Source organism: Eptesicus fuscus, chromosome 14 (genome assembly GCF_027574615.1).
Source record: "Eptesicus fuscus isolate TK198812 chromosome 14, DD_ASM_mEF_20220401, whole genome shotgun sequence".
NCBI classification, from domain to species: domain Eukaryota; kingdom Metazoa; phylum Chordata; class Mammalia; order Chiroptera; family Vespertilionidae; genus Eptesicus; species Eptesicus fuscus.
The window spans coordinates 26926352-27214709 of record NC_072486.1 but is presented as its reverse complement, the minus strand read 5'-3'; the positions used below and the strand labels follow the sequence as shown (position 1 = coordinate 27214709).

The 288358-nt window shown below is 38.2% G+C and overlaps 3 protein-coding genes and 1 non-coding gene across 4 annotated transcripts; 1 reads left to right on the top strand and 3 right to left on the bottom strand.

Moving 5' to 3' along the window:
- Nucleotides 1-8172: 8172 nt before the first annotated feature.
- Nucleotides 8173-35953, bottom strand: HEPACAM2 (HEPACAM family member 2). Its single transcript, XM_008149047.3, has 8 exons — nt 35560-35953; nt 31385-31666; nt 22528-22824; nt 13198-13323; nt 13086-13110; nt 12956-12993; nt 11606-11679; nt 8173-8286 (listed from the first exon to the last, which is right to left on the bottom strand). The coding sequence occupies exons 1-8, from the start codon at nt 35951-35953 to the stop codon at nt 8173-8175; spliced, it is 1350 nt and encodes a 449-aa protein (XP_008147269.2).
- A 13929-nt stretch (nt 35954-49882) lies between these two features.
- VPS50 (VPS50 subunit of EARP/GARPII complex) lies at nt 49883-169090 on the top strand. The gene is made up of 28 exons (XM_008149054.3): nt 49883-50006; nt 58386-58454; nt 74234-74356; nt 75452-75523; nt 77580-77633; nt 78462-78532; nt 79249-79366; nt 79448-79483; nt 80668-80750; nt 92326-92368; nt 93737-93835; nt 96130-96270; nt 110706-110838; nt 114097-114185; nt 119608-119702; nt 120049-120147; nt 122790-122880; nt 125381-125557; nt 129620-129738; nt 131651-131757; nt 142835-142956; nt 147523-147603; nt 158106-158254; nt 159267-159363; nt 160362-160520; nt 163891-164012; nt 165943-166132; nt 168366-169090. The coding sequence occupies exons 1-28, from the start codon at nt 49974-49976 to the stop codon at nt 168483-168485; spliced, it is 2892 nt and encodes a 963-aa protein (XP_008147276.3). The 5' UTR covers nt 49883-49973; the 3' UTR covers nt 168486-169090.
- A 23219-nt stretch (nt 169091-192309) lies between these two features.
- CALCR (calcitonin receptor) lies at nt 192310-220814 on the bottom strand. The gene is made up of 13 exons (XM_054726612.1): nt 220637-220814; nt 219266-219348; nt 212530-212680; nt 210687-210797; nt 207617-207729; nt 206821-206912; nt 203530-203656; nt 199556-199709; nt 196957-197017; nt 196792-196858; nt 195836-196054; nt 194466-194507; nt 192310-192630 (listed from the first exon to the last, which is right to left on the bottom strand). Exons 1-13 carry the CDS (start codon nt 220812-220814, stop codon nt 192310-192312), a joined length of 1719 nt encoding a protein of 572 aa, XP_054582587.1.
- A 6815-nt stretch (nt 220815-227629) lies between these two features.
- Nucleotides 227630-227757, bottom strand: LOC114235049 (small nucleolar RNA SNORA11). Its single transcript, XR_003621231.1, has one exon. It is a non-coding gene; the product is annotated as a small nucleolar RNA SNORA11 (small nucleolar RNA).
- Between the last annotated feature and the right edge of the window lie 60601 nt (nt 227758-288358).

The following is a 288358-nucleotide window of genomic DNA, read 5'->3' as shown; positions in this document are numbered from 1 at the left end:
GCGCCCCAATTGAACCCTCAACCTAGGTATGTGCCCTGACTGGGAATCGAACCCACAACCTTTTGATGTATGGGATAATGCTCCAACAAACTGAGCCATCCGGCCAGGGTGAACCTAGATTTTTCACTGAAGTTCTCATTTTTTTATATAAACAGTCATTTCTATTTGGAATCCTAAATTAATCCTGACAAGTGATCTGAGGGTCATAATGGGTCAGTTATTTTATAAGTAATAAGGATAAAATTTTATAGATATAATCATTGTCACAACTCTATTTTCTGAAGGACAGTTTGATAGGGTCTCAGTGAACTGCAAGAAAAAATAGCACCCAAAGTTATCAAGTGTCCCTGAGAGTCAACCACAAAGGAAGTTGGTTATTGGAAGCACAGTTATTTATTTGCCTCCTATAGAGGGTGTCTTCCTTAAGTATACAGAGGACAGGTAATCCAGTTCAGTACAATTCAGAATACATTTATTGTCTGTGTTCTAAAGTGCATATGGTGGGAGGGATGCCATTTGGGACACTCGGAAGAGCTGGCTATCATGGAGGGTCTCTGAAGTCCTTACGTCCTGGGACAACTGTTGTTATGTTTGTTTGGTTTTTTGTTTTTAAGGTCCTGCTTCTCTGGGACTTCAGAAAGCCTCTGTCGTATACCTGAAGTGAACTTCTGCTGCAGGATTTCTGTCGGATTGTATGGTGAGCAATAGAGCTGTCATCTTCCTCAGGAGCATATTCAAATGAGAAAGAGCTGACACACAGGCAAAAAAACAAATAAATAAATGTTTGCGGTGGAACAGTAGTAATTGAAACTAGTGAAGTTCTCAAGGTAAGGCAGAGAGAAGAAAATTGGTGTGCACTCCATGTCCAGAGAAATCGTGGGGCGCGTTGGAGCCAGAGATGCTGTTTGAGGATCAGCTCTGCCACTTACGTCTTTTAACTTCCCGAGTCTTTGTTTTTTCATCTGTAAAGTGAGCACACTCATTCTAGCCCACAAGGTTCTTGTGCAGATCAAAGGAGGTAATGGGTATGAAAGTGTTTATAAACTTCAAGGTTAATATGGTAATCTTTTTTAAAATGTTTTTTTTAAAATTGATTTTAGAGAAAGAGGAAAGGAGAAGGATAAAGAGATAGAAATAGCAATGATGAGAGCAAATCACTGATCCACTGCCTCCTGCATCCCCCATCCCCCCGATTCCCCCTGGGGATTGAGCCCGAAACCCAGACATGTGCTCTGACCAGGCATTGAACCTGTGACCTCTTGGGTCATGGGTTGATGCTCAGTCACTGCGCCACACTAGCTAGGCGATGGTAATCTCAATAAGCAAGGCGTCTGGGAGGTGAGAAGTAGGGAGAGTAACTGTTACATCCGAGTGCTGTGTCTGATTTCCATGCTTATGAAAAATAAACCTTTGCTTTCAACTAAAACATACACATTCATATACAAGGTGGGGCAAATGTAGGTTTATAGTTATGAGTACATGAGTTTATTCTTATATTATTATTATTTATTCTTATATTATTTTCCATACAAAAATAATGTAAACCTGCTTTTGCCCCACCCTATATATTTGAACATAAGCTTTAGAGGAATGTTTAAGAATGACATGAGAACTCACAGGGATCCATAGCAATAAAAACTTTCTAAAAATAAATCTTTAATAACATATAGTAAAATAGCTGCCTATGTGCCATGTATTTTATCACTTAATTTTATTATTTTAATAAAACTTTATAAGGTACATGATCTTGTAGAACTGAGGGATTTCATGGACCTTCATTGAGTATGCATGTGCAGTTTCACTGAAATTGTCTTATTAACACAGAAATGCACAAATGTCAGAAAAACTATGTTTTATTCATAAGTACTTTTCTTTTTTTTTTGCTTAAAAATTCTATCAGTTAGATATACTCTTGAAAAATAATATTTGCTGGGAATATAATTCTATTCCAAGTAAGAAGCAGTAATATAAAGTTAAAAACTTTAACAGCTAAGATGATGTTTAGTAATAAGGAAAGAACTTCAGGCTGTTTTTAAAAGATTAATTTGTTAATTAGGTGAACATCTGGGTTAGGTTCGTCCCTTCCCTTGGAAACCTTGATTAATTTATGAGATTTTCATCCCCATTTACTAAAAAAGCAGTGAGTCACCCGGTGTCACACACCAATGACAGCAAAGTTAATTGGATTCTAGATCCTTTCACATTTTTCCCTTCAGCAATTCCTCGGTGCCTTGAGTGGAACCATGCGCTAAGAGAGTCTGTGTATTTGTGTGTGTGTGAGAGAGATACAGAAATGAGAGGAATTACAAGTGATTGAAAGTGAGTTTGAAAAAAAAAAAAGAATATGTATTTGAATTTCCTTTGGCTTGTGGTAAGAAACTCTGAAGGGATACACAAAGTAGCCAAACCAAAATCCCAAAACTAATAAAAGCAGTGCTCTTGGTGCATGCTTTTTATTTTTTTATTTTTAAATATATTTTTATTGATTTCAGAGAGGAAGGGAGAGGGAGAGAAAGAAACATTAATGATGAGAATCATTTATCGGCTGCCTCCTGCATGCCATACACTGGGGATCGATAGAGCTTGCAGTCTGGACAGGTGCTCTGACCGGGAATTGAACCATGACCTCCTGGTTCATAGGGTGATATTCAACCACTGAGCTACACCAGCTGGGCTTGGTGCATACTTTTTATAGGATTTTGACTTGTGAATCGTGTGACTGTATTATTACATACCCAAGAAAATGCTGCTTGAGATTGTCCGTGGTTTAAAGTGTTCCAGAGTTGGGTCTAGAAAGGGGAACATGGAGAAGCAGCAGGGGCTCTTTGTAGTCAGCATCTGCCCTGGAAGTCAGAGAGGTAAGGGCCTGGGCGGGGAGGGGAGGGGATTCAGGATTGAGAAAGGAGGGGAGAGGTGGATGGACCTGGGTTAGCGGGTGACTGGGGAAGCCTACCAGCTCTCTCCTACTAGTGCAGTAGAATTGCAACCTTTGTTTGGCTCTGGTAATTAAACAACACATTCGGCTTAGACATGCACCTGAATACGCTGTGAGATCTTAGTGGTATAAACCATACTCAAAGGTGAAGGGGAATTCACCATCCATTTTATTAACATCATTTCCACTTTTACTTTGCCTTTATCAACTCTCAATGTTCCTTTATCCTGTTTTCTTTGCCAACTTAATATCTTTGGGTATATTTTATCTTGTTAAATTATGCATGAATTCCTTTTCTAATCAGATAAAATATTTTCTTACTAATTGGAGAAGAATATATTTATGGTAGGACTGAGGTTTTTTCAGCAGAAATTATATAAGGGTGGTAGATAAAGCAGACTAGAAAGGGGTTGTGGAACTTAGTCTTAATTTTCTTTTTAACATGTGCTTCTATGAAAATAGGGGAGGTACAGTGGTTCACTTGAAATACTCTAAAAGAGAAATGCTATTCTTTTTCTTTCTTCTGTAAAAAATAATAGGTCATGAGCACAGTTCAAAATCAGTTTAAATATAGTCATATATCTTCTTTTTTTTTTTTAGTAATTGCAGTATGAACCATTGTATGGGTGTAGTATCATTCACACTATTTAAAAATCCCCAATAGTTGGATATTTGGGTTGTTTCTACCTTTATTTGGGTGAAATAAAATCCTAAAGGGTAGCACTGCCAGATCAGAGTGTTTGCAGCCAATGTGACTAAACACATTGAAGATATTTATCTTTCATCTTCAAGACCTACACGACTTAGATGACTATTCTGTCCCCATCCCCTGGGCTTCACTGCACCCAGAACAGTTGGCTGTTGCCACTCTGTATACCTGCTTGTCTCTAGGCCCCAGACCACCTTCTTCTCACGGTCTCTGCAACCTGATCCTTGGTTATCTAGTGCAGTGGTCAGCAAACTGCGGCTCGCAAGCCACGGTTTGCTGCTCTGTTGACTAATGAGTTTGCCGACCACTGACCTAGACTCTCGATTCCAATAATTACAGGCTGTTGTTGTTCCTTGTGATTAAGCCCCTATCCCAGTGGTCAGCAAACTCATTAGTCAACAGAGCGGCATGCCGCGGCGGCTCACGAGCCACAGTTTGCCGACCACTGATCTAGTGGTTTTACCTGGTACATTTCATCTAGCAATCTTGTTACCTGATTGTTACCTGAACCAGTTATTTCATTTGGGGTTTGTGGGATGATGTTATCTAATTCTGCCATTTGGCTTCTAACTAATTTTTTAAAAATGCAGCAACATACAAGGAAGGAAACCTTTCCCAGAATCAACAATTCAATAGAGTAAAAATTTCAAGCCTGAAAAAAGATAGATATGAGAGAGGAAGATGGTTATTTTAATAGTTCTCTGTAATTTACACTTAATTGCACATTGAGAAATAAGGATAAAAAAACCTAATTCTACTATCTGGCTTTTATGTAAAATTTTTACTCTACAAGACAAAGAATCAAGGCCATATAAAGACAAAAACTAAAAACAAAAAAACCCAGAATAATTTATTTGAATCCATCTTTTCTTGAACAAAAATAAAAAATACTTTAATGAGTCATTTCCTTCAACCTTTTATGTCTTTTCAAAAACACCACTGGTGATTGACAACCTAGGAAAAGGCACAGTCTTGCTTTTGTGACAACCATCATTATTTTGTGGTACAAAGAGCAAGAAGGAAATTCGGGAATGAAATAAAAATATATAAATATAGCAATCTTAACAGTTATGAGAATTTAATAAAAGAGCCTGCTAAATTTTTTACAGCTATAAAGTTTCCACATTTGTAAGTTTGATGTGACTGTCAGTGATGATGAAAGTGAAAGTATAGGTTAGAACTAATTGTGCTTTTTAGAGAAGCTTGATACGAAAAGGCCAGTTGGAAAGTCCCAGCTTTTTCTTCCTGTCAGTCAGCACGATAAAGACTATCCATGGAGGACCTTTCCCTTCCCCAGCCACGTTCCGCTGTAGCACAGTGCACGGTGCATTCTGTATATGCAGGGAAACCGGCAGACCAATTTTCATAAATGACTCTAGTCTGTGTTTAAAGGATCAAGATGTATTGAGCTTGATTTCTTCACTGATTCCATATGCATATACATTTCCACTGTTTTTCCTCAAAACATTCCTTCATTATTTCAGTCCAGTGCACTGCTTGCCTGTGAGTGCTCACCTGGCAAAGAGATGTTAAAATATGTGACATATTTTATAGATTCCTAGTTCTAAAGGTAGAATAACCTTACATCCTTTTATTTCTTTCCATAGCTGCAAATAATGTTTGGAACTAGTTCAAGAAAATTACATTTCTAAGCTAAAAAGGAACGAGTAAGTAATCACTAAATTCTGTAGATAGTTTCTTTTTGAAACTAAAGGTTTCCCTACTTGAATGGCCTGTTTTTTAATACCCTAACGGCCATTCTTGGGGTCAAAACAAACCGTGCCAAGGGCAATTAATGAAGTCAACAGACAGCATTTAAATAATTGTAGCCACAGTTCAATGCACAAATAATTGGGCTGAGTACCAGAATATGGACACAGGTCAACCTACTCGTTTGTTTAACCCCTTTCCAATTAGGTAATAAACACATGTAGTTATGAAAACAACACTGCTAGAGGAGCCAAAGAACAAAACTTTTTGGCTGTCTTTCCTATCTCAGAAGCAACTGTCAGAAGTAAAGGAAAGTAAGTTAGGACTTTTTACCAAAGTTGGCACATTCACCTTGGGAACGAGGGATGTGGGAGTTTCACTAACCACAGTAATACTGCATTATTCATGAAATTGATCTTTGAATTTAATTGGACCTAGAGCATAAAACCACAGGCAATCAGGAGAGAAAAATGGTCTCTGTATGTTTAGGCCATGTTTATTCTACTGAGGAATATTTATTCTACTAAGGATCACTAGTCCTTAGTTAAAATAAGCAAATAGGAACCCACTAAAGTATGAAATCCTTAAAAGACTGAGTCTCATTTAATCTCTACCCCTAGCACATAATTAACGTCCTGGAAATGTTTGTGGATTGACTGTAAATAAAATAAGTGCAAAACAGTTTCTGATAGAATAAAAAGAAAATATTCTACCTGTTTATTTTTAAAATGTAGAATGGTTAACATAAATCTCTATTGGAGGAAAATAGCACTGTGAGAAATGTTGGCTCCTCTCTAGGATCCGTTGGAAGAGAGACAGAGGAGGACAATTTTAGAAGAGATATCAGAGACAAGGGAGACAGCCTTACAGAGAAAGAAAGGAAAGGAGAAGGGCAGAGTCAGAGGGACGTCAAAGGATGGAGGTGAAGGAAGAGAGGTGCTGGGAGACAGACACACAGTGGGACACAAGGACTCTGAGGGGGAGAGGTTGGTGAGAAGAGAGAGGCCGGAGATGGGGGAGGGCACTAGGGCTAGGAATGTAAGTTGGTGTTCCTGGGCGCCCTGTCCCTGGAGGAAGCGCATCCTCAGTAGCAGTTCTGAATAGTCCTTTATGTGCTTGAAAAGAGCATTTCTGCCTTCGAAGCTTATTTCTGAAATAAAGTTTTCTATTTCCAAAAAGTTGTAAAGCTATTATTCGTGTCTGAAAGCATTCTCATCCAAGCGGGTGATTTTTTTATTTGGAGATTAGTTTTTTTTCACATGCAAAACCAACCTCATCGTTTTGTGTTCGGAAATGGCAGCTGCCATATTCCACAGTTTAAGATGAGCATTTATTTCATTATGGGGAGCCTTAAAAGACAAATCTCAAGCTTTCATTTGATTTGTTTGCATTCTAATTAGAACAATAGATATGCAGAACAAAGGACATGTAGAAAAACAAATGAATTTAAGTAGGATAAAATTTTTAATTGGATACAATTTGAAAATTAGGAAGCAGACAAACTCTCAACATTCTATTTACTTATATTAAACTAAGAAAAGTATCTCTTAATTTTCTAATCCAGTTAGGTATAATTTTAGAGGGTTTTTTTTTTAATTGTCATGGAATAATATTCCACTCTTGTATGTTATTAGATTAAAAATATGCTTTAACACAATTTTTAAACCAGAAGTTCCTAGCTGCATCAGAGTCTGCTCCTAAATTACTTGACTCCTGATAGCTCCTCCCTTTCCCCAACTGGTGGGCGGAGTATGACGTAACAAGCAGCCCGGAAATACCTGAGTGACTAACCATGTACCTTGTATGGACTAACCATGTATTTCGGGGCTGCAGGTTACATCATACTCCGCCCACCTATCAACTCCCTTTTCTCCAGGCTCCCTGGGACAAGAAGGAATGCACTGATGGGGTCCTTGGAGGTGCTCTTGCCACTTAGTCCATAAATGACCACATAGCTCCCAGGACTGGGTCTCCTCCCTGCATGCTGATTTCCCATGCATTCATCCACTGCTAGCTGGTATTTTTGGTATTTACCCAGAGGTGTGCATGAATTGCTTCACTAGAACTGTGTTGTTTTTTGCCAGAGGGGAAGTTCCTGTGTGTGGTTATTGATGTTCTTTTCAAAGTCAATAAATGACAAGTAGAGAAATGATGGAAGATGATTTGTGGCAGTTATGCCTGTAGGCAGCTAAAGCCCACAAAAAAGGGAAGTTCATTTCATTATTTCAAAAGGCTGTAGGTTTAGCTTCTCGGAGGCTGGGAAGGTTGGGGACTCCTCTGTGTTACTCCTGAGGTTAAGTGGGTAAGCAGTTTCCTGGCATTGCCCTCAGCGAAGGTTTTATCCTCTCGGTGGGAGGCCAGTCCTCACTGTGGCCCTGTTCACTTGGGAGTAGCCTGCTTCCAGTCTGTAAGAGGTTGGGTATTTGGGGGTGACAGTGTTGAGCATATTTTGTAGGTTATTTTGTGGTTGTTTTTCTGGTCCTATTTATAGTGACAGATCATTGGTTCTAAAGCCACCATAGTCACTGGAAAATCATCAAGATAACGAAGATGGCTTGAGCACTGACCTGAAGACCACTCTCATACCCAGATGTGGATTAGTTGTGGGAAGTGCTGGATTCTAGATCTCCCTTTCCTCCACTGGCCCAAGTGCACGGCCCCAGAAGATAGTGTGTTTGCCTGTTTTGTTTAAGATTATTTTCAGGTGGGGAACTATGTACAGCAGCTATAATTTCCCATTTTAATATTTTCTTCTGAGACTTACAACAAATTCTGGGGAAAGCGGGGGCTGAATGCAGAGCCCCTCCAAGGTTCATACTTACTCTGGATGGTCTTGCTGTAGGGCAGGGATGTGCTGAATAACTTCATAAATTGTATTGTGCAAATCTTGCCCTGATACACCATCAGAGGCTGGAACAGACCTATTGGGCATCTAGAAAATGTAGCACATTAAAAAATAATTAGCAGACTAGTACATATTATTTCCACTCTGCTGCAAAGTTGCAAACAGCTAGAAGTAGTGATGAATAGAGAATTAGAACTGTTTCTCTTCCCTACAATACTCAATTCCTCCTTGCTATAGCCCCTTGCATATGCCCTATGGTGTTTAGTGTAGCAGCATAACTATGAGGTCAGAGGAGGAATAGCTTGACAAAGCTATCTTTTTTTTTTTTTCCATTTAAGACAAAAGTTGGCAGTATTGTGAAGGAACTATAATAGAAAGAAAGAATGGCAAAAGAGAAGCTATCAGGACAGCTTAGAATCAGAGAGCACATATTATTATCTATATAATAAAAGCCTACGCGACCATTATGGTGGAACTACCAGAACGACAGGTCACTATGATGCACACTGACCACTACGGGGCAGACGCTCAATGCAGGAGCTGCCCCCCGGTGGTCAGTGTGCTCCCACAGGGAGAGTGCCGCTCAGCCAGAAGCCGGGCTCATGGCTGGTGAGCACAGCAGCAGTGGTGGGAGCCTCTCCCGTCTCTGCTGCAGCGCTAAGGAGCAGTGAACCCAGTGGTAAGGAGCAGCGAGCAGGCGGGCAAGGGATCCCTGATTGTGAGAGGGATGTCCACCTGCCGGCTTAGCAGACATCCCCCGAGGGGTCCCGGACTGCGAGAGGGCATAGGCCAAGCTGAGGGACCCCACCCCCACCTCCAGTGCATGAATATCATGCACCGGACCTCTAGTCTTTTATATTACATCTTGATTAACTTTTTGAACCATTTAAGATAAAAGCCCTCATCACACTGCAAGTTAGTAAAGCCATTACCAAGAAATATAGAACACACAGAGGGAGATGTTTAAGTTTGAACGTAGTAAGGGGCTCTACAGACTAAAAGGCTTGGGTGAATGTGGAAAGTATAGTAGTGTATTTCTGTCTAGTTAAAAACCAACATGTATTTTATTGAAACGAATTCATAACTCCTATACCTTGTATTTAATAGTTAAATTTTGTAAACACTGCCTTCCAGTTATAAAGTCTGGTTCCCCTTCGTATCCCAAACTCCTCCTATTCGTCACATTTGTGATCACTTTCTGTCCTTTCTGTACCTCTACCTAGGACCCTTTTCAATTGATAAATCATCCGAAAGTTCTGTCTCTCATCCCAACTTGGCTTGATAGGTTATATTGGCACATCTTAGCTTTATGTTTTTCTGGAAACTGCCTGTTTCCATTCCACTTGCTGAAGCTGCCATGGGCAGCCCTAGAATATGTGATTTGTCCTATTGTGTGTGTGTGTGTGTGTGTGTGTGTGTGAAGGAGATTTTGGTTTACAGTTTGTACTTGAGATCCACTCTTGATTTTCTTTGGTACGGAGGTGTTCAGGGACTATGATAAGAGCAGTCTATAGATAATAAGTAACTTAGCTAACCTAATATTAGTGCCGTTAACACATAATAAATTGGTTGATTTCATGCCATTGCTTCCTGTCCCACTTCTGAAAGAGGTGCTACAGGGACAGTGACATGTACAGCAAGTAGAGAGAGGACAGCATTCCATCTGCACACATACCACAACCAGGTAGGAGGCAATTCTGATTTTTTAAAAACTCAAAAAGCTAGTAATTCAATGTATTTCCCTTCTTAACTTCAATTTTCATATCTTGGTGTTATTATTATTTCTCCTTTTCTTCTCTAAGCCATTGCATTTTGCTGCTAATTTTCACACACAATTGCCATTCTGGCTTCTCCTTCCTCCATATGTTCTGGTCCTCACCCTTCTCCTCCTCCTGCCATTGTTGCTTTGATTTCTCACTTCTTCCCCAGGCACCTGGCACCAGTGAAGAACCTCAGCTGATTCCTTAGGAGTTTCAGCTTTGAAGATGGGCATAGCTTCAAATAAAGTTATTCTACTTATGACAGAAATAACTGGGGCTTCTGGTATGTAATGAAAACACTCATTTGTCTCCTCAAGTTCTAGCCGATTGTAGCATTTCCAGCAAATAGAAGTCCTCCTAATAAAATCTTCAAACTGAATGCTGATTAATTACAAGGCTAAAGGTTAAGTTTCTTACCTAGATCTCACTCTAATGAATGCCTAGGAATGAAAACTGCCTGATTTAAAAGAAAAATTCAGCTCCAAGTCTTATCAGCTCTTCCGATTTCTGCTCTTCCACTTAAAGGCCACTCCTTTCCAAAAGGGGTGCTTTCTGCCATGGTGGGAAGCTGTTTGAAATCACTGATCTGCCAAATACTTACTTTTGCCTTTTTGGTTGTAGAAGTGAAGGGTGAGCCAATCCTGTCTGAGACTCACTAGGGTATTGCAGAGCTTTTGCTATGCAGTCCCGCCCTTCGTCTGTGGTGATGTGGACCCTGGCACTACTCACCCACCCTTAGGAGGATGGAATCCAATCAGTCTCCCTCCATTACTCACATGGTGTTTGTGCAATAAAGTGTGTGGCCAGGAAACTTACTGGATGAACCTTACATTGATAGAACTCTCTGAACAAGTGAGGTAACCACCCCTGACAACAAATAGTGTTAAGCCACCCAGAAGCAAGTAGTCTGTTTATGCCCCCTTCCTTAAGTGAACGATCATAGGAGAATAAAGGAAGCTGAGAAAAGATTGACTCTACACAAATCTATACAGATGTCAATGAGCTGATAGCTCAGAAAAACAGTCTGCATGCTGTGAAACAAAACCGATTGCTTTAAAAAACCTTGTCTTTGATGGCTGGACAAAAAAGAGGCTTCAACTGTATTAAAGTACCCCCTCTCACATCTCAGGCACCTTTATGATAAAAATAAAGATGTGTACTTGCTTACTTTGGGTTTATGTGGTGCTTTTCTTATGAAGAGCATAAGGTATTTTTCAAGGGTATGATCAGTCATCTTTGCAATGACCTCAAGGAATATGAGGGGGACGGGGAAGGGGAAGCCGAGGGGGAGAGTTGGATGAAGTGACAGGTTGTAGTCCATGCAGTGGTGTGGAATGATTCAACCAGGGTCTCCTGACTCCCGATTGATTCCGTTCTCTTGACCTTCTACCTAGTTAGTTCTCGCCCATGGGCTCACCAGGCAAATAATGTTTATGGATCAGTGTCACTTCCTTTCTTGTGTCAGCCTTATTTATAAAGTCTAAGGAAGATGCTTAGCTCCCCAGATCCAGCCACAGTGAGTCACACTGCTGCCGGGGGGATGCAGCCATCTGACCTGCACTGCCCAGCGCTCAAAGGAGTACGGCTGACACTTCTGCAGAAGCAGAATTCTACTTCTCAGCTAATCAGCCACTAGGGAAACCAACCCTGGGAACACCAGAAGCATCTGGGAAAGCAACAAATTCGTATATTCCGAAGTCATCCAGAGCATCTTCATGGCCTGAAACGGAAAACAAATACTACTTAAAAACCAGACGCCTCAACTTGCTGCTGTTGTTTTCAAGCCCTTGTAAAACTTATCTTTATTGTTTGCTTCAAGTGGTATGTGTAAGCAACCAATTTCCCAATCCCTATAGTCCTATGGGTACTCAGCAGTGTTGGAAATAACTCCTTCTGAAGCTGAGAATTGAAACTGAATTGGGACAAGTATTCTTAAAGCCTGATGTGGGAACAGCGTATTCTGTATTCAAATAAACACGTGGGCTGGCTTGTCCTTTGTAACTGTAGGTTACAGAGACTCACAGCCACCAAGGCTCAGTCTGGCAGTCGCTGCAGCTCTTCCTCCACTCATAATATCTACTGCACCCCCTGGATCTAACAGAGACCATCAGAACTAATAAAATAAAGAAATAACGATAGCTGCCCATACATACAAAATGTAATACAGTATGATGTCAAGATCACTAAACTATCATCTGAAAAATGACAGGAATGGTGTGGTGAGGAGGAACCTAGGGCCTCTTTGGGGCCTCTCCCAGCCCCAATATTCCATCATCTGTGAGAAAGGACTAGGTAAGAGGAGGAAGACCCACATTTACTAAGCATCCAGGCATCATATTAGGCACGCCACTCACATGCTATTTAATTCTCAGAGCAACCCTGAAGGGAAGTTATTTTCCTTATTCTATAGATGAGGAAGTTGAGGTCAAGAAAAATAATTTTCCCAAGGTGACATTGGGGGAAAGTGGCATTTATGGGAATAAAACCCAGCTCTGTGTGACTCCAAGTCCCATTGTTAACGTAGAACAACTCAGAAGGGAGTCAGTAGTGAGGCCTGAGGACAAAGAAGCAGCAAACCTTCGAGCCTCCCTTTCTTCTCCCTGGGATGGAGCCCCCAGCACTGTATCTGCCTTCGGAATTAACGAAGTGAGGGAACCCTGGGCAATTTTCAAAATAATCATAGGATCAATGGAAATGGAATAGGATTCAGAACTCATGGCAGTGGGCAAGTGACTTAATCTCTCTGAGCCTTGGTTCTCCTGCCTGTAAAATGGAGTTGAGTGCCTTTCACTTTTAAGAGTGCTTGTCTTACAGACTTGTGCGACTTACATAAAATCAAGGCACTAGTCAAAGGTAAGGGATTGTTAGTATGACAACAGTATTAGCTTATGTGAATTCTATTAGTTCATTAGCACTTTATATATAATGATTCATATCAATACTATTCATTAATACACATTACATTAAGAATAACCCCATTTCAGCATGGCCATTACCTGAAAATGTTCGTGCTTTTCTGTACTCTGTTTCTGGCCTGAAAAGACAAATTGACATTTCTGTCAGTCTTAACAACTGAGGAAAAAGCATCCAAGAAAAAAATTATTTTCATAGGAACATATACATTACCTGCCTTCTAGCTTCTGTTTTATAACTGAAACCAAGAGAGAAAAAAACATAGTAAGATACTTTTTAGTACTTATATAATGCCATTTAGAATGTTTTTCTAATTTTCACCTACCTTTGTAGGGTTGATATTTTTTCCATAAGAGAAGAAGACACATGGATATAATCAAAAAGAGCGATATTCCAGTTATACTTGCTAAAGGGGACAATGACTTCCCTTTTTGTGCAAGCTTCTCTAGTCCTAAATGAAAGGAAAATACAGTTTTAATATTTTTATTGAAGGTCAATAATAAATTGCTATGTAATTTGACTTGTTCATGCTTTATCTTAAATAAGACACTACTGAATATTTATATGAAAGAGAATATGAATGAGAGATGAAATGAGAGGAATGCACTTATTTTAGAATATGCAGTAAACTCTCTGAGGACTTCGTGATTGGAAATGTGGTGAGTTGTCCATGATAATACTGGTAAGTTGTACTACATATATCAAATAGCCCATATCATACTTTTTTTTATGTCATACTTTTCAATAGCATTTGCCACCATGATCCCATGTGTACAACATCCCCAGAAGCTAGGTTGTTCTCTCTCTCCTTCCATCTCACTCTTTCAATATGATTTGGGTATGTGAATTTTCTAGGGAGGTGGTATCTGATTAAATGTGTGAAAGAAGAGGTGTTTATTTTAAAGGCACTTTACTAAATTTTGACCAATAAATAAATGTCATTCCTAAAATAGAATGTATGATTGTTAAAATATTTAAAGTCCCACTTTATGACTAAAATTCCCTTTTTTTGCAAGTCATTCCTTCCATTAGCATTCCTATATAAAATATAGTGCTAATGGTTAACATCTGCCTACTGCTTACAATATGTCAGGCTCTGTTCTACGAATACATGAAACATATTGAGCCACTGAATATTTATACTAATCTTATTAGGGGGATATTATTATTATTATTCCCTCTTACAGACGAGAAAACTGAGGCTTCCCCAAGGTGACTCATTAAGTGGCAGAGTCCAGAGAAGGTTCCAGGCTCTTGACATTTTGTGCTGCCTCACTTTGATGTTATTTTAACACAACTTACTAACCTGGGTAATGTTAACATTAGTTCCAGACTATCATATGGTTAGTCATAGAGTTCATCTATAAAGTGGGGAGTAGTTGTGACTTCCAACAAATGGGAGTAACAGGTGTCTTTCATTTTATCAGGTGACTGAGATATTGATATGGAAGTGAGTCATGGAAGTTGCCTGTCTCTGTCCAGGTTAACGGGGAGTGAAAGTCATGGAATGTCACTTCTGTTCCACAGGGGTGCTAACAGCCTGGAGAATGTGTGTGTGGCCACTTGGCTCAGCAATAAATATCCAGCCTGCACTCTCATCTTTCAACATAAATCCTCTGCTGAGGTCTCCAGCAGCCGAGATAAGGAGGAAACCTTAATCTTTCCCTTTTTTTTTTTTTTTTTTTTTACTGTGGAACTATATACACTCTCTTGGCTTTCCACTTAAACACTTTCACTTTTCATCTTCCCAGAATCCTAATATATAAAAAGCCAGGGGCTGTCACGATTGAAACAACCGGACGGACGACCAAACAGCAGGCTGTGTGGGGCGACCAGGCCAGCAGGGGGGAAGTTGGGGGTGACCAGGCTGGCGGGGGTGGGCAGTTGGGGGCGACCAGGCCACCAGGGGGGGCAGTTAGGGGTGACCAGGCTGGCGGGGGGGGGGGTTGTTAGGGGCAACCAGGCTGGTGGGGAGGGGCAGTTAGGGGCAACTAGGCCGGTGGGGGAGGCAGTTGGGGGCGACCAGGCCGGCAGGGGAGGAAGTTGGGGGTGACCAGGCTGGCAGGAGGGGCAGTTAGGGGCAATCAGGCCAGCAGGCAGAGGCTGTTAAGGGTGATCAGGCTGGCAGGGGGGGCAGTTAGGGGCGATCAGGCAGGGAGGCAGGTGAGCAATTAGGAGCCAGCAGTCTAAACTGGCAGTTGGACATCCCCTGAGGGGTCCCAGATTGGAGAGGGTGCAGGCTGGGCTGAGGGCCCCCCCCCCCCCCCGTGTATGAATTTTGTGCACCGGGCCTCTAGTCTTTTTATAATGTGGTATAGATTGTATATGTCAAACTCCAGTTAAAAAGTCATGGAAATCATTCTATCTTTTCTAATATTCCCATACTGTGCTGATCATATGTGCTCTTTAAGTCTTTAAGAGTTAAGCAGGTTGTTTTTCATTATTAAAGTCTTTACCATCTCAGATGAAAAGTTTATAATTTTTTAATATGCATTCAGAGAATTATGCTTTTAAAATGTTCTTTTTATGGGATGACAATACTTGTGTAACATTCTTGCTCTTAAACAGATTTTAATTAAGCTCTTTTTAACTCTGGGTGGAAGAAATGAATGCAAGTGGTTTAGGTTAGAGCATCGTCACGATATGCCAAGGTTGCAGAGTCAATCCTTGGTCAGGGCACATACAAGAACCAACCAATGAGTGGATAAGTAAGTGAAACAACAAATCAGTGTTTTTCTCTCTCTCCCTTTCTTTCTCTCTAAAATCAATCAATAAAATTTTTTTTAAAAAAATGAACAGAATGGTAATTTATTGATTCTAGATCAGTCTAGAACATCACGAAAATTATTGGGATTGTCTGTCCTACTTGTTAATAATTCATAGAACACTTTACATTCTCCCACTGTTAGAAAGTTGAGTTTGGAACTACTTTAGCACTTGGGTGACCTCTTTGTGAAGTCTCAGCCTTTCTTCAGACTGTGCTCCTAACCTCACAGGTTTGTTCTCTTGAAAGAGCTGGGCAACTTTGATGAAGCCACTTGACTCTGAAGGTCTGGACTTCCACATTAGTAAAATGAGGATGTTAGAGTGATTGATTTTTAAGTTCTCTGTTGCTCTGTTATTATATGATTTGGGGCAGCCAGAGAGTTTTATTTGAAGTTTATTACGTGAATATGACATGAATCCATCACATGCTAGTAACTGAGTCTCAAAAACTTGTGTGTGTGTGTGTATATATATGTATATATATATATATATATATGTTATAATTTTTACTGATATAAAGGATGTGTAGCACATAATTTAGAAATAATAATAAAACACTCAATACTCTATTTTTAATTCCCAATAAAGCTACTTGATTCTCACAGGATCAGGATGCTTTTGTTGAGCATTATCCTAATATATAAAAACCCTGGGTCATAACAACCAGTAACGACCAGAGGCTGACCAACTGGAAGTCATTGCTGGCCCCGCCCCCAAGCAAGTGGTTAGGGGCAATCTGGCAGGCAGGCAGAGGGGTTAGGGGTGATCAGGTAGGCAGACCAGCGGTTAGGGGTGATCAGGTAGGTAGACCAGCAGTTAGGGGAGATCAGGTAGGCAAATGGCCCCTTGCTGGGCTGGCCCCGCCCCCAAGCAAGGAGATAGGGGCAATTAGGCAGGCAGGCAAAGTGGTTAGGGGTGATCAGTTAGGCAGGAAAGTGGTTAGGGGTGGTCAGGTAGGCAGACGGCTCCTCGCAGGGCTGGCCCCACCCCCCAGCAAAGAAAGAGGGAGGCCCAGGCCAGCCAGGCCATTGCACCCCAGCCTGTTGCCTGCAGAGGGAGGCCACCGGCAGGGGAGGTGGGGGAGCAGTGCTGCACCTATGGCAAGCAGTGGCAGCGATGGGGGTGGGGCCAGCTGCCTGCAGCCCAGGGAAGGAAAGCCCCAATAGGCCCTGATCTCAGGCTAGGCCTAGGGACCCTTCCCGAGGGGTCCAGGATTGTGAGAGGGTGCAGGCCAGGCTGAGGGAGCCCCCTGAGTGCTCCCTCTAGTATATATATAAAACCAAATGTATATATTTCCCCCACTTATTTGGTATAGAAGTATCATATCAGTAATAATGAAAATAGTAAGAAAAATTAAAGCACCATTGCTAGGTACAGATAAAGAAATAATCTCAGAGAAACTAAAATATTTGCCACAGTCAGCAAGTCCCAGATCTGATACTGGAACATAAGTTTATTTTTCTTGCCTGACTGCAAGTTCAGTTTTTTCCTGTTAATCTGTGGGTAAAGAACGGTTCTATAATTGGCAGGTAGACTCCTATATATTTAGTTTTTCCTTTAACCTTTTCTAACACCAGACTTGATGTGCTTTAACTCTCTCTTCTTGATGGCCAGACTACCTTCATACAAGATTTACCAAAATTTAATAACCCCTGACCCCTCAAAAATAGTCAGTGCTTACGTATTCTAATCAAGTTTCTGCAAAGCACTTTACCCTGAGAAAAACTGCAGAAAAACATTTAAGTATAGTCTCAGCTTTTTGCTCCTTATAAACTTGAAAATATGCTAGTAGTAATTATCTCAGAGTACTTCTCCTTCTAATGGTGAAGTTACACTCTGGCATATGTCAGCTCTTTGCTGGCACCTCCAGGATTCTGAGGCCTGGTAGTAGGTTTAACATATAATGAATGGACATCTTCCACTAGGTAAGTCATATTTCCTCCCCTCTCCACTATTTTAAGCTTTTCACCTTTGATATGTATGTGCTAAAATGATCAAATTTACACATTCTGTCCTACAAAGGATCCCTCTCATTCCCTGTTCCATTACTTCCTTATTTCTTTAGACGCCTTCCTTATTGCCCTTTTGCCTCTCTTCCCCTTGCTTGCCCTACATCAGAGAAGCACCCTGTAGCGACCAGTGCCCATCAGCCCAAATCCTTGGTTTCATTCTGTCTCAGAAAATGCAAGATTTCCCAGGTCCGACATTTGAAATTTGCCCCCTTTCACAAAATAAAAAGTGTCAAAGAGGTCAAGGATCAAATCAAGGGGCATAGTTGTAGTCTCAGCTGTAGGCAAGCGCGTGTAGAAGAGATGTACTTTCAGAAGCACAACTTAAGACAGCAGGGAAATTCTGACCAAGTAGCCATGGATCCTGAATGCAGTTCTGGACACTTCCAGGAGCGCCAGTCTTTCTTCTTTCAGAGAGGTTTCTACTTTTCAGGACATAGCATGCCATTCCCCCCCTTATTTAAACATGATTGACTCATTTACCAAAGCCTTAGTGCAAATGCTATTTGCCCCCTCCTTAGGCAAACAAATAAAAGGAAATCACATATGAAGTGTAAATATGGGCAAGAGGTGTGGTATCCATGGTATCGCAACCCGGCTGTTTGAGATACTGCACCCAAAACAGGACAGCCATATGCTACCAGTCAGCATGCCTATTTCTAGGCCAGAATGGAGTTTGGAGATCTCTCCCATCCAATATGTTCGCTGATTACTGCGGCTGATTCATGTCCCTACAGAGATGAAGGCGCCATATTGAGGGATGTGCTATGTTCACACCCCACCATGGCCCCACCTGACAGATTCAGTTATTCTGTGCTAGATGCTCATGGGATGTCACCTAAGTTCCCAGGGATGTAGTTCTATCTTAGTTGTTTTCTTCCGTGAGCCAAAGTGAAATACACCTACTGGACATCTTATCCTGAGAAATTTCTAAGTAGATGGAAGAAATTAGTAAATTCATTTTCCTGCCATGGGTTATTTTCCTATTCTCTTCTCAGGATCACATACAAATTAAAAACATCTCTATTATGTCTAAATATCAAAATACAGGCATGTGGACCTTGGGAACTCTAATAATTTGCATGTCTTCGTTAAACATGAACACTTGAATTTTAATCACATGTACTTTCATTTTATATATATTTCATGGCACAATAGTGATTTAGATTCATTAAAATTTAAAAGTGGTAACGCCTGCATTCAAGGAAGTCTTTAATTAGGGTTTTTTCAAAATACAGATGCTAATTAACTATTTTAGTTTCTAGTCTTTCCTTGAAACTTATATTCTAGATATTATTTTTACTTACATATATTTCATAATTTCTCATTAGTAGAAATATATATACATGTCACAGACAAACCGGGGTGTCTCTTTGTATATAGCATAAGATGATGAGAAAATGCACGCTAGCTTATATATGTGACATACCTCTTAGAAACACCATAGTCTTATTGATATTCTCAGTCAAAAACATTTTAGTATATAGTGGCTAGAAACAAGGGCTTTGAATTCAGATATTATTTTATTACTTATAGCTATGTGACCTTAACCACTGCCCTATTTTCTGTAAGATATCTCCCTGTGATACAGAAAGGTCAATTAATATCTCAAAGTAGATAACACTGGTAGCCCACAGTGGTGGAAGGCACCATTCTATACAGGCAGGAAAACACAGAGCTAATTGTGACATTCTCCAGCCTTCCTCTCCCCAACTGAAAGTCCCCAATAAAACTTTTGATTATTTCCTGACCTCGTTATTTTCTTTCCATACTGGTGACCTCGGAGTCATCTTTGACTCCTTGTTCCTTTGCCCTCTACGTCTTATTGCTGAGACTTTTTGGTTGGCCACATTATTTGCCTCATTAAAAATAAAGAGGTTCATCTGTTTCTTATAACCTGATTCTAGTTATACCAAACACAGCTTGGTTCTGTAAATATTTCAAAGGCAGGTACGTTATCCCTCAAAATTATTTCTATTTCTCCACAGATCTTACTATAGATTGCACATCAGAATGAATGGCCAGTAAGTGTTCAACTGATAGTTACAAGTGATGTTCATTTTTCTTACTGTAGGTTGGTAGACACGTAATCTGCACTGCAGAGATTCGTATTCATTTGGAAAACTTTTTAAAAAATCAAATGCCTAACAAAAACACATCAATATTGCCCATTTTATTTGCCGCTGGCCACTGCTTTAAAGTTCTGAGGATGTTTGGGGGTTGAAATATATTTCTAAAAACCACAAAGAGGTCACTAATGTTGACAGTCCTGAATCCCTCTGAAAAATAAGCACCTGCTCCTCTTATTTACTATAATAACAAATGCCTGGTCTTTGTACAGGTCAAACAGGTTTTTTAGAGTTTGCAAAAGGCAATTATTGGATATTAAGACTGTAGCTGTCTTTGAACCTTAGTAATAAGACCTTCCTCAAATGCTGGGGGCTTCTGATCTTATGAAAATAACTTGGCTCAATATCAATGGAGAGAGGTTAGGCAGTGGGAAAGAGTATATATCTACATATCATAACCATGTTTTTATTTCAATAAGCATGAAGAACAAGCCTAAGATTACATCCAGATTGCCGATAAACTTTTTATATGCTTAATTATGGCTTGCTTCAAAATCATGTTTTGGTTACCCACTGAGGTAAAAACCTGGTTAAACCTATTACAGATCTGGCAAAATGGAAAGCAAAGGCCACACTTTAGCTGCTTAAATGCCTGCTACCCAAATTAAGTTATAAGCATCTTATTAGCAGGAATTGTTTCTCAAACTGTCATTCTCAATGCCTACCCTCGTATCTGGCCCATAATAGGTGCTAAGTAAAGAATGAGTGAGTGCTTGATTTATGTCACCCATTTACACGTACACTCTGGGATATACAGTATAAGGGAATTGTATTATCTACTGCCCAAATGAAACATCATTCAGGTAAAACTCTAGAGCTGCATTGTCTAATATGGTAGTCACTAGACACATGTGGCTATGCACATTAAAATTAAAATTAATAAAGATGCAATAAAGTAAAACTCCAGTTCCTCAGCTGCATAACCATATTTTAGTGTAGACATTGAACACTTCCTTCATTGCAGAAAGTTTGCTGGATAGCTTTCTTCTAGAGCATGTGGTATTTTCTTCATATAAAAAAACCAAAACCCCACCATGCCAGTATATAAATCCTAATATACTCAGAGGGTTTTGCAATTATGAATACTACCCTCAACTTTAAAGAATTCAGGACCCCATCCACTATATATTTCCTTATTAGCCTGTAGGTTTGTGATAGTCATAATTATTAATAGCTCTTTAAGAGATTTTTAATAAATTCAAAAGGCAACAGAGAGAGAAAAATACCTTAAATAAGAGGTTGTCACACATATGCTTGCTAAATATTCAGATTCTCAAATCCTAGCTGCAAGAACCTGCTCCAATAGGTCTGAGGGGTCTTAATGAATATACTAATACATTATTAGACCACCTCAGGCGATCTTGATGCTCATGGCCCAAATGTAGCCTATTAATTACAAGGATTATCTTCTTGCTTATTCAACAAAATATATTGACTCTATATTATGGCATTATTATAAGCACCATAGCTATAAAGACAGAGAAAGAGAAGACATTATTAGAGAAGGTAGGTATTAATGGTGGTTCCTTTTGTAAACTTGTTCCTCTAATCATAGGCACCCTGAACACCGCTGCCTATCCAAACCTGCTCTAAGTGGAATCTGGCTTCTTATTTCATAGTAGGAATAGGAGTGGAATGGAGGAAGAATTAAAAGGAGAAGAAGGTGAAAGAGGAGGAGGTGGGAGATGAGGAGGAGGAGCCGCAGGAGAGGGAGAAGAAAAGAAAGAAACAAGAAGGGAGAAGGAGAGAAAAGAATGGGTCTGAGAGACAGGAAGAAAGACGAATGTACAAAGTTGGTGATTGGATGTTGGGCAGGGCAATAAGCAAGAAATGAGTCTGAGATGGCATTTATATTTCTGGCTCAGGTTGGTAGATAGTAGGGCCATTCACTTAAGCATGGAATACAGAAAGAAGAGTAATTTGGAGGGAAACAAAATGGTTTAGTTTTGATATGTTGGACTTGTATGCTTGCCTTTGGTACTTCAAACTGAAGACATCTAGAAGGGAACTAGGTATACAGTTTTAGAGCTTTAAAGATGAAGGTTTGGGATGCACCAATGTTTCATGAAACCAGGGGAGTAAATGAAATCATACAAGAGAATAATACAATACTATAGAAAGAGAAGAGGAGGCTCAGAAAGATAGGAATTTGGTAGACATAAACATTTTAAGCAGTGATTCTTAAACTTTGTGTTCCAGGAACTTTCTGAAAAATCAGATGATTTCTAGAAATGTCAAATATCACTGACTTAACAAAAGTTTCCAGTACCCCTTTGAGAACTTCCACAGATTTCAGATGTTTAAATTATAAAAGAGGAAGGGTAGCCCATGAAAGACAGTGAGAAGGGGAATCAAATAGTAGGAAAACCAGATTTCCAACTCTTGGAAATTTGTTCTTCTGACCTAATGCAACACTAGATACAAGCCTTTCAAGTTAGTAGCCTGCTTCTATTCCTGTTTGTAAAATCAGGAAAGCACGAATGCATATTTTGAAATACATAATTAACTGAATTCTCTTTTTCTTATCAGTCCCTCAGAGTTAGCAATTGGATTCCTTCTCCATTCTGCTTTGGGTTTTCTTTCTTTGACTCATAGAAGCATGGCTTCGTTAACTCAGGAAAGAGAGTTTCTTAGAGTATATCAACAACCCCACAGCGGTATTCTCTTCCACGTAATTATCAAATAGGTGTAGAGTAAGGCCAGCATGTGTTTGTGTTTCACTGGGATCCTGGCCTTTGATGTCACACTTACCTACAGAAGTGATGATGACTGTGAAATGAGTTTCATCTTGCCTTCCAGTTACGTTGTTGTAAGCACAGCACACATAGTCAGCTGTTTTCTGGGCTACTTCCTGGGATGCAACTTCCAAGAGAGGCCCATGCTTAATGACATATGTTGTATTGTCAGTCCTTTGGATCCAGGAGTAGGTATTGGGAGGATAAGAATCAGCGGAGCAATCAAACAAGATGGCTTCTCCAATGTCAACAGTAAACACTTCCCCTACTTTTAGTCCTTTATCAGAATTAACTCGAAGTCCATAAGGTCCATCTGCATTAGTTTTAAAAAAAAAGGTAACTTAAATAAACATGATATAGTTTACAAGTTTGGGAGAGCTTAGCAGCATTTTCTATTCTATGAAAGTTTTCAAGATAAACTTGGGCAATAGGTCCTCATTTAGACTCCCAATAAATGATAAGGACCTAAAATGTTTTATTCTGATATCCTTGGAAATAATAATTATTTGAGATGTGATTGACCTTATTTGACATAGTGAAAGCCTTGAAACTTTGTATATTACAAATTTACAGACACTGTTGTCATAATCGTGGTGCTAAGCTTTTGAGCAACATATTGATAAATATGCAATCTTGATAGACAAATCCAATCTTTCTGAAACAGTAATTGCATTAGAAAGCAATTTAAAAATAGATTATGGCCACTATTTTATCTTTGACAGTCATATTTTGAGTATTATATGTGTGTTTTTTTCTCAGTGCTAGGATATGTTACGCAAATATTTATAAAATACAGGTACATAGTTTCGCATGGAACATAAATTTGTGCAAATAGATATAAGGGGTGTTCTATATGTGCATATTTTCATGACATTTTAACAGTTAACAAATTTTAAAAATACATCTTTTTTTGTTAATTCTCATCAGAGGATATTTTTCCCCATTGATTTTTTAGAGAGAATGGAAGGGAGGAAGCAGAGAGAGAAAGAGAGAAACATGGATGTGAGAGAGACACATTGATTGGTTGCCTCCTGAATGCAGATCAAACCTGCAACCCAAGTACATGCACTTGACTGGGAATTGAACCTGCCACTCTTTGGTGCGTGGGCTGACACTCTAACCACTGAGCAACGTGGGCCAGGGCTAAAAATACATCTTTATTATCATTAACAAATATTCATTGATCATCAATAAACTACTTAATTATGGATAGGCTATGGTGTTTTTTCTTCACACTACAATATTCCTATAGCATTTTGTTATTTCTATGGCATCAGATTGCCTGCAGATGGAGACACATTTCCAATTGCTTTCTTCAGAGAATAAAGAGATTAAAAAAATATTCCCACCCTAGCCATTTTGGCTCAGTGGATAGAGTGTTGGCTTGTGGACTGAAGGGTCCCAGATTTGATTCTGGTCAAGGGCTCAATCCCCAGGAGGGGGTGTGCAGGAGATAGCCAATCAATAATTCTCATCATTGATGTTTCTATCTATCTCTTCTTCTCCCTTCCTCTCTGAAATCAATAAAAATATATTTAAAAAAATATTCCCTAGCTGGATAGGTTTTTATCATTCAATCTAAATCCTGGCTTATGTTCCAAAAACTTCAAAGTTCATGCATGGTGCTCATTTTTCAGTTGATCATAACCAACATTTACTGGATATTTGCCATCTGAAGGCACTTTACTTATGTAGATAACCACATTTAATATTTAAAGCAGTCACATGAAGTAGATTATTATTCTCCTTATAAGATGAAGAGATAATGTAAAAATTAATTTTGCCTTGGTCACATACCTATTATATAATATAGCTAGGATTCTAAAATACATGCATTTAATCTTTCATATTACTTCTCTAAAAATGCAAGTGATATAACTTTCACAATGTTTTTTTTTGTGTAATTATAGTATTAGTTCTACAATAAATTACTATCGAGTTAGATATTCTGTACTCAGCTAATCAAGTAATCAATCAACAAATCCTTGTTTGAGAGATACTAGGTGTTAGATAACATAGTATATAAGAGATAAAAAATGTGTTAAGACATAGTTCCTACTCTCAAAAAAATTGTAAGCTGGTTAAGTCTGTGGATGGTTTGCTCAATAATAACCTAATCTTAAAGGTTCTGATTTTTTTTGAAAAAGAACTAGCTATTTGATCTCTCATTATGTGAAATAATTTAAGACTAGACAGTAGGATAGAAAGGTAGATTAAATCCTGATTTTTTTTTCAATGATTAGTTAAGTTTTCTTCAGAAGTAATTTAAACTTTTTGGGTCAAATTTTCATCACCTTTACTATAAAAAGGTTGACTAGATGAATAGTTGTTAAAGTTCTTTTTTTTTAAATATATTTTTATTGATTTCAGAGAGGAAGGGGGAGGGGAGAGAGAGATAGAAACATCAATGATGAGATAGAATCATTGACTGGCTGCCTCCCGCATGTCCCACACTGGGGATTGAGCCCACAACCTGGGCATGTGCCCTTGACCGGTAATCGAACCTGGGACCCTTAAGTCCGCAGGCCGATGCTTTGTCCACTGAGCCAAACCAGCTAAGGCTGTTAAAATTCTTTTTACCTTTGAAACATTATGATTCATGCTGTGTTAAAGCTATTTTGCATACTGGCAAGCCAGCCTCAAATTTTCAGATAGCCAAAATAGTTCTCTATTATATTAGCATTTTCTGACCAACCTACCATTGGGAAAACAAATTTCCCAAGATATAACAGACACAGAAGATGCAAACAAAGAATTATATTTACTTAGGGAACATACACTTTACACATATTTGCTTCCTAAAGACACACAGACATCTGAAAGAAACCTGTAGATTAATATGTATATATGAGATGATCCTGCTTTCAGAAAGCAAACATTAAAGTTTGAAGTAACCAGGAGCTGGACATGGAGCATTAAAGTGAAGAGAAATGAATGTCCCTTTCCTGTGACTGCTTCAGAACCCTGTAACACTGTCCCCTCATTTCAATGCAGCGGCAGGGGCCCTTCAAGTTGTCATCACAGCTAGAAGAACATCAGGGAAGCCAAGGCCACCACCCGGTGGGCGCTGGTTGTGGTTCACATAGCAGAAAACCAGTGGGAGGCAACCACTGAGACTTGGAACAACAAGGGATCCAAGTCTGTACACAAAACTGAAAGTCTGAGAGCGAAGCAAGACAGATAAAGAAGAGAAGTGTGGTCTTAAAAATACAGCCATTCAGTGTAAGCCACTGCCTTCTCACTGCTTTTCAGGGTTTCTAGATGGTGACTATAAAAACAAATGACCTGATAATTAACACACATAAAAATTAGGGATATTTCGTTCAAAGTGTGCTGACATTAAAGTTTTTGTTTGTTTGTTTGTTTGTTTTTTTAAATCTTCATTTGGAATTGCCTTAGGACCTTGCAACATAATGGAATATTCTCTAAAATAGTAGTTCTTCCATTTTGGAGAGTGGGTTTGATTTGCAGAGAAAGCTCATTTGCAGAGAAGGCTGGTGAATAAGACTGATTATCTAATTTAATAACATCACTCTAGTTTAGAACATGATTTTAAATAAAGGAATCTGATTATCTTACCTTATTTTCCCAACACTCATGTTTATTTTGATTTTGCTACTTCCCCATTTCTTGGGTTTCATTGATTGGCATAATCTTTTGTCCTCTAGCTGTCTTAATTATATGTTATCTGGCTCTTCATAGTTAGCCTCAAAAACCCCAAATTCCCTACTCCCCCCACCACAAGCATTCCCTATAGTTCTTAGAACCTAAAACCAGAAGCATTTTGGTTGCTTGCTTCTGATATTATTTCTTAAAATGTAACCTATTAAATTGATTATATAAAAAAATACATGTTCATTGAAGAAAATCCTAATATTCAGAGAAGCACAAAGATGAAAACTTATTTGTAATTTCACCGCTCAGAGAACAAATATCCATATTTCACTGTATGATCTTCTAGTCTTTCTTCTTTCCTCCCTCCCTCCCGTAGAGATCTTACCCATTTTTCTTTCACACTCTACACACTGCTTATAATCAATCTATTTTCTTGTTAATGAACTATGATGTTAGTTCTTTTTTCATTATCACTTCGGGCTGAACATCCCTTTACTTTGAGGTGCAACTTAGTACATTATTCATGGGAATGAGCAATCCAATGAAAGACATTTGGAGTGATTCAACCAATATTCGACCAGTGCAGCCTCTGACGTTGAAGATGAAAGCAGAAAGATAATTCTGTTTTGACTTTGGATTGCGGTTCAATTCCTTGCCTTTGGCAGAGAACTCCCAATAGAAATGAACCCTTTGCCTCAGGTAGGGCTGTTTACTAAATGACTTGTAAAATCACATATCATCTGTTCTCTTTAACAATTTATGGCTGGGTGGCAACAGTACCTAAGTTTTCATCGTGATGCTGCTTGCCACCCTGCTTGGGAGCAGATGGTAAGTATTTACTGTGAATGACCTTTTTTTTCCCCTTTAATTTTTATCACTTAGAGTACTTCCCTGCAGTGGTGCCATATGCTACACACAAAATGCAGTGGTTACTGGGTTATTATTTACAAGAGCTGGAAGGCATATACATTTCATGAACTGCAAGTAGATATTTGTCTGAATTATTGGCTTGACATTGTATTCTACCAGGATCAATACCAGATTATGACATCATATCCTCATAAATATATGGTCAATCTTGGTAGATTTTGTTACACATTTTTTTTCTGCCAGAATAAAAAATAATTCCTGCTTTCATGAAAGAAGCTGTCATAGAAACAGTGCCTTAAGAAAACAGATTAGGTGATTCATGCTGAAATTCTAAATTGTGGTGTGAACTTCTATGGGGGAATATTGGAATCTGACATTTACTATATTATTGAGGAACTCTGCTAAGGTCAGGAAAACAACAACAACGAAGGGCACAAGCACTTTAAGAAGTTGTTATCTTGTAATGGGAATATAGTCTCTCTACAGCAGGCGTCCTCAAACTATGGCCCGCGGGCCACATGTGGGTGTTTTTGCCATTTTGTTTTTTTACTTCAAAATAAGATATGTGCAGTGTGCATAGGAATTTGTTCATAGTTTTCTTAAAACTATAGTCCGGCCCTCCAACGGTCTGAGGTACAGTGAACTGGCCCCCTGTTTAAAAAGTTTGAGGACCCCTGCTCTACAGCATCATTAAGTAACACTAGAATCTGAGAGGGATATGAAGAAAGATAATCTGTTCCATTCTAGTCAAATTCAAGAAACTTTGATTGAGTTCTTAATCTGTGGCAAGTATTTCCCTAGGGATACAAAGGTGAATAATGTCTGGGTATAGAGCACTGAGGAGTGTAAGAGACTCAGGAAAATATAATTCAATGAGTACCAGAGGGCAGATGTGCATAGGGTACTGCAGGAGCACAGCAAACCTCTTGGCGGCGTAGAAGTGAGACAGAGTGGGGCAGGTGAGCCTTTCTAGAGAAGATGTGAAGGAAGAGGATGTAACCAGGAGCACGTAAGCAGGTGAAGAAAGACAAGGAGGTACAACATCAACTAAGGCATGTATTCCCAGTTTGCATGGAATGATAAAGATTGCAGACATGTTGATGCCATATCAACAGAAAGGATAAATGACAAATCTTCAGATTATATATTTTATTTAATTCTTATAACCCCAAACCAAGAAAAGAAAACAACAACAATAAAATAGGGCTAAAGAGTGATAGCAAGAAAAATTAATAAAGTAACAACTCTGGGTAGTGTTTCTATATTCTATGCATGTTTCTATGTAATAATTGCTTAGAATAAACAATACAATGATAATTTGATTTTTGAATCAAAATATGAGAGAATGAATAAATGAATGAGTGAATATCATTAAATGGTGTTGACTATGTGAAGGCTTTCGCATTTGAATGAGGAAATACTAAAGAAAATTAATTATAATAATACTATATTTACAATTACCTCTAATAAGAGTAAAAAATCTTAAATAATGCAGGTATTCATCTTTACAATGTATAAATAGAACCTACATTTGTAAATTTTCTCAATGTTCTTTCTACTGTCATTAGTCTATACTCAGGACAGACATTTCTCTGTGAAATGTCCATAGATTACATCTAAAAGAATGTGAAGAAGAAAGTTCAGTCTGTAAAAGAAGATATATTTGAAAATATGACTTTACTGTATTCAAATTGGGATATTTTAATTCTTTCAAATAACACAGGAAAGGGAAGAAGGTATAGCATTTAAAGTATAATATTTAACACTTACAGGTACAATTGTGGGTTTTCTCCCCATTTTTATACTTTGCATACTGTATATCAGCATATTCTGTGATCATAATGTGATTGGAGCATAAACTTGAACATGTTGAAAGAAAAATCTTATTTTCCCTTTTCCAGATTAAAATAAACAATATAGCAAAATAAAAGTGTAAAAAATACAAATGATACTTTCATGTGCCAAAGTATTTATGCAATTTCTTCCAGGAATATTTTATTTAACATTGTGGCCAGAATTTAAAGATAGACAGATAAATGGAGAGATATATGTAAGAAAGAATTAATGTAAAGAAAATATTTTCATATAGAAAAATGAAGTATGTTAATTTAAAATATAGTAATATTTAGGGAAGAAAAAATTTCTCCTAAAGGTATTCTTTCGGTTTTCTCTTTGCAGGTATCTTCTAAATTACCCAGGCTTTCCATAACTTCTTGCTGCCATGTTGCCAATTATGTCGGCATAATTCTGTCTCAAAGGGAAAAAAAGAGCTAACATTGAGTTCTTCCTATGTGCCTCTTGCTGACTTCTTTATACATAAAATTTCACTTAATCCTCCATTTCTCTTACATTAGGGAGAGTGTAGATAAGGAGATGAGGAAACTGATGCACAGAAAGGGACAGAACCAGGTCTTTAACCCGGGTGGTCTGAATTCACAGCTGAGGCCCAAAACCACTGTGCTATCCACTGACTCTCCAAATGACGTGATGTTAATTAGAGCCTGTGATCAAAACAAATCATGATCAGGTTTCCTATGGTTAACAGGGAATGCTCCAACAGGATCTCACTTCCTGTTGTCTGTCACTACACTGAATGATGATGTTTCTTTGGGATTAATATTCATTAGATAAAATCTGGTTGGTTTAATATCTTGTTTTGTATTTTGTACCTTTTCTATGTGAACGTAAACCATTTAGACAAAACAATAAAGACTAATGTAAGGATGTGTCTACATAGCCCTAGATTTGATTCAGTTTGCTCACATTCCTTACATCTGTTTAAGTAACTTGAAGCTTAGGTCTGTACTACTTGGAGTTGAATGGAAGTTTTAATTCATATCAGAATAGCCTTATTCAGTCAAGAATGTGACCACATAGTAAATAGACAGTACCAAATAAATAGACGGTACCAAATTTTTCACTCCCATTCAATGCTAGTTGTGCATATTATAGTCATAGTTTATATTTCCTCTATGAGTCTATTTCTCAGTACACAGTTTTTTTCACAATGTTACCAGAATATAAGTTTATGTAAAACTAAAAATAAAGCTAAAAGTTCAGCTATACAGTAAAAATAGTACCATTGTTATTGGTATTAACACAACTAATGATTAAAACAAATCTTATATAATTTGCTGGCAGTGAGTGGTGTTTTGGTATTTCTCTGTGAAAAGCTGTAATTTCTGTCTTTGGCACTCTTTAATGATAAAATTTCTTCTGTTTCTGATAGAAGGAACTGGCTCATCGTTAAACTCACTGAATTCTGAGTTTACCAGGCTTACTTCTACCCTTATGGTTCGACCAGCTGAACCCTCCATCCTTGGGCCACAGGGGTGAGGAGTCTTCCTCTGCCATGGCTCACGGTTCCTGTTCACACTGCTGTTGTAGCTGTGCTCTGAGCTACATGGTATCTGATAAGAAGACTTCCCAGGGGGAGAGGCCATTGGTTCTCCACTAGGGGAGATTTTGCCCCCTCTCCCACTCCAGGGAACATACTGCAATGTCCAGGGATATTTTTAGTTGTCACAACTGGGGGGTGTTGCTACTGGTATGTAGTGGGTAGAAGTCAGGGATGCTGTTAAACATCCTATAAACATCCCATAACAATGAAGTTGTTCAGCCCAAAATGTCACTAGGGTGGAGGTTAAGAAACTCTGTGCAAAGCTAACATTTCAGTGTGATATTAAACATGCTAGAGGTGGTACTCTGGAGTAGAGAGGACAGGGTTTAAAATATAATAAAGAGAGGAGTCGTGTTTGGGTTGGTGCTGATGTTATGGCGTGAACTGAAGAGTTTGATTAACTTAACTATGTACATGAGATTAAACAACAACAGAAACTAAAAGGACCAAAGAAAATTGAAATCTGAAATAAGTGCTGTTCCCTGGGAAACTGAATACCTTACTGAGGAATAACTGTCTTCTCTGACTATGATCCTCCCTATACCCTGACTCTAAACATGGAGCGGAGAGAATGGGGGAGGGAGGAGAACAGCCTGGACACATGATTTTTCCCTTTGGTCAGTCACAGAGCACCTCTCTCTTCTAGTTTAAGATGACCAACTTATCCTCCTTGGGGATGAATAACTTAGTGTCTTCCGCCTAGTTCTGGGTTCTTGAAATTGAGGTTCCTGTTTTCTACTGGAAATAAGGTCACACAATGCACTAAGTCACAAAATGTATCCTGAAAGGCCCTTGGCCAGTATCTCAACTTGAACGTCAAGAAATAGGGTTATGCAAGCAAATATATTTCATGATAAGACAGTGCTAAGGAAGTGTGATTATAGCTGCACTAGAAAAACCAAATGGCATTTGGTATTGATAGTCTCTGTGACTACCCTTGTGAGAACTTCCCAGAAGAAAAGTCCTGATTTTTTTTTTTTTAACTTACAATATATGGTGGGCATAATGATGTCACTTTCCATCTCACTGACAGGATTCTTCACCAGGCAACTGTAATTCCCAATGTCTTCTTTGGTCACTGGAGCAATATGAAGAATGTTGTTTTGGGGAGAAAAGGAGTTGGAGCTGGTATGGACAGGTCTCCCATTTTTTAGCCACTGGTAAGCCAGCCGGGTACCTTCTTCCACCAGGCATGTCAGTGTCATGTTCCCTACATACTCCACAGCCCCAGAGGCAGGCTGAATCTGTACCATGGGTTTTGTGACAGGGTCTGCAATATCAAGAGAGATAGAAATTATTTTTACCACCATGACATTTTAATAAAAATCTATTAAGTCTCTCACATATTAAATCTCTGGGAAGTGATTCTACAGTTTTACACTTCGTAAATGTAAACAGTTCAGGCAATAATTAAAGAAGAGACTAAAAATGCAAAACAATAACAAATATAAAAATATAATTCATAGCAGATAAATAATCACATTCTAGAACTTACTCTTCAAAGATTTTCTGATGAAAACCTTTATAGCTAATGGAAGTTAGTGGTGAAGAACATCAGGGGCCCTCTTTCCTGTTTTGTGCTTGCTGACAATATGAAGATAAACTCTCACAGACAAAGTTAACATCCTTAATCCCAAGGGCAGCTGGTGGGATGGATGTGGTGAATCCAAATTTCTACTATTTGCAAAATATAAAGCTCATATATATTATACTTGTGGGGAATTGAGGGAAAGTGTTAGAAAATCATATATGTACCCATTACTTTTCCTTTTATGTAAGTGAACTAATTATATGTTTTAGTTGCTGTGCATTTGTTTTTGCAACATTACATTTGTCACTTTAACAAATGAGCGCCTACACTTCAAAACTGACTCAATCTGAAAATAGGATACTGGGATTATATCAAACTAGAGGCCTGGTACATGAAAATTCATGCACTGGAAGGGGGGGGGTCCTTCAGCCCGGCCTGCCCCCTCTCACAGTCGGGGAGCCCTCGGGGTTCTCTCACACCTCTGCTGCTGCCACTGCAGGCTGGCCCTGGTTACCTGAGCCTCGGGCGGCTCTGGGCAGCTGGGGGGCTGAGGGCGGGTCTGGCCGCACCATGCGCCTGCTGCCCCTCGCCCTCCCTCCCCTCCCCGGCTGGGCTGAAAGGACTGGGACTCCGGTGGCAGAGGGCAGGCCTGGCCGCACCGCACGCCTGCCACCCCCCCAGTGGGGCTGAAAGGACTGGAGGACTCCAGTGGGGCTGAGGGTACTGGGTGCCGCCATCTTGTGGCTATGGGACTGCCATCTTTGTGATGGCGTGACAGTCAGTTTGCACATCCCCTCTTTATTAGATAGGATTAGGGATGTAAAAGACAAAACCAGTAGAGATTCCTATTGGAACTTTGAGATATAGGAAACCAGTTTTATGTCATGAGCCCAATATATTGTAGTAATGTAATATCTGTCAAATGAGTAAATTTCTAAGAATGAGTATACATTTCTTTTTAAAAAATATATATTTTGATTGATTTTAGAAAGGAAGGGGGGAGGGGAGAGAGAGAGAGACAGAGAGAGAGAGAGAGAAGAGAGAGAGAGAGAGAGAGCGAGCAATTATGAGGAAGAATCATTGATCTGCCTCCTGCATGCCCCTCAAGGGTGATTGAGCTCACAACCTGGGCGTGTGCCCTGATCAGGAATCGAATGGCGACCTCCTGGTTCATAGGTTGATGCTCAACCACTGAGCCACACCAGTTGGGATGAATGAGTATATATTTCTTCTCTGAGTTTTAGCTCTAAAATTGTTGGATAAGGGTGGAAATTACATCAATATATACAATCATTTTTAGCAACCTTCATTAATTTTTGAGGTGCTTGACTTGGTTTGATAAAGGACAGTGACTAGCCCAGAGTTACATAACAGTCAGTGGCAAAATGAAGAGGGCTTTAAATCTGACAGTATTTCTCTGCAGCATTTTGGAGAGATATTGGTTTAATAATCTCCTGTGTATGACTACAGGACACAGAGAGAGTGAGATGATATAGAAGTGACAGATGATTGGCTCCAATATTAAGATTTCAATTTCCTATCAAGCTTTTAACCTGGTTGATGTATCTTAAATAAACCTGCCTCCACTCATACAATTTCCTACATTGGAAAATGTTTATTACGGAACAAACAGACCCAAGCCCTCAGGCCAGAGGAGATAGGAAAATATTAAAGATAAGGGAAGGGGAGTTGAAAGGGCAGCCTGCAGGGCAACTGAGGAGTTTCGTAGTCTCCAGCCTTTCTCAAGATGGCTGAAACAAACTGGCTTGTCTCTTTAATTTAATCCTTCATCTTTTCTGGAAAGAACAAAGGATTTGGAATAGCTCTGTTTTCATTATTATGATTAGAAAAGAAAAATTAGTTGTGTACACTTATTACATTAAGAAGTGCAGGATTCATATATGTCTGTGTGTGGAAATATACATGGTATGAGATAAGTCAAATAGATAACATGTCAAAGATCTCATATGGAGAGAATCAATCATTAGAATAGACATTAGTATTGGAATCACATATTTGCCTAAAATAGTGTAACTCAGATGTGGAAGTCTCCTGAGAATACTTTTTGCGTAGGCCCCAAACCCTTATTAAGGATTTTGGTTGCATTTCTCTAAACAGATCCAATTTTACTGCACATTAATAGGTAATTTTCTACTAAAAGTTTTGGGGACAGATAGGATACTACACGGGAGAATTTCATGAAAAATTCCCTTTAGATTTCTCTCCGTTTTGTTCCCCAAATTTACTCTCTACGCATCTGCTTCCACAACCTGTGTATTTGCTGCCCTGCAAATGTGATCTCATCTCCACTCATTTACTCCACAAATACACACTGAGTACCTACTAGTGGCCGGCAACAGGTTTAGGCACAGAGGACAAAGCAGAAAATAATGAAGTCCCTGCTCCCATGGACTTTATATTCTATGAGGGGAAGATAAACACTAAACAAGTAAAAATATATAATGGGTTGAGTGGAAATAAGTGCCTTGAAAGGAACTCAAGATCTCTCTTCCTGCCCCCCCCCCCCCCCCCCCCCGCCCTCCCGCTCTCCTGTTTCGGCTGAGACCTAAAGGAAATAGGAGAGAGAATCATACCATTATCGAGGAGAAAAGCAGTCTAGGTAGAGGGAACAGCAAGTACAAAGGCCCTGTTCTAGGGAGAACAAATTGACCAGAGTAGCCACAGCAGACTGTGGGAAAGTGAGGTAGGAAATGGAGTCACATAGCTATTGGCTATGTTGGGGAGATCATGGTGGACCTTGTAGGCCATTGTTAGTATTTTAATTTTTATTCTGAGTGAGATAGAAGGCCATGGGAGGACTTTAGGCTACAGGAGGTGGGAGCAGAAACAGGGTGGCTAGGTATCAGGCTATTAGGATAGTCTAGACAGAGCTGATGGTGGGGAGGAGTGGGGCAGTAATGGGGGTCATGAGAAGTGATGGAAATCTATGTATATTTTGAAGGTGAAGCTGACAGGATTCACGCATGGGCTGGATGTGGGACTTGAGAAAAAGGGGGGGGGGAATGGTAATGGAAATTATGAAAATTTAGGAGAAATATTGTCAAAAAAATGGGTTTAGAGGGGAAAATGAGAAGTTGGCCTTTGGGCATAGTATAGTTAAGGTATGCCATTTAAATACCTCAATAAGGAAAATAACTGTCTGAGCGTTAGCTGACCCCATCTCCCTCAGAGGACATTTCCCACAACTTCCATTGTTTCTTCAGTCTGGTCCTTGAACAGGTCTCATCCTCCCCCACCCAGTGTGTCAAAATAAAAACCTCCATGTGACAAAATTAGAGATCTTCCCAGGGTGTATTCCGCACTGAGAAAATAAAATTTTCTCCATCTCATTACTTTATACTTGATAGTTTCCAGGCAAACCAAAAAGTTCTACTTATTGCTTGATTACCTTTTTCTGGGCACTGAATATGCTTCACATTCCTCTCTGATTTAATCCTCAGAAAACCTCACCAGGTAGATAATGCCATTCATGCTGTGAGACAGGGAGGCTTTGTGGGTTAATTAATTTGCCCCAAATTGGAGAGCCAGCACCTAAAGCCCAGGTAGTCTAATCTGAGTCATGGCTAACTGCCATGCTACCCAGCTGCCCAGAGCATTTATAGTGGACTCACCATCAACAGTGACTTGTATCTTCTGACTAGCTGAGAGAGTTCCATTTCCTTGAATGTTGACCTTCACAATGTAATTGCCTTCATCGGTGAACTGCAGTGGGTTGATGAGCAGAGAAGCATTGGGTGGCATCATGGTGAACTTGTGTTGGTATTCCAAGTCGGGAACCACAGACTTGTTCACAGAGCCCAGTAAGTATTTGGGCATCGTGTGGTGTCTCTCAAACAGCCATATGATCTGAATGTCTGATGCCGGAGTGTGGAATCCATAGTGCACAGGGAGGTAGAGGGCCTGACCCCTGATACCATGGACGGTGTACGATGGCACCACCACCTTCAGCCCCGAGCAAGTGCCTGTAACAAAGGAAAGGAAAGCAGTAAAGACTCTGAGCCACATTTCACAATCTAAAGAGGCAGTGCAGAGAGAACCAGATTAGATGATAATTTCTTTCAAAGAAGAGCAGCTTCTAGCCACTGACCATTCTGGTACCGGTTTCCTGGAGAGGTAAATATTTGTCTCTGAGACCTTCTGCATTTGAAAAACTCCACCCAAAGACTGTGTTGATTACATGACTTCTTTAAAGAAAAGCAGAAGTTATTATCTATAACTGTTAAAGAATAATGGGAAAAGGAGAACTGGGTAAGATTATTAGTTCTAAAGTCCATGAAACTTTAAAAATTTTTAAATTGTGACTATATTAATATGAGTCATATATCCTAATAAAACTATGTGATTCGAGAAACTACTTCCTCCCAAAAATCTTCCTCCAAAGTCTTCTAAAATGGCTTCATAGTCCATTATGGGAAATTTTTCCTTTTAGCCAAAGCCTTGCCAGATGCAAATAACCCCAAGGAGAGGGACATTAAATCATTATCAGTCATGATCAGTTATTCTTGCCCAGAGGCAGGAATCTGGCTGCTGTGTTTGAGAAATAGCAAGAGGCAGGAGTAGATGGAGCACAGAGGAGGAGGAGAAGCATGTGGTAAGACATAAGGTCAGTAAGGTGTCAAGGCCAGATCAGGCCAAGTCTTAGGGTCATGGAAAACACTTAGGCAATTATTCTCTGAGATAGGGATGCAACTAGAATGTTGTGAGCAGAGAGAGATATGATCTTTTTGTTTTTGTTTTTTTTTGGGTGTATTTCAGCTGCTGTGAGAATAGACAGGTGTGGGCAAGAGAAGGAGTAGTAGACCACTTAGGAGGTAACTACAGTAAAGTAGGCAAGAGATGATTGTGCTGTAGACCAGGGTAATAGTAAAAGATACTGTGATAAAAGGCTGGTGGTGCTAATGTGATGACACTTTGGGGGTGGGATACAAGAAACCAAGAAGAGTAAAGAATGACTCCAAGGTTGTCCACCTGATCAATTAGAAGAGTGGAGTTGTTGTTTATTAACCAACAACTAATGAAGTAATCATGGGAAGACTATCAGAACAGCTTTTCTAGGGGAAGATCAGGATTCAGTTTTGGACATGTTCATTTTAGATGCCCATTAGACATTCAAGAGGGAATACTGAAAGGCTATCCTAGGCATAAAAACTGGATTAAAGTACGTTTAAGAGGGAAGGATGGTCCCAGAGGACCTTGGGGGCATAGAGCTCTGCCCAGTGTATAGCTCTGGCTCCTGCCCTCTAGTTTTGTGTAGTTAGAGATTTCCCTATCTTTACCTTATGTCATGATGCACTGTCTTATTTAGCATTTCTGTGTATTTGCAATTGAGAAGAGAGTCTTCCTTAGTTTAGGCTATGTTGCTGAGATCTTAATTAAAACCTCTTTGGTTCAAAATCTTCATTTTTAAAAGTAGCAATATGTACCTATGTCATATGAACATTTGAAATAGTGAAGGAGGGAATGGAGGAACTTAAATGTGAAGTATTTTGAACAGCAAGAGGAAAAAAATGAAAGGAAATTAGAGACAGTGAGTATAGACCACACTTCGGGGAGCTTTGCTGTGAAGGGGAGCAGACAAACTTGTCTTCTTCTTTTCTTAGGATGGATGCTGAACAGCATCTTTGTAGCTATTGGAATGATGCACTAGAAAGAGAAATCTTAATGAAGCAGAATACATATGAGTGAAAATGGAATAAAATCTGAGGTGAGAAGAGATGGGAATTTGGGCACAAATAAGTATCTTACAATTGCTATTGAAAAGAAAGAGTTTTCCAGTTGGCGTTAGCTCAGCCAAACACTAAACACTGAGAAAGAAGATTGGCTAGTTGACTATGAATGGCACCCTGCAGGAGAACAGGAAGTTAATGCTCAAAAGCTGGAACTCCCCAATGGCATATAGGTTACAGATTATACAGGGCAAAAATCACAAGACACTGTGGGTTAGAGGTATTGGGAGCTGATAAGAAATCATTTCTTCAGATCTTGAGGACAGCTTTGAGGTCTGCTCTGGAATCTCTCTGTCTGGTTTTATAGAAAAGGAGCGAAGGGGTGTTGTTCCACCTTAGAGCTCAGGAACTGAAACATAATTTAGGTCAAGATATTACATTTAGCTTAACATACTTTGTAACCCTGAGTCAAGACCTAGCCATTGTTTCTGGCTGCCTCGGGCGGGTAGTGACTTGTAAGGGAAAGGGTTAAGGTTTACAGGGCATCCTTTGAAGAAACTGCATAGTGTTGGGCTACCTATTAACTCAAAATTATACATTAAATCAGGTTTCACAATTTCAGTTTCCTCATATACAAAATGTTTATCTTCTTGGATTGCTTCCCCTTTTCATCCCTGCTAGGAAGGGTATCTTAAAGCTTTCTCTGAGTCTTCTTATGAAAAGCCATCGATATTAGGAAGGGAAGGTATAAAGGTCAGTTATACAGTGAGTTCTTTGGAGAAAGTGAAAGATGTGGGCCTGCTCCTAGGAGGTATCAAGTTCTACCGACAGTAAATTTCTCTCTTTCCATCCCAGGGTAGAGGTGGGGGCAAAGATTTCCATGGTTTTGGTCTTTGGCTAGCTAGAAACAGAAAGTAAGATCTTGGGGCCTGCAGGGAAGTTAGAGCAAAGAACTCAGGAGGAGAAAGAGGAAGATCAGAGGAGGTTAGAGGGAGAAGGAACTCCTAGATGCTCAACTGAAACTGACTATGGGGACTGAAAGTTAGGTGACTCTATGGGAAAAATAAACATGTGTCTTACCGTCTCCTTGGGCTCTGTGTATATTTGTGGTTGACTGGTAAATTTTTTTTTTGTCATAAGGGGCTGTACCTGCACATTTGTTTTAGTGATTTGGTCCACAACAAAAGGGTTACAAAGATATGAGGATTTGCTTCTGTTTTCTTTTCTGGAAAGTTCAAGAACGTTAAATTTGTAGTTGTTCCCCATTTGAATCATTAGGAAAAGAAGGAACTGGTTGCTGGGAATTTTGAAGAGGAGACAAAATGGATTGCAGGGAAGGAGAAATGGCTTCTGCGAGGAAATCATGAGAGGAAAAGGAAGATGAGAGAGTAAATCTAAGACTTGAAACCAGTGATGCCTGAGATACGTGAAGCCGAGGCTGACAGAGAGGAACAAGGTTCTTGAAGTCAATGTCCCCCAGGCATTTGGATGGGGGATAGTACAGGAAAAAAATTCATTTTGGTGCCCAGCTGGCGTGGCTCAGTGGTTTAGCGTAGACCTTTGAACCTGGAGATCACAGTTTGATTTCCCATCAGGGCACATACCCGGGTTTCAGGATCAATCCCAGTAGGAAGTGTGCAGGAGACAGCCATCAGTGATCCTCTCTCATCATTGATGTTTCTCTCTCTCTCTCCCTCTCGGTCTCTGAAATCAATAAAAATATTTTAAAAAATAATTTTGGTATATGTGTTATCTGCACAAAACAACATGCGCTTACATGCCTTTCATTGAAATTGGTGATAGGAAGCTCCTGGTAAGCAATAAACAATAAATAAAAACTAGCTTTTAAGTAGCCATTATTGTTAACTTATATAAGATGCAATTCCCACAATTTTTATTGGGTGTTTCTGTCTTCTGTTTTACTGGAGTGCACATAAAAATATTCATGGTTTCATCATTCACTCCTCATCTTAGACTCCCTTATTCTACTTTCACCATATAGTCTTAAGTCCATCACTTGCTAATTGCCTTGATATAAGGTATTTCAGGAACCTATTCTTTAAATTTGGAGAGAGATTACCGTATTTGATACTCTGATAAAGTTAAAAATCCACTGAATGTGAGGTCTTAGTAAAGGACACACACTTGGGATAAAAATGAGGATTTGTCAGTGAAGTGACTTTAATAAATCTTTTTTACTCTCGACTTCAGTTTTCTCCTGTGCAAAAAGGGGGTAGTATTAGATGAAGCCTAAGGCACCTCCTACTCTTGTTTATGTTATTGACATTCTGAGGTGCTTTTCTCGGGGTAGCAGGTACCCTACATTTGAAGGTGAAGGTCTGTATTTAATTTCTCAGGGGCACAAAGTATTTTGAAGTATTGAGTCTCAGGTGTTAGTCCACTCAATACATTGCCAATCCCTGGATATACTTTAATAAAGTGGTGATTCTGTGTTTATTACCAAGGAGTCAAGGGGAATGGTGGGAACCCACATCACTGCCTTGAGAATGCACTGGGAAAGCTGCACGGCCACCAACATGAAACTCAGTAGTTGCCTCTGATAGTGAGCAGTTTGGTTATTGACATGTTGGTCCCTTTAATACATTTCACAGCTCAGCCTAGAAACCAGTGTCATGCTGAAATGTAGACCTAGATGGCTTGAATGCAATCTGGCTAATCTGTTCTTGTCATTTGGGGAAGTCATTGCCAAAGTCCTTGTTCCCTTTTTTTGAAAAGGATTAGAAGTATTTCTTATCTACATTTTTGTGTGTATGTGTGGTTGAAGTTGGAAACGATTAACTGAGGTTGTAATATTGTGCAAATGTTTGGGCAACACTGTATAGGCAGCTGGATTAGAACAGAAAGGTTGGTGAATTTTGGGTCCTGTACCAGAAACTTGAATCTTAAGTGTCAAAAGACTGATTAGAGAGTCTGTGACTAGAGTTATAGGAAGCAAATTCTATTTAATAAAGTATTAAATATGAATATTGCAGCCCAGATAAAAATGAAACTACATTAGCAGAAAATAATTTATATGGCACTTATTGTTTATATTAAATAATTTATATGGACAATATTGTTTAAGGAGGGTGGCCTAGTTCTTTGGACCATGTTAGAAACTGTATCACATAATAATACCTTAAGTAATATGTTGTCATTAATATGTGTGCATATATGACAGTGAGAGAAAGCACAGCTGTGACAATAGCTGTTTCCTTAGGTTGCCCACACCATTTTTTACCAGATAAATTATATTTAGCAAGTTTTAAGAGTGACATGAAGGAACAAAATTTGCTTTATTTCAGTTATCTAAAATATTTTAATTTTGCAGGAAAGACATGAATCTATTGATATGATGTAATCCTTACTTGTAGTGAACTTCGGGGAGTAAACAAATAATTGAATGCTTCCCCTACATTTTAGGACTACATACTCTCTTAACATTGATGTATTTCCCACTACAGATGTGATGAATTCATGCTGTCAATTAGCAGTATATTTACTTTAAAAAAATTAGCTTCATTTTGAGTATTTTTAAGTGTTCTTTTCTAGTTGTATGAGAAAAACCTAAAGAACTAAAACTATTGATTTTAGAAAGTCAACCTTTGTGTGAACAAATAAACTTCAAAAAAATGAATGACATAAAATTGATGAAATTTTAATTTGCTTTTGATATTCCAAATATCTTGACTTAACTTAAAATTCATTTTATTATCAGATCAACTAATACTTTCTGCATATAGGGCATAGTAAATTGAAGAAACTTGGCTAATACCATTAAAAATCTGAAATAAAAACAATAGAAATAATTTCTCCAGTAGAGACTCCTTTAAATAGTGTAGCAATAGAATGTACAGTGTTAAGGAACACCAGTCATTGTAAAATTGATCTATATTCCAGAAACAAAAGACTCCTTAGGCCAGTTTCACTGTGTTGAATATAAACATCAAACTTGCACAAAGTGACCTCTAGCTGTAGCTCAAAATAGTTGGCATTTACTTCTCCATTATCATGTATGATATTAGCAAGCATAACACAACTATTGTTGACTGAAAATAAACGCTTGCGTATTTTGAGAAAATAGAAATTATAAAGTTTTACTTTGAGTAGACTTTACAAACTACATTTTGGGCTTCGAATTTTTAAGTTTTGTGTGTGTGTTTTTTTTAAAGGAAAATAAAGAGATAATTCAGTATTCCAAAAACAGAGTCCCACATTACCTATAGTCTTTACAACATACTACTAATGGAAAAAAGTAAATTTGTGTAAGAAAGTCTTAAGGGATAATAACTGCTTTAACTACTTATGAACTTGCTACTTCCCTAAAGTATATCTTAATTTATTTTAGTTGAATTCCTCAAGTGAAATGTCTCTAAGTTCTTCTGCAAGCCACTTACAAAAGCATTACTTGTAAAATGACCACAGTCCCGTTGTTGTGAAATTAAAAATAAGTGGGGCACTGACACACAGGATATTTTCAAATCATACAAAAATGCACAAAGAGAAAAAGCCAGTTAGGGCAACTGTTTGATTTTTTTTAATTAAAACTAAAAATCAATATAAATTTGAATTAGACAACATACACACTCAGAACTAAGTCACAACTAAGGAAAACTCAAACACTTAAAAAAAATTACACATTGTATATTTCAAGTATGTGGGCTATATACATCATTAGGTACAAGTTTGAATAACAATCTTATTCACAATGAAAACTATAATGAAATATACCAGTGAAAACAAGGCTCTGAACAATTGAAGAAGGCTAAAACTTAAATTGCTCATTTAGCTAAGTTGTTCTTAACATTAAGGAAATAAACATCTTTTTAAAAATACCCATCTGTTGAATGTAAATAAGGAACTAACCTTGACTTCTAAAACTGATAAATAGAAAGAATGAAAAAGAGAACATCTTATGAAAATAATGATGACAGAAACAGTGGGAATTTTGGTGAAAGATTCTTTTAAACTCTAAGGATAAAGAAATTGAGGAAAAATATTCAGGTACAGAAAAAAAAAAATTAATAGGAATAGCCATTGGGCAAAAAGAAAGGCTCAAGGCCTTTTGGAGAAATAATACTATTTAAAACACACTTCTCCGTACTGCGTATAAAATATTTTTTATCAGTTTGGAACCTTATCTTTTTCCATATTTCATAAGATAGGTCATTCAAAATGAAGTAAAGCTAATGGTTTGACACATTATCTAGAATAAGAACAGCAAAAAAATTATCATAAATTGTTTTTGAGTTTCACTATAAGCAGTCACAAATTCATGGCCTATAAGAATATTTGCCAAAATGAAATGTATATGTAAACTCTCTCTCTCTCTCTCAAAAAAAAAAAAAAGAAATTCATTAGGTTTTTAGAATGTTTTAACTTTCTTGATGAGTGCTAGTGACAATAAGTATTCTTCTAAGAAACAATAACCATCTATTGATTGAACCTTATTTCTACTAAATGTTCCCGATTCCTTGTTGAAACAAAGTATGTTATTGCTTAAAAGGTTCTGAGCTGTTCTTCAATTATCTGAATGAATCTACAGCCTAAAACAAATATTTACCTTCAACCCACAATTTAAAAACACCACACACAGCTAAAACACAAATCATGCAGTGGCTTACCTAAGAGAAGGAGGTATATTTTGCACTGAAAGACCCCAATGGTACTGCTGAAGGGCTCCATGAAAGCATCCTGCCCCATGTATACGGTGCCCTGTTCCTAGTGGCGACTTGGTTCATGGACCAGCAGCTGCTGGTTTATTTGCTAGGGAAATTAGCAGTGAGGTAACAGACCCTATCCTGCCTCTTGCTTCTGCGATTTGAATACAGAATGAATGTGTATACAAAGGACACAGGGAGTGGGAACACCTGTTACATGTTCTGCAAGAATACTGGCTTATGACTTTCAGAACAGCTTCTTAGCAATTATCAGTAATTGTCAACATATTTGATAAATTATCCTTAGTTATTAATAATCACATGAAGGAAAACACCCTTTTTGGTGACTTTCTTGAAAAACAGTATGCTTTCATAATGAGAGCATGTTGTGAAATAGCCTGAAAAACAAAAAGCTCCTTTTCTATCATGCAAAAAACTATGCTATTATTTTGAAATTAAAAATTTTCTATGAAAATTGAAGTATTTCATAGACCTGCTAAACAGTCACAAATCATCATGAAGTCACGACATAACATGTAAAAGGTATACCAAAGAACCAAAACGGGGCACCTGAATGTCCTTAGAAATGTATTTTTCTATGTAGTATTTCATATGACACATTTCTGCTATGATTTTGTTGAACCTATGGATTCATGTTATTTTTAAAAACAAACCACAGGTGTGTTTCCAAGTAACACTGGATTATGGGCTGGTATAGTTATAATGAAAAAAAAAAAAAAGAAAAAAAAAAAGCCCATGCCAACAGATACTATCTGAGGCCACATTTTCACCGCTGAAGCACAGAGGAAGTGAACCAATGGTCCGGAGATCTGACCGCCGCTGTGGCTGTGGTCCCTGGGCCCCAGCTTTTCAGCCTGGCCTCGTCACGGCCCTGGCAGCAGGCAGTCTGAACGTTTCCGCTTAATTTACTAAGGTATAAGTTAACCCTCATTTCATTTCATTTCTTGCAAGAAAGCTCTAGTCCAAGCCTTCCATTATATAAAATAAAAAAGTATATAACCACATTTACATCAAATGGAGCAAAATTCCTTGCGTAAATTATTTTTCACAATAAAGGCTCACTGAAGTCGTTCAGAGATACTAATAGGAAAGGAAGAATGTTCCTCAAGCGTAATTAAAGGTTGAAATGAAAGAAATGAGAGTTATTTTGGAACCCGAGTTTGGAAACGCTTTTTGCATTAAGGCTCCCAACTCTTCCAGAAGAGCTTCTGTCGGCAAAGAAAGTGAGCACCTGTGGGACGCCGGCAGCCTCTTTGGAGGTCACCTGGTGATCTCTCCGTGTTTCAGAAAAATGACAAGAGCCCCCCCCCTCCCCGCCCCAGGTAATTACTATACCACAACTTTCTCTGTGCGAGTACATGTCTACTGTAGCACTTATCTCCTTAACCTCCATTGATTTTTATTGCATGTTTATTTTCCCTTGAATACAGATCAGTCTTATTTATTTATAAATCCTTAGCACTTAGCATAGTGCTTAACTAGTTTTTTTGTTAAGTTGTTCCCTCAGAAATAAAACCCCAAATGCTCTTTCGCCCATGTCTTCTGATTCTCAGTTCATGCTTAAGAAATGTATATAAATTTTAATATTGGATTGCATACAATACGATATGAAAGTTCTATAGATTTCACATGGACTATACCTCATATATTTTAAATCAATATTAATCTGCAATTGCCTTTGTTAAATAAGCTCTTTCCAGTTTCAAACCCAGTGCTGGCTCAGGATGAAGTTCTTTGGTCCTACAAAAATGAGAAAAATAAAGACAATGTAGTGAGTTTTTCCTAATGTTAAATTTACTTGATTTAAAGGATTAATTTTTACAGTGTTATTCTTGTGTGTGTATGTGTGTGTTTGTTTCTTTTGGGTTATATTAAAAAATATCCGTTCTTTTCTGACATAGAGGGTAACAGAGGCTATGTAAATAAATTATAAATAATATTACCAACAAATAATTGTCAAATAAATGCCAAAATTAATCATAGTTGTGATCTTTCCACATCATAGCAAATATTAAAAAATAACAATACCTGATTGACACAACTTCATAAAGTGCTCCCTGTTGTAACTATGACAGAGCGCCCTCTAGCAGCAGGAGTAATTTCTGAATTCAGGATGTTTACCCAGGAAGCCTTACAGGTAATGTTAACATACAACTTCAACTGTTGTAAATTCCTACATGATTGTTAAAAATGGGTTAAAGAGCTTTATAAGAAATGTCCCACCACCAATATCTCACATTTCACTTGTAACCCACTGGGGAGCTCTGCTCTTCCATTCTATTCAGGAGCCTGTTTATTGATCTTAGTTATATGTGCATTTACAATGAAAAAACTGATGAATCTAAAGCAATCTGTATCTATGATGATTACATTTCAAGCAATGCAAAAAGCCACTGGGGGTAGTGTGTGTGTGTAAGAGAGAGAGAAAAAGGGGGTGGGGGGAGAGATGGTGTTTGGTGGGAAGATTTTAATCAATTGTAAGTCTGGTCTTGTTTTATAAAGAAAACAGTCTGCTACATTCATTCCAAACATCCACATTCTTTATTTACTAGTAGCATATGAGTATTTTTGCAATGGGGACAATTGGGAGGGAGAGGTAGTGAAATGACCAGTTAATGTAGAACAGTGGGGATGAGGAAGAACTGGGGAAAAAGCAGCACTGTCTGATGTTACAACTAGATCCTAGGAAAGATGACAGTTTACAGGGAAGAGCTGGCTGAAGGAAGAGGCCCTAACCCTTGCCCATGCCTGTGCTGGTGCTCACTTCTCTATAGTTATGTCTACAAGGCTGCCTCCCAGAAACCTAGGTATATCCTAGGTCCCTCTCCAGGTCACTGTTCTATCATCAGCAAGCTTTCTGTTTTCTGCTCCTGCTTGCGTAGTGAGTGTAGTTATACCATCGTGGAGAGGTCACAACTTTCCACTGCTTTGATGTTTAGAGGATGATTATAAATGTATTTCTTAATCAAACCAAGATCTCAGCTTTAATTTAAGCTCCTAGAGGCTCCTCCCATTTGGACCATCATAAATATATCCGTATCCTATTTGACTGCTAATGCTATTGTCCCAAGTCAGATCCAATTAGCTCTTAGACCTGATGTTCCAATCTGTAAAAACGGGGTGAGCACTTCTTTATAAAATGACTATCATCCAGCAAGCTTTCCTTGAGGCTTGTTGGCAGGCCATCCGTACTTTCCACTACTATGCTCTGGCCCAGTGGTCGGCAAACCGCGGCTCGCGAGCCACATGTGGCTCTTTGGCCCCTTGAGTGTGGCTCTTCCACAAAATACCATGTGTGGGTGTGCATGCACAGTGCGAATGAAGGAGTACCTGAATTAAGTTAATAACAATGTACTTACCTCTATAGTTTAAGTTTAAAAAATTTGGCTCTCAAAAGAAATTTCAATTGTTGTGCTGTTGATATTTGTCTCTGTTGACTAATGAGTTTGCCGACCACTGCTCTGGCCTACCACTAACAGCCTTCAGGCAAGTGTGCGAGTCCTAAATAAGTCATATATGTATTTGAAAAGTGGAAATGAAATAACATGCTTCACCTTTTAAAAAATGCTCTCTTGGGCTGTTGGAGGTTTTTTGTTTTGTTTTTGCAGTTAAAATGCATTATGTATGGCTTACTTATTTTCTATAGTGTTAGGGTATGTTGAATTAGAAAATATAATTTAGATAGCAGCACTGATTTACTTTTACATTTTTTTCAATATTACAGTCACAGCCTTTGAACTTTCAGAAGCCTAAGTTGTTCATTTCTTTTTAATTTATAAGAAATGAAATGTGCAGTATTAAAAGCTTTCTTGCCTTTTCAGGATCAAATAGATACAGAAAATACGCATTTCCCCAAATTTGGCTTATGGGGGGGAAACCCCACACTGAATAAAAAAATCTTTTTATTTATTTATTTGGATCTGGGTTTGGATCTGCATTCTAGTCCTGGATCAATCTCTAATAAAATGTGTGCCCTCAACAGCTTATGTGGATAAATTTTCCCATCTCATAAAGAATGGATTTGAAAGATGAGAACTGGCTGCCTATAGGAATCACTGACTTTTTAAAACACAGAATCCAAAAGAGATCAATAACAAGAACAACAGCACACTTCTCAGGTGAATATAAACATTCAGGCTTGAAAACGATTGGATTTGTATCACCCCTAATGTATTCTTTTTCAACAAAATCGTAATCTCCTTGAGGACACAACTGTATCTTATTAAAATGCTTGGTATCCTTCTGCCTGGCCCCCAACAATCAACAAATGTTTACTGAATTGGGTTTTAGTTTATATGCTAATATGATGAGCAATTTCTGTTTTTTTTGATGCTTTCAGGACCTTCTAAATCTTAAAGAGTTTTGCACACTGAGAACTATCTGGCAATTAAGATTAGAGCAGGTAAAAACACACACAAAACAAAAACAAACAAAAACAACAAAACTAGCACTGCCCTAAAGTGACTGGAAATTTTTTTGTATGGGTTAGCGATAACAGAGTCAGAGAGGCATATAGGTAAACATAACATTTCAAAAGGAATTTTTCAGCACAGGGTAATTCTGTTGGAGCAGAGAACCAAGGAGAATTATGACTCTAATATCTCATACTTGTAAGGTGCTTTACAATTTATAAATTGCATTTACTTGCCTCGCCTTTATCCTTACAAAACCCTAGGTCAAATAATTACTTCATTAGTAAAAAGTAATCAGACAAGACTCTAAGAGGCCAAATAATAGATTTTCAGAGTTGAAATTAACTATATTAGTGTTCCCAACTGTCAGTCATTTCCAAACTATTTTTATTATTTGTCATAACTGATTACCACTTCATACTATTGTTTACCTAATACATTTCATTTGTGTGTCACACTTTAACTTTTTTTAATTGTCTTAAGAAATAGTTTTGAAATCATGGGTCTGGTTCCCCCCCTTCCCCCCAAGAAACACTAAATATAAATAAATTAAATAAAAAACATCATCGGTACCACGTGTCAAGGTAAGAAACATCTAAACCTATAGAGAATTTTTAGGAGTTTATTTGAGCCAAACTGATGACAATTGCCAGGAAGCAATATTTCAAAGAATTGAGAAAATGCTCAAGGATGGCAATTTTACAGCTTATTTCATACATTAGAATCAAATAAGGAGATATCTCCTAAGTGAGGTTATATGAAATGTATTGGTGGCAGATTACAGGGATGGGAGAAGGCAAATCAGTGAAATCCCTGAGAATAGATTAATGGTAACATGGAGAGACATATGTTTTTTACATTGGTGGGTACAGGATAGTTAACAACGTTTAAAGTGCAAAGACATGATGGGTTCTGTAGTCTGATGCTGTGGTGCGATGGGTGAGCCCTGAAGGGTCTGGAAAAGAGGGTTACTCTGACATTCCAAAGGTATGTTATCTTAGATGCAGAAAGACAACAGACAGCCTTACTTAAGGTAAGATTGACCTTTGTCAAGGAAGCCACAGGCCTAGGATGTGACTAAGGGCCATGATCTATTTTTAACTAGGAATTTTTATGTTCAGACCATCCTATATGGTTCCTTTCAGGCCTCCCCCGAGCTTGTCAGGTTTAGTATGGGGTCCCTTTTTTGGCCACACATGCTTTAGAACTCACTCTACAATCCTATCCATAAAACCTTTACTTAAAACATCTGGATAACCAGACCTTCAGTTTTACATCTGCAGTAATGTTAGGCAAGTTACTTAATTTCTCCACGCCTCATTGAACTCATCTTCAAAATGGGGATAAACAGTTACCAACCCCATAGGATGCTTGTGTGGACAAATCAGATAATACATGTAAAGCTATATTAGCAGAGTTCTTAACATGCACAAAGCTTTCAATAACTGTTAGTTTTTAGTAATTGTTAGTGCTGGGTCGCTTTTTTTCCCCCCCTGGCATTCTCATAATTGTAAAGTTTTTTTCTTCAATTAAGCATCCCAATGACTTCCCTATCCCTTTCCCCCAATTTAACTCAACTGCTAAAAGTTGGCAAGAGGACTTTCAACTGACATTTATACTTGTTATATTTTCCTTCTTGACTTGTTTTAGACTACGCTGGTAGTAAAAGGATGAGTGGGGGTTAAATCTTTTAGTTTAGGGCTTTTTGCAAGGCCAAGGAATGACAGTCCTGACCTTGGCCAGCCGCCTGAACAACCTGGACCACGCCTTTGCCTTCCAAGCCCAGCGCCACCTGGGGAGGCCCGGGTGCTCCGGTCACCTCCCGGAGGGCGTTCCCGCCGCTTCGGATCAGTCTCAGGCTCTCCCAGCCCGGCCCTCCAGACCGGGTGGCACGCCTAGAGGCATCGGTCAGCCTGGGTTACAGACGACTTCTCAGTGTCTGTTCCGCCTGGTCACCTGTGAGTTAGGTTTTCGCCTCTATACACACCCGCTCCCGCCAGGGTCGCTCAGAGGAGGATTTGCTGGGTTAATCGGAAGCGCCGGCTGTTTTGCTTCCTGGGACACGTGGTCCCGGGACTGTCCTCGCCCCTCTTTGAGGGTGCGGGGCAAGCGGAAGACTACAATTCCCAGCATGCCCAGCGAAAGGAAAGCTCGGCGGCTTCACGTGACCACCCACTATGGCTTCCCTCTGCCGGGGCCAAGCCGTCTGGTGTTTTGGAGTGATTTGTTAGTTCTTTGCGGCAGGTACCTCCCTCCCGATTTCGACATGCAGAAAATTAAATCTCTTATGACCCGACAGGTAAGTGGCGGAGGCTGAAGCAAAGGGCCTCCTTCGTCTCCGGTGAGAGAGGGGCTGAGGTGTTCTGTCTCTGGGCCGCGGCGTGTGGAGACCTCTAAGTTATAGGTGGTGGCAGGTGCCTGGGCTACCGGAAGCCGGTGCACACCCTGAAACACTCACCCGAGCCCCCAGGTGAGAGCCCTGCTTGAGCGGATAGCGGCGTCCCAGAATCATTTTTAAAAAAAGAAGTCAGTGAAGGAATCGGCGCTGCCTTGGTCTCCCTCTCCCCCTAAATGCCACCTTCCCCACTGACAGCCCCAGCTGCCCCCCTGGTGCCCCTGGCCAAGCTGGCTGTCGTCTTGGAGCAGGTGGCTCGGTGAGGGGGGCGAGGTCTGTGCAATAGAGATGACCTGGAAAGAGCGAAAACGGCGGGTAATTTGGTGCCCGGAATTGGTAGCTTTGTGACTTTTGGCAAGTCCCCAAATCTTGTAGCTTAAGTTTCTGAAAATGAGGATGATTTTTTTGTTTGTTTGTTAATTCCCTCTCACAGTTCTAAGGGTCATCAGTAAGCTAACGTATGTGAAAATTCTTTGTGAAGTGCTACTTTTTATCATTGTCCTGGCAAAATAATAGTCTTTTTTTTTTTTTTTGCCACAATGATAATTCATGAATAAAAACTGGCTCTTTTCTATCCCATCTCATAAATGTTGGGGACTTTCTAATAACGCCTCAGCTTCCTTCAAGCAAGTAGTGGGAAACATTTCCCTTTCTTATCGATCATGCCTTGGTTTTAGTTAGCTTTATTTATTTCAACTCTAATATCTCACTAGAACTGGCCATTCTTTATTATTTTAATACGAGAGAAGGACAGTTCAGATCAGAGATTTCAATCAATGTGGTTTTGAGAACTTTGGAGGTTGTAGAAGGTAATCATTTATTGAAAGGCTCTTTTGTGAGTTTTTTGTTGTTGTTGAACAAAAAAAGAATACAAAGTCCAGATTAAATTCTTATTTGGGAATTTAGAATTTGAAAGACATCCGAACAGGTTACAATGTGTAGATTTCTGGCAAACCATACATGAATCCTACATGATTACTTTACTCCTGTCAAATAATATTGTTAATGTCATGAGCATAGAATAAAAAAAAGTTCTATGATTAACGTAAGATTTAAGTAAGCGGGTAATAACATTGGTCAATCCTTCACATTTGTTGAGTACTGGTGTTAGGCTTCATACCATTTCTTACTTGAGAAGGAGTTCAGGTCCTGCTCCATTCTGTAGTAGCTGTGTGACCGTGAGCAAGTCACCCAACTTTTTTGATCATCTGTTTCCACATCTTTAAAATAGGAATTATAATGTGTGCCTCCTGGGGTTAGCTTGGTGGTGATGTTTACATGATATGGTAAACGTAAAGAGATGGATAAAGGAGTTATTCAACTTCCTGGGCCTTATCAAGGAAGTGCTTGCTTGATGAAGTGGCTGCCCTGCACTCTTAGTGGGAAAGCGGGAAAACGGGAAGCAGGAAAACTGTTGTAGTGATTCAAACAATAGATGATTTCAGATGACTTTGGCAAATTTTTAAAACAACACACACTTTCTTTCCTTTTTTGTTGTTAATCCTCACCTGAGGAGATTTTTCCATTGATTTTTAAAGAGAGTGGAAAGGAGAGGGACAGTCAGAGAGAGAGAAACATTAACGTGGGGATGGAGCCTCCAACCAAGGTATATGCCCGTGACCAGAATCAAACCTCGACCCTTCAGTCTAAGGGCCGATGCTCCATCCATTGAACCAAACTGGCCAGGGCAATACACACTTTCGTACATTATATTACTAATACTCATAAACTGCCTTGGAATGCTAAATTTGGATTTTTGTGCATCAGCTAAGTTCACTGCTCTCTCATGTTGCTTGCTATACAGTTAAGTGTAGTCAACATTGTTGTTGCACAGCAACTGTGTTTTTTTTTACCCATATTTTGTAATAATAAGGGGGAGAGAAACTATGAAAGTCCAGGTATCAGTAATAATAAGTTTGTGACTCTGAAATGTAGTTGCTTATTAGACATGACCAGATGGAATCTGTCCCTAGCATGAAAAAAACAAACAAACAAAAACCTAGAGAACACATATGAAAAGCTACAACTATCCTATGTAAAAAGTGAGGTAAAATTAGAATTTTAAAGTCATCCTAATTATGTATGTTTAAAGCTTGGCTTTCACATATTTGTTCATTGTTAATACACAGTTCGTGAACCTATGAGGTATTAAAAAGGTAGGATGCTACCTAGAGTTACACTGGGGATTTTACTTAGTGCTGTTCATTATTGGATTAAATAGATTAATATTACAAATGAATATACATAAAGCTTTCTCTTTTTTTTGTGAAGCTACAGAACATGATAGTAACATATTGTTAAGGGGAAGAGATGTGAAATTAAGATCTATGAAACGTGGGCTTTTTGGCATTTCAGCTCTCCCAGGATCTTGGTGTGGAACAGAGTGGGAAAGCCGGCTTTTTAAAAATCTCTTTATTTAGACAAGATCTGTTGTTCAGCTTTCTCCATTAAGCTGGCCACTGTTCTTTCAGTCCACTCCACAAATGTTTATTGAGCGCTGTGTGCCAGGCACTGTTCTGAGTTTGGAGGATGCAGCAGTGAGCAAATCAGACAAAGGCTGACATGGTGATAACTGCTCTGGAGAGAAAGAGGACCGGGAGGACTCGTATGCATACTTATAAGCCTAACCAGTGGTCTCGGACAACAGGGGGGTGGGGGCATGCGTGGGGAGGGGTTTGGGACAAATATGTGATACCTTAATCAATAAAGAAATTAAAAAAAAAAAAGGACGGGGAGTTCCTTAATCAATAAAGAAATTAAATAAAAAAAAAAAAAGGACGGTTTGAGCCCAAACCTGAAGGAGGTGAGGAAGTAAATAAACCCTGTCTGGGAAGGAGCCTTCCAGGAGGAAGGACTGCAGAGGCCCTGAGGCAGGAACGGCCAGAGGCTAGTGTGGGTGGAGTTAAGAGAGGGAGGAGAAAAGTAGCAGGAAATGACGTCAGAGAACTGAGCAGGAATCCAGTTCACGTGGAACCTCATCCTGCCCTTGTCTCCTCCTCCATTTCTCCTCACTCATGACTTCTATTTTGATTGAAATAGCAAGCAGAGGATTGTAATTTTACATATGCTTCAGAGAGATCTTTCTGGCCTATGTTTTAAGAATACAGGCATACCTCATTTTGTTACACTTGGCTTTATGGCACAGATGTTGTGTGTTTTAAAAAAGTGAAGGCAAAACCCTTCACCAGCAAAAAGATTGCGACTCACTTTATTGTGATTCTCGCTTCATTGTGGTGGTCTAAGATATTAAGATAGATTGAAACGGGCGAAAGAGCCAAAAACAGGGAGACCAATAAATATGCTATTGCAGTAATCCAAACTGAGAGAGGGTGTGAGCCTTAACTAGGGTGCTAGACATGGAAGTGTTGAGAGAAGGTTGGATTGTGGATATACCGTAAATGTAGAGTTGACAGGATTTCTTGACAGATTGGAGTTGGATGTGAGAGAAAGAGAACCATCAAGGCTGACCCCAAATGGTTTGGTCCCAGCAATTAGAAGAATGGAATTGCCATTTAATGAGATGGGTGAGGCTGATGAAGGAGAAGATTGAGGGAAGGGAGAATTTAGACTCATTCATTTGAAAGCCTCTTAGGTATTTCAGTGGAGAAATAAAATGCAGCATAGATAACACCTGCCTCATTTGGCTGAAATGAGCATATAGAGGGTATATAAACTGGCCCAAATCACCAACAGAGTGAGTGTAGATATAAAACAAGAGTCCACAGTTGGAGCTTTTGAGAATTTAGTGTTACAAGGTCAGGGGGGAAAGATAGATCAGATTGCAAAGGAGCAGCCAGTGAGGTAAGAAGTCTGCAGCATCCCAATGAGCACCTGTCCATAACTGATGCTCGATAAATATTTGTTGGATGAATATTGGATAAAGAGTGGGTCCTGGAGGCCAAGTGAAGAATTTAAAAAGGAGGGAGTGATCAGCTGGATTATAAATGTTGCAGATGGGCCACATAAAGTGAAAATGAGAATCAGCCTTTGGACTGAGCAGCATGGAGGTCATCGGTAACTGGACAACAGCACTTTTTGTGAAGTGGTGGGAAAGCAGAGGCAGGTATTATCTATGCTGCACTCTGTATAAACTTAAATTGGGGAAATTTATTTAAAAAAAACCCCAAATATTAAAGAAAATCAAATAATAGTTAATGACTATAGTGAAAGTTTCAATTTAATAAAGGCAGAGTACTACAGTTATAATCACTTTCTGCTTCAGAGAGTTGAAAATAAAATAAAAATGATGACTTTATGTTTGTTAATAGAAATTTATAAAATTGCAAATTAAAGGGTTCAAGATCTATAATCCTAAAGTACAGTGAGAGTGAGATGTTGTGCTTTGAGATATTTGCATAAATTTTTTTCTGTTTTGACAAGAAAAAGTATTTCTGTCTGATGACAACAATATTTAGAATAATGGTTAACAACTTATAGAATGCTTGCTATGTACCAGACACTGTCTTTGGCCTTTCACATATGTTATCTCCTTTACTACTTTTAACAGCATATGAGTTATTGTCACCAACATTAGAATAAAAAACAGGTAGGTTATGAAAGTTATTCAAGGCCACAGAGCCCATTCCCTGAATCACTGCACTCCCCTGCATTGCAATATGTACATAGGGTTGACAGCTTTTATTATTTTTATTTTGTACATTTGGTGGAAAGGTGCCATGTATTAGTGGCAAATTATTGTGTGTGCTGACTCATTTGGAAGTAAGGCCTCTTTTAAACTATTGGAATAAGTCACTTGTTTATATTTTAGGCACTGGTTTCTTTACTGAGTAGCTCTGGGCAAAGAGAAAATGTGACATTCCCACAAGGATTTCTGTTAGATTGGTTAAACAAATCTATTCTTTTAAAAATGTTAGTTTAAAAGGCATGACAATTATATTTTTTAAAAAGATATTTTAAGGGTGGTTGTGATTTTGACTCAAATTCGGAAGTTTTATTTTCATATATGTGTATGTATGTAGGCTAATATGTGCATGTATGTTATATATACATACAAATACATATATATGTGTGTGTATATCCTACCTAATAATAGACAAATATGCAAATTGACCATACCTCTGACACACCCACAAGCCATGCCCACAAGCCACGCCCACCATCCAATCAGAGTGAGTATGCAAATTAACCCAACCAAGATGGCTACAGCCACAGAGAGCAAGGTTTCCTAGGTAACAGAGGAAGCCAAGCTTTCCGCCTGCCCTTGCCAGGCCTAAGCCTCCACTCAAGCTACAAAGTTTCAATTATAGAAGGTAAACAAATTCAAACAGAAATGGTGGCAGAATGGAGCTTGAGAGAACAGGCCAGGGTTGCTGGCGGCAACAGGGGAAGCAAAGCTTTCCGAACACCCTGTCTGGGCCTAGGCCTTTGCTTAAGGCTACAAAGTTTCAATTATAACCCCAACAGAAATGGCTGCCGGCCTCAGAGGGAGCCCCAGGCTTGGCTGAGCTCCAGGCTACGAAGTTTCAATTGTAGAAGGAAAATAAATTCCAGATACCAGGGGCCTCCGCTTGGGTTGCCAGGGGGCGTGGCCAGCCTGCAAACCACCACAGGCCCCTCGCTCAGGCCGACCCATGCCCCAAGGGAACCCCACCCTGATCAGGGACACCCTTCAGGGCAAACCAGCTGGCCCTCACCCCTGTACCAGGCCTCTATCCTATCTAATAAAAGAGTAATATGCAGATTGATCATCACTGCAACACACAATATAGCTGCCCCCATGTGGTCAAAGATCCTGCCCCCATGTTGATACAAGATGGCCACCACAAGATGGCCAGCAGGAGAGGGCAGTTGGGAGGCACCTGGCCTGCAAGGGAGGGCAGTTGAGGAGGCACCTGGCCTGCAAGGGAGGGCAGTTGAGAGGGACCAGGCCTGCAAGGGAGGGCAGTTGGAGGTGATCAACACTGCAGGAGAGGGCAGTTAGGGGTGACCAAGTCGGTAGAGGAGGGAAGTTGGGGGCAAACAGGCTGGCAGTGGAGTGGTTAGGGGGTGATCAGGCTGGCAGGCAGAAGCGGTTACGGGGCAATCAGGAAGGCAGGCAGGCAAGCAGTTGGGAGCCAGCAGTCCTGGATTGTGAGAGGGATCAGGCCTAAACAGGCAGTCGGACATCCCTCGAGGGGTCCCAGATTGGAGAGGGTACAGGCTGGGCTGAGGGATAAACCCTCTCCGTGCACAAATTTTGTGCACCGGGCCTCTAGTATGTATGTATGTATGTATGTGTGTATGTATGTGTGTGTGTGTGTGTGTGTGTGTATATATATTTTAGTTCAATAGCCCAACCTTGCCTTCTCTAATACTTTTTTTATGGTAAGAGAACATTGTTTGGTAAATCTCAGAGGTAGAAGAAGTAATTCCTACAAGAAATGGGCTTAGGAAACGAGTTATGGAGGTAAAGGAAGGGCCTTTGGAGCTTGGGAGTGAGGAAGCTCATGGAACAGAGCCTGGGGCAGGGAGGGCTTGCTCCTCAGTCCTAAGGGTTGTAAGGGTGGAGCCTGCTCTCCTGATGACTGTTGATGGGAAATGGGACAAGGAGAGCCAACAAACACATAAAAGTAGTTACCTATTTTTTATTTCCTCTTTAATTTTAAGACTGTACTATGCTTCTAGTCCAGCAAACTTCCCTGGAAACTTCATTTTAAAGTCTACTGCATGTTCCCATGGAAACAATGTTCTAATTAGTTGGTGAGTGGAGTCTGACCAAGGACTTTTGCTGAATAATTTACCTGGGTGTTTACTCTGTTCCCGGAACTCGGCTAGCCACAGGGCTATAGAGGCAAATATCACTTGGTGTCTCCCTTCTCTTGGGACTCCAGTCTGGGAGAGAAATAGATATATTTAATATTCACTACTTTGGCAGAAGTGTTGTATTGAGAAATGTCTAGTGGGGTTTCTAAAATATTAGTGATTATATGAATCACCTGGGCTGCTTGTTAAAGTGCAGTGCCTGGTCCTAAATCAGAAATAGCTATTCATTAGATCTGTGGTAATGAATCTGGGCCCAGTAATCTTTTTTTTTTTTAATTCCCTGGATGGTGTTAATGGAAGTGATCTATGGATAATACCCAGAAATAGTGTGTTCTTTAAAGGGATTTAGGAAGATGCATAGAGGAGTTAATTCTGAAAGGGGGTATTGGTTTCTTTAGTTTCATCAGAAAGTGGTGTGTGTGTGTGTGTGTGTGTGTGTGTGTGTGTGAGAGAGAGAGAGAGAGAGAGAGAGAGAGAGAGAGAGAGAGAGAGAGAGAGAATAAGAGCGAAAGACAAAAGAGAGAGAAGGCTAGGTGGAGTATTCTGGGGGTAATGGAAGACTTGGGGGTGAGGCAGACCACCTTGTCATAAAAATTGTACATGACTGGTAGTATTTTACAATAGGGCACATATAAAACACACCTCTAATATTTAAAAATTAGCAAGTTCTGCTCTAAGTCTCAAATAGTCAACCTAAATGTACCCTATATTTTGATTACTAAGGACATCAAAGGGCCAATAGAAGGCACCTAAAGGACAAAAACTAGGCTGTAGTATAAATGTCTCTTCAAATTCATGTACCAGCATAAATTTGCTTGCAGACTAACTTTCAGGACTTTAGGTATCTGCTTTGAATAGCCTATTTCTAAAAAGAGATTTTTAAAGAAAATTTAAATTGCTAACGTCTTTCCGTCTTGATCATTTTTCCTGGCACAAATGAAACTTTCAGAATACATCAGTTGATGGAATATAGAAAGTATCAGGAACCAAAGAGAGAAGAAATTGTAGAAAGCAGTGAGACAAGTCTCAATTATGCAGTATAAATTGGGTGCATTGGTGAGAAATAGGTAAATTCAAGGGGTTGCTTATATATTAATTAAGCAGTTAGTATTATTTTAAAATCTTTTATTTGCTCATTTTGTTGATATATTAAATTTGTGGATATTTGACCATTTTACCAGGTGAATTTGGTAATAATTAATAGGTAAGTGCTTTTAGAGAATTCTTTTTGTCACTCAAGTATTTTTAGTTGTTATTTTAAAATCATGGTTAAATTATACTTCAACCACTAGTTTTGAGGTGCCATATGATACTATTATTTCAAACTACCGAAAGTACATCTTTACTTGATTTAATAATATACTATATGTATTAAATGGCATGTTTTTAGAACATCTGTTCTATATGTTTCAAAGCAAGAAAATTTCTATCTTTAAGGTGGTGATTTCTATTTAATAGGTATAATCTATCATATTATATTCTGCTGCACAATTCAGATTCTTCTCATCTTATTTTTTTAAGGGTCTGAAAAGCCCTCCAGAGAGCCTCAGTGATCTTGGTGCCATTGAGAGTCTCCGCGTCCCTGGAAAGGTATTGATCTACATGAGTGAGCCTGACTTTTCGCTTCCTTAAGAGAATATTACGGTCTTTGGATAATAATTGATTCACAGATGCTTTCCCTTCCCACAGTCAGAGGATTGTTATAATAAGCTAGGTACGTTTTATAGTACAGGAGGCTTGGGGCTAGTTTTGCTTCTGTTACTCGTTGAGATAAAGTATAATTCATTATAGTTAAGCAGCAAATGTGAACTTGATAAATTTAGAGTTTACTATTATATTAAATTCTTAGCCTGAAAGCAGTTGTGTGTGTGTGTGTGTATACATATACATATGTGTATGTTTGTAAAAGCAAATGTTTGGTAAACAAATGTTTACACACACACACACACACACACACACACACACATATATATATGTCTTATTGATTTATCAGCTGTAATTTGGAGAAACAAAATGAAATAATATACTTCTGTGCTGTAACACTCTGAGCCAAAAATCATAGTTAATTATGTTTTTGTTAGGGAGGAGAGAGTTTTGAATAAGTAGCTAAAGCATAACTTATACCAAAGTATAGATCTCTTAGAATTTAGTCCCCTGATACTCATGTAAGCTGCTCAATTTATAAATTCTCTCGGTGTTTTTGAAAGCTCGCTGGCTTCCCCTCAGGAGATTTATTAACCATTGTTAAGTAAATAAATCCCTGCGGGTTCTCTCTGGGCCCTTGCCACTTGGAGCTGCCTCCTTGAATAGCGGCACCATCACAGATTAAAGCTTGTTCTTCTGAATGTACGCTCTTGTGATTTTCAATTTGTGGATCATACGTATTTGAAGCTACTGTTTGTTTCCTGCGGCTGGCATTGGCAGTCAGAGGCCTCTTGTCACACCTCAGTGTCAGCTGCTTAGGAGGATAATCCCCCATCTCTCTGAGGTGCCTTACCTCCCAAAGTGAATTTTGTATTTACTGCCTAGTCTTTGTTTTAGGTCAGACCCAAACATACTCTCCAAATATAATAACATTCTAGCCAACCTTTTTTCCATTAAATGGCTCAGACAAAAACCTTAAAGAGGCATTTTGAATAGTTTTTTTTGTAATGTGCTAACATTGGGAACTAAGAGATAACCGTAAATCCCAATAGACAAATAATTCTCTTTATTTCTTTTACCTAAGAAATAAAGATTATCATGCATTATGAACATACTTTGAATTAGATTGCCTTAAGTATTTCATAATTAGTGCAAAATTGATAACTGAGCCTCTTTTTTTTTAAAAAAAACAGCACATAACTGTATTGCCTAAGAACTTTCTGTTGTCTTTAAAACATGAGCCATGATATTTTTCCAGTAGTAATAGGAAGTGAATTTATGATGCTCTTACTACATGGCCTTCTTACTGAGTTCCCACCCTTAGCCCCCTCAGTGACCAGTGGTGTGTACTTTTCAGATGACTGGCGCTGGGTAGAGAGACAAATCTGGGATCACTAGGTCAAAACTGTAAAGCCTGGGAATTGGTCTCATTGACACATACTAAGAAGCTAAGTTAGTTAAATTGTAAAAGTTAATAGTAAAATCAGTATTAATGCTCTAAGCTTAAGTTTAGCCTTACACTAAGAAAGCCTTACACGCTTCTTGTGCCTGTTGGTTCTCTCCTGAAACATCACAAGTGCTGCAGGGTGAGCCGACTGCTGCCTTCTACTCTGGGCAGTTTTGAGAACGTCAGCGTTATTGAGTGGCAGAGCTCCAGTTAGCAGACTACGTTTGATATAGGTGCAGTTGGCAGTCAGTTCTGAAATTAAAAGTTAAGAGGACTCATGTTCAGAAATTTCCTACACAGCGTAGTATGGGCTAGGGCCGTTGTTGGCAAACTGGCTTGCGAACCACATTTGGCTCTTTGGCCCCTTGAGTGTGGCTCTTCCACAAAATATCACGGCCTGGGCAAGTCTATTTTGAAGAAGTGGCGTTAGAAGAAGTTTAAGTTTAAAACATTTGGCTCTCAAAAGAAATTTCAATCGTTGTACTGTTGATATTTGGCTCTGTTGACTAAGGAGTTTGCCGACCACTGGGCTAGGGGGAATTTTTCCCTTTTTCCCTCTCAGTTCTTCTGGCTGGTCTAATCAAATTCACATGAGACAGATTAACGTAGAAAACAATAACATTTATTAGGTACTAGAGGTCCGGTGCATGAAATTCGTGCATGGGGGAAGGAGGGTGTCCCTTAGCCCAGCCTGCACCCTCTCCAATCTGGGAACCCTTGAGGGATGCTCGACTGCCCGTTTAGGCTCAATCCAAATTGGGCCTAAACAAGCAGTCAGACATCACTCTCACAATCCAGGACTGCTGGCTCCCAACTGCTCGCCTGCCTCTGCCTGCCAGCCTGATCACCCCCTAACCACTCCACTGCCAGCCTGATCGATGCCTAACTGCTCCCCGGCCGGCCTGATTGCTCCTAACTGCCCTCCCCTGCCAGCCTGGTCACCCCTAACTGCCCTCCACTGCCAGTCTGGTCACCCCAGCTGTCCTCCCCTGCAGGCCTGGTTGCCCCCAACTGCCCTCCCCTGCTGGCCCGGTCACCCCCAACTGCTCTCCCCTGCCAGTCTGGTCACCCCTAACTGTACTCCCCTGAAGGCCTGGTTGCCCCCAACTGCCCTCCTCTGTTGGCCTGGTCACCCCTAACTGCCCTCCCTGCTGGCCTGATGGCCCACAACTGCCCTCCCCTGCAGGCCTGATCCCCCCCAACTGCCTTCCCCTGTAGGCCTGGGTCCCCCACAACTGTTCTCCACTGCAGGCCTGGTCTCCCCCAACTGCTCTCCCCTGCAGGCCTGCCCCCCCCCCGCCCCAACTGTCCTCCCCTGCAGTTCTGTTCCCCCGCAACTGCCCTCCACTGCTGACCTGGTCTCCCCCAACTGCCCTCCTCTGCCAGCCTGGTCACCCCTAACTGCCCTCCCTGCTTTCCTGATCACCCACAACTGCCCTCTCCTGCAGGTCTGGTACCCCCAACTGCCCTCCCCTGCAGTCCTTGTACCCCAACTGCCCTCCCCTGCAGGCCTGGTCCCCCCAGCTGCCCTCTCCTGCAGGCCTGGGTCCCCCCCAACTGCCCTTCCTTGCTGGCCTGGTCTCCCCCAACTGCCCTCCTCTGCCAACCTGGTCACCCCCAACTGCCCACAACTGCCCTCCCCTGCCAGCCATCTTGTGGCGGCCATCTTGTGTCCACATGGGGGTGGCCATCTTGTGTCTTGGAGTGATGGTCAATTTGCATATTACTCTTTTATTAGATAGGATGTTCCATAAGAATATGGGACCAGAGGTCCATGGGGCAGTTGAAGCTTACATGACATCTTGAGCTAAGGAGAAAGGGGTAGTAGTGGTTTGGGACATTAGAGGGCAGGGATAGAAAAGCAAATGTTTGGTAAACTAATGTTTGCTGGGCATGTTTAACAATGGGACACAGAGAGGACTGTGGTCAAATGGATCTTGCTGGGTTCCTCCCTGTGTATCATGCTTAGTTCATATTAAACTTGGTCATCTGTAATGATAGCTCCCTTCCTCAAGCAGCTCCTCTGTTTACATTCTTTTAGGCAGTTAGGGGGAAGGTCCAAGTGTCTTTCTGACTCTTTCATTTTTTAAAAAAATAAGCTTAAAATAATCAGTATCCCAAAAAGGCACATTTTAGAGTGGCAAACTCTGCTCCTCTCACTAGCTTGGTATAACTTGAATGTTGAGTATTTTTCATAACTTAGATGTTACCTTATAAGCAGGCATATATATATTTATTTATTTTAAATTTTAATGAAGTCCCTGAATTTATTTATCTTATAACTGGAAGTCTGTATTCTTTGACCAATATCTCATTTCCTCCACCCCGAAGTTCCTGGCACCCACTATTCTGGACTCCGTTTCTATGAGTTTTGCTTTTTTAGATTCCACACATAAGTGATACGATACTGTATTTGTCTTTCTCTATCTGATTTATTTCACTTAGCATAATGCATTCTCCATCCATATGGCAAATGGCAGGATTTTTTTCTTTCTCATGGCTGAATTTTACTATTTCTGTGTGTGTGTGTGTGTGTGTGTGTGTGTAACATATTTTAATCCATTCATCCACTGACTTAAACTTGGGTTATTTCCCTATCTTGGCTATTGTGAATAATGCTGCAGTGAAAATGGGACTGCAGGTATCTCCCCAAGACCCTGTTTTTATTTATTTATTTTTTATTATATACCCAGAAATGGCATTGCTGGGTAGTATGGTATTGCATTTCTAATTTTTTGAGGAACCTCTATACTGTTTCCCATGTTGGCTGCACCAGTTTGTAATCCCACCAACAGTGTATAGGGTTCCCTTTTCTTCACACCCTGCCAACATTTATCTCTTGTCTTTTTTATAATAGCCATTCTAACAAGTGTGAAGTGCTGTTTGTTTGTGGTTTTGATTTGCATTTCCCTGATGATTAGTGATGATATACATGTTAAAAAATTTATTTTTATATAATTGCTTTAAAATTAATGTTCTGGTTCTTGATGATCTGAACTTTATTGGCTTAAAAGAGATCTTTAAAGTTTCAAATTATTAAAAGCACTGCAACAAAATATAAAATATTAATTTGAAATGACCATTTTAAAATAACATTTTTATTTAATAAAAAAATTAATATGTAGTGTGAACAGAGAACATGGTAATCAGAAAAAATACCAAAAACAAAGTCACCAATGTTAACAGTCAAGGTTAACATCGCCTTCTGGTGTTTTATCTGTGCATATTCAGTGAATTAGTTGAGCATTTACTATGTTCTCTATTCCCTAGGGACTGGCCATGGCAAGCAGTCTTTTCCAGAAAACAAAAGTCTTCTTTTGTCAGAGAGTTTACTTAGGTTCAAGTAGAGGGAAAACAGACAGTAAACACGGAGATTGCAAATTATGACAAATTCTATGAAGAAAATTGGGTGATGAGATAAATTTCATGAAGCTGGAGGTTATTTTGCATGAAGTAGTCAGGGTAGGAGGAACCCTCTTTTTTTTTTTGTTTTAAATAATGGTATTATACAATATTTTGTAGCTTGGGTTTTAAACAGTAAAATGTATTGCACAGAAAATGCTTACAATATAGTATATATAGGTTTAAAACGCAAGCTACTCAGTAGTGAAGCTTAGGTAGGTATTTTTTAACGTAATAATAATTTATACCTGTTATAATGGCTGTTAACAAAAACACAAGGAATAACAAGTGTTGGTGAGGATGTGGAGAACAGGAAACCTTGTACACTGTTGTTTGGAATGTAACTTGGTGCAGCCACTGTTAAAAAACATTATGGTGGTTCCTCAAAAAATTAAAAAGAGGACTACAATATGATCCAGCAATTCCACTTCTAGGTATTTATCTGAAGGAAATGAAAACACTACATTCCCACATTCAGTATAGTATTTTACAATAGCCAACGTGTGGAAACAATCTAAGTATCCATTGTTGGATGAGCGGATTAAAAATATACACAATAGAACATTCAGCCATAAAAAAGAATGAAATCTTGCCATTTGGGACATCATGGCTAGGCATCAAGGGCATTGTGCTAAGTGAAATAGGTCATACAGAGAAAGACAAATACTATATGATCTCACTTTTATGTAGAATATAACAAGAACAACAAAACACACACACAACACACACACACACACACACACACACACACACAAGCTCATATATACAGAGACGGATTGGTGGTTGACAGAGGTGGAGAACAGAAGGTGGGCGAAATGGGATACAGGTGAAGGGAGTCAAAAGGTACAAACTTCCAGCTATAAAATAAGTTAAGGGGATGTAATGTATAGCATAGTACCTATAGTACAGCAAGAAAAAAATTCTGTAGCTATGTATGGTGATGGATGTTAACTAGACTCATTGTGATGATCATTTCACAGTATTTACAGATATCAAGTTATTATGTTGTATATCTGAAAGGAATATAATGTATTATCAGTAATACTTCAATAAGAAAATAGAACATTATCTTAGCTTGAGTTCCCCTGATATTCTAGTGCAAGAAGTAACAAGAAAAAAAGTTTATGCTTTTTAAGTAGTCAATGTATAAATACTTATATAGAGAAACTTTTAATTTTAAAAAATGTATTGATTACTTTGAGAGAGAGACATCGATTTGTTATTCCATTTATTTATGCATTCATGTATGTACCCTGATCAGGGATCAAACCTGCAACCTTGACATATCGGAATGATGCTCTAACCAACTGAGCTATATGGCCAGGGCTAGAAAAACTTTTAAACATTAACTTAATTTAATAGCTCAACCTCACTCAAGTATAGGTAGAACATAAAAAAGGCTTTCTTGGTCTTTAGGAATGGATCCATTTCTATTTCCTTTTCTTGTCATAATGTCTTTCTAAGTTGTAACAAGGAATTTTGATTTCAGTGGGGTTTTGCAGGAAGAAATAGTTTAGCTTGGGTTGTATTACATTAAAGTTTCTAGTATAAAGGCTAAGTATGAGGAAGATATTGGGATGGATCATATGAAATGGCTGTTTAGGTTAAAAATGGTCTGATTGGCAAATTTCCTATGGTTGAACTCACTGGAAAAAGGAAGCTAGAAGGAAAACTGAAGAAGGGCATTAGGTGTGCTTGGTAATCCAGAAAGTACGATTGATTGGGTATTTTTTTTTTTTTTTTGAGAACTATATAAATTCTAAGTGGGAAGAAACCTTAGAAATCATGAGGTACAGTTTCTGCATTTTATAGACAAAATGACACTCTATCCCATTTTAAAAGGAGATGTGAGTCAAATAATCCATATACTGGAAATTTGGAACTTGGTGGAGAGAATAATATAGAAAAGTTAAAAAATAATTAGGATTGCTTACAGAAGTTGCTTTAGGAAAGGAAACTTTCTGACAGACTTCAAAAATTGTAGCTTAAATAGTTCAGAGCCAAGGTCAGTGGTGTCCAAATTGCTGCACATTAGAATTAGCAGCCCCCAGGCCATTCCGCTTTCCAGGGGAAATGTCTGGGGTGGAGCCAGGTGCCCCATTCCAGTTAGTTCACAGTCTGGGTGGAGCTGGTTGTCAGTGATGTTTAAGGATCCTTGGTGATTCAGATGTGGAGCTAAGTTTAGGAACCATTGACCAAAGAATTAATAATGAGAATGGATTAAGGTGAAGTATTCTTAAAAAAGGAAATTATTTCAAATTAACGGGATTTTCATGCAATGGTAAGGGTATAAGAAATTAATTGATATAGTATTTACTGACTAAATTTGTCAGTCATTTAAAGAAATTTATACTTTTTGAATTATGTGAAAGGTTTCTACTTATTTGGTTATAAGAATTACGAACAAATTTATTAGAATATTTAATAATTATAATAGCTACATGGTTAGCAGTTATAGAATTTATTAGTGCTATATTTGAGAATATTATTTGTTAAATACTGATTAAAAAATAAAATATCACTATTTAGAACTTTTTAAATCTACATCTAAACTTTTTATAAATACTTTCCATAGTACTTCCATAATGGTTACATATCAATGTGAAAAAGAGTACTAATATTAACATTATTTTATGCATTTTTACTGAAATACTTCTTTTTTTTTTTTTTTTTTTAGAGGAAGGGAGAGGGAGAGAGAGAGAGAAAGAGAGAGAGAGATTGAGAGAGAGAAAGAGAGAGAGAGAGAAACATCCATGATGAGAGAGAATCATGGATCGGCTGCTTCCTGCACGCCCCCTACTGGGGATGTGCCCGCAACCCAGGTACATGCCCTTGACCGGGAATCGAACCCGGGACCCTTCAGTCCGAAGGCCGACGCTCTATCCACTGAGCCACACCGGCCAGGGCATGAAATACTTCTTTTTGATATTATTCTTTAAAGATAAGGTTTGTTTAAGGCCTTGATTTCACTAACTTATAAATACAAATAGGACTCAAGCTATGTTTACTATTAGCTATGTCTTTGATTTTTTTCACTTAAGAAAAATGTAAGGCAAGGGGACAAAAGAAATATCTGTTGCAGTTAAAACTTGAAATATATTTGTCTAAGTAAAATAAAGTGTTTTTGTTTGTATGCCTAATCCATCCCACAACTATTAATTTAATTCCTGCCTACTCTGTAGTGTTTCTATTTTATAGCATGCTAGGAGTTTGGGCAGAATGTGTTTCTTAGCATTTAAAATACTTCTGTGAAGTAAGATAAATGGATTTGCCTTTTTAGTATCTATAAAAAGAATCCTAAAATCACACACTAATTATAATTACAGAGCTTTGTTTTCAGTATTTTACCATGATATAAGCAAAGTGTGCTGAATTAAGAGCCAAGAGAACTAGATTCAAATAGTGAGTTAAACATTCAACTTATTAAAGGGAAGTTATTTTAATTGCTTTCTGACTCAGTTTCCTCATCTGTGAAAAGATGTGATTAGGCTAGATGATTTCCAAGAGCTTTTTTAGCTCTGATATTTTCTATTTTCTATATTGTAATATTTGTATGAGAGATATATAAAAATACATATTCAAAAGAATGCACTAAGCAGTTTTTTGGAAGATGAATATATTGGTATCTGTAATAGACAAGATTAGTATTGAAGTTTATGACTAGGAGACTTTTTTAGCTTTTAGTGATAGCAGCTTTTAATTTAGGATTACATGTCATTTAAAACCGGTATCTTCTGCAGGTGGTACCCAGGGACTTTAACCATGCCTCTGCAAAATCATTTCGAGTTTTTCTTAGGCACTCATGGCTAACAATCGTTAGCTGTGTTGTTTTAAACCACTAATGAGATTAGGCTCCTCTTGCTTTCAGAAGCTTTGGTATTTTAACCCGTCTTTTATAGAAAATCATAAAAGATGATTCACACAGTGCATTTGGCAATCATTTATTGAGCCACGGTCCCTGAGTTTTGAAGATGCAAAGAGGTATAAGACTGTTCCTACTTCAGTCTGTGTGGGAGAAACAAGCACAGATAGGTAATTGCAGAACAGTGGCAGAACAGTTAAGGTCTGTACTAGGGTATGCACAGTGGGAGCACAGGCAGGAGAGGATCTGAGTAGGTAAAAAATGCAGGATCTTCTAGAGTTGGCAATTAATTTATTTTAGAAGGATAACTAGTGTGTAGGTGAATTTTTTAGTGGGAATCCTGGACACTAGGGTACTGATTAAAAAGAAGGTGAGAACATCAGGTTTAGAAAAAGAGAAGCATTAAATTTGAGAGACATTTAAAAAGCAGAATTTAGGAGTGAGGACTTTATTGGATGTGGAATGTGAAGGAATTGGAAGCACTGAGGTTTTTGGACATGGATTGAAGCTGCTGTGATGTCTTTTCTCAGAATAGAGAGCAATTCTTTTTTTTTTTTTTAAGAAAAAAATATTTTTATTGATTTCAGAGAGGAAGGGAGAGGGAGAAAGACATACAAACAAAAATGATGAGAGAGAATCATCCATCAATCGGCTGCCTCTCACACACCTCCTACTGGGGATCTAGTCTGCAACCCTGGCATATGCCCTGGAGGGGAATTGAACCGTGACCTCCTGGTTCGTAGGTCAGCACTCAACCACTGAGGCATATAGCCGGGCAGATAGCAGTTCTTTTAGAGGAGCTCTGAAAAGACGTTTGAAATCTGAATGGAAAACAAAATTAAGGGTTGTACAGTGGATTTTTCTCTCAATTTGTAATGTCTCTTTTCTTCAGTATTAACTCTAGATAGACAGGATGTGGCAAATAGCTTGCTGTTGTTCACAGAAGCTGAGAAAATTTATCGCTTTAAAAAATTGCTATCTCTAAGTCTATTGTGTATAATGTTTTTCTTTTCATGTGAATAAATTTAGGAAATACTTGTTAAAATATAATTATTGAATCAGAGAAGTAAATAAAAATATTTGGCAGAGTATCATATATGAAAGTTTTGCTTTCTAATTTTCTGTGCATATTAATAAATCAGTACAATTCTGTGAATAAAATCAATTTTATTTCATGATCTATATCAATATCTTTTAAAGATATTTTAAAGAAATATCTCTAAAAACCAATTTGTGTAGATTTAGAATGCCATTATTGCATAGAAAGTGATTAAAATATATTATTTTATCAATTTATGTATGTTATAAAGAAAGATTAAAATAATGCTGCTTATTTTTATAACCTTTTATAAAAACTAAGTCATTTTACTGAAACCGCCTTTCAAATTGTAACCTCACCAGTATTCCACTAGAGGGCACTGAAAGACTGAAGAAAAACGGGCTAGGCTTTAAAAGCTATGTTTTATTTAAAACACACAAATACAAACTGATGAACCGTTGCTTTGATGGATTATTATTGTCGTTCTAGTGGGACTTTAAGAAAATATGCCATTTCCCCACATAATCAGACATCTGGCAATTCATTACAAATTTATATGATATATGTATGGTTTTAGGGTATCTGTGATCTTGAATCCTATTTCATTTGGAAACGGAAAACCCATTTTTGTTCAGTGAGTTATGATTTTTATAATGCTGATTGAATATTGAAAATTTATGCGTTTGTTCTTTTTAGATTGTGGTAGCTAAACTATTCTCAATTAGAGCTCTAATGTGATATTAACACTGATGAGACTATGATTTCCATTTTTAGAATTTATTATAACAGAATAACTTTCTTAGGTTGATTGATGAACAATACAAACAGTTAAAAAATAGCCTTTGATAAGATGTATCTTGGGAAACCCAAATTCATACTATTCAAGTGTAAAAGTTCTCCCTTTTCTCCCCTACACTCTCCCTGCACAGTGCATTCTGCCATTCAGGTATGTGATGTAACTCTGGTCTAACAAGCTAAGTGCAGAAACTGAAGTTGGTTTGCACTTCATATTTCACTTTATAATTTTTCTGTGGGGTTTTGAAACCTGATCTGTGAAATGAAGATTTTGTATTCATCTTTTAGTTTGAATAAAAACCTACTGCTGAGGATTATAAGCTTCCAAGCTGTTCTGTGGGCTTAAAAATTAGGCTAAATTGTTTTTCACAATAAAAGAGAGTATTTTATTTAATAAGGTAAGGAGAACCATTAAGTTGTTTATAACTTTTTACACATATGAAAGTTAATAGAATTGAAAGTCCTGAACTTGGGTTTGTATTTCTAATTAATGTGGTATTTTGTATAATTTGAAAGTAGTGGTTAAATGCAAAATTTGTAATCTTTTCTTTTTCCCTCCTAAACTTGAATATGGTCCCTTAAAGAGGCGAATCCTTAAGTGAGAAATTGCTTTGTAAAGTTATAGCCTACTTCCTTAGAAACCATAAATACACTGGAAATGTTTTATAACACCTTACACTTGAGGGCTCCACGTGTTTTGTAGATTTGAATCTTCAGTTCTTATAAAACCTTTTGTTGTTATGTTGAGAGGAATAATGGCTGGGCTAAAATGTTGACTTAAATTTCTGATTGTTTTTCTTTATTTTTCATAGTTATATTAATGATGTGTATTTTTTATATGTATGTTCATGTAGCTTTATCTCAAAGATGATATAAATAGAAAAATAGGCTAGGTAATATTATATGTAACCTTATAGTGTATTGTAACTGCTAGAAAAGACAGATTCTAAAATATCAAATAACTTCTTTGTTTCTACCACTTTCCTAAAATAATCCTGCTTAGTTTATTATGCTAAGAAAATACTGAATATTTATGCTTTTTTTACATAGCACTTGGCACAGTGATATATGTGTTGAATATATTTTATTTTTATTAAGGGAAAAATATGGTTCTAGTATACATTAATATATATATATATATATTTAAAAGTCTTAATTGTTGCATTTTATTGCCTCTTGGTGTACATGCACATTCTCCCCAGGACATTTTTCTACCCTGTGGGAACCACCTGCTGTTGCTTAACTTGTTGTATGCTTTCTTACTATACTGATTTTACATATGCATTGCTTTATATTTATAACCTTATCCCCAGAATTTCTCAAGTTTGAAATTTTACCTATTCTCATATTCTCTAAATGCCAGCCTTCCATCAGATATGAACTCACTATCCCTTGATGCCCTTTGTTTCCTGTCTCTCTCCTTTCTGTTCTGCTTTGCATCGTTATTGTTCTTCGTCTCCCTCCTATTGCTTCCCTTATGTCTGCCTTGTATCATTATTGTTTATTCATCTTCATCCTATTACTTTAGCAGCTATCTGAGAGGAAAGCTGTCTTTGTGCATGACCTAGTGTTGAGGATTTTTACATTGTGGGAATTGAAAAAAAAGTTAAATTGAAATATATGGCTTGAGTGGGAACGGTATAGAGCTTTGAAAGTAGGCAGATTATTTCCTCCTGATTGTATGAGAAAGAGATTTTATTTTATTTTTCCAAAAAGAACTTTTGTTTTTATTCCTTTACAATTTAGTTTATAACTTTAATTATAGTTTTACTCCAGCTTTAATTCTGGGGTGACATTGATGTACTTTTTCTTTATTTTAGGTGTAGTTGATTACCCTTGCAGGCAAACTGTGGCATATTTGATGGTCTGTAGTTATTGACAAATTATTTTTGAAATTTTAAGTTTTCCAGAACCTTCTACCACTATTGATGATAATATGTGTTTTTTAGTTACTATATGTGATATAAAATTTACTATAAAAATAAAGTCCTTTAAAATTTTTAGAAATAGTTCTTACCTTAAGTATCTAATATTACTGTACTTTTAAAAAAGTGATGTATTTTAATAGGTATAAGGAGTTTCATTTGTTCTTTTCCCTTGATTTTGCCTTTTAATTTTTTTTGTAGGAAGTCTTTTGTTTATTTTATTTGCATAAAACTTTGCCTCATACATATATATTGGCTTGCAAATTTGGTTTTGATTTAGGTGAAGAATTAGGCTTTTTTGTATATCTCCAATCCTAGGAAACCAGTTACATAATGGCAAAATTATGGAGTAATTGTGGTAAGAATATGCAATCTAGATGCTTTGTTTTTTTCCTAATTTACATGCATAAAATATCCCTAAAATCATTTAACATTTATTGTTATTTCTAGTTAGGAGACATAAACCTTTCATGCAGAGTTTGTGGAAAAATTTGCCTATCAAAACAAGAATACGTTGTTTTTCCTTTCTTTTGTCCTTTTATACCCCTTTTTAAAAAATATAACTCACTGTGCAATTAATTTCAGTTTGTTCAGTGATTATTATCTACAGTGTGGCTCGGCGCTGCAGGGCATAGTGATGGAGTAACACGGAGAAATCTCAGTTCTCAAGTGTGTAATCCAATCGAGCAGGCAGAACTAAGGGCGAGGAAGCCTTTGGAGACGATTAGGAGAAACAGTCTTATAGCTACAAGTGCAGTGGGATAAAAAGGTGCTCGGGGTTCTAAACAGAGTGGAGTTTGAATGAGATTAGATTGATGTTTTCACACAGGAGCCACTAAGTTGTGTGAAAGGAGAGGGTATTTTATAGGCATATAGTGGTGGGCATTTGTTTTGGATTGAATTCTTCTTTAGGTGCTTGCTTCTTTTTCTGCCTTTCTTGGTTTTATCCCTTTCCTTATTCTAATTTACTTACCGTGTCAAGTGTTACATGTCAGTTCTCTGAAATTATACGAGTTTGCCTGCTCTCTGTGATATAATTGCTCAGTTCTCCAGGAAGAAATGACATTTGACCTTTTATATACATACACAGATTGTACTTTTTTTTCTCTCACAGATTCATCACATTTGTGAAATGTACACTTATGAGATATTTATAAATGAAATCATATTTTTCCTTTGGCATTCTTATAACTTTGGATATTTGTTTCACTGTTATTTTGAGTGTGTGTGTGTGTGTGTGTGTGTGTGTGTGTGTGTCCTTTGTAGGTGACAAAAACTAGGCATGGAGAAACGAAGTAAACTGTCCAAGGTTATTAGCAGAGTTGCAACTAAAACCCAAATGTCTTTACCTTTAGATCAATCATTTAGGTGATATATCGATAACTTCAGCATGTAGTTACATGTTATTGGCATGTATACATTTAAGGTAAAGTGCTCATTCATTGCAGTCTCTTTTAATTTTTAGTTTAGCTCCATACCTGATGTTTTCCAATCTTAGTAATTTTTGTAACCTCAGGGTTTTTTTGTTGTTGTTTGTTTGTTTGTTTGTGGTACCAAGTACATTTATTTGCTACTTGTGCTGTGGAATTCCTAGGGAGGCAACATTACCATATCCTTATTTGGACCTTATTTCTAGCCTTAGCTTGCAACATTGGAAGATGGTATTTCAAATGCCAGTGGACTTTTAGGGAGGGAGATTTCCAGAAAGTTTTGATCTCTTTTCGTATTTTCTATGTCAATGTCATTTTACAGTTGTTTGCAGGGAGCTTGCCTGTGGGTAGGCTAGCTGAGAACCCTTCTGCAAGTGGTGTGGGTTTAACCGTCTGTTCTTCAGCGCCGCTGTCCAGGGTACTACACAGAGTAGTGTGTTTTAGATCTATCTTCGCTCCCAAATATAGCCCCACTGATTTCTTACTGTACTCATGGTATCTGATTGCATACGGAATTGGTGATGGCTGTATCTTTGACCTTTTTTTTTGTTAATGTATCTTGTAAGTTGAGTTTTGGTACTAAAGAGGCATTTTCTTTTTCATGCACTTACTTTGCCTTCTCTTAAATTTACCGGAATTTGAAACTTAAACAATTAAATATTCTCTTGACCTTCAGATTTATTGCTCTAATATTTTAGCTTAGATCTATCCAGAGGAGATAATTTTACGTTTAGCAGGTTTACAAATGTAAAATATCAATCAAAGCCTAACAGGTATATGACATAAGGCTTTTTAAAAAATATGAGGCTTTCTTTTTATTGAAAACTATGCCCTGCAATAAAATAATCTGGAGTGCTTCTCTTTGGCAAATAATGTCCTCTAACTGACCATATAATTTTTGTGTATTTAATTAGAATTCATTAAGAATTTTAAAGTATTATTTTAATGACTATAAAATGATTTAAAATAATTGTTTCGTTTTGTGTACTTAAATGTATAATCAAATGACTAAATTGTTATATATCTGTAATAACGTCTTGATTAATTAGTGTGGTTAAGAGAGGGTACCGGGATTACTGAAATTTCCCAGTTAACTGAAGGTTTATTCAAGTAAGCAATGAAATGGCATAGGTGAGGATGCTGACCTTAGGTGTAGGATTTGTCTGTCAAGCTCTTTTTAGTTACATGAAGTCATAGAAGTCCCATTGTGTATTATTAGGAAGGAGAAAATTATCAGATGTCGAGCAGTCATTTCACAATTGTGTCATTAGCTGCAGTATTAGTAGACTTGGAAGGAAGTCTCATGGACTTGCAGAGCTAAACTGGTGAAGCTTTTCTGGAGCCAGTGTTAGCTGAGCAGTGAGATTTTTCAGCAGAAGGAAGGATGTCAGCTTCTCAGGGGTCCCCAGTGCCGATTGTGACTCAAATGTCACTGAGATGTTGTTCCCTGTTTATCTGTGTGAGGCAGATTTTAGAATGTTGTAAAATGATGAAAATGTGTCTGCATGTGGGATGTATGTATGACAGATACTAGATGGTTGTTTTTTCCTTTCATTAAACATCTAAGTTCTCTCAACTACTAGTTGGCACACAAGGAATTGAAAATCAAATCTGAATGATCAAACTGGCTGTTTTTTTCTTCAATAGATGAATAGTTTTTAGTGTTTGACTATTTTCATGAACTTTCCTGTTTTCTATCAGTTTGTCTCCTTTGTCAGAATGATTCCCTGGATTTGTGATTATTAAAGAAGATGATTATTTATTTCCATGTAGATAGAACTATAACAGCTACAAGTACTGTAATTGTGATTTTTTTTTCTTAAAGGAGGAATTCCGAGAACTTCGAGAACAGCCTAGTGATCCTCAAGCTGAACAAGAACTAATCAATAGTATTGAACAAATATATTTTTCTACAGACTCATTTGATATTGTAAAATATGAGCTGGAGGTAAAAGAAATTCATTAAAACCTGTCTAAAGCCCCCCCCCCCCTTTATCCCCCAATGATTGCATTTGTGAGATTTGAATGCTTTTTAGGGATGTTATATTTTTTGATACCAGGATTGGTCTGTAATGACCATATTGTGATTCAGTGAACTGTCTGCATTGTTTAAAGGTGAAACTATTTTTAAAAACGTAAAATTAAGTACAGGAGTAGAATATTGGTCCAGGAAACATTTCTGTACTTTTGTTTTTTAACTGTTAACTTACAGTATGTTAATATGCTGCCTCTATTTTATTTTATGTTAAATATGTTTAGAAAAGCTCTAGGATTTTTAATCATGGATATCTATATAATTGTGTAGTCATGATAAGTATCCCTATGCCATAATGTTTACAATATTGGCATTTTAAATTTATAAGAACTTAAAAAAAAAGCCAGAATAGTAAAATTTGTTTTCACACAAAACCAAACACAATGTGCATATACATACTTTATATGCAGTCCATATAAAGGCATTCCCCATCTCATTCTGCGGCCTCATGCATCAGTTGACTGAGACTTGGAGTCTAAGTTGGAGTTTCGCACCTACACAGTGGTATTCTCTTTTGGTAGTTTCCCGTGCTATCCTGCGAAAGCCAGTGTATAATCTAGCGTGTACTCCAACAGCTGTCACTGTCGCTCTGAGGTGCTTAGTTACTACTCATGGCACTTCAGGGGGGAATATGCTTTGAATTCTGTCACAGAGAAGTAGGAATATACCTGTGCTGGTAGAGTAGGGCATTCTCCTGTCACAGATCGTGAAAGCAGTGTCTCCTAGCATAGGAGTCAGGGTTCCCAATGGTAGTGGGATTTCCTGGAAGTGGGAGGTAGCTGGCAGTGGAGATGGTGGGCTGGGCAAGGAGTACAGAGGGTAGGGTAACAAAGATGTGTAGGCTTTTGTGTCTGGAGTCTACAGGGGACGTAGGGAGGGCAGGAGGAATGAACATGATTGAGATGTGACACTGTTTTATATGCACAGTTCATAAGTTAGAGGTATACAGGTAAATGACACCAAACTAAACAATTTATTTTATGTTTCTCTAATGGATTTGTTTTTTAGAAGCTCCCTCCTGTTCTCAATTTGCAAGAATTAGAGGAGTACAGAGACAAATTGAAACAACAACAAGCTGCAGTGAGTAAAAAACACATTTCTTTGTGACAGAACCGTGAATGAAACACAGCATAAAGGTGTAATGTTTTCAGGTGTTATGGTTTAACTAATATAGTAACATACTAAACAAACCATACTTAACATGACTTTTTCTCAACTGATACATTTATATTAAAATATAATGCATATTCAGAACTGGAAGATTTTTCCTCTGGAATCCTAAATGTGATGAAAGAATTTTGAACTCTTTTTTTTTTTTTTTTTTTTTCAGATTACTAAGTACCTTTAGGCTCCTTGTCATGCAAAACTACCCACAGTTTTGTAAGGAGTTGTTTGTTTGTTTGTTTGTTTGTTTTTATCTCAGAATAAAGGTTCCCATTTCTTGTTAAAATAGGTCCAAAGAGAATACAGGTATAGGATTCAGAAAATCTGAATTGTAGTCACTTAGCTTTGGTAAATAAATCTCTTTTGTTTTATCTGTGAAGTGATGGATTAGACCAGCATTTTCTTTAATGCCATAAAATTCTATAATTCTATATTTCCTCACGTTAGGCTGAACTACTTTTATAAAATTCAGTCTATACGTAGTTACTACTATGTTTAAGATTACTCATCTGGAAAATGAGGAAACATGTAACCCATTTCTATAGATTGACATGAATGCTAATTGAGATAATGTAGGGAAATCACTTAGTATACTGCCTAGCACACTGCAAAATAACAAAAACTACATAGCCAATTTTTAAAAAATATGTTTTTATTGATTTTAGACAGAGAGGAAGGCAGACACAGAGAGAGAGAGAGAAACATTGATGTGATAGTGAAATATTGATTGGCTGCCTCTTGCACACCCCCTGCTGGGGATTGAGCCCACAACCCAGACATATACCCTGACCGGGAATCAAAATGGTGACCTCTTGGTGCATGGGATGACACTCAACTAACTGAGCCACCCCAGCCAGGGCTACATTGTCTATTTAAAAAAAAACAAAAAACCCAATTTGGTAAAATTAGGTGGATTTTTATCTGGGTACATCTACAAATTCATATCTATACACATCTGTACATATATGTACAAATTCAAAGCAGATTAAGAAAGCATGAAAAGATTAATGCCATTTGTAAGTGTGTGTGTGAGTAATGTTTCGTTCTCAGTTGGCCTGGGGGAGGGAAACCCATTGTGTTTCCTGAGCAAACATTCACTAAATAACTTCAGTGTGCCCTGCTTTGTGCTAGACTTGGTATCACATAGTGCAGTGGTCGGCAAACTCATTAGTCAATAGAGCCAAATATCAACAGTACAATGATTGAAATTTCTTTTGAGAGCCAAATTTTTTTAACTTAAACTATATAGGTAGGTACATTGTTATTAACTTAATTAGGGTACTCCTAAGCTGGCCTTTGCTAAAAACGTGGTATTTTGTGGAAGAGCCACACTCAAGGGGCCAAAGAGCCGCATGTGGCTCACGAGCCGCCATTTGCCGACCACTGACATAATGTAATCTGACAGAGGCCCTTGAAATTGTGAAATAAGAGCCTCGTGTTTAAAATCATTATAATTAACTTACATTATTCATGGAATTGGCTCAGAAAACCTGAAGTATCTCCATAGCATTCCAAAAAACACATGTTCTCAATTCTTCAGAAGGAATGGACCAAAATACCATTTGTCTTCTTATGTGGTACAGAAGGATCTGCAGGGCGCAAGGACATTCCTGTTTCCCAGATATTGTCTTCATAAGTTCAGTTGGTTAAACACTTATTTATCTTAACAAGTTCATCTACTAATGCAAATCCTGAACTCTTAAAGATGATTAAACTTTTGTGTATGTTAGTCAAATCAGATAATGATACCCTGATACCCAACAGTTATAATGAACATTTGTTGAGTACTGTGCTCGGTGCTGTACCTCTTTTACTAATTTCATAGCCCAGAGAGATATGTGTGGTCATAGCATACTGTAAAATTTGTAGGGAAGACCTGTAGAATATTCTTGGAAATTTAAAAAATATAAAATGTAATAGGAAGCATGAGGTTTTTTTCTTACTTCCTTTGTTTGATGGCATGTTTTTATAGGTATCTAAAAAAGTAGCAGATTTAATCCTTGAGAAGCAGCCTGCTTATGTAAAGGTAAAATAATATTTGTTATTTTCAGTAGTGAAATTTAAAAAATGAGTGATTTAGTCCTAAAACTATTGAAATATTTTAATTTATTCTTTTGTCTATAGTTTTGTAGCAACATATTCACTGTGTGTGTGTGTGTGTGTGTGTGTGTGTGTGTGTGTGTGCTCATTTGGGGGTATTTGCCAAACTGAAGAAATGAAAGAGTTTTTATAACTGTTTCTAAAGTAATATCTTTGGTTTTCCACACTGTAGAATAGCCAGTGAAAATTGCTTTTATATTCTTTGTAACATGTAGATTATTAATAATGAACGCTCAATGGCAGTATAACAATTTGTCTTTAAAACATGATAAAATTGGAATTGTGCAGCAGAATCTGTCTTTTCAGTAGAAAAATCAGAGACTTCATAATCCATTGTAATACCTGCTAGTGTTCAGAAGAAAGCATTCATTGTCAAAGCATCTTAGCAAACAGAAATCATATTTGTCATATTCTTGATTACCTTGTGAAATTCTGTTGGGTAGAAACATTTAAGTGGATATATTAGTCTTTATTTATGCCTGTATAAAGCAGGTTGGGTCTAGATTTCCTTATAAGCAATACTAACTAAATATTTTGTCATTTGTTGTTGTGAAAATCAATAGAAGATTGTCATTTTAAATAATTTTGTTGAAATATATACCAACAGTTTTCAGGTTCAGGTATTTTTTTTGCTACTTTGTTTTCCAAGCAGGTTTTTCTTAGAAACCCACTAAAGGTTTTGTTAGAGTACCATATGAATAGGAAAGAAAAATAAAATGCCTCAAATAATAACCTGTACCTAATCTTTCCATAGGAACTTGAAAGAGTTACCTCATTACAGACAGGTCTTCAGTTAGCTGCTGTTATCTGCACAAATGGGAGGAGGTATCACAGTTGATGATATTTTTCTTCTTTAAACTGGAAAACATTTCAAGGAAAACTATGAAACTATCATTGATAATTGATTTTTTATTATTATTGTAATTTCTAGAATACAACTTAGTAACATTATATATTATGATCCAAAAATTATACTAAGAAGGTATGTGAGAAATGTCTGTACATCTAGTTATAGCCTAAAAACATTACTGTTTTTGTATTGCTTAGATTAGTGCTTCTCAAACTATCTATGGTGAAGGACCAGTCGTTTTTTTTTTTTTTCTTTTTAAATTTCTAACTTGTTAGAGGGTGTTATTTTTGTAAAATGCAATAAAAACAAAGTACTAGGGAAATGGGGAAAAACAAACCAACCAAAGACATACAAAATACAGTCCCAATTATTTATTTATTTATGAAACATAAAATTGTTATGTCAACTTTCTCCCTAAATGTTTTTAAATGCTTATTTTCAGTTTCTTTGTACTTTTCTTCTGATGGGCCAGTGACAGTTTGAGGATTGGCACTAGTCCACCCACCACACTTTGAGTAATGCTGGCTTAGATTGAGCCGTTGAATAGATTTGTCCCATAAATCTGTGATAGTAGTCATGCCTAGTTTTAAGAGTAATCAAGGATACTGCCTTATTAGTTACCTATTGTTTTGTGTGGATAATATTCTTTTTATGTTAGAAAAATGTAACTATTTATTGTTCTCTTTTGCAGGCACTTGAATATTGCAAAGGAAGGTTTTACTCAAGCGAGTTTAGGCCTCCTTGCAAATCAAAGGAAACGTCAGTTGCTGATTGGACTTCTGAAATCTCTGAGGACTATAAAAACATTGGTATATACAGGTTACTTTTTAAAATTAAAACTTAATTTTATGGTTGAGACAGGTTTTACCTTTGATTTTTTTTTTTTCCAGCAAAGAACAGATGTGCGCTTGAGTGAAATGCTAGAGGTAAGTTAATAAGGCTTGGAAATTTGGCCATCTTGATAATATGAAATAGAAAAATTATAGTGAAAAAATTCAGATGAGCATTTTTCTCAAATTGGTAGATGGTATAAAGAGCCCTTTTAGACATACAAAGGTACTATCTCTAGAACATTTTTCTATTGACATAATGTGCTTCATTTAGAAAAAATTATATGGAGAAATATTTAGTTTGTAGCAACATGGGAATGTGAACATCAGCATCTTCTGATTGTATTTGCACTCAAATAATAATAAAATTGTCTTTTTCCTCTAACGTATAGTGGTAATTTAGGATATATTTCACATATTAGTTATGTTTGCTATCTCATGTTAATTGGTTTTCTGAGTGAGCTATGTGTTTTCTCTTCGATGGTTTCTTAGCATTCTCAGTCTACTTCTGTTACAAAGTTCACAAAAGCCTAATCTTCTGTGTGTGCTTCCCTATTACCACTGAAGCTCCTTAGGGTAGGAACTTTATCTCAGCATCCCCATTGGTTTGAATTGCTTTGTTGAACTTAGATATGACCTTAAGGAAAGAAATTTTTTAAGGGTTTTCTGTGTAATCACTGTATTACTTCTAAACTATTATGATTAACTGGGGTTTGTGACATCCATATGAAAAATTCTTTTGACATTAAATTAATGTTTAGGTGATAAAAATATTGAGGCTATTAATGAATATTTTATTTTTTTCCAAATTTATTTGTTTTTAAAATATTTATTGATTTCTTGGTGGTAGAACTGTTGAGTGCTGTGGTAGAACTGTTGAATGTTGATTACAGGTAGAATGCATAATTGTTTTGGAACATTTTATGTAAACATTACTGAACGAGGAATGTTGATAGTTAAAAAGCACTTTCCCCGGGAAGCAGCTTGTAATCCTATATAGGTTTTATCCACATGTCATGGTCATAGAGAGCTGTGACTGTATATTTGAGGAAACAGAATATTTTTTTCTATGCATACATTTTAAACGTTTTACTAGTAGGTCTGGACCTCCTTGCCTCTCTCTATTTTATTATTTGTTATTGGTATTCTAATCCTTACATAAAAGAAATTAAACTTTTCTGGTTCTGTAACTTTTGGATAGAGGATGAACAGAGATTTCTTTTCTTCAGGGGCTTTAAGGAAAATGTCTCCAGTCTAATGACTTCTGTTGTTATCTTAAGGAGGAAGACTACCCAGGAGCTATTCAGTTGTGCCTGGAATGTCAGAAAGCTGCCAGCACTTTTAAACATTACAGTTGTATAAGGTAAGGCAATACAGAAACCTTAAAGCTGACTCTGTTGCCTGTTTTTAATGTAGGAATTGTGTTCTAAACAATATTAATAAACATTAAAAATAAATATCAAGTGCTCTGTTCTTTTAACATTCTTGGTTCATAAGTGGGTAGTACAATAAAATTACAAATAATAAATATTAAGGTATGAAAGATCAGATACCCTTTCTTTTCACCTCACAGACACTCGTATTCTTTCTAATCTCATTGATTTCATTTTTATAGAGACGTAGAGAATACATTTAACTCTTCACATCCCCATGGCATCACTTGGGAATTCTTCCTCCTTAACTTTGCCCAGCTTATAAATATTGAGAGTGTTATTGTAGTTTGTTTTTCAGATCTAGATGGTTCTAGTGTTTGGCTCATCCTGATAATAATTTTTGTGGAACTTACTTTTTATCATAGTCATGCTTGTAATATTTAAGTGACTAATGTGTTACATCTTTTGTTTAGTTATTTATAAAATGTACAATGTAAAAATGGCTGCTGCATCCTTTGCTACTAGTTCGAACTTTATTAATGGATGTTTGGTTGGCTTAAAAAGAAGTTTTTGTATTACTGATGCCAGTACCTTGGGAGGCTCTAATCCCCAGGTGTAATTCCCATCATTGCTCTAAAACCATCACAAATAAACATAACACTCTAACTAAAATAGTGTTCTTGCTAAGCAAATCCAGTTTCAAATTAAATTCATATGTATGGTCGAATATAGCCCCTTAGTTTCTCCTGTATAGAAATTCTGGCAGATAATCAGTGAGCATGGTTCACTGATGTTATAGATGTTGATTGCGAGTATTTTAAAAATAAAAAGATTACGGTAGACCAAAACACTAATACACCTTTGAATTGAATTTTTTTAATATACTCTGACATCATAGGTCTCTGCTGAGTGTAGGGTAAGGGCTAGATATTTCCCTCCTAGAGATGCTCTTTAAATATTTATGGTATTTTTTTCTTTAGGATCATGCATATTGAAACAACACACTTTTATTGGATTAGGAAATACATAGTTGGGTAGTACTGTGATATTTTGGTTTTACTCATTTGAAAAATTTTAAAAGGCCTCCTGGGTCCTGGAAAAGGGTAGCACACATTTAGTTCATTATGTGGTGATAAATTCGTTAGAGTGAGCACAGCTTATTTATGAGCAAGTGAACATAATTCAGGCAGTTACATAAAGGCAAAAATAAAAAGAAATTATAATAAAATTCCTGCCATTTTCATGGACTCAACTTGATGACATATCTAATTATTCTACTTGTATATCCCATGTTTATTATATGCCGGGTGCTCTGCTTTGGAATTGATTATATAATGTAAACAATATTATCTCTAGAGAACATAATCTATAAAGAAGGACTGGAACTGAAGAAGGCACAAGTGGGATGGGGCCTTAGGGAGAAGGAAGTTGAACACACAGTGGAAGTGTTGGGATCTCACTTTCCTTAGGGGGTCAAGATGAAGGAGGACCTGAAGGGAGTGCAGGGGTTGAGCTAAACAAGATCTGAGGGGTTGTGGATATGAGATTGATGAAGTTTGATGATGAAGTTTGTTGCAGAGATGGCAAACAAAGTGAGGACTGGCTTTATAGCAACAAATAAGTCAGAATTGACCTTGTTGGGGACAGATTTGGTTGATGTATAAGTATAGAATGAGGAAATTTTATAAAGAGGAGAGATGTGCAATTGAAAGGGAGAAACCTGAATAATTGAAAATTGATGGGAAAGAATGAGAGGTTGAAAATAAAATAGAGTACATAATATATTAAGACTGCAGGGATTGTAGTAGGAAGGAATGAGTATGGAAATTTGGTGGAAGGAAATTGAGGGAGTAGGTGACAGGTGTTGACACTTTATTTTTTCCATTAAATGGAAATTTTATTTTAGCTGTGCTAAAGTAAATGTCTTACTGGATCAGAGTTAGTTATATAAAATGTTTTTGAAAGAAATTCTCATTTGGGCTTTTTAGAGTTAGCATGAAGTAGCTTCTAAGTACTTTTTAATTAACGTATATAGTGATATGTGGAGGAGGTGTGATGACAGCTATCTGACCTGGTCAAGTTTTGAAACTGAAAAGATCTGTAATGATGATTTAAATTAATAATTGTTTTATTTTAGATAATACAATATATAAGAATTGTGCTATGTTTACATATGTGAGTCATCCAAGTAATAAGAATAGTTTGTCATATTCTTTGAAAATAGGTAAAAAATACATGCACAAAAAATACATTGATGACCAAGGAATCTATTGTAATGGGTTTCCTGGGAAAACTGGTTGAGTTGTGTTTTTAACTTGGTGAGTTAGTGACAGCAGGAAGCAGGGGTGCTAGTTGGAATTGTTTGCTGGAGATGACAGCCCCTCCACCAAGAAGTCTCTCCCCCACATTCCTGCACGGTTGCCTTTGCTGGCTACCATTCATCCTGCCAAAACCAGTCCCCTTCCCCCTTCGACTCTTATTTCACCCTTATTTCATCCTAGTTGGGAGAACATGAGAAGTTTGTTCACTTCTTGTAGATATATGACATGGGATATACAGGTAGAATAATTTGATATGTCATCAAGTTGAGTCCATGAAAATGGCAGGAATTTTATTACAATTTCTTTTTATTTTTGCCTTAATTAATTAGATGCACCTTTTTTTTTTTATTGTACACATTTATTTCCTTTTGCACTTTTTTTCCTGGTCTTCTGAATACAATATTGAACCTCTTCTTGGTCTCTTCAGACATGATTCATCAACACTTTATTCCTTTAATTTACCTGGAGCTGTGGAATTTAGCCAAAGCAAAGATTTAGTCTTTGCTTGGACCTGAGTGAATCAGAATGAAAGATCATTTAACACTCTGGTAATCATGGGAATAGTAATTAATTTCCAACTGAATTTACACTTTGATTTTTGTTAATATTTATATTTATTTTCATTCCTGTGGATGACTAGAGAATTATGAAATACATTTCCTTTAGAAATGTCCTTTAAGAAAACTATGATTTAGAGCATTTTTGAATTTTGGTGTGATTTTTAAAAAAATATATTGTTGTCAAGTTCATATGTATAGTGAACCTGCTTGTCTACTTCTTAATTTTCCTTGGTAGATTTTATATTCCTCCTTTCTTTCCTAGTTACATTGATCCTTTATTGGAAATAAATTTTTTGGTAGAAGGAAGGGACCCTGAGTCTTAGGAGTAGATTACATGATTTGGAAAGGAGGAAAAAAGAACTCACATATTTGCTTCTGTACAAAGAGCCATTGATTGTATACCTAGTAAGTCTCAGGTTATATGACTATATAGTTTAAAACATGAAATACCAAGTAATAATGATGTAATCTGTTGGTTGAAAAATGAAAGAAAACAGGTCCTTATTTAGTACCTTGTATCTTCCTTGAGATGTGCTGTGTTTCAGCATATTTATTTTTTGTTTCAGCATATTTAATTAAGATACTGTAACACCAGTTTTTTTTTTACTTTTATAACTGACAGGGAACATTTTTATATTATATGACTTTTTTTGAGTTGATTGATAGTAGGACATACAGTTGGGATTTGCTAGGATATAAGAATCAGAGTGTGTTTATGTTCAAGTACATCTGAATGAAGCATATAATTTCTTTTTTGAAATTTATCCAAATTAGTTTCAAGAACAGTTATTCTTAAAAGTCAGAACTTCTTTATTATTTTTAATTTCATTTGAAAGAAACTAGTTGAGTGAACCTGAGCGTATTATGGATTATGCACTGAAAAGTTTGCATACCATCAGAAATCCTTTGTTGAGTATTGTACTTTAACATAGACAGATATATAGTCAGCCCTCCATATCTGTGGGTTCTGCATCTGTGGATTCAACCAACCATGGATCAAAAAATATTAGAAAGAAAAAAACACCCATAAAGTTCCAAAAAATCAAAATTTGAATTTGCCACACGCTGAGTACTATGCTGAATTCACCCAAATTAAGTGATGTGTAGTCATACCCCTGCTATAGCCTATATGCAAATATGTGATGTGCAACTACTGCACCATCCTATATAGTAAAAGGGTACTATGCAAATCGACTGAATGGCGAACAACCGGTCACTATGATGTGCACTGACCACCAGGGGGCAGACGCTCAACATAGGAGCTGCCCCCTGCTGGTCAGTGCACTCCCACAGGGGGAGCACCGCTCAGCCAGAAGCCCCGAGCCAGGCTCATGGCTGGTGAGCACAGTGGCAGCACTAAGGATGACCTACTGACGGGCCTAAGCCATCAGTCAGATATCCCCTGAGGGCTCCTGGACTACAAGAGGGCACAGGCCCCCCCCCTCCCCCCCGCCCCCAGTGCACGAATTTCGTGTATTGGGCCTCTAGTTTTACATAAGGGACTTGAGCATCCACAGGTGTTTTTGTCTGCAAGAGTCCTAGAACCAAACCCCCATGGGTATGAAGGAATGCCTGTACTTAATTCTCATAATCATTACCATACCTCCTCCTTTCCCCATTATTATAATCTTGGCAGTTGAATGAAAATTATAGGTTGTGATACTTTTTTAAATTATAGAATAATGAACACAGCTTTTACGTACAAATACAGCAGTACTAGGGACTATTCTTCTTCTGTTGCCCTTGATTCCTTTTTAGCAATATGTACCTGCCCTCTCTGCTTGGGCCAAATTATTGATACCGTGCTATTCTGACCCTGCCTGCACTCCTTTTTATTTTAACTTGTTTTACTCTGCCTCCTTCCCCCACGCCACACCATTTAAAAGAATGTTAAGTAAATCACATGGCAAAAACATACTGTTTTAAACAAAAGGAAAAGGTAAAGGATTTTCTCTCTATCCTATTCCTTTCCTTTCCATTTCCCTGGAGTAAACCACAGCCTATTAATTAATTTTACAGCTGATGAATTTTCCTAGTAGTTTTAATTGTAATTTAAAATAATACATTAAGATATCTTTTTTTCTGGTTTATGATTTTAAATAGTTGTTTACATTTTTTATAATCTTTTTTTGTGTATTATTTTGTCTTGTTTTGTTAGTTATCTCTAAGAATTGTTTTTTTATATGGGATACATGGGAGGTACATTTTTAGATTTTGAAATGATCTTAATTTTGTCCACACACATGATTGAAAGAAAATTTATTTTTTTGTAAAAAAATAGAAGGCATTGATCAGTTACTTTCTAGCCTTCCATTTTGTAGGATAGCATCATATGCTATTCTCCTCATTTCATCATAAAGAGTCTCTTTTTTTTAGATATTTTTAGAATTTTTCTCTTTTTACTTGATGTTCTAAATTTCACCAGTCGCCTAGAGAAGTCATCTATGTCAGACTCTTTACTCCTAGATAATGAGACAAGCGTGAAGTATTATTTAATGTTTATCTGCGTGAGGTGCTGTTCCTTGTTATGCCAAGAGCTTTTGCAATTTATTTGTTCTCTAGGAGTTTAAAATAACAGGCAGTTAAAAGGCTGGACTGAGGGATAATATTCCAGTTAAGAGCACAGAGTACACAAACAAAGAGCATCAGAGATGTTCATGCTGTGAATGCTCACTTCTTATACCCCTGCAGGAATGGAAAATATTGACATTTATAGGAGTGGCAGTGGAAGCTAGGCATTGTTAGCTAAGGCAGCACTGACTGTACGGTCATTCTAAATTAGATTTTATTAAGGTTTCCTCACTAGAGCTTTATTTTTTAGCTTTTACAAGTTGAATCATGATGATGGTTATGATAATATTATTGGAAGCTGTTTGGCCTTTACTATATGTCAAGCTCTGTACTAGTCATTTTCCTTACTTTTTATATTTAGTATTGATAAAATATTCCTCCAGAGTTGTTGTTATTGTCTCTGTTTTATAGATGAGGAATTGATGCTTTGTAAAATAAGTGGCAGAGCCAGGATTTAAACATAGGTCTGTTAGAATGCAGAGCTTGTTGCTTTTAACCACTACTGCACTGTACTACCTAATAATGTATAACTATTATATACAGTGGGAAGCTCATGGCTAGTAAGCCAGTTTTTATTATTCTGCTTTAGTAGTTAATTGTATTATTTTCCTAGACCTGTTTCTGCCAGTTGTGTTTGTTACTGTTATTTATGTTAAGTAAGTAAACCAATGAAATGAAGCAGTTAAGTTGAATGCAATGGAAAAACAAAACGTATTGTTTGAAAGTTAAGTTGAATGCATTGGGTAAACAAACCATGTTGTTAAAGAAAAATTTCTTTTTTAATTTTTTGAAGATGAGACAACATATGAAAATTGGGGGATATAAAGTAACTAAACATGACTTGGCATTCGGATTGTTTTTCATTTGTCTCTAAATTTCTATTTCATCTTAGAAAAACTGAAACTTGAAATTACATACAATTTATTTGTGATTTGGCTTATATGAGACTAAGAAGTTAAAACTCAAATCAAATGAAAAGACAGTGGCTTTAAATCAGAAATGACTGAGTGAAGTACATTTAAATACAGTGTTAGTTAAAATGACAATGTACAAGTAAATTCAAGTATATGGTATTCGCATGTACCTATTTCTGTTTTAACTTTGATCACTTGACCAACCAAAAAGTCTTCCACTGAACTCGAGCACTGGTTTGGCAAATTTTGTCTTTAAAGGGATGTATAATAATATTTTAGGTTTGGTTACAACTATTCAGCCCTGCCCTTGTAGCAGGAAGGCAGCCATAGTTAATATGTAACAAATTCATGTGGCTGTGCTCCAATAAAACTTTACTTAGAAACATAGGCTGTTGGCTAGATTTGGCTTCTTGGCCTGATCTCTGCTCTAGAATTACAATTCAAGTTTGGAGATGTTTTGATATCCTTGGTATCCTTACTAACGACTCTGAGCTTGTTATGCAGTGAATGATTGCGTTCTGGCTTAGTCAGGGATTTCTGAACAGAGCCAGGACAGAGATCTGCTGGCTAGATTCAAAGTGATCTTAGGAGTTATTTCACAGTGTATTTATGGTTTGGAGGATCAGTTGGACACTTCATTATACTCCAGGGTTGTTAGTCTGGCTTTAAAATATTTAAAATCAAATTTTCTCTTGAGGTCTATTGATAAATTCTTTGCCAGCTGTGAACAGATTGAAACCACTGGAATAAATCTGATCTAAAGAGACTGGAATTTTCATGGGCCATGGACATACACTATAATCTTACAAGTATAAATTTTACTTAAGTTTATTCTAACAGTTTTAACACCTTATCTAATAATATTCAGAGATGTGAAAACTGGGTAACTGGTGTTCACAATATAATAGAATCTGGAAACGTAAGAGATGGTAACAATCTTTAGAACTAGCCCACTTTTGTATAGGAAACTGATGCTCAGAGATATTAAGAGACTAGACTTAAATCACATGGCTCATTAATAGCATAGCGAGGAAAGATCATTAAGAAGCTAATTATCTTCATACCATCTTGTCTTCTTGTATGGTCAGATTTGTACAAAATTTGGATTTATGTGCAACCTTTTTAGGACTCATTTTGCAAGTGTATGTCCTAGATCAGCTGTACAAAGGAACAAAATTAGTTATTTATGGACATGTTATCTCTAATATTTTCTGCAGTGATGGTAAAAATGCCCCCAAAATTGTTTGATTCATTCCATTAAGCTTGTAAATAGCCTTTAATAGCTTTTAGCCTTCCATCTTAGAACTACTAATTTTTTTGACAATAATGTAGCTTTTATTTACCCAAATGTTTCTGAATAGATCCTTTTAACATACTTAGATTAATTGACTTAAATGACTTGAATTTATGTTTCCAAGTGTGGTGAAGGGCTTCTCTAAAGGCTGTACAGTTAAGATGTCCACTCCTTAATCACATAATTTTTATATATGTATTTATAATTAGTAGTAAATTGTTGTCAAAACGGAGTTGTCACTTTTGAAAGCATTTTTAATAAAACCAAAATGTTTAATTTATATATTTTATATTTAAAATCTTGTTCATATTATTTTCATTACCATGTTTGTATTAACCCTTTTAAAAAATTTTTATTTATCGATTTTAAAGAGAGAGGAAGGGGGAGGGAGGGCGAGAGAGAGAGAGAGAGAGAGAGAGAGAGAGAGAGAGAGAATGATTTGTTGTTCCACTTATTTATGCATTCATTGGTTGATTCTTATATGTGCCCTGACTGGGGACCGATCCTGCAACCTTGGCATATTGGGATGAGGCTCTAACCAACTGACCTACCTGGCCAGGGCTTGCATGAACTCTTAATACCCAGTATATATAATCATTGCAACCATAAATAATAGAAGCAACAAACACATCTAGGTTTATAATAATTTTATAAACACTAAAGCCCATTTTTTTCAATTTAGAAGCTAAAGAAATTATTACTCTCACCTATTAGTGAATTTAGGTATATTTCTTTTTTCTTCAAGCTCAAAATAATTCCATAAAAGAATTTGTTGCCCCGACTGGTTTGGCTCAGTGGATAGAGCATCCATCGGTCTGCGGACTGAAGGGTCCCGGGTTTGATTCTAGTCAAGGGCATGTACCTTGGTTGCGGGCACATCCCCAGTAGGGGGTGTGAAGGAGGCAGCTGATCGATGTTTCTCTCTCATCGATGTTTCTAACTCTCTATCCCTCTCCCTTCCTCTGTAAAAAATCAATAAAAAATATATTAAAAAAAAAAGAAGAATATGTTTACAGGTTCTGACCTACTTACTATTCCAGGTATTCTTGCCTCTCCAACCTGTGTCTATCTTTAGCCTTAGGTGGGCTTTTGAGCCCCATGTGGTAGAGGAGTAGAACTTGTTTTAGCTCTGCGTATCTTTTTTTCTCTCTTGTTAAGGCACCTATAGACTTAGAGGCTAGTGTTGTTCTTTTTCTTCTAAACCATTTTCCTTTTTTTACCCATCTCTATAGTTTTCTTTATTGAGGTAGAAAGTAGGGGCTAATGGCATGATGATAAAATTTTGCCATTTTGTTTGAATTGCAGATTTGACTCAGCAGATATTTTTTTATCTGCTTTGAGTCCCATGTGAGTTTATTTAGTCCTGGGAGGTCACTGGGCAATAAGCCACAGTCTGTGCTTAGAGAGATAGTCACAGATATTCCTCACTATAACACACACTGTGCTGTGAACATGGGACAAGGAACTCTGGGAAAAGATGCTGATTTTTTAGGGGGTGGGAAAGGAATTATTTAATTCTTTGTTATTCTAAGGCACTATCATGACTATCCTTTTAGGGGTATTACTTTGGTGCCTTTAACACTCATTTTTATCTTCATTCATTTATTCTTTTTGGGAGGTATCACAGAAATTGTCCCATAATCATATTTTTAAGGAAAATTTCAGTTCTGTCTATAAGAATTCCCTTAATCTATTAATATCTGTGGCTATTTTTCAGGCATAAATCCTTGTGCCTTAAGAGTAAAGGTTATTGTCTCCTTATCAAGACTGGCAAAACTTTCTCTCAGAACTTAATGCCAGAAAAGGGGATTTTTTTTTTGTACCCACCCCCTACCTTGAGTTTGTTTTGATATTACAGACACTGATTGTCTACTGTGGCCCTATTTGCTTTTGTTGCTGGACTTTGAGAATCAAATTTATAATCAGATAACAGTTGTAAAAAGCCTTGTATAATTTTGCTGTATCAAAGTACATCTTTTGCCTGTTCTTACTATTTTACTTACCTCTTAATCTTTTTATTAAAATGTTTTCTCTGTGGTTGTATTTATTTTGTTAGATATCAAATATCTTTTTTAGTAATGAGATATTATGATTCAAATAATGATAGTTCTCTCTCTTTTGTTTGTTTTTAACTAACCTAGGGAGAATTAAAGGGAACAAAATGAGATTCAGTCACATATCCCAAGTGTATAACTTAATTAATTTTTACAAAGTGAACATATTTGTGTAATTACCTTCTAGAAACCGAGCATTTTCCTATTACAAATGATGCTCAACAATTGTGTATGCATTTCTGTTAGACGCATATCTAGGATTCACGGGATATAGAGTGCCTGTTGAGTTTCAGTAGATAATACAATTTTCCAGAGAGGTGTCAATATCCCCTTCCTCCAGTACAGAATTGGTGTTTCATTTGCTCTACATTTTGCCAACATTTGTCGAAGTAATGTTTAATTTTTTGAAAATATTTTTAGCCATTCTGATTACCTATTAAGTTGCCTTATTGTAGTTTTAATTTGCATTTCCTGAATCCCTAATTGGACTGGCTATTAATATTTATTGGCCAAAAAAAAATTTATTGGCCAATTGGATATCTCCTTTGTCAAGTATTTGTTCAAGCATTTTGTCCTTTATTTGTATTCTGTTCTGTTGATTTATTTATGTATACTTATGTTGACACTGTCTTATTGCTGTAACTTTATAAGCTTTAGTATATGTCTTCCAGCATTACTCTTCAAGATATTCTTGACTATTTATAGCCCTTTCAGTTTCCACATAAATATTAGAAACAGTTTGTCAGATTCAGTAAAGTAAAAACAAAACAAAATGCTGCTGGGACTTTGATTAAAAATTCACTTATTCTAGGAAATCATTTTGTGAGAACCTTTATTAAAGGTTTTAGTCTTTTTCATATACCTTCATATAGTTAAGTCTTCTTTTAAAAAAATATTTTTTATTGACTTCAGAGAGGAAGGGAGAGGGAGAGAGAGATAGAAACATCAATGATGAGAGAGAATCATTGATCAGCTACCTTCTGCATGCCCCACACTGGGGATTGAGCCTGAAACCCAGCATGTGCCCTCACTGGGAATTGAACCATGACTTCCTGGTTCATAGGTTGACGCTCAACCACCAAGGCACACCGGCTGGGCAAGTCTCCTTTATTTTAGGTATTTGTTTTACAGAAATGGGATTTAAAATGTTTTATTGTCTTACTAGTGGCCCGATGCACGAATGAAGATTTGTGCAAGAATGGGCCTTCGTTCTCCTGGCTGCCGGCACCGCCTTCGTTCTGGCCGGAGCAGCCTTTCTGCTCTGGCCCGGAGCCACCTTTCTGCCTTGCCACACTGACCAGAGGCCTGGAGCGGCTGGGGTGGTGCGGAGCTGCTGGGGTGGTGCAGAACGCCTGCGTCATCACCATGGTGGCGATGCAAGCATCCCACCCCGTGCTCGGCGCCTGCGTATGCAAATTAACCCACCATCTTTGTTGGGTTAATTTGCATACTCACTCCTGATTGGTTGGTGGGAATCGTGAAGGTACGGTCAATTAACATGTTAGTTAATGCAAGTGGGGCATGCAGAAGGCAGCTGATCAATGATTCTCTCTCATCATTGATGTTTCTATCTCTCTCTCCCTCTCCCTTCCTCTCTGAAGTCAATAAAAAATATTTTTTTAAAAGAAGACTTAACTATATTTTGTGCACTGCACCTCTAGTTTCTTCATAATCTTTTTATTTTCTTTTTTATTTTTTTTATTTTGCCTTGTTATAGAACCAGTAGCACAACTTACTGCTCATACTGTTGATCTGTGAACTTATTGACTATTTATTCAGCTAACATGTATTTAGCACTTAGTTTGTCTCTTTTAAAGGTAGGCACATCTAACTCTCTGTTTTATTTAATAGTGAACTGAACTCAAAGCTGCAAGATACTTTAGAACAAATTGAGGTAAGAAGGATTACATCAGAAGTTAATTGGCTTTTTTCAGAGGTTTTTGAATAGCATAGATACATCGTATGTTTTGACTTTTGTGTTTTTACCAGTGTTTCTAGATCACTATGCTATATTTGTTGTTTTGCATTTGGAATATCTGTACATGGTCAAGTAAATGTTAATCTATTTGTAAATGCAAGCAGATTACTTTTGAAATTATAGGATCTGAAAACAGTATTTGAAAATATCATTATATCCAGAAAGATCCTCAAATTTTAGTCGTAGGTATGTTCTCATGTAAATTATAGCCAAAATACTTACCATGTTAATTATTTTTTTATCATCAATTACGAATTTTTAGTTTAGTGAGTTAATTTATTTAAGAATGATTATTGGCTGATGAAAACTCTCCTAAATTCCTAACCTCAATAATATTTCCTATAATTCATCAAAATGTCAGAACTGGAAAGGAAAAAATATGTCATTGTTAGCATAAATGAAGTTTTGCTTTTCGTCTGTCACTTATTCAGAGTTCATCTTTTTCCTTGGCAATCTTTGCTAAGCAGGGTATTCATTTTTATAAATTTAATAAGAATTATTTGGTTTCTTATATTTTATTGTTTTTCTGATAAGGGTAGTTATAAAAATTAGTCTGGACTTTCAAATGACCTTTTGTGAAAGTAGTTTTTGATAATAAATGCAATTATTTACTAATTATAAGAATGACTATTTGATAAATCTAAAGATAACTGCTCTGAAATCTTTTAAGCATATAATCACCTAAAATTTTAATGAGGATTTTCTTTTGAAAGCTCTGTATTTATTCACTCTTAATATGCAATAGTTTCTGTATGTATGTAGAAAAGTCATTATTTTAAAATGAAATAATTGATATAGAAATCCACAAAGTTGTTGAATTTAGATATAAAAGTAAGGTATGTATTTTAAGGTCAATGTATTTTGTTGAGAATTACTTTTTAGTGATTACAATAGAAGTGTTTTATTATTTTTTAATAGTTGCACAAATTCAGTTCATATAGTTATAAGATTTTAGTAGATTAAGGAACATAGAGTTAAGTAAAAATTACAAAACTAAAATTTTTTTGGTAGCTATTATACAGATTTTGTGTCTCTTGAAACACTAGACATGTGTTTTTTTAAAAACATGGTAATAACATATCAGTAAAATTTGATTATAATTGGTAACTAATGAGAATTATAATTTCTTTATATTTTTATTTGCTTTTTACTATTAAATAAATCATTGTGATAGTAAATGGCTTTAAATATTAATTAGAAGTGATAGGTTAATTTTAATGTTTTCCCATTGACTTGAAAACATAATTATTTAACCGCCTCTTGCCGCCTCTTTTACTTACGTAGGAACAGTTGGATGTGGCTCTTTCTAAAATCTGCAAGAATTTTGACATTAATCATTATACCAAGGTTCAACAAGCTTATCGACTTCTTGGAAAAACACAGGTTAGTCTTGAAAGGTTGCTTTTTTAATATTAGGCATCTGCTGATATTCATCATTGCTTAAGTCTGAATATTATTAATGGTGTGTCCTTAAAGTTTCATTTAACAAAGTAAATTTTTTAGCTGTCTTCACAGTAGTAACATGGTTGTTCACATAGGCTCAGAGTATAGTATATAGTGTGATTAAAATATTACAGAAGTTTGTTTTGAAATGTGAAGTGTTTGTCAGGTTTAATATTTTCACAATTTCATGTAGGTTTTAAAACAAGTATAGTATAACGTAATTCTGTGGGGAGGATATGTAGTCTCTTTTACTTCATCTTTTGGTTCTGAATGAGAACTTCTTTATTGGGAGCTCCATCGTTCTTAGGTGGGCCTGCATGACTCCCTCGGAGTAGTGTATACACTCTCATGCACTGTGCACATTTGTCTGTAAAACAGATAAATTGCATTTATCAGATTTTTTTCAAAGGGTTCTCTTACCCCAGAATGTCCTTGTACTCCCTCTATGCTTGGCTTTACATACTTTTACTGCTCAATCACTTCCTTGAAAAAACTTGAAAAAGGGGCCATGGTTGGAAAGTTAGTTGTACCTTCTTTGTCTATAGGGTGATATACTACTAGTATCTACAGAACATCTAAACATGATAGATGGAAATGCTTTCTTCCATTAAATGGTTTCTTGTCTTGGAATGAAATTTAAGGCCTTACTAAGTCATTTAAACTGTACTTGCATTTTTAAATCTGAGTAAATAAAATTTTTAATGTACTTTATTAATTTTCATGTCCTAAGCTATACCTACAAAAAATATAAGAAAGAAAATACTTGGTATTTTTGGGGGTTAGAAGACCTTTGAAAATATGATTATAACTTCTAATTTTCCCCATTAGAGAAAGTTATTCACTCAGTAAATATCTGTTGGTACCTACTTTTGTTCATTGCTCCAGGCACCTCATGTGAGGATATAGGCCGTCATGTATCTTATCTTCTAGTGAGGAAGACAGACGTTAAAAAAATAAATGAATATGATGTCAGAGAAAACAAGTACTATAAAGAAATATATATCAGAGTAAGTGGATAGGGTGATGTAAAGTACTGATTTATATAAGACTAGAAATTCGTGCACAGAGGGGGGTTCCTCAGCCCAGCCTGCACCCTCTCCAATTGGGGATGCTTTGGGGATCGGGCCTAAACCAGCAGTTGGACATTCCTCTTGCAATCTGGGACCGCTGGCTCCTAACTGCTCACCTGCCTGCTTCATCGCCCCTAACTGCCTCTGCCTGCCTGCCTGATCGCCCCTAACTGCCCTCCTCTGCTGGCCAATTTGGTTCTGATTGGTCGGTTTCTATGCCAGTCAGCATCAGAAGCTCTACCTCCTAGGCAGCCATTGGCTCCCCACAGCACCCACATTTGGTTCTGATTGGTCGATTCCTATGTCAGTCAGCATCAAAAGCTCTGCCTCCTAGACAGCCATTGGTTCTTCACAGCACCCACATTTGGTTCTGATTGATCAGTTCCTATGCCAGTCAGTGTCAAAAGCTCCACCTTCTAGACAGCCATTGGTTCTTCATAGCACCCACATTTGGTTTTGATTGGTCGGTTCCTATGCCAGTCAGCATCTCCAGGCCTATCCCTGGGCCTGATCAGAGAGGTGGGGCTGAACAGCAGCCCCCACGTAGGCTGGGAGAGAAAGAAAAGCCCAGCTGTTGGCGAAGCTCAGAAAGAGAGGGAGAGAAAGAGAGAGGCAAGTACTGATCATCAGCTGCCACTGAGGCTGTGGATCAGACCCTGCCTCTCTCTCTGGGTCTCAGCTCCCTGGGCAGTCAGTGCTGGGTCGCCACAGCAACCCAGCGCTGACAGAAGGACTTCTGGGTTGGTCAGCCTTCAGTCGTGATCGGTGGTTACAACCCTGGCCTTTTATGTATTAGGATGGTCAGGATAGGCTTCTCTGAGAAGGTGACCATTGAGAAGTATCCTGAACAATTTAAGGAAATGATGGCAGAGGGGATCCAAATGTGTGTTTATGCCAGACATATTTGAAAAAAGAACAGAATGGCTACCAATCATAAATGCAGACCAACAGAGCAGTGCTCTCAATTCAGATTTATCTTTAGTTGTATGATGTGGTTATTTAATGGGTTATTTGCAAATAATCAACATTACAATTATAATTCTATATATAATAATGATCTTTGTGCTGTAGCTATAATCTGTAAAGATCTTTTTCCTATGTTTTTCAAAACTGTTGAAATTTTTTTAATAACATGTAATTATGTTGTGTGTTTTCTTTCCATAGACAGCAATGGATCAACTTCATATGCACTTCACCCAAGCCATTCATAATACTGTGTTTCAAGTTGTTCTTGGTTATGTGGAACTATGTGCAGGAAACACAGATACAAAATTCCAAAAGCTGCAATATAAGGATCTCTGTACAGTATGTAGTAACTTAATTACTTTTCTTATGTCTCATAGTTTTTAAATTCACATCCCATTCTTATTAGCACCTATTATTTGAAGATGCTACTAAAATAGAAACAAATACGTTTTCCAAAATATATTTTTCTCCTATATTCTTTTCCTCATAGAGTAACTAGAGTAACTGGAAGATTCAGTCATTCACACAAATGGTGAAGGTTGATGAGATAGTACAGATTTGTGGAGTGCAGTTGCTTCTAAATGGACTTTCTACCCTCTCATAGCTTCTTATATTCTGCTTTGTCAGGCTCTTAATTCTCTTCCATGATTGCATCTGCGGTGCTTCTAAGCAATCATCTGTGCTGGTCTTTCATACACACTTTGATTCAGTCTTTTTGGGTGAATAAATGCTGTTTCTGTTGCATCTGTTACCAGTTTTTCTGTGTTATTTTATTTTAAAGAAACATAGGTCTGTGGGTGAGAAGTGAACTGAGTTGGTCTCTGTTTTAGAATTGATCCTATAGTGGATTGACGTAAAGTGTAAGGAAAAGAGAATGATGAACTCTGGGAGAATGGTGGTGTCATTTGCTTTTACAAGGAAGACTGACTGGTCTGTAGTGGAAATTCATGATTTCTGTTTGATTGATATCTATTAATATTCAAGTGGACTTGTTGAAGAGGCAATTGGATAAAAGAGCCTAAAGAGGTCAGAATTGAAGTTATAGATTTGGGAGTCTTTAGCATAGAATTGTATTTAAAGCCATGATACTAAGATGAGATGATTGGGGGAACAGGTATAGACAGGAAAATCATGATGTCCCTGGGCCTTGTACATTCAGGGGAGAAAAGACTGGTAGAAGAGTCTGAGCAAGTGCAGCAAGCTGGGTAGGAAGAAAAGTAGGAGATGGTTGTGTCACAACAGCCCACAGAAGGAAGTGTTTCAAGAAGAATCGATCGTAAACCTATCTCTAATGCTTCTGAGAGTCTGGATAAGGTGGTATCACAGAATTGACCACTTGCTTTGACAATGTGGAGGTCATTGTTAATGTTGATCTCTAATTCTAGCCCCAGGTCTCTCATTGGAGACTTTCATATGTTTTCTCTAATGTCAACTCAGAAAATAACAATTCTAGGAAGTAGACATTAATTTTCTACTCTATGTCCAGGAATTCATGTGAAATTAAGCTAATCTTTATTCTTCAGTGAGTTTATTTGTCAAAAGTTCAAGTTCTGTTTTTTGGGAACTGGAAAAATATTCTTACTTGTGCTACAACAACTATTCCAGAGAATAATCCTATATAATAAAAGCCTAGGTGGTGTCACGCCCTCGCGCGATGCCCTTGTGCAACATCATCACAAGATCATCATCACAAGTTGGCTGCCACAAGATGGCCGCCACAAGATGGCCACGAGGGAAGTGCCATTGTGGGTGATCAGGGCAGCAGGGCAGGGCAGTTGGGGGAGACCAGACCGGCATTTGGGGGCAACTGGGCTGGCAGGGGAGGGCAGTTGGGGGCAAGATCAGGCCAGCAGGGGAGGGCAGTTGGAGGTGATCAGGCCTGCAGGGGAAGGCAGTTGGGGGTGACCAGGCTGGCAGGGGAGGGCAGTTGGAGGCAATTGGGCCAGCAGGGGAGGGCATTTGGGGGCAATCAGGCTGGCAGGGGAGTGGTTAGGCAGTGATCAGGCTGGCAGGCAGAAGTGGTTAGGGGCAATCAGGCAGATAGGCAAGCAAGTGGTTAGGAGCCAGCAATCCCAGATTGTGAGAGGGATGTCCTACTGCTGGTTTAGGGATTGGGCTTAAACTGGCAGTCGGACATCCCCCAAGGGGTCCCAGATTGGAGAGGGTGCAGGTGGGCTGAGGGACACCCCCCCCCCCCCCGTGCATGATTTTCATTCACCAGGCCTCTAGTAATATATGATAGATTAAGGATTACATTAATGATGACAGTGGATAGTTGTTAATTTAGGTAAAAATATCTTTTTAAAATCACTTTATAAATCAGGAGGACTATTTTACAAATTTTATGATTATTAACTTTAACCTTTTGCACTCGGATGTCAAGTGTGACTCAACACGGTTAGCATCGGTAGCAGGAATCAAGAAAAAAGCAAGCGAGTGCAAAGGGTTAAGTGTGAAATAGTTTCATATTTACATTTTTAAATACCCAGTTTTAAGTACAGTCACCACTTGATAACATTTCAGTGATTTTGAATGTTATTTTATTTTTTTATTAATTAATCTTTATTGTTCAGATTATTACAGTTGTTCCTCTCTTTTTACCCCCATAGCTCCTCTCCACCCAATCCCCACCCCACCCCATGCCCTTAACCCCCCTCCCACACTGTTCTCATCCATAGGTGTAAGATTTTTGTCCAATCTCTTCCTGTACCCCTCACACTCCGAGCCCCCCAAGAATTGTCAGTCCACTCCCTTTCTATGCCCCTGATTCCATTATATTCACCAGTTTATTCTGTTCATCAGATTTTTTATTCACTTGATTTTTTACTATTTGTTGTCACTTTGTTGTTCATAATTTTTATCTTTACCTTTTTCTTCTTCTTCCTCTTCTTAAAGAATACCCTTCAGTATTTCATATAATACTGGTTTGGTGGTAATGAACTCCTTTGACTTTTTCTTATCTGTGAAGCTCTTTATCTGACCTTTAATTCTAAATGATAGCTTTGCTGGGCAGAGTAATCTTGGTTCTAGGTTCTTGCTATTCATCACTTTGAGTATTGATTTCAGAGAGGAAGGGAGAGGGAGTGAGAGATAGAAACATCAATGATGAGAGAGAATCATTGATTGGCTGCCTCCTGCATGCCCCCCACTGGGGATCAAGCCCACAACCGAGGCATGTGCCCTTGACTGGAATTGAACCTGGGACCCTTCAGTCTGCAGGCTGATGCTCTATCCACTGAGCCAAATCAGCTAAGGCTGAATGTGGTTTTTTTCTTATTCATTTATTTTCTTAGGTTGATAGTATGTGTTCTAAATTAAATATACAAACAGTCAATTTTATTTTTAATTCTATTAGTGTTATTGTCACTAATAGATGATACTGTCACTTATAAATTATTTAAATGGTAAAGCAATTTAATTCAAGTTAGTGACTTTTCTGTTAAAGCAAAATAACTTTTAATATTAAAATAAACATTTTATTTATTTATTTACTTTGAATTCATAAGGCATTGGGGGCCATGTGGAGACCTCTTTCTTGAAGAGGCACACCGACTTCTGCCTGATCCCCTAATTATTTACTTGAATACACATTTTCCCTTTAGCAATGCATATGGGCATATCAAAGGTAAAGTTTGGTAAACTGTAAAAGGATTATCAGGTTAGGGAATTGCCTTGAGCCACCACTATATCAACACAAACAATAGCTGCTTACGCCCAAGGTTCATTGGCCTTCTGTGTTCCTTGGTGCACTACAGTATTGGCAAGCAGTGGCTTCCCGCATCTCCCCCTTTTTGTTTTCTTAATAAATCCTGAAAAGTGTATGCCGTCTGTAGGGCTTGAGTCCTTTTAAGACTCTTCATTCCGCATCTGCAGACTAGAAATAAACACATAAGAACAAGAATGAGACAGACAATAGTGGTTAGGTAGATGTAGGAAGATCCAGTGAAGGCTTTTGTCCTTCAATCTTTTTGACTTTGGTTAAGTATGATGTGTTTGTATATGTGTATAGTATATTTTGTTACCATTAAACTTTTATATGCTTGATAAAGTCAAGGACATATTTTTGTTCATGCTTCCTGAGAAGTTTCTCTGTGCCTTTATATAATATCAAGCTGAAAGTTGTACTTAGCTTATAAATTTTTATGAATAAAAATTGTGCTAAAGGTGTTTATCATGACATTATTTTTAAAAAATTCCTTTTACTTTTTTCTTAAAGCTTACTGTAAAATAGCCTATTTAAGTAGCTGAGTGTACTTAAATTATCACATAACAAAGATCTTATTTCATCTTGGGTAAATGCTTGTTAAAATTACTCCCAAAAAGTACCTAGTAAACTTCTTTATAAAACTATCCATATATGTGTGATATAGTATGTGAGGTATATATGTATGTATAATTATGTAATTACATTAAGGAAATAAGTGATTCATTGGTGTACTAGAGCTTAGTCACAGACACTCCCCATCTCCCCCCAATAGCAGGTACATATATTATTATTCATTCAACACAGTTGTAGTCTGGTTTATATTCAAGTTATTGAAGATGTTTTAGTTTGAAGTGGTGAGAATAGTAGCAAACGTTAATGATGGCTTCCTGGAGGAATTTCTTTTGAGTACAGGATTTATCAGAATTCGCTATGGCAGGGTCTTTATGTTGAAAGAATAGACTTAGAGGAACTGAATAATGAGATGAAGAATGTGATACATTTTAAGGTGGCCCATTTTCTTTGGTACTATCTCCATAAAAATTTATGGAAGCTCAGAAATTACCCCAGGCCTCTTATGAAGTATTTAAGTCAGTGCTACTACAGGCAGACAGGATTGGGGGCATTTCTTTGAGACCTAATTAAGTTTTAAGTTATTTTATAATCTTGAGTCATATTTGACATGTTTAAACCAGGTAGGATTAGGAGTAAATTATTTCACATCATATTTATTTATTTAGTTTGATGAAAATATGTGAACTTTTATCAACTGAGTTCTATAAATGAAGGTGGTTGTTTAGTTCAGGAGAGGAAAAGTGGAGGGAACCTTTAGAAGTATAATAAATAAGCTGATAAAAGGAAATTTTAAAATGTTTTCTTGCTGAGAACACATATCCAGCATTTTAGAAAGGCATAACTCAGGCCAGGGAGACAATTCAGGAAGGAGCCTTGTATTAAAATGTAAAGTTCTTAATTTTTCAAGATGTGACAGATGGGAGTCATTGTAGTCCTGCATAGAAGTAACTGATAATAATTATTGAGAAAGTATTAGTGCAAGAATATATGTGGCAATTGAGTGTCAGGTAAGAAAGAAGCAACAGAGACCTCAGGAAATACGTATAGGGCAGTGTTTTCAATCTTTTTCATCTCATAGCACACATAAACTAATTACTAAAATTTTGCGACACACCAAAAATACATTACATTTTTTGCCAATCTGACAAAAAAAGGTATAATTTTAAATCACTCACAACCGTCAGCTATTGTTGTGTTGCTGTTGTCATTTTTTTTTTTTATTTGACAACTAAGGGAAAAGAGGTCTAATTATATAATTTTTATTCTTTCAAAATTTTTATTCATTTTGGTATAATTTTGATGCATTCACACCGGACAGCTACTGTTGTGTTGGCTGTTGTCATTTTTTAATTTGACGAACTAAGGGAAAAGAGGTGAGTGCCCCTGATTAGTTAGGTATTGCAGGTTTCAGAAGTTCTTGCGGCACACCAGTTGGAAATCACTGGTATAGGATATTGACTGGCAAATGTTGAAAGTGAGAAGAAACAGCCAAGGCATTTGGGTAGTTGTTCTTCTCTGTTCAGTAGCGATATTTTTAAGGAACTCATTAATTATAGATAGAGTTTAAATAGAACATTAAAAGTGAAATAAATGAGATGGTACATTGAATGGAGTTTAGAGAAGGATTGAGTTTCTGTAAATGGAAAAAATGAGTTTCCTTTAAATGGAGAAAGATTGGAAATGAAAATAGATAATCATCTGCTTGCTCTTTTTCATAGTATTATTTTAAACCATTAACAGATATCGGATATTTTAGACCATTAACTTCCCTCTCACAGCCCAGGACCCCTCGCTTCTTACTGCCTGCCTGCTCGCTGCTCCTTAGTGCTGCTGTGGAGGGGGGAGAGGCTGCCATGGAACCCGCTTCTGGCTGAGTGCTTCTGGCTGAGCGGCTCTCCCCCTGTGGGAGCACACTGACCACCAGGGGGCAGCTCCTGCATTGAGCGTCTGCCCCCTGGTGGTCAGTACACACCATAGCAACCGGTCATTCTGGTCGTTCTGCCATAATGGACACTTAGGCTTTTATTATATAGACTAGAGGCCCGGTGCACGAAATTCGTGCACAGGGGTGTGTGTGTCCCTCAGCCCAGCCTGCACCCTCTCCAATCTTGGACCCCTCGAGGGATTTCCAACTGCCCGTTTAGGCCCGATCCCTAAACGGGCAGTCGGACATCCCTCTCACAATCCAGGACTGCTGGCTCCCAACTGCTCGCCTGCCTGCCTTCCTGATTGCCCCTAACCGCTTCTGCCTGCCAGTCTGATCACCCCCTAACCACTCCCCTGCCAGCCTAACCACTCCCCTGCCAGCCTGTTTACCCCTAACTGCCCTCCCCTGCAGGCCTGGTCACCCCTAACTGCCCTCCCCTGCAGGCCTGGTCCCCCCCCAACTGCCCTTCCCTGCAGGCCTGGTCACCCCCAACTTCCCTCCTCTGCCAGCCTGGTCACCCCTAACTGTCCTTCCCTGCTGGCCATCTTGTGGCAGCCATCTTGTGTCCACATGGGGGCAGCCATCTTTGACCCCATGGGGCAGCCATCTTGTGTGTTGGAGTGATGGTCAATTTGCATATTACTCTTTTATTAGATAGGATGGTCTAGCATGAAATTGAACCAATTTTTATATCCCTTTATAAATAAATCTGGGTCAAAATTTGTGTTCTGTCTTTATTTACTGTGGTAAGCAGAGAAATTCAAAGTTCTTAAGGCCAGCAGCATCCTATCCTGTTATGAAATTTCTGCCATTTGTGTCCTGGCACTGCTGCTCTGAGTTTAAAAATCTACTTGGCTTTGAGGTTTTTGAAGTCATTTTACAACTGAATGTCCTTATTTTCCTTTTCTTTACTAAACCATGTTTTCTGGATGATTTAATTGGAAGCACAGTTTTCCTTTTTATAGTTTATCTTTTAGTCTGTTTTCCCTGTTTTTCTTGAATATATTGACTTACATTTTTAATTTAGGAATGACTAATACTTAGCAGCAAACTTTTCAAATGAGAATTAAACTTCATTCATTTCTGGAAAGGGCCAATGAAAAGAGGCATAGTGGTCATTTTTTTTGTGCTTTAAAATTTTAGTTTGTGATTGCATTTCCATTTCTATATACCTTACATGTTTGCCCCGGTTTGTGGAGAGATTTAAAGACACCAAGTAGTAATCTTGTAGAGAAATCATTTGTAGATTATTTGAAAGTTTATGAAGTATGCATCAGTTTAAAAAAAATTTTACCAAAGTTTTTAGGCAGCCTGATGGGTGTCCCTGGGGAGCTTATTTCAAGATGTTAATTAGGCTGTTAGTGATTAATTTATGATTACAAAGCTGGCTAAGCTGGCTGAAGTTTTCCCAGCCACTTTTCAATTGTTCATTTCCAAATGATCTTAATGAGCTTTGAGTTCTATTTTTGAAATGAACTTGATAATGTTGTAATACTTTGGGGGAAAATATAGTGCTTGCTTCTTTTGAAAAAGCTTACTGAAATCATTTCAATATTTATTTTCTCAGAGTCTGGCATATTGGAAGTGTTTAGTAAATGTTTCTTGAGTAAATTGGACTGTCCTCTTTGTTTCTAACTGGTATGGTGTTGACACATTTCAAATTTGATTAAGTGGGAGGAAATAAACCAACGTGCGACACCTTCTCTGTGTCATGAACTTTTACAAGTGCTTTATATGCATACAGATAGAAAGATGAACTTAAAGGCTAGTTTAGTGTTCTAGGTTTTTAAATCTTCCTTTTTTATAAGTAATATCTCTTAATACTGAATTGTAATTCAATGTCATTTTTGAAGGGCAATAAATACCTTTAGTAAGACCTCCATTGAAGATATAATAGTTTGATGTTCATATAGAAAAGTAAAGACAAATTCCTGTTTTGAGTTAAAAACATGTTTCTGTTTCTAAATTCTCAGGGCACTTTCTGTTGTGAAGAATTAATATATCTTCTATTATGAAATGGTGTGATAGTATAGATTCTCTTTAGTATAGATGAAAAGTTGCCAGGAAGTTCAGAGATAAATTTAGTGTATTTATCATCGTGTTTTGGATTCTCCATAGAATTACCTGTCTCTTTGTCCTTTTTCTAACTGTTTTCTGACTTAAACTAGTCTATTATTTATGTTTTTTCATCACAGTATTTATAGAGATAGATAGAATATAGATTATATAAATAGTTGCTCAAATTAAGCAATCATTAATGTGCTGTTTATTCTTAAAATGTACATATTTTAAATATGCAGATGAAACACATTAAATGTAGGAAATTACAGATAAAAAGACATTAAAATTAATATTTCTGCATGCAAGATTGGTTCTTTTAATGTGTATAAAGCAAATAGCATTTAAAAGTAGGATTATGCTGCACATACAGTTTTATAACATTTTCCCCACTTGTTATATTATAAACAATTTTCCGTTTCACTAAGTATGCTAGCCACATAACTTTTATTTGGTTTGACGGTATTTCAAGGTAAGAGATTCTGTGGATTAATGAACTGATTTCCTATTCTTAGATATTTATGTTATAACCAGCTTTTGTCATGAACAACATTCTTAAAGCTAAATCTTTGTACCTTTTAGTTATGTCATTAGGATAAATAACAAGAAATAAAATTGCATTGTCAGGCTTTACATTTTTAAGGCTTTTGGTGTGTTTCCAAAATTGCCCTCTAGAAAGTGTGTTTCAATTTACACTCTTCATCAGTAGGTCTGCTTTTATCCCTCTCTCTGCACACATGATGGTTATTTTGTACTTAATAGCTTATCAGATACCAGAAAGTAGCATATCAAAAATAATTTGTATATCATTCAGGCATAGTTAGGATGTGAAGGCAGTTAAACTGGGACAGTTCATTAACTGTTGAGGTTAATTTGGTTGGATAGGTGAGTGTACCTTTCCTTTCTTACTGGAAGCTACAAATTTGAACATTTGGTCAAAGAGATAAACCTTGTTAATTAAAGGAATAATATTATTTACTTGAGTGCTTTACCACGTCAGTTTTAGAATACTCTTAAGAATTCAAATGTCAGGTTTATTATCACATATATGTAGCACCCAACTAATTTTGTTATTAATTATGTATTGATTTCTAAATGTTTTAAGAAATATTAAAAGTAGGTCTTGGCAATTTTTAATATTCAAAATTTAACGATAAAAAGATAATGAAGGGAAGTTTATCCATCTCTTCATTTTTCCCTGCCATTTACTCTCTGAATTGTGAAGAACTTGTAGGGTCTGAAATTTTATCCAGCTTGCACACTAATAAGCTAGTCTGTTACCGTTTCATGAATGCTAGTAGAAGACAGGCTCCATTTTCTTAATACTTTGACTTGTTAAGTTGTCATTACTTAGCTCTTGTTAGTCAAGTAACCAGTTCAGCTCAGCAAGGATAAATAAGGCTTTAAAGAGCTTATAACATAGAAAGATCACATTAATTAAGATCAGAGGTAGAATAAGAAAAGGTCAAACAACATAAGTGGTATCAACATAGTTCTTTAAGGAATCTAAGGAAGTCAAAACTATCTTACTGTGAAGAGGAGGCCACAACGTTTGAATTTGGTCTTGGAGTTCAACAAGCACAATGTATGTAGCTGGGTCCATGGGTAGAGAGGAAATACCATGAACAATGGCATGAGAAGAAGCCAACATATGGTTAGGGTTTGGTTATGGTTAGGATGTTTCTAATGTATTCTGGAACTAGTGAGTGCCTATGGAGTGCATGCCTTCCTTTTATCTACTAGAAAGTCTGTTGGGATATAATTAGATTATATTTGTTTATATACTATAAATATAAATGTATGCAAAGTTGAGTTTATGAAAGTTAGAAAAATTGACTTAATAGAAGAGTACCTTTATTCAGGTGAAATGATTGTTGAGTTGCAGCCCAGAACTTACTTGTGATTTTAAAAACTATATACTTTTGTTGATTTCAGAGAGGAAAGGAGAGGGAGAGAGGGATAGAAACATCAATGATGAGAGAGAATCATTGACCTGCTGCCTCCTTGTACGCCTCCTACTGGGTATCGAGCCCACAACCTGGGCATGTTCCCTGACCTGGAATCAAACCATGACCTCCTGGTTCATAGGTTGACACTCAACCACTGAGCCACCGTGACCAGGCTTATTTGTGATTTTTGCTTTTCTTTGCCTTCTGCTTTTAGCTTCTTCCTCCTCATCAGTATCGGTGTATTGCATATATGTTGTGTAAGAGATATATTAGGTGTAATTGTATGGTAAAGATAAACCAAGGGAAAAAATTCAAGACTGGTTCATTGTAAAGTTAGTAATTATAAAAATAGACGTGAAAAATAAACATAAAAATTACCCCAAATTTATGGCATAAGTATGCAAAAATATTTTATATTGCTCTCTGCAAGCTGTTTGTAAACCTGGATAGCCATTCTAATTCTTCTGTAAATAGGTACTACATCCAATTTGTATACTCAGAGAAGTGTCATTCCTTCCCATGTTCCTTCCATTTCATCCCTACTCCACCTCTTGTAGGTCACTAACTTCAGTGCTTTGTTGCTTATTTTCCCTGTTTATTTTAGTGATGATAAGAAGCTATGTGCATTAAATTTTTTCTGTCTCTCATTACATATATGTAAAAATTTTTAAAAATTCCCTTTCATAGATATATGTCATATGAAAGGGATTTTTTAAATTATAAAATTTAAGAACATGCATGTGTCTGTTTATAATTATTTTTCACAGTTGTACAGTGCTCTTTTGTATATGAATGATAGTTTATTTGACCAGTCTCTTATATTTGGACATTTAGATAGATTCGAATATTTTGCAATTACACATATTTTTGTAATGAGTAACTTCATGTTATATATTTTCACATTGTTTAAGATAAATCTTATGGGTTAATTCCTAGAAGTGGGATTGTTGGGTTGAAGGGAAAATATGTAGTTTTGTTAGTGCCAAATTCCCCTCCATAGAGATGTACCTCTTTGCATTCACACCAGCAATATATGAATGACAGTAGCTATTTTTTTCACAGCCTTGCCAAAAGAGTATATATGTTATCAAAGATAAGCAAAGCACATACTAATTAAAGTGTTAAGAACAGATTTTAGTCAGTAATATATTATTGGAGTAAGGAAAAGAGTCTGGCAGAACTCAAGTTCCATTTGTACAGAGGTGACTGGGCATTTTAAAGAGAGAACGAGGGAATAGGGAGTGAGTGAGTGGAGGCTCAGTAGAGTCAAGGAAGTGAAAAATTACAAAAAGCTGGAAGGGGTGATTGGTCCATGTGAAACCCAACTAACTGGGTTTTGCTAACTGGGGCTTATTGAAGTTAGGCTCCCACCCTCCCATCCTCCAAGGCTGGAAGACAGAGGCCCTATCTCCCCGTGTTAGCTGGAACAAATAGTAAATTCTTTTGGCAGCCTTGAATTTTCTCAGGCAGACAGTTTAAAGGGACTAGAGGCATCCTAGGGATGCCTCCTGAGCTGTTAGAAGACTATATTCATATTTTGTTCAAATCTTTATAAACCAAGGTTGAGGCCTAATAGAGAAGAGGGCTCAGAAGAGCCTGGCTAGAGTTTGGTCAAGGACAGAATCTCTGTCAGTGGTCATCTTTAAAATGTTTACCAACCTTATGGGTGAGAATTAGTATCATTATAGTTTAGTTTACATTTGTCTGATTGCAGTTGTCCCAACACTATTTATGAAAAGACTATCTTCACCTACGTGAAGTGACATGCTATCTTTATTATACTATACTATATTTTTATATGAGGTTGGATCTATTTCTGGACTTTTTTATTTATATCTCAGGAAATTCAAAATTATCTTAGGCAGAACTGACATCTTGCTGATATTGAGATATCACAACCAAGAATAAGGAATATCTTTCTATTTTCAAATCTACTTTATATCTTTCAGCTTTCTATATAGAGTTTTGGATCATTTCTTGTTAAGCTTATTTTTAAGCTTATTTCTATTTATTTTTTGTTATTGTACACTAAATTCGTGCACTGGGGAGGGGTCTCTTAGCCCAGCCTGCCCCCTCTCACATACTGGGAGCCCTTAGGGGATGTCCTACTGATGGCTTAGGCCCTTTGGGAGCGGACCTAAGCCACAGTCTGGCCTCCCTTTTCGGGAGGCGACCGGGCTGATCAGGGGAAGGCACCAGCCCCATCACCCCGCTGCTGCAGGCACTGCCAGTCATCGCAGCTGCCAAGGTGTTTTCATCAACACGAACTCCAGTCCCTTCACCATGAAAAAATGACAACTTTCTTTAGGCATTTTCAAGATGTGTCTTTCATAGGCTATGACATTTCTTTCTTTATTTTTCTTTTTATCCTCACCTGAGGATATGTTTCCATTGATTGTTTTCCCCTTCCCTCCGATCCCAGGCTTGGTCCCTTCCCAAGCCTAAAGCTTCACCCCAGGCTTTAGGCTTGGGAAGTGGGCCCTCCCCGCCCCGCCTCCCCCCCCCCCCCCCCCGCTCCTCTGATCGCAGACTCGGCCCCTTCCCAAGCCTAAAGCCTTCACCCCAGGATTTAGGCTTGGGAAGGCCCCCCCCCCCCCTCCAATGGCCGGCTGGGAGTGACCTGGGTGCCGAGGAAGTTCCCAGGACCCAGGTATGTATGCAAATTAACTGCCATCTTTGTTGGGTTAATTTGCATACTCACTCTGATTGGCTGTGGGCATAGCGGAGGTATGGTCAATTTACATGTTTCTGTATTATTAGGTAAGATGGAGGTTTTTCATTCAGTCTATCTTCTAAATGGTTATTATTTGTGTATATGAATGCTATTTGTTTACATGTTAAATATAACCTGCTACCTTGCTGAATATTTTTATTGTTTGAGTTAGCTTTATCATTGATTTTCTAGGGATTTTCAGTATTATTTTGTCATGTGCAGATAAAAATTGTTGTATTTTTTTCTCTTCCTATTCTTTTGCTTCTAATTATTTTCTTTAGTCTAATTGCACTGGTAGTACCTTTAGTGCATTGTTAAATATTAGTGAAGATAGAGGACATTTTAAAAAATATATATTTTATTGATTTTTTTACAGAGAGAGAGGGAGAAGGATAGAGAGTTAGAAACATCGATGAGAGAGAAACATCTATCAGCTGCCTCCTGCACACCCCCTACTGGGGATGTGTCCACAACCAAGGTACATGCCCTTGACTGGAATCGAACCTGGGACCTTTCAGTCTGCAGGCCGACGCTCTGTCCACTGAGCCAAACCGGTCAGGGCGATAGAGGACATTTTTGTCTTGTTCTGACCACAGTGGGTATGCCTTATCGAGTTTCCTCATTTAAGGAAATATCTATCATTTTTATTTTCTGATGAGTTGTTATTAGTAATGGCTGTTGACTTTTGTCAGAAGTTTTCTTTAGATCAATTAATATGGCAAGTTATATTAACAGATTTTATGAGATTGAATTACCATTCTTGTCATAAACCCCACTGAGGCAATCTGATTCTAGAGCTTAACAATTCCTTTATTTACTACTTCCTAGTTGAGTTTCAGAGATTGGCTATGCTTACACAAAAGTATACTGAGTCATACAAGTTAGTATTTTTATTAATTGCTAAATGAGTTTAGAGGAGGGAGAGGTCATTATGGAGTTTTTAAAAAAATTTGCAAGGGAGAGGATCACTACCAGCTGTGATATCCTGAGCATCAATCACACTGTACTTGCACTTGCTATATATAGCTTATTTCTCCTTGCTATTTACCTTGGAGGGCATACACCAGTGTCTTAACCTTTTGGTGTTCTGTCAGCATGATTAGTGGTGATGGGCTGATTACAAACTGAAGAAATGCTACAAAATCTCAAATGATGGAGCAAATGCTGTATTATAACAGAGAGGAAGCCTGCAAAATAGAATGGAGACATCATTCTACCCGCAGGATAAAAAGGCAGAATGACAACTGATGCTTTTATAAAGCATAGAGTGGGAAAAATTCATGTCTTTTTATTAGGGAGAAGATTTAGGACCACATAATGAAAATTATTTTAAAATGTTATTGTCAGATATGGAAATATCTATATGTTATTTAGAGAATTTAGAGATTGTCAAAGGCGTTTGCCTAATTTATACAAATGCAGTGATTGAATTGTAAATCTGACCTCTTTTTTTAAGTTGTGACTCAGCTCCAAGGATGAATATAAAGCTGTGTTTGCATGCTCAGAACCAGGTCTTTGAAAAAATACATTTAGGAAAGTTTACATTGCCACCTTTAGAACACTTGTCAGTTCAATAATTTTTGTACTCTGATTCTCTGATTCTCATTTGAATAGTAGTATATGAACTGATATCCCTTCCAAATACTAACAGCCATGGTGAAATAAGAATTACTTGAACAATATTTTCTTGCCATTGAACTTTCTCTTTGTATATGACAATGGAAGAAATTTTCTTAATTGTGTCTGATTCTTGAATGAATTTTATTAATAACATAACAGTTTATTTTGATTTACTTCGTGTTAAAGTAGATGTAATAATTTGAAAGTTGATTCTTCTCATTTCTTCAGCACATTACATCAGACAGCTATATTCCATGCCTTGCTGACCTGTGCAAAGCACTGTGGGAAGTTATGCTCAGCTATTATAGGACTATGGAATGGCATGAAAAACATGATAATGAGGATACCACTTCCGCTTCTGGTAGGAAATTACTTTGATTTTAAAAAATTACATTGTAACTATGCCATATTTCTGGAGCAAGGTGAAATAAAAGGAACAGCATTCTTTTAGAATTCCAGGGACTCTAGTGAACATATGTTAAATGTTTACCAAAGAAAGTGATTCAGCTACTATGAAAGCTCCATTAGCTTTGGGAATTAACTGGGCTAAAGGACTTCTTAAGTGACAAATAGTACCAGTTTCCAGGGATATGTGCTAATAGCTATAGGGCTGAAGAAAGGGCTTTAAAGGATATATGTATTTAGTTTTAAACTAGATAAGACATTGATCTGTCCAAATTTACTATAAAATTAATGCTAAATGTTTAGTTTTAAATCTATTTTGCTAGTTTTCAAGTTATACTAATAAAGCTACATTCTAAGACTTAACAATTATACTGATACTTTTCGTCCTGAAAATATAGCAGAAATTAAAATTTTAATTAAAAATTATATTTAAAATGTTTCTTTAAATGGAAAATACAACTTTAAATGGCTGTGCAATAGTCAGATAAATAAAGAACAAATTTTTGAGAAATTATTGTATTATATTTAAATTACTTTATTTGTATAGTTATATATCTTAAATGATTATACTTGAATAATAACTAAGATTAAATGTTCAAAAACTTTAAAAAATAATACATGATTTTATCAGCATTTTTTAATAGGGGCAAAATAAATTATAGTGCACTAGTGTTTTTATATTACATACAATTTAATGTAGGTAGTCTATCAGGTTATTTTAGGAATTTCTTATTTCTGAGGTGCTTGATTTTTGTTGTTGGGTCGGGGGAGGAACACCAAATCTTATTGCTTGATTAAACATAATTTTGGTAGTATAGAAAATGTAAGTTTAATATTTGTCTCGACTCATAAGAAGCTCATAAATATAGATAGCAAAAAGTAAGGAAAGTTCTATGGAAGGATTTTCATCCTTTTAGAAATACTGTCAGATATGGGGGATGAGGAAGGAAAAGAGAAAATATAGAAAAGGAGTGAGTACTGACCCCAAGGTTCTTGATAAGTCTGTTTTTAACTAATTCCTAGACTCTTATCCCTGTGCTGTCTTGGAGCAGTGAATGAGTTTTGTAATCAGATACTTGATTTCAAAATTTTTCCTGCCACTTACTAAAAGTGAGAGCGTGAAGAAATTACTTTATCTTCTCCAGGTCTCAGTTTGCTTTTAAAAAAATAGGTTAAGAAACAAAACAAAAACTCCCATGGGGTAAAATTATTTATTTATTTATTTATTTATTTATTTATTTATTTATTTATTGTTGTGAGAGAGAGATGGATTTGTTATTCCACTTATTTATGTACGTATTCATTGGATGATTTAATTCTTGAATGTGTCTTGACCAGGGAGTGAATCCACAATCTTGGCATATCTGAGGATTCTTTAAATGAGCTAAACTGGTAAGGGCCTTCTGTAAAACTTAGAGAAAATTTAAAGTGCTCACACTGGTTGTAGTTAATATTATCAAAGAAAATGGATCAAGAAGTAATAATGAAATGTGCATAGGCCTTAAAAAAATATCAGTTTACTTAGGGAATTCTAGGATTCCAGTTTTCTACAAGTTATATCCTGTTTTGGCAACCTTTATTTTTTTCTAGATGTGGAAACTGTTAATACATTTCAGCACCTCTTTTCCCTTTTCTACAACATTATTAAGGAGAGACCAAAGGAGAAGTTTGGAACAAAATTAACACATACTTAGATGTAAGAGAAGAGTTTAGGGGACTATGTATTCAGCATGACAACACCTAATAGTTTACATGTATAATTGATCCTTGAACAACATGTGTTTGAACTGCCTGGGTCCACTTATACATGGATATTTTTCAATAAATAATATAGTACTGTAAATGTATTTTCTCTTCCTTATGATTTTCTTAATAACATTTCTCTTTATTGTAAGAATACAGAATGTAATACATACATACAGCATACAAACTATGTTTTAGTCGACTTTTATGTTATCACTAAGGCTTCTGTTCAACAGTAGTTAAAACTTGGAGAGTCAAAAATTGTATCTGAATTTTTCGACTGCAATAACCCTTGTGTTCAACTGTCAACTATATTATGTATGTATATATGTTTACATGTGTGTATTTTCATTAGGTATAGAGTCAAAACTTAAAACTGTATTTGAGTCTTAATATACTTCATCCTCTTTGTTGAAATTGCTTGACCCTAATGTATATATTTTAAGACTGTCCAGGACTCTGATTAGTCTGGCAGTCAGCTGACAATATCTAGGATTCTATAAAGTCACTTGTTCATCTGAAAGCATCCCTTTCATATTCACATTAAGGAATAAAATGTTAGGATTCAGTAATTTGAGATTTATTCTTCACAGAACTTCATAGAACGGAAAGGGTCTTGAGAGTTCACCTGCTGTAGCTCCTGCGAATCCACTGGTATCGGAACACTTGCCCATTCTAAATGAAACTCCAGAGCTGTCTTAGGTGCACTGCCCTGAGCTGCTGGGCCCCTAGTAGCCAGATCTTACAGATAATAAGGCTTAAGCTGTGGGAGTGGTCAAAGGTATATTAAGCATGGATGTGGGGCCTGGCTCATACAAGGCCTTTTGTTGGTTACCAGTGGACACCCTGCTAGCCCAAGATCGGATGATAACGTCACAGTTTTGTTGTTCTGCACAGTTCATTCTCACAAGACAGAATCTTTTTTAATATAAATGTGTATTTTCAGTGGCTTTTAGGGGAAATTTTGTTTGAAGCAGATCATTGATCTTACATGTTGAACTGGACATTGTTAGATTATTTATTGGGAGTGGATAAAATTATTCTGAAAATTACAAATGTTTGTATCATTACCTCACTATATGAGTGGTTCTGAAATCTTGTTAATATGCAGATTAATTCATAATGGAGCTAATTGGTTCTGCAATGCCCTGGTAGTAGGAAGTATCTGGGTCATTGAGAACTTGGTGTCTGGGATCACACTACTCAACTTGCAATCCCAGCTCCAATCACACATGAACTAAGTGGTCTTAGGTGTATAGTACTTAACATTTCAGCTTCTAAGTTTATCTGTCTTAACAAATAGATTTAACACTAATAACTATTTTTTGACATTGTTTTGGTTGTATAAATATTGAACATATTTTCTATATTTATATAGGCTTACAATATATGAGAACCCAAATGAGATTTTTTTAAAAACAAAAATGTTACTGAGAAAATAAAAAAACCATATACCATTTTTTACTTTCAGAAGGGAGTAATATGAGCGGTGAAGAAACTAATTTTGATCGTGGCTACATTAAAAAGAAATTAGAACATGGACTTACACGAATATGGCAGGTTTGGTTTAAAAATTTTTTTTACAAAAGCTATAGAAATCTTTATGTCAAAGTTGTTTTAGAAATTTAGTGCTTAAATTTTCTGTATTTATTTGTATTTCTTGCATATTTAATCATATTTAGTTTTTCTTTGGAATAAGTCAATCATTTAATTTAATTTTTATAATTTAGTTGACAATTCTATTTGATTATACATGGCAGTAGAAAAAGTTTTTAATTTGAAAATCTCCATTAGAAATATTTCTCTTTTCCTTAATTACATAATTGCTTTTAGTATTCTATCAAATGTATGTTTTCTTAAAGAAATTGCTTTCTTATTGAGTTGTTTATTTTTATTTTATTTGTGTTTGTGTTTTCTTTCCTTTTCTATTAATTTTGAACTAAATTAAAAGGATAACTAAATAGGTTATGTATTTGGGTTGGAATCTAATATAGAATGAAGAACTTTTTTCTAATTCCATGATTTTTGTGCCTTGAGGGAATCTTACAAGTTTATTGATAAATGTATATCTTCTTTAGTGTTTCTTTTGCAGTTTAGTAGCTCAATTATTGTTACCAGATATTAAATTTGTTAATTTGTTAAAGTTTGTTATTTCATAGATAAAGTTGTATAATTTTTAAAATTTTTTATTTCTTTGAAGCTTAGAAGACTGTAGAGCTGGTCTCTTAAAGTGTATTTTTTAGTTTTCTAATGAGGCTGATTTTTAGTTTGACAGTCTTTTTCAGGATTTCTTTTGAAAAATTATTTAGGCAAATACAGGGTGGGGCAAATGTAGGCTTACAGTTATGAGTGCATAAAATAGAGTTTATTCTTGTATTATTATTTATTATTGTATTATTTTCAACAACTGTAGACCTACTTTTGCCCCACCATATATATACTGAAACATAAATTGTCTCAAGAATCACAAAGCAGCTATAAATTAGTGCTCTTCCAACTTTTGATAACTTTACATTGGATATGCTATTTGAATTTTTAATTTATTATTTAAAGTATACTCATATGATAGTTGTAAAAGCTTCAACTTCTATATTTTCCCAGAGTCAAATATGAGTTGTTTTTTTATTTAGTGTCCTAATAGACTCTAATTGTACTTAGTTGAAATTGTAGAATTTATAGATTTTCTGATAGTTCATCATACTTTGAGATATTGACCTGGCATTTAACATAGCCAGTTTCCGTTCAGTCAGGCAACCTGATGTCATTCCTGATATAGGAAAATCTATTAATATACAGTTTCCAAAGCTATTCTTATTTAAACATTTGGCCAGTTTAATAAAAGTCATCATGCTTTTGAGTATAGATTATTGTGTTGTAGGTTTCAAGCTCTAGAATATCTTCATTTCCATCACTCTGGAGTTCCTTTTGCATCACTAGCCCCAGTTCTCAACTAGTTCTAGAACAGAACTTTGCATACTTTAGGAACTCATTGAGTATTTTTTAAATTGAAGTCACAAGACTCAATGCAATTGAAAAAAAGCAAAAGCTCTGAAAAACAATTTTTTTAAACACATTTAGCAGGCAAAACCTGACCTGAATTGAATTAGTTTGGTGGAACCTGACCAGTATTATCATTAAGCTTTTTATATTATTTATTTATCCCATTAGAGTGAACATTCATATGTTGGAGGAATACTAATGTGTTTTATATTGGGATACTGCCCAGACCCCACACGGGGTGTCATATATTATATGCTATACTTACTGTAATACATTTCTAACATCTGAAATCCCAAATTACAAAGCACAAATGATCATGTGACAATTTGCAGACATTCATCATAAATATATTATAGAGATAATGATAAATGATTGAAAGAAAAGCATAAGATTAACCTTTCTGACATAAAACTAAACTCAAAAGCATAATCATTTTGATTTTTCATATGAAAACTTTTTAGAATTTTATGGCAAATTTCCCATGCATTTTGACTCAAAAGAAAAAAAGTTGAATCAATTATACTGTGTGGAAGACTGTATTCGTGGGTTTGAGAACATGGTGGTGAACCCATGGTCATTGACCTCATGGGCATACAAACCTAGCCATATGAAAGTTTTGGTCTTCCAGGATTTTCCTTTTCATCTTTAAATATTTGATAGGTGAGAAATGACATTTTTAAATGCTTATTAGTAATTTCTTTTTTTTTTTTTGTAGAGGTTATAATATTTCTACTTTTTGTAAATTTGAGATTTTCTTCACCTCTTAGTATGCCACCCACTTGTAAAATTATTCTTTGGGCATTTGAAAAATAACTCTTTATTTCTTCTTTTTGTTGGTAACTAGATCTTATATGTATTTAAAGAAAGCTTATTGTTAATTATACTAGAGGCCTGGTGCACAGATTCGTGCACTGGTGGGGTGCCTCGGCGTTGCCTGTGCCCTCTCGCAACCTGGGATCCCTCAAGGGATGTCGGAGAGCCAGTTTCATCCCGATCCGGCGCAGGAGACTGAAGGACCCCACCGGTGCATGAATCCCTGCACCAGGCCGGTTTCGGCCCAATCCCTGCAGGCCAGGCCAAGGGACCCCACTGGTGCATGAATCCGTGCATTGGGCCTCTTGTACACTGGTCGCCAACCGGTCGTCTGTGGACCACTGGTGTTCCCTGAGGTCCAAAAGGTTGGCGACTGCTGGTTTACGGAAACCTTTGGAGCAGCAGTCGCCAACCAGTGGTCTGCAGAGGTTTGAAAGGTTGGCACTGGTGGTCCATGAGGTTTGAAAGGTTGGCAACCGCTGCTGTAGTATGCATATAAGATCTTTGGTTAATCTCTTTTCTCCCTCTCCCCTCCCCTCTTCCCTCTGAGATTCATCAGTCTGTTCCATGTTTCCATGCCTGTGGTTTTTGCTCCTACGTTGAGCATCTGCCTCCGGTGGTCAGTGTGCATCATAGCTGTCAGCCGGTCAGCTGGTCACTTAGGCTTTTATATATATATAGACTAGAGGCCTGGTGCACGAATTCATGCACAGGTGGGGTCCGGCTGGCTCGCCCTGATGGGGGTTGATTGGGGCCAGCCCGGCATGGGGGAAGGGCTGTTGGAGGTTGGCTGGCCAGCCCTGACCCCGATCGGGGTGGGGTGGGGTGGGCCAATCGGAGGCCGGGCTGGCCAGGGGGAGGGGCTGCGAGAGGTTGGCCAGCCACAGTGGTTGTCATAGTGACTGGTTGTTCTGGTCGTTCCGCTCATTCCGGCATTCCAGATGCTGGCTTTTTATATATATAGATTATTTTAATCTATATCCTAATTTTTTTGTGTTTTTTTTTTTCTTGGTTTATGCAATTCTGAGGGAGGAATTTTAATCTTCCAGAATGACTATTGTTTTGTCAGGTTTTTCTTTTATTTCTAATAGCTTTTGCTTTTTTATACTTGGATGCTATGTTGATTGATGCTGCAATGTAATAGCCACTTAACTTTTTTGTATGTAAGTCCCATCATTAATTTATAAAAATAGCTCTTTTATTCTAAGGCATTTTGATATGAATTCTAATTTGTCTTATTATTACCATTGCTATTTTATTTTGTGATATTTTCCTGGTAAATCTTTGACCATCTCCTTATTTTAAATATTTTTGGATTAGGTTTTAGTTGTGTGTCCCATAAGTGTAAAAAACTTTTTTCAAGAGAGGGACTTTATCTTTTAATATAGCAATTGAATCTGTTTATATCTATTAGAGTTTTAATTCCTACTTCTCTAATTATTAGAGAAGTTGAACATTTAAAAATCTACTAATTGTTGATTTGTGAATTTTTATTTTAATTTTATTATTTTTTTAATTATCCAAATACAGATTCTTTATTTTGATTTTGAAGCATAGTGATCTATTTTTAATTTATTTTTAAAATTATCTGTGAATTTTTTAATTATGTTTTTTGTTCATAGGTCCTAAATAAATTATGCAAGAAATGAGTAATCCTTTGAATATAGTTTATCTGTTTTCACTTATAGTTTCAATATGCAGATAGTTAAGATTTTTAAGAGGTCAAACTATTGACCTTTGTTTTTGTGATTTATGGTACATTTATTCTTAAAATGTTCTTTCCTTTTTAAAGCTTAGATAAATATTCATCTGGTAATTATAAATGTATTTATCTAAACTTTGGATTAATTGCAATATCCCAATACCTAGAATACTGCCTAGAATACTTAATAGGTACTCAGATTTTATTTTTTCTTTATTGTATTAATTTTTAATCCTTCTAAAACATACAAAACATTTATTTAATACATTTCATATTTCTTTTGATATAAAGAGAGGAAGTTTCCTCCCAACCCCCCAATCTAGTTAGTTTTTCCTTTGCTACTTGCTGGCTAATCTTTTTCTTCCCTCTTTATTTGTTACTCTTCTTTGTAGCAGGGTACAGGGAAAAAAGGAGACTTTGAAGGCAGATAGACCTGGATTCAAATCTTAGCTTTGTCATTCACTTAAGTTTCTCTTCTTAGGGGGATAATATATGCTTGCTTAACAGTGCTGTCCTAGGATTAACAATTATGCATATATAAGGTTCTAATCATAATGATTGAAACAACGTAAATAATCAGAACAGTGAATTTTACTGCTGTTTATTAAGCTCTAGTGTATATATTAGAACTATTTCTGAGTTATTTGTTCTATTATGTTGATTTCTCTGTATATTGTTAGCATTCTTTTAAAAAAGTTTTTAATATATTTAATACAGGATTGCAGATAGTACTAGTCCTCCAACATTACTCAAAACTTTCATTCTATCTTTTCAAAGTTTATTTCTTTAAAAGCAATTATTGCCTGTTTATTATTTCCAGTGAATTTTAGAATCTTTGGAAGACAAGTTTTGATGTTGATTTGAATTAGAATTTCATTGAGCCTCTACATTAATTTGGACAAATTGACATCTTAACATCATTTAGTCACCGTCCTATTCCTTGACTTTCAATTTATTGAAATTTCTTTTATTTCTCATTAGAGTGCTAGTTTTTTATAGGTATGATATTATTATTAAAGTTATTTCTAAGTATATTTTAATATCTATTTTAAATGGAATCTCTCCATTTTAAAGTACTTCAGCAGATATACATGAAAACTATCAAATTTTTATATATTATATATAATCACTTCAATAGTTGTCTTATTCATTCTAATAATTTTTGAATAGATTATTTTGGGGTTTCTAGCCTATAAATAATGATGATTTTTCATATTCTGTATGAGGATATAATTCTTATCTTGCATGTGCGGGTGTGTGTAAAATAGTGATGATCATTACTATTACTGTACTATATCTGATGTTTATGGAATTGTCTCTGTGATATCACCCTAAGGTCTAGATAGATATTCTTTATCAATTAAGTATATATTCCTGTCTCATTTTAATGTGTAACTATAGAATAAGTAGTTCTAAAAACTTATTTTAAACATTTTGCATTTACTTGAAAACATTTATTTTTTACAGGATGTTCAACTAAAAGTAAAGACCTACTTGCTTGGAACTGATTTGTCTATATTCAAATATGATGACTTCATCTTTGTTTTGGATATAATCAGCAGGTAGTGTTTGAGATCTTGTCTTATTCTTTGATTGATTCAACCATGATAATTAAAGAAATCATAATTATCAAAGAAATCATGATTTCAGTGAGTTATCATGTATAACTTCTTCAGGGAAATGAAGATAATTGAGCTTTCATAATTTATTTTCTTCTGGGTTTGTATGTGAATCTGTTTAAATATTTCTACCCTTTGGATGTTTATAAACCATAATGTCTTTATGATCTTTAGAATTTCTTCAAACATCCAGATTTCATTATTTATTATCTTTGAAACTTCTGGACTTCTTTTTTTTACTATAATCAGGATGTTGATGAAATTTATATAAACCTTTTTATTCAACTAGGTTGATGCAAGTTGGAGAAGAATTTTGTGGTAGCAAATCTGAAGTTTTGCAAGAGTCTATTAGAAAGCAAAGCATCAATTATTTTAAGAACTACCACAGGTAAGAACTTTAACAAAATATGAACAGACTTATTTAGGTGTTTAGGGTACTTCGGTCTATTTCTAATTAAACTTTTAACATTAATTGGTTTAAAACAATTACTTTTGAATTTGAAAGTATGTGTTCTTTGTAGCTCTTTTTAGGATGGTTCAGGATTTTTTACCAAAAATCTTATATCTCATTACTTATTCATTGTCCATTTTAATATAATCCTTGTCTTAAGGGTCTCAAAATATTGAGCTAATTATTGAACTGATTTCTTTCTGGGTGAAAGATGATTATTACATCAGGGTTCATCAGAAGGATTTGGCCACTGTGCTATGCCTGACTATCTGTGTGAGCTAGCAAGAAAGTTAAACCAGTAGAGGCAGCACTCGGTGAGGGTGCTTGAAGGCATCTGCTTTTTGGAAGTAAGAAGGCTTCTAGAGAAGAGGGCACGAAATATTCAGAGGGTAGCTACAAAGTGAAGATTATGTACTACATTACTTTGCAAAACAATCACTACTAACTTTCCAAAGGGTGATTAGGAATGGCTTTGGGGAGGGAGGAAGGTGGGAAATAATGTTCATATGGCAATGTGATGGTATACTTAAAACAGCATTAAATAAGAGACCTAACATAGAGGGTGTCCCAAAAAAATTTATACACAGTGTTTATTAAAATACATTTCATTTTCAAAATTGAGCTATCAGCTGTTAAAGTGTGTATATATTTTTGGGAGGCACTCTGTATATTAGATCTTGGTAGTAGCTGGACTCTGTGCTGTGTCCCTTACATACATTTTATTGTTTCAGTTGAGTTCAGTCTTACTTTTTACTCTGTATTTTTACTTTTTAAAATTCAGTTTTGATTTTATTGTTATTTGGTGCAGGGAGAGTCAGGATTTGAAATTCTGCTTTCTCTCTTTGTTTGAAGTCAACATCTGATCACAGTTGTTATTTGCCATTCAGAAGAGAGATTATGAGACATTAAACCATTGATATATTAATTATTAAGTATGTTTAAGTACAAGTGCTCTCTGTTAATTATAAACTTAAATATTTGTTTTGAAAGAAAACAAATTTAATGAGAATGTTTAAAAATAAAAGTTTTAATTGGTTAAGCCTCAGAATGTATAAAAATAAAAGTTTTAATTGGTTAAGCCTCAGGAAAACAGTGTTAAGGGAAAATGAAACCCTAAGACTGCCTTTATTTATAAGTTTCTTTATTTGTCAAAACGTAAGTCCTGCTAAAATAGAAGGCCTGGCTTATACACATTGCACATTGCTGTGCAAAAGAAGAGTGTCTTTTTAATCGTACATAGAAGAGGATAAAGGACTCTGAAGTAGCCAGGAGCGGTACTGACTCTGTTAGAACTAAGGCATGCCAGATGTCCATTTCCAAACAATTGCTTTATATCCAGCAGGCAACTGGAGACCTTTTGGTGTTCCTGGTACTGACTGCAAGATGCATGCAGTGCAAAAACTGACTTTTTAAATGGTCTCTTTTCTGTATTTTTTACTTATTGTCAAAAAGACATACACACATACAGGAGAAAGTAATGTGAAGACAAAGGCAGATTGTAATGTTGTGGCCATAAACCAAGTAATGGTGGCAACCACCATAGCTGGAAGGGGCAAAGGGAACAGATTTTCCCCTCGAGTTCTGGAGATTGTGTAGCCCTGCTGACATCTTGATTTCAAACCTCTGGCCTCCAAAACTGTGAGAGATTAAGTTTCTATTGTTTTAGGTCACCTAATTTGTGGTCATTTGTTACAGCCATTGGAAACCAATAAAGAGTGGAATTGCTGGGTCATATGATAACTCTGTGTTTAACATTTTGAGGAACTGCCAAACTTTTCCAAAGTGGCTACACTGTTTTACATTTCCAGAAGCACTGTATAAGGATTCTAATTTCTCCAAAACCTTGCTAACGCTTGTTATTGTCTGTCTCTTTGATTATAGCTATCCTAGTGGGTGGGAAGTGGTATCTCATTATCGTTTGGATTTACATTTCTCCAATGAGTGACATTGTTCAGCATCTTGTTATGTACTTATTTGTCATTTGTATATCTTTGTTGCTGAAATGGTGTTCAAAGCCTTTGCCTATTTTTTAATAGCATGTTTTTTTTTATTGTTGAATTGTAAGACTTGTAAACTTTTATAGTTTTAGTCTGTGGTCCATTTTAATTAATTTTTATATATGGTGTGAGGTATGGGCACAATCACTTCAGCATGATTATGATCTATGCTGTTTAATATAAAGCATTTATTAGTATATATGATTTCATAAATTCTGTAAATTATTTCCCTATGTTTTGTTTTTTAATTTTGGCATTGATATATGATTAGCTGAGGATATTTTAAGTACATGATTTAGTGAGTAGCTTTTGGTTTAGTCCTTTAATAAAAATGTCATTTTCTGTGTATTATTATTTTTGTAATATAGTAAAAAATATTCAGAATTAAGTAAATATTTGAGTTTTTTAGTAAGTATAAGAGTCTTTTAAGGTTGATAACATATTAACAAAAGTAAATGTGCTATGTTGGTCTGAATGGGTTCTCAAAGTTGGTTATGATCATGATGATCTTCTATAATTGTTTATATTTTATTTCATTTTTTAATTCTTGAGTATCATATACTTCTTACTTTTTTTTTTAAGAACACGGCTTGATGAACTGAGAATGTTTCTAGAAAATGAGACCTGGGAACTTTGTCCTGTTAAGTCAAATTTCAGCATTTTGCAACTTCATGTAAGTGTTTCTTAAAAACAAATAAATCTGTCTTTTATTTAGTCATCCTTAAAAAAAATACGTGAGAGCATGTACAAAATAAATTTAAAAAATAGTGCCTTTTTTTCCATTAAAGTAATTAATAGCAAGCCTCTTTTATAAGAGGGATCCTTTTTGTATATCAAACTATTTTTACAAGTTCAGTTTACTGACTTCAAGAACGCTCTTTTGCTTAAGAAGAGTCACAATTAAAATAAATATTTTCTGATAATTCCATAAAAATCACTTTATTTAAATTTCACAGAAAGTTAACCATTTATATTTTGATGGTCTTTAATGAAAATGCTTATATTTGCAGAATTTTTGTTATTTCTTCAAAAGACTATTAGGATCTTAATTTATGCTGCAACTCATAAATTTGCCTCTAATGAAGAAATACCTCAGAAATAAAAGAGGCATTTATAAAAACCACTCTTAACTATTTTTTATTAGTCAATTGATCCTGGAATCCTTATAGAATTTGTAATCTGTGGAAATATCTTTAAGTGATCTGATTTTTCCCTTGGTTGAAACACATTGTAGGTAAATATTCCTTTTCTGATAGATTTTGTACTACAAATACCAAATGTCAAGATACTGTGTATAAACTTAGAAGGTCCAGTGCATTTAGTTTTTGCCTTTGGGAGGAATGGCTTTCTTGAATCAATTTTCTTATTCTGGATAAATGTAAAGAATACGTACTAAAAGTTTTTTTATAGGGATAATCTTTATGCTCATGTTATATAATAGCTTACTTGTTATCCAGTTCTATCATATTGCTTTCCTAATGTGGAAATATTAAATAACTGAAACATGTTGATTAATAACTGCTTTCAAATACAGGAAAATTAACATTAATTTAAAAATTATTTTAGAATTCATATATTACTTTGATTCCTTAACATTATTTAAAATTCTAATGTTGATTTTAGTATATCTATTTAAATAATTTTGTTTGAATTTGTGTTTAACCAGTGCACACACACTTGGTATAGTTATAAGACAACTTATTTTACAGGGTACATTGAAACATTTCCATCCAAGTGAGCATTACCTTCTTTAAGTAGTTACCTTGAAGTTTCAGTTATGCAAGATGAGCAAGTTTTAGAAATCAACTGTACAAGATTTTGCCTATGGTTAACAATACTGTTTGTGCACTTACATTTTTTTTAACAGGATAGATCTCATGTTAAGTGTTCTAACCACAACAAAAGTGGTTACCTTGACACAAGGATTCTTATAGAAGTTTTTTTAAATTGTCTCTTAATTTATAGTCACTTCTTGTTTAGAATTATAAAAATAATGGCATGATTTTTAAGCAGTATGATTAATCTGATTTAATGTATACTTACAGTTTTAAAAGACAACAAACATCATTTGAAACTTAACAAGCCAATGTAATTTTACGAAGATTATCATTGTATATGAAAAAAATTAAATTTAGGATCAATACTAAAAATTAAAAGGTATAAGAAAAATATATGGTGCATTTTTATTAAAAATAATCAAACCAATAGTTTTGCAATTCAGAGGAACTTTAGGATTATGCAATCTCTTCCTCTAATTAGCTGCATGATCTTCAACTTTGCATTGGATCTCTCCAGACTGCCTCAGTTTCCTTATGTGGAAAATGCATGATTTGGACTGGGAGCTACAACTCTTGCTTTAGTGTTTGTGATTCTCTCATTCTAGATGACCCTCTTATTTTATAGGTGGGAAAATTGAGGCACACAGAAGCCAGGTGACATTCCCAACATTATACAGGAAGTTAATGGAATGTAATGGATTAATGGCAAGCTAGGACCATAAGATTTATCATCTGACCTCAGCATGTGTATTTGTGCTATCTGCTTCTTGGCATATGAAGAAAAATAAATGAAAATTTATAGACGGGGATGGGATGGAGATGGAAGAGGGCATAGAGGGGATAAATGGTGTTGGAAAAATAAAATTAATTTAAATTAAATTTAATTTTTTAAAAGAAGAAACTTTATAGACAACATTATAACAAAGATATATTCTACATGCTTTGTTTTTGATGATTTTGTATAGAACATCTTAAATGGTACAGTAAGTATGCAAGGTGTTTAACCTAACAATAATTAGTTTTAACAAAGACTATTGATTAAAACCATATCCTATTAATGCTTTTGCTGCTATGTTAAATTTTTCAGAATTATCATTCAAATTTAAATTATTTTTAAAAATTTCCTGTGCAGTTACTTAAAGTAAGCCAAAAGTAGCTTAATGCAGATAACACTGTTGTAAGTGATACTAGCAGCTGAGTTTGTCTTTAGGAAAACCTTTGACTATGTAATGCTGAGTTTGTGCTTTGAGACAACTTGCAGGATTTAAAAGTGAACAATCTAAAGAATCAGAATTAATCCCCCCTCCCCCAACTCTACATTCACAGTGATGGAATGTCTATGTATTTGAATTTTATTGTTTCTAAAAGGTATATGGCTCCTTTTCTAATGTCTAGGAATTTAAATTCATGGAACAGTCTCGTTCCCCATCAGTTTCACCTAGTAAGCAGCCAGCCTCAACGTCCTCAAAAACAGAGACCTTGTTTGAGCAGTACTGTAGTGTTGGGAATCCATTTGAAATTCATGCCAACCACAATGATGAAGAAACAGAAGATGTCCTGGCTTCTAACGGGGTAGGTGGTGTTTTTAAAACATATTGGGGAACATTAAGTGAGGTTTTCTTTTTGAAAAGTTTTCTACCCATTAAGCAAGGTAATTGGCTAGATTGATTTATTTATCCATTCACCACCCGTATCCCTACCTATATATTACTACTATTCCTGTGTTACTGCTTGTACAGCTAATGGCTTTACAATATGCTTTCTTGACATTGTCCTTTTGAATGATAAAATTTGCCTATGTGTTTACTTGGTGTTCTTATTAGACTACTTTATGTTCCTACCAGATTAATGGAGTAGGAGTACAGGTTCTTTATTGCATACTAGAGGCCCGGTGCACGAATTCGTGCACCAGTGGGGTCCCTCGGCCTGGCCTGCGGGATTGGGCCGGAACCGGCTCTCCAACATCCCTCGAAGGGTCCCAGATTGCGAGAGGGTGCAAGCCAGGCTGAGGGACCCCACCCATGCATGATCGGGGCCAGGAAGGGACATGGGAGGGCTCCAGGGCATGTCCAGCCTGTCTTGCTCAGTCCCAATCGGCTGGACCTCAGCAGCAAGCTAACCTATTGGTAGGAGTGTCTGCTCCTGGTGGTCAGTGCACCTCATAGTAATTGGCCGACTGGTTGACTGTCTGCCCCCTGGTGGTTAGTGCATGTCCTAGCAAGCAGTTGAGCAGCTTTAGCATATCATTAGCATATTACGCTTTGATTGGTTGAACTGACAACTGGACACTTAGCATATTAGGCTTTATCTGATTTGTTGGACACATGGATGCATGAGGAAATAGATCTTCTGCACTTTTTTTCTCAACTCCACTCTTGGGCAACTAAGAGTGTCATTTTGTTCTATGTTCTTTTCTTGATAGAGGATAATGTCTTACCTGGCAGGATTGCTTTTGGGTTTGGAAGTATGATGTTTTAGTAACACTTTGAGCAGCTCAAAAAAAAAATATAGAGTAAAGGTAGTGTGAGTTTATGGAAAGTGTTTGAAGGCAAACTTTCTATTGGCTCTGTGGCCCTTCACTCTCAGTTTCTCTATAATTACAATGGGGGAATTCTTCATAGTAACCTACAGGATGTTTTCACAATATTTCATTTAGATGGGTCCTTCTGATATTCATGATTTCCAGAGGAAAACATCATTTCCAGAGGAAAACAGTATGACTTTTAGGTTTGATGAAGCTGAAATTGGAAACTTAAAATTTGACAAAAATCTGTTGAGTTATGTGTATTTTAGTTTTGGCATTTTCTTTTGTGTTTAGTGAAGATGTAATTTAAAAAAATACTACCATGAAAGTATACCATTATCACTTTTTATCATGAAGTAGAAGTTATTTTATAGTAAAACACATTTAAAATGACAATTTATTGATTCTTTGTGTAATTTTGCCTTGGTAAAGTAGACTAAACTGAAAGAATTTAAAAGTCACTCCAATGTTTTTGAAATAATATCCCTCTGTATTGGTAGTTTTTTTCAATTAAATCTCACATAGCATTGAATTCTCATTATTTGTGGCACTTGTGTTTTTTAGAGTCGCCATGAACCCTGAATTAGCAAATACAGAACCACTGCTCCTATGTGAAATATGGGATTAGGTACCTATGAGCCTCTAGTCATAATATTTTCATTAACTGATCATTTTATGTATTTTTGTTTTATGTGTGTTTTTGCTTAAAGACACCTAATTTAATATATTCTGTTAATTCATTAACATTGAACTCATGGCCAACAGCACTGTAACTCACGCCTGAATGAAGTGTATCTAACACATGTGTTTTTGCAGTAAGGCACACTACAGTTCTCTTGCACTTAGGAACACTAGATAACACTTAGTATTATGTGGGGGGCCAGTCTAAGCAGTGAAATTATCAGCAAAAAGTACAAAATTTTTTTAAAATGTGGCACTAATTAGACTATGAAAAGGACACTTGTTTACAGCAGGGGAGCTACTTGGGAACGTATATGTTGGGTAACCCCAAAATTTCTCCTCTCTGACCATATCCATGAATGACCATGAATGTATTGTGAAGAATTATTGTTGGGGTTACAAATAAATTTTAGTGAGTAGGAAAATTTGCAAATATAGAATCCTTGAAACTGAGGATCTATTTTACTGTGGAATCGTGAAGCCCTGTCATTATAACCAGGAGAGTTTGTATAGAACACCTTCCTGATTGTCATCAGGACTACTCGTGTACAAGTAGTGGAGTGTACCTGTCATGCTCGTCTGTAATTATTAATATTGATCTATCTTTGAGGTACAGCCTAAGTCCTTGAGAGTCAGGGTCCACAGCTTAATATGGCCTGTCATAATGCTTTAGAGACTCAAAAACAATTGGTGAATTAGGTTAACTTCTTTCTATGTCCTCATTATACTGATCTCCTAAACTGGCAAATGGGGAGAAAACTTTCTAATAGAATTGTTTTGAAAATTCAATGAGATGATTCATGAAAGCACTTGGCAGAGTATTTGGTTAAAACTTAATAAATGTTAGCCATGCCCTAACTGGTTTGGCTTAGTGGATAGAGCATCGGCCTGTGGACTGAAGGATCCCAGGTTCGATTCTGGTCAAGGGCACGTACCTTGGTTGTGGGCACATCCCCAGTAGGGGGTGTGCAGGAGGTGGCTGATCGATGTTTCTCTCTCATTGATGTTTCTAACTCTCTATCCCTCTCCCTTCCTCTCTGTAAAAAAATCAATAAAATATTTGTTGATGATGATGATGATGATGATGATGATACTGATACCATTGCTTCCTTTGCTGTGCATGGACTCTACTCCTCTCCTATGCTGGCACAGGGCAATGGTGCAATAAAGTTGGGAAACTGTTACGAGGGTACCTTTCTTTAAAAAATCCACCATTTTTGTTTTTTTCTCAGTGGTGGTCCCTAGTTGCTAAGCCTAATTTTTTAAGTTGCTTTTGGAATTAAATCTCATCCTATCTAATAAAAGAGTAATATGCAAATTGACCATCACTCCAACACACAAGATGGCTGCCCCCATGTGGTCAAAGATGGCTGCCCCCACATGGACACAAGATGGCCGGCAGGGGAGGGCAGCTGGGAGGGACCAGGCCTGCAAGGGAGGGCAGTTGGGGGTGACCAGGCTGGCAGAGGAGGGCAGTTGGGGCAACCAGGTCTGCAGGGGAAGACAGTTGGGGAGGGACCCAGGCCTGCAGGGGAGGGCAGTTAGGGGTGACCAGGCCTGCAGGGGAGGACAATTAGGGGCAACCAGGTCAGCAGGGGAGGGCAGTTAGGGGTGACCAGGCCTGGCAGGGGAGGGCAGTTAGGGGAAATCGGGCTGGCAGGGGAGCAGTTAGGCATTGATCAGGCTGGCAGGGGAGTGGTTAGGTGGTGATCAGGCTGGCAGGCAGAAGCAGTTAGGGGCAATCAGGCAGGCAGGTAGGTGAGCAGTTGGGAGCCAGCAGTCCTGGATTGTGAGAGGGATGTCCAACTGCCCGTTCAGGCCCTATCCCAGTGGAATTGGGCCTAATCGGGCAGTCGGACATCCCTCGAGGGGTCCTAGATTGGAGATGGTGCAGGCTGGGCTGAGGGACACACACACACACGCCATGCATGAATTTTGTGCACCGGGCCTCTAGTTCATCATAATGAGATAGAACATTAGCATGTGTGTTGTGCATGTTTATTAAGCTGCATTAACATGCCCAGTGTGCCAGAATGTATACTCATCCTCTTTACAATGAGTTAGCAAGTTAGAACTTGTGATGAAATAACTTGGAAGAAGAGATTACTTTTAAAAATCACATGAACATTTTTTTTCTCCTAAGGCTTAGCAGGATGTTTATTTTCTTTATGTGCATATTTGATTTTTTTAATGTTTACAAGCTTTAGTAGGTAAAATGTTTGCATTTTATTCATTTATTTTTTTGAGCTGGTTAAAGTAGGATGATGAAGAAGAAAGTGGAATGATTTTTGATGGCAAAATGAAGTTAAGTTATTAAGAACTTTCTTCTATAACTACTTCTTATAAAATTGGATACATTTTTATGTTGAAACACTCCAGTGACGGTTGGCTTTTCATACTCATTTTTGAATATTCTGTGTTTTCTTCAGTATGAATCTGATGAACAGGAAAAAAGCGCCTATCAGGAGTATGACAGTGACAGCGATGTTCCAGAGGAGCTAAAACGTGATTATGTGGATGAGCAGACAGGCGATGCTCCTGTGAAAAGGTACAGTTGCTCTTAGGTTGTATGGTATTTTGCATTTTATGTTGCACATTCAACACATAGGATTTCCTTTAAAGGGTAAGAAAAAACAAAAACCAAAAATTGAAAATTTCTGTTGATTATAACATCATGTGACAGAAGTTAATATGTTTTTAAAATGATTTTCGAAAGGCTAAAAAATGTAGTTTTTTTTCTTTAATATTGGACATAATCAACAAGCTCTTAATTTAGAGATCAATGGTATTTGCAGAAAAAAACAAACCTTCGATTTATACGATCAATGCTGCCTTTGGAGGCAATTTATGCTTCACATAGATCAGAAAACCTCTGGGAGAAAAGTAGTCTTTTTTTTTTTTTTTTTTGTCTGTGGAGTTTCTGCCTCAATCTAGTAAATATAAAAAGTCTCCACCTATCTTCCCATGCCATGTATGTTCACTATTTGAGTCTTCCGTTAGGCTCCCTTTTTGTACTTGAATTTTGATTTATGATAAATTGTCTTCTTTAAAAACTTGAAGAAGTAAATAATATTTTTTGTCACTTTCTCCCAGTTAAGTGGGACTAATTCTGATATGTAACTGAATTAATTTCATGACCATCAGGCATTTAATAAGTACAGATATACTTTATTTTTAATGACAGATTTAAGTATACCCTTCTCTACATTTTATCGCCAGAGTACCTAGTTATATTTAGTTGATTTGAAATCCCTTAAAAGTGAGCAAGTCATGTAGTTGTGGATATTTTAATTGGGAAAATTTATTTCCATTGGTTTTCACATATGTGTAATATTTAAATATCTACATTTATGATCTATTATGAACTAAATGCAACTATTGTGTTGCATGTTTGGGGTAAATTGTATCCAGAAGGGAAGCTCTAATTAAATGGAAATGAACAAGTAAGATAGATAGTGTCTGCCAGTATATGTGTATATACTTGCATTTTTGGTAGGGTTATGCAGGCTCCTACACTATCCTAACTGACGCCTGAGAAGTATAAATAATGTAAACTACTAACTGCAGTCAGTCAGTTAACAGTTACTATCCACTCCAACTTCTAAGTGTCTCTTAAATTTACCAGAATTCATTGTGTTTCACTGTGCCTCGTAGTTCATGCAGAAATCACCTCTGTGCCAGATTATTGAAGCAGTCCCCTTACCTTGGCTCCCAGTCTCCAACCTTGCCACCCTTCTAATCCATTCTTGGATACAAATTTAGATTTTTTTCTTATATACAAATTTGATCATGTCTTTTACCTGGTTAAAATTTCAATGGCTCACCCTCTGCATGCAACGTAAGGTTCATACTCATTAGGCTTTATTGCCTGCGGTGATCTGGCCTTGACTCAACTCCTTTCTTATCACTTCATCTGCCCACTTATTCTCTATGCTAGTCTTGTGAACCCTGTGTGCTTCTCTGAGCATGTTCTGTTCTCTCTTACCTTTGACCTTAGTACAAGTTATCCCCCCCCTTTTTTTGTACTTGCCGTATCACTTCTACTTTAAATCTAGACTCCACCTCCCAACCCCAGACTTGACCATTATACTTCAGATTCTAAGGAGGGTATTTTTTTCATATTTACATATCTGAAATCAGGATGCTAGGTACATTTGGATGTATAATTTCCCTAGAACATGTGCTTTTTAAAGAGACATAGCTTCTATGTGGTTGGTAATTAATGTCTTAGAATCAAAGAAGTACATTATAGTACTTTATTATTTTGCTTACTAATTTATTTTCCCCTCTGGATTTTAAGCTCTGTAAGGAGGAAGATAATAATCTCTATATTCCCACCTGATACATGGTAAGATTTTCAATAACTAGTTAGTGAATAAAGGATAGATTCTAAGCTGGATAACTTACTGACTTATCACTTGACAACCCTAATTGCAACTCTTTTGTTTCTCTATATTAAGCGTTTCTCGAGAAACCCTAAAGAGCAGGAAGAAATCAGATTACAGTCTAAATAAAGTAAATGCACCCATCTTAACAAATACAACACTGAATGTAATAAGACTTGTTGGTAAGTAGCCACACCTTTTTAAAGAAAATTATTATAGCAGTTACATTAGTCTGCTTTTGTTACGAAATGATTTTTACTTGCCTTTTTAAAAGTTTGAATTGTTTACGGATTTATTTTATATTGTTGACAGTATTATAGATGTTTCCCATTTTCACTCTCTGTTCCTCTTCACCCAGCTCCCACCACACCCCAGGCCTTCACCACACTGTCTGTGTCCATGGGCTATGCATATTTTCAGTGCCCACTGCAGTGAAGGATTTATGATTGTCATATGTCATTGTTTTCTTATCTTAATTGTCCCAAATAGTATAATATTAATATTGTTAGTTTTTCTTGTTTCAGTTAAGTACTTAGTATTTGTGTCTCCACATTTTCTAAAATATCTCAATTAATTGAAATGTAGTGAAAAATTCTCTATGTGCAGTAGAGGTACATGTAGGAGGATGATAGTTCCAGCTTTACATTTATACAGTATTTTTTACCTAATTGTCCCATTCATCTTCACCATCTATCAGTCAGATAGGCAGAGTGAATTGTGATTCTCTGGCATTTTCAGACACAGTGTTCTATAAACCAAATATTGTCACCATAGGAAGTGTCCTGATTACACATAAGACCTTTATTGATAATTGTGTAAAAGGCAAAAGCATAAAGAAATGCTATAGTTAAAATATTTGGGTTTGAAGATGATGTGAAATTTTTTAAATGTCAATATTTAAACATTTTATATGCTATTTCAGCCTTCAAATTTCACAAATTGGTCTGCACATTTGACAAATAAGTTATAGAGATGTCTTCTCAGATTAAGTCGTCTATAGTAGTCAGGAATTTTAGTGGTTTTCTATAAAATTCATTGTATTCTTTTATGGAGATGAAAACTTCCTATTACCTAGTTTATACTTAGCTCTGCTAAAATGGTCTGTGTTCTTGAAGATAATTTCTACATTTCATTAATGAGTAGGATAAAGTAGACAGAATGGTTTTTAGAAGTCCCACTTCCTTTAGGGAAAATAGTGGAAAAGTAATAATGAATTAAGAGGAAAAGAAAAGGTATATATTTTCATGACAAAGAAAAATGACAGATTCTAAAAAGCTATTTTATGGATGATTATTTCTTCTTTATCAAAGAGAGCTAACCAAATATGGAGTCATGAGTTACTCCCTAGGATATATAGAATCAGAATTGGAAGGGTTCTGAGAGGTTGTCTATTATGAATTTCCATAAAATAAGGATTTCTTTCTATAATGCCCCTAATATGTAGTGGCCATCTAGCCTTTGTTTTATGTCTCACAGTCACTGGAAACCTATTATTTTGCAAGACTACTCATTCTACTATTGGTTTAATTAATTGAAATTTCTTCTTTATGATAAAACCAAAATATCTCTCTTTGTAATTTTGTTTTCTTAGTTCTGTCTCTAAAAGCTAAAAGAGTAAGTCTATATTTTTTCTCCTACTTTTCCATGTGGTCACTTTTCACATGTGTGGTGGTAGTTATACTGTTTTTCCGTTTTTTCATACCCTCCCCAGTCCATTCTTCAGGATCAATGTGCTCAATTCCCTTACATGGTCCTCGCTGATACAGATATTCCAAATTCTTGTCATCCTCCTGAGCCTCCTGGACTCACTAGTTCTCAGTGTCTGAACACGCTGCTTGAGATGCAGTTTAATGAAGGCAGCTTTTGCTTAGTTCTGTTGAAGTAACTAACTATCCTAACACCAGTGGCTTTCAACCAGAAGGTTTAAGTTGGCTCCTAAACATCTTAGTTCTGCTCCTTGTGTGTCTTCGTTCTGAGATGCGGGCTGAGAGAATAGCACCAATCTGAACATGGAGAGAAGAGCAAGAGCTTAACCATGTTATGGGGGAAATAACACAAGCAAATACATTTAAGTGGTTGTTTATATATTTTTAACTTACCTAATTCAAAAATGACTAGGGGGTGTCATGTTGGTTTTTTACTGTAAAAGACATATTCAGTAGAGTCAAATAAAATATAAGGCTAAAACAAAACTGAGGAGGGGAGAAATCATGTTTCATTTAGTAAAATGCAAACAACAACTGCAAATCCTCAGTTCTTGGTAGTGTACGGAAATGAAGAAGGAGTACATTCTGCTATTCTCGTTATCTAAGAAAAGGATAACATGATGATAGAAATGTGCTGCAGGGATTAAATTCAGAAGGCAATAGCTACCAGTTCTTATGTAAGGATTGCTGATTAACATAGTGGACACTGTTTTCTGATTTATAGAAACAGAAAAACTGTGATCCTCTGGGCCTTTGATATGTCAGCCCTGGAGAGCAGAGCAATCCTGAATACAACTTGACTCGTGCACTGAGAATCTGACCATTGCAATTCCAGCCTTCTCCACCACCAGAACTTTACTGGAGTTGCAATTAGGAAATACCTTGTGTGGTCATTTAACTTTCATGTCTTCCCATTTAGGGCTGCCATTAGGTGCTGCCATTATTTCCCCAGTAGATTTTTATGTCTGCCATTTTCTCTGTCCCTGAGATGTCTTTATTTCAGCTTGTACATATTCATAAGACAGAATTTTAAGGGAACCACTCACTAAGGGGTCTCTGACTAGTAAATGCACTATTCTACCCCCTGTAGTTATTGCACAAGGTGCTTAAAGATTATAAACTGGCAAAGGTAATATCTCTTTACAAAGTCAGAAGTCCAGTTGTGTAAATAAGATAGATTAATTTTTGGTGCTGGGAAGATGAAAGAACTAATTATAGTTGGGAGACACATTTTGAACATTAAAGGCATATTCAAAAATGTCCTTTTCAATGAGTATTTATTTGGCAGATAATTAAGAGAGATTAAACAAAAGAGTGTTAATGGGGCTTCCCAGCCCCAGGTGGTACCTAATTCTGTTAGAAAAGCTCAGGGAGTGTTTCCCAAGTGCTGAGGACAAATCCAAAAGCTTGACAGTTTCTTGCTGACAGAGGCTGAGCGATTTGAGGGAATCTGGCATCTCTGAAATAGCCGTGGTATTCAAGGTCTGTGTCCTGGAGGCACAATAGGACTGAGTGGCAGGAGATAGGTTGCCAGAATCCATGCCTGTAAAAACTACAGACCTTACAACAAAATTATTACTTTAGCAGCTGGGAAAAATACACGCACCAGGATTTAACCAGGATGTGTACATCTGCGGGATTTTGAGGCAGAGTGTGGCCAAAGTGTGTGTGTATGGTGGAGAGGACACAGAAAGGGGAGGAAAGTGGTCCATCACCTTCATCAGCACAGTCTTTTAGGTGGGACATTAGTATTAGTTATTTTCTCACGGTGATGCATGAAAATATTTAAAAATGAAAATACCTCAGGATACAAACAGAGTCCCTGACCTCCATGTCTCCTTCCTCAGAGAACACTACTCAGTTTCTCCTGTTTTCCTTGGGGAATATTAATATGCATTTACAAGTCGAGCCACCTTTCCTTTTGTTGTTGTTTTTGCTTGTTTCAAAAATTGGATCACACTATATATAGTGTTCTTCATCTGGCTTTTTTGACTTCAACTTTCTGAAGGTTACAGTTAAAATATCTTAAGATATTGCATGTCTTAGTATGCATAGAGCCCATTCTTTTTATGATTCTATTGTATAGATGTACCATTGATAAGTCCTTTATTTTTTAACATTTGTTTCAAGTTATTTGATGCTACAAACAATGCCCATCACAGAAAATATCCTTGAAATATCTTTGTCTGTTCAGATACAGCTGTAGGACAAATTCCTACAAATGTTTCCTCACACTAGATCATAGAGTTTATACATTTTCAGTTTTGGTGCACATTTTCAATTTATCAAGGAAGTTACTAAAGAACTTACTGCAGAGGTTCTGTTAGTTTATCCAACAGTGTAGGAGAGTATCGTCTCTCAGTCTCTCAGCCGTGTCATCCAACTTCAGGTGCTCGCCAGTCTGATGGGAAAAATGACATCTCATTCAAAATATATTTAATTTGAGTGAGTTTAAGCATCTTTTAATATACTTAAAAAGACATTTCTCTTTGTGAGCTACTTGTTCATATTAATTGCCCATTTTTAAATAAGGATATTATTATGGTTTAATTTCTATATTAAGGAAATTAGTCTTTTTCTGCCATGTGTATTGATTCACTCATTTTCAATCCAATAGATTTTCTTTTGAGCTACTAGTTTGTTTCAGGCACTCTGCTAGCTGTTGGGAATATAGTCATGCACAGGACATATTCTGTGTAGTTAAAGAGCCCAACATGGGAATAACATACAAAATAAAAGGGCCAACTCACTGGACAGCTCACACATCACCTGGCTTTGAAAGATGAATAGATTCTATTGCCTGTTAAAGGCATTCTAGACAGACTGAAAGAATAACATGTGCAGCCATGGTGTATTCACATAATACAGGTTAGTTTTCTGCATATGAGAAGCATGATGGGAAGTGAGGGACAGAAGCAGGGGAGATGTGGCAGGAAAGGTGGACAAGAACTGGATTTCAGATTGCATTATATAATGTCCCATGAAGCTTATGTAATGTTCTCTGGACATGAACTTATTAAGGGTTTTAAACAGGTGAAACACAAGCAGATTATTTCTTCTTCTTCTTCTTCTTCTTCTTCTTCTTCTTCTTCTTCTTCTTCTTCTTCTTCCTTCTTCCTTCTTCCTTCTTCCTTCTTCCTTCTTCCTTCTTCCTTCTTCCTTCTTCCTTCTTCCTTCTTCCTTCTTCCTTCTTCCTTCTTCCTTCTTCCTTCTTCCTTCTTCCTTCTTCCTTCTTCCTTCTTCCTTCTTCCTTTTTCCTCCTGCTTCTTCCTTATCACTCTGGCCACAATATAAATAAAGAAGAACCTGGGGAAGGTCAAAGGCTAGTTGGGAAGCTGTTGAAATCGCCCAGGCGAGAGATGTTGAGGACTCCAGTCTGCTTAAAGCGGTGGCCATTGTAATGGAGCAGTAGAGACATATTTGAGAGATTTTGGAAATATAGTGGACAGGATTGGAGAATTTGTGATGACAGATCATTCTTAAATTTTAGATTTGTGTGGCCAGTTATCCTATCACACCTAAAATAGGAAAGATGAGAGGGAGACCAAGTTGGGAACTGATGTTATGTTCGATTTTAGACATCTGGAGATAACCTGTGGGACATTTAAATAGAAATAGTCTATAGATACATGGATAGATAGATTTGGAGATCAGGGGAATAACCATGGTCAGGATACATATTTGGTATAAACTGAGTTAAACCCTGGTAGTAGATGAGTTTACCTTGATAGGGGATAAACTCACCGGGCAGAAGCCCATGAAGGAGGTTGGGAATCATGGTAGAGGCAGGAGACAAATTAGGAAGTAAAGAGGAGATCTTGAAAACCAAGAGATAAAAGCCTGTCACGAAGACCATGCTTTCTTGTTGTTGTTTTTTTATGATGATCTAAGCCAGTGACTCTTAAATCTTAGAGTCAAAATCCCCCTGGAAGGCTTGTTACCACAGGTTGTTGGACTTCACCCTGGAATATCTAAACTGGCAGGTCTTGGATGTAACCTGAGAACGTGAATTTTTACCAGGTTTCTAGGTGATATTAGTGCTGCTGATATAAGGACCAGTCTTTGAGAACCATGGGTTCCTTTCTGTGTTGTCCCATTTGAAAGGTAAACAGTGTGAGTTTAAATTACAGGGACTTTTTTATTGTATAACAGTCAGTTTAAGTGGTAGTTTGTTTTTTTATGAATGTAAGTAATTGTATCAATTGTTTTTAAAATGCTTATTTCAAATACTAGGGATCAAGTTATAGGGTCAATTAAATCCTAAGTACAATCTTATATAGAAGTACCACAATATATTTTATGTTTGTTTTAAAACTTTAAAATCTTGTTTTATGATTGAATTGAAAGTTGTTTTTTCAAGAAACTTAATATTTTTACCTGTGAAGTTTAAGGAAAATTTTATCATTGTTTAATTTAGATTACATTCCAATATTTGTTTCTCTAAAAATACTTATGTATATGAATTCATATTTTTAAACAGTTTCAAAACACTTTCTGTATTGATAGCTTTATATACAACATGGTATTTTGAAAGGATGATCCAAGAAGTGTCATCCCTCAGTATATGTTATAAAAAAATGATACTGAAAATTTGGGGGATGGAGTGAGGGCTAAGATACAATATTCAAATAACAGAATAAAAACTGGAAGCCAGGGACTTAGCTAACAGACCTGTTAATTTTTTATTCTGATCGTCACTTCATTGATCAATACATTTTTTCTAAATTGCTTGAGCTGCACTAGTTTTTCCTTCCTTTCCTTTGTGCCTCATTTATAGCATTTAAGTTTGCCTTTATGTGCTATTTATCTCTATTGCTGACCTTTCAACTTAGTGTGCTACAGTAAGAATAACAAACATCTTTCCAACTCAGAGTCTGTTCTTGTTCTTGCCCCATCAGATTGTCAGCTCTTACAGTTGAAGAGAGTTTGGGGTATCTTTGCAGTGTATAGAGCTCCCAGCCAAGTGCTTTTCGCTTTTGTAGGTGCCCAATATATGTTAGAGTGACAAACCTTAATTTTAAAAATCTTGAATATTGGAGAAACAGTTTTTCCTCCTCTCTTGTCATAGTCCACTGTGGATGGGAGAAATCATCCCCTCGCCCCCTACACACATACACACACACTTCCACTGCCTTCTCCTTATCTCTGTATGCCCTCCTCTGCATAGGAGTTGTGGCTCACGGAATTTCCCTAGGTCACCATTCTTGTGGTAACCATACTCCTCTCTCTGTGCCTCCTCCCCTGATGAACTGGTTAAGGCAGGCCCACTGTTCTTCCTCTTGGTTGTGGTCCTTGTCCATGCTGCTACTGGTTGGGTTCTTTGCCAGTCCCTCTGTATGTATCCTCCCCATGCATATGCAGGACTCATGGTCTAGACTTAGGATGAGAGAGTTTAAACAGTGCTTCCCTGGAAGCTTTTCCTCTTCCCCAGATTAGGTTAGGTTCCCTTCAAGTAACACTATTTACTTATCCCTTATTGTGTTCATTATAATTATAACTAGAGGCCCAGTGCACGACATTTGTGCACTGTAGGGGGAGGGGTCTCTCAGCCATGTCTGCGCCCTCTTGCAGTCTGGGACCCCTGCCTGCTGGCTTAGCAGGGAGCGGGCTGCAGGCGGACATCCTCCGAGAAGTCCTTAGTGCTACCACAGAGGCGGGAGAGGCTCCTGCTGTGAGCCCGGCTTCTGGCTGAGCAGCACTCCTCCTGTGGGAGCGCACTGACCACCAAGGGGGCAGCTCCTGCATTGAGCGTCTGTCCCCTGGTGGTCAGTGTGCGTCATAGCGACCAGGTTGTTCCCTCTTCGGTCAATTTGCATATTAGCCTTTTATTATATAGGATTATTTAAAAATAATAGCAATAGGTAAATTTCTTGCTCCCTTATTATATGCTCTGTAAATACTTCACATGCATTTTCTCATGAATTCTTCACAGTCCCCTTTTTTATGCACCAAACAATTAAAATCCAGAGATAAATAACTTGCCTGAGGTCACACAGCTGGTAAATGGTAGAGTCCAGCGTGTCTGATCCTAAAGCCAGCAAGCTCTTAACTTTCATGCTTCACAGCCTGTGGAGGGACAAAGGAACATGAATTCTGATCCCAGACAAAGTTCAAAGAGGTTATAAGGTTGGAGGCAGGAATAGGAACTTCTTGCAGCTGATGATTTGGAAAGAGATGGCTTTCTTGGTCATCTGGGCTATATAACAGAGAGCCTTCTTCAGTGCACCCAAAGCTTGCAGTGTCCACCCCTCTCACTGGGGCCCATAAGGAACATTGGAAAGGAAGAAAGGGAGGGCAGCATGCATCTGAACCACTTGAACCACATTTTTAAACTGGGAAGACTAACATCAGAGCCATGCTTTTATATATTTATCAAGGCAGTACATCTCATAGTAGCATTAAATAATAAAGAAGAGCTTGTAATGAAAAATGGCAGTCTCCACCCCATCACTCCTTGCCACCAGAATGGAGGCAATTCTTTGGTCTCTTTCTATGTATTTTTCTTCTAATTGTAATTGTCCAGAAAAGGGTAATGAGAGGTAAGTGTGTCCCATATGTGGACCTTCAGTTAATCTATTATTTTTCAGCCCCATTTCTTGCTCCTGTTCTCTTGCCGTACCTGCTGATTCCAAGCAGTGACCATCCTAGCTAATATCTCCCTCTGTGGTCCTCTTATGTTTTATTAATGTCTTTGCGTTTTTTCCATCAGCCTGCCCCCACTTACTGTCTGTCATCTAGTGTAGCAGTTGGGAAACCAGAATCTACAGGCCAAATCGTCTGGCTGCCTATTTTTGTAAATAAAGTTTTATCAGAATGCACCCCACTCTCTTGTTGCATTTTGCCTGTGGCTGCTATTGTGCTACGAATAGTTGAAAAGAGAGCAGCAGAGCGGAGTAGTTACCACAGAGACTCTGGCATGCAGAGCCTAACCTTTCTCCTCCGTGGTCTCTAAAGGAAAGGTTTGCCAACCCCTGGTCTAAAACATTTTTGAGATTTCTCATTTTCTGATAATCATACCTACCCACCTTTACCTCCTCACTCTCATCTCTTCATAGACATAGGCTTAATTCATCGTAAAGTTCTCCTTTAAATTCAGTAATGAAGAGGTACATAAGCTTCCTCAGGCTTCCAAACATTACTCTGCTCTCTTGAACTAGAAAGACAGAGTCCTCACTCTCATGCATTTTAATACACTGGTCATCTGCTTATTGGTGGCTACCATCCATGTATAATCATTTAAGGTGTGAGAGCAGGGACTCTGTTATTCCTTAGGTCTTATCACAAGGCCAAAGTACATAGTAAGCCTTCAAAGGTGTTGGTTACATGAATTGATTGATTGAATGAATATAGTTGTTTAAATTTGTTTTTTCAGAGTAGTGGGGAACATCTAGTTTTCATTCTGAATGCACATTTAAATGTTTTACCTATTAATTATTTTTATATTCTCCCTTAAGATTAATTATGTTAACAACTAGTGACCCGGTGCATGAAATTCGTGTACATTAGAAGGGAATTAATTAGAGGAAATATTTTAATATTGCTATTTGCCCTTTCTCTATAATAGAAGTGTCAGAGATGAAAGAAAATTAGTAAAATGTATATGAAAGTCTTTCTCCTGTCAGATCTGGGGTGCACCAAGGGAACCAGAGTCAAGTCCCTGCCCACCAACGTGTGCCTCAAAATCACGCGAGACCCAGATCCGGCCAGCCCCACCCCCATTGGGCTAGATCCAGACCTGGCTGTCCCCACCCCTATCAAGCCCCGTCGGATGGGGGGTGTGGGCTGAGGTCCCTTGGCCTGGTGCCGGGGCAGGGGGCGTGGCCTGAGGTCCCCTGTCAAGCCCCACCAGACAGGGGGGCACAGCCTCAGGTCCCTGCTGATTGCTCATTAAAGCTCATTATGGGAACTCAGCCTCTGCTGTGGGCGCAGCCATCTTGTGTTACAGAATCCCTGCCTCTGCTGTGGATGCAGCCATCTTGTTATGGCATGCTGTTCAATTTGCATATCCCCTCTTTATTAGATAAGATGCTTAATCTTATTATTAGGAATGGAAAGAAGCTTTTATTCTGGATATGTCCCAACCCAGATATTGGCATTCTTTCTCTTTCTACCTATTCGTCTCTCTTTTGCTTTTACAGGTTAAAGTAATGTAATGTAATACTTTTCCTTTTATTTTTCTTCACAGTGCCTTATTATTTTATGTGTAAATAGTTACAGTTTAATAAACTGCATGATTGTAGGCAATGAAATATCTGAATAGTGATCCATAATGTTCTAGGACCATATACTTCAAATATTTTTCAGTTGTGACTAATAAAAGAATGTCTGTGACATAATTGCAAAGATGACTCTGAAACAAAAGACTTATAAGTAGGAGGAAGAATAAAATCTAAGTTGAATGGTTTTTACTTTGCAATGTGTGTGTGGTGTGTGTTTCTCTTTCTGACCATCTGACTATTATTTATCATCTCATGTAAATTAAGACAGATGTACTGAGTTCTAAGTAATAAAGACATGGTTTTGATAGTAGACATTTCTATTAGAGTGAATTTGTCATTCTTTTCTATTGCCATTAATGTGTTTTCTCTTGAGTCATGGCATCTTCAATAGTACCAATTAAAATTTACAGCAGTGACATAAAGTGGAGCCAGCACTTGAATTATTTACTTATTTGGAAAGGAAGCAAATGGCCTGTTTTAACATCTTCTGTAGAAGAACATTTTTAATAGATATGCTTCTTTCCCTATTATTTTCCATAAAAAAGAAACACAGTTAGGGACTTTTGATTTGTTATTTGATTCAGCCCATCTCCCAGGCACCCTTCAAATACATTAACAAATTTATAAATGCATACATTTGGGGTTTTACTTTTTCTCTATAACTATATCATATGTTGAGAGGAAGGAGAATGGGATCCTGGCATCTTCCAAAGGAAGGAATGAGGAATATATGTTCTTGGCATTTTGAGAGTACCCAGCTCTTGAGTAATGTAGTGATAAAGAAATATTCCTGGCCTCTGACATAGGATTTCACAAGCCTACGATTTAGGGGAATGGGAAGTGCCTTCCATGTTCCCTTTTTCTTCTTGCCTTTTTACTTTTCCTGTTGTGTATACACTTATTAAAAAAAACACACCCACTTTTTCTCAAATACATTATCTTCTGTTTTATTATACCTAAACATTTTTGAAGCAATTATTTTAAGTGGCATCTCTAAGAAATGAGGAACTGTGTTGTATGTTTGCACAGTGTAATTTGTAAACAGTATAGGATTCCCATGAATATTTGACAGACAGTAAAAATAATGATGTAAAACATCTTTGTAGGTATTATTTATATCAGTGCTGTGCAATAGCACCTTCCAAGATGATATAACTGTTCTGTATCTTGCTGCCCAATACAGTAGTCACTAGCCACAGATGACTATTGAGTACTTGAAATGGGGCTAGTGTGGAATATATTTTATTTTAAAAAGTATTTTAGTAAATAATTTTTATTGTCACTTTATAATTATAAATAACCGATTTTAATTTTGATCTACTTTTTCTTTTCAGGTAAATATATGCAGATGATGAACATTCTCAAGCCAATTGCCTTTGATGTCATTCATTTCATGTCTCAGCTATTTGATTATTACTTATATGCAGTATATACCTTCTTTGGTCGGAATGATTCAGTAAGTGAACCTTTGAGGGGAAACTCTGATTGTTTTAAAATCTATTTATTTTTCAATGTAAAGATCAGTTCATGTCCTCTGTATAAAATACACAAATAGCATTATTTTGAAAATTATTCATCAAAAACCCAACAAAATTATTGATATCGGCTTTTTGCCTGCCTAATTGCCTTATTTATATGTTAATTTTAAGCTTTGATATGATAAACATATTGTATGTTATTCAGATTTTTGGCAGAAAAAATACAGCATCTGTTTCTAACCTCGACGTATTTTGGCAATGAAAAATGTGCAGGTTGCCTGGTTCAAATCTGGCCCAGTGCATAATTACCACATAGTAAATGAGATGTTTTAAATATTGGCTAACAGCCTTAGTAGGCACTACTACATTCAGAAGATAATGGAAAATATTTATTAAAATAATTGAAAATTTTTGAACTAAACCATCTGCCTGCCACAGAACTAATGTTTCTGCTCCTTCATTTTGTGTTTTCAAAGCTCTTATTGAGTTTGTCTTTTTCTACTCTTATGGAGAACAACACAGTATTTGGCATGTAACCGACCTGATATTTGGGAATTATTATGTGGTTCACCTAGATGTTTGATAGTTTTCTGTGCAAAAGCATACTGGTTCTATAAGCATATCATGATATTTTTAATAGACTTTATTTTGTACCTTTTTAAAATGTGAATTTTAATGGATAACTACATTCATCATGTAAATGTTCATATCTCTGCTGTGATTATAAATATATAAAAGATATGATCTTTTAATATGGCATCTGAATTTCCTGTGTTCTTAATTCTCCAAATGTTCCTTAGAAGGAATTCTAATATAATCAGAGACAAAGTGTTGATGAAGAATTTATGTTACTATAAAATATGTACTAATTCCTCACTGTGATTTTGGAAGCTCAGTATATAAATATTAAAGAAAAAAGATATTCTAGAATGTTAGCTAATTGTCAGAATCATTACGTCTTTTTTGATGAGCCTCCCTCTGTCACCGAAGTTATGCCTCTAGACTAGTGCTAGCCAAGAGAAATGTTGCCCTAATGGAATGTTCTGTATTTACACTGCCTAATATAGTAGCCACTAACCACATGTGGCTATTGAGTACCTGAAATGTGACTGGTGTGACTGAGGAACTGAAATTTAAGTTGTTTTTAATTTTCCCTACTTTATCTTTATATATAAACTAGAGGCCCGATGCACGAAATTCATGCAAGGGACTTGGCCCTCGCAGCCTCAGTGGCTGCCTCTGCCTTGGCCCTCGCAGCCTTGGCCCTCACAGCCCCTTCGTCTGGAAGGTCGTCTGGTCTAATTAGCATATTACGCCTTTATTATTATAGATAGCCACATGTGGCTAGTCACTGTCATATCAGATAGAAAAGTTCTAGATCCTTTTTCTATCAGATGCATTAAAATGGGGTCCTTTGGAAACTTTGGGGAACGAAATGCTTTTTAGACGTGGCTTTCTAGATACGTAATACTAGAAATTACAAAGGAAGTTTTTCAGGTGGAAGGAAAATGATACAATATGAAAATTTGGGTCCTCGGAAAAGAATGAAGAGCATTGGTAATAGAAACTACTTGGGGAAATCTAAAAAATATTTTTTATTTTTCCATTTAACTTTTTTATAATCCATATAGTTGTTTAAACTGAAATTCTAACATTGTTTTCTGGAGTTCATAATAAATGTATTACACATAACAACTATAATAGAGTATTAAGGGATATGGACTTATAAGATGGCAAGGTTTACATATATAATGCAGGGCATTGTAAACAGTAAATGGACTGTGAAATGTTAAGAATGTATATTATAATCCATAGGACAACAATGAAAAATAATACAAAGAACTTTAACTGTTTTGCCAACAAGAAAATTAAGTATAACTTAAAAAAAAATTATACAATCAGAAAAGGTAGGAAAGGAGGAACCAAGAAACTAAAAAGAGGTACCATATAATAGTAGATGTAAACCCAACCAATATTCACATTAAGTGTTAATGGACTAAACACTCAAATTAAAAGGCAGAGATGGTCAGAATGGATTAAAAACAAAGCCCATACTTTCTAACAAAAAACATACCTAGGTTGAAAGCATGCGAATTGTAAGGATATGCCATGTAAACAGTAATGATCAGATAAAATAAATTTGAAAACAAAATTTATTACCACAGATAGAGGGATTCATAATGATCTAAGGGTCAATTCAACTATTCAACTAGAAGACATAATGATAATAAATGTGAATGTGCCTAAGAACAGAGGTTCAAACAGATGAAGCAATAATTGACAGAATTCAAGAGAAAATGAAAGTCCCTGTCTGGGTAGCTTAGTCATCTATTGGAGGGTCAGGGCACATTCAAGAATCAACCAATGAATGAATAAATAAGTGGAACAACAAAAATTGATATCTCTCTCTCTCTCTCTCTCTCTCTCTCTCTCTCTCAAATCAATTAATAAAAATATTTCAAAGAGAAGATGAAAAAGACTTAATGATAGCTGAGATTTTCATACCACACAGCACTTAATAGAATAAGCAGACAGAAAGTCAGCTGCCTCCTAACTGTATCCTCATAAGGCCTTTTCTCTGTGTTCCCATGGAAAGAGACCAAGCTCCTTGGTGTCTCTTCTCATGATGGTACTAACCCCAGCATGGGAGCCCCACTCTCATCACCTCACCTGAATCTAATTATCTTCCAAAGGCCCCATCTCCAAGTAGCATTGCATTGGGGGTTAGAGCTTGAATATATGAATTGGGAGTGGAGGGGAACAACAGACATTCAGTCCATCACATGGAGTATCTGGCATTTGTATACATTGCTTGTGAAAATACAAAATGGTACAGCCACTTTGGAAAACAGTATGGCAGTACCTTGTATAGTTAAAAATATATTATATTAACCAGAAATGAAAAGAACTGAAAGTGTATGTCTACACAAAGGCTAGACATGAATATTCATAGTGGTATTATTCAAGTAGTCCAAACTGGAACCCAAATATTCATTGACTGGTGAATAAGTAAACAGACTGTGCTGTGTCCATATTATAGAATACTAATAAGCAGTAAAGGAGCAATAAATACTAATAGTCTTACAACATGGATGAATCTCAAAAGCATGCTAAACATAAGACTACATGCTGTATGATTCCATTTATATGGAATTTCAGAAAAGGCAAAACTACAAAGACAGAAAGCAGATCAGGGGTTAAGTAAGGGTGAGAGGATGAGGGAGGTGATGAAGTGCAAAAGGTTTGAGGACATTTTTAAAGCTGAGGGAACTCTTCTGGTATATCTTGATTGTGCTGGTTACAAAGCTGTATACAATTACCAAAATTCACTAAAAATTTAACTATATATAATACCTAACGAAAAAAGAAGAAAATGAATTGATGAAGTTATAATATCTAGCAAAAATAAGGTATTGTAAAATTACCATATAAAATTAGTTCATGTTTTACTATATGCCATTATACAACTAATTTCTCATTCTTGTATATCAGGAAGAGATAAGGAACAATAATATGTGTGTATGCTTGTGTACTTATACACACATATAATTTTTTTGTTGTTGTTGTTAATCCTTACTTGAGGATATTTTTCCATTGATTTTAGGGAGAGTGGAAGAGAGAGGGAAAGACAGAGAGAAACATCAGTGTGAGAGAAACACAATTGGTTGCCTCATGCATGAGCCCTGCAACCAAGGTACGTGCCCTTGACCAGAATAGAACCCAGGACCCTTTGGTCCACAGGCCGATGCTCTATCCACTGAGCCAAACCAGCTAGGGCAACACACACACATATAATTTTTATGAATCAGTTACTGAGACTATATATTTTATAGATCACTATTAATAACATTTTAAGTTTATTGGCTCATATAGAATACCTTAACATTTTTCCAGATGTCTATATGTATCTATGATCACCTTTAAATTAAATTTATATTCAATCAAATCAGCACTCAAGGAGCCAACTTTTCACTTATTAACAGTCAAGTCTCAATTCTCATTTATGTTCTTGTGTGAAGACTTTTATAAATGCTCTGGCTTTGTTGTAGTGAAGAGAATTCTATACTGTGAAATGTTTACTGAGCATAACAAAAATTTCATTAATTTTTGAATGAAGATTTAGGCTGTTTCTAATTTGTGTTAAAAAATCAATTAGCAACACTACACTAGTATGCTTCTTCAGACCATAACCAGTGTACTATTTGTCTTTAAGTGTTTAAAATATAAAGATTTTTAACTAAAAATAGTAACTTTTGGAAAGAAATTCTGGTGAACTCTATCCTGATAAATTCATTAGATTGATAGATGGTATTGTGACCTGTAAATAAATGCACATGTATAAACAGTTTCTTATTCCCTAAGGGCTAAGGTCTGAGTTCTTTGCTTGATGTTTTAGAACTTTTAATTGGCATTTGGAAACCCTCTGAAGGCTGAGTATCTGAGTGAAAACTCATCAGATGCTTCACTTTGCTTAATTTGAAGTTATGACATTTGCAAGATTATCTCCACACCTATTTAACATAACCTTTCCTTTTCTTTTCCAGTTGGAATCAACGGGACTAGGTCTTAGTAGTAGTAGACTAAGAACAACTTTAAACAGAATACAAGAGAGCCTCATTGATATGGTAAGTGATCATTTGGAATCAATTCTTTGGGATTATAGAAAATAGAAATTAGCCATCTAATCCACTGCATATAAATGTATGTCTATGTGTATGATGAGTGCCTAAGACTTACATTGAGTACTCAGAGGAAGTTAAGTGGAGGGTTCCTATAGTCTGATTGGAGAGTGAAAACTCGTACACATAGACGAAAATGACATTGGCTATACTTCCACTACAAGGTCAAAGAGAGGAAAGGTGTATGTGCATATTTCATGTCAGGATGACTAAAGGAGGAAGTGGGACCTGTGCTAGACTTTGATGAACAGGCCTGGGCTGCGTGGGAAAAAGAAGAAGGGCATTTAGATTAAGGTTCAGAGTCTGAGCAAGGGCCTTGAGGTGGGAGCAAGCCCAGAGTTTGGCAGGTCTTTGTGATGGGCACTGAAGAGTGGTGTTGCAGAGTGTTCAAGACCACTTTATAGATGGCCTTGAGATGCAAGTATGCTTTTAGTTGGCTGTCAGTGGGACGTCTGGATTCTTGACTGTGTCACACGATGAAATGCATGTTTAAGAAGATAGGTTAGGTCACCAAACAGGGCTGATGCTCTGTAGTGTTTAAGCTAGCATAAGCATCTAAAAGAAGAGCATCTTTTGCTTATGGTTGGTTACTGTAGCCAGAGATTTTTGCTGTTCACTATGTTTCTCTGCACTTATATTAACCCCAGGGTTCCCTGAATTATCCTTTATCCCTTCATCAACCTAAACAAGCAATTATTTTCCACTTTTCTTATATGCTCTGTATTATGTGCATACTTATGTTTTTATAAAACAATGTAATCATTTGGTCTTTTAAGGAATACTTTTGAAATAATTGTTCTATGCCAGGCATTTTTGTAGTGCTGGGAATTCATCAGTTTGTGCAAAAGATGTAATTCCTGTCTTCTTGGAACTTATATTTTATTGGGGCAGAGAGACAGATAAACAAATACATAATATAGTGTCAGATACAAGTGCTAAGAAGAAAATGAAGCAGAGTAACAGGGTGGTGATCTTTGAGCAGAGAGATGAATAAATTGTGAGTCATGTACCGTTATCTCAGGTGAGTGCAGGAAATAACCTGTATCCATTTCACCATCTTCCTTACCATTTGGACATCGTTTTGCCTTGCACATATTTGTAAATATGTAGATATGGAAAATATATGTATATTTTTCATAGCACTTTGGCACATAGCATTTCTTCAGTAATTGTTTGTAAAGTAAATGAATAAACTCCAAATTTGTGAGTTTCGTGTCTCCTGGCTTGTTTTCTTGGCCTTATCCATTTAATCCTAACCTTCATTTTCAGAGTCAAAGCTCCCCAGCCATCTTCTCTCTCTCTCTCTCTCTCTCTCTCTCTCTCTCTCTCTCTCTCTCTCTCTCTCTCTCTCTCTCTCTCGTCTTTCAATGTCCATTGGCTTTCAACCCCATTAGCCTTTATCTATGTTTTGATTTTGCTTCTCCTTGTTTGATACTTAGTATAACCTTTACCATTGGATCTTAGTCTGTTGCTGAAGTTTTTCTTGTTTCTTCCTAAGTGCCTCAAGATTGATGGACTGTAACTTACCATTAGAGTCATTCACTCTGATGTTTTTCTGTCATCTCTACTAGTGACTAACTTCTGATGGTCAAAGCACAGTTCCAGATTTGAACCTTAAGGCATGGATTTAATGCTTCCAATTTCACCATCCAGTGTATAACAAAATAGTGTGGCCATGTAAACAATGGGACCACATTAGGGTTTCTTTGAGACCAGCTGCCACCCATCTGCTGATAACAGTGTATCTGTGGAATCTGTCTGACTAGTTGTTTTTTTTTAATTTAATAAATCTTTATTGTTTAGATTATTAAAATTGTTCCTCTTTTATCCCTATAGCTCCCCTTCACCCGGTTCCCACCCCACCCTCTGCCCTTACCTCCCCCCCACTGTCCTCATCCATAGGTGTACACTTTTTGTCCAGTCTCTTCCCGCACCCCCACACCCCTTTCCCTCGAGAATTGTCAGTCCACTCCCTTTCTATGCCCCTGATTTTATTATATTCACCAGTTTATTCTGTTCTTCAGATTTTTTATTTACTTGATTTTTAGATTCACTTGTTGATAGACATGTATTTGTTGTTCATAATTTTTATCTTTACCTTTTTCTTCTTCTTCCTCTTCTTAAAGAATACCTTTCAGCATTTCATATAACACTGGTTTGGTGGTGATGAACTCCTTTAGCTTTTTCTTATCTGTGAAGCTCTTTATCTGCCCTTCAATTCTGAATGATAGCTTTGCTGGGTAGAGTAATCTTGGTTGTAGGTTCTTGCTATTCATCACTTTGAATATTTCTTGCCACTCCCTTCTGACCTGCATAGTTTCTGTTGAGAAATCAGCTGACAATCGTATGGGTGCTCCCTTGTAGGTAATTAACTGTTTTTCTCTTGCTGCTTTTGATATTCTCTCTTTGTCTTTTGCTCTTGGCATTTTAATTATGATGTGTCTTGGTGTGGTCCTCTTTGGATTCCTTTTGTTTGGGGTTCTGTGCGCTTCCTGGACTTGTAAGTCTATTTCTTTCACCCGGTGGGGGAAGTTTTCGGTCATTATTTCTTCAAATAGGTTTTCAGTATCTTGCTCTCTCTCTTCTTCTGGCACCCCCATAATTCTGATGTTGGTACACTTGAAGTTGTCCCAGAGGCTTCTTACACTATCTTCAAATTTTTTTATTCTTTTTTCTTTTTGCTTTTCCAGCTGAGTGTTTTTTGCTTCTTTGTATTTCAAATCTTAGACTTGATTCTTGCGGTCCTCTAGTCTGCTATTAGGTCTCTGTATAATATTTTTTATTTCAGTCAGTGTATGTTTAATTTCTAGTTGGTCCTTTTTCATATCCTCGAAGGTCTCGCTAAATTTATTGGCCTTTTCTAGGAAATTCTTGAAAAACCTTATAACCATGGTTTTGAACTCTATATCCAGTCTTTTGTTTTCCTCCATTTCTTTCATTTGTGATCTGTTCCTTTGTCTCCGCATTTTCGCTGCTTCCCTGAGTTGGTAGAGTAGCTTTGTGTGGTAGGTGTCCACTAGGGCACAGTGGCTCAGCCTCCCCAGTTACCTGAGGTGGACACTCTTGGTGCACCCCTTTGTGGACTGTGTGCTCAGCCTTGTTGTAGTTCAGTCTTGATTGTTGTGGGTATCACTGGGAGGAATTGACCTCCAGGCCAACTGGCTGTGAGGATCAGCTGTGTCTACGCTGGGAGAACTTCTGTGCTGGAGACACTCTTATGAGATAAGACTTGCAAAATTGCAAAAGCCTCTGTGCTCAGCTTGGATGGGGCAGTTTCAGGGCAGAGCAGACAGCCTTGGTTTCCTGTCAGCCCTGCCCTATGAGGCCCCTGGGTCTCAGTGTCCCTCGGTAATTGCTGCAAGCACTTCTGAGAGAAAGCCGCCCTCGAGTTTCGCCTGCTGCCAGACAGTCCCGTTTCTTCCTGAATGAGTTGGGGTTCCTGGAAACTTGCTCGGAACTGGAGTTCAGCACAGTCTGGAGTTTCCATCTCCCTCCCACTTTAGAAAGCCAGCCACACACTCAGCCTCCCATGCATTCAGCAATCAGTCCTCTCTGTGCACGCTCGCCTCCGGACCTTTGCCTCCGCAGCTCCCGAGTCTCAGTGTGCTTTCTTTTTTTCTGACAGTCCAGATTCCCCCCGAATGAGTCTGGTTTCCAAGCGTCTCGCTCAGGACTGGAGTTCAGTGCAGTCAGGAGCTTCCTTCTCCCTCCTGCTTTAGAAAGCCAGCCACGCACTCAACCGCCCGTCCTCTCCGTGTGCGAGTCTCCGTACCTCAGCCTTTTGCAGCTCCTCTGAGTCTCAATGTGCTTTCCCCTTTTCTTCTAGTTGTAGAATTTCCACTCAGCCAGCTTTCCTTTGGTTCTGGATGGTGTACGTTTTGTCTTTTAGTTGTAGTTTTGATATTGTTGTGCGAGGAAGCAGTCTGTGTGTTTACCTATGCCGCCATCTTGGTTTTCCGCTGTTTGACTAGTTGTATGTTCATTGGATAAATTTTCTCCTGAATGGGTAGTCAGATTTAGAAATGTGTTTTTAAAAACCAACTACCTTCCCAATAAATAAATATGCCTGTTTTTCTCTTTGGCATCTTTTCTTTTAAAGATACCTTTTCTTTACATATTTATTCTTCCCATCTCTTAAAGACAGCACCTTGAATCAGAAGACTGCAATGATTCCAGTTTGTAAGGCGAGCTGATCTTTGACTGGGCCTCTCCATGGTCCTTACTCCTTTGGAGGATAAGCCGCTACAACAGCAAATTTTGCAGCCTTTTTCATCTCATGGCACACATAAACGAATTGCTAAAATTCTGCAGCACACCAAAAAAATATATTTTTTGCCAACCTGACAAAAATTTAGGTGTAGTTTTGATTCATTCACATTAGACAGCTATTGTGTTGGCTGTTGTCATCTATTTATTTGACAATCTAAGGGAAAAGAGATCAGTGCCCCTGACTAAATAGTCAGGTATTGTGTGTCTTAAAAATTCTTATAGCACACCGATGGAAAATCGTTGCTGTACAGCAATTTTATTAGACATTTTTTCTGAAATATTCCATTAGTTTCCAGTGTTTTACATGTTAGATTATTACTCATACTGATAAGCATTGGTTTATTATTTTAGAAAATATATCTGTCATTTACTAGACCTTGATCTCAGGTTTTCACAAGCTGACATATTCTTTTTCTTCACTTCATTAAGTTGCATCTAGATTGGCAGAAAACATTAATTGATTTCTTGTTAGTCAATACATTGGTTTGTTATTAAAATATAGCCTAGTCAATCTGGAACCACTAGATTGAAGTAGTATTTTTCCTTCTATTTCTCTGTTAGTCAAAATTTTAATAAGTGCTTTTTTAGTAATTTTATTTTCTCCATATTTATCTTTAAGTTTTGCTTAGCTATAAAAAGCAAGTGGAACCCTTATCGTCTTAAAGATGCCACCTGAAATAATTTATCATATAAATGCAATGTAAACTAAGAAAATTTGCTTGACACATCAAGTAAAAGCCTAAGAAAATGGTTCTGATAGGGGAAGAGCAGGAAAGGGAGCTGGTATAGGTGATAATGGCACCAGAAATGTGAATTTCCCCCTGTCCACTTGGTGATGCTAACCATTAGCCAACTTTTAAGTCTTTGATAATAAAAATGTATTTTAAATTTGTGCAGAAAAGTTCATAAATATGAATTGTCTTAGTAGTAATAATTAGTGGCAGGAAAGGCTAAAAAATATGACTTTCACTGTGAGAATAAAGATTGATTAAGGTTTTATTTCTCAATGTCTTCAATAGGTTTTATATCCTCCCCTTATTTTACTGGTATAACTGAAACACTTATCTGTTTATTATACCATTATTTATGTCAGCTTGACATTTTTGTGATTCTCTTGCTCTCTTCAAGCATTATTTCCCTAAATGTAAACATAGAACTTTAGCCTTTAAGCAGATAATTACCGTAATTTTTATGCCTAAAATACCAGTGTTAACTGGAAGCAATGGAAGGCATCCTAATGGAAACCTTTTAAACTGGAGGGAACAATTCCAATTATCTCTACAAGAATGTTTTATGTGAAAGAGCTGTGTGAGTAAAGGGAGAACTCAACACATTTGAACTGGAGGTAGGTCAGGAGGTAGTTGGGTAAGTGCTTTTGATCTCTCCTGTGACACCCAAATACAAATTTCATTTCCCTCAGGCTTCAGATTAAATCCTTTCTTTGCCTCCCATCACCTTCTAGTTCCATCTCCCTCTTTTATCCTAGGTTAACCAGGTAGTATCTAAACTCAAGAAGCTTTTAACTTGATAAATATGTTGTATAGATGGTGATATCTGATCCTGAAAGAATGAAATTCAGAGGTTACTCTGCTGTTATAAATGCGTGGTATTCATGGTTACCCTGGACCTATTTTGAGTTTGAGATTGTGCATATTGGCAGAAAGTTCACATCAGTTTTTGTTAGTTTAATTACAAAATAATTTAAAAGAGTGCATGTTTGATGCTTAGAAGGAGACTTTGTTGTACTTGTAGAGCATAATACTCCAGATTTCTGCTCATACAATCACAAAAGGAAGCTTATCTGTGCTCATTTAACTTAGAGAATATGCATACATACAGAGTAGCTGTCAGCTTCTGACTGAATTTGTCCTTCTATTGGGAACTCATAACAATCCCCAGCAGCCCTTCCTGCCCTACGCTTCTGCTTGATACCATGTACTTTGGAATGATGCAGCCAAATCTATCTTGCTGGAGTTATCTTCTGTTATTACTAGTTTTACCCCATTGGGGCCACTTTGGCTAGCCTAGTCATATGGTCCAGGTGAGTTTTCTCTTGCCCCAATTCCTTTATTTGCTTTTCTTGTTTCAAGGTTTTAGGACTCCTTACCATTCTTTGACTTGCTCTGAGGTGAATATTCACAACTCTGAACTAAGAAAAAAAAAAATAGAGTGCTATAGGAGGTGTTGAAAATAGAAGACAAAGAGCTCTTTGATGAGTGGACAAGACTCAGGGGATGCACAATAGTTGGATAGCTATATTTATTGTTTTTCTTTCAAATTTTATTCTTTATTTTATTTTTTGGACAATTTTATGATACATCATCTGTATATTGCATTGTGTGTTCACCACCCAAAGTCAAATCTCCTTCCAATACCATACATTTGGCCCCTTTTACCCTTTTTACCCCTCCACCTCCTTTGCCTCTGGTAACCACCATACTGGTGTCTGTGAGCTTGTTCGTTCATTTGTTGTTCATGCTGATTTCCTAGGTACTTTGTGGAAGACTGATGGTCCCTTCTAGTGAAGGAGGCAGATAAGAATAGATGAATATCTCATTTAATGTCAGATTGTGAGAGTTACAAAGAACTAGGAAAGGGTAGAAAGAGGAGAAAAAGCATGTAATTTTATTTAGATAATCAGAGAAGGCCCCTTTGAGAAGATAACATTGAAATAGATCCCTGAAGAAATAGGGAAGTGAGCTACCTGGATGAGAATTCATTTATTCCACAAATGTTAATTTAGTGCCTGTTTATTGAACATGATGCCAGACACTGTTCTGGGAGTTAAAGGTATAATTTTGGTGGGGACGGGGGCACCAGACGAAACTCCCTACCCATGTGCAGCTTATTTTCTAGTAGGGAGAGGATGTTTTGGGGAAGAATGTTTTAGTTGAGGGAATATACAAAGACCTGAGGTAGGACCATAATTGGCATATTTCAGGAATAGCAAAGAGGCCAGTATAATTAGAGTGAAGAAAGCAAGAGGGTCCATGGTAGATGAAACCAGAGAGGTAGCCGGAGTCTAGGTTATGTAGAGCCCTTGGATTTACTTTAAGGAAGGCAGGAAGCCATTGAAGAGCTTTAAGCAGAATTGACATGATATCAATTAGTTAAAAGAGAAGTACCTTGGCTTCAGTGTGTAACAGTAAAAGAGAGAGATGAGGTAACTTGTACCAAAGAGTTAGTGGAGGAAGTAGTGAGACCTTAAAATCTGGACCCATCAAGATTTGTTGATGTGTAAGTGGTGTATGATACTGAGAGGAGCCAAGGATGACATCTGACTTCTGGAGAATGGAGGTGCCATTGTTGGAAATGGATAAGACTTTTAGAAGGGACATAATTGAGGAGGACACCAAGAGTTCACTTTCATATGTTAAATGTACTGAAGGTGAGAGCGGGGTCAGCACTAGCATGCAGATTTTGGGCTATTGGTATGTGGATGGCATTAGAACTGTGGGACGGGATGAAATTAACTGGGGAGTAGAATGTAAGTGAGAGAAGTCTAAGAACTGAACTGTGAGGCTCTTCGGTATTTGAAGGTCAGGGAGAGGAGGACGGACTAGCAAAGGAGTCTTCAAAGTGGCCCGTGGTGTAGGAGAAGACCAGGAGGGTGTGGTGACCTGGAGACGAAGGGAAGAAAGTTTTACAAGATCAGCCATGTAGAATGCTGCAGTGGGTTAAAGAACATGGATGTTCAGTACAGACTGTTGGATTTGGCCACAAGGAGGCCATTGGGAACCTTGATAACTATTTCTTTGAAGTGTGGCAGACAAAAGCCTGATTGGAATGGGCTTGAAAGAGAACAAAAGGAGAGGAAATGAAGACTCTTATCCTCACTGCTATCATCATCTCTGTTAATTAAACGAATGAGGGCTGCTAATGCCAGGAGTCGTGCCAAGGTCTTGAGTGACAAAGATGAAATCTGTCTCTATCCTCTGAGAACCCACAGTGAGGCAGGGGTAACTGATGCAGTGTAATTTATGCCACATACAGACAAATGTATATGTGTCGATAACTGACACAGGTAAAATACTAATTCTTCTTCTTCTTTTTTTAATCCTCACCCGAGGATATTTTTCCATTGAATTTTTTTTTTTTTTTTAATATATTTTATTGATTTTTTTACAGAGAGGAAGGGAGAGGGAGAGAGAGTTAGAAACATTGATCAGCTGCCTCCTGCACACCCCCTACTGGGGATGTGCCTGCAACTGAGGTACATGCCCTTGACCGGAATCGAACCTGGGACCCTTGAGTCCGCAGGCCGACGCTCTATCCACTGAGCCAAACCAGTTAGGGCGCCGTTGATTTTTAGAGAAAGTGGAAGAGAGAGGAACAGACAGAGAGAAACATCCATCTGAGAGGAACACATTGATTGGTTGTCTCCTGTACTCGTCCTGACCAGGCCCAGAGCTGGGGAGGAGCCTGCAACTGAGTTAAGTGTCCTCGACTGAAATCGAACCCAGGACCCTTTGGTCCCAGGTTGACGCTCTGAGCAAACCAGCTAGGGCACTAATTCTTGGGAGACTGAGAATGTTATAGAAAGGAGGTGAATATGAGCTCAGAATTAAAAACTGTGGAGGAGAGAGCCAGGCAGATGAAGGGAAGAGAGCTGGTTCAACAGGAGTGTCAATAGGACAGGTATAGCAAGTAGGCCAGTGTGGCTAGACCTGAAGGACAGGGAAGATTACCTGGAAATGAGGCTGGCCAGGTAGCTGGTGTCATTTGTAAAGGCATAATATCATGGCACAAGATTAGGCTTTCACCTGTACGGAATGAGTACTTTTAAGCAAGGGAGTGGTATGGTCACGTCTGCACTTTAGAAATATCACTTCTGTATTATAGAAAAGTAAGCCAGTTAAACCTGTGGACAGTGGAGTAGAAACAGGATACGCTAGTGGAAGAGATGCCTATGAGGGGCATTTAGAATAGTTCAGTTAGGAATGCTGTGGTCTTGGTCCTGATGAAGTAGTGACATGAGGAAGAAACAAAAGAGATAGGTGTTTGCTTAGTCGCAATGGAGGCGAGGAGGAAGGGGGTCATGAATGACTCCAGGGTTCCACACTTGGGCAGTCTGGAAGATGATGAGGAAGCATCCACCAGAATTAAACTACATAACACAAGCAACCAGTTGGTACCAAACAGTATGTAATTTTGTGGGTTGTGGGTTTTTTTTTAGGAGCGGGGTGCTTGTTTTCCTTTTAAGTAGAAGGAAATAAATAATGGAACTGCAACATTGATTAACTTGCATAGTTTCCTTATCCTGATTCTCTCTCTAGAGAAAGCACAGTTGTTCCCAAATAACTTTTAAATGCTAATTCAGTAATTAGAGATTGAAGAGAGACATTATCTTTAGAAGAAGATAGGATATAAAAAAGAACTAATGAAGAATAAAACCATTTTCTAATTTGAAGGGTTTTATAATGTTTCATTTTCATTTTGCTGAATTTATAAACTTAAGTTATACTCCCAGAGTCCTATGCATTTGATGTCCCTTTTATTCATACGGAAAATGTCGGCAATTTGTGACTATGTAATTGCTTTCAAAAGTAATCTAGATTTACATTTACACTTCAGATTTTTTTGTGTGTCTAATTTTTTGTGTCTAATTTTTTCTTTGAGGATCTTTAAAGCTCAACACTCCCTGCTTTGGGGGCATCCCTTTTATTTCCAGTAACCATCTTCCTTCTCATCAATAATCTGTCCCAGACTATTGGTTCTGTTTCAGTTTATAACATTCTAGGCCTGCTTTCTTGAGATTGTTTCAAAGTTACCTTGGTTAGACTTGGGTGTGAAATGGTTAATCACACCATAATTTTGATACTTATCAGCTTAGTCCTCAAGGGACAATTTCTTTTCCCTCATTTGTGAGTTCTTGAAGGGCATCTCACTGTTGTCTCTATGAAACATCTCTAGATGCACGAAGATTCCTTGTGTTGGCCAACTGTAGTTCATGCACAGGTTATAGTAGAGTTGGATCATTTTCACTTAGCATAAAAAGCAATGTTCCAGCAGTTAGAAAATACAAAGAGAGGGCGGGGGCGGGAGGGAGATCAAGAACTAAATGTAATTAATGCAAGCCTAAGAGTGTTTGAATTATAGTTCCAGTTTGGTAACATCACGTGGTTTATTGCTATTAGATTTGTTATTTCAGACTGCGTACGTATGTGCTGTATTTTCAGGAAGTTACAGCTGATCCTACTGCCACACTCACAGCAGCAGAAGAGAGAAAGGAGAAGGTCCCAAGCCCACACCTAAGTCACCTCGTGGTTTTGACCTCCGGGGACACATTATATGGGTTGGCTGAGAGAGTGGTAGCCACAGAATCCCTGTAAGTTGTTAAAAACAGTTACTTTACCATTGAATATTTAAGAAAGGCTATTAAAGCAAGCCTTGTATAATTAGACTTCTAGCTGTATATATCTTCCACTTCGAAATATCAATGTGTATTTCCGAGAAGTATACCCTAAAATAGATTACCAGTGGATTTTAAAACTGCATGTTTGGTTTTCGGTTACATAAATGGAAGGAGGGAAATCTTTTAAGTTTCAGTCTTTAGCAACGTGATCAGTGCTTTAAGTAAAACTTTAAAAGATATTCTAGTGTACTTTCTATTTTCCTATCGAATTGTGGTTCTGGAGAAACTAGTTACGTTGTCAGTTCAGTGTTAAATGTAGTCGACCCTTGACATCCGCAAGAGTACATCCTGACCTTTATAAATCCCCCAGGTTTTAATACAACTGAAGCATATAACTTCTCCCATAAAATGTAGTCAATTCTAACTTAAGGAATTTTGTGTTCATAACAAAAAATAGAGAAAAACAGTGCAGCTACCAGCCGTCTTCCAACCGGGGGCCTCTGACTCCGACACCCCTGCCTCCTGGCCTGAAGCTTACATGTGTGTCTCAGTCGAGTTCCTTTGTTACATGTTATGAATGTTGGGTAACTTCTGATAAGTGTCAGATGTTAAATCTGTGAATTCAGGGGTCTGTTGTATATAATTAAATGGGATCTTTAAAAGAAATCCTTTCAAATCTTTCTCCAATGTTTTGTGTTATCTGTGCTCATATCTTAACATGCAAAGCAGCATAACGACACCTTTGTGTCCAAATTAGCTCCCTTGAAGTCACCGTTCTTCCACCTCAATTCACATTCAATGATAAGTTGAGCTTTCATTTTTATGTAGAATGTAAATGAGCATGTCAAGAGGTAGTTCACTAAAGTGGAAAATAATTTTAATTGTTAAAGTTTTGCTTAGAGATCTTAAAGACTACTTCTACAAAAATACTGGCAGGCTCTAACTCTGTGCTTCCTTTACAAGGCGGGTTATTTGTTTCCTTTAGGGTATTCTTGGCTGAACAATTTGAGTTCCTTCAGCCCCATCTGGATGCTGTGATGCCTGCAGTCAAAAAGCCCTTCCTTCAGCAATTCTATTCTCAGGTCAGAGATGGGTCTCGGGTGTCATTTCAACTGGGAGCCAGAGAGGACTCTCACACATTAGTTAGGGGTTTTGTTTCGCTTCCTTTTTAACTAATGATTTGAATATTTGTTTATTCGCCCCTGAATCGCTGTATTAAATACTTACTGGGCAACTCATATAACGTTCAGTCCAGTGAGAGAGAAGCCAGTTACTTAAAATATACAAAGGGGAAAGAGTCAGCGGCAGGGTATTTCACCTTGACTGCAGGAGGAAAAGGGTGTGATTGGAAGCAGGTTGTCTAGAAAGGCTGTTTGGAGGAAGTGATGTTTAAACTTGACCAGCTAGGCAAGTAGGGAGTATATTCCAAATCAAGGGATGGCTTATACAAAGAGCAGCAGGGAAGGGAGAGCATGATGCACGTGAGCAGCTGAGACACTCAAGCTGCCAGGCCAGGGTAGCGGGCTTGTGACGAGAAAGATGGCGCAGTGATAGGTGGGAGCTGCACAATGTACAGGGCTCTCAGCTAGAAGAGTATTATTCCAAGGGGCCTGGGAAGCTACGGGAGGATGTGACCCAGGTGAGTGGCATGGTCAGGGGTGTGTTTTAGAAAGTGTGCTTGGGAGGCAGTGTGAAAAAGGGATGTTAGTTGACAGGCCTGGAGGCATGGAGACCAGCTGGAGGGCAGTTACAGAAATGCAGTCAGACGGAATGGTGAGGTGGGGAGGGTGGGAGTCGAGATGGAAAGAAGTGAAAGAATTTGAGAAGGATTTGCTATCTCCAAGGAAATCTGTAGTTCTTTTAGAAACTACTGTCTATGGCCTCGTTCACTTAATGTCTCAAAATTATGTTTTGAGTGAGACCTTTGCCCTCGAATTAAAGTATTTTCATAATATAAATCTCCAAATGAATAATGACTTATTTTCAGATATGATGTGTCCTAGAAATAGGAGCAAAATGTCTTTTATACTTTTGATACTTTAGAAAACATTTGTTTTCATTTCTGTGTAATTTATTTCAGACAGTCTCAACTGCCAGTGAACTACGCAAACCGATTTACTGGATCGTAGCTGGTAAAGCCATTGATTATGAACAGATGCTGCTCCTGATGGCTAACGTGAAATGGGATGTAAAGGAAATTATGTCACAGCACAACATATATGTAGATGCACTGTTAAAGGCAAGTACTCTGGGAAACGTCTTTGTTAAAGACGATTCTGCTAAGAGAACTGTTCTTATAATACAATCGCTCTAAAGTAGTGAGCTTATAGTTACAGTATTACCACATTTCTAGCATTGTGATATTAAAATCCCTGAATTAGATTAGGCTTATTTTCTGAATTTTGTGTTATTTTAGACCCAAGAATACTTGGTAGAACTTTTGTTTTGCTCACTAATTTTCCACTGGACTTAGAGTTTGATTGGCATGACCTGGCTGATTCTCATGTTGTGTATCCTCAGTAGCCATGGCTGTGGAGACAAGAAGGTATTTCTGCTGTTGTATGTATATTAGCAAGAGACCGTACACCCGATTATTCTAAATTGTGTTTTACAGAAATCACACTACCTTTGTAATGTGTCTTGCAAATACCTTTGCATTTAATAATTTATGTTTATAAGTTTTCTGGAAAGAATTGTAGTCGTTTTTTTTTTTTTTTTTAAATCATGCATCATGTGATATTTATAGATCACCTGACATGTGGCAAGCATTGCTCTAGGTCAGTGATGGCAAACCTATGACACGCGTGTCAGCACTGACACGCGTAGGCATTTTTGATGACACGCGGCCGCTGAGGCGGCCGCATGCCGAGGATGAAACATTTGCTGCTCCTGAGGATGAAACATTTGCGAAATAATGTTTTTTCCTCAAAGTGACACACTACCCGAGTTATGCTCAGTTTTTTGGCGAAGTTTGACACACCAAGCTCAAAAGGTTGCCCATCACTGCTCTAGGTGCTGGCAATGGAGTTGTGAATTAAGGAATTTACATGCCAGCAAGGGGTAGTAGTAAAGAGATAAATTAAGATATGATGTGTCAGGTGAGGAACAGTCCTGTGAAAAAATAAATGGCCAGCAGAAGAGGAATAGAGAGTGGCAGGGGGTGGGTGGGGAGGAGTACCATTTGCTTGTGGTTAGAGGACTCCAATAATGGTGAGAATTGAGGAGACACCCGAAGGAAGTGAGAACATGAACCATGTGGATGTCTGAGGTGAGGAAAGAGCATCTGGGAAAATGAAAACCAGCTTTCAGAAAAATTTTGTTTTTCCTGTTTGTCCATGAAAAGAAAATTGGTCCTTAAGCTCCTGACTTTTATCTAATTTACTTACACAAACATTTTTATCTGCTTGCAAGGCAATAAATAATAGCCTGGGACACTTGAGAACCAGTCAACAAAGCCAATGAGCAAAGGAGAGATAGCAGTGGGATCCATCTAGTGCTCCAGAGCCCAGCAGGGTATGGCTCTGCCCCAGGGCTGGGACATCAGTACTATATACTAGTATAAGAAAGAACCAGTGCTGTTCACATTATTAACCTGAACCCAGTTTTTATCAGCTGAAAACTTTTCATAAGCTTTTCTGATCATTTTGTTCTATTATTTTTCCAAGTCTAAACTGTTATGTAAAAAGCACTCTGCATTGTTGCTTCAAAAGAATCCTCAGTTGAAGGAACGGTTCTATTTATTTATCAACAAGCACTCTTGCACACGAATTTAGCAATGAGTAGAATGACATTTAACATTAAGCATATAATTTTAACTTTAAAATATGAAAGAAACTCTTGAAACCCAAACACAGTTTACTGTAAAGAAGCATTAAATACAATAGCAAATACTACTGCTCTACTAGGTTCATGAAATGAAAAATTGAAGAGCAATTACTTATTTAACTTGTATTTTCAGAAGTAAGCTTAGTAGGTTGAAGATGTATTTTTTTTCATAAATAATTAAAAGCAGTTAACTGTCAAAATAAATCCTCAAAAAATTGTGATTTAGGAAGTAGCAAAGGATAGCATAATAATAATGATGTGGTAGCTTGACTGGTGATCACATTAGATTTTTTTCTCCGTGTGTCATTAGAAAATTTGAACACATGTCCGTCTTGACTTGTTCAGCATTGTGTAACTTCTCCATTGAAGAAAAATGCCATCTTAAGCCTTCTTAACTTTATTTGAAATATATTGTCAAGGAAGGATCAACAGCATTTACTTTAGTAAATGAACATATTTAGGCAATAATAGTCCAAAGAAACCAGAAATACATTTATTGAAGGGTGAACCATCTGCTGCTTTCATATAATTGTTGGGTTATACATATTTTTAGTAGAGTAGTATCATAAAAGTTACTATTAAGTAACAAAAATGTTGTTTTCTATAACTGAAAATATTTTGTTTTATTTTGTCCATCTTACTAAAAATTTGCAGCTATTACATGACTTTCAAATCATCTCTCTATATAAAAAGCCAGCGACCATAACGGCCATAATGACTGGTTGCTATGATGCCCACTATGGCCAATGAACTGGCAGGATTAGGGTGTGGGACCGGCCAGCCAACCTTGCAGCCCTGCCCCTTGCCAGCCCACCCCTGACTGGACTCTCCCACCCTGATCAAGAGTGCCCCTCCCTTTCCCCTGCCCCCGATCAGCCCGCCCCACCAAGAGAGGCCCCGCAGCCCCTTTCCCCAGCAGGCCCGCCCCTGATCGCAACCCCCCACCCCAATAGGGGGCGTGGCTGGTTGGCCAACCACCTGCAGCCCCTCCTCCCACCCAGCCCCACCCCAGAATGGCCCCCCTCACCCAGATCAGGGGCAAGGCCAGCCAGCAAACCACCCATGGCCCCTCCCCTAGGCTGCTGGCTCCCAGTCAGCCCCCAACCCCAATCGGGGATGGGGCCTGGTGGCCAATCGCCCACGGCCCCTTCCCCCAGCCAGCCCGGCCCAGCCCTGATCACCGGCCAGCCAACTTCCCCCCATCTCCTCCTCCCAACAGGCCCAGCCCCAATCCGATCTGATTGGGGCCGGGCCTGCCGGACCCCACCCATGCATGAATTCGTGCACTGGGCCTCTAGTTTGCTATATAATTATTTACTTTAAAAAACATTTAGGCAAGAGAATAATTTATCAAATTGTTCACTAAGGAATATAGATAGCCACAAATTACAGATAGTTCACTCTGAATTTAAAACATTGTTTTTAACTGGGCCTCTTGAAGGATTTTAAAAACATAGATTATCAAGCTCTTTTTATCTATACTGACAGTCATAGAAAAAATTGAGATGTAAGAACATTTGAACATGGTTAGCATTGTTTAATCAGTTGATGACACTTATTTCCTTTGAGATAAAATGTAATGTACATACTCTGTATTACAACATAATTTAAACACTATTAAGGTTTTTTTCTAAGTGTAACAAAATGAATAAATTAGGCATTATCTCTTTTGGTTTTACTTGGTTTGATTCTGAGTCCTCCTAAATCTTTTTTGCCACTGAGATGGGAAAACAATGCAGCATTATAATTACATTCACATACAGCTGTGATTTTTGTCTTCTTAGGAATTTGAACAGTTTAACAGGAGGTTAAATGAGGTTTCTAAGAGAGTTCGCATACCCTTGCCCGTGTCTAACATACTTTGGGAACACTGTATACGACTGGCTAACAGAACTATTGTGGAAGGGTAAGTTTTTTGCGAAAGCATTATCTGATTCCTCAGTGATAAATCATAATGTATGTATAACATTATAATTAACACTAGTGGATGGAGAGATAGGTAGAGATAGTGATAAATAGCAGATAATCCCATAATAATTTAGGTTTGACTTTAGAATATAATTAGAAGAAACCTTAAACCTTACTCTATCACCTCTGTCTATGGATGCTTTTCTGGCTGGTGACCTAGAACCAGCTCATAGAAGAGAGAGGAATGCAGCAGCTAGTGGTTCTCTGAAAGTTAAGCTAGTAGTAATTATTATTACCTAATAATACGATTATGCTGATGATTCATAATACTTATTGAGCACTGTGTCATTTATTGAACCAGAACTTCACAGGGTTATATCATCAAATCCTAACCTCTCTTAGATAGTACTATTATTTTATGTCAGTGAGAAAACCCAGCCTCAAAATTGAGGCTTAAAGAGGTTAAATAACTTGTCCAAGTTCATAGTTTTTTATTTTATTTATTTATTTATTTAGATTATTTCCTTTTTTTTTTTTCAGTAATAGTTGACAGTCAATATTATATTAGTCTCAGGTATACAGGATAGTGGTCAGACTTTTATATAATTTACAAAGCGATCCCCCTGTCAAGTTCCCAGTTTTCAAACACAGAGAAGGCTTATGCACGCCCGATTTTCTGACAGCAAGTCATTCCCCGTCGCCACAATACCACTGCTAATAAGATCATTATTATGTCACTGTAAACTGTATAACGCTTTCATGTGTTGACTTTAAAGATCTCTCAACAGTAATGTTCCCCTCGCTCAGAAACCATGCTCACAGTGCCCATGACACCCAGAACACAAATAAGAGGCGATGGTGCATTTAAATCGTCCCTGAAAGCAAACCGCTGCTTCAGAGCGCATGCAGAGTGATCTAGAATTGCACATCAGTTCAGTTTTCACACTGTCATCTATCTGACTTCTCTTCAGTCCTTATTAGTTCTAAGAAAGAACGTATCAGGGAGTGAGAAGGTGAGGATGACAAGCTGACGATAGTCTTGGCACTCTGCGCTGAAGCCAGCCGTGCTGTACATCACACTGGTACCGTGTCCACTGTCCCGACTGAAAGCATTTGAAATAAATTTGTTTAATAAAGTAGAAAATGGATAATAAATGTTATGTTTCTGTGTCAACACTTTTAATTAAAAAGAAACACACAACAAAACCCTTGGTCACTTTAAATAATGAAAGCTTTGATTTTCTTGCACTTTTCCTTGGGGGAGGTACCTCATTCCCTAGGGTTGGAATCTCCATGTTTTGTATGATTGAAAGGATGAGACACTGACTTATGAGTAATAAAATGTGAGGATTAATATATTAATTCTTATTACTATTCAACCTTAACACACACAGGTTTTCACTAACGTGAGGTTTCCAAATAAGTCTATTAAGTGTTTTATTATAAAAAATATGTATATACCTTCTGGGCTTATATGTGTGCACATTTTCAGGTTTGCTGAATGCCCATTGGAAACTTACTTCATTTGTTTTCCCTGTATCCAGTTGCTACAATATTGAAACTGCTTTAACGAAACAAAGATCACTTTGGAGTATTCATAGCTTTGTTTTAGAAATAATTGTTGGCAGCAAGATTAGCTGGAATCCCAATTTAACTTTCTTGCAGGTGATCATGTTAACTGAGCATGGAGAACAGTGTGTAGAGCAGCAAAGAACCTTTGCACACGAGGACCCTGAGGCCCAGATAGGCACCAGGGCTGCTGAGTGACATGCCGGAACACAGTCCGGCCCTCCCGACTTCATGTTCCTGTCTTTTCCCCCTGCAAATGGGGAATTAGTCCAGTGTTGGATTAGAGAATAGTTTAAGTACCTAAACGTTTCTTTTTCTAGTCATCCCATCATTTATGTTTTTATTATTGTATATCTTAGATATGCCAATGTCAAGAAGTGTAGTAATGAGGGTCGTGCCTTGATGCAATTGGACTTTCAACAGTTTTTAATGAAGCTGGAAAAACTAACAGATATTAGGCCCATTCCTGATAAAGAATTCGTGGAAACCTACATTAAAGCCTACTACCTGACTGAGAATGACATGGAGCGCTGGATCAAGGAGCACAGGGTGAGAGCTGGAAAACAGATAATTAAGTTTTTGTTCCTTTTCCTTGGATCTGTTTAGTCTGGTATATTATATAATTCAGTCATGAGAATGAAACATAAAGAAACATTTGCTTTTTCAGTGTGGACTACTGAGGCCATTTCTTTACCATGTTCACACAGTGTCTGTGCAATGCCCTTTGCCTAATCAAATCCTGAGACCTTTGTGGACTGTAACAGTAATTATCTAGAAAGAGAGCCAGAGTCTGAACATTAGCTATATTTATCCTCCCGCTGTTGTAGGAAAAGGCTGAAGTGGTTAACATCAAGACAAATTGAATACAGCCACATTGAAATGCGTCACTAATTCAAGTCTTAAACCTCCTTGCAGCCCTCAACAATGAATGAATGAATGACATCCTCTGAACACATTGACATGTAGTAGTGATGATTGAATGCGGTAATACTAAATGGCTAAATGTAACTTCATCCTCCATTAGATTTTACCTTAAGTGTAGATGAGATTATTTTTCTTTTGTGTGGATTCATAGATAAGTAGAGAAAAAAATACAATTTATGAAGTGTTATGTAGGATGCTGAATTTTTGACACAGTTCAAATCAAGATATCACTAGAGCATGCTTATTACGGGAGCTTTTCTGTGTGATTGTTGTAGCGTTTGTCCAGGTAGGCAGTATGTGAAGACAAATTTAATGAAAGTGTGGGAAGTGTTAAAATTGCACTGAATCTCATTTCTTCAATGACTCTAGCATTCACATTTATTTGTGCTATAAACATCATCAGTAAAGACCAGGTAAATATCTCATTTGACTGGGTAAGGACACGGAAATTACTTATATATACTTTAGGAGGCTCATCGTTTCTGGTTTCAACATTCTAGAAAAATGGAATGACCATTAGTCTGAGTTTTCTGTACATGTGCCCATTTGTAGGTCAGTTTCAGATCTCTGGGAGCAAAGTAGAAATGTACATGTTATTTTCAAAGATTTCAGAATTGAGGAAAATGTCACCATTTTTAGTCCCACTGTCCTGTGACATTTGTGAACCATAATGCTAACCCAGGTGCAGATGGATGCTGAGTGTTTCCAGGACCCATTTAGTAAAGTAAGCTGTAAACACTTCAGGATTGGTACTGAGGAGGAAGCTTGGGGAAAGGTTACAAGTAGCTGAGGACAGAAAGCATAGCTCTTAGATATCCATTCTTTGATGCAAGAACGGTACCCTTTTACATTTTCCTCTTTTAGTATAGTGGATGGAAATTTTTAGTTTAGTATTTTGGAAGAACTTGGACTAACTGATATTTGTAATTTGGTGAAAATTTCCCAGCAACAGGGCCTGCCCTGTCTTAAGAGAACCCCTGTTCCGCGGTGTCTGGTCCAGTGCTTGATGACAGTTGTGTCCGCTAAGTATTGACTGATTACTTAAGAGAATTTGCCAGGTGTTTACAGATGCTCTGAGTAGTTGGCTGAGTTCTTAAAATGAACTCTTTCTCATATTTTGAAATTGCACTATCTTCAGTGGTTATCTCCAGTGAAGACATGTTCTTAGTAGATGATAGACACAACCCTCTCTCCTGGTCTGAACTCTTGCTATCCAACCTCCAGGACCTGTCAATATATAAAACTTTCTGATAAGGCCCATTCTTCATCATTCTAGCAACTTGTAATCTCAAATTCAGAAACCAAATACTTGTACAACAGAAAATACTTAATGGTCTTACTTTTACTTACTAGCTACCAGTTACAAGATGAGGGTTTAAAATCCAGTAACTTTCTGATCTATGTTACCTTATTCATTTATTCTATCTGAGGAAAGTTGTTCTGTGATTGGAGATCTTTGTCTTTTATATACAATGTTTACAAAATGTAGAGTGCTGGAAAATGCTTATTGAGTAGCATTTTAAAAATTTGAAATGTCAGTGTAATTTGATAACTTAATAACAAAGACTGTCACAGAAACAAGTATAAAGTGTGTGCTCTTAAACATAATAAAAAGCATAGGCATGTGAGATTGTCTGCCATATTAAAGAGATCCCAGTCCTTCCTGTTTCAAATGAATGCTGTGGTACCTTATTTCCTGTGATCACAGCTCGCAAATCCTTTGTCTCATGTCTGAACTATACTTTCACTGCTTTCTTCTTGGTTGTAGTGCTCAGTTACTGTCCGCTGAGACCTGAGTGTCCGCCCGTCCTTCCATTGATCCGTGAACTAAATATGATCTTTTTTTTTTTTTGAGCAGGAGTATTCAACGAAGCAGCTGACCAATCTGGTTAATGTTTGCCTGGGATCCCATATCAATAAAAAAGCAAGACAGAAACTTCTAGCAGCTATAGATGACATAGACAGACCCAAAAGATAATGAACACAATTCTCTTTCCTCAATGCCATTTATCTTCTCTCAACATCTATGGAATGGAAGCCAATTTTTCATGCCTCCTGCCAGCGGTCTGCTAAGAATACTTCGTGCATGTTCTTTCCAACAGGAAAGTGGAAAACACTGAAGTCCGTGTGGTGTTCTGAAATGACCTTCATATGCTCTGATCTCTTCTCTTCAACTTTTAGTCTCATTTGTTGTATTCCTTTCCTGAAATGATATCGTTGCCTTGTCATAACTGTTGTTATATGATTACCATTATGCATTTTACAGAAGAATGGACTGTAAGTATATAATTATAGGGAACTGTGGTGATATGTCCACGGGCAGTTTTTGGAGAATGAATTTATGTTGACATTTTTCTACCCTCTGACTTGGTTCTTAATTAATTAGCATAATATTAGAGGGTTAATGTACAGTATCTCCTAATTATGAGCACTGCATGAGGGCTGAGAAGTACATGTAAGCAAAATGGTTGAAAAATCAATATGTTATCTGTGTTTTCGAATGTGAAAGTTGTGAGTTTTAAATTGGTTATGATACAGTGATCATACATGATAAAATTTAATAAATGGTACACTCCAACATGACCAGCCTATGTGAGACTGTGTTTTGATATCTTTCCCCAGCAGGCAGATTTCATAAAAGTACAATGGATTTTCTTTGCATGTTTTAATTTTAGTCATCTTAAATCCAAAAACCAATGGTGAAAAGTAATTTCATTAGTTATACCTTTTCAGTACCCGAATGGCACACAGAATGGTGATTGTGGGATTTTTAAAAAGTGCAATTTTTTTTATATCAGTTTTGTTCTCTTTGAATTCAACTTTTGTCTTAGGACAGCACAGCCTGGCTTAGCTGACTCACGGGAAGAACTCTCTGTTAGTCAAACATAAGCATAGGGTCTGTGTTCACTTTTCTTAAATATCAGCTCTGTAGGACAGATGTAAAATAATGTGAGTTTAGCCAATGATAAACTTTGGAACTCAGCAACTCTGTACTGTTCTTTTAAACTTTGCTTTGAAGTCAGGCATTTTCTGCCAACATACAGAAAACCAACAGAGGCTTAATGGAGATATAACCCTACCATTTATCAATGTCTTAAGGATGTCAGGAGAATAGTATCAATTCTTTTCGTAGAACTCTTTGTAGTTTATAAACTTATAAATACAAAGACCCAATATTTTCCTCTTCTGGCCCATATGTTTACACATCTCCTTGCACCCCCCAGCTTCATTGACTAAACAAAAGCACTGCCTAGTATCTGTTTCTTAAGATAATGGGATGGCTATTTTAAAATTTATTTGGCCTGAGGTCTATCAGTTACCTCTTCTGAGTCATTAATCTTTGAGACAAGACTTGTAGCAAGCAAGCTAACTGCAATTTTGTCCCGGAGATTTAAGTGTGTGTCAGTAATAAAATTCTGAATGAGATGATAATTAGCACACATGCAGGGACTGAGATTTGGCTGTACCTGATATACATTTTTCAGTCAGTATTTTGTCTTACTCTTTAGAAGTTCACTTGTTGGAAGCTGGCTTAAATGCTTTTCCAACCATCTTGTAGAGAAAAGGCAAGATGATCTTTACAATTTAAGTTCCATTGGTCTTGTTGAGTATAATAATTTTCAACATATTGGCAATTTGAAACATTGTTTGACCTGTTGTTTGACCATTATCATAAGAACTTGGCTCTTCTGGTTTCAGGCATCTTGGTTTTGTTGTTGTTGTTGTTGTTGTTGTTGTTTTTTGTTACTGTTTTTCTAAGCCAAAATAGTTTTTTGTCTTCTTGTTAAAGGTCAAACTCTTCCTCTTTTTCTTTTGACTATTCTTTTTGCTCTCTCAGCTCATAAACGTTATCTTCAGGAGAATATGAAGAGGTAATTTTGGAAGAGATGATGATTTAATAAAAATGATGATGGCAGGGAGGACTGCCAGCGATTGGGGTGGGCAGGTATTGATCAGTTGATGCCAGGAGCTGCTGTTCCCAAAGTTTCAGAGGTGGTATATAAATAACATAATTGTAGTATTTGAAATGGGAAGACAGCAATGACAGCATCACACTAGAATTGCCCATCTGGCAAGGCAGAATTGGAGGGCAAAAAATATTTTAGTAAAAATGGGTAACAAAACAGACGAGCATTTATCTCTTCCCACAGTGACTCTGCTTGTAGGCAGGGGAGTGACAAGTAGGCAGGCATTGTCAGGAGCCTTGTGAACCCAAAGTTCATCGGGATCAGTGAATCTGCTGGGGAGGAGCATATGGGTCCGGCAACAGGGATCTCATAGTATGGATGTAGCCTAGGGGACAAGGTGACAAGGTGCTAAGAAGCTTCCAGATTAAAATCCAATAGTTTTGAAGCTGGTAGGAAATTTAGAGATCACCTAGTGCAAGCTTCCAGTAGGTAAGTTACAGATGCCTGTAATCTCTGGGCATCCACAAGGCAGGAGATCCTTTATAGCATTCCCACCGGGTCAGCTACTTCCTGAGAATTTCCAGCCACAGGAAACTCAACTTCCTCGCAGGCTCTGATCATCAGAGATCTTTCTGGACCTGAAACTGCATTCCATGAGGTCTGCGTGTCTTGCCTTTGTCCTGCCCTACGATCAGAGGAAATGCGGACACCTGTCTTGACTCATTTTGAGCTTGTAGTCAAGTGAAGCTCTTAAGCTTATTCAGCGCTGTTAAAAATCTATCCTCTTGTACAGTTTTGAGTGTCAGTTCAAGATCTTACATAATTTTCATCTAACTGTTGTTTTCCTTTGGGACTTGTTGCAGCCTGTCTAGAATTTGTTGGTTCTAGATTCTGTCATTAGGAATATGAAGCATGTGCTACTTTTCTACCCTCATGATAAGGAAGTGTGCCTTGTATGTCCTCACTCATGGGTAAAAATGTAAGTGGGACAGAACCAAGGAAAGAGCTCGTGGGCCCAGCACCAAGCAACTGCAGTAATCAGAACTCTGAGTAGGTGCCTAAGAGCCATGAATGCACTACACTTTCTCACTGTCCCCATGTTTTTCTAATTTGACTATAAAGATAATATGAAATTTTGTGGAATTCTTTGGTGGGAATAAAATTTTAGTAACACCCTCAAAATGGAAAGTGGATACAATTTGGTTTTCTTTCCTGACTTGAATCTGTGCTGGCTTTTGATAATGACCATTTATTTTTATGTGTTCACCAGCTATTTTTTTAACATTTTTTTTCTTGAAATCTGCCTAGTCCATGGGTAGCTCACCAAGATGATTGTGTTGGTAAGCCTAATTCCTCTCAGTAAATTAATTCCAGACTTCACCTCATTCCAGACTTCAGACACCTCTCCTCCATTCATACAGTGGTGCAGGGATTTCTGCTGTTCTCACTTCCTTTATAACCACAGGAAGACGATGTATACTCCTGTAAAGGTGTGTGTTTACTTACTGGAGTGTTATCTCTCTCTGACTTCCATTTATCTTAATCGTGTTTGTTTTTCTAATTGTAATGACCATTCTTTTTGGAAAACCTAATTACTATTACTCCACAAGCCTCAAGCAGTGAGGGATGTGTTTTCCTCCTTCCTGCTTGGAACACATATGTAAAAACCCTAGAGTTGCCCTGAGGCAGTTTTTAAAATTTTGTCTTTATTGTTGAAAGTATAGATGTTCTCCCCTCTCCTCCGCCCCACTGACCCCCTCTACCCTGCTCCCACCGCCTCCCTAGGCCTTCACCGCACTGTCTGTCCATGGGTTATGCATGTATGCATATAAGTTATTTGGTTAATCTCTTCTGCTTCTGCATCTCTGGATCTATTTTGTTCATCAGTTTATTTTGTTCATTAGATTACACATATAAGTGAGATCATGTGATATGTGTCTTTCTCAGACTGGCTGATTTTGCTTAGCATATTCTGCAGGTCCCTCCATGCCGTCACAAAGGGTAAGAGATCCTTCTTTTTTACAGCTGGATAGTATTTCCTTGGGCAAATATACCTTATCTTTTTTATCCACTCACCTACTGATAGGCACTTGGGCTGTTTCCAGAGTTTAGCTGTTGTAAATAGTGCTGCTGTGAACATATGGGTGCATATATTCTTTCTCTTTGGTTTTCAGGATTGTTAGGATATAGTCCTAGAAGTAGGGTCACTGCATCAAATGAAAGTTTCATGACCAAGTGGGGTTTATCCCAGGAATGCAAGGCTGGTACAATATTTACAAATCAATAAACGTGATATATCACATAAGCAAAATCATATGGTCATATCAATAGGTGCAGAAAAAGCATTCGACAAAATCCAACACCCATCTATAATAATAAAAGCGTACTATGCTAATTAGACTGGACAGCCTAACGACCTTCCAGATGAAGCCGCAGCTACGAGAGCCAAGGCAAGCGTCCAGGGCTGGGAGGGCCAAGCCTCTTGCATGAATTTTGTGCCTCAGGCCTCTAGTTTTTTATAAAAACTCTCAACAAAGTGGGAATTGAGGCCGCAACATAATAAAGACCATTTATGACAAACTTAGCCAACATCACACTCAATAGGCAAAAACTAAAAGTGTTTCCCTTAAGAACAGGAACAAGACAGGGGTATCCCCTTTCACCATTTTATTCCATATAGTACTGGAAGTCTTAGCCAAAGCGATCAGACAAGAAGAAAACATAAAAGGCATCCAAACTGGAATGGAGGAAGTGAAGCTCATTATTTGCAGATGACATGGTATTGTGCATAGAAAACCCTAAAGATTCCACCAAAAAAACTAGTTAATAAATTAATTTGGCAAAGTGGCAGGATACAAAATTAATGTCCAGAAATCAAAGGTATTTTTATACACCGATAATGAGTAGTTTAGTTTTTGAACTCTCTTTGCAAAGTTTTGATATCAGGATAATAACTTCATAGTATGAATTGGGAAATATTTCCTCCTTTTACTTTCTGGAAAAGATTGTTTAGAATTGGTGTTAATTCTTTAGTGAAGCAATCTGGGCCTGGAGATTTCTTTTGGGGGAGATTTTAAATTACCAGTACACTTTCCTTAATAGATATAGGGCTATTCAAATGATCTATTTCATAGTGAGTTGTGACAGTCGGTGGTTTTTTTTCAGTACTTATTTTGTTTCATGTAAGCTGTTATTTGTATAGAATGCTTTGTAATATTCTCTTATTATCCCTTTGGTGTCTGCAGGGTCTGTAGGGAAACCTACTGTTTTCATTCTTGCTATTGATAATTTGTGTCTTATCTTTTTTCACTTTTAAGTCTTGATAGAGGTTTGTCCATCTTATTGATCTTTGCAAAGAGCCAGCTTTTTATTTCATTGACTTTCTCTATTATTTTTCTGTTTTCAGTTTCATTGATTTTGCCCTCATTTTATTTCTTCCTGCTTGTTTGGGGTTCTTTTGATCTTCTTTTGTGGTGGGCACTTAGATTATTGATTTGGAACTTCTCCTTTTCTAATGTAAGCAGTTAGTGCTGTAACTTTCATTCTCAGCACTAAGCTTTTCCCCACAAGTTTTGACATTATGTGTTTTCATTCAGTTGGATTTATCTTTTGATTTTCCTTGAGGCTTCCTCTTTGACCTACAGATTATTTAGAAGTATGTTCATTTAGAACTATATTTCCAAATGTTTAGAGATTTCCCTCTTTCTGCTATTGATTCCAGTAGAGCCAGTTTCAGTAGAGAAAAGGTAATGCAGAAAAGGCATTTAAAAAAATTCATCACCCATTCATAATAAAAGTGCTCAGAGAAAGGAATAGAGAATTTACTCAGCTTGATAAAGAGCATGTACAAAAATGCTACAAGTAAAATTACAGTTAACAGTTACAGACTGAATTCTTTCTCCCTAGGACTGGGAACAAAGCAAGGATGTCTGCTCTCAAGTCTTTTTCACTTTTACTTCAATCCTTATTATAAAGCTACGGTAATCAAGATGGTTTGGTAGTGCTGCCAAGATAGACAGAGACAATGGAACATAATGGAGGTTCTAGAAATAAACATACATATATGTAGTTCTATGATTTTCAGCAAAGCACAAAGGCAATTTATTGGAGAAAGATACCGTACTTTCCGGCATATAAGACGACTGGGCGTATAAGATTTTCCTGGGTTAATAAGTCGTTTTATACGCCAGAAAATACGGTATATTGGACTATATTGATGGGATAAGATATATTGGACTACCGTATTTTCCGGCGTATAATACGACTTTTTAACCCAGGAAAATCTTATACGCCCAGTCGTCTTATACGCTGGAAAATACTGTACTCTTTTCCACAAATGGTGTTGGAATCACTAGATCTCTAGGTGCGAATCAAATCATAAAGAATTTATAGTTTGCACCACATATAAAACGGAACTCAAAATGGATCCTTGATCTAAATATAAAATCTAAATCTTAAAACTTCTAAAAAGAAACATGAAAATGTTTGTGACTTTGGAGCAGGAAAAGATTTCTTTAATTCAAAACCAAAAGCATGAAATGTAAAATAAATTTGTATATGGGATTGCATAAAAATTAGGAACTTATACTTTTTGAAAGACATTGTTAAGAGGCAAAAAAAAAAAAAAGACAAGCTAAGGACTGAGAGAAAATATCTGTATATCACATATATGATTAAGGAATCTAGAATATCTAAAGAACCCTCAAAACTAAAATTAGGGGTCAAACACCCAATTTAAGAAATGAACAAAATAGATGAATATATACTTCACCGAAAACGATATGTGGATAGCCAATAAGCTCATGGAAGGATGCTTTTCTTTATTGGCTATCAAGGAATTACAAATGCAATTTATTTCAAATTTAAAAGTTTATGTTGCCACTTGTCAAGATATGAAGAAGTTCAATTTCAGTTCTGTTTCAGGCCATATGGATGCCATATAAAAATCACAGGGCCGTGCATGGCTCCTGGAAAGTGGGTGAGGGCCAGGTGGCCATTGCCACTGCAGATGCTGCGGCAGTCCACTCCTTCCCATGCTCTTGGGTCCTCAGACTTGGGTTCACCCAGAAAAAACCTACTCACTGTTCTTTTTTACAAATCAAAGACTCAGACCCAGAGACCTCCACAGCATCTGGTCTCTGTAGCCACCAGCACCTTGCCTTCCTATTTCCGGCAGGTCGGGCACAGAGGATGGGGCCTGGCGAAACGGTAAGAGTGTCTTCATTAGAAAACGGTGACGTCTGTTTATTTATAGGTTCATTCTTTCCTATATGTGCTTTCCGAGATGTGGAAGGTGTGTTTCTAGGGGCCACGATAAAATAGGACCTGGTAGTGTGCCACGTTACAAATGCAGATACCTGCTGTTCAGTTCGCCCTGCCTTCTTTCTCTCTCCCTTTGGGAATCGTATCTCTCATCTTTGTTGTGTAAGTTAGAGTCCGGGTTGCTCCATGTTGCCAGAGGGTCCTGACTCCTTTTGATAGACATCTGTCGGTTGTGCTTGCCCGGCAGCAGTTTCTCCTGTTTCCAGTAGCAGTACTTTGGTTTTCCTTTGGGGAACCACACCTCCTTTTGGTCCTTGTAGTTGGGGTCACAAGCATGCAAACGTAACCCGGGCATGGCCAGTGAGACTTCTTTTCCGGGTTTGAATTGGAACTAGTAGGAAAGAGAAGCTGGGAATGCCAGGGAAAGGGCCTGTCCTTGCAAAAAAGCTCACACAGATGAGAGGGGAACTCGGAGGAGAAAGGGAGACCGGATCCAAATACCTGAACTTCTGCACCTTACTCTGCCCAAACCCAGTGCGGCCGTGGCTTTTTCAGCTACAGGAACCGATGCGTCCAGCCATCTCCCCGCCCCCATACTGGTTTGTATTGGCTTTCTGTAACTTGCAACTAAGCTCGCTGGTTAATGGCACCTCTGAAATCGGCCTTACGTTAATGAAGCATTAGGTTACTGAGGAGGGAAACCCCAAGGTACCTTTATCCCATACACAAATTTAGGAATTTTCTTACGCTCGTTAGGTCTTAAATCAAGATGAGTCACCAAAAGCTGGAAACACAGATTTTAAATAGATTATGATCTGTCGACATGGAATATTATTGATTGCATTTTTCAGAAATATTTTGAAACTTCCTTGCAAAGAGGGAAGATAATAAGCCACTTAAGATCAGATTGTGTTATTTACACCATCCGCGGGAAGAATGAACTAATTGCCACCTATGTCTTTTGTGTCAAAGGCACAGCAGTTCTATCACCTTCTACTCAGTTCTTTCCTAGGAGGATTGGTGTTAATGCATTGTTATTATACTCGATGTACCACTGGAATGAGCAGAATATTCTAAAATCTTTTAGGTGGAAAATGTATCAATGCTTCATTTACGAGTAATCAATCAGTGTTGCTCTTTGGCAGGGAAAGGATAGTCCTGTGATTTGTGGTTTTGTTTTGTTTTGTTTTTTTTAAAGAGAAGAAATAATCCCTGCCAGATCCATTTAGACAGACATTTGTCTGATATAATCTCTCATTTATGAATAAAATTTCTGTTCTCATTCACTACATATTATGCTCAGCATCCAAAAGGCACAACTTATCCAAAATTGTTTAAGGCCCAGCAATTACAATTTTTCTTTGTCACATCACAGATTCTTGCTTTTGATCGTTCTGCTTGTGATTACAAGACTTTTCTTAATGAAAGTATGTTTCCTTACTTTTGGCCAAACATTTGCTCTTGGGTGGACTGACATTGCCCTGCCTTCCTCTGCTGCCTGGATGGCTAAGAAAGTGTTTATTTATTTGCTTGCTTGTTTGTGTTTTTCTTGTTGCTGTTGTTGTGTTTTTTGCTAGAACCAATGAAGCTTTTTGCATATTTACTACGGCACATGGAATGTTTTGTTATTCTTAAAGAAGTCACTAAGACCAAATCCCTCTTGAGCTCATTATAGTCTTTGAAAAATTATTTCTTTTTCTTTTTTTTTTAAATTGATTTTTAGAAAGAGAGGAAAGGAGAGGGAGGGAGAAACATCAGCCGGCTGCCTCCTGCATGCCCCCTACTGGGGACTGAGCCAGCAACCTGAGCATGTGCCCTGACTGGGAGTTGAACTGGCAACCTTTTGGTGCACAGGACAATGCCCAACCCACTGAGCAACACTGGCCAGGGCTGAAAAATTATTTTTATTGATTACTTCACATTTCCGAAGATTCTAAAATTATATGAACTTCATAATTCAAATAGTCAGGAATAGAATAATCACTCTTAGCTCTGGTACACTTGAGAACATGCAACATGCTTCCCCGGAGAAAGAAATTAAAGACTGTAAATTGCAAAGCACTTTGTTATTTTGATGCTGTCAAAGCAAAAGGTTACTTCTAATGCCTTTTCATCCTGTTTTTAAAAAGCAATCTGCAGAAATTTATGTAAATAGATTTAGTTTGGCACTCTCTAAATAAGACTATTTTAAAATAATTTTCCTAAAAGATTGCAGTTTTTAAAAAAGCACTTTTTAATTTTCACTTATACAAAGTAATGGTGATGTTCAGGTTAAAAAATACTTTAAAAAATGGAACATTGAAAAATTAAGATTATTGAAATGATACAAATATTAAAAACTGAAGCTAGCCCATCCAGAGCAATCTTTGCACAAATAATTTTTGAACTAGAAGGAAAAACTCAGGGAACAGAAATGCAATTGAAGTTATTAGTAGACCTAAAATTATATTCAAATCTTAAATGGGAGGTGGGTTTTAAAGACTTATTAAAAAGCATAGCCCAAGGAATTCTATCATAATTTTGGGAGGCAGTATGTTCCTCTAGTTCTACTCTGGTGAGTAATGTATTCAGTCCTGACCATCTCATTTCAGGAGAAACATGGGCAAAATGAAAGGAGTTCAGAGATAAGTAGCAGACATGACCAAAGGCCTTGAAAATCTAATTCACAGGGGAAGATACATTGAAAGGCTGACAGCCTGCTTGAAAAGGCTGGACAAGCTGTTTGAGCAGACACTTGGGGGCTAATCAGGGTCACAGGAGGCAGCAGCACGCTCCAGGAAACAACTGAGCTTCATCTCAGGATGGGAACTCACTGGGATTGTGGGAAGCACTAGACGGAGCCATTAAAATTGCATAAATGAACTCGCGCGCACGTGTCCAGGGTTGCTAAAGGATAAACTGAGGCATACTGAAAAATGTATGCATTTATTTGAGCACAAATCAATTCCAATCAGGCGGCTCCCAAACCACAAATGGTTAGGGGCGCCTCCTGAAAGGAGTCAGGGGAAAGACACCAGGGGAAGGGCGGGAGCAGAGAGAGGAGATTATGGGATTGGCCGCTGTTTAAAGCCTCCTTGGCTGTTTGCGATTGGTTGCCCTTCGCAGGTTGATTTTGTAACTTTGAGGCATTTACAAGCTTAGATTTTTGGTTTCTCCGTTTAGAATCCCATTTCTTGATCTAGCCCATTGTTCAGAAATTGATCATCTATATGTGTGACTATGTGTATTGCTATTTATTCCTCCCTTCTAGCTAAGGAATTTGCACATGTTCTTTCCTCTGGAGTAGTCGTGTGATACAGCATTGCATCTAAATCACCTGGTCTTGTGCTCCAGTTTCTTACCTTACTAAAGTATTCCCCTCACATTCTCCCAGAGCCACATTCCCACCACAGTGACACCTACTTTTCTGCACACCCAGCAGGGAGAATAAGGTCAGTGGGACGCAGAGCCCAGGGGGACAGGAATACAGAAGATACCGAGGACAGACTGGAGGGTGGTAGGGTTATGTTCTAAGACAGGAAACCTGAGCACTCCAGGAACATAAGGGAGACTGAATGCTTTCTTTGAATTCTGGTCTGTCCTCAATTCATGGTCAAGAACAATTCCCCCTTCTCCTTTTCCAGTCTGCATGCCAGAGACATCTGTTCCATGGAAAAAGAGTTGCTTTCCATTGATGGGCTGTCCAGTTCTGCTGAGATCTATACCTTTGCCAAAACATTTAACCATTCCTATTGGCAGGTGAAATCCAAATAGAACCAATAACCTTATTGGCTTTCATTAATTAATTAATTAAAACTGCTAAAATATATTTGTCAGGCTTTCCTTTGAAAGCAGTAGGAAATTTGAAGATAACTTTGTTTGTTTGTTTATTTATTTTTATTAATCCTCACCTGAGGATATTTTTCCATTGATTTTTAGAGAGAGTGGAAGGAAGGGGGAGAGACAGAGAGCGAGAAACATGGATGTGAGAGAGACACATTGATTGGTTGCTTCCATAGGCACCCTTGAACAGGGCTGGGGATCAAGCCTGCAACCAAGGTACATGCCCTTGACTGGAATCGAACCCGGGACCCTTCAGTCTGCAGGCTGACACTCTACCCACTGAGCCAACACAGCTAGGGCTTGAAGATAACGTTTTGCTGAGAAATTACTGAGACAGGACCTTAAAGGTAAATGTAAGAAGGTGGTCCCGCCCAGTAGCCCAAAGAGTCCATTGTAATGATCCAGCTACTTGGCAGTACCCACATTAATGCAATAATGACATTATTATTAATAATGCAATAGTGACATTAATGCAATAGTGACATCTTTTCAGATTTTGCCATCAAAATGCATACAGCTAAACCCTAGCACTAATGGGAGCAAATAGGGAATGCACCAAGACATTAAACACCAAGTTCTTGCCTTGGAGGTCTTTCTTCCTACATTTACTGATTTCTTTTAATAAGTACAGAAATAGAGACTATTTGTACTTAACTTTATGTAAGTTTCTATTCAAATGTGTGTGTGTGTGTTTGTGATGTAGGAAACATTTTTATTTTTAATTTCAGTAATATCCAGAACTGAAATGGGACAGTAGAGAAGTCAGAATAAATCTTAAGTTTGGTTGTGGTCATTGCAAAGGAGAATGGTTTCTACCAAGAGGAGGGGTGGGGAACGTCCAGCCTACAGGCCATAGGAGGCCATGAAATCATTTGGTCTGGCCCTGCCAAAGAACTAGGGGTGAGTTAATTAAATGTTTGACCGAATATAGCTGGCTAATCTTTAAGTTGATAATTTTATATGGCTGGTTAATGATGTTATAAATATCTAAATGGTCCTTGGTAGAAAAAAGGTTCCCCACCCCGACCTAGAGTCTCATTTTGGTGGCATTGGAAAACCACAAAGATGCGAGGACTAAATTTTAACTGGACACCTCAAGAACAATGGTCTCAGGTTAAAAGATGTTTTGCAAATCAAATATTTGGTAACTTCACTTCAGGTTCATTTAACATGAAATCAAATATATGGTCAAGTATGTGTAATTGAAAAATACCCACTTTCTATCAGTTTGTGGGTGTATGAAGATAATTAACATTAAGTTCCCAATCTCACTATTTGGTAGCGCTCTCATGTGTAATGCAAACCACCAGTTCCCAGCACAATTGCCCCCAAGAAGTGACCCACCACCCGTGCAGGGTGAGGCTGCTCTCTCAGCACTGAGCCCCTCACCTTGTCTTCTGGTCATCAGCCTGGCTTTGCAGACATCTCTGGCATTTATTTGGCCATGTCCTTATGGGGGGTCCTCCTGCATGTTGTCTTATAAAACGGCCCAAAGTCTTACCACCTCCAATTGCTAAAAGGACAAAACCATAAGGTAGGTAACTGTGCCATGTTGTCTTTGATCCTCATTGTACCTGGGCCACTCTGTAGTCCCTATGGGGTTGGTTTTCTTCCAATGCTGGGCCTCGCTTTGGACCTGAACCTGAGCATTGCTTTTTGTGTTCTGAGTTTCAAAAAGTTACTTGTGAAAACAGTTCTTGGTTTTCTACTTGAAAACTACCTCCTCTTAGAGACTAAAAGACTGGCGGGGACAGGACTAGATGCATTTCCCTTTCAGCCCTCTCCTGGTTTCCAGGAAATAAATCAATTCCCACAATTAGACCCTGGAGTATTGCCCCAGAAATAGCACTCCATTCTACACACGCTGAAAGGACTGCATTTCTTTTAAGGCCAGCCAGGACCACTCATGACCCATAGAAAAACCAACTCTATTGTAAAGACAGAAAAGCCATTAAACTCTGCAGAATTCATACATCAGAATTGTTTCCAGACAGACCTAGGATCTTTCAGATTATCCCCGCCCCTCCTCACTCCAAACAAATCCACTTTGACTTGAAGTTATTAAAGTGGAGAAAGACACGCATATTCTTAGTTCTCTATAAATTGGTCCAGAGAACTATGGGACAGAGAGGACAATAGAGTTTTTCTCTCTTTAGGAGATTTCAGAAAATAACTTCATTCATCAGGAGTATATGTCAACTAATAGAGTCTGGGGCTTGATGCAATTTCTTTTTACTTATTGATGACTGGATCTGTTAGAAATGTAGTCCATTCTTTTCCTTACTTAGAAATTGCATCTGTCTGGCATATATCACTTTAGTGACAATGTCATGTCACAACTAAAGGTTGACTGTATGGATAGAAAACTTAGAGCTGTTTTCTGAGGGAGAATTAGTCCAATTTGCCTAACCACTACTAATAGGAATAGCAATTCCAGCTGTGCATAGTTCTTCACATTAGGCTGTATTCTTGCTTAGAGAGCTTCATGGATTCCAGGCTGGTTTCTCTATGCTCTATGCTCTTTTCTGATCAGGACCACTACTGATTTTATAGGCAAATCAATGATTTTTCCATACTCTCTCAGTATACTATGCTAGTCTTCCACTTCTTGAATAGCTGAGCTTTTAATATATATATACATGGCCCGGACGACTTGGCTCAGTGGTTGAGTGTTGACCTATGAACCAGGAGGTCACAGTTTGATTCCCAGTCGGGGCATGTACTGGGTTGCAGGCTGGATCCCCAACAGGGAGCACGCAGGGGGCAGCCGATCCATGATTCTCTCTCATTGTTGATGCTTCTATCTCTCCCTTCCTCTATGAAATCAATAAAAATATATATTTTTAAAATAAATAAATAAAATATATACTAAGGTGTCAGCTCTCTGTACCGCTGTTCTCTCTCCAGCTTTCTGTAACATCCACGTGACAGTACTTCTCTATTTGGGTTAAGTCACAGTGGTTGGCAAACTCATTAGTCAACAGAGCCAAATATCAGCAGTACAACGATTGAAATTTCTTTTGAGAGCCAATTTTTTAAAACTTAAACTTCTTTTAACGCCACTTCTTCAAAATAGACTCACCCAGGCCATGGTATTTTGTGGAAGAGCCACACTCAAGGGGCCAAAGAGCCGCATGTGGCTCACGAGCCGCAGTTTGCCAACCACGGGGTTAAAATATCTGATTCACTGTTACTCTCACACCACTTCACCTGGTTATATAATCTTTGTAGGATATAAGATTACTTTCTGTCTTTCTTCCCAGATTAACTTCCCATGAAACATATCCTATTCTTCTCCTAAGGTTCTACTTTATTAGTGAAGCTGAGGTCCTCCAGAGAAGGCTTTGGAACTGTATCTGGGTACTATTATCCCCTTCTTCCTCATTTTTCAGTTTAAAGATTTCTTGATTTTACTAGTACTTTTTCTCCCCAATATAATCCTCTCATCCTCTAGAATGGGCAGACAAGTCTTCAGCAGGGGATCAATGTACTGTTGTAACGAGATTCAGAAGACCAAATTCTATTTTTCACTGATATCCTCAGATTGAACACTTCTCATTCTACTTTCCTTCTCTGACAAAACTACTACCTTTATTTGGAAGAAGAGATGAAAACCACCTGTGCTTCCATGACCCTCAGCTTTTTTACCTAAAACCCTCTGACAGGGAACATTTTTTATGACACTGCTATTTATTCCATTGGGAGTAAGAGAAATGTGTCTGGTACATTTAATGAGCCTTGGCAAGTTTTTGCTCAAGGCTTAGACATATACCCTAAGAAGCCAATTATCCTAGTCAGGGCATATTGTAATATTAGGACAGAAATCCATTGAAATTTTTTCAAGAAAAGAGGGATTAATTGTAAGAATATATGATAATATTATAGAATCCAATTATTGGGAATACAGACAGGTCTCTTGAAAGATGGAAAGTAATCAGGCAGCTAATTTCTCTCCCTCTCCCTCTCATCGTCTCTTGTCTCTATTCTCTTCGTGTGTCTATTTTGTTCTCCTGATTCTCTGTCACATTTATCAGTGTATATATGGTTAAAAACAGCTGCAAACTCAGAATCTTTGTGGACTTATATATTCAAAGTTTATCACCATATAATTAATAATTTCTATGTCTCTCTTTTATAAAAAAATGTTTTATTGATTTTTTACAGAGAGGAAGGGAGAGGGATAGAGAGTTAGAAACATAGATGAGAGAGAAACATCGATCAGCTGCCTCCTGCACACTCCCCACTGGGGATGTGCCCGCAACCAAGGTACATGCCCTTGACCGGAATTGAACCTGGGACCTTTCAGTCTGCAGGCCGATGCTCTATCCACTGAGCCAAACAGAGTAGGGCAATTTCTATGTCTCTTTAGTTAAAATTTCTGAGAGATACTGGCAAAGACAGTGGGGTCATCTGGTCTAAACATAGGGGACAGATTCTCTTAGATGGCAGTGTGGTTGGAGATGTTGCAATTGGTATATCAGTCATCAACACACTGTTGAAGAGAGATTTACCCACTTTATAATTGTGTGAAGGGCCTTCTTTGGTTCAATTATTTCAACACACATGCTAAGTGCAGTGTAGGCAGGTTATTTCTTGTTATTAATGGACTTTCAGATTGATGAGGTTTTTGGCTGTAATTGTTGTTGATGAAATGCTTCAATTTCACCTTCCTTGACCACATAGCTGCCACTCATGTGTTTTTCTAGTCATTAAGTTCCAAACATGGGCTTTGCTTCCTTTCTGAACTTTCAGAATATTTTCTTCTATTCTTTCTAGACTTCCAGTGAACTGGAGGAGGGTTGCTTTACCCCAAATAAAAATACCTGTTTGTTCTGAAAATACCTATCACTCTGTGAAACTTTTGAACCAGACAAACCTACTGCCCATTTTGCAGATTCCCTTCTCTCACAAGATGAGGCACAGATGTTAGTGGCTCTCCCTGGAATTAGCCTTGTTCTCATGTCGAATAGCAGCCTTATTGTTCCAGTAAACACTTATCTGCTAACTGCTAAGTCTGTGTGTGTCTTCATATGCGTTTCAACCTTTGAATGACCACTTCTATAACCTGTCTGTGCACATCTGATGCCACTGTTTCTCCTTGATTGGCTGAAATTCTTTTTAGGTTCTAGATGTCAATTCACTGTCAGTTTTATTTTCCATTTTATCATTTGAAAATTAAAGATATCTCTTTAGACATGGAAGCATGGGATAGAGTGCGGAATCTCAGAGGGAAGATGGGGGGCAGTGGGTGGGTGGGTGGGGGGGGAGGTAATCAACCAAAGACCTTGTATGCATATATGCATAACCCATGGACATAGACAATAGGGTGCTGAAGGCCTAGGGTAGGGGTAGCAGGGGAGGGGGTTGGAGGGGATCAATGGCGGAAATAAGGGGACATGTGTAATACTTTCAACAATAAAGAATTATTAAAAAGATATATCTCTTTAATAAGGTATCCCTATTTTAATGTAAATGAATTCATATTTTCTTTGCCTTTTAGTTTATGCAATTTGTTTAAGAAATCTTTCCTCTGATCCAGTTTTATTTTTCTCCATGTTTTAAGCTAATTTTTCCAATACCATCTCTTAAACAAGTCATCATTTTTCCCCAATTTGTGATACCACCTTTGTTATATATTTTGGAAAATCTTGCAACCGGGGTATATCTGGAAAATATTTTAAGGTATGAATTAATTATTCCTCAATAAATTTGATAGAATGTATGTATAGTAACATATAAGACTGTGGTTTATGACTAATTTATCCAAGTTCTCTATTTTTTTTTTTTGCCAATATTTCCATTTTACATACTGCATATTTTTTCTAGAAATTTAGCTTTTTCATTTAAGTTTTCAACTTTATTAGTGAACTAGAGGCCCGGTGCATGAAAATTCATGCACTGGAAGAGGGTCCCTCAGCCCGGTCTGCCCCCTCTCATAGTCAGGGAGCCCTCAGGGGTGGGAGGCGATGACTCATCGCACCTTTGCTGCTGCCACTGCTGGCAGTGCAAGCCTCAGCTGGCCCTGGTTACCTGAGTCTTGGGTGGCCCTGGGGGGCTGGAGGGCTGAAGGGACTGGAGGATTCTGGAGGCAGGAGCGTGGAGTGGCCGGCCGTGCTGCATGCCTGCAGCCCCAGCAGGGCTGAGGGGACTGGATGCTGTCATCTTGTGGCTGTGGGCGCTGCCATATTTGAGGGTGTGGCAGTCAATTAGCATATTCCCTCCTTATTGGCTGTGGGGGCCACCATGTTTTAGGGTGGGGCAGAAATTAGCATATTCCCTCCTTATTGGCTGTGGGGGCCACCATCTTTGAGGACGGGGCAGTCAATTAGCATATCCCCTCTTTATTGGCTGTGGGTGCCGCCATCATTGTGACAGTGTGAGGGTCAATTAGCACATTCCCTCTTAATTAGGATAATTGTACATATAATATATAAATATGGACATCATAATAATCTTATTTTTTAAATCTCCTTCACCATTTTATTACATTTTTTTAAAGCATCTGTCTCTTTTTTCCTTGGTCAGTCTCACTAGAGGAGTTTTTTTTTTTTATTTTTTTTGAAGAACCAAATATTAAATTTTGTTGGTCTTTTTAAAAATATATGTTTGTATTGATTTCAGAGAGGTAGGGAGAGGGAGAGAGGGATAGAAACATCAATGATGAGAGAGAATCATTAATTGGTTGCATCTTGCATGCCCCCCACTGGGGACTGATCCCACAACCCGGGCATGTGCCCTGACCAGGAATTGAACTGTGACTTCCTGGTTCATAGGTCGACATTCAACCACTGAGCCACGCTGGCCGAGTGGTCTTTTCTATTCAGGACTCAATTATTGAAAACCAGTGTGTGGAACTCTTACTACAAACAGTGCTAAGAAAAGCCCTCACGACTCTTACCCAGCTCCTCATCAAGCCTTGAGTTGGGGCAGGTGTGTCCATGGAGTGGCCATGAAATGTTTTCCCAAAACGTGTTTTGTCTCCCAAATACCTGCCTGAGGACCCCCTTGGAATTGAAGAAGCTGCAAACCAACCCGGTGGGTGAAAAACTCCCTGGCTTTGAAAAGAAATCATTACTATGGAAAGATAGATTTCATCTGAAGACCCCTCAAGGGGTCTGAAGGAACGAACCCATGGGTCACCAATTAACTTAATTTGGGGCTGAAAATACACTTATTGCAAACAATCCCTGTTCTCTCAACTATGAGGAGACAACTACCTGGTATCCTTTAGACTAAAGTTTAGAGTTAAGAGGGGGGACGGTTTTGCTGTGAGAGGCAGACTAGTAGAGAAGGGCCAATTGAAAAAGAGGGCAATTTAAAAAGCAGGGTCCTTAGGGCCCTGCTGGTGAGGGTAGAGGGGGGACACCTTGACCTCCCCCCCTCGGGTATTTCCTCCATATCTTGGGGGCGAGCAGGCCCCAGGAGAACCTTGGGATGGGCACGGAGGTAGTGCGACAGCCCGCTGGGCCCCCCACGAGGATGAAATTCCTCACCCACTGGGCAGGGGTGCGACCCCTCCTGCTGAGGTCAAGCCCTTATTCCGGTCCCCAGGGAGCCGTCCCCCCTGGGAGAGACCTCGGCCTCCCGAACCTGTGCTGGGTTTGCCATCTCGGGACCTGCAGGAGAGGCTGAGCCACCCCCGCCCCCTGGGGCCAGAACGCCCCGAGCTGGGAGCAAAGCCCACCTGGCCGGGGCGACCCCGCGCTCAAGCCCGTGTGCCGTGTGCTGGGGAGCTTGGCCACGTGGTTCCCCGCTGCGTGCGGGACCAGCACCCCTGCGCCCGTGCCCCAGCCGCTCCCGCCGCGACCTCCACGAGTGTCCACAGGGCCCTGCTCCCCCAGGTGGACCAGAGGCACCCTCAGCAGCTCGCCAAATGCGCCCCGGGCTGCGCCTGGGCCGTGCCCAAAGCCGGAGAGGCCGCGGCGCCTGGAGGCCTAGGCCTGCGAGCCGAAGAGGCCCATCTCCTGCTGGGCAAAGGGGAGCAGGACTTCGTGTGCCCGGTGACCGAACGTCTTACTACCAGGACGTCCGTCCGTCCGTCCGTCAGCAACACGGAGAGTCAGACCCCTCTGAGCGCTTGCGGGTCGCGGGACCGCTCACAGCTGCTGGGCAAGCCCCAGCCTTGTGCCCAGGCCTGGGGCGCAGAAGACCCGCAGGCTGTTCCATGGCCCACAGGAGCCCTGCTTGAAAGTGCCCCATGACCTCAGGTACCAAGGAGGCCCTCTGTGTAATTATAAAGCCCTTCCCGGCTGTGTGTGTGTGTGTGTGTGTGTGTGTGTGTGTGTGTGTGTGTGTGTGTGTGTGTGTGTGGCTTTTATTTTTTTATAAAAACAGTGGCAGGCACCCTTGATTCAAATCCTAGCCCAGCCGCTCCCTGTGTGACTGGCGGATGCATTTTATACCTCTTCTCTCCCACTTGGTTTTCTCATCACTGAAATGGGGGTGAAACTAGTTTGGGTTGTTATAAAGAGGAAGCAAGCGCCTGTCTCTAGGTCTGTATTGACTGCCGTGTTCCAGGGATGGCTGCCCCTTTTTGGTGGTTGTTCTCAAATGCTCTTTCAGGGATGTTCCCGGTAACTTTGAGCCCCATAATGTCCCTCTTGGGAATGACAACGTACAGAAGCTATGATGCCTGGCTGGGTGCATTGGAGGGTTGCTCTGTCCAGGGGAAGGCTTGCTGCCCTTTCCAAGGCTAACCTCCTCCCTGCTGTGCAGAGGCTTTGAGAGTTTGCAGCTGGGTGTCAGTGTAGGCCGTGGCCTCTGTGTGAGAGACCGGTGGGCGAGCTTTGGTCTGCCAGTCTGGCATGGTTAGACACAGATTCCCTGCTCTGTTTGGAATGTTGGTGTGTGTGTGTGTGTGGTGGTTTTTTTTTTTTTGTGTGTGTGTTTGTGTGTGTGTGTGTTTTATTATTATTAAAGACATCTCAATTTTGGAGGCAATTTTTCCAAATTAAAATAAGATAGTAAGTCTCTAGGTCAAGGAGACAGCGGTGACATGCAGTGGCATTGGTCAGTCGCAGAAGAACGAGGACACAGTTTGAATCTCAGTGGGAGGGTTTCTGGGACAGGCAGGCAGAGGGCATGGAGTTGCTGTAAATGTAAAATGAACACTGATCAGTGCCCTAAGTGACTGGCTGATCAATGCGTAAGAGAAGGGGAAAACCTCTGAAACCTTTCAGAGCTGCCTGGTAATCCCCGTGCAGGAAGATACCACAGTAGAAAATCTCCTTGACCTGCGTTCGTTTCCAGTGTCAATGGCTGTGTTTTCTTTTCGTCAGTGTTTCATGTTATTCAGACATTAAAGAGATTACTTATGTGTCCAGAGGAATAAAAATCATCAGAAATATAGTTAGTTCTTAATTTTCAAATGTGGCCTTTCTACCTTCCTTTGTCCTCACACGCACATATTATCATCCCTTTTCTTTCTACTTTCACCAACTTCCACACTTCACACAGGTAAAAGCAATTTTACTACCCGTAACCAATGAAGTTTGCTTCTGAGTTGACCTGATTGCCTTTCTAAATGTGACTTCTGATCCCCCCCTCCATGAATAATCTTATTTCAAACTCTGAATGTTAACTCCTCTGAATAGTAGTTGAACTGTAATGTAGCCCATGAAAGAATCACTGTTTTAGACCTCGTTGTTAAGAAAACAAGTCCTTGCTAAGCCTTTGTGCAGAGGTCTTGTTCTGAGGATGTTTCTTATACCTTGAAGCTGTCCCACCCGGCACTAATGAGGAGGAAAGATCACATCCAACCACACGTGTCGCTTTGTTCTTCCACCCTCCAAAATAGGAGTGGTTATGGTTTGAGGATAATGCTTCACTTAGCAGATTTTGATTTCTTACCACTGACTCAGGAGAGAAGCAGTTAACCACTGCAAAGATAGTTTGCCATGATAACTACTATTAATGAGTATTTGTTGTGTAGCTGAATGAAAGGTACATGAAACATCAATGACAATGAATGAAGAAATGAATGAGACAAGTTGGAGCTCCATGATGATGGCATTTCTGTCATGTCTTTGTTAGCATGTCTTTGTTAACATCTTTCCTTGATCAGGACCCCCATGATATCCCTATGTCCCCAAAGGCCCTTGTTAGATCACTTTATAGTTGGGATAAAGCAGGTGGACAGTTGACCATCTGAGTTCAAGCTACCCTCTTGAAGAGTCTGATTTTACGGTCTGATGGGAAATTACTTTTGTTCTTCAAGATCACAAAAACATAAGGGGAAAGATATTGCCCTTATGTATTTTTTTTTTTTGAAAAAGTTCTCCAGATCTCAGGAGACCAACAATTTTGGATGCTATTGCATGTGAAGAAGCTACAAATTGTGCTGTTCCCCTTTATCAGTCCATCACACTTCTCATTTACCTCAGTTTTGCATGTCATGCTTTCCAGATCTGAACATCTTTCCAATAGTGGCCTTTATGTATTTTAATGATATTTAATTAGTTGCCTTTTATCCAGCCTTAGTCTCTCAAACTATACTAAAAAGAAGTGATTATAACAATTCTAATTATCTGATGTGATGTTGGACAGTTCAGGGCTAGTCCCAGAATAATGAAAACCAACAACAAAATAACCAAAAACAATAAAAGGCTATGATACTGTCTGGTCCTAGATTTCTTTGCTGTGCTTCCCAAATGTATACAAGATTGATTGATGTCTGTATGTGGTGTTTGTATTGTCAAGGTTATGAGAAATATGCCACAGAGTTATTAGTCATATTGCTGACTGAAGATGGTTAAACTGACAAAGGTAATAACCTTAATGGTTTTGCACATGGTTTTCTAACTTCTACTTTTGGATTGTCTTCTCCCCTCCTGTAGTACTAACCAGATGAGATGTTAGCAGCCCATGACTGAAATGAGAAAGAACATGGAATGAGCAGATAAATGAATGACAAGATAAATAATATATTTCTTTAGAAAAAATACGCAAATACACACCTTTTTGCTTATCACATATGATGATGTATTGATTTATACATATACATAGCATAAGCATTTCACAATTCTGGCACATTGTGCAATTCTATAATAAGCTATTTTGTTTTCGTCAGCCCCTACTGTATTAGCTAAATAACATCTAGAATATTTTAGCAAAATATCACATTTGTACTAAAGCTGCCTGAAATACACTGCTTTCCATCTCTGTAAACAAAAATAGACTACTACATAAATACTTTCATTGAAAAAATACCCTCTTTATAACTTCTCCCTTACCTTCAACAAAGGAGACTTAGCTACTTTAGTATCCAAAATATTTTTCTGAAAGAATATAATTTTTTGGGGGGTAGGGATGGGGGTACACTATATATGTAACCAAAACAAATTAATTCTTTTGTCTTCCCACAACGAAATCACTTCTAAAGGCAGTGGCATAAGCTATCATAGATTAGATGAAATTTGCAGGGTTTCTATGTATCTCCTCACTTAGCATACCAATTAAACTCTGATTACTGTGGCAAATTCACATTTTAATTTCAGGTGCCATTGATACTGATTTATTCAGGGATTTTTGAAGATTTTTAGACTGAGGAAGTAAAGAGAGACTTGGGAATATAACTTTGGGCTTCAATGAGAAACTACTTTTATTTTAAATAAATTTGTGTATGGTTAAACTTGTAGTGGTTACATATTTTTTTTCTTCCTCTGGTTTGGCTAATCATAGCAAACAGAGGTCAACTAAAAACTGATTTCTAATCAGCCGTATTGAGTCTTCCTGGGAAAGACTGGGATCTTATTAAGCTGTGAAGCTGAGTGGATGGCAGTTAATAGACTTTTATGATGAGTTATCAATTCGAATTATCTTTTACTGCTAGATAGCACCCAAGGGCAAGAGGTAATTGGCTTTATAAAATTTGGAATCGTTTGCTTAATAAATCTTAGAATTTAGGAAAGTAGAGAACTCTCTTTAAAGAGAATATTCTCTTCCATTAGGAATTATATTTTTGGCAGTTTAGTGAAAAATTTAGCAAAGGGTTCTTTGTGACCTCCCAATTTGTAAATGTCAGCGACTAAAGCATATTCAACATGAAGGCCAATTCCTTACAAAAGTGAGGGCTGCCCAGTGGACAGGATTATCCGAAACCAGGCTGAGCGTGCCATATGAATGAACCAATTCACAAACTGGCCCATCTAATGTTTCAAGCAAATGGACTCAAATTTTTTTTTTTTTCATTCAAAGCATTATGTCTTCCTGCCAAGGACAGATCTCTCCCCTATATTCTTGGTCATCTCTATATTAGAAAGCCTCTTTGTCTTGTGGAGGTCATGTTGGCAATTTGTGTGGTTTACACTGTGTGGATGGTAAAACGTCTGAATAGCATTGGAATTGATTGAAATAAATAGATGAAAAATTTGGATCCATAGCCAAATACAGAAATAGCCTAATTCAAATTTATAGAGTTAAAAGTGAAAATATTGACTGATTTTGATTTTTAAAGGTATAAATGGCTCAAGATTTTACAATGAGCACCTTGGATCTGAATTAGGTCAATTTAACTGTTTTTCTTGGATACCTTGCTTTGCATTACACCTGCATTTTCAGTCCTAGATGAAAGATGGAATTTACAAGTGTTGGCAGTGGGAGACTCCATTCCTTAGACCGTCTCCCATAGCAATAGTACCAAGAAGAACACTCTTCAGATTCACTATGGATAAAATCACTTAACAATTCTTCACAAATGAAATATCTGACTCCTGGGAGGATGGTGATCACTTTAAAAGCATGGGTGGACTTTCTCCCAGGGGATGAAGTCTCAGGGATCGTGGAATTGGACTGGCCCTACACTTAAGCGCTTTACTCCCGCTCTAAGATTTCCATCGGGATGATGTCATGAATCTCCTCGCCCGCGTTGAATTCGATTTGGGCTTCCACTTCGTATTGGACGTCGTTGTTGTTGTTGTTCCCCTCCCGGTTGTTGGCAGCTGCCCGGCTCCTCGGCGGCTCTCTGTGGCAGATGCATACAGGGATATCGCCAGGATCAGCATTGGCTGCAGCCGCAGCTGCAGCCATAGCTGCCAGCATAATATTGTATTCCTGCCGGCGCAAAGCGTACCCACTGCGCTGCTCCCAGCGGGTTTTGCACTGCTGCATACGGCGCAGCAGGGCTTCCTGCACCTGGAAGAGGAAAAGTCCCGTTACCACAGAACTGTCAGAAATGACCCAGGCCAAGCTGAGGAGCACCCTTCTTGGGACTTATCAGAGGTTCAAAGGGGTTGGCTGAATTGTAAATCTGACCTAAAGAACTGTGTGGCATATGCTCTGGCTGCGCAGGGAGGAATGCGCAAATGGGAGCACCGAGTTGCTTGCCTCGGCTGTCGTGGGCAAGGCTACTTGATGCTGTGCGGAGGTTTCTTCTTCTTCTTCTTTTTTTTTTTTAATATATATTTTATTGATTTTTTACAGAGAGGAAGGGAGAGGAATAGAGAGCCAGAAACATCGATGAGAGAGACTCATCGACCAGCTGCCTCCTGCACACCCCCTACCAGGGATGTGCCCGCAGCCAATGTATATGCCCTTGACCGGAATCGAACCTGGGACCTTTCAGTCCGCAGACCGACGCTCTATCCATTGAGCCAAACCGGTTTCGGATGAAGTTTCTTCTTGAGCGCGTTAAGTCCAATGAGCGAAATATGATTTGGTTCTACACTCAGTCTATGGCATACACATCATAGTGGGGAGAAAGAGCTGGAAAACATTTTATCTGCTACCATCTCTTGACAAGGCAGAAGCGTTCATCTGAACCTCTACAGGGCTGTTCATGAAAGTATATATGCAAACCATAGTACAGTTCTGGGCTTTATGGTAATTCTGTTGATTTTCCTTTCTCCGATATGGCCAGATAGAACTCTGGTTAGCGGAGTGACCATCCTTTCAGGATAAAATTATCTCTTTCTATTGATACTAATACATAAACAATTCTCTTTAGGATTCAGATTTTTTTTTTTTTTTTACAATGTATTTTCCAAGAAGTGGCATGGCTTTATTTGGGTGGTCCTTTACTTTAAACATGGGTCCTTAAAATTCAGGTTTATAATCTAGGAGCCACCAAATGCGCTGTTGAGGACTTGGGGAACATATTGTTTCTGCATATTTTTGGAGAAGCAATGTCCCTAGACAAAGGTAACTGATAGTTTCCACCCATACAGCATTTCTCAGATACCAACATTGTCCTTACAACTAAAACTTTAACAGATAATCAGAAGCATCCAAGGTGGACAGTAGTGAGTTTAGGTGAGTTTATAAAGAGCACCCAGCAGAAATAAAACAGGAAGTCTTTGCTTCTTCTCACCTGCCCTTTTCAAATGATCCCCATTGGAGTGCCATGCATATTAATTAAGTACCCAGCTCAGCATGAGGCCAAGGGTTTGAAGTCTAATTTTTAAAAATTATTACCCCCAGAAATGTTCGCAGCCTTCTATAATTGTATCCCAAAATTATAACCTCCTCCTTTTGTGTGGAGATGACAATCTGTGTTAATTTGTAAACCACACATATTAGAATGGGGCCTTAGCGGCTAGGTTTCAATAATTACACTTTAATAAGGGGCAATTATTTTCTACAATACCACAGATTGAGTCTGATGCTGCTTTGATCCAAGAATAAGGACATTAAATCTGAAAAAAAAAAAAAACACACACCCACAAAAACCCAAAAAAACCAAAACACCCCCCCAAAAAACAAAAAGCCCAACAAGGAGATTTTCGTTGCTCCTGAAGCAACAGGGGTGCAATCCAAGCAAATCAGGACTTAGCTGCCCGTCTGAATAACACCTGCAATTGGGCCACAGGAGCACAGAAAAGACTCAGTGGTAGAAAAACACAACTTGGCTAGTCATGTCACCCTGTAAAGAAAACTGGAGAGGTGAGGCCAAGGAAAAGAGGCCCTTTGGGAAGGGTAGGGTGTTAGCTTTATATAAACGAGTGGTGGCATTATGTGAAAGGCATGCTTACGTTGCTGTTGTAGAAGCAGTAAATCATCGCAACGAAGAATCCCTGTAAGGAGGAGGAAGGACAGAGCTGGAGTTACTTTTGTGTGCATTCCACTGTAGCAGCCATCAATATAAATAGTCACTCTGGAGAGGAACATTTTACTGTTGCGAAAGCAAGTCGAGGCTCGATGAAAAGCAGTTACTACCACGCATATTCCGTGCTTCACGACTGGAATATGCCACGTGTTTTTCTTGTTAGAAGAATTCTGTCCTTTAGTTAAAAGGACAGCGCTGGTCAGCATGGTTAATCTGCTGCTGCCTTTAACACGAAGATTGCTAGCAGAGTCTGCTGATTAGCGCGAATTTGAAAAGAACGTTTTGTACGTAATTTTTAAAAACTGAGATCTTGTAGAATTTAGTAAAGAAAACTTTTGCAGGTCTGAGTATCACAGTGCCTGGCTGTGGGCCTGACTGTGCCCCGTGACTTCCCGGTGAACTAGTGCAGTAGTGTGCCCACGGCCAAGTTCGTCTCTCCAAGAAGGACACAGACTAACTGACCTCTGAGATCCTGGTCACCACTCAGACATTCCCTTACATTTAAGCCTTAATTATCAATAGAAATGGCCAAAGCAATTATTAAAACAATCCCTAAACTTTATTTTTAGCCCTATTAATTTTGATTTCCAGTAGTAGAAAGTATAATTACTTTGAAATTTATAATGAAGACAGCAAAACTCTGGCCTAAGAGCCTGTGGCAGACTCACCTCTGCTTTAGGACCTCCCATGCCCCGACTTGCTTTCAAAATACCTAGTACTATGTCTACTGTGGATCTGGGGCAGAGTGAATGGAAACAGCCATGCTCCATTTCTGCGTGGCAGACATGGGGAAGCTCCTGAGAGCCCACTCTGTTCTCTCCCGCAAGAGGACAGAGCTGGAGGCCCTTCCCTTTACAGACCCTGAACGTGACCGATGGATTCCTGACACTCCTGTGACAAATGGAGGGTGGCAGAGCGGAAGCCATGAGGGGTTCTGTGCAGATTCATTACACCTCATCGCAAAACTGATTCAACGTTTACTTATGAAAAGAGGTAATTCAAATTACCAAGCGGGAGGATATGCCCGTTCTCTGGAGTCTGCCTACCATTGCAGGAATGGCTGACCTGAGAGACATTCTAGGGTCCTGACCTCTCTAATCATGGTCAAGGCAATCAAACTGAAAAGACTGGATTGCAGTTTAAGAGGAATACAGCTTCCAGCTCGGGGTCCAGCGGAAGGATTTCATACCGATACAACTTCTGCTTCTCTGCTCTGTGTTTTCAAGGTCTGAGCGACTATGTTGATAGTAACCTAGCTGGGCAGGTACGGAATAAGCACACCCGGGGCTTCCTTACCTGGAAATGGCTCAGAAAGTGCATCACGTAGTCATAGACTCGGGCAGGAATCTTGCTGTGAGGCCTCCAGGGTAAGATGACAAACTGGATTCCCAGCAGGGGCACCAGGAACAGAGTAGCCTTCACTGCCTTCAGGTACCGCAAGGCGTCATGCTGGCCGTCATTCTTAATCTTCTTCACGAGCACACGGAGGATGTTGATCAGGAAGAAGAAGTTGACCTGCAAAGATATGATGTTATGAATGAGCAGACCATCCAGATCAGTACCACTGAAGGACACCCACCTAATTCTTTATTCAATGTGGGGAGCAGAGAGCACCTACACAGGACGTGAGACTGCCTAAAAGGGCATATTCTCCCCCAACCCAACCTCTTACTAGCCACGTGATTTTGGGTGAGTTTACTTGAGTCTTTGGGTCTAGTTTTCCTGATGAGTAAAATATCCTGGTGATGTATCTCCTTGGAAGGGCTGCTGTTAGACACAGCATGGGACTGTGTGTGAAGTGCATGAAATACTTTAAGTGCATGATCACTGGTAGGTAGGGTGACGGCTCATGTATCAAAGATAAAGTGGAAGATAGTTTTGCTTGGCAGAGCCCAGGGGAAAAAGAGCAGGGGGACTTTGCTGTCCCTTACTTTCTTACCAGCAACATCTTCAACATTCCTCAGCCCTTGCTCTTTACCTTTAACTAAGAGAATTTAGTTATAGTATTGTTTAAAAAAATTTTAATCTTTGGTGTAGGGTGTATAGAAACGAGTTTATGCACCCCCCCTCCCAATTTTATTAAATACAACATTTTTTTTTCAATCAAAGACTCTCAAATTGTTCTTCTTCTTATAGATCATTATTTAATTAGCTTCATTTAAAAATTATAATATATATGCTATATAGAACCATCTTCAAAGAAATCCTCAGAGATAACATTGTTAACAATAGACTTAAAAAGCAGTTCTCACCGTCAGGGCTGCCATGATAGGGCCATGGATGATGTAAACCAGGTAGGTTTCCACACTCATCCAGCAGCTGAAATAAAAAAGGGAGGGGGGGGCGCGGGGGAAGAATATATCAACACAGATGCATTTTATTTACATTCATTTACTTAACTACAACTACCACAATACCTGTCATTGAAGTGCTTCAGCCTAGCAATAGCATGGCCTACAGTTGGCACCACCGGGAGCCCTAAAAAATGTAAAAAAGTACAAATTACACCTGGTTTTCTGGTCATAAGCTATAACTACAGTTGAATGGAAAATGGTAGCTTACTTTAAAAAACAGTGGCAAATTTAACACCTCTGTCACGGTACTTCCCTGATGTGTTTGCACAAAGTATCTTTGGTCAAACCAGGTAAACATGTTCTTGGTTAGAGTATCGTGTACCTTCAGAGAGGTTGGTTAAGAGCACCCAGATAATTAAAAGCCTTTCTTAGTATGGCAGGTACAGTCTACTCTCCTTGGGACTATTCTACCATGGTTGTTAATGACGTAGACCAGAACGCCTTTCATTGTGTGTGAGCTGGGCTCTCTCCTGGGGAGAAGCTGGTCACCCTGGAGGGATGTGACCCGGGACAGCATGAGGACGTGGTCCGTGTAATTGCTCTGAAAGCCTTGTTAATGTTTGCAGTACTTCGTCTCGGCCGTTTGTTTTCCTGTTTATGTCACGTCCATTGATCCTGTTCTCTTTCAATAAGAACACTTCAGAAGAGCCAGTGTAAGTTCTGGCTGCAGAACCTTTATTAAGGCAGCGTAGTATTGACTTCTCTGCCTACACCTGAAGTGCTAGCGGAAAGAATTTTGAATTTATAAACAGAATAATGGAGATAGTTACTGGCAATGCATCCTGCCAGGTTACATCTTTTTAAAAATAAATGTTCATTCTATACAGGTAGCCTAGAATAAAGTTGTGATTTTCGTAAGAAAAATATATCTGTTTTTCTCAGATGTACCCAGGTACAATAGAATATGATGTAATTTGGTTTGAAAAATTGGTAGAATGAGTTTTTAAATGATTATCAGACTAAGAAATGTGTCTCAGAAGTAAATTAGACTTACACACTTTGATTTTCTGTGAATTATATGCAAAAAGAGAGTGCCTGAAAATATTGAGCTTTCACCAGAGAACAACCTCACCTTCTAAACCCATGAAGCATATAATTTAATAGGAACATCGATTAACTGTTTGACCTGAAAGAATTTTGAGTTTGACTATTTATACAAAACATAATTGTGTTGTATCCACAGCAGTCCTAACATACCTTTTCCCCACTTGGGTTTAGGGATATTCATTCTCTCGATTTATTCTGAAATACTTACTTTTAATTAGACAACAAGAGAGGCATATGGAGATTTCACTCCCATCTCATCATTTTGTAGAAAGGAAAATGTGTTTCTTACATATCACATAGAGGAGTATAGGCCACATATCTGTTAATTCCTAAGGCTCTTTGCCTTCCTCTAGACAGGATACCTCTTTTTCTGCACTTAAAAAAAAATATCCTCACCAAAGAATACAGGTTTTAGAGAGAGGAAGGGTGAGAGAGAGAAAGAAACATTGATGTGAGAGAGAAACACTGATCAGTTGCTTTCTATATATACCCCAACCAGGGTTCAAACCCACAACCTAGGTATGTGCCCTGACTGGGAATCAAACCTGCAATCTTTTGGTGTCTGGAACGACGCTCCAACCAACTGAGCCACCTGGCCAGAGCTCATTACATTCTTTTTGATTCAGCTGAACAACTTCTTTTCTCCTTTCAATTGTTTATGCATATTAAGCAGGTGTCTTCATCGATCTGTCTGTAATGATGCTGCGGAAAGCTTTTATAACTAATTCACAATGTAACAGTATGTATGGAAAGAGCAGTATAAATTGTTCCTTCTAGGGTGCCCTCATCCCTGCTGAATGTCACAGGCAAGAATAAATGTACATCCTTTTTCTTCCATGAAAAATTTTGGAGTATGGCAGATGGGTGTTCTTAAACAGTCAAAACTGGTACAAGAAGTATGCCATACATTTATTTCAGAAGAAGTAAGTAAAATAGATCAGACAGAAATGGTGTCTCTCTGTGTGTGGGTGTATGTGGCAGGCCTGGGTTGAGCTGTTATGTTCAGGTCTTCAATTGCAAGGCATCTGATCAGCATCAATCATTACTCTTGTGATGATCAGAATTGCTATTGGGAGGCTTAAATTATATCCAGTTGATTCTTGGCATGACCAGCTCTTGGAAGATTAGAAATTCTTGAAAGGGTGTGTTTGAGGCTGAGAAGGGCAAGGGAAGGAAAGATCAACCTCTTGTGCAAGGCTGGAGCTAAAAGAAAAAAACAATAAAAGCCCATTTTGATCTTTGTAGTCTGAGTTGTTTTGAGGACAGAGAAGAACCTAGCACCTGTGGTGGGGCCAGCAGATTAGTCAGAAGCCTGATTTCTAAGTTCACTGGATGGTCAGGGACTGGGCTGCCGCTGCTCCTCCCCAGGGTGGGGTGGCCCACAAGGTGAGCCGTCCAGTTCACAATCTATACCAGAGCTGTCCCTAGGCAATATTTGTTTGATCTGCTTCTATGACTTCCCAGACACATTCTATACCATTGGTAACAATGTCTGTTGGGCAGGGATTTAAATATTAAGGTTGATGTTCTCAGAAAGCTTTTGGATTCCAAGAACATTAGAAATATATAGACAGAGGTGAGCGTGGCTCAAAACTCAGTTGGAGGAAATACATACCCCAGCCCAAGAGGTAATACCACTTCATCGTTTGGTCCCCATTGAACACGTTCACCACAAGGAGTTTGTGCAGATAGATTCCTTCACAGAGCATCCAGAAATAGTTGCATAACATGAAGTAGTGGTTGATACAATTCAGAATCTTGCAGCTCAGCTGTCAGAAAGAAATGGAGATACTCAGCGGAAGACACGGGCAAGGATTTGACAGTAAACAGAGGGTAAATGTGACAGTGAGTCAAAGTATCTGCATTCAGCCCATATGCAGCTTCCCCGAGCATCTGTTAACACACGCCACCCTCTGTATCCGCAAATCAGAGCCATGGTGCCTAGGTCATTTGTACTACATATAAACAGCCATCTAGGGGAATGGAAGCCTAGACCCTGAAATGTTCTTTTGCTGTTACACTTTGGTGACTTGCATGGATTAGACAAATTTATTTTTCTTCAATGAGTCTGAGACCCATCATTTTCTAGAACAGCCAAGGATCTGTCACCTGACTTTTAAAGCCCCTTTTCTATGGCCAATGAGGTGAATAACCCAGAAATGGTTAATGCTGAAGTTCATTGATATGTTGGTGATATCTCTTTAGGCACAAAGAGGAGATCCCCAGGGGATGCATTTGTCATATATGATCCAGGAGCTATGCTGAACCCAACTGATGACTCCTGCTTTAGTTACTGGCTGGCCTTTTAGTGCTGATAATCCTAATCATCCAAGAGCATAAGCTCCCTCTTCCAACAAGAGTCACAGTGCAATGGGAACTTCCTGACTTTGACCCATATATATATACTAGAACCTCAAGAGGAGGAACTATAGAACTTCATATCAAGATGTTAGTGCAGGTGGTAAACTAAGGGGCAAAAAGGTTCTGTCAACTTGAAAACTGTCAATGTGCACATTCTCTAAAAGCTAGCTGAACGAAGGAGGAAAATCCCCCACCCAGAAAGTCAGCATTAACTAACTTTGTCGGGAAGTGCTGCAGTGTCTCCAGAGGAATCTAAAGGTATAACATTTTTAATTAACTGTGAGTCTGTCATGCAATCCTGAGCTGATTTCTGATAAAGCCTTAGAGAAAATGAATTGAGTCTACGGAACTGTAGACATGATTCGGTGTGTTTGGGGCGAGGGGGGAAGCACTGGAGAAAAAAAGTCCCATCTGAGATAAGTACATTGGAAGACGATCCAGCAAGTGGCCAAGGAAGCATTCTGGAAATGTTCAGCAAACAAACAAAAAAACCAGTCAACAGAAAGGCAGGATGCACACACAGTGGAAAAGAAAGTCTGCTGGCAATGCAGCAGGGGAGTAAGAATTAACAGCTTGCTATGCTCCAGAGTCTTTCTCTATATGATGTAATAAGCATATTATATCACTCTTCTCTGGGGATTCTCAGGCCATGCCTGATCTAGTTTTATATTCTCAGACCACAGTCCTTTTGATTATTTGTGATTTATAAAACTCTGAGTATGCCTTTCATTCTGCTTTTACATTTAGGCCCTTTTGGATTGAAGCAGAATTTAACAAATGTTCCGAGTTTCCCCATCTCCTATGCTGTGTATCACAGAAATGAAACTGGGTGTCACCGTTAGAACATGACAAGGGCTCAAGGCCTAATGACAATGGTAACAACTATAATATAAACAATACTAGGTAACAAGTGTGAGTTGCATGGTGCCAGACCATGTTGGGGATTTTGGGTGTATCGGTTTATTTAATCCTCACAAGCAACTCTATGAGGAAGGGGCTGTTATTGCTTCCACTTTACACATTGGGAAAGTGAGGCACCATGAGGTTCAGTAACTTGCTCAACATTACAGAATGAACTGTTAGGGAGTAGAAGAGCTGGGATCTGAGGTTCTATCGTTCAGCAAGAACAGTGCTACAGTATTTGGAGCAATCCAGCGAAGCACAGCAAATACCAGATTGACTGTTGCTCTGTAGCTATGTTCTAGCAATAAATCAACCTGCCCCAAAAGAGGGTACGAAACCCTTTGTACTTCAACTGGAAGTTTTTTGAGAATGAAAGCAAATCTATAAGAAGTTCTGCACTAAGTTCATGAGAGCCTTTTAAAAGCAGTGGACATGCAGATGTTGAGATGAGGGCTCGCTACGTAAACCATGCCACAAGAGACCACTTGTAAGCTATGCTTATCTGTGTAGAGGCACCAGCCAGATAGACCAGCTAAGAGAAACTGGAAATTGGGCTGATGCCTGTGGCCATTTTAGGAATAACGTCTTAAAATCCGTAATAAATTCTTCAAATCCAATTTTAAGCAATTCGGTTTAAAGAGAATAAAGAAACCCTCTCTATTTTTCCACATCATCCGATCTTTATTGAAATACCACTTACTGATTTTGACATGGGAGTAAGTAACATGGAGTAGCATCAATGGCCAGAGTGGGATATTGTATCCCATGATCACATCTTGGCATTAGTCTCTCTGCATCGTCCCTCAAATCCATTATCGTTTTTCATTCCCAATCTCATTGCTTCCAGAGCCTACAAAATGGGTAATTCCAATGTAGTTTCATCTGCCACTGATCTCTCATCTCAAACACTCTGCTGTCCCTCTCCCCTCCCTCACATTTCTATACTATTCCTTGCAGCAGCTGCCTCTGGGTTAGCAAGGCGGAGTCCATTCTCCTCCCTGGGTTTCATCGGTGTCTCCTGCCTCAGCCCTGAGCATCCATCCATTCTGAGTAAATCATCCTATGACTAGGATGAAGTTCCAACAGAGTTTGGTGGCTCAAGTGTCCTGAACAAATGAGAATGAGAAGAAATTCACTCTGTTTTTCAGAACTCGGGACTCATTTGATTTTCCTTATACAGGAGGCTACAGAAAATGTGACTTGATTGTTTTGGCTTTTGAGGTGCAAAAAAATCTCAGGTTCCCAGTAAAAACTAATAATCTCCCTGTACTGTATCTTTCAGACCCAGATAAAAAGTTCAGAGACACATTTCTTTCCAGAAAGTGACAAGGATGCCACTTCCTTTCGATGCAGCAAGAACAATACTTTTAATTATGTCTCCTGACTTTCCACATGAAGAAATAAGCAGAGAGAGCAATAAATGAAATTTTAAATATTATGGAAATGAAATGCTCCAATTATACGGATGACAATGGGCAATTTTCACATCACTCAGTAAACTGAGGATCTATTCAGACCTTATTTATGCCATGAGTTCTTATGAGTTTAACTTAAAAAAATGCGAAGGAGTAGAATTTTCATGCTTCGTTTTTATAAGAGAGAACCTGCTTAACCTAAAAACTTCCAATGGAAGGAACTGATTACTCTGATAGGAGAGGGACCATGGACCCATGGGGACTCGTTGAGGAGTGAGGACACTGTTTTATTTTGCTGCCAATAAAATGTACTCTAATAGAAGTAGTGCAACAACAGTTGGGATGATGCAGCCACCTTTTACGAGAAATAACTTTCTTTTTAAAATATATCCCCACTGGGAAGGAATATCTTTTTGCCTCTTAACTGCTAACTCAGTGACCTGAGAATTGGGTCAAAATGAAAAAATAACCCATAACTCTTAATTTGCTTAGGAGAGAAAGTGTCTTTAAAATTATATATTGTTTTTTTCAAAGTAGGCATATGCCTGAATCACAGATAGATGAACTGATCATGGGCATGCTTTTCCTTAATTGTGATTGTGGTTACATTTCTCATGTTGGTTGCAATTTCAATTAATATTTGAAGATTGAAAATGACTAACAACTTCCCTTTCTAAAAAAGTTTTGCTTTTTTTTTTTTTTTGGTCCTTTCTTGGGCTTTTCTTTGCTGTCTCTACTCTTCTTGGCTATGGAGAACCTTAATCTAATGTTTTCTGGAATGTCAGCTTTTCAAGTACAATGCAACATTTCAAATAATTCATTTAGTTTTACAAACAATAACACCATGTTAACTATTTACAAATGCTACATCTTTAAAAACAGAATTAAGAACAAATAAGGCAGTGCTCACCGGATCCGAGTTCACATACTCAACATTGGGGACCACTTGGGTTAGGTGGACGAGGACACCAATAGAATTCAGAATGTAAGTCAGAAACATGTGCTTGTGCATGGTAACCCGTTGGCAGGCAAGATTCCTGGAAGAAAAAGTAACAGCATTAACCAGCGCTAAAACCTGAAATACCTGGGGGGAAACAACATTTTTGTAGTATTTTTAATGTTCCCTTTAGCAATAGTTGAGAGAATGTATTGAAATAAGTGAGGTTGGTCCCATCTATAAGATCTTACTCCTGAGTTTTAAAAACAGTTTTCCCACAGCTTTCAGTTCTCAGGTGGCTTTGTCCAACAAGTGCAAGAGTGGGTGATAAAATCACTTTTAATTAGAATAAATGTCCCAAAATTAATTGAGAGAAGCACTCTTACAGGAGAAAACGTTACAGTTTGGCATATGCTTCTGATGAAAAGCCGACTATTTATTGATGTAACCAGGCAGAAACTGTGTGGCAAATGGGATAGCAGAGCATGAAGTAAGAAAGAAGGGGGCCGGCGACAAAGCACTGGGTCCATGTCCTTGACCCCGTACATACACAGACTTTATGAAGTCTCCGGTCATCTTCTCTCTTGACATTTCCTCTGAAGTCTTTTTATCTCTCATGATCCGACTGGAACCAACTCTGTAGTTCCTACTTTCCACAACCTCCTGATGATGGAGCTCAGGCACAGGCAAAGAATTTTAAATAAGTTCAAATCTGACCTCATTATGAGGCGTCCTGTGGTTTGGATCTGTCGATACCTATCCTCGTTGCATAGCCATTTCCCACCTTTTGAGTGCTAAGCTATTTGTTGGATTTTTAAAAGTTCCTTCATAAACTTTTAATATGTGTTGGTGTGAATGTTCATATGAATCAGCATGATTAAATATCCTATTTCACTTTTTGATGCAAATGAAGAGTCTATAGAATGGCTATAACAAAATTGGAATGTTTATCTTAGATAAATGTAAATCTTGTATTTACCATATTTGATTCAGTTAAAAAATGTTTAGCATCATGTGAAAACCTAATGCATTAAGTTAATGATGCTAAATAGTAACTACCCCTAAAAATTATTCGTAGAATCAAGTTAGAATCCCAAGAATTTTGATGAAAGGTAAAACATGAGGGTAGACTAGTTTTACTTAAAATGCTTTTCTTATATTTCCAACTCAATTATTTGTAGTAAAAAGTAAGTTTAAGTAATGAGGCCATGTGTTAGAGCACATTTTGATTATTGTAACTACATTTTTCAAATTTTCAGGAAGCACAAGCATCAGTAAATAGTTAATACAGAGTATTTAAAAATTTGGCACTTGTTGATCAGGAGTAGAATGCAGAATGGGGTTTAGAGAACTGTTTCTCTCTCTCTCACACACATACTACCATGTACTACTTTAGCAGCAGAAAAGTCTATTAAATAAACCAAACCTAATTGATTTTATAATAGTGCTATAAAAGTAGGTTGTAAATTTAAGGATTTAAAAAGAAAAAAAATGCTTTAAATGAACATCATACCCATTTACACTGCATAAACTCTTCCCTACTGCACTGTTAAGCCCGTAACTTGCCATTTCCCTTACAGTCATAACAGCATTTTGTAATTCTTCTCACCGGGAGGCAAATACCTCTGGCCTCATTATTGGCTTCAGCATGGCTTAAACCAGTGACAGTTGGCATCATCCAGCATGAGGAGTGTGGATGAAGGTATCACACAGGGCTGCTAATCTCGGGCCTGGTTTTCTGTTAGGCAGGTAGAGTTCCACAATCTGCTGATGTACCACACTGACTTAAGGACTGGTTAATGTTCCGTGTCCTGTGAGAACTGGAACCACTCTGAATAAAATACGCTTCCTCCACCTCTAGCTTACTCTCAGTCCCTGAATCCCTGCTTTCTTCTTCTTCTCCCCTCCAGACATATATTTGTTTATTGCCTGTTATTTTCTCTCACTAGAATGGAAGTGCTAAAGCAGTTTGCACTGTGCAGCTAGAACAGGGTCTGATGCTTTGTAGGGCTTAACACATTTTATGGATAAAAAATATGTAAGAACAATTTTCTTCTTCAAACTGTGACTGCTTTTCCAGTACATCAGATAATTACATTAAAGGGTCGATGGTCCCATATCTTACACTTTGTATCGTTCTGAACATTTGTCAAATTATTACTTTTCCTTTATTGTGGAAAGTATTACAGATGTCCCCTTGTTTTGTTTTGTTTTCCCATTGGCCCCTGCCATCCTAACCTGCACTAGCCTCTCCCAGGCCTTCACTACTCCATTGTCAGTATCCATATAGGCATATAAATTCCTTGGTTAATCACTCCATCCCCCACCCCTGCCTTCCTTCTGAAATTCGTCAGTCTGGTCCATGCCTCTATGTCTCTGGATCTATTTTGTTCATCAGTTTATTTTGTTCATTAGATTCCACATATGAGTGAGATCATGTGATACTTATCTTTCTCTGACTGGCTTATTTCTCTTAGCATAACAAATTCTTAATATAGGTATTAACTAATAGTGGACATTATCCTACTAGCTAAAAGCTATATACAATATGGTATTATGTACATAACGAGAAGTGATACTGTTAGGCTCCAAAGGAACAATATGAATAATATATAATATGAGTTTCTGTTTCTTGAAGGTTTCAATATAATTTCTGCTAATTGTTAAAAACTTTCTTGCACTTACTTGATGTCATTTACACTGAACTTTTTGAAATGAGTTAAAGGTACTTTAAATTTATTAAAATTCATTTAATAATCCAACATACATTACTGTGTACCTGCTATAATTCAGACCTTCTGGTAGATTCTAGGTATATATAGATCAGTGGTCGGCAAACTCATTAGTCAACAGAGCCAACTATCAACAGTACAACGATTGAAATTTGAGAGCCAAATTTTTTAAACTTAAACTTTTTCTATCGCTACTTCTTCAAAATAGACTTGTCCAGGCCGTGGTATTTTGTGGAAGAGCCACACTCAAGGGGCCAAAGAGCTGCATGTGGCTCGTGAGCCGCAGTTTGCCGACCACGGATATAGATGAACAAAACAGATTGCTTTGGCCTTCAGAGACCTTATATACTACGTCATTGCTTATTTACTCTTCGTGTGATAACTAATATAATTTTCTTGCTACTTCATGACTCTCATATATCTCTTATGATTTGTAGAAGATCCCCCTCCCCCACGCAACTTTTACAGAGTTTTCCATTTATTTCAGTATCTTAAAGAAGAAAGAAAAAGCAGATGCTATGAGGGTACTTACTTGAAACACACGAAAATCACCAGTGAAGTTATCAAGGTGAGAAGAGAAACAGAGTGTCCCACAATGGCCACGTAGAACATCATGTATGCATGCTGGAATAACAATAGCAGCAACAACAACAACAGTTACAAAGACCAATGTGGTGAGTAAATGAATGACTATAGAAGGGGGGAATGGTTTCTATCTTTAAATATCAGTGTAAATCAACAACTGTTTCCCTCCTTTCAAATAACTTACTACAATTAAAATAAGTATTTCAAAGAATTAAATTATATTGAATTATAATAAACTGGATGAATAGATTGAATATTATAAGATTAAGAATATGCATGACGTTGGGGGAAGAACACAAGACTGGATTTATCAGAGCTGTTCTTTACTCAGAGTATTATTATTAAGTCTTCGTGTACTTTCATAAAGTCAGTCACTTCACCTCTCTAGACCTCAGTAGTCCTCACCTATAAAGTAATTTGGTTGGACTAGATGATTTTTAAAGGGATTATATGAAACACCATTTATAAGAAACACCATTAAATACTGGGATACAGAAATATTGAATGTAAAAGAATGGGAAAAGATGACTCAGATTAACACTAGCCGTAAGAAAACTGGTGTAATACCATATAGGTGCAGGTATTAAGTCAGGAAGATATAATAATTTTAAATTTCTATGCACCTAATAATATAAACTCAAACCCCCATGTAAACATAAAGCAAAAAGTGATATCTCCTAGTCACCAATAAAACACAGACAATGGCATTATCACCAAATACTGAAATCTGAAATGGAACCTACCTTCATTTTTTCAGCAGAGAAAGCATAACACATACTGTAGTTAGTCAAGGTTTCATTCAAGTCAGCAGTTAGTTCCCAAGATCCATTTTTTTCACAGTGTTTCACAGCCACTTCTGTTAATGAAACATAACAGTTATTGCTTAACCATTTCAAAACAACAAGAAGGAAAAATAAATTAAGGCTTAAAAGCATTTCAAAGTGTTAACCACTTCATGGAATTTGAATATGCGTATTAGTAAATGGAGACGACCATGAACCTCCTAGATTTGGGGATGTTTTATACAAAAAAATTTTAATATATGGTGTCTCATGTTAGCTTTGGCAGAGCCCTGTAAAACAGATACCGCTGTCTCCATTTCACAAACAGCCCAGAGATGGGGAGGTTATGGAATTTAAAAAGTCAGTAGCTAGTGGCTGAGCTAGGATTGGATACCAGGTCTTTCAGACTCCAAAGTGCTACCGACACTTTACCTCCTGTTTTTTTGTTTGTTTGGTTTTTTTTTAACAGACATTAAACTTATGATTTTTGATAGAACTGCGAGAAGAGCAAGACATACTTTTCTTCATTTATATGCAATATTTATTTATTGACTTATGAAACTGCAGGGGTTTTTTTGTCAAATGATCAAATATTGGCAATTTCATATGGCTAAATTCAATAGAACAAAGAAATTCAAAACTAGGGGATGCATCTTAGCTCTATGCCATTAATGTTAAGTGTTTGACTCCAAGGACAGGGTCTTAAATACCTCTTTGTTAAATTTGTTTTTTTACACTAACGAAGTCCTTTAGACTATTAACATCTTTTTTTTCCTCTTTTTTAAAAATTTATTTATTTATTTTTAAAATTACTTTATTGATTAAAGTATCACATATTTGTCATCAACCCCCCCCATTAACATCTTTTGAATTTCAATATTGTTATCAACTCTTTCATGATCTACCTGTCTTTTACCAAGCACTTTGTCTAAAATGAAATCTCTGTCATTTCATTAAACTGCTTTGTGTATGATCAAGACATAGTTTTGGGTTAATCGTTAAATCCTAAAGAATTTAAGTTTGTTGAATTATAGGTATTTTTAAGATGTGCTTTTTCTTTTGAAGTGGGTTTGTCACCCACCTGAGGTAGTTCTATCCAAAAACTAGACTGAAAAGATGGATTTATGCCTGGGAATCTGTTTTGCTGACCAAAAACTTGTCTTTTAGTCAATAATTATGGCCACTTTGGCAAGATCCCATTGCCGCTTTGGAACTGGCATTGTAGCCTCAATTGCAGAACAGCTCTTTGTGCCAATCAATTACCACTAATATAGTTGTCAAACAAGATTAATGAAGCATCATTTATCCGGAGGAGTCAGTGAAAACCTGGAGGATTACCATCAAATGGCATTTAGTTCGAGTTTACAGGAATGTAATGATGAGTGGGGCACAGGATTAAGTCCTTTCTCTCTTCACATCCCAACTTTTCCATCAAAATGTAAATTCCCAGAAGTGGTTGACCTGAACTGGTTTTAAAAATGCCCCCTCCCCCTCTAATCCAATTTACATTATTTATGTCTTCCTGGGGTAGAATTTAGGATCTCATCTTTGAAGAAAGCACAAACAGCATCTCCCAAGCATTGTCTTGGAGTTAGATGAATTTCTCTACTTTAATCTGGATTCCAGAAACTTTCCTGCTTGCAGTTACTATCTGACATTTTCTGTCTTAACTGATGTCCTCACTGTCATTGGGCAGTAACTTCTTGCCATTCACAGTCAATGAGTGAGACTAACTAGATGGGCTTCTTGACCCTGAAATATAGTAGAAACTCTGACCAAACAACTCTAAAGTCAAAGTTGATTTTCCATAGCCTCTTAAGTGTGAAACAAACACTGATAACTAAGATGGCTATTCAGTGACTTAAAGGGTGGGTATGGTATACAGAGTGGATACACTGGACAAGATAATTAATTTCCTGGGCAGAATAGTGCTGCACAATTGAAAACGTATGAATTGTTTAGTTCTGAAATTTTCCATTTAATAGTTTCAGACTATGGTTGACCACGGTTAACTGAAAACATGGAAAGCAAAACTGCAGACCAGGTGGGATTTCTGTAATATATAAGAAAATGTTTTGAAAAGGAAAAAATATGATATTCAATGAAAAGTGTTCCTATATTACTTTTATAACGAAAGTGAATTTGGTGTCACTATTTTACTAAACATACATTTGTTGAATGTTCATATTGTGCAGGACACAGCTGGATGTTAGTACAATTCATTGTAACAGTATTTGTTTTATTATCTGAGCATATTTTAATAATCTGCTGGAACAGAAATCTGGTATCTATAGTTAACACCTATTGATTTATTTTTCCTTATATATCATGGTTTTATGTAATTTTTATCATTATATAAAATTACCATTGGGCATGTTATACCAGCCTGCTATTTGCTAACTCTAGATCAAGCATTTGCGTAAGTAACTAAAATGTGAGACAATTGAAAAAATTTTTAGAAACCATACATTTTAAGAACCACAATTAGTTTTAGAAAAATTAATTGAATTTTTAATTAAAATCTAATATTTATTATTTAAATTATATAAAAGTGAATTTTTATTCAAAATGTAATGGAATGTATGACCAGTAATGTGACTTAAAAAGTAAGGATAGCTTATTGCCCTGGCTGGTGTGGCTCAGTTGACTGGATGTCATCCCATGTACAGAAAGGTTGCGAGTTCGATTCCTGACCAATCCCTAGAAGGGGGCATGCAGGAGGTAGCAGATTGGTGTTTCACTCTCATATCAATTTCTCTCTCTCTCTCTCTCTCTCTCTCTCTCTCTCTCTCTCTCTTCCCCTTCCTCTCTCTAAAAATAAAAAAAAATCCAAATAAATAAATAAAATAAGGACAGCTTGTTAGATATGTGCAACTAGGTAATATTTCATTTATGGAAATGCTTCAGAACATGCTAAACTGTGTAGAGTATGACTATGTAGGTATATTTTATATCTGACTTTCTTTTGAGGAACATGAAAAAAACTCTAAAAGTGTCATAGCAAAATATAAAATAAAAACAGATATTCTACCTGTTGTATCGAAGTCGGGAAAATAATCTGGGCATGGCTGAGTGGTTGTCTGTCCAGCCGGTGTGTCATCCCAGCACAGCCATCCATCCCACATGCGATTGCAACGTAGATCTGGCTCTTTAGAAAGAAATTAGCATTGCCATTGTCAAAAGTTACCTTAGTGGGACTTAATAGTGCATAGACAATTATTCTGGGGATTTTCACTTTGGAACTACCCTATATTAAAAAACAACAACAGTTGCAGCAGTAGCAACAAAATAATGGTATTAACTTTACTGACCACTAATGGAATTTACATTTTTGTAGTGTTTTCTCCATTTGTTCATCAAAAGGCACATGTCTTCTGTATGGAATCTTTCATCCAAACTCTTTCCTTTAAAGCACCTTGGAAGTGCTATAAGAAAACTTTTGTGAAAGTATATGCACAATCACCCTTGGATAAACTTAACCTTGAAAAAAACTATATGGCTTTGGAACCTATGAATCTTACTAACCACTAATCTTCATTCCTAATTCAAGGGTGATGAAATTGTTCAAAATTCATCATTTGTAATTCATCATTTATATGTAATCCAACTGGAAGATGCATTTGCTTCCAGTTGGATTACATATGAACAGTCTTATTACTTTAGAATAACACTTTACTAATGGCTAAAATAATGCTCAGTTTGGTCACTTTGTGTATTCATCAATGTTGCCTCTAGGTGGTTTCTCACTGCTTTCAAAAATTAAATCTCCAAAATATGAAGATTTGTGTGTACACAGATATTCAAAAGAATGAGTATTGTGTGAGTATAAAAGGCAGTTCTAAAATAAAAAGTTTCAAATAATAATCAATAGCACAACCCTGAGGTAACTACTAGCAAGATAGAAGTGAAGGTGACTGCACTCACTTGGTCTCTGAAAATATCATCTTTGTGTTTCCATTGTCTCATTTACTTCAGATAAATGGTTTCTTTTTGGTGGTGAGTTGCATCTAATGCCTTTTCATATTCTTAAAAACCCTGAAACTACTCCAGACAGAAAAACGGACCTGGTTCATTGTTTCAACAAGAAATTAAAATTTTAGCTATCTGAAGACAAACCATGTCTAGTAATAGAGTATATTTACGCCCCCCTACCCCTGGCCCCACGAGTGTTGTCTTAGAATATATAAGGGTGTACAAGATCTTGTTGGCTCTTTTCAAATGATTTAGGGGACAAGGGAGAGAATTTAAATGGACGTAGCCATGCTTGGCCATCTACATTCTCCCCTTTGTTTTCCCGTGGGCTCTCTATAGCTAATCAAATATGCTTGGCCCTGAGAATATTTGGGCAGTCACATAGAGCATTTAGAGAGGGTGATAAACAGTTCTGCCTAGGAGATACCTTTTTCCAGTTCATCTGGGAACTGGAGGTAGAAAGGGAGAAGGAATAGCATGAGTTATGAACCAACTGACAGGTAAAGGAAGACACTGCCTAATTAACCCAAATAAGACCAGGTTTTATCAAGTTCCACCTCAGGCACATTTTCTGCCCACCATTTTCCAATTCCCTTCTTGTCATTTTCCAATTCCTTTCCTTCACTTAGTCCTGTATTGTTCCTGCTTGCTAGGTGTGAATACTATTATTATAGTAATTTTGTCCTTAATGCAGATGTTAGCCAGAGAGTCTTCAGATGAACTTGAGCAAATAAACTAGGCATGTCTGCTGCATGAAATGCACAAAAATATTATGGTATGAAAACCATTGTTAAAACTGCTGGCATATTAAATTAAAATCAGTCAATACATATTTAGTCACGGAAGAAAATAAACCTTCAATGATATTTGAAACACATATTTACATCCATCCTTCTTTTTACCTTCTCTATGGTATCGGGATAACCTTTCCATTCGGAGTAAGCATTTGGCCTCTGCAACCTGCATTTTCCATTTTCCCAATCTGACCAGAAATGAGTCCTCCGCTTGTAGAGCGGTTCTATCGGTTTTATTAGAGGAAAGAAGGGTTGGAAACTGTATTTAAAAAAAAAGTCAGTTACATATAGAGAGTATGAATGGGTGGTTTACATAAATAAATGAAACAGTAAAAAATTTAAAAACATTTATTTTTCCTCCTATAAAACAATTATACATCATCTCTATGTGGAATATTTTTGCTTTATAACATTCATTCCATTCACTATTGAAAATGTATAGCAGCCATACAAATTCATGCACATCTTTATCATACAAGATTTTAAAAATTGTATTACCACTGTAAAGTTTAGATGTATACAAAGAAAATAACCTGATTTCCAAAAAATACGAATATTAAATCAACTTTGTTGTCTTTGGAACTCTTAAGAATCATTAATCATATTATTTAAAATAGATATACATATTTGTGCACTAAATAAGCTTTTTTATTGGATTTCTTCAGCTGATTTTTATTTGTGCTTATATTATGCATACTGCCACAAATTTATTCTACATATTACATAGAACAAACAAATCTGTTCTGAGATATTCTGCTTTGAATAACTGGCTTTACTCCCTTTCATTGGTTTAATCAACAGATAACCAATACAGAGTCATTCATTTGCATTGGTAAAAATCAATGTAAATCTTGAATACTACTTTTAGATATTTTGCCTTTTTGGTACAGGCTGACATTAGTTTTGCCAGTCTCAATTAATCCTTATCACCATCCTATGTATTATCAAAATTGATGTGTGTGTGTGTGTGTGTGTGTGTGTGTGTGTGTGTGTGTGTAAAGATCACTGTCTAATTGTGTTCATAGAGTTGCCAATTTCTTTTGTGGCTATGACATTTTAGTGGTGTTTGAATCTGTGATTTTTTACATCCAAGTTCTGCATGGAGATTTTTTTTTGAAGAAGACTTGCAAGCTTCAACCTACACTTACTTTTCTTCTTCAGAAGTTAGGAATACTCCTTGCCTCTCTATCTGTTGAAACATACTTTTATTTGACTTTTCTCTGTCTCATTAATCTAACATTGAAGTTTCCCAAAATGTATTGATAGTTAGTAAGAAATGGAGTAAAATACTAAAGAACCTGCAAAAACAAATACCAAATGGTGGGACATAAGAGGCTCAATGCATTTTAGCTAATGTTACTGAAATTATAATGAAATAAAGTTATTTTGTAGCTTTTTGATCAGCGAAGGTTGTGAATGGAGAGTGTTGGTAAAATTCTTGTGGGAGGCTTCAGATGTCCAACTGATTAGTTGGGAGAGACCAAACAGGAAGCAGAAGGTATGGGCTAGGTCAGTGGTCGGCAAACCGCGGCTCGAGAGACACATGCGGCACTTTGGTCCCTCGAGTTTTTAGCAAAGGCCAGCTTAGGAGTACCCTAATTAAGTTAATAACAATGTACCTACCTATATAGTTTAAGTTTAAAAAATTTGGCTCTCAAAAGAAATTTCAATCGTTGTACTGTTGATATTTGGCTCTGTTGATTAATGAGTTTGCCAACCACTGGGCTAGATCTTCTCATAATGGAACAAGAAAGAGCAACTCACAGCATTTCTCAAAGAATAAAAACATGAAGGCATATTTGAATATAAGGAATGGAGAGTAGTATTAGTCAAATAGCCCAGATATTTTAGCATACATTACTAGAAAAACCTGGTAGGGATCTCAGAAAGGGGACAAATTGGGAAAGAAAAACCTCACTACTTGGAAGAAGGTAGTTCCCTCTTAGAATTGTTTTGGTGGTGCTAGCAAGCCATCTGAATAGAAATTGTTTGTAAACAGAGGAGGAAAAATAATATTTATTGTTATAACAACAGTGTTATAACTCAAGATGGACACTTATTGTAAATATAGTTGAAACCACTCTTTAAATATTAGGATTATTTCTAATTTTAATGCCTCTTGAATTTATGGCAGAGAAAAGAGAAGTTAATGAGCCAACAAAAATGATTTAAAATGTACAAACTCTTTACCAATGTATATGAACACCATTCTGTTGTCATATGACCCTTTTCCCACTGGTTTTAAGATCGATCAGCAAGCAGTCATTGAAATTGATGAGCTAAGTACTATGCTAGATGCTGAGGGTACAGTGTTGAATAAAATAAGTATAGATCCTGCCCTCATATAGCTTACAGTTTAGAAAGAAAAATCAACACTATAAAATATTTCCAGATACCAGAAACTGTGAAAGGTCAACAACTATAAGTTATTAAATGCTTAGATATTCCATCAGGAACTGAAATGTGGTTTTGGAGTATAAAAAAGTATATTTCAGAGATTTAATATTAAGACTTTTTTTTGTATTTCATTACCTTAACATTTCTATGAATGTGTGTTAATAATTTGACTAAAGATAATGTAACCATGGTCTTTAATAAATCATGGTGTCCTCACAATAAAATATATTAATGATTGATTCAGCTTATGTATGTAGTTTAGATACTTTGTGGCTCTATTGTTAGAATCTTTAGTTGATATGAGAATAATCCTATATAATAAAAGCCTAATATGCTAAGTGTCTGGTCGACCAGTCAGTTATTCAACCCATCAAAGCATAATATGCTAATGATATGCTAAGGCTATTCAACTGCTTGCTATGATGTGCACTGACCACCAGGGGGCAGATGCTCTGACCAGTAGGTTAGCTTGCTGCTGGAGTCCGGCTGATCAGGACTGAGTGAGATGGGCCAGACACTCCCTAGAACCCTCCCATGATCCCTCCCTGGTTGGCCAACCTCCTGTGTCCCTCCCTGGCCCCAATCCTCCCTGGCCCCGATTGTGCACTGGTGGGGTCCCTCGGCCTGGCCTGCACACTCTCGCAATCCGGGACCCCCTGGAGGTTTTGGCCCGATCCCACAGGCCAGGCCGAGGGATCCCACCAGTGCACGAATTCATGCACCAGGCCTCTAGTCAAGTTATAATATTTTTCTTTCTGAGCCACTTTCTCACCGTTTTCAAATCAAATTAGAAGATGGAATATGTCATATATAAATCTTTTCTGTCACTTCTGTCACAGATATTTTGGACACTAAGGATATTTTATTTAAGCTTGGCATTCTTTCCAGAAGTAACAGTCTGAATTCTATCTTTTAATGGACTGGACAACCAATTAAGTAATGTTTCAGCACTAGTTGGAAATTCATAGGAGCCATGGGGAGGCAGAATGTGCAAAGATATCAAGGGGAAAACACTGTACTTGTATTTTCAGTTACAACATTACTTGGTTAAATGCTGTTTTAACATCAGTAATAGATACATGAGCATCTGAAAGAGTAGATGTATTTCATGCAGATGACAGTAGCGTCAGTCTTATCATTCCTGCAATATCAAAACAATCTCCAGTGACTTTGGTTTAGAGCCGGTTCAACATAGAAATTGTTTCAGCACTTAAAGAATGAGGAATTAGAACCTTCTCGTAAGATGAGCCATAATAACCTGAGTTTGCTCCTCGCCTGGTTCATATTTAAGCATGGGATTTTTGAGGACGAACTTTTCCAGGGGTAGCTGAATGTTTCAGTGACTTTCTTCCAAAAATAACATACATCAAGGCATCCTGTTATATACAGGGTAGGGCAAAGTAGGTTCAAGTAAATAGCTCCACACATAGGACCACCAAGCTGCCACTGGCAGCTGTAGTCTGCAGCTGAAACATCACTGGTTCTTTCAGTTAACAAATACTTTGAATGCCTCCCACGTGCCAGGCATTGTTCTAGGTTCTGCAGATTCAGCAGTGAACAAAACTGGCAATGTCCCTGCCCTCATGGGGCTTCCAGTCTAGGGGGCTTCATCCACGCTAATCATGGGAGTCCAGAGGGGAGCAGTCTGATTTGAATGGTCATGTGCTCAAGTCATTCCTGCTTTGATATAAGGCAATCAGCCTACCTTTGTGTTACCAGTATAGGTGGTTTTTAGAAGTACAGGGACAGAATGATGACAGAGCTGCTCTGTGTAGAAACTCATGAACACAAACAGCAGCATGGTGACTGCCAGAGGGAAAGGGGTAGAGGGTGAAGGAAGTCCCAATATCAGGTGACAGAAGATTTGACTTTGGCTAGTAGGCACCCGGTGCAATATACAGATCTTGTAACATAAAAACCCACACCTGGAACCTGTATGTTCATGTTGACCAATGTCACCCCAATCAATTTAATAAGCAAATATTTTTTAAAAAGGCATTCGAGACATGGTCCATCTCTGCAATGGTTCAAACCTAATGAATGTGACTATGCTGAAGGGAGAGATTCCTATTGGCTGCCACAGTCTGAACTGCTCTAGAAGGAATATGAATCCAGAATCCACAAACTGATACAACCAATAGGATTCCCATGTCACCACCCTTAGTAACAATAATGTATGTGTAAGAATTATTGGCAATTTTCAGTTACTTATACTTTTCAAAGTAACAAAGGATAAAATAGAACTTGGTAAAGCGTTAGTCCTGGTTCTTTGAGGTGGCATCAGATGCCTGGTTGATGTCCTATGTACTTTCTACTTAAGCATTAAACACCCGAACTGCTGCATATGTGATAAATTCAAAGCGAATGGGGGGGGGGGGGGTGGATACAGCTAAGGAAACATCATCAAAATGCTTCTCATCGTTGTTGTCATTATGATCATCACTAGCATTTTTGGGGCGCTCACTATGTGCTAAGCACTGTCCTAAGCCGATTGAATTACTGCAGATAAGGGAGAGGAAGTGAGTGGGTGGTTTTGATTGACGTAGATGAAGCTAATGGAATGTTATGACTCAAACTGATACCTTAAGGTCCATTTGGAAATCAGTTTGGTGGAATTCAATAAATATCCTGGCATTTTTTTCCCCACAATAATATAAGAAGTGCATTGGAGTAATTAAAATCAATGTCATTTTGTTTAAGAAATTTACTTTTCTCTAAGGAGTATCAATGTGGAACACAATGAGTGTTGTGAAAGGAAACTGATGGTTAAAAAAGGTTTTATGGGCAAGTCCTTCAAATAAAATGTATAATTCAAATGCAGATAGAGAAGCAAATTTCTGTATGCAAAGAGAGCACAAAACCACTGAAGTGCCCTGTGCAGTTATGTTTTTCTAGTGAAGAGATGCCCACAAACCATAGGACATTTCTGTCCATGGCTCATGCAAATGTAAGAAATTCTTAACAACCTTTGAATTTTATAATATATCGGGTAAAAGTTTTGAATAAAAATGCCCTGCTTTAGTTTTTTAACACACCAAAAATTATCAGTAGCCTTCATAATAAAAAAGGTGATGGGATAATACTCAAACTATCTTGTTATTATCTAGTAGTTACTTTAGCTTTCCTTTTTATCAATGTATAATATAATATGCTTTATGAAATAAAATCATTTAGAAAAATTCACATATAGTTGATCAGATAGGATTTCACTTGATCTATGAAAAATAACGATATCAATAAATGAATAGAATATACCAATATTTCTGCATCTATAGAATAGCAATAAGACTCAGACATTTACAGATGAAATAAAATACTCTGATAGTTTCTACAACATTCTTGTTAAATGTGTTTTATTATATTTCCAATGATATAAAAGTACCTGCATTTCTAAATACTGGATTATACTGTATTTTATCTAAAGATTAAGATAATATGATAGTCTTACATAATAAAATAAACTATACTCATTATCCAAATAGGTGCAAAAAGGGCTATTTTAAGTTATTCTCATAAATCATTTATTTGATATATAACATTACAAAATAAAAATTCCCTTTAAAAATTAAATTAACATTTGTAGAATATTAGTAATATTTTCCTTGTGTAATGTAAAATTTATGCAAATTTGTAAGCCTGTGACTACACATTAAAGAACAATGGAAATCATGAAACCCTATGCAAACTGTTTCAGATACTAAGTGGTCTTTGCTGTCAACTACAATTAATTGGCCATTATTGATCTGATGTGGATCAAAACAACTCCAAATTTACTTATAAAAAATTTACTCATCTTCCTTTTGTGTGCTATTAAAATTATGTGATGGTGGGTTAACAAAGTTGAGAAAAAAATAAGCTTGATAGGGTCAATTATAGTTCTAAGACAATTAAAGTTCTGATTACTTGCTAAATAATTTAGGAATAAAACAACATAAAATTATATAAAATGGACATGATTTAAAAGGCTGGAGAGTTATAGAAAGACAGTGGTATGTCAAGATTTAAAACTCTTAGTGAGTTTTTGGTAAGAAATACATTGAGAATCAATAAACAGACTGAAATAATTCAGATGTTTAAAAAAGATAGCAGCCCAGAAACTATAACTCAAAGACACATATCCAACATTAAAAACATTTAATTCAAAAAATCATTAATCTTCAATATTAATACCCAAGATAATAAAGAGGTCCCTCAAATGAATGCTACATTTTTGTAAACCAACAATGCTCACATTTCTGGGTAAACCTAACACTAAACTAAGTCAGTGTAAGTTCTGAGGGGAGATTTCTTATCAAATTATCAAGAAAATGACAGTTTTGAGGAACTTAGTTAGGCTTCTGGAGAGCAAAGTTTATTTTGACTAATGTTCATTCACTCATACCAAAAACATTCTTCCATATTTTGGCATTCTTAATTATATAGCTTAGAATAATTTTGTGTTACTTACATTCATAAAGATGAAGAATATTAAGCACCAGCGAGTGCTATATGGGATCCGCATGGTTATTTTTGAAGTCGATTTTTTATTTCCTAGAAAAGTATAAAAAGAAAAAAAGACATTTAAATTAATATAGCTTTACTATTGAGTATAGTCTTTCTTTTGTATATTTGACTAGAAGAGGATCAATGTCCCAAAACACCCCAAGTAAGAACAGTATGCTTGTAGCTGCATGTCCCATTGCCCTTCCTGTCAGCCAGAAAAGATTGTTGTCTGAAGTCCCCCTTCAGGCATTCCAGTGCCACCTGTACATATCAAGACCAAAATAAAGAATTCAGAGAAATCAAGAGCAATCAATGTAGACTTCAATTAACAAGTGGCATCAATAGAACTGTTGAAAATTTCAATGGAAACATCCATAAAGAAGTCAGCTCGTTGGGCATGAGCAAATAAAATCTGTGGCTTGTAAAGGATTAATAGTCATGCCTTCTAGGTAACTGAAGGGCCAACTTTTACTTCGGGAGTCTTATTTAAAGCCTTGAGTATTTTTCCTTTCTATGTTTTTTTCTTCAAGCTTCAAGTTGCTTTTCTTTCTTTTTTTTCCCCTTCAAATTGCTATTAAGAAAAAAATTTCTTCCACACAATGATTGTGTCACGTAACAAGTCACCATTCTCAACTCAAGATCACGAGAGTCAGAAACAGACATCAACAGGTTTTCACGACTGCAGGTACTTTTACATAAGAAAAGATAATAAAGGGGTAAAAATGAAAAATATACATATGTTTCTTTATACCAATGGGATTTGTGTTTAAACAATATTTCAAATAGGGGTGGAGTAGTTATAATGGCATCTAAAACTATATTTATTGTTAGATATGAGTTAGTATCTACACGTTGTATTGATTTACGTATCAATAAGTCTGACATAAAATTGAGAAATGTAAGGTACAATTTTTCACAGAACCTTGATCGATGGAGAACTTGGGAAACCTCCAGAGTGTTAATTGGGAGAGTGACAGGATTCCTTTTGGAGAATGGGTTAGAGAAGAGCAATCCTAAAGTCAGGGACAGGCAAGGAGCGGGAGCCTAGGGAATTGGGGAAGACTTCAAGGAGGAGGTGACCCGGAGCTAAGAATAGAGGTAAGTGTAAAAATATACAAGGTGAAAAAAGGATGCATGCATATTGCTTAGGAACATAAACAGATGTAATCTTAAAAATCATGGAGATAATAACTAGAAATTTTAGAATAACAGTAATTGTTGCTGAGCGGGCAGGGAATGGAGTGTAAGTGGGAAAGGATTTGTAAGCTACCATTAACAATCTTCTTACACTTAAATTTGTTGGAGACCTGGTATGGCCAGGCATCATGTTATTTACCTTCCCAACAACCCCCTGTGGTAAATGGCATCTTCATGTTATTGAGGAAGAAACTGCACCTCAGCGCGATTAAGAGACTTAGTCCAAGTCCTGTATTTAGTAAGGAGGCAGCATCTAAATTCAAACCCAAGTTTTTCTGACTACAGCCCAGGTTTTCACTTTCCAGGTAACTAACCATGGCTTCTTCATTTTAGAAAAGCATTTCTTTTGTTTTATACCAGAATTTGTAAAGACAAACAAACAAACAAAGTTATTCAGAGCCTTAAAAACATACATAACACGGGACTTTTTAAATTTAGCTGAGACCCACGACCATTTGGTGAGTATAAACAGGGGGAAGCCTTCTGCTTAACTTCTGCTTAATTAAATCCAGCTGGAGATCCTAAAATATTTAAGATAATTATGTGTTTGATAGTATGAATTACTATGACGTACACAGACCATCTAAAAAGTCTAATTGAAAAGCGGCTCTCGTTCAGAGGAAGAGGCTCTCCGATGGTTCTGAGTGAGCTGCATGTGGCCTGGCGGCGTCTGCCCCTTTACACCAGCAAAAGTGCTGGGCAGTAATATTCCCTGGGAAATTATCTGGTTCTAAAGAGCACTCATCAAATTATTTTTCCGCCATAAATGGAAACACTGACATATTTACGAAAACCACTTTCCTTCTAATGTAGGATTACTGTCCTTAGGGACCGGCGTCAAATTAATAGGCAGTAGAGGCTGCTATGTAAGAAACAAAATATTTGGGGCAAAATCAAAGGCCCCATGAAGGCCAGGAGTGACCCTTCGCACTCGCTAAATCCATGTCCATTTCTAAATCCAGACACGGAACAAGAGGCAGAAGCTCCCCCATGATGGAAAGTCAGAGACGGGGCCTTCACCTGCTGGTGAATCCTGACTCCCCTCCTGACACTGAGCTTCTGGGATGGTCTCAAGGTAATGCTGACTTCCAAGAAAACTGGGATATGAGCAATCCCCAATTAGAAGTCTCAAATGTGCCATAGAGGGTGTGAAATAAATGATTTTCAAGGAAGATCAAGTTAATCAATGTTAGAATGAAAAAAAAATCTTACAACATTTCCTCAGAGTGAAAATATATATGTATGTATTTGTTAAGACATTCTGTTGAATACAATATAGAACCACTGGTTTCTCAGAGAACAGCTGGTTTAAAAATATATTTCTTCTGCTTTTATATTTCCATTCATGTGAGTTGTTCTCATGTTTTATTCCTGACATTTCTATATATGTTTTAAAAGGTAGTTTTCCTAACATATTGTGTTTTTTTTTTTTCTTTTTTTAGTAAAACTTCTTCAACGTTCCACACGGCATTGTGACGTGACCAAGGTAGGTGTGAGTTCCTGCTATGGCATTTATGAGCTTTGTGACCTTGGGAAAGTCGGCCAATCTCTCTGAGGCTCCATGTTCTCATTTGAAAAACAGGGATCATTAGTGCCTGTCTCGCAGTGTTAACGTGAACTTCAGGGAGGTTGGATTCATAAAGCACTGGACATGCAATAAGCATTCAGTATGCAGACACTTGTTTTATTGTGAGCTGGCCATGTTCTGTTTTTCCTTGAGAATAAACTAGAATTTAATACTGTGGTCTCTAGAAAGCCTTAATAGGACAGGGGAAGGACCCAGATACCGTCAGGAAAGTAGAAAGTCCTTAGGAAGCTTACAGAATTAAGATAATAACCCTGATCTCTTTGTGCAATAAGATTATTAGAAGAGATTCACATTTATGGGGTAGTTTTTATGTGTTCTTAGTAAATTTTTTCCTTTCCTGACCATTTCCTGACTCTAATTTTTACACATTAACAAGAAGTTCTGTTCATACACAAATGATCTTCTATACCATCTTCTGTCATTATAATTATAAAGGGGACTATTCAATGGGATCTTAAAATTATTCAGATTTTAAACCAGCCTTTTAAAATACTCTCAAATGACATACTGAGGTTATGTGGCCAGTTTTCCATGTGCTCTGTAAATAGCCATGTCACTTTAAAAAGTGGTATCTCATCAGCACTGAAGAAAAAGTTTTGTAAATAATAATAACAATGGTGATAATATCTAATATTATTACGTTGACTGTGTATTGGCAATGTTCAAAGTGCTTTATATATGTTGACGCATTTAATTTTCACCCTCATTTTACAGTCTATCTCTCTAATGTCTTCAATTTTTTATCCAACCATTATTTGAGTAAATGTTTCATGTCTTCTAACTAGACTGGGAGCTCTCTGGGACTCATTCTATTGGTCTTGGTAAGCCTCAATTAGTGCTTAGCAGAGTGCCTTGAATAAAACAGCACTTCAAAATTACTAGCAAATGAGCAAAACATCCCCTTTGCTTTTTTAAACTTAGAGGTCATTCCTATATTTTTAAGTTTAAGCCAGAATAGTAAAATAAAATTTAGGTTAATATAAAGAAGTTTCCAATAAGTAGATATTAAAAATCCAATAACTAGTTCTAATATATAAAACTTGATAATTAGGTAGGTTTCCTTTTGACACAGTAAGTTTCTAAGATCTCAAATCTAACAAGTGTGCATATTACTTCCTAAATTTTTTTTAAATAACGGGTGCCCATAATTTATAGAAATTTATTCTAGATAATATAACTCTAAGACTCTGATCATAGCACTCTATAATTACATTTCCTATTTCCATACTTAAATATTTTTCATCATAGAGGTAATAACCACTCATTAAATAAAATAACAAGTATATGTAGGAGGAAGAAGAACATTGTCTATAGTCCCACAACCCCAACACAAACACCTCTAATATTTTGCTCTATTTTTTCCAACATTTTGTACATATATCTATAATTTCCGCTTTCAAGTTATAATCAAATTACAAATTTGTAGCTCATGTATTTTGTTTATTCATTTATTTTATTTTGCTCAAGAAGAAGAATGCTTTCTAGTCCAAAGTAAGCAGATTTAATTTCAAGTTGTCCCATAAACTTATTGATCATGTTACTTATGTTCTCCTTGCACAAGGAGCTCACATAGGCAACTGATCTCAAAGAATTATCAATTAAAATATTAGATTTAGATAAAATAATAATTATGTGTGTGTTCATAATCTTTATAAATACCTGTATCTTTAAACCCTTTGCCTCTAAATAGATAGTGAGACCTACAACCTTTTCAGAAAATTCATTCCAGATACACTCATAATAAAGTCTGCTGTAAAGTGTCATTTGTGTCCTTGTTGGTTTCTTCTATAAAACTGAAATGTTTAGGGTACGTGACCTCTGCAAGTGTCAGTCTCCTCATCTTTAAAAATAAAAGAGTAATATAGCCGAGACCGGTTTGGCTCAGTGGACAGAGCGTCGGCCTGCGGACTGAAAGGTCCCGGGTTCGATTCCGGTCAAGGGCATGTACCTTGGTTGCGGGCACATCCCCAGTGGGGGTTGTGCAGGAGGCAGCTGATCGATGTTTCTCTATCATCGATGTTTCTTACTCTCTGTCCCTCTCTCTTCCCCTCTGTGAAAAATCAATAATAATAAAAAAAGAGTAATATAAATATTTACCATATAAGGTTGTTTAGAGAATTAAAGGAATTAATGCAACATGCTTAGAGAATGCCTGAACACACACAAAGTGCTTTATAAATGTCAATTATAATTACTATGACTGGGAAAATCTTGAGGCTGAATTTTTTTTGCAATAATAATCTTTTAGAAATCACTTAAAGAATCCTATCTTTCCTCTGTTTTACATATTCCTATCTTCTCATCTGACCAATTCAAAATATATATGTTAAGAGAGGACCTGTTAGCACTGACTCCCTGCTGTAATTTTCTCCAGGGATTTGAATTTTTTACAAATCTGGACTTACTATAATAGAAGCTGCTTAGGCTACTAGGGACTTGCAGGCTATCCCAGAAGCCACCTGTTTGGATTTCTCAGAACTATTTTCAACTAATAAGTGAAATAATTATCCCATCAAAGGCAGAGAGGCTTTTATATTAAGGTTGAAAGCCGAAGATGAGGTAGAGCAGGTCATAGTGTGTATGATAAATGCAAAGCAAAAGGAGCCATGAGCCAAGAACTCAATTTGGGTCTGCTTTGTCAGACTGTAATCTATCCCTTCTGGATAGCAGCACCATCATACAGTATACTCATTGAGATCAAGGCTGGAGATTTTAGTCTAGGGATTTAAGTCACTAAAAGTACATATTTATATTCAAATTTTATATCTAAATATTGTCTTTTTTTCTCTAGTTAAAGGGTATCCTCAAAATCTTCATAGAGCTTTAAACTTTAATCAGTTCCAAACTATAAACCCTATATACTTATAAAACATAATTTGAAAATTTAATTACTTAAATTTGTTTTATACTTATTTCCTTTTGTGATTTTTTAATAATAAAGTGGTTATTTAAATTTTTTATATCCTATGATTAATAATGACAAATAACTAAAATAGATATCTTCAAAAAGGGGCTGAATAGTTTCAAAAGAAAATATCTAAAACAAACTTTGCCCACTTCAAAATATTGTCTAAGAAGAGCTTTGCAGATAAGCTTCTGAGACAAAACAATGGCCCATAGCTATTATAAAAGAGAAGTATAAAAAATAGAACCACTTCCCTAAATAGAAGCCCATTTCTTGAGGGCAGAATTTTGTACTACTTCATATCGGTTTGATGTAGTGGGAGAAGAAATGCTATCTTCAGGGTTAAAACAATTAAAACTGAAGCATTTTTGGAGAAAACAGACATGCTCAGTTTTCATTACAGAGATTAAGTGTTTGCTATTCATTGTCTCAAAGTGTGAACATTTAAATTTTAATTTAGTAAGCTTATTAAAGAAACATATTCATCTAGTGGCTTATTTTGGGTTCCAGAGTATACAATACGATTGTCTATTGCTCTGAAATATTAGTCTTTTTTCGTCAGAGTCTAAAAATGCTCAATAAATGCTCTGATACTGTTTAGTCCAAAGGTTAAGTCTGTGTTTAAATAAACCCTGTCCACTAGTAACAAAGATGAACGCTAACCTCAACACTTTCAGGACAACCTCTAGACTACTCATTTCTGCACCACCAGAGATTTGCACAGTATTTGGTCCAAAGTACACCTTCAATAATTGCTATGAAATTCAAGTTTTTATGATATAATATAGATAAGCTCTAAAACATTATTCTCTATTTAAATATATCAAAAGTGATTATTTTATTTGAAATAAAATACATTTTTAAAGTCTTTAAAATAATTAGAAATATATCTTATTCATATTTTGCTTTTAAAGAACACATTAAACACAAAGGAAAAGCCACAGTGAAATTTCCTACAGTCCAAGTTCCATAATACTAATGTTCTATTTTGTTCCAAAATACTTGAAAAAGGCTTCTGATTTACCATCACTCAAGTTCTTAATTTAGCCTGAAACTGATATATGTATACTATTTAACTGATTTTATTGGAGATTTTGAGAAAGAGGAATGTTTGGCTTTATTTCTGTAGGAAACATTGGTCTTCAATTTTTCTTGGAGTAATGCTGTGTTCTATAGCTGTAAGCACTGTCCTGAAATATGATTACTTGCAAAATTAATTTATTTTTATGCCTGTGACATGCATGGATGAATCAATTAGTGAATGAAATTTGACAAGTGAACATATGATAGAGATATAAGTATGTATTTCATATAGTTTAAAAGTGAAGCAACCATTTGAAGAACCAGAAAGCCTGCATATTTGATACTTTGATTTTTCATTTATTTTTAAATTACATATCCCATAAATGCCAGGCATTTTTCATTTGTTGTTTTTATTTCTTTTAATTTCATGTTTGCATGTCTTATAGCTGAGATTTACATAACCTTTATTAAAATGTAGGATCAAGGAGCAGTTCCAGCCACAGTTCAAATAGAACACTAGTTATTAGTGTTCATTGAATGAATGAATGAATAGAAAATGACTAAGGTTTGAGCAAAGTCAGTGATTACTAACCTAAAATATAGTAGTTACTGAAAAGGTAAGTACAATAAAATTAATGTTAATATATGTGAAGGCAGAATTGTCCTTAGCATTTAAATTACCACTTTAATTTACACTCCTCCCCTTATAATAACCAAAGCCTCACAAATGTCACTATTGTTACATTTCTATATGTAAAACAGAGTTCTTTTTTTCACTGCTCTCCATTAGAACTCATGTTGCATAGTGTGAACTCTCAGGTACATTGGTTAACCAAATATACTAATGAGTGCTTGGACCATTATTGGTATTTCAGAAAGTTAAGTTTTTAAAAGAGCTCTTTTCCATTAATAGTGTTCTCACATAATGACAGGGCAGGGCCACATAATTATCCCTTATTATGGAACTGAGAACATACAGTGAGAGATTAAGTGGTCCTCATAGGAAGTCAGTGGAAGAGAGAGGTTGTATATTCATAAATGAAAATATTCAGGATTTTGCCTGGCCTAAGCTATGGCTAATTCAGTTATTTTTGAGAACGGGAGATATATATGTGTGCTCCTCACAGTGGAGAATACTCCTTAGTCCTTTCTTGACAGGTAGACCTATTTGGGGGCTCAGCTGGTGGCTCAGTTTTTTCCTTCTTCATTTTAGAAGCTATATAGATTATGTAACTACAAACTTTATTTTCCATCTTTTAATTTGACTTTAATGCCACATCACACAAAAGGGTTGGCTCAATTTCATTTATTTGGAATGAAATATATTAGACAGGAGGCCCATAATTTCCTTTACATAAAAGTGCTCAAAATCATCTATAAGTGGAACATTTTAAAATTCATTAAAGACCTTTGACATGCTCTCCTATTAGCAAGGTTCCAGAGAGCACAGATGGCAATTAGTCATGCAGGTGTTGATGTGATTAACTTCTTTGACTAAGGAGAGCAGCACCATCTATGAAAAGAATCTGAATTTCCAGGAACACACAGTAATATTAGATGATATTCAAAGTATCTCCCTACCAACACTGCAGCGTCCTTTTTTTTTTTTTTTTTTAATATATAGGGCACAATATCACAGGGAGGTCACGGTGTCTGCCACCCGTGAGGAGTAAGCCCAAGTTGCTGTTGGATGTGTCATACACAGAGGAGCCATTCTTCGGGCACTCTGCTCTCTCCACATCCAAGCGTCCTTAGATCCTTATGCAAATTCTTTGCTCAATGACAAACACACTGTACACCTTAAACTTACAAATGTTATAGGCCAATCCTATCTAAATAAAGCAGGGGAGAAAAATTCTTTGCTCATTTTACAGCTTTCAAAATGGCTCCTTAATGGAAAATCCAATCCTAGCAGGATAGGTGGTCCTGGAAGCCAGTGGTTCCCCAGGTGTAGTCCTTGGACTAGCAGCACTGGCAACTTGGGCGCTTGTTAGGAATGCAGACCCTTTGGTCCCACCCCAGACCTGGCGAGCCGGAATCTCCGGTGGAGACCCCAGGAATCAGTGCTATTACAAACAACCCAGAGGATTCCCATGAAAGCTAACATTTGAGAACCTTGGCTGTCAGCTACCTGGAGGTGCCTGGATAAAAGGCTCTCTAGAGAGAACACAGTGGAATATAAAAGTTAAAGCATTGTTATACCCAGATAATAAGTTACGTTATGGACAAAACGTTCAATTCTTATCTTTAATTTCTTTACTTTGAATTCATTAGAATTAGTGCATGTGAATTGATAACTCAATTAATAACTATATCAATGCCAATTGTGACTTCACTCTGTGAAGAAAAACTGGCTTTCGGCAATGGTGGAATGGAAATTATGGAGTATGGGAACCTAGGCTGAGTTGCTGTGAAAGTCTCTGCATACTGGCAAGGACCTGAGCTGCTTAATTGTCACCTTTGGTGTTCCACGTGTCCATCTTGCATGCCCTATGACTTCAGGAATATCTCCTTCAATCATACACAAAGAATATTTAGTACACTGAATAAATAAATCAACAAAGCTCCCAATGCGGTTAACATTCATGCTAAGTTGTATTCAGTATTGGGAGGAGGGCTTGGCTCCAAGAGTGGGATGGTGCACACTCGCCTCCACTATGCACTAGTCACTAATCTATCTTTATTAGCCCTTCTGTTGTATGTGCTGTTTGCTGCATCCCTTTTACCTGAGGCAGAGTAGAATCAGATGCAAGAGGCTACATTGAAAAAAGACCCCAAGCAGCCGAGAATGCAGTTTATTGACAGGACTTTACAGATGGATGATGATAGTAATGAGAAAGCTGCATAATTGGTCCTAGTGGTGGGCCAAAACTTCAGTCAATGGCTGATTCACATGCAACAAAATTATTAAGTCACTTTATTTCAGAATTGAAATGATTCCCAAATTAGAACAGACCCATGAACAGTCCATCTGGCTAGGATATGGAATAGTGGACAGATTGTGGCCTATGGATGCAATTCTTTAGCATAAAAATGGCAGGGGTGCTTTTTTGCCAAAAGGCCCAGAGGACTACAGGAATTCAATACATATCTACATCAGAAAGCCTTGATCGCTCATGCCCAGAGCAGAAAAATCCCCCAAAAGATGTGAGTATGCAATGTCTTTCATGTGAAAGATAACTTCCTATTTCCTGGTCAAGGCAGAAATGCTTGGCACACTAGATGTAATATCAACTTACTTGGTTAATACGCTTTACAAAAGATTACCGTACTGCCAAACCAGTAGGGAAAAGAGTGATCTAGCTTTCCTTCATATGTCTCCGGTACACACAGGAGCCACAGAGAACCAGGACTTGTTTGGATTATGGTTATAGTTAGGGCTGGCCTTAAACTTAAAAAGAATGTGATCGTATGTTCCAGTTGGTTAACAATCAACTCCCTTAGTTCATTTTGCCAATTTTGAATACTACCTTTCTGCTCAAAAAAAGATTGTGGGATAAAGGCCTTCAAAGGAATAACAGTTGTAGATTTAGAAAGATACACTATCAACATTTTAGAGTCTTTTCTCCTTTGCCCATTAAATTCAGAAAGTACTCAGGATTTTTCTGCCATGAACGTTCTTTCTCTGGGAAGTAGATCTGGAGGTCATTACTCAAGAGTTTAGTAGTAGGCTGCTCTTACCTCCCTGATTTTTTTTATTTTTATTTTTTAGCAGTTTGTATACTGTCATCACCCTAGAGAGCAGTTCTCTATCCACATTTTCAAAGTGGAAGACAAATCAAGCACCATTGGTTAACAAAAGATCCCCTTATCTAACAGAAGGATGGTTTTGAAGGTGCCACTCTAAAAAGCATGATCTAAAGGAGGAATCCGACTAAGAACATTTTTGTCAATGTCATAAAGTTCTGAATCAAAGTAGCTAAATATATGACTAAGAAACATAATTTACTACATACCTACCGAATGTTCGGCAAGTATTGCATATTATCTCTAATATGTACAGCAGCCCCAGGGGCAGGTATTGGTAATTCCTATTGAAAAAGTACAACGTAAAGCTTAGCAAGTATAAGAATCATGACCCAAACCACACAGGGAGTAAACGGACAAGCTGGAATGTATAAACTAGGAGAAGCTCTCTTCAAAGCCCATTCACTTCCCATTATACTGTGCCACCTCCTAAGGAGTGATTTCTGGTCACAGGTCCACACATTTGCTCAGAGACTGCAAAGCTGACTTGTCCTATATAATAAAGAGGTAATATGCAAATTGACCCTCACATCCTCACACAAGATTGCCACCCCCCTGTGGTCAAAGATGGCTGCCAAAAGATGGCTGGCAGGGGAGGGCAGTTGGGGGTTACTAGGCCAGCAGGGGAGGGCAGTTGAGGGTGATTGGGCTGGCAGGGGAGGGCAGTTGGGGGCAACCGGGTTGGCAGGGGAGGGCAGTTGGGGATGACCAGGCCAGCATGGGAGGGCAGTTGGGGGTAATTGGGCTGCCAGGGGAGCAGTTTAGGTATCGATCAGGCAGGCAGGGGAGTGGTTAGGGGGTGATCAGGCTGTCAGGTAGGCGAGCGGTTGGGAGCCAGCAGTCCCGGATTGTGAAAGGGATGTCCGACTGCCAGTGGGACATCCCCCGAGGTGTCCCAGATTGGAGAGGGTGCAGACTGGGCTGAGGGACAGGCCCCCCCCCCCCCAAGTGCACGAATTTTGTACACTGGGACTCTAGTTCAAAAATAATTTCCATTCTTTTGAATAAGATGTAAATGTAGGTAGATACTATTTCTGTTTCTGCCCATGTTAGCACCCCTTCCAACAAAGTTCCAAAGTCTTACTAATGATGGTGTCAAAAGAAACCATTCTTGTGAAGAGTTTGCATTTCTTGTAGTGATGATGATTATTAGATTCACATGTAAAGCTGGTTGCAGAACTGAGGACAAAGTTTTTGTGAAATATTTCATTACATTTTCCATTTATCCATTTTGCAGTAAAAAATCATTGTATCACAAGGCTTTACAGAAGAGAGACACAGATGCTATAAGAAATATTGACCCAGACACAAATAGAGAGAGTCTATAGTGTTCAGAAATATATAAAAACCCACACAGAACTATTCAAATACTCACGCAAAAGACATTTACTGAGTGCCACTAGGTATTTTATATATAATGTCTCAAATTATATAAAAACCAAGAGACTGATTACTACCTTCACCTAACACATGAGAAAACGAAGATTCAGAGAATTAAAAACCTGCCCTGTATCACTAAAATAGTCAGTGACAGATGCTCATCTTCCTAACTCAGTAAGCTGTATTGCCTCTCAATAGTATTTACTGATTATTTTATGGATATTCTTAACAATTTTCCCACGATTCTTCATGAAGAACACAAAAGTGAGCGTGAGCTTCACTGTCATTGAATCCTGTTGACCTATGATTTTCAATTCTATGTTGATGCTGTACGTATTCAAATGCAATCAGCATTTCTTCTAATCATAAGACATGGCTTCTAGGCGACCCTGGTAATCACACGACTGAAATCTATTGGATAATTTATAACAAAGGAGCTGAAATTCAAATTTTATTCTTTATATTAAAAAAAAAATCCACCTAGCTGGGTAATTCATCATGCAAGCCTAAATTTCTCAGGTGTGTGGGCCTCTCTTATTCAACAGTTTATTCTCCTTAGCACTTAAGTAGTTTCGTGTAAAATGGACACATTGAGAACTTCTATCTTACGTAAGTAGGTATGAGGAGTAATATATGACATTATGTTTACTAAGTCTTTCATTATAATGTAGGTAATGATTATTATTGTGCTGATGCTTCTATCAATAAATTCAAGTTCACAGTTTTTGAATGTGTGAATGAATGAATGTTCTCAGAGACGTAGTAGTTTTTCGTTGAGATATATAGAAAATTGCCAAATAACTTTAAAATGAAAAGGATTCCATATTGAAAACCGGAAGTAAATGGTCTTGGCTTCTTATCTCAGGGCTGTATATGCCCTTGGCCTAAGAAGCAAGTTGATCTTTCCCCTCCCCCCCCCCCGGACTTGATTATTAAGTAAGTTAGAAGCAGACTGAACCACAGTGTGTGATTCCCTTAACTATCAGACCAGACAGAACACGTGATATTTAAAGTTCTGTGGTTAGAAACAGAATTTAAATGTTTTTAACTTTGACATAGTTATCTGTGTCCACTCGAATCTCACAAGGTAACTTCGTAAACTCTGTTGTATTGAGTTATTTCACCTATTTACTTAATATCACATGCGTTTTTGTGCATGTACCAACATAGGAAATCTATTCAGGTTAATATTTTGCTATTCTGTCCCAGGAGAAAGGATTGTTAACTGGCGAGGCTCTCCAGAAGTTATTTCTCGCTTCTAGTCACTGACTTGAAGCTGATGAGTGCGTGGAGGAAGTAAAGAGAAGTTTAAAAGTGCAAAATAAATCCCGGTAGCTATTCTCTATGCTAAATGCTTTTTTGCCCCCAGACTGGCATATGCTATTTCATTGAAGTAAATGGCACACTTTGTCACCAATCCTGGGCATTAATTCTGTTCTAGCTCTACTGATCAGCTTAAAGGATCTGTCTTACGGTGCCAGCTACTTCTATTTAAGAAATGTTAATGTTTCTGTTAACTGCTTTCCAAAAGAAAAACTAGAGACCTTGCAGAAAACTGAGCGCTTCTCACATTATGGAAAAAATGAAATCTCTAAAAATTATAGAGAATAGCAGAGAGCATGGTCTTTTATTTTTTTCCCCAAGAGGAAAGCCTTTTGTTTCTTTTATATGTTTAGTGATAGTAATTCTCTTGTATTTTTTTTTTTTCATGAAGTTTCTTTTGGGTCATTCTTAATGTAAGAAATTAGTGATGGAATTTAACTATGAAGTGTGGATTAAATAATAGTGTTATATTCCTGTTTAATGTCTTGAATTTGAGAACTCAGTTGTGGTTATGCAAGAGGATATACTTATTCTTAGAAAATACACACTGAAGTAGTTCAGGGTAAAGAGTCACCGTGTTCCAACTCACTCTTAAATGGCCCCCAAGTTACGGAAAATGATAAAGCAAATTAATTGGTATATCTGGGAATTCCTTGCACCATTCTTTGTGACTTTTTCTGTAAGTATAAAATTCTCTGAAAATAAGTAAAAGAAAACTAATATTAAGGAAAAAGTTGTAAAATAATTTTCTTAATTTTAATTGAGTACTCTTAAAATATTTATTAAAGTGAGAAGCAAACAAAAGGACTAATAAAAGGACTTTTTTTTTCTTCAACTCTGTTCCAAGTTCCACCATATTAGCAACCTCAAAGATTATAAACTTTTCATTAGGTGTTTCCACATAACCACAGAAACAGATCATGCAAAGCAATACAATTTGCTTATAGCACCTTCCCAATGGAATTCTGGGGATTAGCAAGCAACATAAATGTCTGAATCTGGCCTGATACAATTGTGGAGTGCACAGTGTTGCCTACCCGATATATTAAATTTTTAAAAATTTTAAAAAGATTAATTAAAATAGTCTATCATTCAAACAAACGGTGCCTGCAGCCAAATCTGGTGTGTAGATAACTAATTATTCACTTATGCTCCACACCTTTTTTGGGGAGTGATCTCATTTTATTTTATGGCCAAACTCTAGTCCATCTTTCTCAGTATCTTCAGGGATACTGGCCTCCCTTCAATCCTTCAAATGTGCCATGGAGCTGCTGCACATTCTGATTCCTTTCTTGGATTAGAATCCTGACTCCTTTTCCTTCAGAGATATAATTTGAAATAAGTGGCCTTTTCTGACTATCCTGAGTTCCCTCTATTACTCTTTATTCTATTGCTTTCCTCTATCATATTAATCATAATATAAATCTATTTATTTATCATCCTATATAATAAAAGGCTAATATGCAAATCAACCGAATTGTGGAATGACCAGTTGCTATGATGTGCACTGACCACCAGGGGGAAGACACTCAACACAGAAGCTGCCCCCTGGTGGTCAGTGAACTCCCACAGGGGGAGCTCCACTCAGCCAGAGGTTGGGCTCACGGCTGGGGTGCGCAGCGGCAGTGGCGGGAGCCCCTCCTGCCTCCGTGGCAGTGCTAGGAGCAGGCCTAAGCTGGCAGTCTGACATCCCCCAAGGGCTCCTGGACTGCGAGAGGGTGCAGGCCAAGCTGAAGGACACCCCCCAAGTGCACAAATTTTGTGCACCGGGCCTCTAATAGATTATAAGCTCCATGAAGAAAGGGACCAGTGTTCATTCAATATCCAGTTTTGCATGTGACTGATGCTCAGTAAATATTTGCATGTGACTATTGCTCATATTTGCTGAGTGAATGAATGAACGAATGATCTAAGAATTAAGGGAAGGTCTCTGGAAGAAATGACTTTTAAGTTGAATACTTAATTTAAGCACAGGTATGCTGGCTGTGTAAATGGGGGAGCATTCCATGGCAAAGACTGTGATGGGAAGCGAGCATGTTCTGCTCTGGGAACTGATACAAGCCCTCTGACAAAATTCTAGAGAGTAAGAAGAAGCCATCCATGTCTTTGCATGTTCTGGACTGGAGGACTCATGTCAAAGAAGGGTCTGTGTGGCAGTTTACCTCTAACATGGATGGCACAGGTCTGCAAGGGAATGAAGTCAGTAATCAGAGAGCAGCAGAGATAACAGCTAGAAAGAATGTATTGCCAGGCTTCTTGCAGACTTTCAGTGTCTAGTTCCATTCCCTAGAGGGGGTAGAGAGTAGCTGCCTTCAGTTTCTGTAAGTTGCCCTAGGAGCCATCCAACAAAATATGGGTTGCTAAGGCAACTACAAATTAGTTTCTGTTGTGTGCAATCAAAAACACTGATTAATTCAGCAGGATTTGAGGGGCAGGTAGTTCAGTGTTGAACTTGGTGAGTTTTCTGTATGTGTGAAAGAGCTGCATGAGTACATTGAGGAGGAAGACAGAGTTGATTGTTAGGATTCAGTTCTCTTGCATGGAGGGTAGGTAAATAAAATACAGTGTCCACTTGCATACAGTCACCCTACCTTCGGTAGAACTGTGGTGGGAAGGATTTTGTGCTGATGCTCAACATTATTTTATATAAAACGGAGCCATGGGATAAGATTTCATGTGCATTGAGATCCAGTAAAAACTATCTTTGCTGATACATTTCCTAGCTCTTTTAATCTTTATGCAATTCAATGTTCCTTTATTTTCATTTATTTAATAGAAAAACTGGAGGCAAATTTAGTGCCCAGTAGTAATCAATTTATTTTAAGTGTGTGGTAAACTCGGCTTTTTCTTGTTCTTGTTAAACAGTTTGTATTGTTCTATTCTTTTATTCCCAATTGTCCTATTTTTTAAGTATGCTCGAACTTTAATACACCTCTAAAGAAAGGATATAAGTCTTCATGACATTTAAGTGGTATAATAGAGACTGGGAATATGTAAACATTAGCATTGCTCTATAAATCAATTTAATTCAACCCTTCTCATTCCCCATTTACAATCAATTGGGAAGGATTGGATAGAAAATAGTTGATAACAAAATTTCAGTGTAAGAAAAGTGACAAGTGATTTGGCATGAAAACTCAAGGAATCCTTATAAAGATGGCAACGTTTCAGTTGTGTTTTGAGTTTAGTATTTGTAACCTATGATCGCCCTGCAAATTCCCTCCACTGTGCTGAACAGTAGATACAAACTGGATTATAAACTCTAACATAGCAAAATCATAGGCTTTGTAAATGAAACATGAAACTGAGTACTGACTTCTTTTTAAGATAAAGAGCAACAGCAAAGAAATTAAGTGATAGAAACTAGGGGAAGATGCATTTGCTGTTGCATTCACATTCCATCTTGACTTCAGAACAATGCATCAAATACTTTTATAATTAAAAAATCAGCTGCTGGAATGTTGTGTTGTGTTGTGTTCTTTTGCTAAATGTCAGACAATGTATGGCCTGGAGGGCATCTCAAGGTTGTGACTTGCATGTTAACATGAAAACAGTTTGGCAGAGTCCTAGTCAGGTTCCATTCCACTCATTTGTCCATTGATGGATATGGAGCTTGTGTGGCTGGAACTAGCGATCCTTCTTAAAGGCCTTGGCCTGTGACCATTAACTGCAAGCTCGGTTTTTGGACTTCTAAATAATCCCTGTAATCTGCTACAGGCATTAGAAGAGTTTGATAAACTCTACTGTCTTTAAGATTTCTTATTATTATTTGTATATTTTTCTGTAATGGTCTGTTTATAATTATTATGATTAGTAATCTATACTAATAAAAGAGAAACATGCAAATTGACCATACCTTTGCGATGCCCACCAGCCAATCAGGAGTGAGTATGCAAATTAACCCAACAAAGATGGCGACAGCCCCACCCCCCAGCCACTCTGGGCCTCTGGGCAGCTCGAATGCAGGCCCAGAGCAGCCGGGCGGGGCGGGTCGCCTGCTAAGAGGGGGAGGGCGGGGGCAGAGGGAGCTACAGGAGCGAAGACTGAAGGCGGGGGCCAGAGCGAAGGCCTGGGTCCCAGGTGCTGGAGGAAAACCGGTGCCGGCAGCCAGGGGAAGGAAGGCCTATTGCAGGAATCTCTTCATGCAACGGGCCTCTAATTATATTTATGTGTGAGAATAATTTCTATAGGACTTCCACATTTTAAATTTAAATAGAAATTAAAAGTAAACAATGTATAGACTTCAGAAAAAATGCAGAATGAAGGAAAACTAGAAAATTTACAGCAAAACTTAAGATCAATCATGCCAATATGACAATAAACATAGCTGGAATATATTTTCCATTAAAAGACTATACCTTTTAATTTGGTTAAAAATCCAACTGTATCCTGCTTACATTGATAAGAAACTAACAAAATGGTGCAAAAATGAATCAGTTAAAACATATGTAAATAAAACGTGATCTGATACTAAACTGAAATCAGATGGTGTCCCTTTTGTACATCCTAGCTAAGGCTGAATGTTACATTTTAAAAAAAGTTTTCACGTTTCATAGGTAAACACAGTATATTTGTTACAGTAATTTACATGTATGTCATTATTAGTGAACTTGAATACTTTTCATATATTTTATGACTTAACCCCTCCTCTGGTGATTTGCTTCCCATTTTCTTGGCATATTTTCACATCAGTTAAACTCATTTTTAAAAAGAATTTCAAAACATTTTATATAGTTGTATTGCTAATACTTTGTCATATAGATTACAATTTTGCCTTTATCTGTCTTGGTAAACTTTATGAGTGTTTTTAATATTTAACACATAGAAGACTTTAAGTGTCTGTGGTCAAACATACCTACCAGTTTTGCACATTATGATTTTTTTTTTCTTTTACTCTTTTCCTTAGAATGGCCTGAGATAAGTCCTCACCCAAATCTTTCTCTAATTCTTCTTGATGAGTCCTTTAACGGGAAGCTGAGATGAGCCTCATCAAGCTGCCTGGCAACAGGATGGCCTAAATGACCATTTCTTTTCTTTTTTTTTAAAATATTTTATTGATTTTTTTACAGAGAGGAAGGGAGAGGGATAGAGAGTTAGAAACATCTATGAGAGAGAAACATCGATCAGCTTCCTCCTGCACACGCCCCACTGGGGATGTGCCCGCAACCAAGGTACATGCCCTTGACCGGAATCGAACCTGGGACCCTTCAGTCCGCAAGTCGACGCTCTATCCACTGAGCCAAACCGGTTTCGGCATGAATGACCATTTCTTTATAAAGGCAGACTTGGCCGGGAGGAGCTCGTGGCAAATCTTCCCACAGCCTTCCTCCAACTGCTGAACAGCAACGATATTTATGTCACTGCGAATCTCTACACCTGTGGTCGGAGATTTCATGCTGCTCATGGCTCATTTCATGCCGAGCAGCAGGAAAGGCCGCTGTGCAGCTTTCCCAGGCTGAACATGAACTCATCTTTTCGCGAGTGGTCCCACCCTTTCCCGGGGCTGCGGGAGAAGGGGCCGAAAACACGCTGCACACTCCTCTCGCCTGGGCTTTCTGCTTAGGCTGCTTCGTGCCCGAGATTGGACCTGCTGAGTGTTAAATCGGTGGAACTGAAAGAATACAATACCCATGAAGTAATGTATCTTGGCTTACTCTGCAGAGTGGGAGGCCCTATCCAAATGCTATTCCTGTTGATATAATCAGGGGGGCGGGGGGAGGAAAGGAACCTATTTAGACACTTCAATACATTGTGACTTTCATGTGTGCTGTTGCTTTTCATGCCACATACATTAAAAATCCTGTCCTTCTGCCAAGGGTAGAGTGCTGGTTTTGCTAAATTTAGATTTGGAAAGGCAAGATAATTCTGATGGTAAATATTAAAAGAATTTGAACTTTGCAATGGAAATTTTGCTTCTCGATGCAGAGGCTCAAAGGAAGCGAATGTTGGCTGAGAAGTTGCACTTAAGAGAAAGTTAATGTGCTGCCTCCTAGTCCTGGGACTGTACTGAACTGGGGAGTGCAGGCCGGAAGACCTTGCCTGCTGGATTTTGATGACGTTTTGCCAGAGAAATGATGGAAGCCCCATCTTCGGGGCAGCTGATGCGAGGCTGGCCAGGACCCTGAGAACATGTTTTTAAAAGACCCTCCGCTGGCAAGAGGTATAGAGATGACTTCATGGGACTTCTGAGGCTGGAATTTCTTTGCTTCTACTACCAATTATTTTTGCTGGATTTCCGACACAGTGCTTTTAATTTTTTTTTAAAATCTAAATAAAAATAGCTGTCAACTTCCTGAAGTTAAACTTGAGTCCCGCTGCGCCTGTGGGACTGACCTCACATCACCCTGCTTTCATCATCAGAGCGGGTGGGACTGGTGTGAACACAAGGAGCCTCCTTGCTACACTCCATACTTGTGCTTCCCTTGCACAAAAGGGCTAAATGAGGGAAACATCTGGACACCTTTGCCGTCTCCCTTATTTAAAAACACACAAAAACAACCTGTTGCAAATTTACAAACTCTGAAAATACTAACATGAAGGAGAATGGCGTATTTTCAGAAACTTTTTGAGCAGAACCCCTCAGGAGACATTAAGAGGATATTAATAGCTCGTTCTAACAAGGTGCCAGGCGGCATACGAGGCAGGCTGCTCTCTCTGTCTCCAGAGTACAATGAGACAAGACCACACACACACACACCATGTGGGCACTGTGATTTGCCTGGAGGTTTATGTCAGTGTTACAGACGGAATGATCATAAAGCACTCTTAGGCCTTCTGATTTTTTAGAAAAAAAATATTGAAGGGCAATAACGTTTTTCAGGTGATTCTCAAAACTCTCAATTTTGCCCTTTTAACTAGGGAAAGTGGAGAGGGAGAAGGGGAAATCTGGTAGAATGGACAGAACGAGGTCTTCTCGGCTATGGACTTTCCCAGTTTGTTTCCTGAGCATCCTCAGCTTGTGGACCAGCCAAAACACCCAGCTTAGGGGGCTGACAGTAGATAATACAAAAACAATTACTCTGGAGGCTGAAGGTATTCATTTTTTTCATAGAAAGTTTCCCAGGAAAATAACTTTAGGTTAAGATTTGTGGATAGGGTATCAAGATGGAAAGATTAACGTAAAAAAAAAAAATGAAGAGGTTGGCCTTAGAATTCATTCAGACCCTCTGACCTCTGCAGACTGAAGGTTTGCCGAAGACCTTACTAAGTAGAGGAATGTGAAGCTAATGCAGTTCTGTGTCTTGAATAACTCACCTGAGACGTAAAGATCACAAGCAGTGTTTAAACATTGCTACCATGACAAGTACATGCAAGAGGGGCTATCAGGAGCTTATTTGTCCCGAACTACCAGGTGTGCTGATGGAGCAGTGCTTTAAACAGTGCAAGTAGGCAATTCAGTGCAAATCTTATCTTCTGGAGAGTTCAGACTGGCAACATAATGAAGTGCAATGATCTGCTTCACAACGCAGTGACAGAGTTCATCATTTACTGCACTTTATTTAAATACAACAATATGTCAGAATGTGAGGTGGAATCTTTTTTTTTTGTATTTCCCCCAGTACAGAACACTTAAGCAGCTTTGCTTCTCAAAATAATGACTTGGTGAGACATCGTTTACTATGTAGTGTGCGAGGTGGTTTTATTCCCCGCTTAAAGAGAAATTAGTGGAGAAATTTGTCAATTTGATCAAAGTTGGTAGATTTTAGTATCTTTATAATTTAATTTATTGTAACCAAGAATTTCCATTAGGTGAAACACACACCACACACGAGAGAGAGAGAGAGAGAGAGAGAGAGAGAGAGAGAGAGAGAGAGAGAGAGAGAGAATGAATGAATGAATGAGAATGACACCATGGGGGAACTGGGACAATTGGAAAAGGGTATTAGGCAACTACAATATCTGGATAGATTAAAGATGACAAAACACCTACTTGATGTATTCAAATAACTGGAAAGCATTGATGCTTTGTCTGAATTATCTGCATAACTTGTAGATGTGTCTTTCCTGTTTTTTGCTCAGCCACTACTAAGTTCAGTTGCACAGTGTGTGACCGCAGTGTCAGCTTCCGGCAATTCCTAAATCGTTAATTCGATTCTACAAATGTTCACTTTCAAAAAGCTTTCCAATAAATATTTGTAACTCTGAAAAGCCCCCTTTCAATCTGTATCTGCTTCTACTTATTTCTAAGGAAAAATATTAGAAGTGTCTCACAGAAATAGTTGAAGGAAGAAGGTGTAATGAATGTATCAAGTTAACAAACCCCAAATGAGATATAAAAGCTCAACAACAATTTAATCTCAAAATATATTTCTAAAAATGAAATAAATATGCTGCATGTGTGTTTTAACACTGTCCATATAAAGCAAGGCCTTCAGATTCTTTGCCAACCAAGTTTAAGAAAATTCCTCTTAACAGGACAAGCCATTAACAGAGTGTTAACACTCTGCCACCTACTGGACAACTCATCAACTACCAAGAAATGCGCTCAAGAACTTGTAATGTATCAGCAGCAGGGCTCCTAAGAGCCTTTGGTAGTTGGAGTAAGGCTCTGGGGTATATACAGGCAAACTTCTCCAACTTACTTGACCACAAGCTGTTTCCCCATTTATTATGGAAGGCTTTTTGCTAACAAGATTCATATGCTGAGAATCAATCCTCTAATGTTCAAACAATAACAACAAAACAACAGCACCAATGTCCTTCAGTGTTTTGTTTTTAGTGCCAGGTAGTGTAGAGTCCAATTTCACCTATGAAATAACAACTTTATTTGTAGGCACCAGGCCAAAAGGGACAGCAAAAATGAAACGAGTGTAGGTACTTCTATCCCCCTACCCTTTGGGAAAACAAACAGGAGGACCATCCTGAGAGTGGCATCTGCCAGATGGAAGGGACAGAAGGTGCTGGCACCTCTGCCTTTAGCGAAGGACACCTGACGCTTTAGACTGCGGGAGTCAAATTCTGTGATATTTAACTTTATTTCACATACACACCGAATCTAACATTAAATCACAGTGAGATGGCACGCTAAGCCAACGCAAGTTGAGGTTTCATTACTCAGTAAATCTGACTGAGATACATCTTTGATGTGGATAACACACATTGAGGAGAAAGGTCTGCCAGCAGTCCGTGAAATGGATAATGGATGCTACTACGACTCAAACTAGTAATAATAGAACAGGACACTGAATTTACACATTTACACTGACTTCGGAGAAGGTGAAAGTTACAAAGGTAGAGAGCATGTAGACCTCACGTGTACAAAGAAGGAAAGGAAGACTCAGGGGGTTAAGTGATGGAAACAGTTTAAAGCGGAGTAAAGTCTGTGTGTCAAACCCCAGCTTTGTCACTTACTAGCTGGGTGATCTTGGCCATTGTTCGTTAGCCTCTCAGAATTTTAATTTCCTCCTCGTCTGTATTATGTAATTTGAAAAGTGGCTATGGAGTTTAAATAAGACAAAACACTCAGCTTGGTTCCTCAAAGCCTAACAGGTGCTCAATAAATATTCTGATCTTACTTAAAGTCACGAGACCTGTTGGCAGAGCTGGGCCTGGCACCCTGGTGTCTGGTGTCGGGGCTGTGGATGTGATGTGCTTTCTAAGGCGGCGTTGTGTCAGGGCTCACATTTAAGTAATTTTAAAACTACGGTTCCTCTCCACTGGTAGGCACATGAATGGGCGTATGTGTATGACTTCAACTACACCAAGGTCAAGGCCTGACCTCGGTGAATCAATTGATTGGTCATATTTTATTCAGCCCCATCTTCAGAAAGTCAATTCCATGGACTGAAGTACAGGTGAAACAGGTTGCAACCATAGCTCTGTAATAATCTCTTTAGATGCAACCATAGCTCTGTAATAATCTCTCTTTGGCCCATTTCCATCCTCTCTGGAGGACATAACTAGATTCTTTTCAAAAGTTAATCTTTGGTAATTAGCATTATCTTCATATATGAAGAACAGAACATTAATAGATGGTTCTTTGTGAATCTCAACAGGCAATTGAGGGCCATCATAAGAAGCGTGCTCAGGTAGAGCTCCCCCCTGCCCTCTGGAGCACTCCTCCACTAAATAAGGGATTTATTTGTCCAGCGGCACCTGGTGGACCACAGTCAGTGGAGTATGCCTGACAAGCTTTGGGAAGTTCCTTACTCATTGGGTAGGATAAACAGAGAATCTGTTTCTATGGTGATGGCAAAAGTATCCATCGTTTTTAGCCGCTGAAGAGAAATGTGAACCCTAACAACCTCCTTCTCATTTTGAAGTGCATAGTGTTGGTTTTAGATTATACATTAAAAGCCATCTTATAAATGAAAAACTATCCCCACAGAAAGGACATCTACATGCGAAGAGATAAAGGAGACAGAAGTTAGCACAAGTGACCTAAATGATTAAAGATGACCCTGTTATAATTTCTTTCCCAAAAGGGCCGATATTCCTCATCAACCTTTTTTAATAACAAGATAGCGAAACCTAGGGGAATAAGGGATGTGAGAGAACTATGAGGATACCGAGTTCAGCAACAGTTCATTGGGAAGCGCAGGAAGTTTAAGACCAAGGAGCTGGAGGTTGTTTTTAGTCTGAGCTAAACACTGTTCCAAAGGGAAGCCTCAGATGCAGGGAGTGGACCTGTGCAGGATTCTAAAGGCAGAGGGAGTGAACCATCCGATTGCCGAGCTACATAGAATAGAATAGATTATGAAATAGAATAATAAAATAGAATAGAATAGTATATGCCATTCTATAGTTTATAAAATATCATTAATATTTGAGCAGTTATTCTGCACTCGGCACTGTGCTAAGAGACTTACACAGTAACTCTGAGAGGTAGCAACTTATATCCTTTTTGAATGGATAAGAAAACCGAGGCATAGGGAGATTAAATTGTTTGCCCCAGGCCAAGTTGCCAGGAACTGGCAAAGTCAAGAAAACCTTAGAATCTCTGACTTCAGAGTGTGTAGTTAACTACTCTACTGAGGGTCCTTGTGGTTATAGGGTACCTGTCAGATGCCATCTCCCAGGGCTCAGTGGCCAGTGGGAACTCTTAGGTAGGCAAATGACAGAGACCATCAAACAGAACTTCTACTCAGGTGTCAATACGCTGCATGGGCTGGAGAAACTTCTGGGTGAATAGAAGACTGGGAGCATGATAGAGGGGGGTTTGATCGGTTCATGCCCCAGGAGTACCCCATCCGTGCTCCGAAGCAGTGCAGGCTCAGTTAACTCTGAGCCTTAGGACAGAGGGTGGGCTGGAGGGAGACTGCCTCAAACTCCTCAAACTGGCTGTGAAAATGGCAGGTCTGCATGCTCCTGGGATCATCTGGAACACCCGGATGGGGCCAGGGCTGGCAACCCCAAGTAAACTGGATAATGATTTAAACCGCAAAAAAAGACACTTATGGGGCAGATTAAATGCAAGCGTTGACCATGCTGCCTCCCTTCCAGTTGTTTTGAAAGGATAGACATTTATCAAAGGGGAGACATTGAATTCCAAACTTGTTAACAGTTTAATTGATGCAGGTTAATGACTATATCAAAATGGCTCAGTTTAAGCACAGCACTGAGCTGATCAAAGGTTTATTAAAACAGGTGAAAACATCAAACGAACATCTAACCTGAAATCCTATCTTTAAAAACAGGTCTTGATAATCAAAAACTTGACAGCAAAGAGATAAGACTAGAAGCTGATTGGTAGGCAGGTTTATCACATTTATGAACAAACAAGTATTTTTGCTCAATGTTTAATCATATTAAAATGCCCCATATCCATCGAGGTCCTTTTCACCAACTATGTGAAAATATTTAGATTAATCTGTAATACAGAGGTAAGTCAGATTGCCAAATGAATGGAGCAGATATTTCACACTGCATGGCTTAACTTACCAAATACTACGTCCTGCGGTTCAACAATGAACATGGGTATGTGATCCCTCCTGAACCCAGTAAGGTTGTCCAAGACATGTGGGGATACTAGAATTTGTTTTTCCAGGGCAAGTTCTTGCTTTAGCATGGCAGAGTAGCGATGAGGGATGAAAACGGAAATGGAATTTGGATGGCTTCTATTGTCAGTGGCCTGGGAAAGGATGAAAGCAGAGCTTGGCCCTCCAGAGCACGGATATCTTGAGTCAGATATAAATGGGAATTATTTTTCTTGTGTTCAGAGATCCTAGTCAAGGAAAAACAGTCTATGCTGTTTTATTTGAAATGTTTTTGATATGTTCTTCACTTTTTAAATTAAAATTTATTTTGAAAATATTTCCCATTTTTTCTTATTGCCTTGAACAAAATACATTTTTTTTAAATTATAAAATCTAAACTGGTGAGAATTTGATAATTTATTTTATATTACATATTAAAATTATTCCTCATAGCCATCTTACTTCTTCAATATAACTGCTCAGAAATAGAAACCATTACCAATGAGGTTTACCAGTTTCTATATTTTTCTGCGCACAAAGATGTGCATAGAATGTATAATTTTACCAAACAGGACCTATTGAGATAGCTAGATATATTCACCTGAAACTTTCTTTTTCTTAATATGTGATGAACATTTTTCCATGTAGTACATATACTTCATACCTTTTTCCTGGCTGTATAGTACTTCACAATATGGATATGCCATAATACATTTAAATATTCCCCTATTGATTGGTGTTTAGGGAATGTCCATCTTTCAAGTATTACAAATAATACTGCAAGTACAAAAACACCCTCATTTCTTTAGGGTAGATAATAAATAGAAATGCTGTGCCAAAGCATATGAGCATTTGTAATTTTGACAAGTAATATGAAATGTATTTGTACTTTTTAAAAGGACATTATTTACGTTGTCATTTGTTTCAGGAAGAAAAAATAGCTACATCTTGGGATTTTCACCTTCAGTGAGCTAGAAGAATCCCATTTGAAATAAAGAGAGCTATGGAAGGGATGGGGAAGGGAGTGTGTTGAAAGGGATACCTAGGAGGTATTTTTGAGCTTCATAATTGACCAAAAGCATTAGCACCATCTGGGAACTTACTAAAAATGTAATTTTGGAGCTCCACCATAGACTGAATCAGAAACTCTGGGGTGGGGCCAGCAATGTGTTTTGACAAGCCCTCCAAGTAATCCCATTGCTGGCTGAGGTTCAAGAACTGCTTCATTGCAGTAAGGAGAGGAGGTGGGAGGTTAAAAAAACCTGACATCTGATAAAAATCATTGTCCCTATCAATTCCCATGTCACAAGGACAGAAGAGAAGTTGAGAAAATATGGAAAGACTAGAAACTTTAAAAAGTGGTAGGTAGTAAGTTTCTGCCTCTTTTTTAACAAGATACACACACACACACACACACACACACACACACACACACACACACACACAAAACACAGGGCAGTTCTGCTTAACTGGATACTAGTAAGCAAAGACTTTTTTGATCTCTACCCTCAGTCCCAATGACTGCTGTCCAGCAAAACTTGGCTGATCTGGTTTTCTATAGCTTGCCTATTAAGAAGTGCCTTCCATATGCAGCATGGTGACTATCCTATATCCTATTTAATAAAGAGGTAATATGCAAATTGACCATTACTCCAGCACACAAGATGGCCGCCCCCATGTGGTCAAAGATGCCTGCCCCCATGTGGACACAAGATGGCTGCCACAAGATGGCCAGCAGGGGAGGGCAGTTGGGAGGGACCAGACTGGCAGAGGAGGGCATTTGGGGGCAATCAGGCCTGCAGGGGAGGATAGTTGGGGGTGACCAGGCCAGCAGGGGAGGGCAGTTGGGGGTGACCAGGCCTATAGGGGAGGGCAGTTAGGGGCAATCGGGCTGGCAGGGGAGCAGTTAGGCATCGATCAGGCTGGCAGGGGAGTGGTTAGGGGGTGATCAGGCTGGCAGGCAGAAGTGGTAGGGGCAATCAGGCAGGCAGGCAGGCAGGCAAGCAGTTGGGAGCCAGCAGTCCTGGATTGTGAGATCGGGCCTAAACAGGCAGTCTGACATCCCTCGAGGGGTCCTAGATTGGAGAGGGTGCAGGCTGGGCTGAGGGACAATCCCCACCCCCCCGTGCACGAATTTCATGCACTGGGCCTCTAGTAGTTAATAATACTGTACTGTATACTTGAAAGTTGCTAAGTGGAACTTCAGCATTCTCACTACAGGAAACAATGGTTTAAAAAAAGTGATGAGTATAGGATCAAAGAAACAAGTAGCTTCCACACTCTCATGAGTTATGTAGCAAGGCCTTTGCCCTTTTGTGGCTTAGCAAAATGATTTATAAGTATTATAAGTCCAGTTGATTGTCTCACCTAATATTACCATTCCCTGAAATAAATCCAAAGCTAAATGCTGTGACTCTCTCCCCGCCTCACTTTTAAGAGTGGTGGTGAGTTGATGCCAAGACACTTAGGTACTTGACAAAACTATTTTGAAAAGTTCTACTCACTATTTTTCATGGGTCAAAGTTAATCTTTGAAGAAATATGTTGGTCTTTGGACATAAATATTTTTCAAGCCATTTTTATAAATTGGTGCAGTGAGTGAGATTCTCTCCCGCACTTGAGTACTCTCACTGTTGTCCCTGCCTAACTATTAATGTGTATAAGTTAACGTCATAACTCTTAACCTCCCTTGGGAGACCCTGCCTTGTTATCGTCCCTGTCTGGTGGCTGGCACACCATGTAACAAGCTCTTGCACCCTAAGTCACAGGAAGATATGAAACTTAACTGTTAAGTTCATGAAGTTCAAGATAATCATTCTCACAGCACAGCGAACATTGAGTATACACTTGTCTCTCAATATGTTATAAGTAGCTATTTAAGCTCCAGATCTCTGATGAACTCAAGAGATGGAACTCTAAATTAGAGTGCTCCGTCTAGAGAAAACCCCTCTGAAAGCAAAGAAATTGCCTCTCCTTCCTCATTTGCTCGCTGTAAGGACTAATATAGTCATACTTCTCTTTTCTCTTTAAAAAGACAGAAACTTCTTATTCTTCGGGATTATGATGAAAATAAAGCTTTGGCTAAGGAATCAGTGATATACTCACTTTTCCTAATCTTCCACTTATAATCCTCCATCCTAAGGAGATGAAGTCACTGTTCAAGAAATTTATAATTTTTGATAGATTTATAATTTTTAAATATTTAAGAATAAAGACAACACTATCAGTGTCTTTAATTTAGGTAAATATACTAGTATCTGCTAGCATGCACTAGTCACTCAACAAGGTCTCTTATAGATATGAAAATTATGGGTCCACTTTCAACTTTTATCTTCTCATTAAACTGAGGACCTTCAGCTACTGCTTCCTTTATGCACTGAAGAATCTTACTTTTCATTATCATCTGGTGATCTTTACAACTTCCATTCCTATTTGTAGTTGCTTTAATGTTATTTTGATTGGACTGATATATATACAATAAATTATTTAAAATCTCATCTGATTTTCCTACAGAGAAATTTAAGTGCTGTGCTCCTATGGCCAGCATCATCTAAAACACACGTCTACAGAATGATGGAGGCACGTTTACATCAATGGGATTGCTCAGGTGTTTACCGTTCCTGGACCTGTGGTATGGAGAGTGAAAAGGAAGTTTGGGATTCACGTAGAATGGTGGATGATGGGGCAACCAAAAGAAGCTTTGAGTATGACAGAGTGGGGTTCAAGCCCCAACTCCATCGCTTAACTAGATGAGCTACTTTAGCTCATGATTTAATCTGAGTTAGTTTTATGAGCTGTAAAATGAGGATTATACGCATTATTATAACAGATAGCAGTTATCGACTGCTGTCTGCCTTGTACCATTGCTCAGCACTTCTCTTCCTTTATTTAAAACAGACTCATAGATAGAGAGAGCAGCCCGATGGTTGCCGGGGGGAGGAGGTTTGGAGGGGGCTGCATGAGAAAGGTGAAGGGATTAAGAAGCACAGATTGGCAGTTACAAACAGGGATATAAAGTCAGTAATATTGTGATAACTATGTATGTGACAGATGGGAACTGGAAATACCAGGGGAGTACTGTGTAAAGGACATGACTGTCTAACCGCAATGCTGGACACCTGGAACTAACACAATATAATACTGAATGTAAACTGTAATTGAAAAGTAAAATTTAAAAAATATTTTAAATTAGAATAATTCCTTTTTTTAAAAGGAGACTGAAGCTAAGAGTGGTCAAACAATACTAATCAGTGGCATATTCTGTTGTGCACTTGAAAGGCAACCCCCTTCCGGCCACAGCAGAGGGCATCAGGGAGTACAGGCTGCAGGTCCCATGAAATACTGGAAGTGGAAGAACTTTCTAGACTGTGTGCCCATACATGACAGAGCTTAGGTGTGTTGTAAATGGAGAATGCTGCTCTGTAAAAATATATTTATACACTGATAACTTTTTCTTGCAAGTTTAACCTGCTTCCTTGCAGAGTTTTAAAAAATTATACAGTGGTACTTGCTGGCATAAAGGTTAATCTTGGGCAAATTTGCAGAGTTTGCCCTGTGTACCACCCCTCATTCCATAAAAGCATTCTTCTCTCTCCTTTTTTTTTAAAGAGCCCAGATTTATTTTTTTAACTTTATGAATAAATACAATTCTTCTTTCATTCTCCCCATTGTGAGGCAGGGGGCATAGGGTTGATACATTTATAATTTTTAAATATTTAAGAATACAGAGTGCAATCTTTTCAATGGAACATGCCTTTAAATTAGGGGTAGAGGAAACTCCTGATATTGTCTTTGATCTTTGTGGACAGACAGTGCAACTCCATTTAAGCATGCCTCCACCCTCCTCTATATGTGCGTTTTAGATGGTGATGTCTATTGTGTATCAACATAGGTCATCAGACCAAATTTGAGAACTACTACTTTAAAGTTCATGGGGGACCCTGGAAAATCATGAACTGAGCAGCAAACAGACCAGGGCGAGAATGCATGCTCTGCTCTTAGTAGTACAGGGCAGCAATTCAAACAAGGGGCTCTATAGTTAGGCTGTTTACATTTAAATCCTGCCTCTGTTGTTAGTTATATTATCTTTCTTTAAGTCTCTAAGCCTCACCATTCCTTGGGGCTAAAATGGGTATAGTAATAAAGTCTGTGCTTATTATGAGAATTAAATGGAATAATATTTTGTCCAAGAACCAACATAAGCTCTCAAAAATGTTAGTTTGTAAATTAACAAAACATATTATTAACTATAATTATTTTATTCCCATTTCTTCTTTTTAATTTATTTAGCTTCTTTGATTTTCAGTTTTCCCATGTGTAAAAATGAAAATAAAAATACCCAACTTTCGGGGTTGTTTTGGAGCATAATAATGCATGTTTGTACATAGTTTGGCATATATAAGCCCAATTAAAAATAGTCATCATTATTTTTTTGTGACATTCCCCATCCCCACTCCCGTAGTGCATTCACAGTTGTTAGTTGCTCTTGGTTTCCCCAAACCAGAAAAGGAAGAAAATAATCTCATTCGTTGCCCGACTTCAAACTCGGTTCTAGGCTCCAGCCAATCCCTCTGTCAGGTGCTTGAAAACTTACCTGTCCCATGTAAATGCATCTGAAGACAATTCCATCAACACATTACCTTGAGAAAGTTTTAAATGTTATTTCATCAAGCACACTGAGAAATCTTAAAAGCAAAACACATGCATGTTTACCACTTAAAAACCCAGCAATATCTATTTTGGAGCTCTGCTTAAAAGTATTGTGAAGAGGAAAGAAAAAAAGATGAAGACATTACAACAAAAATATTCCAGCTTGGATACAATGAGTAATGGTAAGACCAGATAACCTTGCTTTCTCTCCTGCCTCAGTCTACATTTTCAAGTGTCCATTGGCCTGGACAATTCAGGGGGTCACCCAAAGTGTCATTTATCTCTAAGCCTACTGCCCACTAGTCACCATGAAGGTTCTCTTTGGATTGCAATCCCCCTTTTTAAAATTTAATGTGGAGTGGAGTGTGGCTAGCTGGAAGATTCTGGACAGTCATGGAGTCAAAAGGAGAAATAAACTCAGCCTATGTTGTGATAATCTTGACTCCTCAATGGAGAATGTCCTATTTTTTTCCAGTACTTACCTCTACATCCAAATGTAAAACTGTCTGCTGCACCATGGGTTGGAAATGAAATCATATTTCCCTCTTATTCTTCCCAAAACATGTGATTGAGGGAGTAAGGGAAAGTATCCATGACACTGAAAAAGTCGTATCTCTTTTATTTCTTCACCTATGTGGTGAAGGAGTGGGATTAGGCCCCTTAAGATCTGCTGTAATCATCAATAAGAGCGTGTGCATTAAGCAGTGGAGAAAGGTAAAAGGTTGTTCTAGAAGATTTACAAGTGACTGAGAGGAGAGGGAACATGATAGGGAGATGCTACATTCTTTTGAAAATTCCTCAAACATACAAGCAGATCATGGACTCACATAAACTAATATTAGGACTTAAGAATCTGAATGAAGGCTGGGAGTAGATATGCATATGTAAAACTGAAGGTGAGAGATAAGTTTTGTTGACAAAACCTGGTGTATTAAAACTAGGGATTTTATCCTGAATCATTCAGGTGGGGATCCTATCTAATATAAGAGTAATATGCAAATTGACCATCACTCCAACACACAAGATGGCTGCCCCCAACACACAAGATGGCTGTCACAAGATGGCCAGCAGGGGAGGGCAATTGGGAGGGACCAAGCCTGCAAGGGAGGGCAGTTGGGGGCAATCAAGCCTGCAGGAGAGGGAAGTTGGGAGGGACCAGGCCTGCAGAGGAGGGAATTTGGGGGCAACCGAGCCTGCAGGGAAGGGAAGTTGGGGGGGGGGGGACCCAGGCCTGCAGGGTATTGCAGTTGGGGGTAACCAGGCCGGCAGGGGAGTGCAGTTGGGGGGGACCAGGCCGGCAGGGGAGGGCAGTTAGGGGTGACCAGGGTGGCAGGGAAGGGCAGTTAGGGGCAACCAGGCCTGCAGGGGAGGGCAGTTAGGCATCAATCAGGCTGGCAGGGGAGTGGTTAAGGGGTGATCAGGCTGGCAGGCAGAAGTGGTTAGGGGCAATCAGGAAGGCAGGCGGGTGAGCAGTTGGGAGCCAGCAGTCCTGGATTGTGAGAGGGATGTCCGACTGCCCGTTTAGGCCTGATCCTACCTGGACATCCCTTGAGGGGTCCCAGATTGGAGAGGGTGCAGGCTGGGCTGAGGGACCACTCCCCCCACCCCCCAGTGCACAAATTTTGGGCACAGGGCCTCTAGTGTCATATAATAGAATGCATGAAAAATTTAAAACAGTAAATAAAAGATCTAAAATTAATATCAGAAAAGAACCACAGAAATGGTAAATAAATTAAAAACGTACCCGAGATGGTAAATAAAAATCACTTGCGAAAAAAGGCTGAGGCGCTTGAATGTGGAAGTACATACAGACTTTCCTTGGCGTATGTGAGCAGGTCCCTCCGGTGCACGGTACACAGAGTACTGACCGAGTCACCGCACAGGGAAATGAGACCATTTAGAATCCATGGAAAAGAGTTGCCATGCTCCAAAATAGATCTTGGAAAATTTATCATCTCCAAGTGAGTAAATAGGAAACTTGACCATTTTTAGCCTAATTAGAATTCAATGTATTTGTACTTGCAATTTTTAAATCACTTTTTTTTTCTTTCTTGTCATTAAAACCATGTATATCATGGGTTTCTGACGAATTTTCATGTAAATAATCAAAATATAGTTTTAAAATTCAATTAAAACCACGTTTCGTAAAGCACTGTGTTTTGCTTTTTTTTTTTTTAAGGTAGAAGGTGCAACCTTTAAAATAATGAAACAGGTTAAGATTTTGTATTTGATCTGCTTTTTATGAATGGGGTGTCAGCTTGGTGGAGCACAATTTCCCCTTCTTGTAAACCACAGAGCAGAGTGGAATACTATTAGCACGGGTGCATCCCATGACAGCTGTAGAGATTAACATTTAGAACAATAAGGAAAACTGCTCATTAATTCCTCTTATTTTCTAAGAAAAAGAGAGAAATCCGTGGATCTGCTGTTGAGAGACCTGAAAAAATGCAAAACTGTACAATATTTTACATCATAATAAATGCCGTTGAAATTGGAACATAAATTTATAATAAGTACATTTCCCTTTTAGAATTTACTTACTCTTTGGAGCCAGACCTTCTTGGTTTCATTTCTGAACCTGCTGTGGATTAGCTGTGTGTTTTTCTGTAGGTCACTTACCTCTCTGTGCTTCAGTTTCCTCCTTGTGTAAAGTGGATAATAATAGTACCTACCTGAGAAGGTTGCTGTGAGGATGAAATATATTACAATCTATACAAGGCTTAGGACACTACTGGCTCACAGTAAGTTCTATGTAAGTGTTTGCTACCATTACCATTATTACCATTGTCATCATTATTGAAATATTTCAATGAATCTGTTTTATATTCAAGTTTCCTTAAAAGCTTTGAAAACATACTTTTCTTAAAAACTGGACATTACACTTTGCTGGAGAACAGCTATTGATCATAGTTTCACAATTGGCTCTATTTAGATTATGGTCCCGTCACTCCCAACGTTGAAACTTAATTTCTAAGGATCTACTATGTACCAGTTGGTTATAAGGATGGGGTGTGTTTCTCATTTCAGTTAGTTTTGCATACTGCAACTTGACATACTTATTAAAAAGTCCCATGGGCAAAGTAGTTTGTGAAAAGTTCTTTAGCATTTAACTTAGAAATGCCTGCCTCCATGAATAGATAATAAGGCAACTAAGTGACAACTGTGGTTGGTGAACATCGCAGATTCAACAGAGGCCATGAGCAGTGGCTATAGTTATAACTTTTAATTAGATTAAAAAAAAACACCCAAAGCCCATATCCTTCAAGGATGCTATGAATGTTGTAAACTTGGGTGCAGTTTTGCCTTAGCAGGTACTAGACCTATTTAGACTCGTGGATATGACACCAGAAGGTCAATCCCACCGTGAGCTTACATCTAAGGGAATATTTAAATTGATCAGCAAGGCACGCTTGCATCAGCACTTAAAATTCCTGTTGTTACTTAACTTTATTTCAGAAAAGGCACATTTCCCAAAGGTTTTCAGTGGGATATTAATAGTTGGGGTAGCAAAAAGGGTCTGATGGTCACATGCACTGCGAAGTGCTGTGGATAGGACGCGATTAAATGACAGAGGGCAGAGCTCTGTGAAGGTGTTCGGTGGTGTGTTTCAGTGAATGGAGCCTGATTAGTGTGGTGGAGTGGTGGTACAGGTAGCTGAATTACCTCCTGAATCACTGATAATGCAAACACTTTCCCCCTGATGGGAATAAGGGCTCAATCCCCTGCCACATTATTTGCAGACAGCAGGGTTTGTAGCAAGGGTTGGAAAAAAACACACACACCAGTTGATTTTGGTGGGCAAAGGGAGTTGGGGTGGAGATTATGGAAAGACTCAAACAAAGGGGCTTTTCCCTAGGAAAGCAGGATTCTGGAATAAATGGGAATACTATGAGTGGCAGGGAAACGAAGAGAAAAGAAGAGACACCAGAGATAGGCCCCGCCTCTTATGCAACGTAGTTCAGGGCCACTCTTATTTACGTGTTTAGCTCTCCTCAGGGTCATCTAGAAGTACATTCATGCAGCCCCTTTTCTGCAAATGCTCCTGATTCCCTGCGACGTTGCAAAGTCTTAGGGGTGAGCACTGGACATGGAGTCAGAAGGCTGGGATTCTTAGGGCAGCGCTGTCACCTGCTGGTAGTGAAATATGTTGTCTGTGCTTCAATCTCCCCTTTAATGAGAGCACAGGACTCCTGATCAATAATAAGGGTAAAATATTAGAAAATGTCTGGCATCATCTCAGGAATGCCTCTTTAACAAGTTAAAGTGCAGCTCCATGAGACTACAACTTCTAGTTTGATATCTGCTGACTCCAAGTTGCTACTTCCCAAATTTGCCCAGCTTATTAAAATTTTAGTAGCTAGGAAAAAAAATCCAATTTTCTCATTAACTTTCTATTCACTAAATTAATATATCTAATTTTACAGGATATATATCTTATCATTGAAGGCAATGAAGTTATTTTCGTTTTGAGGGGGAAACAAAGCAACTCAGTAAATTCTTGGGTTGTTTTTTTTCTGAATTGGCCCCCGAGCAACAGCTATCGCTCTCCACTTTGCTGGGGTTCTGCCTGATGCCACCTTTAAGGTCTCTATGATGTTAGAAATGAAAAAGTGTTCTAATATTGCCTTGACCTTTTAGCCCTGTGGTGGGTTCAAGGAACGAGGTGCTAAAGCAATTTGCATTATTGTGCTCTCTGTGCCAGGAACGTCTTTGAATCTTGGGCTAAAGAGATTCGATCCATATCAATGTCTGTAGACACCGAGATTTTCTATAATATGCCTTCATGCTTGCAATAATTCTGTCTGTAAGACGGAAGGCTGGAAACAAATAATTATGCCAAAGCCTGGGTTAATTAATGTATGAGCCAAGTCAATTTGAAATTTAAATTTGGCTTTAGTGCACTTTGCCTTTCTTTTTCCCCTGTTGCCCAACTTGACTCGTGAATACCCTGCAAGAGAGGAAATTTCCTCAAATGGCAGAGCTGTCCTTAGAAAATTATTGTTATAAAATAGAGTTTTTTTTTTTACATCGTATAGTCCTGGGACAACTGCTGTTACTTTTAGGTCCCAGGAAAGAATAAATATAGTTTTCATATTAGGCTGACCCCAAATTCATATCTGTTTACAATAAATACATTTTACATCTATTTAATAGAAATAGGTTTGGGTCAGATGTGAAAGCCTAGAAGAACTATATCACATTTTACCTTTGTATTGCTGTGCAGAAAGTTCCTGCTTATGGACGGAGCTACCTAGAATGTCGACTTGACATATAGCAGGAGCCTGGACTATTGCAGGCTATTCCAAAAGGCTGTACTTATACCATCAGGATAGCCACAGCTCCTGTAGCCCCACTGAGTTGAAAAGCTGAGCTTAAAGCCCCCAGAAATATCGACTTAAAAGTCCATGCAAAGGGGCTCCTAATTCCATCTGTGAATAAAGGCTTAAATCATTCAAGACAATATGTATTAATTAGAATAAAATTTTCTCTAAGTCACTACTGAAATGTCACTTGACGGCAGCTGTGGAATGAACATATAGCCTTTTGGCATCAGACAAATTTAGATTTGAGTTCTAGCTCATTGCTTCGGAGACAGTGTGCACCCTGGAGAGTGACATAAGCTTTCTGAGCCTCTGTTTCTTCATCTGTGGAATGGGCTTGATAACATCCCATAGGAGGGTCATGAGAAGTGACTAAGCATTGTTGTATCCAGGACACAGTAGGGGCTCAATGAATTGTAGCTGTTTGTATATATCTATATACATATATAGACATTAAATCTTCACCAGAGGACATGTTTATTATTTTTATAGAGAGGAACAGTGATGTGAGAGAAAAACATCAATCAGCTGCCTCCTGTATACACCCCCTGACTAGGGATCAAACCTGCGACCTAGGTATGTGCCCTGATGAGAAATCAAACCCACAACCTTCTGGTGTATGGGAAAACACTCCAACCAACTGAACCACCTGGCCAGGGCAAATTGTAGCAGTTTTTGTTATTATTTTAGTTACATTCCTAAAGTCTAGGCCGTATTAACTTGCTGATTATTGGTAATTCACACCATTTAGGATTAATTGCTTTCAGGGCTCTGGTCCATATTGAGGAGATGAGAAGGAATGTCCTGTTTGTTTGTTTTCCTGCCTCTTATTCCTATAAATTCCACTAGGAAGCTTCAACCTCATGCAAGAGGCACGGGAGGAGAGGTCTATACTTTGTGATTAAGAAAGTGTCAAGGGGCTGATGGAATCGTTCTGCGTGCTTAAACCGAGCGCTATGTTCGGAATATGTAAGCTATGTTTTAAATGCTTGCTGAAGAAAACAGAGTTGGCTCCTCAAGCCAACCCCGACTCAAACTGGAAATAAGAAATGTGAATGAATTATTGATTTAGAGGAAGAAGCCGAGAGAAAGGGCTGGAATCTCTGGGGCAACGGCTAGTTGATATCTTAAAAGAGGAAAAATGTAAGCCTGAATGTGACAAAAATAATTTAAGGATAATAAAAGCATGATATGTATGGCCGCATTTAAGGAAGTTTAACTCATTTCACTAAGAAGCTCTCTTGTGTGTTTTGGGGAATACGGGATAAAAGGATGGCTTTGTCCTTTTTATCCTAGCAGGGAAATAACAATTAACAGATATCCACAACAAAAAGGGGAGATAGTGTCATAAGACAAGTATACAGTGGTCTAAGGTATGATCCCAAACTGGCATGTTTCCCTGAAATTCAGCCGTGCAACGTTTGAGTGCACAAACATTTTGATAAATATTTGGATGCTGTCTTAATACTATGATTTCTAGATTGCGATCCTTGAAGGTAGGGGTTTATAAAACACATATTTTTCCCCAATCCATATTATAATAAAGAGATTAAGAGTCTAATTCAATGAATGACAAGAGGGACGAATGCTGTATACACACACAGGTGTGCACGCGTGTATTAAGGAAAGAGATATCAGGATGTGATATTGCCTCTTGCTTGGGGGGGGTCATTGGCTATGCAGGTAAAGCTAACTCCATGTTAAACTGAAGTGGATGGTATGATTTCACAAAGAGGACATAATAGAAGGGGTGCATGTCAAAGTGACTGAAATTATTGTGTACACTCAGTGTCTCTATTTCTTCACTGATTTATTCCTTAACCCACTACTGACATTGTTTATTCCTTATCCCACTTTATTTACCTGTAATGTCCTGTTTAGTTGCCCACTTGCTTCTCCATAAAACTGCTTTCTCTTGTGTTTCTTCCTTTCATCTAGCTTTTCATCACTGCCTTTTTTGCAGGCTTGTTTTCTAATTGTTCCTTTAAAAAAAATTGGTCTTTTTCTTTTCTTATTAATATTCTGCCTTTGTTTGTTTTTGTTTTCTTTTCTTTTTTTTTTTTACTTCTTCAAAGGTGAAATTCTCCATTCCTACACACTGACGTCCCCCAAATCTGTATCTCTGGTACAGAATTCTTTGTTGAGCCATACATTTTCTGTATCAACTTCTTCCGGGCATCCTCAGATAAATAAGTCAAATGCATCATGTTACAAATTTAAATTCTTTAGCTTCCTTCCCTAAAATATTCCTTGTCTGGACTATCTGAATGATATCCATCTCTCATATTACCTGTAAAAGAAACCTGGAATTGATCATAGCATCAGCCATTTCCCAACAATGTTTTCTTTTCTTTTTCTATCTCCAACAAGGTGATCCTAATTATTTCTCCCGTTACTGCAAAAGGCTCCAGGCTCCCAGTTCATTTGTCTCTATCCTTTTTTCAGACTATGATTTCCCCTTCATTTTCCTTCAGTGATCTACCAGGATGGCAGATCTGACTGCGTCAGTCCTGTATTTTAACTCCTTCTAGGACCCCTATTGTCTTCTTGATAAAACGCAAACCCTTCAACCCCGCAGGCACGCAAAACCCATTGTAATTTGTGCCTTGTAGACCTTGGGACCCACTAAAATATCTGTTATTTCCCTAAATCAATATGTTGTTTCCAGCCTCTAGGGCTTCTGATAGACGTATCCTGTCTGAAACACACGTCATCTCTTCCCCCCCTCCTTCTGTCTTGTTGGTGCAATGCTGAGTCATGTTCCCTTCCGGTCACCTTCATCGAAAAGCTTCCCGGATGCCTGGCTAGGTGCTGTTCCTGCTTCCAGAACATTCGTGGTGTTTCTCTACTGCAGTACTTACCACACGGGTGTGTAATTGTCGGTGGTCTGTCTTCTCCTCCAGCCCTCATAAAGCCAGGAGCTGTGCTATGTCACATTGCCCCCTGACTGGGACATGCTAGGCATTTAGTAAACACTGAGTTTTTAAAATATGAGCAAAACGGTAAGAATGGATATCTGTTGGATGTGTGATGGGTGAATGACGCATACATTTTGAAGGATAAAGGAAGGCAAGATTTTGAAATGCTTAATTCTGAACTCCCAGACATATAACAGGGAGGGGCTGGGCCTAGGGTTTCGGGAAGAAACCGATGCTAAAGCAAAGCAGCCCTGCCACTGAGGGATAGCCTGTCCCCCGTCACTCAGACCTCCATGTGGAGGCAAGCAGAATACAAACTGGAGGTTGCCAGGCCAGGGCATAAAGGGTTAAAAGCGCAGCCCATTTTTGTGGCTTCACTGAGGCTGCAGGCCTGGAATTAGGTAGCTGCTGAAGTTTGTCGTTTGGCTTCGATAAGAAAGATAACCTGGGAATTATATCATGAGGCATCTTTAATGCCAGGCTGAGGAGTGGCTTTAGTCCTCGCCTCCCCGGGCATCACCGAGGCATGGTGAACAAAATGGGAGCTTGGTAAACAAGTGGGACCATGTTACGTAACACTCAGTGCAGCACAGGGAGTCTGAAGGTGACCGAATATTTGGAGAATATTTAAGTATTTTGTAAAGGTTTAAACTAGAGGGGTGGCAATGGGACGATGAGGAAGAAAAATGCAGCATTCTTGGGAAAAATCGGCAGTAGCCTTGAGACTTGATAAGAGAGAAGAGAGACATCCATTTGCACACAGAACTTTTAAGGAAATAAAACAGTTAACTATTGATTACAAAAACAGAACCTATTTCACCGAGCCAAGTATTTTATTTCTTTGAAAAAAATAGCTCCATAGGTTTAGAGTGTCTGTGCTATTCTTTGACAAAGAATAGCAATTCCTACGCTATTTTTAATAATGAGAGGCTTTTCATTTGAACAAAGACAGCATCTTATACCTCAGGTGTCACAGGTACCCTGGAGGTCTGGTGCAATGCCGGGCAGCAGCTCGGGGAAGAAGCGTAACCAGCTCCTAGGAGGTGGAGTTTGGCCGAGCCGGTCTTGAATAGAGACCTTTAATTGTACTCCTTGATGGACACTTCTTACCCTAAAATTATTTTGCTTTTTATTTCACAAAAATATGTTCTAGACAACACTTCTTTTCAGAAAACAATTCAAGAAAATTGCATTTGGGAATAGATTACGGTGACATTTTCTACCAATTCTCCACCCCCCCCCCCTAAATTCTTCACCCTGAACATACAATTTTAAAGACCTGAAACCTTTCCTTATCATCAGTTTTCTAAACCCATAAAGTAAAGCCCGAAATATATTTGAATGTATTTGTGTGTATTGATAGTAGAATTGAAAACAAGTTAATGCCATTGTGACAACATGTTATTATCATTGGTTTTATAATCCTCATTTTACGGACCTCTGTAAGATCATATTAATATTGAAGAGCACACAGTTGTCACTCAAAATAATGCTTTTAATTAAAATTAAAATGGAAGAAAATATCATTCCTGAGTGGAATGTTTTTTGATGTATTGGCCATTCTTTATTAGACACAAAATCCTTGAAGATTGGGACATGTCTTATTTTTTTTTTTATGTAACATCGGGCATAATGCAATTCTTGGCATATAATAAACAATCAAGAATATTTCTGAATAAATGACATTAAAAAAATATAACACTTACATAGAACCTACTATGCACCAGGCACCTACCCAAAGTGACTTACAAATATTAACTCATTTAATTCTCATTAGAAAAATTCCTTTTGCAAAGGAAATTAAGGCATGGAAAGGTTAAATTATTTGCCCAAAATCCCACAGCTTCTTAGAAAGTGATGGAGCCGGGCATAAAACCCAGGCAGAGCCGTGTCCGAATCTGTGCTCTTAACCAAAACTGCTTTTATTTAAAAAAAAAATTCTGTCCTTAAATTTAAATATATAAATTATGTATATAAATATGTATTTTATTACAGTATTGAACTTAAAACAAGAAGAACTGGGTTCAAACACATATTAAATTTACTTGGTTTGTGGCTTTGAGCAAATCTATTAACCGAATGGGTCCTTAATTTCCTCATACATAAATTAGAATAATAGCTGGTACCTCACAAAGCTATTGTAAGCTTTAAATAAATAATTTATGTGAACATTCTAGAACATACGCAGCACCCGGGTCTGTTAGTTGGTATGCCAAGGAGAATGACATTGTTTTTCTCCTTCACCCCTTTCAAAAGGGTACATATTTACACATTACATACCATGACCTGAGCAAAATGAGGTCAGGTTCCGTGTTTCATAAAGCATTAATTCCAATATCTCCTATAGGTAGACTTAATTTACTAAAGCATTTTCTAGACAAATAAGATTCAAACTCAATAGATTGTTTTCTGGAGGAAAAAAACACAAATCCCCCCCCCCCCGAAGCTATTATGGTTTAAACATCTAACAAAAAAAGGAAAAGAAAAAATATCTTCCTTCTAATTGGGAAATCAAGTTGTACATCTTTTTTTTTAAGAAGAAAAGAGAAGACCGGCAATAGAACATATAGCATTTATTTTCACTAAGACCCTCCGACATTAACTGGCTCTATTTACCAAATCCTACAGGAACCATATCAGCCGGTGGTTCCCAATCATGGCTGCACATTACAATCATATTTTTAAAAATATCAAAATATAGACCCCTTCCTCAGATATTCTGATTTAATTGGTATCGGGTAGGGTCTGGGTACCCATTTATATACATTTATATATATATTTAGGTTCTTCATTGATTCCAATTTGCAGCCCGAGTTTAGAACACTGGTTTAGGCTATCATTTAAAATATCACCGGTCTCCTATTTCCATTTTGTTTTTACTCTGATAAACACCAACAATAGATAATATCTTCATTCATGTCAACATTTAAGAGTCTGAGACATTCAAGAACCGAGTTGCCACGGCACTCCGATGCTAAGTCATAGCTCCATTTCTTTAACCGACTGCAGCAAATTCTATCTTTATCTATCCATCACTATTCATTATCTAGAGTCCCAAAAACCCCAGGAAAATGGGAAACAAGTCGAATTGAGATCAGCTAAACTTCTTCAACACCAAGCATCATAAAAACAATTCAACTCTGAGATTATGTGTTCTTATGAGTAAATTATAATAAGGGTTTCATGTTTACTATGCTCAGTATGCTGGTGTGGTCAATAAATAATCTTAGAACATTTTACAATGTGACTCAAAATTATTCTTGCAGCTCGAGTTCCTAAAATTAACAGTAGATTAGAGGCATAGAACCCAAGCAAATCCCAGCTGAGGGATGTTTTGAGCCATGTTAAAATATTAAGTAGAAATGAGTGCCCCCGAGAACACTGAAATTGCAAAGATGTTTTGCAAATCTAATCACCTTGGTTCCTCTCATAAGGCCAGGGAAGAAAACCAGCAATTTTGAATTTTTAAAGCTGAGTTCTTTAGCCAAGCACATAGTAGGCTAGCAAAATGCTATTACAAATTATAGCTTATAAATTCCACACCACTAAATGCATTCAACCCTACTTTGTCTTTAATGGTAAGCCAAAGTGGTCCAAGTACATAAATATTTGCTGTCTCTTTATCACCTAAGACAGACTCCGACTTGGACATTCGGCTATTTAAAGATTAGTTTCAGGAACTACAAGGTCACACTCGGGTTTATTTTGAACATTTCACTTTCAATCACCCAATAAATTCAAGAAATAGCCTTGAATAGATGACTCGGTTCAGGTTAACTACAGCCATGATATCGTGAGGGTCTCCTGCAGATCCACAGTGGACCCCTGCCTTCCATAGACCACATGCTATCGGGTTAAAGCTTTCAGATAGAACGTCATAGATTCTCCCAAAGAAAGCCGGAGTCATAGGCTAAGATTGAATGACACTGTTGATTTTTGACTCCGGCTGGATTTTCTTAGACTTCAAGCAAAATGTATGTTTTGGGAAGAATTAATTTGTTAGAGCTTTTCTTGATGTCTCTCACCCCGGCTTGGAATGAGCATCATGAAAAAGAAAAAAAAAAAAGGAAAAAAAAAAAGAAAAAAAAAAGAGCACCCTTTTGGAAACTATGCACACAACATATTTTTCCTAATAGGTGTGAAGAATGGCTGCTATGCATAAATGATTGTTGGAAAATAATTCTCTGTAAAACATGACTTAACAAGCAACCCCATTCACCACTGTCCTCCTTCCCAATATCCAGAACAACCATGACACATCACATAGATGCCGACCTTGTCTGTTAGTTCACAAACACCATCACTTGCAGCTTCAACATGTCCATACCCAATACATGGGAGATTGAGACTTTGGAGGAAAATATCCTACTAACAACCTAACAGAAGTCACAAACCATCACTAGGAAACCCCAAGTTTCCCAGGACCACCATCTTTCCTTTAACCCAGGTGAAGTGACGCAGATGAAAAAACCAAGCTGACCCTCCATCAGCACCTCAACCACCACCATCCAACAGCAGTTCTGCAGCCAAAACAACACAAGGCCCCTCGGACCCCACCACGGTCCACCCTCCCTGGGGGCCTCCCCAAGCTCACTCACCCCAGACCCCCCTCACCTCTCATGCTTTGGCTGGGCAGGTGGACTCAGCTCCAGACTCTGGACTCCAGCGCTCCGCTGCTGCCCGAGAGGCCAGGTGCTGGGCGAGGCGCGGGTGGTGCGCACCTCTCCAACCCAGGAAGGTCCGCCGGCGAAGCGGAGCAGCCCACCCAAAATTTGGGGGGCTGCCTCTCCTAGTTTGAGATGAAAGCAAACTGCGTTAGTCCCCAGCCCTCCTCCTCCTGGCCCCCTCTCGGTTACCTGGCACTCGAATTCTGCCTTAAGGGATACTTTAAACCGAGTCCCCGCTGGTATTAGAAGCCAAAAGGCAACTGCGTTCCCCCTTTGCTTTATTTCTATCTCCCCAAAGTCCTGAAGGCTCACCTTCCCAGGCGCCTCGCTGCTCTGGCTCCGCTGTGAGCAGTGCGCAAAGTTCTCCAGACTTAGGAGTCTTTAAATCCTCGCCCGCACTCTTGCCCCACCCCTCCCGCCTCCTCCCTCCACCCCTTTCCCCCCCTCTTGCTGCAGAGGAGGTGGATGCGGAATTGATGAGCGCCAGCCCCCCCCCCCCCCCGCCCCCCAGCCCCTCCGCCCCCGTCAGCCCTTTCCGGTCCCAGGAGAGGGAGGGGCGAGTAGGAGAGCTCTGTGCGCCTCCGCGCCCGCCCCTCTCCCCCCCCGCCCCCGCCACCCCGACCCGAGAGTGGGGGCTGCACCCACGGCTGCCTCGCTCCAGTCCGGGCTGGGACGCACCCTACCAGTCCGGGAGACCAGAGGCAGCGACAACACCGGGAGCCGGAGAGGGACCCGAGTTGGGTAAGCGCGCGAAGGGTGGGCGGGGGTCTGGGAGGTTCGTGCCGTCCCCGGAAACAGCTTTGTGGGAGCCCTGTCCCCTCTCCGGAGGACGCACACTCCAGAGGGAGGTGAGTTTCCAAAAGAACCCACCCGGGGAGACCGAGCCACCTTAGCTCCTTCGGTCGCTCCTCCGGGGACGGCACCACCTGGGAGCCTCTGAAGCGCGGGCAAGGTAGAGAAAGTGGGATGGGCATGGGTGGGAAAGCGTTGGGCTGGGAGCTGGGTGCCGAGAGGAGGCAAGGAAGGCATCCCGGAGGCTGGAGAGGTAAGAAGAGCGGCCACGGTGGTCCAGCCAGCCCCGGGAGAGTGTCCGGAGTTAGGCAAGCTGTCCCGAGCCCGGGGCGCAGGCTGGATTTGGGGGAACGGCGCGCGCGCCCTCCACGTAGGTGGTCTGGGGGTGGGCGCGGGAGCTGAGGGTGGGTGACGGCAGTGCGGACGGCTGGGAAGACGGGGGTCTGGAGTGCCAGAATGAGTGTTGGGGACCGAGACCTCTCCCCATTTCCTCCTAAATTCCTTTGATGCCCGGTGCCTCCCGGGACGAACCTCATCCGGACCAGGTGCAGCCCGGGCTAGCGGCACCTTGGGAGGGGGGCACGTTGGTCCCGAGGACCCGCAGCCCTTAGCATCCTGCAGCCCACCGCTGGGTAGAGCAAGGCAGCAGTGGGCACTTTCCCCCTAACTCTGTACCAGGGATGTTGGGCTAAGATCGCAGCCTCCCGCGCGTCCCGGGACTGCCAGGTGGCTAGCCACCGTCCAGATGATCAAAATTGCGGTTTGATGGATGGTGTGCCGGTTAAGAGAAGTAATACTAACAATATAATAGGGCGAGAAGAAAGGCAGACGGCGGCACAACACACTTCCCCCCGGGCAGGCTGAGTGTCTCCTGGGCACTCAGGAGACAGAGGTGCCGGGTGAATGGGACTGCGACTTGCACCCATCGGGTCTCCGCTGCTTCCCCGGAGAGAGAAATTGCTGGTATAGGCAAAAGGTGCGTGTTTGTCTGCCCAAAGGGGAGTTCCCCACTCCCCACCCCAGGGGGATCTCAGGGACCCCCTCATTTGTGTGATTGGGGGCTTTCAGCGGACCCAATAGTGGACAGACGAGGGGCAGAGCAGGGGTTTTTGTTTTTCAGGCTCTGTCTCCCCTCCAGAGCCCCTTCCCCGTCCGTGCCACCTGCAGTCTGGTGACTTAGAGGGCTGCATTGACTCTCCATGCATTCAGACCCTACGGCATTACCCCACTGCAGGGCAATCTTCTCCCGTCCCTTGGTTCCCGGGAATGTTGCTGTTAGCAGTAAAAAAATGGGACCAGGAAAGGAACCTGGGCAAGGAGGAAAGGGGTCTTGCAAAGGCACACGCACACAAAATCTATAGGAGAAACCTATAGGAGAACCTAAGGTTTAGATAGGAATATTCACTCTGCTTTGACACCCGTCCGGGGTTCGATAGCACCCGGCTTCTCAGCTGCTGCTGACCAGCCGACACCTGACCATGCTCTCTTTTAAGAATTCTCTTTCAGAACATTAATTACCCTTTTGGGGGCGAAACAAGCAGAGAATTATTACAGTTCTTTGAGAACCTCCCTATGGTCAACTGCTGGGGGTCAAATTTCCCTGTTGTAGCCCCACATCGTGGACATGACCTTGAACCGGGGAGATTTTTGCCGGGTGGAGGGTGCTGCTGTGCTCTGCACCGTGTGGTCGAGCTAGCCCCCGGGGAGATTTTTTTTGGTTGGAGGTTAATCCTAGGGCACCCTACATCCCCGACCGACCACCAGTTACCTGAGAGCAGGATGGACTTGGTTCCATAAAGCTACTTACAGGTGTGTTAGGACTCAGCCCCGGACCGTAACGTAGACCAAGTTTCAAAAATCAGGGAGCACACAGGCATGGGTGTAGGATAAACCTGGAGTGTGTGTGGTATAAGCAGGAGAGACCCAGGCTGATGGAAGAGCTAATTGTGTGAGAGACATTGGAGGGAAATCTCTGGAGGCAAAAGACTTCGGGGAAGGTGACATCCTGGCCGTGGCCGTGGGATCGAGGACCGGCTCTCTGGTCTCTCAGTGAACTTTGTCAGCAGTAGAGGCTTATTGCACACGCAAGGGGCTTGCACCTGTTAGAAGCACTTGGCATTTGCAGAAATTTAACTCTTGCTGTCTGAACATGTTCGAAATACTGTCTGTATTGTAGAAACGGTGCTGCAGGTTGCTCCTGACCTCGGGGATGGTCTGGGAAGAGGAATCGGCCGTGTGTTTGGAAACGCAGACGACCCAGCCGTGGGTGCTGCAATCAATTCGGTGGATACGGGCTACACTTAAAAAAAAAAAAAAATGAAGTGGAGTGGAATAGAAAATAGCAAAGTTCATTTTTGGTGGCAATTGTGAGCCGGGTTTCTTGGAACTTGTGTTTCTTCTGTGCAGGTGTAGACGTGCACCGAGATGAACAGGACAGTATATTTCTTCCTGTGACTCAATCAAAAGTGTCTTAAGACAGCTCAGACATAAGAAGCCACGCTTCAAATAGAATACCTTGTATTTGCCAATAAATCTTGGAATGAAATTAGTTGGTCCAAGGGGTCCTTAGAAAATAAGCATCTTAAAATGTGGCAATCACACATTTGTGATATTTTCAGGTTTCTCAGGAGGCTGAAAAAAATTCCCCGTCTTTACGAGACTATGCCCCTTTTCATCTTTAAAAAAATGTTGCCTGGGGGCAGATATTAATTTAGAGAGAATTGTATATCTTGTCTTCCACACTTGGCTACTAAAACACAGCCGTCTGATGCAAACGCCACTGCAGTGCTCAAACCCCGGTTCCCGTGGCCGAGGGAGCGAACGTGAAGTTCTGCCACGAACAATGGGAAGGCTGAGTGACCTCCCGGCTCCGTCTCTCCAGAGCAAGGTTTGCATCTGCAAAACCGGGATTTAGTCCATCTCGCTTTAAAGCCACTTACGATGCTAGAATCCAGTGACTTTTTTGAATTGCAGTGAGTGGAAGGAAAACTGTCTGCTGTTAAAAATGAACTCGGCTAAAACTTGTTCTTGTTATATATGATAATATAAAAGAAGGTCACCTTTTGGAGGGACTGAAAAAAAAGAGTCATTTAATTCTATTTAGAAACAATATCATTTATCAGGTTTAATGAGTTAGCTTGCTTTCTTTGGAAAGCAATTTTAGAGAAAAGCCAATACCTGCCTCTAGTTAACTCCCCGATCAGCAAAGTTTCCCTTCCATTGAAATTCAGCCCCGTCCTTCGGACGTATCTGTTAGCAATGTAATGCATATTTAACATTACGTTATGTCGCCCTGAGCTGTCCTAGCCCCCCAAAGGGGACTCAGAACGTTTACTATGCAGCCCCTACCCTCAAGAAGCCCACAGTCTTTCTGAGGACATTTGTTTTTGCCTATTGTAACCTCCTTCCAAATAGACAACAGCTGGTGATTATCCTGTATATAATTACCCTTCACAGATTTACAGACCTCATCATGACAGAGAGAATAATAATCCACCGTGGTGAAAAATGAATATTTTCATCTTGAAACAATTTGAACTTCCACCTGATAGATCCAGCCCTCTGGAGGGTAGTCTCGGCTTCTGTTTTCCACCTCTTTTACAGAAATAGGGCCGGTGCACTTGTAGGTCTCTCTTCTCTCATCATCTTTCAAAGCGTGTAACACAGTTGTGTTTCTCTACAGAATATCTCCTAGCAGGGAAAAAAAAAACCCACAAAAAAAAACAACTCCACTTAAACTAGCAAGTGTCTTTTCCAGATTATACGTCCATACACGGCACTTGGGTTAACTGCTAACTTTATAAATAAAATAACTCCGGGCAGGAGGTGATGGCAGAGGCATACACCGGTAAGTAGCAGTGGAAACTAATTGCTCCCTCTCTGATAAAATTGGGAAATATCCAGATATTTTCCTAAACTCCTAGGGAGAATTCTAGATGAAAATCCGGGAGCCGGGAGAAAAACGCAGGAGCAAATTGATGCATGCGTTCCCTTATTAATTCATTAAATAGATAACGACCGAGTTTTCGAAGTTTGCATGCTACTGGGAAGATGGAAACAGGTAATATAATGAGAAATAAGATGTTCAGCTCGGATGCTGACAATGACATGCAACCATGGACAGAGGACGGGAGGCAGGCACGGGTAGGGCCGTGCTAGGATGCTCGGGGAAGGTCCCCCTGGAGCTGAGACGGGAATGAGAAGGAGCCAGCCGTTCGGAGTTCCCTCGTAAAAATCTCCTACCGGGCCACTTCACCCACCGTTAAATGAAAACAAATGTCACTTGGCTGAGGCATCTCCTTTTTGTGTGTGATTGTGTGTGTTTGTGCAGGCTTTCTGTCCTTGACTCATATTTAGTCTGTGCTCAGGAATCGGGGAGAGGGAGGTGTTTGGTTTGCAGTAAGCGAGACAGGTAGTGGTAACCTTAAGGACTCTGGTCCATATGCAGTTAAATTAGGAGGGAACTCTCACATCACACTAGCTTTTCGGCTTGGGTTATCTCGGAATATGTTGGCAGAGTGCTGAAATGCAAGACAATTTACAACATTACTCAAAGCTAATGTAAAACTTGTCTTTCATACCTAGGACTCTTAGTTTTCCCGTTTCTGATGAAAAAAACCAATGCCTTTATTGAACTCCTATCACCTACTATATGTTATGCATTATACTGAGCACTTGCATGTATTATCTCATTTTAAGTCTATGAAGTAGGTACATTTATCCCCATTGCAAAGAAGCAGCGACTGGTGCTCAATGAGTTAAATGATCAGAAAAGAAGCCCAGATTATTAGACTGCCTCTTAGAATCGGCGTGTGTATAGATATATAAAGAACCTTGATTCAGGAATTACTCAGCACAAATACATATCTGTATATATATATTATAGACAAAAAAAATAGTGAGGCATAAGATTATTTTCATCGGCACTTCTGTACAGTTTCACGTATGTTTAAATGACAACCAGAGAAATCTTTCAAAAAATAATTTCTGTTTCAGCCAACCCAAAACTGAACACCTCGTCATCCGAATTGCAGTGAATTGTTACCTGCCAGGCATAGAATAGTCTAATGGAGGAGTCAAACCATTTAAACAATTAATAACAACTCAAAGAACTACAGCAGAAGTGTGTTCCAGTGCCCTGGGAGCTCAGAAGAGAGGGGATTAATTCTGCCTGGGAAGAGATTTGTTTTTACTAGTTATCGTCTCTCTGAAATCTAATACTTTGGCACTAGCAGACGCTGGTGTGGGTGGGCGGGTGTTACAAACGTGGAGCTTTACGTGCCCCAGAAATAGAATTATCCTTTTTTTAGCATAAAATAAGAGGTGACATTTTCAATTACATGGTAAATATACCATGAATGAAATGGTAACACAGTAGAATATATTGTCCACACAACTTTTCTTTGGATATTGTGCTTTTAACACTTTCTGACTTTGTTGCCAGTTCATAGTGGAAGCATAAAGAAAAAAATAATTATTTGGATGGTCATGTTTCGTGGGCAGGGCCTTTAAAGGATGGGAAATAAAATGGAGTAAGTAGAAAACACACACACAAAAAAAACTTTTTAAAGGCAAAATAAAAATAGGAAGAGAAGCAATTGACCCCGATGCTAAAACTGAGGACTTACACATATGAAAATGTTTTTGTAGCCTTTGGAACCAGCCAGCACTAATCTTGGCTGTCGGGAGGAGACAGAAGGAGAGCAGAGACTCCACTTCACAGACGGACTGCGCTCCTTAAGGTAGGCTTCTCCAATTCCTTAGCATCCTGCGATGCTCCCTGATACGACAGGCCCGTGGTGGGCATCTGTCAGTACTTCAGAAATGGTTATTAACTGCGTGTGTTCAACAGAGGGGAAGACGATGAAGCCCATGTGTTTCTAAGGGGGGAACTGAGAAGGGAAAAGAGACCTTTGGCATACAGGGGAAGAGCAGGAGTAGGGGTGAGGACTGGAAGAGAGGAAGGGGCTAGGAGGGATCCGGGTTTCCTCCCTGGGGTGATGCTGAAATTGCTCTTGTCACTGTGGTTCTTTAAAATTGACTGCGGAGTCCTAAATTGATTACAGATTACTATATGAAGGGGAGGGGCTGAAAACACATCTTGAGAACTTCATTAACAGCCTCTGCCACTTAGCGTCAGCTTTTACCGGCTTTCCCCTCTCTACCTCAAAGGGGGGCAGCACTTTTCCATGTCCTCTTTATTCCTGTTCTATTTAAAGGATGTTTTCACTCTGTTATTGTTTCTTTCAAATGTCTGTTCATATTCCACCTCATTTTTTTTAACCCTTTTTCTGACATTCTTTTCCCACATAACGCAGCATTTCTCCCCCTGCCATTGCAGCCTGCTTTCTGCTTTCTCGGAAAGAATACCTGTTTTTGTTTCCATGGCTCAGTGAGGAACCAGCTAGACGCTTAGCTTTCTGAAAACAGCTCCATACTATTATTTAACAGGAAATGTTGTTTCTTATGCGTCGGAGTCGAGCTCTTCAAAAAAAAAAAAAAATAGACAAACAAACAGACACCCACTGCGTTTATGCAGAATGATAGATTTGATGAAAGGATTTAGGGCATTGCTTCTCACATTTTAAAGTGCTGCAGATCACCTGAATACCGAATTTAAATGCAGATTCTGATGGATCAGAGGAGGGGCGAGGCCTGGGACTCTGCATTTCCAACCAGTTCCTTTTTGAGCATGATTTTGCAGAATCATTCCTTCAAATATGTACTTTATCTTATACATGTTATTCTTTTAAAATTTAGAAATAGTCTTTATGTATAAACTGCATTACTGCATGGCCAGGGGAAAGGCCACGAATTCTGATCCTTTTGATCTCAGCAATATCTTAGCAATTGTCTGTGGTGGAGATATTGAGGACAGTCATCCTGGGAGGGGAATTGTTGTTGATGGGGACGTGAAGGCATGCCCCTTGCGTCGCAGGAAGTTGGGAAATAATTTTATTCTTGGATTTTATGCACATCAGTTATTTTTCCTGGAAGGATAGTTGGTTAAAGAAAACTAGTCTTCCTTAGAGGCTGTGGACATGCTTGGTGTTAGTGGTGATGCCGATGACGGTAGTGTTGGTATCTGGTGATTTGGTGGTGGTGCTAATTATGACAGTGATGATAGTGTTGGAGGAGGTAGCTGTGGTAGTCAGAACAGGGACTAGCTGTTCTGGTGGCACCATGGTGGTGGTCGACATGTGGGTAGAGGTGGTAGTAATGGTAGTTTTAGCAATTTGTACTGCATACTAGAGCAGCCACGATTGGTTTTCGATCCTAGTTCAAGCCATTTAACCTCTCTGTGTACTTGGGCAGATTCCTTAATGTCTCTGAGTCTCAGTTTTCTCATTTGAAAAATGGGATAATAAAATACTTAGCTATGAGTATGCTGGGAGGGTTAATTGAAATACAGTATGTGAAGCCCTTAGCACAGTGTAAGGCCCACAGCTGCTGTTTAATAAACGTGTTGAGTATTTATTGGTAAAACTGATTTCAATTCATTCCTTTTTTAGAGGTAAAATTATATTTACTGTTAAAGCCTTTTTGATTGTCTTGACATTTTTAGAGCATTTTCAGATTCACAGCAAAATTGAGAGGAAGGTTCAGAGATTTCCCGTATACTCCCTGTCTGCACACATGCATAGACTCCTCCGTCAGCAACGTCCCTCACCAGGACGTCAGTTCATTCTTAACTTGTAAGTGTGCAGCTAGGTTGAATACAGACTTTTTAATTTAGTTTATATTTTCTTTCTGTCTGTCTTTCTTCCCTGAACCCATCCTTATTTGCTCAGAACGAGAAGCCATAGATTTGACATTAAACTTTGGATGATAAGTGAATAAAGTCAGTTCAATCATATCCTATTTAAAAATTCCTCTCTGTAATTTTAACTTTTTAGAAATTGACACTTCTAGAATATAACAATATATCTTTCCATCCAGTATATCTTTAACAATCCTATAAACTGGGAGGTCAGTGCCAGTGTTCTAATATTTGGATATATGTTATTTTCTATATATTTTCTTACATTTTAATCCAGGATCTTCCTTCTGTCCACCAAGGGAGTGCTCAGAAAGTGTGAAGAAGTTTAATATTGGCTGTAGACATACAAAATTCCCTCTTTGAAAACTTTAAGTAAAAAAAAAAAAAATCCAAACCTCCTGGCCAAGTATTCAAGATCTTCCCAACTTGTAACTACCTTTGTAATAATTATTATCCAGTTATCACCTTAGCATGACATGCTTGGGTCAAACGAGGCTATTCATCCATTGGTAGTAATAGCTTCAATTTATTAGGTACCCACCATGTGCCAGACAGTGTGCAGCCTTTTACATGCACTATCTTATTTAATCTTGCTATTATTCTTCATTTATAGATAGCTAAAGCTTAGAGTAATTTTACCACTGTCACAAAATACATAAATGTTTCAACTCTTGTGTTTATATTCAAAGGCCTGCTCTTAGCAGGATCATGTGTAGCCTCCCTCGAACTCTCTAGCTCACCTGCTTCTCTGCTTTTGTTGTTGGTAAATTTCCATTCTTGAAAGTTATCTTTTTGAAAATTATTATTTTTTATAAAAATCCTAAAAATCTTTCAAGACTTAACCCAAATGGTATTGACATGGGAGTGCCTGAATTTGAGTCCTAGTCTTGTGATGTTAGTCAGTTCACTTTCTTTCTCTGTATTTCAGTTCCTCAGCTGCAAAATGGGAGTGATCATAATCTTTCTCTCTCTCTCTCTCTCTCTCTCTCTCTCTCTCTCTCTCTCTCTCTCTCTCTGTCACACACACACACACACACACGCACGCACGCACGCACACACACACACACACAATCTTTATCTCTGTGGCTATGAAGAAGTTAAATCAGTTCCTGCACAAAACACTATATCAGTATTTGTTGTAAAAGCAGAAGTTACCTTAGCGATCATCTGGGAAAATCCTCCTAATTGGAAAATGATGAATCTGAAACTCATAAGGGTTTGTAACCCTGTCCTGTGTCACATAGTTGCTGGGACAGCCAGCTCTAGAATTCAGGATTTTCACTTCTTTTGCTAGAATGTTCCTTTACATTTTTACATTGGAATACTCTGCCCTGTAAAACCTTTCTTAACTTGCCTCTGAACTTCATTGTACTTTGTTCCTCTCACACGAGGAACATTGCATTGTAACTATTTGGGTATATGTCTTTTCCCTCCAACTCAATTGTGATGTCTTTGGGTGCTGGGAGGCTTCCGCATTCATCTTTGTTTCCCACACAACACTGATGCTCACCGTGTGCACTCACATAGCATTTCATGAATTGATTGAACATCTGCTATTACAATGATAGGAATTGATTATTCATCGGCTAGAAATTGAAATCCAGGTGCTTTTCCATCAATTTTCAGTCCTCTCAGCAGCTCTGTGGGATGGGTACAGTTACATCGAGGATGAGACAGAGGTTCAAAGGCTCAGAGAAGAGACTAGAAGGTTACTTGCACAGATGATCTAAAACCAACCAAAATGAAACTGAACAGTGGGTCTTTTGTGTTTTGGGCAGCTAAATTTTCATCATCTTCTTTAAATTTAGACAAGTGAGAACTGTTGATCTATTTTTTGCTTTTAATGTCTGTGCCGTGTTGATTTGCCTCATATCTTCCATTTTCTGTGTTTTCTTTATTTAATAGACTGGTGTGTTTTTTAGGAACTCGAATGATATGTTTTTCAGTTTCCAAAAGTAAAGTTTGTTGTAGAGTATTTAGAAAAGAAAAAGGAAGAAATAAATCACCTATGACTTCACCAGTCAGAGATAAGCAACATTAACATTCTGGTTCTTTTCTTCCCCAGTTTTGCCGTGTTAGAAATATTAATTGTATCTTCTTATCTTTCTCTTATTTTAAATTACCTTTAAATTGAGATTGTAATTTTCTTTGCAACCTATCTCTGTCGGTCATCATCTAGAACCTAGAAAAGGTAAGTTGCACACACACGTAGGGGGGCATCTGATAAGAATTTCAAAGTATAGGTTGCATGGTTTTCATGCATCAAGAAAACTCTTTGTAGCTTTTACCCAGTCTGGAATCTGTTTTCTGCCAGGCACAACTACAGCAGCACAAATAACATCAACCACCGTTACAGCGATGCCTGTGTAGAGACAATGCTTGTCAGTGCAGTAAAGAGAGTTCGTTATCCAGAGTAAGAGACACAGCCCAGCCGGCATGGCTCAGTGGCTGAGCCTCGACCAGGTTGCAGGCTCAGTCCCCAGTGGGGGGCGTGTATGAGGCAGCCAATCAATAATTCTCTCTCATCATTGATGTTTCTATCTCTCCCTCTCCCTTCCTCTCTGAAATCAATATATATATATTTAAAAAACAGGCACAAACATTTAGAACAAAGCACATTGAAATTTTTAACATTTGCATGCACCTGCTTTGACATTAGTATAAATCAAAATTAGGTAAATAAAAGGGATAAAGTGAATGTACAGCATTTTAAGTCTATGCTTCGAACAGTTGTAGAGAGGCAATTGATACTTCTTGACATGCTGTATAACTTCCTAATGTAAGTGTGTAAAGATGATCGTCCCCAAGCAGGTGCCATGATGAAGAGAAGTGAGCAGTACAGAATCTGAATGAGGAAGGAGGAGACTCTGTTGGACAAGAATATTGGTGCTAGGTGGGCCTGAGGGTTTTGCCTATTGCTTACTGAGTAGGCCTGCAAGTTATATTAGTAGGAGTAGGAATTAGGTATGGCTGCAAGAACCCACACAACCGTGGATTCATAATATTAAACTTTAGGTCTCTAGTCAAGAAGTAGATTGAGATGGGCATTTGAGGAATAATATGGCTAATAGGATCTGTTCCTACTAAGTCCCTAAAGACCTTGGCTCCTTCCATCTTGTTGCTCGTCCGTTCCTAGAATGAGGCTCATGTGAGCTCAGACAGAGTTCCAGTGACTGCAACCACATTTCAAGCAACAGGATGCAGAAAGCAAGAATAAAGCACCAGAGGATTTATGCCAGCTTTCTTTTAAGGAAAGTTCACAGAAGCTGCCAAGTGACCAAGGTGCTTATAGCTCATTGGCACAATGAGTATGTGAAAATATTATGGGAAAATCAATTTTTATTCCAGCCTAGCAAGTGCTAAAAATTGTATCAATATAAAAGAAGGGGCCCTAGCTGGTTTGGCTCAGTGGATAGAGCATTGGCCTGCAGACTGAAGGGTCCCAGGTTCGATTCCGGCCAAGGGCACATGCCCCGGTTGTGTGCTCGATCCCCAGTTGGGGGCATGCAGCAGGCAGCCGACAATGATTCTCATCATTAATGTTTCTGTCTCTCTCTCCCTCTCCCTTACTCTCTGAAATCAATAAAGAAATATATTTTTTTTAAAAAAAGAAGGGGAGGATGATGGAAATTTTTTATCTTTTCTAGAAAAGTTATTTAGAAGAACCACAATGAGTTTTTATAGCTTATTCTATATATCATTGTGTTTCAGGTAACTCTTTAATGAAATAAGGAGTTCAATCTAGACTGTGTAGTACAGGGTTCAGCAAACAACAACCTTTGGGCCAAATCTGGCATGCCATCTGTATTTGTCAATAAAGTTATATAGTAATACAGCCATGCTCATTTATTTGTATATTGTGGATGGCCACTTTTGCACTACAAAAGCAGAGTTGAATAGTTACAAATATTTTCTATCTTGCCTTTTCTAAAAATTTGCCCATTTCTGCTCCAGATTTTAAAGTGTGGTTTCACTAATTTTAATGAATTCTTTATTTTGTAATTGTCAAGTCCCTAGGTAAAAGAAACCCTTTATATTATTCGTGTATTTAGGTGCACCCATAAATCAGATATACTACTATTTGTGTTATCATTTAGATGAGAAAAGAGGGAGGAAAGATGGAAGTGAGACTTAGGAAATATTGATATAGTTTTATTTCTTTAAAAAATCCAGAAGTAAATTGTGACAAAATATTCACACTTGTCAAATCTAGGTGATGGGTATATGGAAGGCTGTTAAATTGCCTTCTGTATTTCTTTGGCATGTTTAAAATATTTGATAATCGATTAATTGAAACATATTTTTCAAAGGAAAACAATTGCAGCCCTCCCTTTGAACAAGTTGTACTCAGGTTCTGGTGCCATTCCAATTTGGATGTCCAGGAGAAGCCCCCGAGAGAATGGTGCCAGGGGCAGTGTGGCTCCCATTGGAGTGGGATATTTCTTGTGATTGAAACTCCAGAATCATATGAGCAGTTCCAGAGCTGGTGCACATCTGTAAACTGTGTCTGCTTCTGTACTCCAAAAATAGCACCTGCATCCAAAAGCAGAGAGGAAGGCCAATGTCTCCTCGAAAGAGAACACGCTGTGTTGGCGTTGGTACACTTTTGAGATGAGCATGTCTGATGTAATAAGGGCTCTGCATTTTTTTTGTTGGCACAAAATGCAGATCATTTACTCATAGTAGGATAAATTATTTAGGAAGACCAACAACCATGCTATAGACTCTTTTTTTAATATTTATTTCTTTTAAAAAGAGGTGTTTTTAATCTGTAAGCATGTAGATATGTAAAAGGAAAAAAAAACACCTCTGTAAATTATTCAAGATTTACCCCTTTGGAGGCAATAGATTGAGTCTCATTGTTTCTTTGGGCGAGCCTTCCGATACTAAAGATGTGATGTTGCGATGTATTTTAATAGGGAGATAAATTTGAAAACTTCTACTGCTATAAAAATCAGATCTAGTCAGCCTTTAACACATATACATACCCATAGATAAAGCTGCTTATCTGCCAAAATTGGATAGCTTTACCAAATGCAAGTTTAACTGAAAGAGAGAGTTAAACTTTAATTAACAATTAGGGTGATTATTAAGCACTATGGTGCACTTACAATGTGCCGTGTAAATGCAATAGAGTACGAGTATCTCCCTGGTTTGATTCCCTGAGCATTTCAAGTCATTACCCTTTTGAGAATAAAACTAAAGTAATGGATAAATTTTTTTTCCCAGGGAGAAAGATGAATGTATAAAACAAAAAACAACCTTTATTTGGGTAACATGATAGTACATTTTATATCAATTCAGAAAAACCAAACACTATGTACAAGATAAGGTGTTATATATTAAGGATATAAAAATGGATAAATTGCCCTGGCAGGTGTGGCTCAGTTGGTTGGCGTGTCGTCCCATACACCAAAAAGGTGTTGGATTTGAGTTCCAGTCAGGGCACATACCGAGATTGTGGGTTTAAACCCAGGTCAGTGGCATTCTCTCTCTCTCTCTCCCCCTCCCTCCCTTCCCCCTCCCTCCCTTCTTCTCTCTAAGATCAATGGGGGGACAAAAGACAGAGAATTGATTTAAATATTTTTTAAAAAATGGATCAATTATCATCTCTCTTCTCAAAGAACTCAAAAGCCTAGTAGTGGAAAAGGAAGTAAAAAAATTAAGTGCCACAAAAATATAATTGCTTTAATAGAAGTGTGTACCAAATGCTTTAAGAGCACAAAGAAGAGAGAACAATTTATTTTGACAGGGAAGCACAAAGAAGGTGCCAAAGATGTACACATACAGGTGACATGCACAGGCAGAGAAGGAAAGGAAAGAGGGATCTCGGGCGCAGGAAAGAGCACCAGGCAAGGCATACAGGCCCCAAGTGCATGTCATGTTTGAAGAAAGGTGAATTGCTTCATGTCACTGGAGCCTAAGGTCAAGGGAAATAAATGACAGGAGGTGAAGCTGTAAAGGTGGTTAGGCTTTTAAGGAGAGCTTCAATATGCTCAGATAGGAATTTTAGAAAATAAATCATCTTCAATTAAAGGGGAACGGGGCAGGAAGGATGGAGACCACTTGGAAGGATGCCCAGTGGTCCTAGTGAAAGATGTGGGTAGTGGTAGTTAGTTTAGATCATTAGCAGAGAAAACAAGGAGGAGATAAATAAAAAGAAACTTGCAGAGGTAAGTCCATTTGGGGATGAGAGAGTGTAGGTGAAAATGGGTAGTAAAGTAAATGGCATTAACCAAGGCAGAGAGCATGTGAATTGGGAGCAAGGCAGGGGAAAATAGTTACTTTTCGTTTTTAATGTCTCTGGGTTACTGATGACTATTTGATGTCCCTATGAGAAGGACAGTGTTCAGATCTGGAATTCAGGACAGAAGTGAGACCTGGAGATGGACACTGGGGATGCATCTGTCAGTAAGCAATGATGGGGTCTTGCGGCTAGAGAAATGACCGTGGAATAAAATGTAAAGTGCGGTAACAGGCGGGTGGAAGTGACACTTGATGACAAGTGTGAACCTGTTCCTTTTGAGGAAAGGAGGCTGCTTGTGCAGTTCCCATCGTCACTCCCCGACAGAAACTGGGCTTGGTTGTCTACATCCTCTCTCTCATTAGTATTTTTTTTTTCATTCTCCCAATTAACAAGAAAAGTGGTAAAGTATGTCTGGTGTCCCACCATATTCTGTGGTCTCCTCTTCCCTCTTCTCCTGCCTTCCGAAAGTACCCTGTCCTGTGATCAATACCTCCTGATGACTTCTCCCAGTCTGGAATTAGGCTGATTAAAGTGAAGAACTCTAAAAAGATGATGAAACAGAAAAGTCATAGCCAATTTTAGTGAAAAATTGGGAAGAGATTTTAGCAAGCATATTTATGACCCTTCCAATCTGCTATATTTTTTATTATTAATGTAATGTACAAAGGACTATCATTAGACTTATATTTAAGAATTATATTACCTTTCAAAATAGCACATTTTCTTCAACAATATAATTTAATGGAAAAGTATAGATACTTAAGGGAATATTGGAGATTAACATGAATTCCTGCATTTCTGTTGATTTGACCATTTTCCTTTTATCAGAAGAACATTAATTATTTATAGAAATAGCCCAAACACTTTATTGCCCTTGTTGCTTATGCTCTGTGTGTGAAATACTGGAAATGTGGAAGAAATTAAAGATAATTTTTTTTCTATTATTAACTTTGATTCATTTCTCTTAGATCAGCTTTTAGATAATTATATTTAATGCTCGTGGACCAAACTCAGCTACAAACTCCATTAATACGTTTCAAATTACTGGAATTATTTACATATCATTTACTTTAAGATAATCTAACATTTAAAAACAACCTAAGTCTAATTAGTCCTATATTGATTGGGATCAGATTCGGCCATATAAAATGGGAAAATCTAAAGTCATAGGAGGTTAAAATATAAGGAAAGTCTTAACTCACTCATTAAGGAGGCTAGAGATAGCTACTGGCATTGTGATGACTCTAGGATTATCAAGGATCTAGCCCCCCTTTGTCTTGCTGCTCTGCCATCCTTAGAGTCTTCAGAGACAAACTATACTTTCTCAGAAGTCTCACAAGTCTTCTGCTTAACATCTCATTGACTTGAGCTATACCTTTTCACAAGAAAATGTGTAAAATGTAGTTTTTTAGTTAGTAACATTGTCACCCAAATAACATTGGGTTCTGATACTAAGGGTAAATGAACAGAAGGGGTTTTGAGGAAGAAAATTAGCAATGACTAGATAAGTAGATTAATTTCTCTCCCCTAGATTTTTTTAATTTGGAAAATAAAACTGAGTTGCTGAGAGAATTAACCAAGATACCACAAGGAACTGTAGATGTTCAATACTTCCCTATTCCAACCATTGCTGTGGTTACCTTCAGAGCAGATACAATGTCTTATTTAATGACTTATATATAAGACAATGTCCTACATAAAGTCAAGAAGACTTCCTGGTAACTGAGTAGGCCCTTCATGAATGGTTATTGTATGAAGGAAACTTATTTCTTCACATATCCTTTTGAACATGGGCATGCTGGTACCTAGGGGCATATCTGGTTAGTGGATCAAGACGTGACACTGGCATTAAGAAATCATGATTCCAATCTGAGTCCTGTCACTTGCAGCCTGTGTGACCTTAGGCAAGTCATTACATCTATATCAATCTCAACTGGAATGATAACACTTGACTTCAAGTTTTTCTGGGAGGAGATCTATGCAAGAATAACTACATTTTACTATTCTGAGGTAGTGCTCTGAAAAAAATTTACTTCTTTTTGACAAAATAAAAACATTAGCTTTATTTTTGACTATTTTTGAAATGTATGTTGAGTTGATGATGATGATTAATGATAATGATGATGATGATGAGGAGGAGGGTGATAATCTGCTAGGCATTGTGCCACGAACTCAACATTATTTCAATTAATATATATATAATTTTATTATATATTGAATTAATAAATAATGCTTCCAAATGCTCTTAATTGCTGGAAATCCATTAGATGTTTCTTGCATTCTTTTACCTTCCATCTTCCAAAGAATCCCAGATTTACACAGTAATAATAGAGTGAAATTTCAGTTTCATTTTTACTGAGAGATAACTGGGGATACATCAGTTTTGTTGCTGCTTCTTGGTTCACCTAATGGCACTGTTGAAAATAGGTTACATGCAAGACTAAGAATGCTAGGTCAGCTCTGTAGAGATGCCCTTGCCAGCTCCATAGTCACCACAGTATCAAGCAAACAGAATAATTGATACTGTTTCCCAAAGCAGGCTGGCTGGGTCCCAACCTGCTCCCAGTCCCAGACTCACTGTACTATAACCAGCCCTTGTTTGTTGCCGGTAAACATGAGGTTCCCTGTCAGCAAACCAAACTGCACTTTCCCACTTGGTTCATTCCCTATGGGGACCTTTAGAGTTCATTCCTGAAGGTGGACCTGAGAGACAGCACCTCAGGCTGCTCTGCCAGGTTTCCTTAGTTTAGATTATTGGAGAGCAGAGGTTAGATTCTCAAGTTCTTTCATTTCTTCTGTTTATTCTTTATTCTTTGCATTGGTGAGTTTTGTATACCAGGGATGTCAGAAAAGACAGCCTGGATTGATTTAAAAAAAATTTTATTTTACAGCTTTTCCACAGAAACTTGCCCTGCAAATGTATGCCTAATTATTACCTTATGTTTGCATAACAAAGGTTTATTCTAGTGGCTTCCTTCAGAACCGAGATCTTATCATGATCATATCAATGCTGCCAGGTTAATTAGACATGTCCTCAGCTGGCATAATATGTGTGCTTTAATTGACACACAGATACATTGATAATAATATAATTTTCTATACCATTGTTATAGAGTAACGAAATTGGAAGTTTTACTAAACATAAAAATTATAATTTATACAGAATTGTTATGCTTTTCCTTTAATCGTAAGTACAATACATAGCAGCATTGTCACACACTATTTGATCCCGCGCTTGAACATGCATTTGTAAAATGGACACTTGAATAGGTTATAATATACTGGCCATCCTGTGGTTGACTGATGATGAGTTTCTGATGTGTCCAGATGCTAGAATAACACACTAACTCTGTTTCCTGCAGCTTCATGTTTTATATGGGTATGTCCTGAGGGTTGGTTAGTGGACCAGCCAGAGGATATTTTCATGAGGAACCAAGGAGCCCGGTGGAGATAAAACAAGTGCCCTCTCTGGGGGCTGTCAGCCAGCCCCAATCAGCACTCCCTGATTCTCAGAGCGCCTGGGAAATATTTTTCACACCATTTTTTTATGATACGAGGAAAGCACCCTTTCGTTTCGTCATGGTGAAGTGATACTTAGATGGTCTAGCTAGCTCCCTCAGGTTCAATGCCAGAGTTCCAAAGTAAGAAGAGATTTTGTAGATGGTCAAACAGCAGATGTCGCTGATATTCCTGTACAAAACTTAGGGCTTGGACCAATATTATCTTGTGAATTCAGTCCCAGGACAGTTGAAGTGAATAGGAAAATCATCTGCTCAGTGATGCAGGCAGGAGTAGGGCATTTCGGTATAGCTTCATTGGGCAACAACGATGGGTGCAGCATATAGAGTTTCTCTAGGATGCTCAGAGCTGTTGGTCGGAGCAGTGAGCACAGGGTCCCCATACTGTGTTTTGAATGTGAAGAAGGTAGCCGTTTTGAACTACAAAATGAATCTCTCCTGTATACTCAGCTTTGAATTAGAGAGAAAGAATGGAAGTTCCCATAATCCACAATCTATAATAATAAAAGTGTAATATGCTAATTAGATCAGACAGCTGAACAACCTTCCAGACGTCATCCCAGATGTCCTTCCAAGATGAAGCTGTCCTTGGCGGGGGCTGAGGCAGAGGTGGTTAGGGGTGATCAGGCAGGCAGGAGAGTGGTTAGGGGTGATCAGGAAGGCAGGCGAGCAGTTAGGGGCAATCAGGCAGGCAGGTGAGTGGTTAGGGGCGATAAGGCAGGCAGGCAGAGTGGTTAGGGGAAATCAGGCCAGCAGGCGAATGGTTAGGGGTGATAAGGCAGGCAGGCAGAGTGGTTAGGAGTCAGAGGTCCTGGATTGCGAGAGGGTGCAGGCTGGGTTGAGGGAACCTGCCCTCCCAACTTCCGTGCACGAATTTCGAGCACTGGGACACTAGTGTTAAAATAAGAGATAGACAGACAGACTATAATATTACTAGGCTGGTATCCAGGAAAAGATAGTAAGTAAATATTCTTCATTTCTCTCCCTTGTAGCCATCAGGTCTAAAGAATTAGTTGGTGGTACTTAATAATAGATCAGTATTCTCAGGGTTCTTTCCTTTTTGAAATACTATAGTGAAGTGGTTGGGATTGAACATTCTGGTGTTAGCCTACCTACATTTGCCTCCTCACATTTTTTTGTGATCGTCACCAACACATTTAAATTCTTTAAGCCTCTGTTTTCTTATCTGTAAAATAGGAATGATAATAGTACTACCCTCACAGGCATTTTTAATGAAAATTAAATGAGATAATCATATAATTAATTTGGCATATAGCAGACACTCAATGCATAATTTTAATATATAATATTCACTTCTCTAGCCTGACTTGAGTTTTTGCGTTTTAAAGTTCTTTTCACACCAAACAGAAGATTTTGTTAAGCTGTCACAACAGTGATAACTCTTGGGTCTTTTTTTATTCTTCCTTCTCCAAGTGGTTAAATTATTTCACAGCTTATCAGCTGTGATCCAGTTCCACAGTTCATACTCAGACAAAACTGCTTCCTGAAATAATGGGAGTTGGGTACAGAAACTACAAAATCAGGACAAAGGATGTTAAATTGCTATTTCCAATGTGCCTTACTGTGAACTTGACACTAAGGAATTTTGCTTGCTATGACAGGGCTCAATTCCTACTCGGAATAATTCTGCATTTCCTCACATCCCTCAGAACTTTCGCCTGACAGTTTGACAATCAGATAGTCTAGGCTGATGCCATTGTATTCCTTTTTTAACTTGATCCCCCAATTAATGCAAGCAAACAATTGCCACATTTTCCTTAATAATTATATATTAAATTTAAAAAAAATCAGTGGTCAATTAAACCAACTAACATCTGAACCCTACTCCTGCCTTCTTTCTTGAAAGCTCCAAAGACATATGCATGAAGAAGCACAAAGAAGGCAAAGTGTTATTTCATTCTTAGCTGGGGTTTTTGCTCTGGAATGCACTGGAAAAAGCTCTTTTTCCCTATATGTGGTAGGCTATTTCCCCTCAAGACCTCGTCAGAATCTAGTACTTTACCTCTGATGGCAACAGTTGTGCTAGTTTCCAGGTGTTGGAAGGAGAAGAAAGGGAGGAGAGAGAAAGAGAAAGCTAGCATTTTTTAAAATATATTTTTATTGATTTTTTACAGAGAGGAAGGGAGAGGGATAGAGAGTTAGAAACATCGATGAGAGAGAAACATCGTTCAGCTGCCTCCTGCACCCCCCCCCCCCCCCCCCCCAGGTATGTGCCCGCAACCAAGGTACATGCCCTTGACCGGAATCGAACCTGGGACCCTTGAATCCACAGGCCGACGCTCTATCCACTGAGCCAAACCGGTTAGGGCAGAAAGCTAGCATTTTTGCTTTTTGTTTTGAGGGACACTAAGTTCTGGGCTTCTCTCATCCTTGTGGCTAGAAGAAAAGAAGAAGGGAAAGAATGAGTGAAGTGTGTGTGGCCTTACTCTGTCACCTAGGTGTCATGGGAATCCTCTAAATGGAGCAACAACTCTCAGATGTGTTGCCAGTGGCTCCTTCCCCCACATTCAGTGTACTAAATGCTCTTTCTTGCTGGTATTTTTCACCTGATTCTTATCTATCCTTGAGGAGGAGAGGGGTTGAGGAGAAGTTTTAATTTCTTTCTTTGTATTAGTTCTTTTGATAATCCCCTGGAGTTAAAGGTCAGGGCTATGATCAGCTGAGGGTGAGGGGAAAGAGGACAGCAAATATCAGTAACCCTACCTGCTTCACTAAGGCGATTTTTCTGAGCACTTTCCAGACTCTTATTTTGTGCATCTGGGATTAATGATAGAGGAGGTAGTTCGGCTCCTCTGAACTCTCTTGTATAGCAAACTACTTCAAAATTTAGCAGCATGAATCAACAAACTTTTATCATCTCACACAGTTTCGGAGAGGTCGGAATCTGGGAATGGCTAAGCTGGATGGTTCTGGCTCAGAGTTTCTCCCAGGGTTGCACTCAAAGTATCAGGTGGGGCTAAAGGCATCTGAAGGCTTGCTGGGAGCTGGAAAATCTACTTCCCTGATGGTCACTCATAGTTGTTGGCTGAATGCTCAATCTCTCACCCCCTGGACCTTTTTGTAGAGCTCCTTGATTGTCCTTATGACATGAAACTTCCTTCAAGTGTGTGATCCAGGAGCAAGCCAAATTGCCTTTTATGTCCTGCTCTTGTACATCACAAAGACACATGCTGTCAGAAGTGAGTCACTAAATTCAGACCATACTCAAGAAGAGGGAAATGAAGCTCTGCCACTTGAAGGAAGGGCTATCTAAGAATTTGTGGACATATTCTGAAACCATTATACCCTCAATGCCTTGATAATCCCTCCAGAAGTTTCTGCAATCAGTCAAAATACAATGCTATGTGACTCTAAGGTCCCATCAAGTCAAGAATTTGCCATCTCTTTTATTTCCTATCTTGACTAATTCTTGTTGTTCAGTCATACTCACCAGACAGTGTTATACATTGTGATATGGATAATATAAAGTCTAATAATGCAATCAATTTCCTTAATGGTCAAGAAAATGCTTATTTCCACAGAGAAGGGCAAATTAACGTTCTTACTTTTTTTCTGCTAAGGCGAAATTATTTGCTCACCAATAGATCACTCTTTTTCTTACAACAGAATGATCATTCAAAGGTCTACTATTTAACATTTCTTCTTCTTCTTTTTGGGTCTGCCTAAAGGAGTCTCACTCAAGTGAATGGGTGTGTGTGTGTGTTTGTGCACATACTATGGATTTAGCCCAAGTCATTTTGCACAGAACTACTAATACGCTTTCTTTACTAAAGAGGGATTATTCTTCATACAAAGGAGGTGCATTGTTATGTTAATGGTCCCCAATGAGTCATGCCTCTAACCAATCACTCCCTTGTGTGTTCCTCTCCATATTGATTCTGGGGTTGTCTTTGGGACTTACTTTGTCCATTAAGGATCAGCATAAGCACTTCAAGCAGAGATTTGATGAGCATTTGTGCATTGGGCCATAACATCTTAAAACCTAGCCCCTGGGTGAGAACATCTGAATCAGACACAAGAAAAGGTCATGTGGGAAAGAATTGAGGAGCCTCTACTGGAAGCCCAGGCCAACTGCTGTACACGTGAGTGAGGCCAGCCAGGACCACCGAGATCTTGGCCCACCTGCTAACTGGCTACAAACACATGAATGAGCCCAGCTGTCATTGCGTGGAAGAGAAACAAGCTGTCTGCCCCAGAGAGCCCTGCCTAGACTGTCAAACCACAGTCATGAGCAAATAAAAGTTGTTTGGTGTTTGTTGGTTGTGCAGCAATAGTGAACTAATATGACCAGTTTCTCACATATTCTTTTCGAGGTTCCAGAATGTCAACACAACACAGGACTATAGCGTTGGAATAATACTTAAGTGACTATAAATATAAATATTGCCAGAATCCAGTAAGACCCCTCCCCCCAAATCTAAAAGGAACAACTTACACTAAAAATACCGATTCTCTTAGACAATGATAATTCCCAAACAAAGCAATTTCTCCAGATAATTTCTTATTAAAATTTAGGTCCAGATGAAGTTGCTAGCTAAAGAGCATTAGCATTATTTGAGGAAACAAGTAGACAGGGGAAATACAGAGGGAAAAAAATATATATAGAGAGATGAAATCTCAGGTTTCAGCTTTTCCAGATTATCACTCAGTCTTCTAAATGTGAAGAGACATATGAGAGAAATCTCACAAGAAGAGGCTAATTGTGCAATAGTCTTCCCTTCCCTACTATCTTTTGGAACCCTAACGGAGCTTGTCAAGTGCCCGCTGCCCAAAGAGGTGCTTCCTGATGCTGCCCTTTGGAGACTGGCTCCTCAGGAGCAAATCGGAAGCCATGTATCCTCTGCCCAGGTCTCATGCTGTAACCCTACTCCTTCGCATCTCCTAAACTCCTACCTTCTCATTTTCTGAACTCATCTCAGCCCTCGTAGGCTGTGAATGAACTTTACTACTTTAGCACATACTAGGTGCTCAATAAATATTTATTGAGTAAATAAAAAGAAGCCGTTTTTACTAGGACACAGTATTATTTTTCTACTACATCTTTTTTTGTCTTCTTCTAATTGGAACACAACCTGACTTCCCATGCAGAGATATGAAAGTTCTCACTACTGATTTGGTTTTAAAATACCAATAAATAGGGTCAATCAGTGGCCATGTCTCTATTTAGGATTGAAGTTTCCTTGGCCATAGAAACAAATTCCAGCCTTTGATACCCACTGAGGGTTTAGCAAGAGCTCTGCTGACTCCTTGTGAGATTCAGGCCCTAAGAAAGACCATCTTGCCCTTTGGTCTGAGGCCTAAGAATAAGTCTTCTCTATTCACCTAAACAAATCTTAGTTCTGGCCATGGCCAGATGCCTGTTCCCTTCAAGGGACTCTCATTTAAATAGTCTTAATATCGATTATCCAGAATTTTCTGGATCCCTGGTGCCATGAATAGCAAAGTACACATTCATTTTGAGGTTTTAAAGGAAGAAGCCACATTTGATACAGGACCCTGTCCACATTGTAACTTGTTCTCCAAATGTCCATTCCTAGGCCTTTATTTGCTGCCTTGCTGAACTGATGTCAGAGTCATAATGGTCAGGCTAAATGTGAAACATAGTATTTTTAGTTCAAACACCCCCTAGTCTGCATTTGGCTCCCAAAAGAAATCCATGCGCAAAGGAGACAAACTAGGTAATGCAATATTTTATATCAACTGGGGTTTTGTCTCAAAATCTAAGAATTCTGGGCTGTGCTGTGTGAAAGAGTCCTTTTTCTTAACTCTTTTGGCCTATATAGCTTCAACCTAAAGCAGGCTATGAGTCCTATTTTAGTCATTTCCTCCATCTTCCCGAAATTTACCACTCCAGTGTGCTAATGACCACTCTTACTGCCCCTAAAAAAGACAAATCGGGTAAAGTAGAATTTTATTTTTTTAAAATATATTTTTATTGCTTTCAATGAGGAAAGGAGGGGCAGAGAGATAGAAACACCATTGAAGAGAGAGAATCATTGATTGGCTGCCTCCTGCACTCCCACTACTGGGGATTGAGCCTGTAACCTGGGCATGTGCCACAACCGGAATCAAACTGTGACCTCCTGGTTCATAGGTCCATGCTCAAATACTGAGCCACACCCGCTGGGCAAAATAGGACTTCAGAGTTTACTCTAACACCTACTGACTTGGACTTTCCTAGATTCTAATAGGCCTTCTTAGAGTTCACGTGGAAGTGCCTGAATAGAGCTGCTCACCATGAATCATTTGTGGCAAATGGCACATGGATATTAATGCCTCCTGCCCACTCAATGGATGCCTTTACATGGTACTAGGAAAATGAGCAAAACTTATAAAATTAAAAACAGCCATTTTAATAAGTAGCAAACTCAGGTATTCTATCAAGCTCATATCATAAATATTTGCTAATGATTAAAGGCAAAGTTTTGCAGTTGGGAGGTTTTTAATTCTAATTTTTGCTCTGGCATTCAAAGATTAATAATATAGACCTGTAGTATTTGGAACCAAGTTACACATGACTTGAAATGTCTTTATGAGAAATGATGCAGGGTCTCTTTTAAGAATAAAGCAATTAAGTTTGTTTTCAATATTCAGTTAACTCTATGACTCTCAATATTACTATTGGGAAGATTTAACTTCAGCAATAATTGCTAATGCTATCTTTAACTAAAGATTGCCTATTTTATGCTAAAAAGAAAATTAATAGTGCCACTATAAGCACACATACACACACACATACACACACACACGCATACATGACCATGGATATAAATTTAAAGTATAAACTCACATCAAATACATAATTTTATTATCCAGATTAATTTTACTTACGTCTTTGTTTCTAGAAGCAGTAATTATACATCTAAAAATCCCAATATTATTATAATAACAAGTAGCTTTTATTCAAATGTATAAAAAAATTTGGATGTGAAAGGATACAAGATAAAGAGCAAGTTACTTGTTGAATAAGTAATTATTTAAAATGTGCTTTGGGCTGATTTGAACAAATTATAGCCCATTAAATATAAAAATTTAATTGCAAGTCAACCATATTTCGAACTGAGATAATCTACTAAAATACTTAAAAAA

What these genes read in the sequence shown, in the direction of transcription:
- HEPACAM2 (XM_008149047.3), bottom strand. Translation starts at nt 35,953, where the DNA reads ATGTGGCTCAGAGTCTTTACTGCTTTCCTTTCCTTTGTTACAGGCACT. An exon ending in AAAATATCAACCCTACAAAG is followed by an intron (nt 13,111 to 13,197) that starts GTAGGTGAAAAT and finishes TCTTGGTTTCAG; the next exon opens with TTATAAAACAGAAGCTAGAA. An exon ending in AAACAGAAGCTAGAAGGCAG is followed by an intron (nt 12,994 to 13,085) that starts GTAATGTATATG and finishes TTGTCTTTTCAG; the next exon opens with GCCAGAAACAGAGTACAGAA.
- CALCR (XM_054726612.1), bottom strand. Translation starts at nt 220,814, where the DNA reads ATGGTTAGTTACCTGGAAAGTGAAAACCTGGGCTGTAGTCAGAAAAAC. An exon ending in AGTATGTGAACTCGGATCCG is followed by an intron (nt 199,710 to 203,529) that starts GTGAGCACTGCC and finishes TCTTTCTGACAG; the next exon opens with CTGAGCTGCAAGATTCTGAA. An exon ending in ACTGCTTCTACAACAGCAAC is followed by an intron (nt 192,631 to 194,465) that starts GTAAGCATGCCT and finishes TTCCTCTTCCAG; the next exon opens with GTGCAGGAAGCCCTGCTGCG.
- VPS50 (XM_008149054.3), top strand. Translation starts at nt 49,974, where the DNA reads ATGCAGAAAATTAAATCTCTTATGACCCGACAG. An exon ending in TCAGCATTTTGCAACTTCAT is followed by an intron (nt 122,881 to 125,380) that starts GTAAGTGTTTCT and finishes TCTAATGTCTAG; the next exon opens with GAATTTAAATTCATGGAACA. An exon ending in TCTTTGGTCGGAATGATTCA is followed by an intron (nt 142,957 to 147,522) that starts GTAAGTGAACCT and finishes TTTCTTTTCCAG; the next exon opens with TTGGAATCAACGGGACTAGG.